Raw genomic sequence first — 256,169 nt, 5'->3', positions numbered from 1 at the left:
GCTTCGCAGAGGAAACGAGCTCATGAGAAACCGCATACACCCCACTACCATCATCACGGGCTACAGACTCGCCCTCCGTGAGGCCGTCAAGTACATGAACGAGAACATCAGCATCAAGGTCGAGAACCTCGGACGCGAATCCCTCGTCAACATTGCCAAGACCTCCATGTCCAGCAAGATCATCGGCGCCGACTCGGACTTCTTCGCCAACATGGTCGTCGACGCCATGCTGGCCGTCAAGTCGACCAACAACCGCAACGAGACCAAGTACCCTGTCAAGGCCGTCAACATCCTCAAGGCCCACGGCAAGGGCTCGCTCGAGTCTCTCCTCATCAAGGGCTACGCCCTCAACTGCACAGTCGCCTCGCAGGCCATGCCGACGAGAATACAAGATGCCAAGATCGCAGTGCTGGACATGAACCTTCAGAAGGAGCGCATGAAGTTAGGAGTGCAGATTACGGTCGACGACCCCCAGCAATTGGAGCAGATCCGCCAGAGAGAGTCGGGCATGATTCTCGAAAGGGTAGAGATGATCCTCAAGGCCGGCGCCAACGTCATCCTCACCACCAAGGGTATCGACGACATGGTCCTCAAGACGTTCGTGGAGAAGGGCGCCATGGGTGTGCGCAGGTGCAAGAGGGAGGACCTGCGAAGGATCGCCAAGGCGACGGGCGCCACGATGCTCAGCACACTGTCCGACCTCAACGGCGACGAGAAGTTCGACCCGTCCTACCTCGGACACGCCGAGGAGGTTGTCCAGGAGCGTATTTCCGACGACGAGTGCATCTTGGTCAAGGGCACCAAGTCGCACTCTTCGGCGTCCATCATCCTGCGCGGCCCCAACGACTTCACCCTGGACGAGATGGAGCGGTCGATCCACGACTCCCTCAACGCTGTCAAGAGAACGCTTGAGAGCGGCAGCATCGTCCCCGGCGGCGGTTCCGTCGAGACGGCCCTGCACATCTACCTGGAGGAGTTCGCCGGCACCGTCGGCTCGCGCGAGCAGCTGGCCATCGGCGAGTTCGCGCAGTCGCTGCTCGTCATCCCCAAGACCCTGGCCGTCAACGCCGCCAAGGACGCGTCAGAACTCGTCGCCCAGCTGCGTTCTCGGCACGCGCTCTCGCAGCGCATCCAGGAGGGCGAGGCGAACGAGGACGAGAAGACTGTGGCGCGCAAGAAGGCGTACAAGAACTACGGCCTGGACCTGGTGCGCGGCAAGGTGATTGACGAGATCAAGGCCGGTGTTCTGGAGCCCACCATCAGCAAGATCAGACAGCTCAAGAGTGCGGTGGAGGCCTGCATCAGCATCATGCGCATCGATACCCTGATCAAGCTGGATCCCGAGCAGAGAGCGGAGGATGACGGACACGGTCACTGAAGAGAGGTAGTGGCAGCTGCGGCGAGGATTCGTGTAAAGATTTCTATAAAAAGAAAGAAGAAAAAAAAAGACACAAGAGCAAAAATGAGCCAAAGTGGGGGAGAATGTTCAAGGTTTAGACGGTTCATAGATCATCATCACTTTGCTAATGATACCTTGTCATGCCACCGACCGGGAACGGAGTCCGAGGGTGGGTGTCCCAGTTTTTTCCTTTCCTTGAAGCCATACACTCATCCATCCATCCATCCATACATATATGTATGCGTAAAAGAAAAGAAAAAAATAAAGTTTCGTTTCATTTCAGCACCAGCCAAACTTCTCGTTGAGCACCCACTCGACCTCGCCCTCGCCGTACCACATGAGGCTCGCGATGCTGTGCGTCTCGCGCTCGACGAACTCGTGCGAGATGCCGGCCCTCTCGACGAGGGCGCGGACGCGCGGGTCGGGGTTCCACAGCTCGACGTTGTTGACGCGCCACTCGGCGGCCTCGGCGCGGGCGAGGCGCAGCAGGGCCTCGACGGCGTCCTGGACGAAGGCGTCGTCGGGACCGGGGCCGGGACCGGAGCCGGCGGCGGCGGCGGCGGCGGCGTCGTCGTCTCCGTCCTCCTCCTCCTGCTCGACGGCCAGGCGCAGGATGTGCATCGTGTTGCCCTTGTCGGGCCGCTTGAGCCCGCCGTAGTAGCCGCGGGTCCAGACGGCCCAGACGCGGGCGCCGGGCCGGTCGCCGACGACGCCGCCGCGCACGGTGGGGGTCTTGCCGAAGATGTGCTTCGTCATGTAGTCCTCGCGCATGAGGTGCCACAGCATGGCGTCGAGGTCCGGCACCAGCGACACGCGCGTCTTGTTGCTGGCGCTCGGGCGGGCCAGCCGGGCGCGGAGCCGCCGCTCGTCGACGGCGCACAGCTCCGCCAGCTCGTGGTACCCCAGCGGCGCGGCCTCGCGCCGAGGCGGCTTCTCGCCCGCGCCCGCGCCCGCGCCCGTCGTCTCCCTCGTTTCTCCCCCGTCGTCGTTGTCGTCGCCGCCGCCGCCGCCGCCGTCGGCCGCGCTCAGCACCGGGAAGTCGAGGTGGGTGCTCTCGTAGGGGTGCCAGCCGTGCTTGGCGTAAAAGGTCTTGCCAATGTCCGAGTACAGCACGGAGCAGGCGACCTCGCCGTCGCGGATGTCGCGCCAGGGCTCGCCCTTGGCCATCTCGGCGCCCTGCCAGCGGGCGAGGGCGGGGCCCATCATGGCCATCATGACGGAGGCGTAGCCGTTGCCGCGGTGGGCGGGGTCGGTGAAGACGGAGCCGACGCAGTGGGTGACGGCCTCGACGACGGGGCCGCCCTCGGGACGGGCGACGAGGACGGGCTTGCGGATGCTCTCGCACGAGGAGAGGATGGGTCGGGCGTCGGGCGGGAGGGCCGGGTCGGTGAGGATCCACTGGGTGATGCCGCCGTTGCGGGTGACGGGGACGGTGGTCATGTACTCCTCGCGGCGGACGTAGTCTTCCAGCTCGAGGGCGCTGCCCCAGCTGTCGTACGTCGAGGCGTACGTCCTGCCGCGCTCGGCCGGCGTCGGGTGGGCGAGGACGAGGTCCGTTTCGTGCGTCGAGCCCATGGTGGGGGTGATGTACGGTCTGTGGTCGATGGCGTGTGGCGTGACTCGTAGTACGGTAGTGTGTCGATTCCTGGCTTATCTCGCCTTCTCAATCGCATCACAACCCGGACAATGACAGACAGACAGACAGACAGACAAACAAACGGGAGGAAGGGTAGGGAGGGGGAGGGAGAAGAAGGGAGGAAGGGAAGAAGAGAAGAGGGAAAGAAAAATAAGGAAGTCGATCCCAAGGCTTGGATTTGGAAAAGGGAACAAAGCGCCAGCCGGTCCTTATCATGTGTGGCTTCAGTTTCCGTTCGGTAGGTGTCAACGTGCGGGCGGGCGAGCGCCGCTCCACCAGGCGATGGAGGCTTTTGGCGGGGGAGGTCCCAGTCGACCCTGGGATTCCGGTAGGGATGGGCGTGCCTCGAGCTGCAGTTATGGACTCAGGAGCAAAGACATGATAGGTGTGTGTCACAAGCGACATCGTGGACAGCAGTGGGAAAGCATGCAAGCAAGCATGCAAGCAAGCAAGCAAGCAAGCCAGCCGATGCTTATCTTACGTCACGGGGGAGAGAGTCTAGCGCGGTTGCTGAACGCCGGACGCCAGACGAGTTCGAGAGAGGGAAAAGCAAAAGAAAGGTACCGGTATGGATGGGGGAGAGGTTGAGCCTCCACTCGTAGGGCGTAGGGAGTGTGTACCAGTCGGTGTGCGTATCTTTCGTCTCAAAATAGTCGGGGGGAACCTGGAACCTGGAAACTCGGGGAACCCTTTTTTCTTATTAGGTAATTCATTGCCAACTCTCCTGCCTGCCTCTCTCTCTTTCTCTCTCCCCCCTTCTCTCTCTCTCCCCCTCTCCCTTGCTTGGCGAAACGGGTAAGTCTCGTCGGGGGAGGGGCGCTCACGGAGGGTCCGGTGGAAGCCGACGATAGGCGGGGCCGCTACCCCTCCGCCTGGACGCGGCCGTCCGTCCGTCCGTCCGTCTAGCTCAGCTTCCCCTCCCATTCGTTCATCCATAGTGTGCCGTGAGGTGCCCGCTAATAATCAACGTCGTCGTGACCACCGGCACGAGAGGGACCCAGCCAAGGATGATGTGGACGGGATGCCCTGGTGTCCTTGTGGACGGGATGCCCTGGTGTCCTGGTGGTCGGCTGACTTGGCCGATGTTCTGACGGAAAATGCGACGGCGGGAAACCTTGGCTGCGTTCGGGTGGGTGTGTGCGCCGTTGCTGTTGGTTATGTACCTCGTGAGGAGAAAAGGGAACACATGGATCCCAGACGTCTCTACGAGTTTACAACACACGTGTACGCATTCCTGTCTTTCGTTGGGACATGTGTACCATGTATATACATACTTGCATGCACTTGTATGTATGCTGTAACAACAAGAAGCCGGGTTTCAGAGCCGCTTGTTCCAGCGCAGTTGGCCCTTACGTTTCCTAATGGCCACATGGCCCAGAGATATCACATTTCACCAACCATGCCATGTAATCTTATCTGGTGATGATGATGATGATGATGATGATGATGATGATGATGATGATGATGATGATGATGATGATGATGATGATGATGATGATGCATTGCACCGTATTGCATCACAACCCTCACCTAATCAAACAGAAACGTCCCTCCACCTTCCGTTCCCGTCGCGCCCCTCCTTCGCAGCAGCCCCGCCACATCTTGGTGTCCCCTCGCCGCCGCACACTGCAGCGCCGTCTGCCGGCCTCCCCAGGCCCCGGCCCCGGCCCCGGCCCCGGCATCAATCTCGGCCCCGGCGTCCAGCAGCATCTCGCACACCCGCGCGTGGCCCCCCTCCGCCGCCGCGTGCAGCGCCCTCGCCCCCTTGAACCGGCTCCCCTCGGCGTCCACGTGCGCCCCGGCCTCGAGCAGCATCCCGACCAGCCCCTCGTGCCCGCCGTAGCTCGCCGCCTGCAGCGCCGTGAGCCCCCGCGCCCGGCACGCCGCCGCGTTGACGTCGCCGCCGCGCTCCATCACCGCCCTCGCGATGCCCTCGAACCCGCCCCCCGCCGCCGCCTGCAGCGCCGTCCGCCCCCCCGTCGCCGCCGGCGCCGCGTTCACCTCCGCCCCGGCCTCCAGCAGCAGATCGGCCACGTCCGCCGCCCCCGCCGCGCACGCGCTCTGCAGCGCCGTCGCCCCAAAGTACCGCGCCGCCGGCACGTTGACGTCCGCGCCCCGCGCCAGCAGCGCCCGCACGATGCCGCCGCCGTCCGCCCTCCCGCACGCCATCTGCAGCGCGTTCTTGGCGTCGTTGTTCCCCGGCCGGTCGTTCACCTCCGCCCCGGCCGCCAGGAGCACCGACACCACCTCCGTCCGGGACGCCGAGCACGCCGCCTGGAGCGCCGTCCGGCCGTAGTAGCCCCGCGCCGGCGCGTTGACGTCCGCGCCCGCGGCGAGGGCGCCGCGCACCGCTGGGAGGTCGCCCGCGAGCGCCGCGCGCTGGAGCGCCGTCCAGCAGTCGTCCTCGTCCTCGTCCTCGTCTTGCGCGTCGTGCTCGGCGACGTCGGAGATGGTGGGGTGCTGCATTTTCCTTTTGCCCTTTTACTTCTTATTCGCCTGAAACCTGCCCCGTCGCTGATGCTTGTCGGTCGACTGTCGTCGAGTGTTTTTTCTTTGTTTTCAGGGGGGGCTTGAAAGTGAGATGAGAAGACCCGTAAGCGAATCTTACATCTTTGTGTTTATCAAATAGGCGACGGAAATGCGGCACGACCCCCGTCTCTTACCAGGTCATCATTGGATCAACGACAATCGGCCAGAGTGGTCTTGCGAGGGGCATCAACATTTCCTCGTGTTATATTTCTTTAGCAGAATTGGCTATTCTTCCGTCTCGGCCTTCTTCTTGCTCTCGCTCTTCTTCTGGGGCTCGCCCTTCTTCGGCTCGTTCTTGGACCCGGCCTCGTTTTCGTAACCGCCGCCCTCCTTCTCGTACTCTTTCGCCAGCTTGGCCCCCTGCATGGTCGTCAGCGCTAAGAGTTCGATTCTTCTCCTTCATCGCCACAGTGCAACGAGGGGTTGGAATGAACAAGGAGTTGATTCATTGGATATCGTCCACACCAGTTCGGCTTACCTTCCACGCTGCCCACTGTCCTTGTCCGCCGCCGGACTTGTTGGGTTCTTGTTTGATCTCTGCAGTGGCATTTCAGCACACCCCCGATCAGCTGACATTGTCTCCAAAGTACTCTTACCCTCCTTGAGCTCTTCTCTCAGCTCGGGATCAGTAGGCTTGCCCTTGGATGAAGGCATCTTGGTTCTGGACCCTGTCCAAAGTTCCGAGACAACACAGTGTATTCAGAGTCGTAAAGAGGCAATCGAGACGTCTCGTGTGATGGTGAGTACCCAAAGGCAAGCTTTGCGCCGCGGAATGAAGTCAGAATCGTTTTCTAGTCAACGTTACGCCCCAGCAGAGACAAAAGCCCATACCGCTTCGCCTGCCCTCCCGCCCCCGCTCGAGGCAGTGTCTCCTCCGGATGACGATGCCAGAGACCATCGATGACGCCTACAGTCTCAGCCACAAACATGATCAGTCGGCCCCGCTAGCGAACCGGCAGACCCCGTCCGACCCACCCGGCGCCGTCACGGCCGTGTCCTGCGTTCGCGGGTCCGGGGCTGCCGGAGGCCATCAAGGTGCACAGCACACTTTCATGTGTAAGGTGATTGTGAACTTTCCGTACCTAGCTCCTTTTTATTTGCTTCCTTTTTTCTCCTCTATTTCAAGCATCTATAGTCAAGGGGGGGTTTTGCCTCCCTCTCCCAACTTTTTCTTTTCCGTCATAGCATCATGAGCCGAGAGAAGCACGCAACCAACGCGACGTCCAAAACACAATCCCCCCAGACCACGTCAGTGAATCGCCACCGGCTCGAAGTCGGTGTCCTCCCCGACGGCCTCGCCGTTCATGATGCCGTGCACGTACGCGGCGCCCACGATGCGCCTCTCGCCCTCCCTCTGCGCGCTCCGCCGCAGCACGAACGGCGCGTTGCACCCCTTCACCACCCAGACCTCGTCGCCGGCCTCGCACCCGTCCGGCACCATGCCCACGTACCGCTCCCCCTTGGCCAGCACCAGGTCCAGCGCCGCCCGCATCGGGAACACGCGGTTGATCAGCACCTGCGCCGCCGCCTCGAGCGCCTCGCCCGCCTCCTCGGCCGTGCACCCGGACAGCATCATCTCCCTGCGCAGCGCCTCCCGCTCCGGCCGCGCCGCCGACAGGTCGTCGTCCTCGACCGCCGTGCAGAACCGCCACGCCAGCTTCAGCGTCGTCGTCGGCACCTCCCCCTGCTCCTCCTCGTCCGCCTCGGTGCGGAAGAACGTCAGCGCCCGGAGGACCGCCTCGAGCCCGGACTCCTCTCCCCCCGTCGCCGCGTACGCCGCCTCCTCGAACCCGGGCATGCCGGCGAGCAGCTTCGAGAGCGTCACCATGTCCCGCTTCACCCAGAGCGACGGCTGCTCTGCGTGCAGGTGCGCCGGCCGCGGGACGGCCGTGACGTGGGTGATGGTGTCCACCTTGACGCCCTTGAGGAGGAGCACGTCCTCGGCCTCGTTGGGGTCGAAGCCGAAGTCAAAGTCCGTCTCGCCGGCGGCCTCGGATTCGGCGGCGTCGGCGACCGTCATGCGCCGCCAGGGCCTGCGGAAGTCGGGGATCCAGGAGGGGAAGCCCTCGCCGTTGAGGCTCTCGGCGACGCCAGCGTGGTCGAGCAGCTCCTCGCTGAAGGGCTCGTGGAGGAGGGTGCGGGCGAAGCGGAGGGCCGTCTGCTCGAACGTGGCCGAGTAGTCGGGGCGGAACTCTTCCCTGTCGCCGTCGGAGGCGAGGCCGAGGAGCGCAAAGTAGAGGTCCCGCGGGTCGGTCGCCTCGACCTCGCGGAACGACAGGAGCAGGCTGAGGAGGTCTGTCGAGCGGTCCGACTCCTCGCCGTCCTCCGATTCCCATTCATCGTCCTCGCCCTGCTCTGCCTTCTCGCCCTCGTCGTGCTCGTCGTGCTCGTGGCCGCCGCGGCCTCCGCAGCATCCACCCCCGTGTTCATGCCCGTCGTCTTCGTCGTCGCCGTGCCCGTGCCCGTCCGAGTTGCCCCTCATGGAGCCGAGTTGGTAGAACCGCAGCCGCTGCGCCATGTTGGCCATCAGGTCGGCGGCGCCCTTGACCTCCTCGCCGGCGGCGTTGACCAGCGGCCAGGGCGGGCTCTCGGGCTCCTCCAGGGCGACGGTGGCGGGCCACAGCTGCGACCAGCTCACGGTCTTGTCGCCGCAGATCATCAACACGTCCCGCGCCAGGATGAACTCCTGCACGACCCAGGCCCGGCGGAACCACGGCCGGTTCCAGAACCGCGACACGGCCGTCCACTTGTCGTCGCCCTGCGGGGGCAGCTCCGCCTCGCCGCCCGCGGGCGCCTCCGGCACCGGCTCGGAGAGCAGGCCCTCGACGAAGGCGCGGGCGCCCGCGTTGAGGGGGTTCGGGAGGCTGACGCGCCAGTACCTCTCGATCAGCTCGACGGCCTCGCCGCTGCCGTCGGCCTCTTCGCCGAGGTAGGCCAGCACGCGGCGGGCGCCGACGTAGATGTCGTGCATCAGCATGATCTGCGACTCCTTCTCCCCGCCGTCGGCCTGGTTGATGCACAGGGCGTCGGCCCAGACGAGACGCGGGCGGTCCTCGAGGCGGATGCGCCTGAGGCAGTGGTAGAGGTTCTCCGTCATGGCCATCTCGGCGCCGGCGGGCGAGATGACGATGCGCCGGGGCTTGTCCTCGGAACCCCACACGTAGGAGACGGCCTCGTACGAGTCCGCCGACGCGGGGAGCTCTCCCTCGTGCTTTCCGGCCTCGTTGAGGTAGGCATCGATCGGGCGCACAAGCAGGTCGCCTCGGAGGGGCTCGTCGGGCTTCCCTGGCGCGAGAGAGAGGATTCTGAAATCCCGCTCGCCGATGGCGGCGTGCTTGTACTCGGCCATGGTGAAAATGAGGTGGTTTTACTCGTCCAGGAACCGAGTTTACGGGCTATGCGAGTGGGAAAATAGTGAGTGACCAAGTTTTTTTGTTTTTTCGAGGTTGCGCCAGTGAGAAGAGTGAGTTGAGTAAGTGAGTGAATGAGTGAATGAATGAGTGATTGGCGAGAAAATTCAGACGTTTTGGGAATGTGGAGTGAGATTTGGAGCTGGAGATGCAGGAAAAAACAGTGCATGAAGATCCCACAGTTTAAGGTAAAATGATTTTTTTATTTTATTTTAAATTATCGGCTTTTTATTAACATTGTCCGCCCCATTCATGAGCAGCCCATGCGGAAAATCTCGACTCACCTCTGCCGACTACGAAGGTGCTTTTGCTTTGCATAGCTCATTCATCCTTCGTTGAGTCGAGGCTTAACTCGAGTTGCCTCATCCATCATGCTGGACTTATACCGGATAAACCGTGAACCCAGAAATCGGGCTTGGCTTTCAGACGTTTCACGCATGGCATCAAGTGAAACCCAGATGTTTAAAAGGCCAAGAAGGAAGTTATTTTCTTCATCATTCATGAACTATCGAAAAGAACCGGGCACTTTCGCTCGATGCTGCAACTCCGGTCTTCTTTTTGACGTCGTCACGAAACCGACCGAAAAGAGAAAACTACAAGACACGTCGAACACGCAACATCGCCAGACCACACCGCAAAGCGCTCAGAGGCCGAGGGCCGAGTTGAAGGCGTCGGCGGCAGCCTGGCCCTTCTGGCCCTGCGCGGCGGCCTGGCCCTGGTCGCAGGCGTCGACGGCGGCGGCGTCGGCCTTGCAGCGCGACTGGAGCTGGCCGCAGATGAAGCCGCTGATGACGTTGATGTTGAGGGCGGAGCCGTGCTCGAAGTCGCCGGCGGGGGCGAACGACTCCTCCTTGCGGCCGTCGAGGCCGGCGGCGAACTCGATGCTGGGGTCCTGGCAGCTGCCAAAGTCGAGCGCCTGGCGGGCGGCGATGCGCATGCGGTGGCCGCCGGAGGAGGAGGAGAAGGAGCGGCGGCGGAGCTTCTTGAGGGACGCCGCGGCGAGGCACTCGTCCTCCTGGGCGTTGCAGTCGGCGACGGTGATGTCCTCGGCGCCCGAGTTGGCGGCGTCGGAGCAGGCGTTGTTCTGCACGGCGCACGAGCGCTGCAGGGCGGCGCCCTTGTTGACGAACGTCGAGCCCTTGACCTCGAAGGGCTTGTCGGTGGCGGCGGGGGAGGAGTTGACGGGCGGGGCGGGGCCGCCGAGGGCGCCGGTGAAGGTCTGGACATTGGTTCCGGTGGCAGCACCGGCGTTGTTGTTCTGGTTCTGGTTCTGGTTCTGGCTGTTCTTGTTGTTGTTGTTCTGACGGCGGCCCATGGGGAGGGTAGTCGTGGCGCGGCGGCCTCTGGAACGGGATCCCTTGGCGGCCTTCGTCGAGTTGGCGGCGTTGCCGGCGTTTCCGGAGACCTCGGCCGCGGCGGCGTCGATCTCGTCGGCGGTGGCGTCCTCGACGAGCAGGTTCTGGCTGAAGATGCAGCCCTCGGCGTCGTCGGCGTCGTCGCACGTGTTTCCTGCTCCGGTGTTGTCGTTGACCTATTTTTTTAGAGGTTTTCGTCAGTCTGATTTCTGCTTGACTACACCTTCTCCATAGGGTGTCTCGGAAGGGGGAAAGGAAGAGGGAACAACTTACATCACCGGGCTCGAAGGTGCCCGACTGGAGCGCGAGCTGGGGGTCGGCGCCGATGGAGGCGAGCTGCTTGGCCAGCTCGAGGGTGATGGCCTTGTTCGTCTCGGCGGCGCCGTCCGAGGCCGGGTCCTGGTGCTGGCTCAGGGCGGCGATCTCGGGGTTCTCGGCCTCGTCGGTGCAGAGCACGCTCTCGAGGCCGACCTTGGCCGTGTTGCGCTCGAGGGCGGCGTAGACGAGGGCGCTGGCCATGCCGTCGACGTCGCCGGCGGCCTTGGCGGTGGAGAAGGCCGAGTCGGCCGTCGCCTGGTGCAGGCAGTCGAGGTTCTTGATGTCGCCGGCGCCGTCGGCGGCGGCGGCGTTGCCCAGCAGGCCGAAGACGGCGTCCTGGATGTTGTTGGGGTTGTCCTGCTTCAGGAGGTCGTTGACGGCGCTCAAGAACTTCTCGTGAGAGTGCTCCTGCGGCACCTCGGCGGCTGCGAGCGTGAGGAGGGCCGCGAACGCGGCGGTGGAGACCTGGAACTTCATAGCGGAAGGGCTTGGGGGGGGGAGGGGTTCGAATAATACACTAGAACGAGTGTTGTTGGTGAATAAGTAAAGGACCGGCCTTGTAGAAAAGGATCACGAGAAAAGAATGAAGGGTATAAAGTACACACGAAAGAATGAAGTTACCGGAACTGAACGAAAGAGAAGACTGTTGAAGGAAGGGCTTGATGAAGATACAAAACTTCGTCCCATCATTGAATCGCAGAAGACGGGGGAACTTATATACGGCATCGACTGCAGCGGGTCGTGAACGTCCGGCACCAAAGGGGCAGGTGGCGGGCTGTCAAGAGCCTCGCTCCCGTCTCTCTCTGGGCCTCCTCCGCGTCTCACAGCCGCGAAGGTGACGGCGGCCCCTGGGCAACCCGCTTGGGAAGGCCAGCGCGTCGATCGGCAAGACGTTGGCGTTTCTACCGTCCGGTGATGCACCTTGGCAGCCACGCAACACCCAGTGGTGGGCCAACTGGTGAGGCACTCCTCTCCTCGGCTTGACTGTCCTCCGGAAGCGGGCATTCGCATGACGTCCGCATGGCAGGGAGAAAAGGAGGCATGCATGCAGGTGCTCGTGTGCGAGGAAAGAGTTCATCCAGTCCCCCCCTGGGGAGGGGCTGCGCAAGGTTGACGATTTGTGATAGGCTGCGCGCACCGTTTCCGATCTGAAAAGAATATCAGTATGCCAGCACGATGGCAGGAGAGGAGGAGGTGTGTGTGTAGGAAAGATGAGGTAAGGTGGAGGACAGACAAGAATAATCGGAGCAGAATAACCGGAGCTCGATCAATCACTTGAGACGGATCCAGTGGAGGCACGAGCGACGGAGGGCGGGTTTGGCAATTGGTGAGTAGATTCTGTTGTGATGCCGCCGGGAGGAGGCGGCCAAGCTCGCCCGCTGGAGTCGACAGCATCGAGTCGATATCGACAAGATGGAGGTTTAAAGTCATCCCATCTAGCACATCGGGATCGGCTCCGCGACTCGAGTCAGCGCCCGCCTCGCTTGGCCCACGACTTGACGATGCAAGTGGAAATGTTTCCCCGGATCGTTCAGCCGTCATACCGCCAGCAGGGACGGATACGGATACACCTTGCAGAGTGGCACAACAACTAACCCGAAAAACGAGCTGGTCCTTTTCCGGGATCCTCAATCAAGGTGTGGTCCCTCCGGCCCTTGTCCGAAGCGACATAGCTGTACATCCATGGCAGGCTGGAGTTGAGCAGAGTTTGAGGATCGTGCAAATCAGACGGCACCCGTCGCGGAAGAGCGTTTCCAGTAAGCGAGCCGCCCCTCGGAGCCTCGTGATTGGTTCCCTTGGTTTCGTTCGGATCGCGTGTTGTAGGGGGCCGTTGCCGGGGTCTCCAGAGAACCGGATCCCTGCTCGTCCTCAAACCGCGTGGCATTGGACTTGTCGGCAGTGCTGCAATAGATATACGGTATTGATATCCATATCGGTCTTGTGAGCGACCTTGGGTTTGTCCAATCGTTTGCTTGTTCCCACGTTCCGTGTGGCAGAATATGTCCGCATCCTATAATAGCGACCGCTTTCTTATAGCGGCGTTGGCATGTCTTGCCCAGGGTTGTCATCTCATCATTCGTCACGATCTGCTTTCCCCTTGAGCCCGAGGTACGAACCCAACACACAGCCTGACATCAATGTCACCTTGGACATCCAGACCCAGAAGCTTTTTGCAATCAGGCTCTCTCGGGCCAAAAACTCAAACCTTGAATGTCGTATGTGACAGTTGGCGGCTAGAGAGCAGGGAGAGAGCTGTGCTTCCACATGACTTGCAGAACGCGCCTCAGAATAGCAAACAAATAAAAGATAAAGATAAAAAAACATTCTGTTTTCGTCCATGGGGTGTGCTGGACATCTCTTGCGACGCCCAGACCTCTTCAAACACCTTATCTACTAGTCCTCCTCCTCCTCCTCATCCTCCTCCAACAATCCATCGCCTGGGTCGTTACGCCGGACCGCATCTCCGCTAAGTGTCATCCATCTTCTCCATGACCGTGACCCCATCTCCCCAGCCAAACACTCTCCCGTCATCCCATCCTCAAGTGACGGGCACGCGGCTGCATGACATACCTTCATGCCTCCCGCCAACCCCTGTGCCGCCAACCCCCCCCCCAAGAAAAAACTTCCGTCCCAGACACCGACAAGTCACTAGCCGGCGTAATGTGATCCCATCGAGACGGCATCACGCAAGCGCCGTCTTTGCCACACGACCCGTCATCTGTCAACCTTCCCGTTATCTGTCAACATGCCGTCGCACGAGAGCGCGGGGCCCGTCTGATCGACACGGTCGCCTCGGTCAAGTACCGTACCGTCTCAGACGTCGTCGGGAGGATTCTTACCCACCCCCACCGAAGCCGACCCGGAATCCCCCATGAGCCCATCCCGAGGGCACCTTTTGTGACGCTTGGATGCTGCTGCTGCTGATAGGTAGGTGCTTAAGGAGTATATATATACACACCAACTTTGGTACCGAGGCCCTCACATGAGTTTCGACCGCCACCGTCCGGTATTATTCCGTCCTCGGAACACCTCGTAGCATACTCGTCCCGGTCCAATGACAGGTAGTCGGGCTTGTCCATGCTTTCCTGCCGTTAGTTAGTCAATCACCGGCCACACACACACACACACACACAAACGCCTCAAACCGATGTCAGCCGTGGCTGTTAGGAAGGTGCGAGGCTGCTCATTGCTCCTGGACGCTCGTGTGACTTTTGTACATTGGCATCATTGCCCGGAGGGACACGTCTAAGAACAAAAAAAAAGAAAACGACCTCTTCGTCTCTCTGGGGGTTGGCCCAAACCAGCACCACCTCGTCTCCGATGCAAAAGAAAAGTTGGTCTAGTAGTTTGTTGTTGTTGTTGCCATCAGCGTCCGCGTCCCCTCCGAGGAGGAGCCTGGGCCTGCTCTCCGTGCTCCTTGCCTTCTCCCCACGTTCCGTCTTATACTCTTACAGTGGTGCTGCTTAACCGATGACCAGCTTGCCCTCCTCGGGGAAGTCGTATTCGGGGATCTCGAGGTTGAGAGGAGCCGGTCCTTTTCTGATACGGCCGGAAATGTCGTAGTGCGATCCGTGGCAGGGGCAGAACCAACCGCCAAAGTCACCGGCCTCGCCGATGGGGACACAACCCAAGTGCGTGCAGACGCCTATAATCAACATCGAGTCAGCAAAGCCCGTCCTTGCAACGGACACCGACAGTCCCTAGTAGCAAACCGGTTGAGCGGACGTGGCTGATTGGCTCTAGCGTCAACCCGCTCCTCGGCAAACCGGAGCCCAATCGCGAAACTTTTTGACGAGTGTAGCCGAAAAGAAAAGAAAAAACATACCCAACATGATGAGCCACTCGGGGTCCTTGACGCGGTCCTCGTCGGCCTGGGGGTCACGGAGGGCGGAAATGGAGACCTTGTTGGCCTCCTCGATCTCGGCCTGGGTGCGGTGGCGGATGAAGACGGGCTTGCCTCTCCACTTGATGATAACCTGTTGTTCGTCCCCCACCCCGCATGTCAGCATAACCATCCCCTGGATTCGAATTCATTACGCTGGAAATCATGTCTTCAGGCCACTCACGTTCTTGCCCTCGGGGATGGTGGACAGGTCAACCTCGACCTTGGCCATGGCCAAAACGTCGGCGGAGGCGGACATGTTGACAAGGAACTCTGCAATTGGCACCGTCCGTCAGCCTATAATTCAAGTATTTCCTTCTCCGCCCTCTACAATTCCGTCATGCTCGTCTCCGGTGTCGGCTTTTGATTGCTTTCGGGGCAACGGAAGGGTTTCCCTACCCTGGACGGTGGACTTGGCGCCGGCGGCGGTAATGGCGCCCATGGTGCCGACCATGAAGTATCCGAAGAGCTGGTTGGTGGCGGCGTTGGTCTTGCTCATGTACTTGCTGAAGTCGGGGATCTTGTTGCCGGCCTGGGCACCCTTGAAGGGGCTCGAGTAGCTCGTGGCGGTCGAGTCGTTCCGGGCGGCCGAGGTGCTGAGGGCGCGCGCAGCCGTGTTCGCGGACGGACTGCTTCGCGCCAACTGCCGCAGGCAGGTGCGGGATACGTGTGCGAGGGGCGCCATCTCGTGAAATCCGGAGGAGGAGGAGGGGAGAGGGTTTGCGGGCGTGGGTTGCGAGATGCAATTGGGAGGGATGACGTTGGAGGGTTAGGAGAGCGTCTTTTTTCGTGATGCCCGTGGTTTGAGGATTGGGATTGCCGGGAAAGCTTTCTGGTTGATGGCCTCAGGCACGTGTTTTCTGAAATTGGTGGCTGGTGATTGGCTGGCCGAGACAGCTGGGGACCCGGCCCTTTCCGTAGTGGCACGAGTGATGACAGCGTTACTGTGGATAATTGCAATCCCCCCATTAGCAAAAGGCACACATCGAGGTAAAATTTGGTTTTCCCAGCTTGTACGAGTTCCACCACTGATCAGTGCACGGTGGTCCTGGGGACCCAATTGAATCATTCCCCTCCGTTTTTAAAAACCTTGGCCAGGTTTGGTGGTGATTGAACATTCAAGCCCGTGATATTCCCTGTTGTTGGCCGTTAATGGGGCTTTGTTTAGGCCGTTTCCCGCCAAACTCAACTCCTCTTTCCCATACATATCCTACATTTGCATATACTTGTTTAATGCATGCGCTTCAGCTCCTCGAGCAGGTTGCGCATGCTCTCCACCGTCGGTCCAAGACCTTGAACCACCGCCTCTTGCTTTGCCTCGTCCAAATCCAAGAACCGTTCGATCAACTCGCCGTCGACGAACCGGAACGGGCCCTCCGCGGCGCGCTTGGCATTTCTGAAGCCTCGCCACGCCGTGAACGATAGGCCGGAACCAGGCGCACCGTCGGCTTGTCCTAGTGTTCTCACTACCTCTGCCAGCCTCTCTTGGAACTGAAACAACAAGCTCTGGTATTCCGACTTGATGTCAGCAAACACATACAACGACCCCTCGACCTGTTGTCACCTGTCAGCACATGTACACGCATTTTGCGGTGCGTCGGAAACCATCTTACTGTAGCGAGAAACGCCTTGGGGATAATGGGGTCGTTCTCGTTGGGCGTTACGTCGAGCAGTCGGATTTTGTTCACTTGTTCTCCGAGATGAAATTCACCAGTGACCTCCATTTGCTTTCGGTCGTGCTCTGTCGGTGCGTTGGGGTTTCTTCTCAACACCATCAGGTTGCCCTGCGCATCCGCCTCCAACCAAGAGTGCCCCTCTAGGTGGCACACCGAAGTGGCCCAGATGTACTGAAAGTGGCGGGCTCGCTCCACGAGTTTGGCTTTGTTCCCGTCCTGACCCGGAATGAACTCGACCAAGGTCAAGGACTGCATCAAATCGGCGATGCCAATCATGTTCCCATTGACATCGATGTCGACAGGAAACGTCGAAGGCCGGAAAGTGGCCAGCTTGCGCAAGGCCCCTGATGTGGTTGACTCCTCGACATAATCATAGACCACCACGGTCTTGCTCAGCCCAGCAACAAGCTTCTCGCCCATGACGCCAAGGCTTCGGCAAGCCCCTTTCAGCTGGTGGCTGACAATCAAGTACGGGTTCTTGTCCGAGTCCACACCGAGGACGAGAATGCGGCCTCTGGTGTCGCTGCTCTCGTCGATATCCGGATCGGCCAGATAGCTCGTACCAACAATGAATCTCTCTGCAGGCCGCCCCATGCCATCTAGCAGTTGCGCTCTGATGACACTCTCAACCATCTCTGTCGAGGTCGAGCCGTCCAGGTGGAAGGGCTTGCCGACGACTCCGAGAACGATCTCGTCGACGAGCTGGAACGAGCTGGTGACTACTTCTTCATTGTTGGCCAGTTCGCGGCGAATGGTGCCAATGCCGAAAGCTCGCAACGCTGGCGAGTACGCGACCCTTCTGACCGTCTCGCGCAGCTGCAACGGGTTGACATGCGTTCTTCTTTCGGCGTCGATGTGGGCAATCCTAATGTTTCGGTTCGTGGCGAGGAAAATGGCGTCGGGGAATGCCTCCGAGTCGAAAGGCGCGATATAAGTTACATCCTCTGCGGTAGCTGCCGAGTAGATGATACGTCCCTCCGAACTGTGGATGAGGCTGGAGTGCTCGGTGGTGGCAAAAATGTTGCTGATACCCTCGCCGCCTGGTCGAGGCAGGATGTGAAGGCCGGCCTGCTGGCTGCCCAGCGTGACGCTCTTCCGGCTAGACAGCGAGAAATCTTCCTTTGACACGTTAAAGGACACCACCTGCCCGTCTTCCATAGCTACGAAGAGAGTGGGACCCAGGAGGTGTGGTGGGTGAAGCTGTACTAGGGCCAGGTCTCTTGGGACTGACACACTATCATCGGTTTGTTTCACGGTTTCTCCCTGGAGAGCGTTGAGTGTGCCGAGATTGATGATGGACACTGAGCCGTTCGCCCAGAAGCCGACCACACCAATGTCATCAAGGTCACGAGCGGCGTGAATGCAGGAGATCTGATCCTCCTGGCCGCCAACGCCGCGGCCCAAGACCTGCTCTTGAGCCGACAGGTTATCTGACAGGTTCAGAGACACCAAAGTTGTGCCACTGATGGACAACAAGACCCACTTGTTATTGGCTGACGCGTTGACGATAGTCTTCCCGTCCGGCACAGCCCAAGTGTTTAACGTCACGCCACTTTCCGAGTCAAGAACTGCCACGGCGGTGGGTGTGATCTGCAACAAATGGCCATTGGACAAAGTCGTTGCAACCAACGTGGGTCTATCCAAGACGAGGCCTTGAAAGTCAAATACCTCTTCAATCCCTCCTTCCGGGTCGAATTTGAAGACTCGGGTTTCCGTAATGAAGGATACAACGAGGGTGTCGACCTTGGCCGAGCCATGGGATCGGAGACTGAACAGCCCACGAACATCGCGCAGGTCGTCGAGAACGCCAATGTCTTCGAGACCGACGCTGCTTCGAATGCTCCGTAGACTGCCGTTTTGGTGAACGCCACATCCAGCAACAATACGGGCCTGGCCCGAAGAGAAGGCGTTGCCCACCTGGCTGTCCCCGGCGTTTCCCAGGTCCATGATGGAGAAGTCGAGAATAGGGGCAATGTTGGGAATGGTCTGGACGAGCCTCGTCGTTTGCGTCTCAACAGAGATCGAGAGAAGCTGGGAGTCGCCGTAATGGGAGCCCAGGAAAAGCATGCCATCACCCATATATACCAAACACGATGCGCGAGAAGTGACGCCCAGCAATCTCATGGACAGGCCCGTGACAATAACGCCTTCAGTTTGGATGGTCAGGAGGTGAAGGTTCCCATAATCGTCGGAGAGGAAGTAGTTCGTGTGGTCGTAAGCAGCCCATGCCACGAAAATGGACGGACTGTCAAGCCCCTCCTCCACTACTGTCCGCGTGAGGGTGTCGACGTAGACCAGCAAAGTCTCCCCGACAACGACCAAGCCACCCAACTGTGCTTTCGACCCGGTAGTGTCTCTCTTGTGATAACGTTTGACGTCATCTTCGACAATGGGCACGGGTATGATGATGCGGGCATAGGGATCCTTGATGTCGAGCTCGTACTGCCTGTCCTTGCTCGGGTCAAACCTCGAAACATTTGTGTTCTTGTCATCGCTCATCAGGCGGTAGATGGCGAGTTGGGCATCTTCTTTTTCGATACTGGACTGATATAAGAAGGCGATGGTTGGGTTGCCCGTGTCGGTGGGAACGAAGGCGCTGGCCTTGACAAAGAGCTCGGACAGGCGGACCTGCTCCCATGCTCCGTCAAGGCGAGCGAATTGGCCTTTGCGGGTTCCCAGGCGCATAACATTCATGACTCCCTCCCATAGGTGCATGGCCATGAACCTGCCAGTGGGATCCACCAGGCACTTGTCCTGGCTCTGGGCTTCGCGCATGTGAGGTTCGGCGGCATCTTCTATGACCTGCTCGGTGTGTAGCCTCTGTGTTCCGGGGTCCCATCTCGCCGTGAAGTATTGGAATCGATCGGTGCCGACGAACAGCAGGTCGGCATTGCTGTCCTTGGGTCGTAGGCGTTGAAGGAGTAGGATGGTGCCGTAGACAGCGGCAGAGCCGGGCATGTACATGTCGGTGGGCGTGACACGCCATACTTCGAGCCTGTTGGACCTTCTTGGAGGGTGTCAGTGAGGGGGGACGAATGTGTTGGAAGGACAGCAGCGAAAACGAGGCGGCGGCGTGTTGGGGCAGCCAGGCATGGAGGGGCAGGAAGGGCGGCGAACTCACGCTACCACGAGGCTCTCTGTCTCGTCGTCCTCTGACAAGCGTACGCTCAAGGCGTGGCGTATGCTGCTTGGCCTGTGGATGGGGGCGACGTACGACATGGTGCCGGTCTGTGGGAGGGACCTATTCGAGGTAGCAGCTCTGGATCCCACAAAATGGCGGCCATGGACGAGAAAGCAAGCAAAGACAGACAGATGTGAGGGACGGGGACGGAAACGGTTCGGACGGTGCTTTGCGTCGGAGTTTAGCTGTCACAGAGTCCGGGGGGGTGCCCCTCCACTACCTAACTACCTAGGTACGGAAGATGACTGATTACGTCATCCATTGCAGCCTTACCATATACACTACGCAGTAGGTACTATAGTAGGTAGCTAGCTATCTAGGTACCTACCTAGATACGGTACGTACATAACAGCAGCAGTCCTGTGTGTCGGGAAAGGTCCGCGGTCTCAGGCGCTAGAGCCACTGTAGAGGACTGGCTGCAGGATGCAGATGCAGGTGAAGTGAGGTGAGGTGCAGGAGGCAAAAGGCAAGAGCCAGCATGGCCAGCACGAGGCAGGTGTTATCGTCGTTATCGCCCCACCTCACCTCGACGACTCCCAGGCGTTCCTCCCATTTATATTGCATATCATTCACACTGTATGGTCTGGGCGGGATGACACACGAATATACAGTATGAATGTTATCCCATGTGTACGGTATAACAGTCCCGGAATTCATGAAATCCCGTCATGAAATCCCGTCCAACTCTTCTCCAGCAAACGTCTAACCCTCAACATCGGTTTAGGAAATCACCGTTAGGAAGGGCCCCCCTCCCCGTCTCTCGAGCCGTTGGCGCTGAAAGCAGACACCCGGGCATGCAACGCACCCATACATACCCCCGGCCAATCAACAAGACAGTCGGTTCAAGGGCATCGCTGGCTGGGCGGTTCCCAGATCATGGCCCAATTCAAGTGAACCAAATCGACGCCCAAGCTGCTAAAGTCCACCCGGCGCTCTTCAACATCCTTGAATCCAAGCTTGGTGTACAAATGATGGCCGGCCGCCGACGACTCCAGATACACCGGCACCCCCAGCCTAGCACCCTCTTGCATCCCCGGCGTCATCAGCTGGAGACCAGCCCCGCGCCGCTGGTGCTTGGGGTCCGTCACGAGGATGTGGATATCTGCGTTCAGTCTTGTTAGCTACCGAGCCAACCGACTCTTCTGTTGTTTGTTTCTTTGTATGTCTCTCTCTCTCAAACACCACTTACAAACGGACGGCTTCCCTGCCATCAAACGCTTGCGCATCTCGTCCAGCCCGCCGAACATCATACGGTAAGCCTTCTCGTTGTACCACGGCTGCACCTCTCGCGGTTTTGGCTCCGGCATGCCATCCGCGTGTACATTGAACTTGCACCAACCAATGATGGCCTCGTCGCCCGAGAGCGCAGTGTCCACTGCTTTGAACATGCGCACGGTCGCGTCCTCGCGAAGCTGTTTGGCCATCTCGTCCGCTCGAACCTCCGACATGTTCTCCGGCAAGGGGCCGGAGAACAGCACTTGTTTGAGCGGGCTCTCCGCGAAGGCCAAGTCCTCGATCTCGGCGCAGCGCCGCAAGTCGGCCTCGACTACGGTCTGAAGCTCGATGCCCATGTTTCTCGTCCTGTAACCGTCTCGCAGCTTGTTTCGACCTCGCTGTGGGGAAGGCTCACGCACTCGTCCGTATACTTGCACCGTGCCGCCCTTTTTGTACTTGAAGCTGCCTTGCCGGGCCAGTTGTCAAGGTAGATGATGATTCGTGGCCGTCGGGAGCCCCTCATACGTTCGGTCTGACTCATCACAGGCCGAACCTGGACGCGTACGAATACTACTAGAGCCTTGGCATCCTCTGCGGTGGGCCTGTTAATGGATTTGTCACCGCCCACCTAGGAAGGTCGCTGATCGTAGGATTGTTGTTGCCTTGTCCAAATGCCACTTGTTCGCTCCCAACTTTTAAAGTTTCCAACGATTCGATATTCTTCGTAGGCCGCATTGTTAAACATACTCGGAAGTGCCATTTCAGTATTGACAACCACTTCAAAATGATATTTTGCACCATAGCGTCCACCGCTTGTGGAGGGAACTCGTTGCCGGCTTGATGAAACACAACACCATGCAGCGTGCAGCTGGGTTAATAATTACCAGAATATATATGGAAGCGATACGGAAAGAGATTTGGGTCGAGATGATTGAAGTTTGGTCATGTGCTTCATGCCAGGAGCACCTAAGCTCCTCAGAATAGGAATGACAAGCTTGTGCATATACTGCAACGTGCAGCCAAGAAGGCTCTGTTGGTGCTCTATTGATGCCAATTTAGAATAAAGATTTTTCTCTTAGAATACGGAGATTTTATCTTTGTGCTTCTGAAGTTTGAAAGTTTCCTTGGACTTCATTCCTGTAGTGATTTGGCTCATATCTGAGCGGCATCCCCGGAGGAAGAAGACAGTTGTGCTATCAGAAGTCGCGGCACTGCCGCATCAGGCGTTTCCACATCTCGGAGTTGTCATTTCCAGCGCTTGAGAAGTAATCCATAGTTCTGCTGTGTGATGAGCTGTCTAGTCTTCTTGCACACATGCGGCTGGAGTGATGCTGAGCCAGAGAGAGGTCTGCCCACCAATGAGCATATCGCACTCTACTTGCAAAAAGACTAAAGACTGCCAAAGCCTTTCATCTATGGTATTCTGGCCGAGAGATCGTCCTGTAACTCTAGCCGTTTATCGTAATGTTGGAATGACTAGAGATGCCCTCGAGCCAAGATTTGAACGACTTGTTTTTTCCAAGTCGGATGACAAGCTCATTCCTTCAGGGGTTCTCGGGGGCCGAGCTCTAGTTGAAGCAACGCGGAAATCAGGACGGGGGTTTACTTCAACATGGTCATAATGTCAAATAAACATGAGACCAAAGCCGTGATCTGAGCGTCCCCCCCCCCTCCCTTCAGAAAACAAAACATTTGGATAGACCTTGATTGCCTCTCCCGCTCCGCGACTTGGTATCCGGCCCGCTATACACCCGGCGACGGACAACAAAGTGCATGGCGAGACTGTGGCTGGAGGCGTTTATGCAACATCTCTCCTGTGGCGAGTCCCTTGATCTCAGCCACGCCGTCCGTGATGAAACCGGGCACCGTCCCAAGCTGGTCGTGGGCCCGGACTCATCGGCGTACCTACCGATGCTTATGCTAACCCCCCCTCCCCGGCCTGAGAAGGAGCTGCTCTGTGGCCAGTACAAATGGCACGAGCGCAAGTGGTCAAGCCCTCCCTCCCTTGAAGGGCAAAGTAGGGTGCCAACATGCGCCGTTGCATCTCGGTCTGAGCGCCTCTCACGGAAGCCCTTGCGCGCAAAACTGCGGCTGAGGAGTGTGTATAATGACGTTTCCATTCGATTCGACGGCGTTGGTCGTTCCCAGCATCCGTATGTCGGACACTCTCTTGTCTGGATGCGGTGTGGACAGCGAGGGAACGGTCTCCGCGTATCTGCTACAGCCCGTTTGGAATGATAGGACGGATTATAGACCGTCTCTCGGGCTGTTGACGGAGGAGACACGAGTTTACACAGCTTGAAGGTATACGGAACCAGTAAGGCCGCCTCGTAGTCGAATCGTCATGAACAGGTAGGCGTGTAACATGGTGGTAAGTAAGTCATAGACAAATCAACCCGTGATAGACTTCTGTACCATGTCAAGAGCTTGATTTTCAGAGAGAAGAGGAAAGTCGGAAGGGGCTGGTTGATCGTTGCTACGGCTGGTGCGCTCTGGACCAACTTTGGAACCGCAATAGGACATCAGAAACACAGAGATGTCTAATTGGGACAGGTCAGCCGAACACTTGCAAGTTGAGTTCCAAATTCCAAATGCAGGTGTGCAACCGGTAGCGCGAGCTTCCTCACCGCCAAGGCCGTTTTCTTGCCGAATGATGAAGCTATGGCATCGGGGAGGACGAGAAGCCATGTCCCCCATATCGGCCGAGTTACAAGGTCAGAAGAGTGGAACGTCCTACCGTTCCTACGTCGCCCACAGGAGATGCAATAGAGCTCCCCCCCAGTCCAATAGGGCCTACGAGATCGTCTTGCAGCGTGTGCTGCCTCGCGATGCACGGCCGTCGATCCATTGCGGTGGTTAAGCAAGTGGAGAAGAAGCTGCACCGGCCCGCGGGCATTAGAGCCATAGGGGCGCAGCAACGTTGGCTTTGGCCATCTTCGTTGACGAATCACAGACAAGCCCTGCTCCGGTATAAGTGCAGCTTTGAATATCTTGCGTCCTGCAAAAGGGTCTGAGCCTTCGACCTGCGTCCCCGGATACCTGACCGAGACTGTAGCTTACTACTCATCTGACGGAGGGGGGGGTCTAGCATGCGTATGCGTCCGGGAGCAAGTTCAACCAAGTACCCTCTCACCCTCGGGTGCCCGACTACACACACTATGTATGCCTCCGTCTAGTTTCAAGAGGCTCCTGCAAAGAATCTGTCATCATATCCCCGTCACCTTGTCCCTGTTACTGCATCAAGGCCCTTGCTTCTGCCTTCCCTTCCCTTCCTGCATAGGGTTTGCTACGCACGGGTCAAGGGTTCACCGATCACCAAAGTCTATCCCTCCATCTGCGGAGACTTCATTTGTTGTCAAGCTGTCAGGAGTGGAGAGACGCTACTAACAACTATCCAGTCCTGTTTACGATCTTGCGCCGATTGGTGTTCACGGGCTCATACACAGACCTCATGCGGCTGCCAACACCTCGAGAACCCTTGCTTCCCCGACGCAAAGACTAGATCTGCGAGCGGAGAGAGGGGGGGGGGGGGGGTATCGCCATGCCATGCCATGCCATGCCTACACTCCTCCAAGATTCGTTTCAACCGTCTCACGTCTGCAGGTTGCGTTGGAGCCTACGATGCCGCACCGCGTCCGGCCCATCTCGATGCTGCTCACGACACAATCTTGGGACCGTCACGGACAGGTCGAGCGAAGGTTATAAACCTATTCCATCTCCCGTCAAATAAGCCATTCTTCTTGGGAGCATCCAAGAACTCAACGACATCAGCTTGGTCACTTCTACCATCTTTTCTCCACAAACCTTCAGACCCCTAATCGTCTGGCATTGTCATACCAAGCAAAATGCATCCCCCGCAACTGGTACTTGCTCTCGTCGGCCAGGCGGCCATCGCCGCGGCCATGCCCCTCCAGTCCCTCTGGGCTGGCGAGATGGGCAAGAGGGCGCCCGGCGATGCCGACGCCATCGAGAAGGCGCTGACCCCCGTCTCCCAGTCCCTCACGACGCTCGACAACGCCATCTTGGCTCTGGACGGCGGCCCCGTCTCGGCCAACAACCTCCTCATCGCCTCCCAGCAGACCCAGACGGTCACCGAACAGGCCACCGCAAAGATCCAGGGCGCCGGCGACCTCGGCATTTTCAGGGCGGCCAGGCTCCGCCGGACCACGGACGATCTCGTCGACCAGACGACGACCACGATCAACGACTTGGTCTCCCGCAAGCCTATCCTCGACAACATGGGCGTCAGCGCCGTCGCCTTGGACTCGCTCCAGAAGCAAAAGGCGTCGACCGTAGCGTTGACTGCCGCGCTGGAGGACAAGGTCCCCAGAATCGGCCAGAGGATCGCCGCCGATAGCCGATCCAAGATCGAATCTGTACTGGACCAGGGCATCGCCGCCTACTCGGTGCCCGCTCCCGCTGCTGCCCCGGCTCCTCCTGCTGCTGCCGTCCCGGCTCCCCCTGCTGCCGCCCCGGCCCCGCCGGCTGTTGCCCCGGTTCCTGCTGCTGGCCTAGCCAACCCTAGCGGCATCCCGCTTGCTTCCCCTGGCAACCCCCGGGCGGGCCCGGTGCCTCCCCCGGCGGCAGCGCCCTCGCCAGTTCCGGCTGCTCCCATCCCGCCTGCTGTGCCAGCCGTCGGCGCTCCCCTCCCCTCGCCGGTACCTCCCCCGGCCGTCGGTGCTCCTCCTGCGGCCCCCGTCCCCGCTCCTGCTCCCAACGTCCCGGCCCCGCCTCCCAACGTTCCGGCCCCGCCTCCCAAGATCACGCCCGTTGCCGGCCGCAAGGACAAGAAGAAGAAGAAGACGGCGGCGGCCTAAGTTAGAGGTAGAAGGCGATAGCGCCAGAGTTGCCGTGGGACGGTCCGGGCACAGCGAGACGATAATGCGTGAGGAGCATGGAGGCGTCGGAGTTTTACGAGACACCAGGAGTGTATCAAATGGAAATCTAACTTTTTGTTATAAAAGAACTTTGGACGATTGAAATGAGTTGAAATTAAAGATAGAATGAACCTGTTACGGTCCATGCACACACACACACACACACACACACAGACACAGTCACACTCATACATACACCAAACCGCTCTGTGCGAAATCCAAAACATCGATTTCTCGTGGTGAGCATCCGTGAACCTCGTGCGCTCTCCACGTTTGAGCTGCTCGCGGCCGAGCGTGCTTGCTTGCAGCCTGCCTTGTGGCCAGGCTTCTCCTCCATACGCAGTATACCTATGCATGTTGCTCGGGGTTTTCTGCAGATAGATCTCAAGGGAGGGGAGTGTCCCTCGTAGTTGCAGGTGATGAGCCGCTCCTCGGTGTTACAACTTTCCGAGAACGAGGCCATCTCGAGACCGCCCTGGCCTTCTTCTGATACAGTCAGTCTGCAGCGATCCGGACTGCATGCAGTATGTTGGCTACGTAGTTTTCAGCAGTCAAGGTAAAACAAGAAAGAAAAAAAGAAGAAGAAGAAAAAAAAAAGAAGAAAAAAACCAAAGCGGCGTGGTCCAGGATACTACGGATCCACGTGCTGTTATCAGGCCAACCAAGCAAAACCTCTTCTTCAACCTGTAGGTGTTTCCACCTTCCTCAATTCACAGTATCCAGGAAACTCGCGTCAATAGAAAGATGCAACGAAACGAATGCAGTGTGTATAAGTCCCAGCCCAGCCAATTGAATCTCCGTGTTTTGTTTGCGGCAGTGTGATAACCGTATGCACAGCTCGCTTCCTCGAGCGTCTCCATATGATGCCCCCTCCCCCCACACCATCTCCCAGCCGCCGCGATGGACGTTTGTGGCCGGCATTGATAACGATTTCAACCAGTTATATGTGACAACGCGCCTGTTTGCTCTTGACGATCCGACCCTGCGGACGCAGAAGGTTGCGGGACGGGACGGCGGCCACCAAACTGGGGATGACTTGCAGGATCATGCATGCCGCATACCCCGGCCAAGCAACTACACCCGGTCCGACCGTGACGAAGGCCGACATCGTTGAAGCTGGACAGTTGCACACTTCGCCGAGCACCTCGTCCACATTCGGTATGCACTGCGCATGCAAAGGGACGCAAACGAAAGGCCCATCGCGTCGGATTCCGATAATTGTATTGGCAAATGGTCCAGGCCTCGCTGAGAGGTGGGGAGGAACGGGGTTGTAAACAGAACGATACGATGTCTCTGCCGGGCGTCGACATTGGCTGCATACCGCGCGCGAGGCGCTTTGCTTATCATCGCGGATCGATAGCCTCTCCCTTTTTTCTTTCTTTCTTTTTTTCTTCTTCTCCGACACGCAAATGGGCAAAGACACGCTATTTTCCAATCAACCCCTTTCCCGCTTGGTCAACGTGTCACAGCGCGGTGAGCTAGCTGGAGAAGATCCCATCGTACAACCCCCCCCCCCCCCCCCCCTGCTCCCGTCCTTCGTATATCTCCTTGCTCGCCCGCGCGCACGGACAAGCAGTCTCAACCTTGCAATTTTCAAGCATCTCACATTTGTTGGGACTGCAGCTCTGCCGCGTGATCATGGGCTTCTCTTCCGACCTGTACGGCCTTCGGTGGCTCTTTGCTTTGGTCGTGCTGCTCGCGTACGCGGGCCAGCAGAAGATCCGGACGTACAACCGCCTCAAGGCATTCAAGGGGCCGCCCTTGTGTGGCTGGACCGAGGCGTGGCATGCCTGGGCGATCCTTTCCTTCAAGTCGCACCTGCAGTACGATGGCGTTTGCCGCAAGTATGGTGAGTCGCGCGCCGGCCATGCAGCCGGCATCGCACAGACGACGACGACGGCGGTGGCTAACATGGCATCCGTCTACCTAGGGACCATCGCCCGCGTCGGCCCAAACGATCTTGTCACCTCGTCGCCCGAGCTGCTCGCTCACATGAGCGGGATCCGGTCACAATACACCAGGACCGAATGGTTCTACCGGGCCTGTAGGCACATGCCGGGCAAGGATCATGTCTTTAGCGAGATGGATGAGCAGAGACACAAGCGGCTGAGGCAACAGATGGGATCCGGGGTGAGTTCTCCTTCTTCTTCTTCTTCTTCATCATCTTCTCCTCCTTCATCTTCTTCTTCTTCTAATGATGCCTGCTTGACTTCGGTGTTCCCAAGAGACCGGATGGGATGGACGTTGAACCGCTGACATGCGAGAGCTCAAAGTACTCGGGGAGAGAGAACCCTGGACTGGAGGAGTCGATCGACTCTCACGTCTCGGACCTCATCCAGCTGGTCCGCTCGAAATACACGTCGACGGACGCGGCGTCGAAGCCGATGGACCTCGCCCAGAAGATCCAGTACCTGACGCTGGACGTCATCAGCGACATCAGCTTCGGCAAGGCCTTTGGCGACCTGCGCGCCGACGACGACGTGTTCGGCATCGCCGCGTCGGCGGACACGGGCATGGTCGTCTTCACGTACAAGATCGCGCTGGGCCTCTACAAGGTCCTCCAGTCGCCGCTCGCCGCGCGGCTCTTCGGCCCCAGGGAGACGGACGCGACCGGGTGGGGCCGGATGTTCGCCAACGGCCGGGCCATCGTCAAGGCGCGGCTGGCGCTCGACACGCAGAAGCGCTCCGACATGATCGCCTCCTTCATCCGCCACGGCCTCAGCGAGGACGAGATCCTGTCCGAGACGACGCTGCAGATGATTGCGGGCTCGGACACGACGGCCGCGTCGCTCCGCGCCGTCATGCTGTACCTCATCACGAACCCGCGCGTCCACGCGAAGCTCCGGGCCGAGATTGACGCCTTCGTCGGCAGCGCCGCCGCCGCCGCCGAGGCCGCTCGGCCCTCCGGGATCGTGTCGGACGCCGACGCCCGGAGGCTGCCGTACCTGCAGGCGGTCATCAAGGAGGGGATGCGGGTCCACCCGCCGGTGACGAACATGGACCCCAAGCGGGTTCCGGACGGCGGCGACACCGTCGTGGTGGACGGCCGCCCCGTCTTCCTGCCGGGCGGGACCAACATCAGCTGCGCCGCGTGGCCGCTGCACCTGGACAAGGGCATCTTCGGCGAGGACGCCGAGCTGTTCCGCCCGGAGCGGTGGCTGCTCGAGACGGACGAGAAGAGGCTGATGGCTATGCACCGCGTGCACGAGCTCGTGTTTGGGTACGGCAAGTACCAGTGCCTCGGACGGCCGATCGCGATGATGGAGATCAGCAAGACGGTTTTCGAGGTGAGTTGAAGCCGCCCCCCCGCCCTCTGATCTCCCTGTTCGCCGTAGCAGAAAGAGACAGAGAGAGAGAGAGAGAGAAAGAGAGAGAGAGAGACAGAGAGATTAACGATCCATCCTTCTAACACCTCCCCGTCAACAGCTGGTGCGCAACTTCGACTGGTGTCTCGCCAAACCCGACATGCCGTGGAAGGAATCCAACCATGCCGGGATCTTCATCCAGACCAACATGTGGGTTCTCGCCTCGGAACGGCCAAGCAATTGATGTTATGACTCGCTGTCTATCTGGCGGGTTCAAGCCTGAACCATGCTTCGCCCCTTAGGCGGAGCGGTGCCACTGTAAGAGTAGGTTTATGGGGGGGGGGGGGGGGGGGGGATATGATATCAAAGGCTTTAAACTTATCTTATGTCAGGTAATGCGTTGGCGTTGGTAGACTGATAGACGGGTTTGGCGATGAAACCCGGTCGGGGTTCGTTTGTGGCTGATTTTATTGTGGATATTCGGCCCAATTCACCGCCGGTGGCGTCCGTCAGCTCCCGCGTGGCTACGGCGCGGACCGGAGTTCAGGTCCGTCAGTTTGGCCGGCGTCGATGTCGACGAACTCCATATTGATTGAAGGATGAATGCTACCGGGGCAAAAGGGGTCAGCGTGGAACATGACTTGGTTCTTTAGAAAAATATTTAGGATGCGTCAACCTCCTCTCACTTGGTGATCAGTCTGCATCCGCTACTCTCTTTCATCCCCTCTTTTGACACCCGACTCGGTCAACACATGAACTAGCACCCAAACACCAAAGAAATAAAATAAAAAACCCCCTCTCCTGGCAAACCAAGGCTTCTCATCTCTTTTCAACCCCCCCCCTTGCCAAACTCACCACAGAAGATATGGGGTCTACTCACAGCCTCTCGGCCGAGATCGAGATCCAGGCGTCGCCGGCTGATGTGAGATCAGTGGTAACGCGCCCTCCAACAAGACCACTTATTCCTCCCTTTGCTAACCGGGCGTCGCGCAGTTCCTGGACTTCCAGCGATACAAGGAATGGAGCCAAGGATGGACCCTGACGCCGATGGAAGCCGGCAAGGACCCCTCTGACCTGAAGGACGGCGACCAGATCCAGGCCAACATGAGGGGCATGTCATTCAAGCCCGTGATCAAGGTAAGCCAAGGGCCAACCCACCTCCCGCTGCGAACTCCCCGCCTCCCACTGACACCGAAAGGAAAACACGAGCGACGCTCTGCACTGGGTCGGCTCGCTGCCGGGCATCTTCACTGGCAGGCACGAGTTCTACTTCAAGCCCAGCGACGTGAACCCGGGCGGCACGCGCTTCGTTCAGGCCGAGGAGTTTTCCGGGCTCCTCGCGTTCGTCATGGCGCCCGGGTGGTCGTTCCGGGACAAGTCGCTCGCCGGGTGGAACGAGTTCAACGCCGACCTGAAGAAGGAGGTCGAAAGACGCCTGTTGTTGGGTCAATCATGAATAGCCTCAATTTGGGGGCAAATGGGTGGATTACTGGCTGCATCAAGCGCTCTCTTATCACTCACATCATATCATCAACCCAAAAAAAAAAAAAAAAGGAAAAAAAAAGTCCCCAATTCTTTCATCATCGCAACTACACCCTCCGCCGCCAGCTGTAATGCGCTTTCGGGTCCTGCATCAGGTCCCTCATGTCGTCGACCTGCCTCGCCCCCGGCCCCCTCTCGAGCAGCAGCTGCTCCTCGGCGAGCCTCGCGTACTCGAGCGCCTGCGCCTCCATCCCCAGCGAGTTGTAGTTCAGCGCGGCCAGCCGGAACGCGTCGGCGCCGTGCGACTGGTCCAGCCGCTCCTGCCGGTACAGCCCGACCAGCCGCTCGATCATGTCCTCGTCGACCGCCTCGCCGTTCCAGTGGCTGAGCTGCTGCTCAATCTCCCACATGCGCACGAGGCGCTGGTCCGACGCGCGCACGAACGGCTCCGGGAGGCTGCAGTGCGCGCAGCCGCAGCCGAAGCCCCAGTTGCGCCGCGCGCGGTCCTGCCGGACGACGCGGGCGGTGAGCGAGTCGACGTACGAGATGGTGAGCTCCTCGCCGGGCCGGATGTCCCGGACCGCGTGCGTGTAGTGACGCAGGTCCGAGTCGTCAATGTAGAACGCGACGCTGTGTGTGTGTGTCCTGGGTCAGTCGTGTGCTCGGCGAAGGGGGGGAAGGGTGGTATAAGCACGTACTTGGGCCTGCAGTCGTGATTGAACCGCGACACTTCGGGATAGTTGCCAAAGTGATGGCCGTCCCTGATCTTGAGGCCCAGCTCGAACGAGTTGGTGTGCATGATGTCGTGCACCGTCTGTCCCGTGGAATGGTGGGCCGCCGCCTGGCCCATCTGCGCCATGAACACCGCCCGCGCCGGCTCGGGGAGGCGCGTGACGGCGTCCTCGAACACGCGGTACTGGTCCTCCGGCTCGACGTCGTCGACGAACCGGCGGTGGACGACGACCGCCGGCGGGTGGGCCATGATCCGCTGCCCGCGCCGGATGGGCTGGTTGGCGACGAGGCCGAGGCCCTTGCCGGGCACCTCAACGACGCTGAACAGCTCGCCGTCGCCCTCGCCTGTGATGGACTCGGCGGCGAAGGCGGGCAGGCGCGAGGCCTCCTCGGCGCTGAACGGGGTGGTCACCAGCACGATGCCGCGGCCGCCGGCGAACGACGGGCGCGAGTAGCTGCAGTAGACGCCGGCGCAGGCGTGAGGGCCATGCCAGCCCTCGTCTGTACGCCAGATGTCCTTCTTCTTCTGTTTCGGCGGCGGCTTGGTGGTTCCGTTGGTCACGAGCCTGGCGAGGGCCGGTGTCTCCGGCGCCAAGACGGCGCCTTTGCCGCAGGCGATGTGAGAGTCCGGGAGGAGCGGGCTGGCGGCGCACGATTCGAACATTGGGTACTGGGACTTCAGACCTTGCGCGTGGCCGAAGGCCAGGGCCGCGAGAACCATGCGCGTCCTCATGTTGGCGATTGATAAGAATGTGTCACGTAACAAAACGATACTGTTAGTTGCGTGGGCAGTAACAACACCCACATATCGTGACAGAATGCTTCCCTCTCTTTCTGGGCGTGATGAGGGTGGGATGGGAGGAAGAATTGGTCTGATGTCTTTCTGTAGTTCGTGAGAGCAGAAGTATTCGTGAAGGCCCTGGCGAGGGCATTCTCGTTGTTTCAAGGGCGAGTTTCATGATCGCTGCACCTGGGTCCGTGGCCCGGTGAGCCCGGCATGCGAGCCCTGAGCTTGGCGCAAAGCTTAAACGTAAGGAACCCCTGGGGAATTAGGGTGTTGGGTTGCAAACAGTTTCAGAAAAAGAAAAAGAAAAAAAAAAAGAAGAAAAAAGAAGAAAAGAGAAGAAAAAAGACAGAAATGTAGTCCTGGATAGTTGTCGGCTTGGCCCAGAGTGTGGGTGGTCCTGGACCTGTCAGCTCATATTTGACGCTGGGGGCTGCATCAACCCGTTCCGGCGGTGCAGCTGGCCGACCCGGGCCCGGGTTCCCAGGGTTCAAGCATAGGCCCCCCCCCGCCATGGCCTGGAAACGGAGATCAATCTACAACGAGCGCTCAGTGACGGAGATGGCAACACCACTGGGCGAAAACAAGGACCCCAAGGGGTTGACTGACGAATGTCGTATTATTTACTCGTAAAAGTGTTGCTGACTTCCCTCTCAGAAGCCATGTGTGGTATCATGGGCAACCGACTGAGAGGCTTTTGACTAGGTACAAAGAATTATTCAAAATTTGATTTGTGCATTAAATCATTTCCTCCATCGTCATCAGACCTCCTTCCCGTCACCCCCGCGATCGCTCATCTAGGGAGCGGCTGTGGCGGTGGGCAAGCAGGCGCAGGCGCTGCTGGCCTGGGCGACCTTGTCCTCCTTGGCGCAGTTCGTGACGGCGTGCTCGGGGAGGACGGCGGCGTCCTTGATGGGCGAGGCGAGGAAGGACTTGCAGAAAGCCTGGGACTCCTCGAGGCGGCCGGGAACGGAGGTGGCGCGGAAGGAGCGCAGACAGTTGTCGGCGTTGCAGACCGGGGCCTTGGGGCAGTCCTTGCCGGTCAGCTTGACGACGAAGGCGCCGCGCTCGATGGTGTTGATGAAGATGTAGCCCGAGGGAAAGTAGGCGTACGAGGACCAGGTGCCGACGAAGCCGACGTAGCCGCCGCCCTCGAAGTCGTCGTCCTCGGGGTAGATGTCGAACCAGGCGGCCTCGCAGACGCCGGCGCCGGTGGGGTCCGAGGGGATGGAGGTGCCGTCGAGGACGCGGAGGCCGGCGCCGTAGTGGGACTGGTAGATGTAGCTGTCGATGACGTACTGGTTGTGGTCGATGGCCTTGGTGGGGTGAGTGAAGACTGTGCAATCTCGATCAGTATCATTGAAAAAAATGTGCGGAAAGGGCTTTGTTTCATGGGATGCCCAGAGAAGGAGAAAGAGGAAAAAGAAGAAAACTGACTTCCGGTCTGCTTGGGGTTCTCGAGGTCGCGGATGTCCCAGATAAAGGTGACGGGGTAGCCGTCGCCGGCGGGGCCGTTGCCGCGCGACTCGTCGAGCTCATCGTCGAGGACGAGGAACTCCTGGTTGTTGACGTCGAGGACCCAGCCCTGGTGGGTGTAGGAGGCGCCCTCGTAGGAGATGCGGGAGATGATGTTGGTGACGTTGGCCTTGTCGGTGACGTCGTAGATGGTGAGGGTGTCCTCGTTGTAGCCGTAGCAGATGTCACGGCCCTCGTAGCGCTTGTCGGGGCCACGGTAGACGAGGCACTGGGCATCGTGGACGTAGCCGTCGCCCTTGGCGCAGCCCAGGGAGACGGGGTTGGCAGGGTCGGTCAGGTCGAAGAAGTTGAGACCGGCGGCGCAGAGGGGGTCGGTGCGAGGCATGGCGCCGACGGCAACGGCGTAGTTGAGCTCCTCGTTGACGACGACGTTGTGGGCACGGCCGAGGGGGAGCAGGGCGTTGAAGTGGCTCGTCAGGTCGAGCTTGGCGTCGAAGACGACGGGGCTGGCGGGTTCGATGTCCAGGAGCTTCTTCATGTCGAAGATCTGGATGCCGTGGCCGACGGCCTCGGAGCCGATGACCATGTAGTGCTTGTACGAGCGGATCTCGCGCCACTCGGAAGGAGACGAGTACTGGGGCAGGCGGCCGAGGTAGACGAGCTTGCCGTCCGAGAGAATCTCAGCAAAGGCGGTGCCCTCGTACTGACCGATGGCGACGAACTCGCGGCCATCATCGTTGGTCCAGCCCCACGAGGAGGAGCCCTCGGCAAGGGGGCCGCCGAGAGCGGCGTGGCTAAGGAAGGAATACAGGTCGGCCTGGGAAGGGTGTCATTGGGTGTTTGCAGTGTCACAGAATGCAGGGTTTTTGGCGAGGCGACTCACGTTGTGGCACCTGAAGGTGTTGTTCCTGTCTCCGACGACGGCCTCGGCCCAACCGTTCACACAAGGAGTGTAGCCCAGCTCGGGCCACACCTCACTATTGTAGGCGCCGGCTGCCTTCTGGCGAGCGAACTCAGCCTAGAAGGGGGTTATATTGTTAGCAATTCTGCCCGGCGGCGGCGAGGAGGATGAACGAACGGGGGGGTTCTGGGAAGTCCTCTCACCTTCTTGCTGGCAATGACCTGCTCGTGGATCTTGCCCGAGTCGTAAAGCTCGGCGGCGAGGGCCTCGTCGGGCTGCATCTCCTTGGCCACGGCGGAGGCGGCGAGGACGGCAAGGGAGCCTAGGTAGGACGAAGCGCGAACCATGATGGCGGGTTGTCCGATGGCACAAACAAACACGGCAGATGCGGGTTTGCTTGAGTGATTAGGAAGGGGGATTGGACTGGACTGGGGTTGGCGAAGGAGGGAGGAAACGGAGGGATTCCTTAGAGATCAGTAGCGGACGAATGTTCATGGAGAGACGGGCGTGGCCCTCGGCTTATATTCTCATGGCCATCGTGTGGCCGCGGCCAACCAGGGCAGCAACGGCCGATCCCGATACCAGCGGCCAGCCAGCGTCGCGTTGCATGCTAGTTAGTCACTGGTAACGTACCTGTCAAGGAATCCTGACATGCAGCATGCAGTGGACATGTTGGGACGCATGTTGTACCCAGCCAAGAAGCGTTGATCTGGGCACAGAAAATGGCCAGCGGGACGTGTAGCAGTAGAGCAAAGCAGGCGGGCGGGTCCAAACAACATTGGCGGGCTGGCAGACTTGCCTGGGTAGCTAGCTAGCATCTGCATCGCACCGCGAGGGAGAAAAAAAAAGAGAGGAAGAAGAAGAGGAAAAAGAAGCAGTCATTATTGGCCATGATGGATAATCATCAACAAGCAATTCCCGGACGGGTGCCCGGTGTCATTGGCCACGCCGCGGCGGACCTTTTCTTGGAGGCTCTTGGCGACGAGCTCGAAGGGGAAGGTCCCGGGATGACGAGGTACTTGGCGGACAGCCGTCCGGGGAAGGCACGAAAGCGGGGCCATGTGGGTCCACTCTTCCGGGAAGGAAGAGGTGTGGGGTGGGGTGGGGGTGTCGCTCTTTCTCTTTTCTGCTGCTCCCACCTCACCTCCTTCCTCCCATTTTCTTGAGCCGAGAGTGTGTTTGTTGCTCGACGTGGCTTGCTCGACGCACGTCTTCGTACACAGTTGCTGTTGTCCCTGATGCGATACTGCGAACCACAAGCCTGCCTGCCTGCCTGCCTGCCCGACTGCCTACCTTTGGTCACATATAACTAACCATCTCTGTTGTCTTGCGTACTCCTATCGGGGGGAGACACAGACAGACAGACAGACAGACAGACAGACAGACAGACAGACAGACAGACAGACAGACAGCCGCAGCCACAGTCTCGTGTCTTGGATACCGAACCGCTCTCGCACAGCAATGCCCTTTGTTCGGGTGGTGCCCCAGCGCCCCGTGTCGAGCTTCCTCTACGGACCAACGGCGTACGTCCTCGAGCACCTTCTGGAAGCCCGCTTGCCTGCATACGACGGCTCCTGCGAGCCGAAATGACGACGGGCCCCGGTGTGGCGTCGTTAGCTTCCTTGCTACCTACCTACCTAGCCAGCGCGTCCGAACCTTGGGTACCTTGGAGGAAAACACGCACCGCGAAGCGAGACCGACTGATGTTCGACACTCGCCGCTGCCAAAAGTGTCTGCCAAGGTTGTTCGGGTGCCTGGAGCAAAGTACCATGTTGGACAGCCATTGGACAGACGGACGCATGCGTTGATAGCCAGCCCGCCAAGAAAAGCAGCCAAGAACTATAATGCGACGGGCCTGCTTTCCCCCTGTCCTTGCTATCACGAGGTGGCTATCGTTATCTAAAGAAAGGTTCGGACGACCCAGATCTTTTGCCATTGAGCCTCTTTGAGACATGAGCGAAGCTGCTGCAAATGGTATGTCCAGACCGCTCGAGTGCATGGCAATCAATCTCCCCTCACTGACACCTGAAGGAGTACGGTGGTTGCATTTGAATTACCTACCGACGACGAGTGGGAATAAGCGGCTTTAGCCCAACTCTATCGGAAAGTCAAAAAGAGTTTATTTTCTCTCCAAGCCAGGACGACAGGGGTCATATCACACATGCGGTGGGTAGCTTGTATAACTCCGTACATCGTATATCGTATGTATCCACCTCAAAAGGCTCGGCATTGTGCCCGCCGGCACCATCCACATTCCTATTTCATACACTGGTTGAATCAAGCCTGTCGACGAAGCAACATTCACCCGCCTCCTCCACCTCCTCGCTCGCCTCCAGCCAAAAGGCCGCATCTCCTATATCGTTCCTAATGACCCAATCCCAATCCCCCCCACCCCCCATATCTCCCCCGCTTGTCCACCTGCTACTGTCTGCTACGCAAGCCTCGCTAAGCCTGCTTTGGCAGGAGACCAGAGCCGTCACTCTGGGTCAATATCAACAGGCTCCCTCTTCCTCTCTCCTACCGGCCCAACCTCTCCACATTCACAACTTGGCCCTGACGCCTGTCGTTTCCCTGCTCTGCCTCGCCAATGCTCGTAAAGTCCGATATTTCCTGCCCTCGGTTGCCGGCATCCGGCATGGTTGCCAACCAACAGCCCGCCGAGAATCCCTGTATGAACAGCTAGCTTCCTCTTCTGATCGGCGGCGCGCGCGTTGCCGACCTAGACTGCCTGCCGCTTCCGTCGCATCCATGCACACGCGCGTGCGTCATCGCGTTGCCGAATCCGGCCATTCGACGCATGGAGACGCGGGATGGAGCGCATACCTACTATCGTCACCGGGCTCCGCGTGGCTTGCTTCGCCCGGTGAGGCTGTGGCGTAGGCGAAAATCACCGGGGCACCTCCGACAACTCTCTATGGGCCTTTTTGAGACAGCCGATCGCGCTCCCGTGCCGCAACCCCGTGTCGGAGCTCGCGTAACGGCCTGGCGTCTCGGTTATCAGGCACCTAAGTAGGCCGTTGACCTTCGGGCCCTCCGCCTCCAGACCCGAGCCCGCCGGACACCGTGCCGCAGATCGGCCGGCCAGCTTCACCTCTGACTGGCTTTCTTCAGATCTCCCGCATTCGTACGTTGGTTGACAAAGACTTCAATCTCGACGTTCCTGTATAAGTCGGCATTGTTCGGCGACTGGACAGCCCGACACTTATCCCTTGCCTGGTTTAGCCGCCTAGACTGCCATGGAAGCGTTCGCATCGTGGCCGGGTCTGGATAACCCTGTACAACACGGAGTGGGCCAGAACACTATCCAGGGAGTATTGAAGACTGCCTCACTTGCGTATCGCAGACGCGGCATCACCTCGATCCTTTGTTTCTGTCTCTCACAATCAGAACCAAAACATCACCCACTCATTGAGCGGGGACGAAAATAAAACTCCCCTTACATGGACGCAACTGCTGTAAACCACCCGATGGAGGGGTCAAACTTCACTCGGTCCCACTCGGCACAGGTATGGAAATCAGTATATAGATGCACGGCCGAAGCGATGGGATTCTCGCTTTAGCTTCCTACGTCCACGTAGCTGCTGCCTTCTCTTCACTGTCCGTCTTCTCTTTGGCCGTTCTCGGCGAAAAAAATGCTGCTCTCAGTCGCCCGCCTGGTCTCGCTCGCCCCGGTGATCAACCTCGTCGACGGCTTGCTCATACCCTCTTCCGCGGCATCGCTCTACGACCCCATCCCTGGCTCGGACGCCTTGCCCGGGGCCCTCGCGCCCTTGGAAAGGCATCCCGTCCAATGCCACCGCGAGAGCGACTTCCCCGGCCACGCCGACATCCACTACAACATGCAGTGGGAGGCCGTCCACGAGTTTTGCGACAAGAAGGCGTCCGAGATCTTGACCTCGACCATCCACGACCCGGCCATGGGCAGGTTCCCAATCGTGTTCAAGCACCGTCTGAGGTGGAAGGACTGGCCGCATCGCATCAACTACGACTTCTTCGTCGAGTGGGTCCGGGGTTGCAGGACAGAACAGCACTTCCAAAGGCTGGACTTCCCCTTGAACAGGGGCGGCGTCAATTGCCACACTATCATGAGGGATAACTACCTCCAATGTAAGACGCCCCCCTTCCCCCCCTCTCACGGGCATTCCAACAGCGAAACTGCTCGTCGTCCGAGCGACCATACTGATGCAGCATACCATAGGCAACAACGGAGGAGTTGGTGGAAGCACCCAGGTGGGATGCCTTCTCTACACCTTTACCGGGGGAAAGGGGGGCAAGTGCATCTTGACGGATGAGGAACTCAAGTTGAGAGATGAATATGACAAAAAGCACAGCATTGTTAGGCCGGATGATATATGTCGTCTGTGAGAAGCCCCTCTCCAACTGGCATGCGGCGGGCATGCCATGCCGCCTGGATACAGTTTCTTGTAATTACCAAATACCCCAACATGTGCTGGTTCTGCCACCGAACTCTACCGCTTTGCTCGTGAGTAAACAGACAAAGCCAGGCGGTTGCACGCCTGCTTTTGCGCATTCTCGATCGCGCAGTCGTACGGAATCGGCATTGCCTTGCTTTCTATGTAGTCTTTCTCTTACGTGCAGCACGAGGACGCTTTTATACTGAACCCAACACGGGTCTGACAAGCCATACATCTATGCGCATCCTTTTCTTGTTCCCGTGTCCTGCCAAGATTCCAGACGCTTCATCTGACGTGTGGAGGATTACCTATAGATAGCACAGATCAGCTGGGCGGGGAAACGCCTCCCGCTGCCGATGAGCCTCGGCAGGATTCGAATCCTTCCGACGGGCAGTCAGCAAGCCAAACTTTAACTCGTCCTCGGGAAGGAAGAAAAAGGAAAAAGTCCACTTGAAGTGAATGAAACGGTCATGGCTGGGAAAGAACCAGACTCGAGTCTATTTGAGTATCTCTCAATGTGGCTTTCGCTCTTTCGACCAACTTCCAAAACTCAGCCGCTTTACCATCCATGCGCTTCTCATAGCGACTGCCTGACTCATCAAATCACCTCGGAGAAAATGGGAAAAGTCTTCTACCAAAGCCACGTTATCCAACGTACAAGCTCCGAGTTTACTGGGCGGTGGACCTTCAAGAATGACCATGGATGGCTGCGCGATAGATGACACGGCAATGACACCCGAACCATTCTGGCTGAAAGGAGATGCAAATTCACAGCAGCTGCAAAGTTCACAGTCGAAAAGTACCGGGAAGAAGGAACTTGCACTAGAAGCGAGTACGCAATTGGTTCAACAATGCAAGTCAAAGTACAAGTCTCGTGCGAGTGTTCCGTCCCCGCCCCCCTTCGGCTCTCCCACCGACGCGACAGGTGTCGTCCAGAAACGCCCGAACGCTAAGAACCGTTGTTCCACCTGACGCACCTGATGCGACGGGCGTCGGCACCTCTGCTGTCCAGGTTCACGCACGGGTTCGCTTCGTCGTTGGCCCAGCTTCCGAGCAAGTCGCCGGTGCACGAGCCGCCGTTTCCGGTCTTTCCGCTGTAGTAGAACCACGGCCCCGACGCGAAGTAGACGGAGTGGCTGGTGTCGTCCATTGTGACGTCGACGTTGAAGTTGCTTTGGTGCTCATAAGACGCGGTCCCCTGGGCACTGTTGTGAAAGAAGACGATGTCAGCAGGCGTTGCGATGTTGGGTTCACGATGTCGAGGAACGAGAGAAGGGAAGGTTGCGGGCTCGTTCGGTGTAGGAAGCATACATACCAGTTGCCGCTTGAGAACTCGTTGGCCTTGCGGTTGGCACGAGTAGTAATCACCGATCCCGAGACTGCCGTAGCAGCGCCCACGGCGAGGATGGCGTTGAGGACGAAGCCGGTATGCATTTTGATAGTTGGAAAGCGGGGGGTTTGGGTGTTGGGCAATGTGATTGATTATGATTCAAGTGAATTGGTTCGAGCTTTCGTGATCTGATAGAAGACAGTGTTGGAGCTGTGATGGATGGTACAGAAAGAAGAGAGTTGTTTCCGTGAAGCTTGATGGCCTATATATACGCTTTTCTGTTCCTAGTAATTGAGCAAGAAGAGACATCTCGGACGTCAGGAGGCGGAGCAAGGCAGCAGTCGAGCGCGAGAGTTGTACCCGCCGCGAAGGATTCTCGATTCCACCGAGGCTGGAGCAAAACATAACAGAGATCTACAGAAAGACCCATCCTTATTCGAAGGCATCAGCACTAGACCCCAAGGATCGCATTCCAAACATAGTTATTCTGACTTCTAGTCCGTTTGCTCGTAGTAGAGTTTGCTCGTGCAGGTTGCCCTTCTGCCCTCCGCCTCCTGGGTGCGTGATCGGTAGCTCGCTCAAAAAACCCACATACACGACAAATCCGCGGCTGACGATGTAACCTCGCCGGAAAGAAACTCTGCATCTGCCCAAGGCCCAAAGTAACATACAGGAATGTATCTGCCTACCTCACGAGTTCCTGTACAACAGCCCAGCTGTACGGTGTAACTAACGGTGTCTAGGTATACCCGCAAGTTTCTGGAGCAGAATGAAAGCGATTGGGCCCCGTCGGAACATTGCTTTTAGGGGGCAGGATTATGGACGTCAACAGGGATAGACAGCTGAACGAGAGATCGTCCGCAGGGGGGGGCCATAGCCCCACGGGATTTTGGATTTGCCAACCAGGACTGGGGCAATATTGGTTCAGAATATCGGTGCCTGGGTTGATCTATGCACTAAATTTAGGTGCGGCGCCCAGAAGTCAAGATGTCAATGACGCGCGAGGTGAGATGATTTGAAGTTGAAGGATGCAGAAAGCAGTCAGAAGTTGGTTCATCCCTTCATCGCCGGCTGCTCGATCCCTTGTCAGAGCCATCGTTTGGAATGCATGATGTGTGTTGATTCAGGGTCGATATCTGCACGAAGGATCGAAGGCTTCGAAACCGGAGAAATCATTGCCATCTATGGGCAGTGTAAGCTTTGTTTTCGTTACACACCGACACGACACTGACGATCGAATCCTTGTGCTCGCCACGAAATCCTGCCCTGCCTTTGAGCGTTTATTCAACCTTTTCTGGGGGCTTCATCGATATGACTGCATGGTATATTCTATCTGCAGCCTGATGCCCCTGAGAGAGCGTGAATCAGAGTATTGGAATGCGCATCTCAGCTACAAACTGCAAATGCGCCGCCCAAGCTTCTGCGGGGAATCATTTGCAGCCATCGCAATCGGTTTTCAGTAGTCATACCACAGGAGGATTCTTTGTCTGAATGTGTTGCACTTCCCGTCCTGAGAGCCATCAACAGCACCAGTCTCATAATTGCCTGTTCGTATAAAATTGGGCATCATTTTGGTAGAGTTGTTCGAAATGTATTCATGTTTGGAAAAGGCCGTATTCCCTTGAGCTATCACAGTTCTCACAGTTTGCAAGAGATCCGGACAGCTCCGCCTGATCATTCTTCATACATACTTCCCTGATGGTGCATATCCAACAGAAATCTTTCCATCGTCCGCGTTGAACGTGCGTACAGCTTTCCGACGCAGAATGCATGTATCAAGCCTTTTGATTGCTGTCATACAGAACTTCGCGTAAAGTGTTGATATCTCGAGGCACAAACTTCGCCCGGTACGGCCTGGGCATAGACACAAGGGACGTGGGATCGGCGTTCCCAGAAACGGGGTGATGGTCAACGTCGTCGTACTTCTCAACCTTGAAGCTGTTGAGGAGCCTCATGTAGACAATGTACAGTTCTCGGTTGGCCAGGATATAGCCGGTGCACATGCGGTAGCCGATGCCGTACGTGAACAAAGGCGCGTCGGGTCGCTCCAGCCAACGTTCGGGACGGAAGACTTCGGGGTCAGGCCAAAGCTCAGAGTCTGAGACAGGTCAACGATTTGCTCGAAAGATGAGGATTTTCGGTCTAACGAGGCTTACCCATGTTACAAGCCCATGCGTTAAGGAATATTACAGAGCCCTTGGGGATGATTGTCTGTCCGTAAGGAACATCGCGTACAGACGCTCGAGGGAGGGCGAGTCGAAGAACGGTGTAATATCTCAACGACTCTTTCACCAACGCCACGATGTATTTGCACTCTTGGTCCTCTTTTGCATCGCACATGGGCTGCTTCTCGCTGTAGAGATCTCGAATGGCCGCAACAGCCTTGTCTTGAATGTCCGGTCGCTGAGCTAGCATGGCAACAAACCAGGCCACCTGCGTGGTGAGGGTGTCAAGCCCACCGGAGAGCATAGTCAGACTAATCGAGGTCAGCTCCGCCTTGTTGAGCTTGGCTTCCTTGTCCATGATGACATTCGCCTGAATGCATGGCTTGTGGGTGCCGTCCGCCATGCGCTCGTCGAGGCTCCTGTTCAACGCCGCGAGGTAGACGTCGCGTCTGTTGCGCATCTCGCGTGCCCTAGCCGACTGCATGTTTATGGGGTTCAGGCGAAGTAAAGGGATGTAGTCTTGGAGATTACCAGTCGTGGATCGGAAGCGGCTGATTTCTTCCTCGACATGAGTAATCTCCTTAAAGAGTCCATCCTTCTGACTGCTCATGCGAACCCCCCAATTGAGCGTCAACGCCAAAGATAGTGACAAGCGCTGAATCATTGGCATTGAATCAACAGGTTCCTGTCCAGCCTTTCCATACTCATACAACTCTTTAATGAAATCTCTGGATTCGACGTCAAGATGAGGTACATATGTCGAGACAGAGGGTCGGTTCAAAGCCGAAGCAGCGCCCTTACGGCGGCGCTTAAGGGAATCGCTATATGGAGAAGTACCGATGGTGGTTCCCGAGGTTTCTGAAAGAACCTGTGCATTTCTTGTCAGGTCCCAGAACTGAATGATAGGTTTCACCGGACAAAAGATGGATACGCTTCCACTTACCTTGTGAAAAGTGTAGAACTCTGGGCGCGAACTGAGGGCCTGGGCATGCTGCCCGAAAAGAACCTTGGCCGCTGCGGAAGTGTTTACAACGACGATGGGGACATTTCCCAGCTGTATTTGGTAAACCGCTCCAAACTCTTGGGCCCATCTACGGTATCGTTCGGCCGCATTGGCCCTGATGTCCCAGAGATTACCGATGAGGGGTAGCCCTCGAGGGCCATCGAGCTTAGCAATCCTGGCCTTCACGCGGATGAACTCGTTTGCGACGATGTAGATAATGGGCACGAGAAGAAGCAAAATGGCAGCCGACTGCAAAGCATGATCGAGAACCCCCTGCTTCAAAGCCAGGACGACTGTTGTGATAGCCATCACGATGGCATGATGTTTCTGGAGTCACGGTATTTGGGAATCGTTTGAAATGGCTGCTTCAATGACGACTGGCAAACGTTCTCTCAGACTCTACTGCCGGTATGATATACACAGGTGAGAACGCCAGGGTTTGCCGTCTGTCTCTAGCTTTGGTACCATGGCCTGGTTATTGCAGGCAGTCCCGTCGGTTCTCATCGGCATAATGCTACAGCGGACAGCACATGCGCTCCCTCATTATAAACCTGTCGGAATCAATATCAACCTCTGGCTGTGTTCCACCCCTCCAGGTCGCTTGCAGATGCAAGCCGGGAGGACACCCCGCACGGGACGTTGCAGGTGTGTGTGTGTGTGTGGATAATGCGGGGTGCGGAACCTACAATTGGCTATATTTCGAGACTCAAGAAGGCTCAGACACTTCTTTCGCGAGGTTGTACCACATAGGCCAAAGTGAGTTTGTTCCAAGCCCAAATGATACCGAGTTACTTGCTTTACAACGGACGAGGTCGGCTGAGCTGGGGCGCTCTCACAGACCTCCCATCAGATCTAAAGGCATGCAGGGGAGTCCAATCTACAGAATACTTGGCTCGATTTCCTTCTCCAGAAGGAGTACAAATACATGTAAATTCTTTGTATTTCTATGGGCGAATGCCTATGATTCTTTATTGAGCTTGAGCATGTCCAGGTCAGAGATGGATCAGGTCATCATGGGTGAACCCCCAGAGGCTTTAGTTATCAGTCTGCGTTTCCCACAGTCGTGTAAAGGTTCTGGCACCAAGGCATCTTGATGAAGCTAAGCACACTGATTCCGTTTCCAAATCGCAACAGTGAGCCTGTCGGGCTGACGTTGGTGTAGTTCGAGTTGAAGGTGTTACTCATCCAACTACCCTCCAACTAATCGTCATAGACAGCCGCGACGGTGTCCTCTTTGGTCACTCCGCACCATTGCGTGCCGTCTATTACAGAGAAATCGTCAGAATAGCAATTTGTGTAGTGGCAATAAGAACAGAAGCAACAGGACGGTGATAACTGTTTGTATCATACTGTAGCGACTGACTATGTTTGCAATAACGATGACCCCCTTCTCTGTAATGACTGTGATCTTCGTCTACCTGGCAACTGCCCCTTGCTTGGGACTTTGGCTGCCAACCAACCCATCCCTTCACGATATATGATTCGGGTCTGTGGAACAACAAAAGCGTCTTGTATGCTTGGACTTGATGATATGGAGGCCGCTTTCCAATCACTTGTCCTATTCCTTCAAATCGATAGTCCATTGGAGACAGAGGCCTGCTCGATTCCCCCCGATGGCGTCTCTGCATCTTCAGGGCGCGGTTTGCCTACCAATATGTCAGTTTTTCTTTTACAATACAACACAATGTAACTTGGAATGTCTTTCACTCACACATAAGCAGCGACTGCAACTGCTTGCGGCATTGATGCGGATCTTCCCTCGGCCAATCGAGGGCGGATTCAAGGCTAGATCCCCTCCCCTCAGGCTCGCACCAACGAGTATGAGGCTTCCCCTTTTCATTGTCAAGCTTCCCATTGGAATCCTCCCGACTGGGCCTGACGACATGTATGATGAATCTCTGTGACGAAATCTTCCTCTCGTCTTTGTTGTCGCAGACTGAAATACCCTTCGTCTTGACCGTCTTGCCGTCAGTCTTTGCCTTGCACCAGTCGTCGTCACCCCGGCTCTTCTTGTGCGCCTCTTTGCAGAAGTTTTCGACCCATTGAGCGGCCGTATTCTTGTCGAACCTGAGACCTCCAGTACTGTATGTCTGAGTCCATCTAGGACTTGGTGCCGAGGACGTTGCACTGGTCTTTTGAGTAGTTGCTGTTTGAATCGGTTGGACAATGTTGAGCCTTCCTTGGGCAGGGGGCCGAAGAGTCGTCGAGGCTGAAGCTGGGCTTATACAAGGTCAAATGGTTAATGATGCCATTAAGTGCCCCCAACTCTGTTGGATGGATGGCCAATTCGGTGTGCCTTCTGTTCATGACTTGTGGGCATGGCTGCAACTGATTGTCCTGGCCATGTGGACGGGCTAATCCGGCACTATAGCCAACAAGCGTAGTCGTTCAAATGTCAGGTGTGAAAGAGACTGCATATTGATAACAGGAATGAGCGTTTATCACGGTGGAGACGCTTAGTCGCATTGGGGGCTGTATCGAAGTTATTTCAGCTGTTTGGAGGCCTTTCAAAGCAAGGTCTCCTGAGTGATTTCGCAGGGCGTGTAGTCGTCTTCTTTTAGTGCGCTACTCATGTGATTCCCCTCTTGATCTACAACCCCCCCCCCCCCCCCCCCCATCGGCTCGGCTCATTGTTGCTGGTCTCTGCCTGTATACCGTTTTTGACACGTTCTTCTTCAGTCGATTCACTGTATCCGAGGTCTTTCCATCCCAGCTCTCGGCTACCAATCTCAACCCCGGGTCACAGCGACGACTTGATGAGGTGAAATCCGTAATCGTGGATCGTTACGACGTCATATGCCAAATCTGCGGCTTGCAAATCGAGAATCCCATGTGGTGATGGGCTATGGCAATGCCGTTTAAGGAAGGCGACGTTGACATTCCGGAGATGGCGGGGCATGTTGACGACTGGGAGGGAAAGCTGGAATGGATGGCGGATGTCCGATTGCTACGCGACCCGGACGATGGTTTTGGACAACTTCTTCCCGGAATTCCAGTACGACAACATGTGCGGCGCGTGGTGGGTTGTTCGAACAGAACCACTCCCAAACACAAGCGGAATTCGACCAAGGTCTTAAGCCTCTAGCATCGAAGAGAACGTTGCCGAGATTGAGGAGAAGTCCAAGTTCACAAGGGTCGAACCCGATGGTGGAAGACTCGCAGTTTCCTTGGACTTCGAGAATGGCATCACGTTCGATGATCGAGTGTACGTTGCTGTCCATTCCGTTTGTTTGGATCTGGCAAAGAGGGGTTTTTTCCTCATCTTCGCAATTCGGTCATGTGCGAGATATGCGCGGCCTGTGGACAGCCCTCCGGTGGCGGCAAGGAATCGCGTTCAAGTCTGGGGAACTACCTCAGCTCTGGGCCGAAAGAGGAAGAAGCCCGTGTTGTACTAAGGGTCGGTTTTCCACGTCACGAGGTCAACGTTACAAAACGGAGAAGCAAGGTTTTCAGCACCAAATCGTTGTAGCGTCAACGTGCAACTGTCTGTCTTGACTGACATTAATAGCGTGCTGACACGGCGTCGACGCACCCTTTCTTCCCCTTGATTCTAAATCCAGCGATGAACCGGACCCCGGCGACGCAGGGACGGGAGAGGAAACACTCCCTTCCCCTCTCCGCCCCGCGCAGTTCTATCTAGCATTGTGTACCGATCAAAAACTTTTCAAAAAGCCCCGACCTTGTATTATGATAACGGTGAAAAGCCCGTTTTCCCCCCTCGCTCCACCGCCGCCCTCCTCCGAGTGGCGCCGCCACCCCCCCCCCCCCCGAAAAAAGTAAAGAAAAATAAGCCGGTGTGGAAGGGAGAAGGAGGGGGCATTCGTTCCCTTCGTGAAACACATGCTGCCCCGGGCCACGCCACGTGGTCCCCGCAGATGAAGCGCATGCGCATGCGCGGCGCTTATTTGGGGAAGGTGGCCTTGCCGGCAGCCTTGGCGGCGGCGAGGGCGCCGGAGAGGCCGTACTGGCTGGCGACGCCGTCGATGCGGTGGTTGGCGTTCAGGTTCTTGACGACGACGAACTGGAAGCAGGTGGCGCTGCCCTGGCGGGAAGCGATGACGGACCACGCCAGGAAGAGCTCCCAGATGCGGTACCACTTCTGGCCGTACTTGGCGTTGACGGTCTCGGAGTTGCCGAGCCAGTTACGGTACCAGCGCCAGAGGGTGCCGGAGTAGTGGACGCCGACGGTGTCGATGCTGTTTGGCGCGTGTCAGTCAATTTTTTTTTTTTTTTTTGCAGGCACGACGATGATGTGGATGGGTTATTTTGTGTTTCTTACCTCTTGATCTCCCATCCGGCGCTCTCGAGGCAGCCGACGTAGTTGGCGAGCGGGGTGGAGGCGTCGGCGCCGGGGAAGATGTGCTTGTTCAGGTACAGACCCCAGATGAAGTCCTCGTACTGCCAGGCCTTGCGCAGACCGGAGAGCTGGACGTACATGGCACCGTCGTCCTCGAGCATGTCGTAGCATTGGCGGAAGAAGGTGGTGAGCCTGCGGATGCCGACGTGCTCGCCCATCTCGATCTGGGAGATCTTGTTGAACTTCTTGGTGGGGATGTCGCGGTAGTCCATGCAGAGGATCCTGCTCTGGGTCTCGGGGATGCCGGCGCGGCGGAGGGCGTCGTTGCCCCAGGCGGCCTGGTTGGTGGCGATGGTGGCTCCGGTAACGTGGGCGCCGTAGTTGACGCTGGCGAACTTGGCGAGGGTGCCCCATCCGCAGCCGATGTCGAGCATGGTCTCGCCCTCCTTGAGGCCGAGCTTCTCGCAAACAATAGCCATCTTGTTGTCCTGCATCTCCTCGAGCGTCTCCTCACGCTCAATGTCGGAGAAGATACCGCTGGTGTAGACCATGCGGGGGCCGAGGAAGTACGAGTAGTGGTCGTTGCCCTTGTCGTAGGTGGGACGGATCTGGTCCTCGTCCTGCTGACGCGAGTGGAACAGCACGTCGGGGGCGAACTCAAAGAAGATGAAGTAGAAGAGGGACCAGGTGAAGGCAAAGTTGGACCAGTCGTGGCGGTACTCGAGGGCGTCGAGGAGGTCGCCGTTGACGTCGACGAGGCCCTCGGTGTACATCTCAGCGAAGGTCTGGATGGGAATCTTGTTGCGACCGCTCCATCGCTGGCGGTCCTCCTGGTTCTTGAAAGTGATGTAGTGCTCGACAGGGCGGCCGGGGAGCTTGGCCTTGTCGTTGATGCGCGGGGCGAACCTCGTGGAGATGTACCAGAAGCCAACGAGCAGGGGGACGGCCAAGAGGACGAAGAAGAAAACGAAGGTCTTCAGGCCGCCGCCGAAGACGCGGGTGATCCAGAAAGGAACACCCAGCAGGACAGCTCCGAGAAGGTAGTTGGAGAAAGACTCATTGCCAGGGCCTTCGGCGGGAAGGGGAGGGTTGTTGATGGTAGGGTACTGTGAGAGAGAGAGAGAAAGAGAGAAATGTTAGCGTCGGGTCATGTGGCATGTCATGACATGTCACGGCGGGGTCAATTGACACAGAACAGCATTTCAATTGGGGGCCCCGACGGACGTCAAAAGAGGGTGGTGATGCGATAGATACTCACGTTGGTCGTCTTGACACCGCAGTCCTCGTTCGTCCTGAACTTGGAGGGCTGGGCCGCAGGGGTAGCAATGAAAGTAATGTCACTCTCGAGCTCGGCGCCCTGCTGGCGCTTCTCGGAGGCCATGGCGAAGGACGTTGCCTTTGAGGGGAGGAAGGTGGTTTGCTCAAAGGCTTGCGGACTGTATATATCGCGCAGCTCCTTTTTTTCCCCGGGTGTGTGTGTGTGTGTGTGTGCGCGGTGTGTGTGGTTGGAGATGTTTGGAGTTTTTGGAGGTGTGGACAGATTTAAAGCTGCGTTGCAATGCGACCAGTCAGGGTCCGCCGTGGTTCTGGTTTCTACACTAAAGCCAAGTAAACAGACAGATTGCAGCGTTTCTCGCACACCCACCGCCAAATGGAACCTCCCCGCTTTTACGGACGGTTTCCAGCAGGGGGGTTGGGCGAGGCACTGATAAAAAAAAAGGGAGCACCTTGCACGGGACTGGCTGAAGAGGGTCGTGGATGGGTTGATACACGTTGAGACACCCCTGCGGCCCATGGATTGTCAGGCCGTTGAGGCCACGAAGTATCAGGAGAAAAGTCTTCACCGCCCGTGAAAAGTAGGGGTCCCGGTCGTTTGTCCCAGTTCTCTCCTTTCCCCAGATTGCCAATCTTGCGTTGCCTGAGTTAGGATTGTCGCGAATCAGCATGCACAACCACCATGCATCACCAATTGCCGCAAGTCCAGACAACTGACTAACATGTCATGTCCCACTTGTGCAACCTACGGTACGGGACCAGTGCTAACCACGGATTCGTGCCTGTACTTATTAGGTAGTTGGTACCGAGTATTTCAGGCTTGCGATGGAGCGAAGCAGCCAATCGAATCTCGTCCCCGACGCAGTCGGAACAGCATCATCTACCTTGCTGATCTTCGTCTCGTATCCGAGGCCACGATGCGCGAAGCCCTGACGTCCAAATTAGGTATGTAGTTTAGACTCGCGAGGTAACTGAACGGGCTGGCCCCTGGCAGAAATGCCCATCACATGCTACTATTGTCGCGCGAAAACCTTGTCCAAAGTGTATGTAAATACTAGTTCGCATTCGGGCCGGAGAGTACCTACCTACCTGGACGGCATCAGTGGGTCCTTCCCGCCTCTGGCGGTGTGGGTACCTGCCTACCTGTGCGCTTGCCCGTCCCCGGCGCCGGCGCCGGTCCAGCTGGTGCCGAACGGCGGTAGTTCCGAGGCTGCGAGGCTTAATTTGGCAACGGCATGAAGAGATTCTGCTGGGGGCACGCGATCGGAGCATATACTGTGCGTCCAAGAGGGTAACAGATGGGGAAATATTATATGTCGCGTACAGATTGTGTACCTCATCAGGAGCGGTCCGACTCCAATCTAACCACAGGCCGTATGATCACACGGCCGCCATCGTATGCGTTAATGTGAATAATCTACTCCAACTCCTAAACACCAAGCATGATCCCAGGCTCATGCGAAAGCCTCCGCCAACACCCACGAGCAAGTAAACTACTCCGCCTCACCTCCACACCATGTTACGGCTCTGTCTGCGGGTCTGCTGCCACAGCGGCTTGCTGTCAGCTCCTTCGGCCTGCTGTTGTGCCGAATCCGCCCCGGTGCCGCTGCTGTAGGGTTTCCCGACGGTGCTGCTCCCCGAGCTCGTCGCGCGGTATTCCTCGCGCGCGGGGAAGGCGGCGTCGTTGTAGCCGCGCGCGAACTCTTCGGCCTCGTTCGATTGCGTTAGCGGGGCACCTTCGCCGGTGGGGTGGGACGCGCCGTGGGCCGGGTTGTAGCCCCCGGGTCCGGCGTGCGGCGGCGTGCCGGCGGCTTGGCCTCCTGAGATGGAGGTTGTCGTTCCGTGGGCGCCGGGCATCATGGCCGGGTGGCCGTAGCCTGCCTGGTCAAACATCATCTCACCGCCGCCGGCAACGGGAGCAAATTCCTTCGAGTTGGGCTCCGGGCTGGTTGGGCAAAGTCAGCTATCTGTTACCCCCATGGGGGAATCTCGCACCGAGTTCAATGACTTACACAAATGACGGGCCCTTTCCGGCACCGGGTCCGAGGCGTTGGTTGCGGCGGCGATTGCGCTTGCACATCCATAGAGCCCCCGACACAATAGCCACAAAGACGGCAGCGCCAGCGATGGCCCCGCCGATAGTAGCGCCGTGGCGTCTGTTTGCTGCCTCGACCGCGCCGGGCGGCGGGACGGCGGCGCCGGAGGGTGAGCTTTGGGCTTTGGTGGCCGATGCCGAGTGCGTTGTGGAAGATTTCGAGGTGGAGGTTGTCGAAGAGCTGGAGCTGGTACTCGACGAGCTCGAGAGTGTAGTAGAGGTTGTCGAGGAAGAAGTGTTCGAGCGGGAAGAGCTGGTCGATGACAACGACGACGACGACGACGACGAAGAAGTCTCCTGTCTCGTGACGAGCGTGACCTGGGTGATTGCGACAGTCGTGCTGAGACCCGAAGCAGTGGCGAATACGGTTGCGCCCTGGCTGGACGTACCGCATCCATACTGGTAGGCGCCTCCATCATAGGTGTTACGGTAGCACACGTTAGATCCCTGGCATGTAAAGATGTAAGGGTCAGATGCTGTTTGGGTCGGGCTGCTGCCGTCCACGCAGCTGGTGTAAATGCCGGTCGAGCAGGCGACGCCGTTCGGGCAGCAGCCGACGGCGGAGGCGGAGGCGTCCATGGCGCAATGAGATCCGGCGGAGCATGTTGCCGGGAGGTTAGGGTCGGCGCTGATGTAGCCGCAAACGGTGTTGGTGCTGTCGTCCTGCCTCCTCATCATGCCGAGCCATGGCGCCGGGGTAGCCAGCGGCCAACTGCGAACATCCAACGTCCGGAGAGCAATCTGCGCTTGTGTCTGAGGGGGGAGGGCGCCGGCCTCGGTGAGGGTGAAGATACTGCTGAGAAGCAGAACGGCCGTGGTGGGCGGCAGGCGCATGAAACCGTCGCTAAGCAACATCCTGAAGGTCGGGAGGGCTGCTTGCCCACTTGTATGCCCTGGTCGGTCCCTACTCAATCTTCTTTTGATCCGTCCAAGGAGCAACTTGGATAGAAGTGTTGTTATACGCAACTAGGTTCGGAGATGTTTGGCTCTTCACAAGATCAAGGATAGTGTAAGGCACAAAATGAGACAAGAGCAAGAGATGGGAAATGTGTAGAATAATAGGCCAGGAATAGGCAGAAGCAAATCAACAGGGAGGAGGGACCGGCCCTGAGGAAGAACCGGGCGACGAGGTGCAATTTAGGTCGGAACTGAGGCCATGAGGGAAGAGGGAAGAGGGAGGGGGGAGGGGTGTAATAATCCTCCGGGCTTCGGGGGTGTGACGGGTAGCAGACGATAGAGGCTGACGCTGGCTGGTTGGGGAGTTGCGTCGCAAAGATGCTTGGATCATAGGCATGCACCACCTTTTGCCAGGCTTAGAGAGGGGAAAAAAAAAAAAAAAAAAAAAAGGGCCTCCCCTGCTCCCCGGTTCGATTCAGAAAGAAAAGCACTGCGCTCTACCATGATAACCCAACCGCGGGTTCGCGTCGCTCGGGGCGTGGCCGAGGAGTCTGGAGACGTCCCTTGATATCGATAGTTGGACGCATGTATGCTGTGGCGATGAGGCAGATGCGCCCGAGACCAGTCCGTGCAGATCTGAGAACCTCGGATTGAACACACGATCAGGAGAGTTCGGTGCCGGTGAGCGCCATGTTAGTCAGCTTCATGATGGACGTGGGTGGTCTCGTTTGCTCCGTCGGCCACAGGCTTCTTTGTGGGTGCATGGCTCCCGTCCGCTCTACATGAGCTGATACGGTCACAAGGCAGCTTCGGCTCCAAAGCCGCCAAAGCCGTGTTTCCCCCCCGTTGGAAGCTGAAGCGTCACACGCGGCTTGAGGGGCGCTCTTGGCTTCTTCTTCTTCTTCTTCTTCTTCTTCTTCTTCTTCTTCTTCTCCTTCTCCTTCTCCTTCTTTTGGGGGGGCTCGATATGCCAAGATTGCCGCTGACACGTTGGTTCCGGGACGAAATCGACAAGCGTGGGGAACACGGGTAGCAGTCGTTCGGAGGGGGATATTGCCGGAGCAGACAGACCCAACAGGTGGACGCAGTTGGTACAGGTAGTGTACTACGTAGTGTAATACCTACGTAGTGTAATAGTGTAGTACCGGTAGTAGGAAGGGACGTTGCAGAGGGCCGGCCGGTGAGGCGCATCGTCCTCGCTTGTCTGCGCTGCCTCCACCAAAGCCAGATCCTCCGGAAATTGTTCGGGTGCCTCGCACTGTAGGCTGGTGCTCTTTCATGCGCTGCCGCACAGTAGTACAGTGCTGACTTGTGCCACCCCTCCCCGCGCTAGCGGGCAATCGGACTGCTTTTTTTATACCCGCACTAACAGAGACTCCCGGGCCGGGGAAGGAAGGGGGAGGGGTGTTCCTGTTCCCCCGTGGCGCGATGCTGTCGAATCAGAGAGTCAGGGTCCGGTCCCCCATGAGGAAGAGGATTCGCATCCCAGCCTGTGATGAGCATGTCCCGTTGTTCTACACTAGGTACTGCTACGGTAGTTGCCTGTCTGCCGTCCGAATTGCTCAAACTATGTACAATTGCCGGCGTCTGCATCGGCGAATCCCCTTGGGTACATTCATTGGCTACCTACCTACCTACCTACCTGCCCACCCACTTACCTTCCTACCCAGGTACCCAAGGTACGCATGTTGCTGGAAAGCAACGCTGTGTTGTTTCATCACCAATCCGGTCCGATTGGGCTAATGCAAAAGCAACCACCATAAGACTCCTCCGTACCTACGTACGGTAGGTACCGGTAGTAATTAAATGTCTTACTTAGCCTCGGACGTGGCACAGGGAGTCAGGGCCGCGTCCGTGCTGCGCTCTGCCAATACGTGATGACGATACAGACCGTCTCACCCCCGACAAACATGTCTGTCTTCTAAACATGGCCCCTCCCAGTGGCGCCGTTCCCGTCATCACTGTCACCCTCTCATCCATGGTGCCATCGCATCATCGTCAGCCACCATCCCGTCTTTCCTTTGCTTCTCATGCTTCTTGTTCTTCTTCTACTACCTACCGTACTTCTTCCTCTTCTCGGTCCTTTTGGCTAGCCGAACTCCTTCTTGGCGGCCTTCCGCTCCACCCTGGCCCGTCTCCTTTCTTCACCTCACTAGCCTGGAAACTCGCTGCCTCCCCCCTCTCAGCACGACGCCTGGTTGCATGGCGTTGAGCAGCACGAGCGCAAGAACCTCGGGTAGTGCGTCGAGCCCGAACGCGTACGTATCGTTAGTGAGGACGGGGTTGCCCACGTTCGCCCCGGGTCCGAACCCGACCAACCGAAAGACGATCCGGACCTGCGCAACATGTACTAGCTATACGTACCGTATATGGTACCCAGCCTGCTGATGGTTTTTAGAGTCTAGAGTGCGGGGGATGAAGGCAGTCACCTCCCACGAGGCGCCCATGCAAATCACCCGTCAAATCCTCTGTCAAGGCGTCGGCTAGGGTTATTAAGATCGGCATCCTGACAGACTGCGCCTGCCTTCTTGTAGATGATGACTTGGACAACGTGTGCAATCAGTGACAACCCAAACATCACCACAAACGTTGTTGTCATGGAAGCTGGGATCCAAGACATAGGAGGAGTTACGTGCGTCAACCGGGGATGCTTCCATACTTTCCTGTCACCGCTGTGGTGCATGAGGGTTGTCATTCGGACGGAGCTACACTCACTGGCAATGGAACTGGTGGTTGGTGTTAAAGGTAAAGATGGAGCAGTCATGACAGCTTGAAAGTTTGACGTTGGGGCATCTCGTCCGAACCCACGTCTGAAGTTGCCAATTTCTGTTATATTCAGATCCGTACAGACGGGCTCTCCGCAGTCGGGCCATCATCGCAAACATACAACAAAGAGGCTCAGCCCTGCGGCGTTGCTAGTATCAATTCCTCGTGGGTTGCAAAACATCTCCTCAGCCCAGCCAGTCCAGTAGTTGGAGACATTACGCGAATCACGGCATTTTTATTTTATTTTTATTTTTTTGCATCACGGACGCGTCTTGTTCCAGACTGCCACAGCTCTGATGCAGAGAAGGCTCTATATACATAGATGATGAGTCCAATATCACGTCCTGGATAAAGACACCATGCGTCCGAAGGCGAGGGCTTGGTGTAGGGGTGAGATGTCTGAGACTCCACGACGCGCCCAAAATGAAGCTGTTCCCATGACCCACTCGGTGTCTCTCATTGAATTGGCACTGGATCCTACTGAGGCGGTGAGATTGGACATTCAGCACACACACCGCCGGGTGCTGTGCAAGTAAGGAGCCTAGCACTCGGGTGCAAAGAAAAGAAAGAAAGAAAGAAGCCCAGCCCGGTCTCCTACCGGTATACGACCTAGCTATCTACCTACCTACTGACACACCACCTTTCCTGCCTTTTTATTAGTAAAAGAATGCTGTGTCACTACAATATGCCTGAAAAGGCCTACATTATGCTAAATATACTGTACTAGTAGTAAGTTATTGAACGCGGTGGAGATATGATAGGCTTCTAAAATACAGGTACTTTCTGGATGTGGTTAAGACCGGCCTTTTTTCCCTCCACCTGAGTGCCTAGTCAGCCTGAGGTATAGCTAGTCGGTGAGTGGGTGAGTAGGCGAGTGAATTGATGAGTGAGTAAGTGAGTAGATGAGTGAGTGAGTGAACAGATGAGTGATTGAGTGAAAGTTCAATTGAACCAAGCTTTTCCCCCCATGGGCCAAGGTGGTATCTGTACCATCTTAGATCAGGTCCACCTGCAGGCGCCAACCCCAAACCAATGGAGATAGCAGCACGGGCCAATGCTAGTCAGTTGACCCGACCCCGCGACGGTCCCGGCAACTTGCTCGTTTCCAGTAAAAACAAGTTCCCACCTTTTACCCCTGTTCGACCCTGTTCGAGACGCCGCCGCAGCCGCAGCAGTAGCAGCAGCAGCAGAAGTCGCAGCGCGGCTAGCCACTTTATCTCATCGCGTCGTGTCAGGGTCCTCAGGCTCGGCATCCGTTCTTTTTTTTTTTTTTTTTTTTTTTATTGTTTACCGCTTCTTCTACGACGGCAGACCGTCCGCGGCTAAGAAGAGCGAGCGTGTATTCGTGCCGTTGCCAAGTGTGCCGTCGCTTCTCGGCTGCAAAAAGCAAACCCAACACAGCGTAACATAACGCAACTACGCTACACTACGGATACCGGTACACGGCCTGCCGTCGATCTGCTGCTTGCTTACTTACTATCGCCAATCTGCGCTGACCACCCTCTCCCCTCCCAAAGGACCCCAAAGGAGCAATTACGTCGCCCTTTTCTCCCCGTCCATTGGCTAGCCCGACGAGCTCTCTGCTGCAGCCCGCCGCACGCGAGACAAGCACCGGCCCAACATGCCTATCCGCGTCAGGTCCAAGAAGCTGCCCAAGCCCCGGGACTTGAGCCCCGTGTCCTTGCACTTCGACTCGCTGGAGCTGCCCGACATCGACACGGACGACACTTTCCGCAATGTGGTCAAGAAGCTCTCCGTGTAAGTTTTGGAAACGGCCCCCGTTCTAGACCAGACCCGGAGCAATGCCACCTCCCTCGCCCGAGAGGGTCCGGTTGGTTGGAACGCACAGTGAGGCCGATGTGCTGATCGACTCCCCACCAGATATTTTGTCGACGTCATCGTGTTGCCCAGCACGTTTGAGCAGCTGCGCACGACGGCCGCCGGTGAGCCGTTGCGAGTCTTGGTCGATCACCTCAACGCCACTTGCACCAATCCTGCCATTGTGAATGCTCTCCTGTAAGTCTGTTGCAGAAACTCGACCGCCACTCTGCCCCCGTCTCTCTCCACTGTCTCATTCTAACACAAACTTCAGCGCCCTCAAATGGCACTATGCCGTTGACGAGTCCGAGTCCAACAAGGGTCTCTGCGAAGCCCGCGCCAGCGCCTGTGAGATCGTCGCCTGGCGATTCCTCACCCGCCTCTCGGAGCGCGAGGCCGTCGACTACTGTCTCTATGAGATTCCCGATCCCAAGCAGCCGCCGACGCCGCCGCCAAACGCCGACCTCGAGAGCAACGAGGACTCTCCCCTGCTCTCCGGCGGCAGCTGGTCCGGTAACGGCAGCCGCCGCTCCTCCGTGCGCCCTGGAAGCAGCGCCAAGCGCTACCAGCTCCTGTCATCTCTCTCCAGGCTCACGATGAGCATGCACGCCGACCAGGAAGAGGAAGACGATGACGACCCGACCTCGCCCTTCACCAGCCTCAACGCCCTCGAGATCGCCGCCGTCGCCGACGCCAAGCGCTTTCTCAGCCAACACGTCGTACAGAAGATCGTTACCGGCATCTGGAACGGCGACATCATCTTCTGGGACAGCCTCTCGGTCCACGCCCAGAAAAAGCCCCGCTTCTACAACGCCCACACGGCCGACATCTTTTCCCGCCTGAGGGTCCCCAAGTACCTCAAGGCCTGGGAGGCCTTCTTCTTCTTCATCTTCCTGTGCCTCTACTACTCCGTCCTCGTCGAGCAGAACACCGAACGCATCACCCACAACGAAATCGTCCTGTACATCTGGCTGGCCGCCTTCCTGTACGACGAGCTGAGCGAGTGGGCCGATGCCGGAACCATCTTCTACGCGACAGATGTCTGGAACCTTTTCGACATGATCATGATAGGCATCGGTATCGCCTTTGCTGTTCTTAGTAAGCGAGCCTGCTTTTCTCTCTCTCTCTCTCTCTCTCTCTGTCTCTCCCTCCCATTCTTGTCTGGACTAACCCGCCACAGGGGTCATTGGTATTGCCAACAACGACCGGCACATCACCAACACCGCCTTCAACGTCTTCGCGCTCGAGGCGCTGTTCATGGTGCCGCGGGTGTTCTCCCTCCTCAGCTTGTCGCCCTACTGGGGCACGCTAATTCCGTGTCTCAAGGAGATGGGCAGGGACTTTGTCAAATTCATGGTCCTTGTCGTCGTCATCTACCTCGGCTTTCTCACGACCTTCTCCCTCATCGGCCAGGACGCCTACAACTTCAGCCACATGACCATGATCCTCACAAAGATCTTCTTCGGCTCGGCGTACGTCGGCATCGAGATCATGGACGACATCGACAAGGTCTTTGGCCCCCCTCTCATGATCATCTTCATCATCCTTTCTTCCTTCCTGCTGATGGGCTCCCTGACGGGTATGCTGTCCAACTCCTTCTCCCGCGTCATCACCCACGCCCGCGAGGAGTACCTCTACGTCTACAGCGTCTACGTGCTCGAGGCCTCGACTAGCAACCGGCTCACGCACTTTTACCCGCCGTTCAACGTCATCGCCCTCGTCATCTTCCGGCCTTTGCGCCTCTTCCTTCCCTCCGACGACAAGTTCCGCCAAAGCCGCATCCTCCTGCTCAAGGCCACCCACCTCCCCATCGTCGGCCTCATCAAGATGTATGAGAGCATCCGCCGCCGCGTGATGCCCGACGAGTACGCCGGCTTCAAGGGACCGCGCGGCGCGACGGGCGCGACGAAACAACGCTCGCGGGGCGCCTTCCAGGCCAACCGCCCGCCATCCGGGTACCGCCCCGCGAGGTCCCCCCGTCCCGAGGAGCGCCTTGACTCTCGCCATTCGTCACGCCCCCGGCACCGTGCCGTCGAGGCCGATGAAGCTGACGCGCCTTCGGCCGTCGAGGTGCGCATCTCGGAGCTCAACGACAAGATTGACAAGCTCACGGCGCTTGTCGAGGCCCTCCAGCAGCGGCCCGGATCGCCCTCTTGAACATTTCAGTCATGATGGTTCCTGAAAAGGTAGACCGCCCTACAATCGGCTCAATCTTTGGGATTTGTGTCAGTATAGTGTGTGTTGTATGTGTGCGTGTGTGTGTGTGTGTGTGTCCATGTTGCTTTACATGTTTATGTGTTTGTGTATGCGTGTGATATGAAGAGCTTTTGGCCGGTTTTATCTGCATTACCCGAGGCATGCTGGGTGCGTTTGGTTTTAGCTTGGCGTACATGTGCTTTTGTTTGTACTTGGTGAGATCGAAGCAAGTGAGCGTGGAACTGGGTGTAGTTGAGTGTTATCTTCCGTGTCAACGGACTTGAAAGCTCGGAAGCTCGATGGTTGATCTGCTGTCTCGAAGGTAGATTATGCCAATGTGGACAAGAGCTTGGAATATGTTGTCCAAATTCGACGAAGTGGGAATAAAATACATCACTCGTAACGTTACGATTACGCATTCAATCATTGTGATACGCGCCCTCATGCAGTGGGTTTGATGTCGATAAACATTATCCTTCTCGGCCGGAGGTGTGCAGCCCCCCCCCCAAAACCCACCTCGTGCGCTATGACCAAGAGGAACGAGACAACAACAAAAGAGCCCAACGCCGCCCACATGCGAAAAGTCACCCTCGTACTCACTCGCGCACTTATCCATGACTCCGTCAAAGCATCAACAAAAACAAAAATCAAAACAACAAAAACGGAAGTTTCGCTTTCGCACATCACGGAAATGTGACAAGAGTGGGATTCGAACCCACGCCAATTACTTGACTAGCACCTGAAGCTAGCGCCTTAGACCGCTCGGCCATCTTGCCTGATGATTGTTGAAGAATTATCCCAGATTATGCTGTTATCTTGCGTAGGATTTATCAGTGGGGGGAGGGGAGCGGAGGGGGAGGTGGGGTGCTCGAAGGGGGATGCGGGCGGGTATTCGTGGTTGGACAGCACGCCCGCTTGAGTTCTCGTTTGCGGGGATGAGGCTTGCGTTGGCTAAGAGGTGTCGAACCCTTGCGTCTTCTCTACCCTGGTTGTAAGACGAACGTGACTCGAGCTTGAAAGGTGCTGCTGCTGATGTGATGCGCTTCTGGCTCGACTCGACCCCCGAAGAGGTTTGAACCCCCAACGGCTGCCAGTCCGGACTCGGCTCCGACGGACCGGCCCCATACAGCCAGCCGATGCTTCAGACATGACCCCCCCCCCCCGTCCGCCAAACACGTGGCGTGCGTCCCCTCTGGGTGAGACAGTCATCGCCTAGCCTACGGTTTGAGGTGGTCTCGTTTCTGTCGGTTCGGACTGGCGGGAAAAGGCTACGTTCGACGACCAGTGTGACTGAGGCTCACCTGTGTGCAGCAGCGCAACCTACCCTATTCCTTTTACCGCGCCGGCAACAACCAGCGCTAAGAAGCCACACGGCTTGTCGCCAAGGGGTTTCCAACGTCATGGATGGAACCTCGGTCGACAAGTTGTATTGGTTTCTTCTAAGTGCACACGGCCGCCGGCTCGAGCTGGGGCTGCCGAAACTAGAAATCCCCTGCCTGAATGAACGTAACGACTGGGTCACGGCCGAGTCCACCGCTTGCAACCCATCCCTAGAGCTTTCAGGCCATCATCATCTGATAACGACATCCGTACGCATGTCAAGGTTAAACCCAAACTCCCTGAGGTAAAGCCGAACAGCCATCTTGACTTCGAGGGTATCAGACAGTATGTCGGGTCCCCTTTCAGAATCAGAGGTCGTCGGCCCGGATCTAGGGGGGTCCTCGTCCCCTCTCTTATGATAACCGTCCAGAAGAAAGTCTTGCAGTTCAAGAACGGGCCACGATCTCAGCCACATTTCGCACCCCACAGCCTCCCCAAAGGTCCTTTGCCTTTCTATGCTGACTTTCGTAAAGGTCCAATCCCATCTATGTTTCCAACAATACGCTCCGTTAATTGAGCGCTGTAGAGAGGCGTCTGCATCCCATTCCATCCCGTTCTTCCCTAACGCAAGTATAGGCACTATATCTTGGGCAGTGGATAATGGTTCGCTCTGCGGCATCAGCCTTTAGAAGGCAGTCCGTTGCGTCCGCCACTGTTGCTAGATCCCGCAGCACGGCAATATAACGGATAGAGATTTTCCAACGGTATTTGGTCGCATATCGGGTGCCGACAACAGATTGGTGGTGAGGTCTGCCCAGTCTCTAAATTCCCTGAGGATCTCCACCGCGGAAAATTCCGGCGGCTCTACCTGTCCCTCTTGGAAGGACGGTATCTTTCCCGACGGCAAGAGAGACCACAGAAGTTCTGTGACGGCTTCAAAGGACTGTATATAACAATCTCCGAGCACGTACAGTTTGAGAGGCTTGCCATCTTGCGTGGTTCCCAGAGGCAGGATATCGACGGCCTTGAAAGCATCCCGAAGAGTCCTGAGCCCTTTGTCGCATTCGAGGAACGGCTGAAGAAATCTCTCCATTCTCTGCCAGCTTTCCCACAATACCACTTCCGAGCGAATCCGGGAGCCCTCCAAGTCAAAAGCAATATCCAGTAGTACTTCTCGTGCCTATATTCCGTTTCCCAATATTAGTCCAACATGGTTCGGACGTTACTGGAGAATCCTTTGCAAGTGCTCTGAGCACACGTGCTCCTCAGAGCCTGACAGTCTCTTCAGTAGCACATCCCACCTCAATCGCACCGCGTCCCCTTTGTGGGGAGATAAAATAAAGTCCCACAGTCGAGTCAAGCTCGGACAGGGGTCTGGGGTGGCTTCACTAGGTTTTGGGGCGATGGCAATTTTGGCGTCTCGAAAACCACGTCGCAAGCACAGACAAGACCGTGAGTAGTCCCGTCGTAGTTGGGTCTCATGATAGAGAATCCTTCAATACCGTAGAGCCAGTAAACATCGTCTTCCGCCGAGATGATGTTTAACCAACTGGAAGATTGGCTAGAGCCACAGAAAGCTTTGGGCATGAGAACGATTGCTCGCCAAGCGGATCCGTGCTGGACAAAAGGCCGGTAAATTCTTTGTTCGACAGAGGACTTGAAAGAACCCTGTAGGTTGCAAAGCTTTATGGCAGTAAGGTGGAGGCCTGCTATAGTATTCGAGTCTCCTGATATTGTCAAGGACCTGTCGAGAAGAGTCTAGATTATTCAATTAGCTTTGAGGGGCTCGACAAAGTCAGGAACCCAAGTGGGCAGCTGCCGCCGTTTACCCCAGTTAATACCAGCTAAGAAAAGCACTTCTTAGCCCCTGCTACACTTCTGAACTAGCCATGAGGCAATCCTAATGCTAATCTCCTGAGATGTAAGGCTATAGTCTACGGCAATAGTACGTTCACCTGTTTGTTGAAGCATGCCTAAGAGGGCAAAGATTTGGTCCCTGGGGTTGCTGCAAAAACACTGGCTGGTCCTGGCCATGAGACCCAAGAGCTCCCATCCGGGATTGTCCCCTCTTGTCTTGTGCATCTGGGTCTAAACTGACACGGGGAGGCGTCTTGTGATACGGTCGAGCGGCCAAAATGTTGATTTTGACCTGCAGAATATGCTCAGTGACCTTGCTAGGGTGACTTCCTGGACAACCCACAACCTGCGGAAGAACGGGCGTTGGAAAAGACTAACGAAGGCTTCGAGACAATTCTGGCATGCGCCTTGTAGCTTATAATGGACGCATACATGCCCGTCTATCCAGCGGGTTATGGCATTGAGAGCCATGTCGCTGTCCTCTGATGCAGGTCCGAGATAGACTAGCACCCCAGCTGCGCCCACGTAGACGTGTAGCATAAGCGCCACCTGTGCTGACTGTTCCATTTTGTCATCTTGGTTAATACACAGCAAGTCCATCCAGATCTTCCGAGGGGGGCCGTTGAAAGAGATCCGAACGCTTCACAAGGCATTTTCGCAGTTCCGAGTGATGGGCACAATGTCCCAGAACGGGCCCATGAACATTGGCCTGCACCGAGTCAAGTCACCGGATGCGTCTGCCCAAGTGTAGGAAATGGTCTCGTACTGGGTCTATTCGGACCCAAGCCTCACGTTTGTGAAGGCCCCGTAGAGAAGGCTGCCGCTGCTAGAGGAATCCAGCTCCAGGAGCCTGATTTCGTCGTTGCTCGAGAACATTGGGTAGCATCTCGAAGGCTTGTATAGGTCGTCATTCGCGGTGGTTCGGACTTTTTGTGCTTGCGCAGTGCCAGGCTGTTTACTTGCAAGGTTTCATACGCAGACGATAGACCTCTGTGGTTGTTCGAATTTGCCTGGTCGTGGAACGTAGTGCTGGTGCTTGAGCCGGGGAGATACGATGACGGTACGCCTGAAAACCCGTCGTCGTGCATGTAATCTACGCCCTCCGGCCATCGTAGCTTATAGCTCCCATTCATCTCATCGGTAGGGGTGTGGGGCATCAGAAGGGGGCGTGCAAATGTGATGTCGTCGGTGCAGCCGACGGCATCGCACCGTCTACAGCATGGAGGGCCACCTACAACCACCACGTCTGGACGCACTCAGTTAGGTTCGTGCTATCTGGACATTGGGACCGGTCTTGATGAACCAGGTTCTCGGGGTTATCTGGCGACTATGGTGTAGACTGGTTGTTCGCATTTGCCGTGAGGCTTATGAGCTGCATGATAAGAAGCCATTGGTTAGAAATGGACGCAGAAGACGATGTCACTGGATCACCTTGGATGTGCAGCCAAGAAAGCTGTCAGCATCCGCCAAATACGTGGCGTACGTCCCTTTTGAGAAAGCCATCGCCTTGCTCACGATTTGAGGTGGTGGACTAGTCTCGTTTCTGTTGGTTCAGACTAGGGAAAGGCTATGTTAGACGACATCATATGACCTAGGCTCGCGCGTCCCGTATAGCCAACTCGCCTCATCCTAAAATGTCGCAGGTTACCACTATGCAATCTCGAAATAGTAACATCCGCCATTGTTACGGCCCCAGACTGCCTGCGAGCAATCCGGAGTCGTAGCTATGTATGAGTTTCAGACATAGGTCGATCACAATCAAGACTCTTCACAAGTACCCGCGATCACAGATGAGGAGGTTGAAAGAGTACGACTTGTAGTTGGCTAAATGAATATTTACTCATGCAAGTGACGACTGTGAGGCTCTCTGTACTTTTACCTAACAACGTTAGCAACCGCTCGATTCTTCGAGGCTTACAAAATAGTGCATCAACCCATTTCGTTGCTCCCATGAACACCAAACTGGACCTGTCGTGGGACGAAGCAACAACGGCCAGCCCGACTCGCTCATGGCAAGATCAATCACCTCCCGTTCACCCGACATCGCCTGCGTGTACAGTCCGAGAGATCTCGGTCGTTCAAAGACCACGTCCTCCGCAGCGGCCGTCTCGAGGCTCGCGGGTAAGCAGACACCACCACCCGACCCGTCTTCCTCACACCGTCGACTCCTGACAGCCATTGTCCCTGTCGACGTCCATGGGATCCCCCGGGTCGACGGACGAGTCCCTGTCGCTCGCATCGGCGGTGTCCTCTTCCACCGTCTCGGACCACGCGTCCCCCCCGGTTCCTTGGCGCGGCGGCGTCTCCCCCGAGCTGGCTTCCGGCGCCAGGCCCTTTGCGTCCGCCGCGAGCCCGTCTCTCCAAGACACATACACCAGAACCAGCGACTGCAAGCCACCCTCCATGAACTGGGCCACAGAGGCCGTCGCGTGCAGATCCGCAAGGACCACCGTGTCGATCAGCAACAGGGCGGCAACGGCCGCCATCCAGACCTGCGCCCAGGCCGAGGCCGGCGACAGGAAGATGATGGTGAACATCTCCGCCACGGCAGCGGCCTGCCAGCGGCTCGGGAACCATCTCTTCCACTGGTGGATCGCGTCGGACAGCACGCGCTCGACGAGCCACGGCATGGTGTAGGTGCCCCAGTGCCTGCCAAACTTGCCGTGGTCGAAATCCTGCCCCGGGCCGTCAAAGGCGGTCCTGGCGTCCAGCCTCTTGCCCCATACTGTCTTGATCGTGCCGCCGTCGTCCCATGGTTTCTTCTTACAAAAGTCCCGCCACCTCTCAAACACCTCGACGGCGATTTCCTCGCTGACTTCGAAGTACTCCCTGTGTTGCATCGTGCAGAGGCATTGCTGGCGGTATCGGTAATTTCCCAGTTCTGCGTGTATCAGCTTCTCGGCAAACCCGTGGAACGGAATATTCTCGGCCGTTGCCGTGGAGTGCCAGATGCTTTTCAGGGGCTTGCATACTCTCGTTATCTCATTGAGACGACACTGCGCGTCCCTTTCGGTCCGACCAATCTTGACCAGCTGCGCCCCGGTTCCTCTTGGTTGGAATACGAAAAGGTAAATGCCCCCGTCCTTCAAGTGACTATCTTTCTCTTTTGAAGGGCCGTCCCTGATCAGCTTTGCCATGGAGCTGTCAAGCTGGGTCCCGGAGAGCTTCTTCGACGGCTTGACCGGGACGCTCGTGCTCCTCTCCGCCGCGCTCGGGCGCTGCCCCTTTCTCTCTGCTTCGTCCTGCGTCTCCGGCGAGGTGTGGGAGCGCGCAAAAAGCGGCACCCGGCGGGCTTCCGCCGCTTCGTAGCCGTCAACGACATTGTGTTCTGGCGATGCTGTTGCTCGGAGAGGCGAAGGCTCCAGCTGTTTGTTCGGTCCCGAGGGCTTCCCCCGGGCCCTCCGCGCCGGTTTCTTGGTGGGCGTTTCCATCTCGCAGTTTGACTCTTTGGGTGGTTCGGGATGGAGCAGGGCCGCATCGCGCGGGGCGTCACCGTCCGGGACCGGGAGGTTGACTGACGAACGTCTCTGCCGCGGCTGATTGGGCGTCAGTCCAGACTGCGTCAGCACCGGCGGAGACGAGGCTGGGCCGAGTTGAGTCGCCATGGCAGCTTTGGGTCGGCGTGTGATGGCCGTGCCCGATACGACCCGTCGCTTCTTAAGACGAGGTAGATCAGGGCTTTTCTCATTCGGGGAGACATCAAAGGACTCCATTTTGTCTGGTTACGAATGGATGCTATGTGCAGTATGCGTAGGCAGAAGCAGCACAGAGAGCGGCAAGCCTGAAGAGCCGAGCAACATCGCTGGCGAGACCTGGCTCGTTAAGTACCCCCCGAACATCAACTTTATTATGGCAAGCAGGCGAGTAATGAGCTCCATGTGGGAGACCAGGGTCTTGGGCGGATATGTTGGTCTGAAGAGCTGAGCCTTCTGTCTTGGGTGTGATAGCCCGTCGCCATGCATACCAAAATCGCATCTGTTGCGAACCAACGAACCAACCGACGGCTCTGATTGGAGGCCGCAACGAAACCCTGGCCTTCGTCATGCGGCACGACCGTATCTTCTTACGCAAAACTGCAGTTCGTGATCAAAGGGGCTGGTGTGCGCGCGCGTGTGTGCGGACTAAGATGCCGGGGTGATGATGGCAGTGCCCAGTCTCAGCGCGCCTCAGGGTCACCCAACTCCGTTTTCAACACCCATCATTAGCCGGTTCCGTTGACATTCACACATACCCTCTCAATGATGAGTGGGAGAAAAAGAAGAGGAAAAAAAAATAGAGTCGAGACTCTTTTCATTCGCATTCAATACATCATCTAGCGTTATCCGTTGCCGGGCGTGGATGGGTCTACACACCCACATAACAGACCTGCTTCCAGTCTCCGCACGCCACCTCATGCCCATTGACGGTAATCAAAGGGCTAAGGCTATCATCTGCTCATCGTCTTCCGTCTCGTTCGTATTCTAAAGTAAAAGAAAATCTTATCTACGATGGTGTCGTTCCGATCGTTTGCCCGTCACCTGCGTCGTTGCCCCTTTTGGTGTTTGGTTTTCCTTCATCGTAACCTGGAGGCTTCCCTTATTTGAACATCATGACGTTATATATAAGCTCCCTGTAGAGGTTGACGGAGAGGGAGTTTACACGCATGCGTGCGTGCATTAAAAATAAAATTGCTTCCTCAGATTCCGCATCCGCGCAGAATTCGGCGGCAATTGCGGCTGAACCATGCTCGTCGTCGACGCCACTGTCGAAGATTCCTCACCGCTCGGCTCGGCCGCGGCGTCTTCCTACTGGCCCGCGGCGCTAGCGAGCTCATTGAGCTTGCCCCGCTCCTCCTCGGTGAGCATGCCATACCACTCCTGGAAGTTGGCCACGTTCTCACGTGCCGTGCGCAGAAAGAACTCTGTCAGGTAGGCCTGCGTCTCGTCGTCGCGCTGGCGGGCACCGGAGCCCTCGATGAAGGACATCAGATCCGCCTTGGTGCCGCCCAGGCTGAGGTCGAGCGTCTCGGGCTCATCCTCCCAGCCATCGTCTTCGTTCTCCTCGTCGGCGTACTCTGCCGCGGCCGCCACTGCTGCGGCGTTGGCGGCGGCGTTGGCACCTGAGGCGGAGAGGAGCTCTTCGATCAGAACCTTGAGAATCTTGAGGGAGGCGGGAATAACAGTATATTGGTCGGGGTCTAAGTCGTCCAGGTTAGTTACCTAGAGAATTTTCGCTGCCGAGGAGCACCTACTGGCTTTGGCACGCGAGCGCGTCATGATTCTGCCATCGTTGCCGCTGTTCACAATCAGATCGCCCTTAACCATGGTCTGGGCAAGACGGATATCGTTGAGAGAGTAAAGCTTGGACAAGGCAATGACGCTACAAAGAAGAAAAGAAAAGAAAAGAAAAAAGTCAGCCTCGTGTGTATCTTTTCAGCAGAACTTGGTAGACTTACTTTTGACGGATTTCGTCGTACCCGGCAAAGCTGACCGAGTTCTCGAGCCACTTGCTCATCACAACCTGCAGACCCGTGTTGCCGTGGATCTGGATCTGGCTGAGGAATTCTACAACATCACTGGCACCTACGAGCGACAGGCGGGCAAAGACAAGGATCAGAGACTGAATGAAAGGGGCGGCCTCGGCGGAGGCGAGCCTGGTAGCTACGGCCTGTAGCAGCTGGGGCAGGAATGGACCAAGACGCTCTTGGCCAGCCTTCTCGACGAGCTCCGCCGCAAGGCCACCGACTTCCGAAGCAGAGTTGTCCTCGACAGAAGGGCCCAGCAGACGGTCGATGATGTGGAGGCACACCTCGAGACCCGATCGGCCGTTCTCGTCGTGCCAGCCAAAGACCTGGTGGTGGTCGTGCATGAGGAGATACTTGACAGACTCGGCACCGGGGCGCAGAACCTCGCCCTCGTTCGACTCCATCAGGAGACGGTTAAGCTTAGGGAGCGTGGCGGCGACGAAACCAGCAGGCAGAGGCTCAGATCCGTGCTCGACAAGGGCGGTGAGCAACTCTGTGGCAACGGTAACAAGAGGATCGTCCTGGGTAACGTTTGCGGTGTTGAAAGCCGCGGTCAACGTAGGCAGAATCTTGGCGCAGAGAGCAGTGTAAGAAGCAGTGTCGGAAAGAGTGCGCACGATTTCTTCAAAAGCCTCGCAGATGAGCATAGTAGCCTGGAAGTTTGACGCGCCGAGCTTGGCAACCATGAAGAGAAGGTCAACCGAGGGAACATCCTGCGAAAGCACAATTCTGGTGTTCATATTGATGGCGGCGCGCAGGGACTCGGCAAGAGTGACAAGGAGCTCATCGGCGTCCTCCATTTCCTCGGGGTCCTTGTTTTGCATGTATTGAGCGATGGCGTTGATGACGGGGACCTGACGATCGGCAGTCACTCTTCCGGAGCGAATAAAGCCCTCGACCGCCTTGATGCAGGCAACCTGAACAACCTCGGACTCCTCGGAGGTGATGCACTGGATGATGCGGTCGAGGAGGGCGGGCGGGGTCTGGAAGCCCCTAGCCAGAGTACCCCCAACGAGGTAGCCGCGAGCCCTCAGCAAGGGCTGCTCGTTCTGGTTGACGGCGTAGTCGACAAGTCCAAGGTACGCCTTGGAGAGAGCTTCGGGGATGGGCTTCTCCATGTCCTGGAAGTCGCTCAGGAGCATGTTGAAGAGGTAAAGCGAGGCCTCCTGACTCCTCCAGTTGGAGCCGTCGCCGGGGAAGAGAGTCTTGGTGTAGCCAAAGAGCCCCTCGACGGCCTTCTCGCTGTACCATTCGCCAAGCTTGATGAGCAAGTCGCCAGAAGCGGTGCGGGCAGTGTAGTTGGCCGTCACGGAGGTCTCCTCGGCAAGGTATAGGGAGCAATCGATATCCCACAGCTCCTCCTCTTCGCGGCTGATGCGGGAGTAGCCTATAACCATCTTCATGACGTCGACCATCCAGGGGGTATCCTGGGCCGAGGCGTGGGAGGCCAGTTGGGCCTCGAGCTCGGCCTGAACGGGAGGCGCGCGGAAGCATTGGTTCAGGAAGTCGAGCTCCTCGAGTATCAAGAAATCCAGTGTGTAAGGCAGGCTGTCGGCGTCCTCAAGGCGGCCCTGGGCCTCGTGTCCGATGTAGAGGTCCTCGTGCGGCTTCTGCAGCAGAGACAGCTCTTCCCAGACGGCGGTGAAGAGGCTGGTGCTGTGGGGCAGTAGGAGGTGGGGGAAGACGGACTTGACCTTGAGGAGGGTCTTGACGACCTGCAACTTCATGGCAACGACGGGGTTCCAGCTGTCGGGCTGTCCGTGGGTAAGCTCGGCGGGGGCGTCGGGCAGACGAGACTTGAGAACCTGGGCGAAGAAGGGATACCAGTCTTTGAGGGCCTCCTCGGCGAAGGTCTTGACCTCCTTCATGTGGTCCTCCTTGACGATATCCATGAGGTCGAAGCAGGAGCGGAAGACGGAGATGGCGAGGGCGCGCAGGTTGGGTTTGCGGGCCTCGTTCAGGGCGACCTCGGTGACGGTCTTGACGATGTCGCGGGCCATGGTAAAGAATTGGTCCTCGCTCAGGCTCTCATCAATAATGTCGCCGAGAACTCGGAGGGCACCGTGAAGTTGCACGTCGGTGCTCGTAGGTATGACGCCCAGGACGGTGGGCAGGAGGCTGGGCCATCGTTCGGGGAAGTCGACGGAGGCGATCTTGCCGATAGCGTAGCTAAAGACAGGGAGAGAGACCAAGTCAGCTTGACTCTTCTTCATTGGGCTTGGGCGTGCCGTAGAGGGCGCGTGGATCGGGCAGACAGAGAGACAAGCGCACCACCATACCTTGCGGCAATCTTGACAAGCCTCTTGTCTTCATTGCTGAGGGCGATCTCGAGAAGGGTGTTGCGCAGCTGTTCGCGTGCGGGATCAGAGATTTCGACGAGGGGCTCGCTGGCGTCTCGGTCCTCGGGGTTCCAGTTTCTCTCGATGAAGAGACGCAGGGTGCTGAGGGCAGCCTGGCGGATGGCGGTATCGATGGAGGTGTGGTTGGCGATGTTGGCCAGTGAGGTAGGGAAGGCCGGGTTGGAGCGGGCGTGCTTGAGCTCGATCTCGGCCTGCTGGCGGGGGCCCTGTTCGGAGCTCTGGGTATTCGCCAGTAGCGAAACCAACTGGTCCTCCATATTAGGGCGAGTTCAAAGGAGATGTATCGTGTTCCGTGATCTACGCGCGCAGTCGGCCGGTGGGTTGTCGGAGTGCGTTTGCAGTGTTTGTGCGGACGGTCGATCGAGTCCGTCGGCTTCGGCTTCTCGCAGAAAACGGTATGCGCCGATAATCGTGAGTCGCGTCGTGTAGGGAGGGGTGGAGGGGGAGGGGGAGAGAGGGAGAGAGACAGACAACAAATGAAAACTAATTAGGTAGAGGACTGGTCCCACAGGAGAAGGTTAGCCAGTAAGGTCGGGATACCGAGGGGGGGGAGAGGTGACAGCAAAAACAACAAGGAAAAAAAATAGTAGGTGGAAAGAGTCCCGGGGCTGAGTCAACCGACGGTTAGGTACCCAAACCCAAAGGTAGAAATAGAGGGTGCAAGGCGGTGGGTACAAACAGCGTAACGGTGTGTGTGTGTGTGTATGTGTGTGTGTGGATGGGCTTTGTGCGTGTGTTTGTGCGCGAGCGTTTGTGTATTTCTGGCGATGTTTCTCACTTTCTTTTGGCGGGGTCGTTTCCTTTCCCTTCCCGGTTTCGACGCGTGAGTGGAGAGTCTCGGGGGGCTTCCTCTCTCACAGGCCGGGGGGGAATGCCGTAGTCCCTGCTATGCATACCCACGTACCTAGGTACCTGGGTAGTAGGGAGGCAGCACGGAGGTACCTACATCACCACTCGCTCTGTACCAGGTAGTTTCCCCCGCACCAGTCCTCTCGGGTTGTTTACAGCACACCTAGTAAGTACTTCATCTTGCGGAGCTGACTACGGCGTTAGGTAAAGTAGGGAAGCACGCGATTGAAAAAGAACCCGACCGCCAACGCGCCCGCATGCTTTGCCTAGCTAGGTAGGCACACTAGAAGCCGCCGCCGTAACGCTGCCGCACCAACAAAACGGCTGGGAAGGGGAACGGGGAGGGGAGGGGTCGTCGAATCCATCATTTTCAGGTGTCAGGACCAGGAACCAGCACCACACACACCCAACCCAACGCGGAGGGATGTCAAGCACGGGCCGCTTGGCGCCCCTAGCAAACACTTCCTCTCCACTTATCCGGATGTGCTTAGGTAATTCTCTAATTCTTCACGAGTGCCTAGCGCGGGGTCGAACCTTTGGGCGATGTGTGTGTGTGTGTGTACGTACGGAGTACTTACACAATGACAGAGTGCATACCTACGATACAGCATATGCCTGAGCCCAAGGACTCTGACCCAAGCCTAACATCCGTCCTGCTCGGGCCACCGTCCATAACCCAACCCGAGTCACAGTTAGACGCGAGACGGAGGCGTCCGTGGATGGAAGCGGTGACGGTACGTGATGAACACTTGCCCGCGGGCGCGGACCAGAGCTCCGTCCCCTCCAGCTTTCACCGTCTTCTCCATCCCCTCCCCCCTTCCCGGCCCTGGGACTAGAACTGCAACTAGAACCCACTCGGCCGTACGTACCACAGCACTGGCGTGGCTGGGCACAATGACATGCCACCAAATTGCTCTGCATCAGTATGCTTCAATTCATCCAGTCTATACGACAATTTGACCAGACCCCGCCGTCCGTCCATGTCAAGTCTATCCATAATGACTCTCTACACAAACCACATGCCACGTACCACATGCCACATCCCGTTCATCCCTTCATTTGAAGCCCTATAAACCCACCACTCTCATGTCTACCCTGACCGTCTACCACCGGTCTGCCTGCTTACTGCCCACCTGCCTGCTCAGGCCGGACCAGCACTCTCCCCAGCCTTTTGGACCCGGAAATCTGTGCAATGGACTGAAAAAACAAGAAAAGAGAAAAAAAACAAGAACAAGGGAAACACAACAAATCAATCCGGTAAGCAGTAGTGGTACACCCAGAACTCGGACTCGCTCGCGACGCATACTCCCAAAAGAAAAAGAAGAAGAAAAAAGGATAATGATAAAAAAAACGCCACAAGCCCAACTGCCGCCCTATAGACGCGCATCATGTACTCTTTCCGCTTCACCTTGTGACACCAGTTTTGACCTGCTCGACCTCATGCGTCGGCACCACCCTTCATCATCGTCCGCAGGCTGACAATCTCTCTCTTCAACCGCGCATTCTCCTTCTTGACCCGCGCCGTCTCCTCGCTGTGTTCGCGCAGGCTTCGGATGAGCTCCTCCTTGTCCTCTCTGCCCTTGCCCTTCAGCGCCTTGACGATCTTGCCGAGCTCACTGTTGAACTTCTCGTACATGAGCTCGTTCTCCGCCGTCGACTCCCTGTACAGCTGGTCGATGCTCTTAACCTTGGTCTCCGACGCCTTGAGCGTGCTTTCCATGTCGCGCTGGATCATGGACTGACGATCCGTCAGCTCCGCCATCATGCTCGGGATCCGCTCCTCGAGCGACTTGACCGACGCTGTGAGCTTGCGTAGGTCCACCGTGTTGGTATGTGTGCCCAGACCCGAGTTGACTCTCGACATTTCCTCGGCAATCTTGGAGAGCTCCGATTGCAGCGATGCGTCGACGTCCTCAACTGCCTTCTTCTCCGTCTGTAGCCGTTCCCGTAGCTTCTGTGGCGACTGGAGCCGGAGCTTTCCGCTACCTGGGGGTTTGCCGGGGCTCGTAGATGGCCGTGGAATAGCGTCGGACGATTGAGTGCCCACCGGGCGAGCGGGTCTCAGAGTCGGAATGTTGGAGGTCGACAAGCCTCTAGCATGTCCCTTGGGCGTGCGACTCGGCGCGTTCTCGCGGTCAGAGGGCGTGGGCGGTGAAAACATTTCTGGCAGACTCGTCTTCTCCTTGTGGCGAGGGGACACCATACGAGGGGACCGCAGGCTGTGGGATGTCGGACTTATCGGTATCCTAGATGGTGACACGACCCGCGGCGTTGAGTTGAACTTCTCCGACGTCTGCTTGTTGATCCGTAAGGGCATCAACGCTTCTTCGATCTTATCCCGAGGATCGATGATGGTAGCTGCCTCCATAAGGCTTCTCAGATCAGAGAGCGAGCTTCGCCGCTTCTTCTTGGAAGACTTGGCCGGCGTGGCCTCTACGTCAGGCTCGCCGATGGTCTCCAGGCGCATGTCGAGTCGGTGGGAGCTGGTCGGTCTTGGATCCTCGTCGAATGCGCCTGCGATGGGCGGCCTGTCTCGAGAACCAGGCCTCCTCAGTTTGTTCGGTCCGGACTGAGTTCCAGAGTCGATGGACTTTGCCCGTGACGATGTCATCTTGGATAAACTAGAGCTCGAGGCGGCATCTGCAGAGGCGGGGTGGCGGCCGTGCTTGCTCAGCGTGCGCCAGACAGAGGAACGCTCCGGGTCGTTCTTGCTGTTCTGTCGTAGCAGAGAGTCGAAGCCAAACTTGCGCCGAATGGAAGACGTATTTGATGTCAGCGAGCCTGAGTGCGACTTTCCGCTGCGAGAATTCATGGACTCGAACGCTTGTTGAACGGTGAGATTGACACCAAACCCAGCATCGTCAAAGATCCTGTCGCAATCATCTACCAGGCGGTCCAGGAGGTTGATGTAGTTCTGCGCCGTGCCGTCCGAGACCAGAAGTTCCGCGAACGACACAGTCAGGATACCTCGATCACCATCGTTGCCGCAGCCGTCGAGCAGATCGGCGAGCAGCTTGATCAAAGCCGTAAATGCCCTCTGGTTCTGCGGCGCCATTTCTTTGAAGATGAAATTGACGAAATCAGCAAAGTTGCCAGGGACTTGTCGGTTCATCCGCTCGAGCAACGTATCCAACGTCTGCTTCGTCATGATCGGGCCCATCTGCTCACCCCAAGCGATGCGGATGAACTTCTCGAACGCGACGAAAATCACATCAGCGCCCAGCTCGGAGGAAGCGTCGAGGTCAAAGGGACTCTCGATCAACCGGTTGTAGAGGTCATTGACCAGAAGCTCATCGGCCGCGGACCGGTTCAGCAGCATCCTCCCAACGATACTCCCCTTCCGAGCCTGCAGGCTGGCTACGTATCCGGTAAAGGTCTGCTCCAGCCGCACAAGCGGGTTCTCGGGACGGTCGTCGCCGCCCATCTTGATAGCGTCTCTCCCTTTGGCAGAACCGTAGAGAGAGCCCGCCTCGCTGTTTGCTCGCGACACCGGTGGCGGGAAGACGTTGGTTACTGGCACCCGGTTAAATTTGGGCGAGTTCTGTCCTTCCGTGTGGGTGGAGCCGCCCCAGATGCTGGAGAAGAGCCCCTTGACTGGCGACGAAGCAAGGAAGGATCTCGTCTTTTCTGCCCTGGTCATGAGAGGGAGGCCCTTGAGGACCTTGGTGTAGTAAGAAACCAGCGCGGGCGCCAGTCGCATGTTGGACACGCTGAATTGAATGCCAAGTAGCTGGATGACTGTGTATAGGGTTAGCATTCTCATCTTCCTACCGGTCTACTGGCGAGCAGTCTTACTTCTTCGAGTGAGCGTGGGCAAAAAGTCATCAAACGCCACTTCGTCCGAGAATTGTCTTCCGTTCAAGCCAGCAGTCACCATATTGACCTTTTTGAGGTCGCCACACTTGACGTTGACAGTAATCTCCACACCGTAATGGCCTATCGGTGCCCCCTTGGTGCCCTTGTCATGATCGATGACAATGCGAATCGGCGCGGGCTCCTTTCGGCCATCAATCAGTTGGTCAACGCCCTCTTGAAAGACGGCGGCAAATATGCCGAGGTTGCTGTCTGGCGTCCGGATGGAACGCAGGGTCCAAGAAGGGTCCTCCCGCTCCTTTTCCGAAAACCGACCCTCAACGCGGGCCTTGGCGATGTCTTCCGACCACTTTGATGTCCGTGTGAAAGCCTCGTCGAGTAGGAAACACCGCGACGTAACGGCGGTGCCTGTGACCCACTCTCCAGCGTGGGCTCCCTTCATCTCTTGTGTCGAAGTCATCCAGATGAGCTTGCCGTCCGCTGACTCGGTGAAACGCACATCGGCAAGGCCGTGCCAGCCGGTAAATGCGAGCTCGTAAGAAGGATGCCCACCAGCAGCGTTCGTCATTGAGAGAAGAAGCCCAGCTGCCGAGGGCTTGTCGATTTCGCGAAGAAGATCCTTGCCGCTCATTGGCTTGGGGCCCAGCTTCTTCACAATGACAACACAGTCGGAGAACAGAAGGAAGATTCCTGCACGCTCCGCCATCTCCGGTGGGTCGAGCAGGCGGTAGGGCGCGGGAAGCTCGACGAAGTCGACCGCGTGGATGAGTCGCCCTTGGGGCTCGAGGTCGAGAGGCCAACTCTCGACCATATTTCGCAAGCGACTCGTCACTTGAGGCTTATCGGGGATGGGCTCGTCCATTGAGCAGATATTCGTAATGATGTCGCGCGCTTTGAGCATGGGCTGCAGGGCCGGATGTGTCATGGGGAGACAGCTGACGATTTGGTCGATAAGCAGACTGTAACGAGGAAGGCGTTGGACAGGCTCGATGAGGATGGAGCGAACAGTCTGCTCGCCGGTCTGGAGGACCCGTTGGCGGAAGCTCGACTGCTGATCCAGACACGAGTTGAGAAGCGTGGGGAAGTGCTGGCTCGCGCGGATGTAGTCCTGGTAGCAGTCCGTGAACTTGGGGAACCACTCGAGAAAGACCCTCGCGATTGCCAATGAGCCGCTGGGGTCCTTGGATTTGAACGGCGACCCCATTCTCGAACCTGTAAGCGCAACCGTCGTCACTTGCATGTCCTTGACAGCTTCCTCCTCGGTCTCGTCCATGATCTCACGCAGCTCCTGCACGAAAGCAGAGTTGACCTGCAGTATTCTATCCGCGGACCTGGGAAACAGCTTCTCGAGCTCCTCCTCGGAAGGGCTCAGACTGCTCGGGTCGCGTTGCTTGGCAGATTGTCTAAAGTCGTCGGCGATGTGCTTCACCAGCTCATTCAGCTTCAACACATATCTCTCTTCGGTATCGACCAGCTCTCCAAGCTTCATCCTCAGATCCACCTTTTGGTCCTTGGAGAAGGACTTGCTACGGTTCAGCGACGTCGGCCTCGAGGGCGCCCTCCGTAGCTTCGACGTCGGCAGGAATACGGGCTCTCCCAGCGCCTTCACCAGCGGCGTGTATCCCCCGTACTGGCGCAGCGTCGGGTCAAGAAAATCGTCCTCATCGTCAGGCAGCTCCTCCAGATCCTCGGTTTGCAGCGGCACGATGGAACCGGGCGGCAGGACAAAGTCGATGTCGACGTTGCTCAGGTGCTGGGTCTGGAGGGCGGTCCGCAGCGTCTCGAGAACCTCGGCGGCGTTTTCGCTCTTGACCATATCCTTGGCGAGGTCGGCCGCATGTTGCTCGCTAAACAAAGCCGGGCCGCTGCCCGGGCGACGCCCTCTGGTGGTCGGGTATGTGTTCTTCAGATGGTTCTTGACAACTTCGGGCAGCTCCTGAAAGTACTTGTAGAGGCCGAAAGCGAGACCGCGGTAGATCTCGTCGCCCTGCCATTCGCGCGGCAGGTGGTTGACGACGGTATAGAAGGGCGAGTTGGGTTGTATGGTAAGACGCGGGAAGGACTGGAAGCCGGCGGGGCTGTAGATGTGGATCTGAACGCGGGAGCTGTTGAGGGTGTAGTTTGCGGTTGTGGAGGGTCCATGGAAGAGGAGGACCGGCAGGTGTCCGAGGAGGGGGTCGGTGGCGTGGTAAAGGGTGAGGAGCTCGGCAGGTAGAGCCAGGTCCTCCGTGACACGAACCATTGTCGGGGGCTGACGGCGATGCGGTCGGTCGGTCGGTCGCGTGGTCTGGTCAATGGGCCTGGGTCATTGCTGACTGACTGGTGTACAAATCGCACAAGGAACAAGAAGAAGCGGAGAGTTGCAAAGTTTGATAAACGAGCGTGTGATGTAGGCGTGAGCGCGCGTGTATGTCTATTAAGACAGGCGCAATTTGGTCCCCAAGTCGAGGTCGAGGCCGCGGTCGAGGTCGAGTTCGAGTTCGATGCGGCGGTCGAGGTGATTCTGAGGGCGGCGATGGATGGATGGCGATGTGACGAAACGAGGTGGAAGAAGTGCTCCAAATGCCAAAGAAAGAATGAGGTAATTAGGGGTGGAAAGAGCGTGAGGAAAAAAGTAGCCAAATTGCCAGGCTGGCTAGCGCGACCAAAGTTGGGAAAGATGAAGATTGCAAGCTAGCAACTGAATTATCGTGTATCTAAGGTTGCGGTGTCGGTGTGAGTTGGCTGGCTTTGAGCTCGGCCAGGGTCGAGAGTTGAGAGAGTCCGTGTGTTGACAACAGCAACAGCAACAGCGATAGCAGGCGGGCAGTGAAGTGAGAAAGGCGCGTGGTGGGTGGGTACACTTGGGTACATAGTAGTTTGGGTATAAAGCAAGGTACCTTATGGAGGGGGCTGGGCTGGGCTCCAGTCGCCAGTGGCAGTGGTGGGGCGTGTGCTACCTAGCACCTAGTTAGCTGGCTGCTGGCGGCGGGCTGTGGTCCGTGGGTCCACCCGCTGTGTTGTTGATTGTTGTTTAGATATTACAATTGAGAGAGGTGAAGCCCAATCTCTCTCCCTGTCTCTTAGGTTGTAAGACGAAGGGGTGGGGTCCTGGTAACATGCGACGGGTCAGTCAGAATGACAGGGAGGGAGGAAGAAACAGTATGTAGGACACAATTAGACGTGGTCCGTAGAGATCCTTGGGTTTTAATTTACCTTTTGTTGTCGTACCCTTTGTTGATCTCGATGTAGGTGCTGGCGACGCAGTGGGACGAAAACCGGCCTTGTTTCCCGTTGCTCCTATTGACCGACACACTCTCACCACACGGGAATGGGAGAGAGAACAAAGAAGGTGGAGGACGGAGAGAGTGTGGTAATGGGCTTCTGATTTCTGGAGTGGGAAAAGAATGACGACAGCCCGCCCACTGCCTCGCAAGACAAGGGGAGGGATTAAGCGACGAACGCCTAAACCTGGCCGTGGGTCTGGGCCAGACCTTTTTGACCTTTTTTTTTTTTTTTTTTCCTTTTTACGGGGAGAGAACGCGCCCAAGATGCGGGATCCAGGAGGAGGGGGTCGAGAAGTCCTGGGCTGGGACATTTTCACTCGGAAGATGGATTGCTTGCGGACCACACACAACACTTGAGCAGCCCAACCGTCAAGCAGGAACCATGTGCGATGGCGTGACTCGTTAGTGAAACTGGTGGTTGGTCTCACCCTATCTGTCTCTGTCTCTGTTTCTCTCTCTGTGTACCAGAAGAGAGATTTTTACCGTATGTCGTTCTGACTGGACGATGCCAACGTGGTGCAGATGCAGGGCGAGGCGTGGTGCAGACGGATGCACCTATAGGTTGCCGGCCTGCGGCATCTCATCGTTCGTTGCCTCCAACCTCTCCCCAGTCATCGTCTACCAAATTGCACTCAGTACCTAGGTAAGATAGGTGCCCAGTGTACCTATATTCTAAATCGGTACCTGAGCAAGGTACTTAAGCTCATCATCCTTCTAGTCTCACCTTGCGTGCTGGCAGCGGTGCGTCAGCAAGCGCCTCCTCCGCTACTACATTATCCATATGGTAATACCTTAGGTAGTTTATTATTTGTATAGATACATATGCCTTACGTACACACATCATACTATCCAGAGAGAGTGAGGTGAGGTCAACATAAACAGATTTAACCGCGACCCGCTTTATCACCCGTCGCGTCCACTCCTGCTCCCAACTTTCCCTCGGTCAGCAATCTGCTCGCACTAAAACAAGATACCTACCTGCACAGCACATACCCACCCTTTTGACCCAATCACCGCTCTTCTGTCCCTGGTCCCCGGTCTCGAGGATGGGACCGGGGTGTTTATGTCAGCCAATGAGGGCCCACCACCAATCTCGACCGAATCAATTTTGGGCGGAACAAGGGACCTGGACAGACAGCAGCTGAGGACTGGACCAGGAACCCCTCCTTCTCGGAACCTTCAAGCCTTATGGCCCTTCTGTGTTATTTATTTCTCCTGACCACCCCGCAGTAATTGGACGGCTTCCGGTTCGACTACCATCCTCACACCTCACGTGCCCGCTTATCGGCCTTTCAAACCCGTCAACTCCCAACTTTTTCTGCAGCACGAATAGAAGCGCTGTCTACCTACGTCACAGTATCTAAACACACCTCCAGACAAGGCCATCATCCCTGCCTCCCCGGCCCGACCATGTCCACCCAAGACGTCGGCATCCCCTTCACCCATGCCCCGGACTCGCGCGGGTACAGGCTCATGGAGCTCCCCCCCGAGCTGGAGGCCCTGCTCACAGCCGAAGATGCCCCGATGTAAGTCGTTTGGGCACGCACTCAATTTACACGCTCACACATTGCAGTATCACACTCACCTCCACCCCCACAACGGCCCTCCTTAAGGCCCAAGACAAGACCTACAAGCTCCTCCAAAAGAACACCTCCAACTCGCTTATCCTCCTCGCCCCTCACGCCGCTACGCCACTGGGCTCAGACACCTCCGCCGCCATGGGTCTCGGCGCCATCGCAACGCTCCACGAGACCATCGAGCTTGTCGCCCAGGCGGAGCCGCAAACGATATCTAACCTCAAGAACACGGGCAGCAAGGGCAAGTGGCACGAGAAGTTCGGCCGAGGGCGTTAGACTGGGTGCGTGCCCTCACTTGTGGATGCCTGACGACCTGTTGATTTGTATTTTACGCCGTGCTTGCGACTACCCTACTGTATGAACTAAGAGTACCCCTGCTTCATGAGAACCCAGAAATTAGAGACCCTACCTCCCCCTATGAACATCTGCACCTGTCTGCCCCCTGTGTGCGCCAGTGGCGACCTAGGTAGGTAGTAGGCAGATGCTCACTTCTCCCCATGACTCCATGCTCAATGCTACGCTATGAAGACTGGTAGGTAAGGAAAAAGGAGACAACAGATCCCGAACCCCAACACCGGCTTCATGGTGCAAACGCGACAAGGCTTCCCCAAGTCATCTCCCCAACTCGAGGCGACCTTCTCTCGTAAACATACCCACTTCCGGGTGTGGGTTGATTGACGCAGGACTCGGAGCAGTTGCTCTGCGACGTACTGCCAGTTGTCTCGGGGTATAGCGTCGACTAAAAAGAAAAGAAGAGAAAATAGACGAGAAAGGGGAGAGAGAGAGAGAGAGAGAGAGAGAGAGAGAGAGAATGTGAAATGCATCGAATGAAAATGGGGAAAGGCGGTTGTTAATCCAGTTCCAAAGGCTCGTCGCTGCTCCCTGCAGCTCCAGCGGCTGCTGCTTTTTGTCGCATGGGTGCTAGATGGATCAATACCCCTTGGGGGCCGGCTGGCATCAACCAGTTTGGACGATCTGGGGCCGGTGGCTGTTTCGGCGGGTTTGGGTTCAAGCCGTTGACCCCACGGTTTGCTCGTTCTTGAATATCCATTGCACCCTTCTCTTCTTGGATAGCTTCACCTTGTATGGCACGATGGGATTCGATGCGCTTGGGTACCATCATCCTTTCTCTCCATCGGGTAGACATATCGCGACCATCGGGCTCTTGGACGATTGCGGGTTGGTCTGGGATCTGCCAGACTTGTTGATCTCCCGTAGCTTGCTTCTGATTCTGAGCTTGCTGCTGAGCTCGCTCGGCATCCCGTCGAACAAACTGGGCATCCTGGGCTTGCAGTCGAGCTTGCAGGGCTTGCCAGGGCTGTCGGTCTTCTGGAGCTAGCTGCGCATGCTGATTTGCCGCGAGATTGCGAGACTCTTGCGCGGCCTGCTTATTGGGATTCGGGGCGGGACCTGTTGGAGGCCATGCTTCAGGTCGAGGGGAGAGCTGCCCCTCGTTCATCTGCTGGCCCTGTTGCTCTATTTGTGGATGTTGTGGCAAACGCACAGACTGTACATCGGCTTTCGGCATTTCGGGATTGTTCGCAGGACGCCGTGTGCCCTTGTTGCGATGATTCTGCCTCTTCGGTTCCAGCGGTGCCGGTGCAGGCCGAGGCGGGGCTCTATCGGCCGGTCCAAACGGTGCTGCTGGCCCCACGGGCTGAAGCCGGTTCGGATTTTGCTGGTTGAAAAACGGAAAGTTTAACGGGTAAGGCATGTTCAAAGCCCCCGGCATAGCTACAGGCTGCGGCTGCGGTTGTTGAAGTCTGGGTTGATATTGCGCAGCAGGAAAGTCAAGACCGCCTGCCATCCCTGGATGCCCTCGGTATTCGGCAGGTGGCCGGGCTGGAAACATGGCCTGGTTCGCGACCTGCCCGGGAATTGGGTATTGTTGCGGAAGTGCAGGCCACAGACGGAGATTATCGCCTGGCAGTCGGCCAAACACGTTCTGTCCAACAACCGGCATAGCGGCGACAGATTGCTGTGCTAATTGAACTGGGGGGGCTTGAACAACTCTCGGCGGCGACTGTCCCTGGGGATGGTTTCCTGCTAGTCTCTGGTTCCTGGGAGGGTCTCTGGGCCTTCTAGGCTTATCCTCTGGCATGTCGAACTTGAGAAAGTCTATGTCAACGCGATGGTTGCTTTCCAATACCTTCCGACGAGCCTTGTCCTCTGCAGCCTTTACTTCGGATTCGTGGCGTACTTGCACATCCACAACGTCAAAGAGCGGGCAGTTGCCCACCTTTCCGCCCCTTGCCTTATCGTCAAAGTGGCTATAGTCGCAGGATTTGGAACAGACGTAGCACTGGATGTTCCTGCAATTGGCAGCGGTACAGGTCATTTTATTGCATCCCATTTCCTTGATGAAAGGAGTGCCACCTAAAGGTACTCAAAGTCAGTAGCTGCAAAATGCACGGCTGTGGTGGCAACGCGGGTTGTAGAACGCGACTCACATTTATTGCACTTGCGAATCAGAGCTGCCGACATGGCTTCCTCTATTTGATGCCGAGCTCCAATGTCTTTATCGCGCGCAGCCTCCTCGCACGTCTTTGGAAGGTGTGTATCCTCCTTGCAGTGGCGACAGCTGACCCTCCGGCAATCTGGGTTGTCGCATCTGAACTCTCGATTGGTATCAATGGGTGGATATTCGGCAGCGTATGGGCAAAAGGGACATGTTTCCAAGTTTTCTATACCCGCCATCCGGAGGATAGCCTCATTCTCGATGCGGTCTAGGGCTGCTGATAGTTGATCGCTGATGAATTTTTGACGCTGTTCTCGGGAAAACCCTGCCTTACATTGGTCCATGGACATACAGATCAGCTCATATTTGGATTGACCAACAGCGTGTTCAGCAGTCCGCCGTGCACAGTCAACACAAAAGAGCTCCAGAAAACTTAGCTGTGTTCAATTAAGGCACTTTACGGAGATAGGAGAGTACTCACATGAGGGTTTTCCAAGTTTTGGCAGCTTACCGCGCGGTTCCGAGCGAGTTCGCCAAAACAACACCCGCACTCCACGACATTACCGTCTGCCAAGGCTTTCGCAAAGTTGAGCTTCTCCTGAGCACTGTCAAGGTATGCTTTTATTCGTTTGCTTCTCAGTTTTCGGGCAGCTTGAAGTTCTTGCAGAGCTCTTTTCTCGTCCGGATTGTTCGTGGCTTCGATGGTGCGATCCAGTTGCATGTCGTCGTACTTGGTTTCTGTCACAGGTCTGGATCTCTTTGTTGAAGAGAAGCCTTCCGGAATGTTCTCACGCGACCCCCTTTGTAATTCGCTAATGGCTATGTCAATGGCCACGTACGCTGGCAGCAGCTGGTTGCTCTTGCTGGCCAAGACCTTACGAATGCCATTGATAGTGGCATCAGGGAACTCATGCTTCAGAACCTTTTTCCTATTTCCGACATGAGTCTCGTGCTTCATCTGGCCATAGGCGTCCAAAGATAACGAACGTGATGGGATAGTTGGGAGACTGGGGAACTTACGTTATAGCTAAGTATTCCGGGTTTGACTCCATTCCCCGGTTGGCATGTTCGTAGGTACGACGAATATTGGCCTCTTCATCTGGGTCCTCTGAAATTTCTCGCTTGCGCTTGAGGGCATTGGAGTAAGACCTCTTTGGGTACGGTTTCCCCATCTCGAAGAGTCTCAAAATCTCGTCGATGGTTTGCTCTGAATTGTACTGGAACTTTAACGCCGTCTCTTTGAGGAAATCAGTGCAGATTTCCGGAAAGACGGCAATAACGGTAGCAACGCACGCACTCTTCGTCTTTTCGGCTGCGTCTGCCATCTCTGCGGCTGGGTTTGTTTGCGGGCGGTATCCTTTCACAAATCCATGGATGGCGTTCGCAATGCGCTTCGGCAGCCTCGTTGGGTGCTTACAGCCTCTCTGAGCCCTTTCTTGCACTGGTGGAGGAGCCTGCGGCCGTAGTAAACTATCTGCTCGCTGTTTTTGGTTAGCTGGCTTGTCATCTTGGCGCCATTTCTTCAACCAAGTCCACATGATGAATAGACCGGGGTGATGGTAGATGGAGAGGGACGGGTAAGATTTCTTGACATGAGATGAACATTGAGAATGCGTAGAGCATGGCTATGCAACCATGGGCCCATGACATTAAAAGGGGAGGCAACTTGGGGAGTTACCCGCATGGGTATTCTGTACCGGCGAACCATGTTCAACGCGAGGCGCACCCAACAGAGTTCTGCCACAGGTGAGAAGACTTCTCACTCCAGCCCATATATTTTGGTAAGGCGGCATACGCATGTCTTCCAAGCGATAGGGTATGAGTCACTCGATGGAGCAGAAGGTTCAAGGTGAACCAGAAAAGAAATAAGGTTGTGCGCCTTACTTCAACAGAACGTATCGTCGCCGAGGAGTGGTGATAAGAACAAGAAAACATGAACATATAACATACCTTCTGGTTACAGCTACAGTAGAGAGGTGTACCTATGGTCTGGGTTCAAGGTAGGCCCCAGCCAGGACCTGTGGAAGGAAGAGACGAAACGTCGTCGGATTGCAGCTTGTGGGCGGGATGATGAGAAAACACCAGTAGCGAGACAGACGAAGGGATCGCCGTCGAGTGTTGGGCGATCAGAGGTCGTAAGGGATATCAAAATATTCCTGCTCATCAAGATGAATTCGTCTTTGCCTGCGTGCCTGGATTGCGATGGTGCCTTTTTCGGTAAAGGCAGCCGGCCAAACGGGAGGAAGGTGAAGTCAAGGCTCGTCAGACGGTGGGCTCTCAACGGATGGCAGGTATGGCCGTGGGAAGGTGACCCTGTGCCTGGCTGCTTCCAGAAGAGAGCAGCCTTCTAAAACAAGACCGCTTCTCTCTCTCCGTCTTTTCCTTTCACATAGGTTCTCTTACACCGTGTTTGCTGTCCAGCCAGAGCAGCCAAACGCAATATGACTTGGGTCTTGAATGTTTGGACGACTGGCTCCACAAACAACACCGTGCAAACGGCGCTCCTCCTCCCGACTAACCGCTCACTATTCTTCCTTGAAGAACTTGAACGACTGTCTGTCTGCCTGTCTGCCTGCCTGCCTGCCTGCCTGCCTGCCTGCCTGGCTGACTTGCTGACTCGCTGGTCCGTCTAGCCACACTCCCCACCGCTTCTGTGCCTTTTTGCTGTCTGAACTTTCTTCGATGTACCTTGAAGTCCCTCGTGCAGATTGCCTTTTTCGCCGCGTGTTCGTTGAGGATCGTAGCTAGGCGTGCCCGCCAGCCTGTACGCTGTGTCTCCTTGTCAATCGGAAAAATCCTCCGACATGAAGTGACGTTGGGAACCCACGAACACCTGAGTCAAGGGGGTGTGATGGCGGGATGGACCCGTGGATCGTCAGACGGCCCGAAGGCCGGGCACTCCTAGCGTAGTTCGGCTGGGTCGGCCAACAGGCCAACTGAGTAATTAATTGAAGTTACCATTATAGGCAGTGTTGCGGGGAAAGGAAAGAAGAATACGCGCCCGATCTTATTCCCGGCGTCTGTGAAATAGTATCCATAAACCTCCAAAATGCGACGATTTTCATGCTGCTCCCGAAACAATTTATATGCTGCCTGCGAGCTTTACAAGTTCACCACAGTGTCACGCCTGAGTCACGTCTTTAGCAACGCAATTGGCACTGGCCAGGAGCCAACCTCATCCCATTCGGCTATAGCTTTAAGCATCTCTTGGTATCAGCCCAACTCTTATCTCAGCATGACACTGTACTAGTAGGTCCATGACGGAGCCACCGCCATTTTCATTGGATGTAATGCCCACCTCTGCATGAGGTGTGGTCAGGTGCTCTAGAATCGGTACACTACTTGTCTCAATACGGTTCCTCCTCCGCCTCGAGCCAGCGATGGGTGGTGACAGTTGTTGCTATCTGTTATTACATGCATCTCGACACATGAAGATGGCGGCATATTTGAGCTGTGCCCAAAGGAAAATCGATCGATGAACCTCCACCTACAACGGCCTTGTGTTCTTGAAGATTCTCATCTCCACGAATACATCATCGAGAATCATACGGCCGGCGACTTGCCATCTCGCATGCAATACACCGGGCCGCAGCTGCATTACTCGTCGTAATCGTCGTCCGAGGCCAAAAAGTCGTCATCGTCCTCATCCTCACTGTTAGCGACAGGTCTTTGCCTACGCCTCGTCGACCGCCTTGTCGCCGCCTTCTTCTTAGGCCTCGGCTTCGCCTTGACCGGCGCAGGGAGATGTTCCGAAACGGGGGAAGATTCTTCGGCGTTTGCCGCGCCATCCGCATGGTACCTCGTGTCTGGCTTCTCGTCACGGCCGTGATCCACGACTAAAGCACCATCCATATCCTGATCGCCGTCGCCTTCGTCCACTACTGGGAAGAAACCAGACGTGAACCGCTTTGGTTGCTCGGCCTCTTCTTCCTCGTGACCTTCTGGAAAGAAACCACCAGCCATCTCCTCATCCCTCATCTGCATGGCTTCTGCGTCTACACGACGCGTCCCCTCTTCTTCCTCTTCTTCATCGGTGTCTTTGATGGCCTTGGCCGTTCCCTTTTGGAAAACCGGAACGCTGTCGTCGACATGCCCATAATCCTGGCGAATGCGCTCGACGATTCTGAGGCCCTTCAAAAACTTGCTCCACACCCTCAGCGCCTCCTTGCGCCGCTTCTCGTCCTCCTTGCGTGCCCGCTCCGCTTCGTCTTTGCGAATCTCCTCCATTACCTGGTCGTGATATTCTTCTGCGATGACAACACCTTGTATGACGGGCACTGCCATTCGGTTTCCAAACTCAAAATCCACAACGGCTTCGGCATAGTCGATCTTAAGCCTTTTGCAGACCTTGACGGCGCCTCGGAACGGGACATGAGCGGCACCTAAAGACATATTATTAGCAAAGCCACCCATATCGTCAAGCGACATGCAGCTCGTTACCTTCAGGACACATATGTTCAGCGAAGAGGTCGATGTTCCTACAATGCGTAAGCGAAGCGCCCAACCAGCATAAACAGGAAAGATTACCCGTATTCGTTCTTCGGGATGACGCCATCCTTGATAGGGGGCGGAATGATCCACTCCGTCTGGTCGAAGCTGTACAGGCCTTGAAGAACCTTTTCGCCGCTCACGGCCTCAGCTTCTGCGATCTCGCGGCGCCTGTTAGTCGTCGCTGCGCGATACGGCACCCTCTTGAGCGGCCGCTCGCCAGGCTTGGGTGCTCTCCCCTGTTTGTGCCAGGTTTCTGCACTCTTGACATTAACAACGTCCTTCCTCGAGAAAACTGGCTCGTCGGAGACATCCACGCCTTTTCCCTTGTTTTTGAACGTCTTGACAGGAACAGCCGTTGGCAACAGAGCCTCTTCTCGTTTGAGATGACGCTCGAGACAGAACTCCTTCGACTGCTTGTAGTACGCAAGGGTCTCACTGCCCTCTTTCACTTCCTTCTTCTCTGGTTGAGCCGGGGTCAGATCCGTCGAATCCTCCACTTCGTCGTCTTCTGTTAGCGGATGCTTTCGGCCACCCCTGACGAAGCCTTTCATGGCCGATTTGAACCAGTCGAATTGATCATAACGCTTCACCTTTCCGTGACGGTTATAAATCGGGACCTTCTCCGGCGTCATCCTCGAGCCTTTCGTGCGGCCGGGCCACAGTTGCTTTCTGAGATAACGAACTGTCACATCCTTAGCTGTTCCGTCCGAGGAGAAGCCAACAACATACGCCATGACCTGCTTCGCCTTCTCTGCCTTTCCTCCACGCGGCTCCAGCGATTCAATCAGATCTCGGTTGGTACCGATGACGTTCTTCACAATTGGATCAACCGGGAGGTACTTCTTCGTTACTGGTGACAAGACTTCCGTCCAATAATGAGGGAAGTCCAAGTCCTGATCGAACTTCTTGGACGCCACTGTAGATTTCCGCGGTGTCACTTCTAATTCTACGACTGATTCGTCGTCGCTGTCCGGGTGCTCCAAGCCGAGTTCAGCATCCGGGTCATCTATCTCAATGACAGCGTCTTTCTGGCTTGCGCGCCTCGTGCTTGCGATTCGTGATGATGTTGTACTTCTAGGTGTTTGTTTGGCGCCCTTCTCTGCCAAAACTTTCTTGGCCGCTTTGTTCGTTTTCCCTCTGGTCTTGTCGTCCTCACTCTTCGTATCATTGCCGTTGATGACAGAAGGCGCACTCTTCTCCTTCTCAGGGTGTGCCTCCTCAAACTTTGTCCATCCAAAGCCTAAGGGCTGCAGACTGGCGACCATCCGTGCCTCCAATCCCAGAGCTCTTATAAGAGCCGTGAAGAGCTGCGATCCTATATCTCGGCTTCCTGTACACTCCTGGGCGCATTTCCGGAAACCCTCGAGGTCGTTGATTCGTTCTCCGAAGCGGTCCTGGTCATGGTCTTCGATCTCCCAGGCCTTTCGCAATCTGCCGACTCGTTCCGGGTGCATGTAACCCCACTTACGAATGCCTGGCGTTGTGATGCGAAACCGTTGCCTCCACCAAGCCACGAGAGACTTCATAAGCCTGAACAGTGGATCGCCGTGACTCATATCGGCAGCCCCTTCTTCCAATCTCTCGGCGGCAGGACCCCAATCTCGAGAGTCCTCCTCAACCTTCTTCCCTTTTCCTCTATCTCTGGTCTTCTTGGCCGGCCTGGCCAATTTCGGTGAAGGTCTTTGGGGCTTCGCATCCAGTCCACTGGCACTCCTCCATCTTTCTACTTCCTCCCAAAGGCGGGGTGGAACATGGGACATCATGATTGCCTGTACTTCAAGATCGCTAACCCACGAATTTCGAAGTGCATTGTGCCAAAGAAGATACTGGACGTGGATACAATGCGTCACTATCCGTGTCTTCTTTTCACGCTTCGTCGGCCCCTTTTTGTCGCCGTAGGGGTCGTTCATTGCAGTTCCAAACCCGGCATCAAGGGTAAGCTGGAGGTCTTGGGAGGTTGTCGCGGCCTTTGCCAAAGTAGTTCTTGGGGCGGGAACATCCTCAAACTCGATGTCGTCGTTATCGTCATTGTCTGATAGCTCCTCGGCCTTTTGTGCATTTGCGACGGAGACATCCTCGAAGTCGGCGTCGGATAAGTCGCTCAGTGCACTGGTTTCATCGCTGTCGCTCACGACATCAATAGCAGAACGGCCGACTTTGGACGAGCCAGGCGTGGTGGTAGCATCCAAATCGTCGTACAGAGTGGGCTTCCTGCGAGCAAATGGCACCGTGGGTTTTGGCTGACCTTTGGCAACCTGTTGGCGTTTGGGGCTGGGTTTTACTGGCGATTCCTCGTGCAGCCGCTTGCGCGGCACGTGTGGAGGCATCGTGTAGATTTGGATGTGGTGAGGTGTGGGAAGTCGCCCATCGTCCGAGCATGAGAGCAGCTCCTCAAGGTTTGCAGGGTGGTGAATGCGACGAGACGGTTAATGGGTAACGTCATTGATTCGCGAGAAACGCGCAAGTACGCGACCCACTCTAGGGTCCGGGGTCCGATTGAATTATGGGTCAGTTTTCGGGGTTCGCTTGGATCGCCCCTCCCCTAACGAGGGTAGCTGCCGTTACCCTCCCCCACGCTACCTACTACCTAGGTACCTACTTGATTGTGTCTTAAAGACCTAGCTCGGATGACCAATGAGAAAAAAATGCTGTAGTATATAGGTAGTAAGTGGAAACGGAAGCATCAAGCTGAGGCGAATGCTCTTGCTTGCATCTGCATCGTTGAAGCCCCTAACGCAAGAATCCTTATTTTCCCATGTGCCTTGGCTCTAGGGACCAGCTGCTATCATGGACCAGTTGCCTTCCAGGCTGCCCGCGGCCACGCACGCGCTGTACTTAGCGCTTTAGCTTGGCGGCTGCCCCACTGGAAGCGAGTGACCGACACGCCGAAACCCGCTGCCAACTGGTTTCTTCCAGACTATTCCTCTGTTATTTCTCAGCAACATCACATCGCTATTGTCATCGTCGCCTCCTTCTCAGCCTCATGCCACTGGTTGCGCCTCGGCCGGGGTCTAAGCAAGCACATTCCGTACTTCGAAATCTGCCTCGGATCATCACGATAAATAGAGTGGGGGAACCAAACACGTCATCGCAATGGCGTCCTCATCCAACTCCGACGAGACGAGTTACGTCAAGATGGACGATACCAAAGACGGCTTCGACGCGCAACTGGTCGGCAAACACTGCGAGTACGACTACTGCAACCAACTCGACTTCCTGCCCTTCTTCTGCCAGAGCTGCAAGAAAACTTTTTGCCTCGACCACCGATCCGAGACCTCTCACAAGTGCAGCAACGCCGGTGCCTGGGCTGAGCGCCGACGCCAAGCGGAGCTTGCGAAGCCCGCCCACGGCCAGGGTCGTCAACTGCGCGATCACGTCTCCCAGAAGCCCTGTGCCTCGCCTTCCTGCAAGACCACCATTGGTACCTCTCTCATACCCGGCGTACACTGCCCAGGCTGCAATCGCGACTACTGCCTGAAGCACCGGCTGAAGGAGGATCACGACTGCAAGAACCTCGTTCCGCTCGGTGCCCGTCCTGGATCGCAAATCGACGTTGCGGCGCGGACTAGGAGCGCGTTCGACAAGTTGAAGGCCTGGGGAACAGCGAAGAAGGAGCAGGCCGGCAGGGCGCTACCGAAACCGAAACCTACATCTGCGTCCGCCCGACTGATAGCGGTGAATAATCTCAAGAAGACAGCCAAGGGCGACGACAAACTGCCGCAGGAGAAGAGAGTATATTTGTACGTCGAGGCCGAGGCCGAGACTGCCAAGGCCAAGTTCCCCAAAGGCGAATTCTTCTTCTCCAAGGATTGGGTGGTTGGGAGAGTGCTTGACGAGGCAGCGAAGCGGCTACAAGTGGAGAACCTTAACAACCGATCGTCAGATGAGCGAGACAAGCTGCGTGTGTTCCACGTGGAGGGGGGTAGACTGCTGGAATTCAATGAGAAGGTCGGGGCATCACTGGTCAGTGGCAACACGGTTGTCTTGCTGCGCGGCGTTGGCCCTCCGCCCAACCTAATGGAGGTTTAACGAAGGTGATGATTTGTTGAAAATGTTCATAGTGGCATTTCCCGTATATACCCTCGATTACGCACCATGCGCTTATGTAGGCTGCCTGATTCGCCTCCCTAGTGCCCCCCCCCCCCCCCCCCTCCCTCTTTCATGAGTTGGAGATTTCGCCATGCGCCGAGCCAATTCCGATTGAGTTGTGTTCCAGATCATCCCACAAACGCTCCAACCTACAGCTCTTTTTCCTTAGGCCTCTTCGCCAAAAGGTCTTCGCGACCAGTGGCCGGAGCATCGCCAACAAACTCCTTTCCTCCGTACAATTCGAAACCCTTGTGGAACACCCATTCCACCGCGTTTTCGACCGGCTCATCGAAGAGGCTTGGTAAGAAGGGTACAACGGCCAGACCAAGGCCGATCGGTGCCCAGGTCCTGATCTTTGGGTTCTTGGCATTCTTGAGCGCTCTCCCCGAGTATTTCACTACGCTATGGATCGTAAACGCCGGAAGACCCATACTGGCAATGCTCTGGAATATTGCTCGCTGGACCATGACAGTTCTGTAGTCGTTGAGAGGCGTAACCTTGCCGGCGGGGACAACCTCGCTGGGCGTGGTAGCGTCCGAGACGGCATCCGGCAGTCCCGTAAGCTTCGCTTGACGCGCCGTGAGCTGCAGGTGCGGGTTGAGAATGCGCTGATTGGCCCAGTATGCTTTGTAACCTTCGTAACTGACATCACCGAGAATATACAGCCATGAGATTCCATATGCAGAACGGACGAGGGCGGGATGCGCGACTGGCCGGAAAGATTCGCCAATGTCAGAGGTGTACGCGACATATCGATGGGCGCTCATCAAGATCGTGCGGATGCGGGTGGCGTAGGCAGCATAACGGAGGTTGGATTCGGTGGACTCGGGTGCGCTGTATCCAGTCAACTCAGCATTCAGAGTCCTGTCCCCACGGTCGGCACTCACTACCCGTCCACCAGCTCATCGAAAAAGTTGTCGTCTCGATCCGACTTGTCGACTATATTCTGCAGCGCCTTCGGCAGCTTCTCACGTGGTGGGAGCTTTTCCGGGTCGAAGGTTTTGGCGCCATCCTCCTTTGGCGACTCTTTCGGTTGTTCGGGTGTCTTATTCTGACTTCTTCCCCACATGTTGGAATTTTGTTGCTATACTTCGTCTGAATGTGATACAACTCAGAGCTGGAGGTGTTGACACTTTTATGTGTGCATGGACGGCGGCAGCGCCGAGGGAGAAGGGGGGCTCGAGGGAGCCTGAGAGGGCGTCCTGCGCGCCGGAAACGCCCGCGGCATGAATCCTCTAACTACGGTTGTGACGTCGGCTTTACTTGGTTGGTTGAGGATGGTGCATCGGCTGATAAAGTAGCTAGAGCCACAGCGGCATGGGTGCAAACCCAGTGGGTGTGTGGCGCGGCCGCGAAGGTCTGTGGCTTTAACTTCCCGCTGTCTGATGGAACCATTCTTTTCAGCCTGATATTCCAGGCACTAACATCACCAGCTTCCGAACGAATTTCGAGCTCCGACTATCGAGACCCTCGACGAATCTCATCCAACTCCAATTGCCTCCACCCCATCGAACCAATTCACCCCCGAAGGCTCGCAAACCCCCTAATATCGCCAAAATGGTTCAGATGTACACTATCGCCGGCCGCCAGATCGGCTCCCACTACGTACGTCGCTCCTCCGAGCGCGCCTACGCTCTCTGCAACCCCCGACCCGACACCCGAGCATCACAAGGCTAACCTCTTCCGCGCAGCTGGCCATGGGCGTTCTCGCGACCCTCTTCGGCGGCGCTGTCTACGGCACCAGCGGCAGCAAGCCCAAGGCCACCGCCACTCCCCCCATCAACGCTTCCAGCTCCGACGAGGCCGACTTCATCAAGTGCGTCATTTTGCCCACCAAAAGGAGACTCTCCGTCGTCGCCGTGACACCCCCTCTGCTGACAACAAGACAATAGGAAGTTCCTGGACAGCGCAGACAAGGATGAGAAGGCGAAACACTAGAAGGGCGGTTATCGGGCGAGTCATTGGTCTATCACGACCTAGTGTATTCATAAAGGGCTTGGTTGATGGGAATGAAGACATTTTCTGACCAGCAAAACACAACGACGAAACGTACCGTAAAGGTGACTTGGAGTCGAAATCGAAACGTAATGTTCAAAACCCTTTCCAGCGATTGCATGGTATGAGTGCAGGCAGGACAGATGAAAGATGGATGACCAGGGGGACCATTCCCAACTTGCGCTCAAATGCCCAAGACTCTCGAGCATCCACGGCAATCCTTTCTGGCCCCAAAACTGCACGCTGATCTCCGCTCTATCGACGAATTCTTTGGTACCATGGAACGTGGTCAAAAGCAGGCTTGCAACGTGTGGTTATGCCCCAAGAGGACTGTGCTACGCCTTCTCACTGGCTCTCCCCAGGATGCAATCGCAAGGCTAGCATTCCAGCTTTATTAAGGCAGCGCAGTAGTTGCTACAAGATGCTGGTGGATGCTGCACATGTTTTCACCTACTCATTTCCGCACGACGACAGTGTCATCGTGATCTTTGCAAGGTCGCTCTAGGCGGATTGACTTTGACGCTAGGATTCATATGATCCGGAAATAATTGATTCAACAGGAACGGAGCAAAGACTTCGGTGACTGAGGTATTTGATATTGAGCAGTCCATGTTTACAAATTTAGCGGTACCCCTGAGCCCAAGCTACTGGATAGACCCGGGGACGCAAATTCTAACACCCGTGTCAAGTAAAGCTATAGCCCTGGATGTATAAATCTGCAGACCGGACATCGCTGACAGCCTTGGTCTTTCACTGACCTGTTATACGACAGCAAGGGCAACGTCGATACTGACAACGTCTTCAGCCTTAAACTGAAGCCTCTACATGCCTACTGTAATACCAATGTAAATAGCTTCCTCGAGGATGGCAGCCGATGATGAAGGTAGAGTTCGGGTTGTTTGGTCAATGCTGGCCATAAGTCCCATAGGGATTCGCACCAGTGACATGAACGATAGCCGTGCTAAGTCCTGAGCGAAACCTAAGGGAGTGTCACTTTTGTCATAGGCGCCTTATATGGATCATATAGAGGTTGTAGCGATGAGATGACTGGTTAAAGTTAGCAGATTATCAACAGCTCAAATCAGAACTGAAATAATACGCCAATAAAAACATCTACGCTGGCGTCCATTATGGGTAAGCCCGGGTCGCCTCGGCCCCAGCCGTGTCGGCATTCTTTCGGAGCGGAGTTTCAGCAGATGCTGCCCCGGAGCACCACTGTAATTCAACCCAAGAATCGAGGTTATAAAAAAGGCTCATTAGTAGAAGTGAGGAGACTTCGGAAGAAATGAAGGTGTATTGGAAGTCTCGGCTTCTTTTCAATCTCACGGGAAGCTCCCGAATTATTTATTGTTTGCTTTCGCTGAATAAAACCAAGCGTCCACTTAACACCGACACTGAAGCAAACATGCGCATTAAGCCAACTTCATCAACAAAATGGCCACACTGAAGGAGACCGGTATCAAATTTATTGAGACCCCCGTCGAAGTGAGTCAATTGCGCTTTATATGAAAAGAAGTCACTGGCGTTCACTTAGTCCATATCACAAAGGCTGACCGGCCATCACAGATAAGGGATCGCCGTGACCAGACACCACCGCCTCAGCACAGCTCGAAAAAGGTAAACTCGAATAATACCTCATCCACTTTACTCGGGCACTAATTATGTGGATGGCGTTAGGGAATTTCGATCATTCAATACGACGCAGCTCTGGAACTCATCGTCGGCCCCAGCCCGACTCACGCCCTCGTCCTCTCTTCAGCAGAAGCCTCCGCCAATCCTTTCTTCCACAGCGGATGCATCTACGTTCCCTCGCGCAACGAGCTATGGGCTACTTCCGCACCCCTCGCGGCGTCTGACCCCACGCGACCGCCCACGATCCTCATGTCCAAGGTCATTGTCACACACAATTCCGCCAATGACACCCTCACTGCTGAGTGGGCGAAGTTGCGCCCGCCGCCAGCGATGTCGATGCCCGCGAGCGGGTGCGTCGTCGGTGACGACAGGATGATCTGGTGCTCGCAGGGGACCATGGCTCCCGAGACGGGCAGCGTCCTCTTCATGCCCGCCGGCAGACCGCCCCGGGTTGTGGCGTCAACATACTACGGGCGGGACTTCAACTCGCCGCACAGCGCCGCAGTCTCGTCCCGCGACGATGGCATCTGGTTCACGGACCCGTGCTGTGGGCATGAGAAGGACTTCCGGAGCCCGCCGCAGCTTCCACCGCAGATCTATCGATGTGACGCCAAGACGGGCGAGGTTAGGGCCATGGCGGATGGATTCATTCGTCCCACAGGAATCGCGATTGATGATGGCTCTTCGACGCTCTATGTTGCGGATTCCGGAGGTGTTCGAATTGATGGCAGTCTCGACTTGAATCAGTGAGTCTGAGCGCGCCGCCTTAAGATTGTTTATCTGGCTGACTCGTCAAGACCACGGAGTATATACGCCTTTGACATGGTGAAGCGGGGTGAAGCTGTCTTTCTCGCTAATAGACGGACGTTCGCCCTCGCTCGAAGAGGTGCTCCTATGCACCTCATGTGTGAGAACAGCAACGTGTGGGCTGCTTGCGGCGATGGAATTGAGATTTGGAACAGCGGTGGTTCACTGCTTGGTGTGATTCAGGTGCCGGGTAAGTGAATTGCTTGACATGGATACATGGCCCCCTTAGCTGACTTGGTTTCGTTTTCTAGGCGGTGTTATGAGCTTCTGCCGTGGACCTGAATACAGTCTTTACCTCTGCGCGGGACAGAGGTTATGGAAACTTCAGCTTTCAGGGAGACAAGGGAATCATTCAGCGGCCAGCAGCCCGGAACTACTATGAATAGCGTGTATGGTCTGATCAGAGGTCTAAAGAGTCAACCTGGGGATTTTCTACATTGCATAACCTTGAACACCCGTGATAACTAATGCTACCTCAGACCAATAGTGCATATTCCCGTGTTTCAATGTGAACACCAGTCCCCAAATTTCTTTGTAAACCCAAACCCTATCTCATTTGCGTCGTCTTTGCAACATCATCGATTTAAGGTCTCAAGTTTGTTAAGAGATCGTCCTCTCACTGACTAGATTCGCGCTAACGCCAGATGAACTACTAAAGTTGGGGTTCTCTATTGTCGAAGTGAAAGCGTTCTAGAGTATTCCTGGCACTGGCGCTTGCGAACACGTTGAGTACCCGGTCGTTATGATTGAAAGTAGCTCTTCGATGACGACCATCCAGGCCTCCCTATATCATGACATCTTCATAGATTGGGAAACCCGCGGTATCTGTGCTTGAGAGAAAAGCTGATGCACAACTATTACTTTCATGGCATGAAATATGCCCATGGCTTATTCATATCAGTCTGTCTGTCAATACATCTACACACACCGAAGTACTGTAACATCTCCCCCACTACAAGCATGCCTCCGATGGCTGGCGTGAAACATATCGCAGGGCCAAGGACGACGCCGAGGTAAAATGAAGTCTCGATGATGCGAAAGTATTGTGTAACCAGCCAGTCTATCACTCGCTGCATAAAACTTGTGTTGTCAAGGGCGTACGCTATCGCGCCGTTCGTGGGGATTTTGTACACGCCATAGATCTCAGAGGGGAACACCGCGAGCATTCTGGTAAGGATGCCATATGTATGTCAAAGGGTGGCCGACAGAGGACCCAAGCCCTCTGGCAGATGGTACTGTGTCCTGGATTGAAGCTGGTCAGAGCGGCAACGAGGACAGCCAGAAACAGCAAGGGAGCTGTGGTGACGGCTAAGTATGAGGCGTGGGTTGCTTGAGAGGGCCACAATGCTCTGAGTGGGCTCCTTGATGCTGTCAAGGCCGACGCTTGCGACTATGCCGCCGAATCTGCCACCTTGCCTTCTCGCCTTGTCGAGATCCGGCGTGTGAACAAGTTAGATGCAGTTGTACTCTGGGGTCACGAGAAAAGTAATCAGGTTGGCTAGAGACATGAACGCATAAGGCGCTATGGTCACGCCGAAGGAGCATACCCGTACCTCTGGAGCCGGTCGCCTTGAGTACGATATACCGTGGTAACATCCCACATGGCCTGCCCCAAAGCAAACAGTGCTTTAGTAATATTGTAATTGCTCCCAAGCTGTATATCTTACCGGTTTAGTTGACTTGGCCCTGAGCCCGGAGGCGGTATCAAAGGCGTGCCTACAGGCACCTCAACCAATGTGAATCCCCTGGGCAACACACAAGTCCCATGCATGGTTCAGGACGAGTGTATCTAGTGGCCAGCATCGATAAAGCGAGACCGATACCAGGGTGTTGTGAGGGTATCGTACCTGGCATAACCAAGGTAAGACCAGAGGAGATTTGGAAATATTTATGCTTTAGGCGTATGATGGCACACTGACCAACTTCTCGCCCTTTGAAAGTTCATCCTCCCTAAGGGCGACTCGATCCATAAGAACTTGAACCTCTTAGTTTCGCCGGCAACCATGCATAGCGCGCCGGCCCTGGTGGCTCGGCTGAGTTCGTCGCGTCTGACAGTTCCCGTGTGGACGAGGAGCCAGCGGGCAGCTTGTAGGGAGCCTGCACTTGGAAGAAAAATAGCTGTGACAACAGCGAAGCAGGTGTCAGAAACCGACTCAGCAGGCCGGCTGGGAAAATTAAGAGCGTGGACAACGTAGTTTGTTGCGTAGGAGATGACAAAGTCGGTCCAGATCGGAGGCGTGCGTATGAGTCCTGGGTCACCGTGGCTCATGGTCCCCGGGGGAACGGAGATGGTGAAGTTTTATCTTCGAGAGCTTTTTTGTTGCCGTTTGAGGCAATCCCCCTGAACAGTAATAAGTTGCTTGGTGATGAGGCTTGGAGATAGGCCGTAGGATGCCAATAGAATATCGATGTGACCTATGCAAAGGTGGATATCGAGGGCGTCCAATCCTCAGAAAGAGAGCGACTGGAGTCCGGGATTCTGTACCTTAGGCACTCCCATACGTCCCTGTCTTCACAAGATAACCAACTGAGACGATATCGCCTAGCTCTCTGCGGGTTTAGTCGCAGAAATGTACCGTAAGTCTGTCAATTCAGGCGGGAGCCGGTGAAGCGAGAGAGGTGAAGAGCACATCGTCACAGAGTACACTTGGTTCATGGCAAAGAGAAATACCATCGGTCTTGGCACATGAAGAGACAAGGAACGACATCAAAAAACCCGAAGAAATGAGCCTCGAAACAAAGCTCAGCTCAATGCAATAGGCTCATGTAGCTTCATTCGTCGAAAGTTCAGCAGAGATGGAAATAAGTTCCGGCGTGCATGCACCTAGGTCCAGGCAAGACCCTTGTCGAACTTTATCTTATCAGAATATCCGATCTTAGTCATCAACGCACGCACTTTAATGGGACGCGTCTCAACGCGTCTTACGCGGGGCATCCCAATTTCGAGATATTTCATCCCCATGAGATATTCACAGACCGAGACATAGCAATGGCACCTGCAGCAACCGCACCTGTCACGATGTCTAACCCCGAGAACTCTACGAAGCCGAGCGGAATTTCCCCGGTCAAGCGCCACGAGGAATACCAATACCTTGACCTCGTTCGCGAGATCCTCGAGGAGGGCGAGCATCGGCCGGACAGGTAGGCAGGAAGATGTCAAGCAGCTACATCGAAGCCGTTGGACTGACCAGGACACTAGAACCGGCACCGGAACGTATTCTATCTTCGCCCCTACCCCACTCAAGTTCTCTCTCAATAAGAACGGCGAGCCCCTCCTTCCCCTCCTCACTACAAAGCGCGTCTTCCTTCGCGCCGTCATTGCCGAGCTCCTGTGGTTCGTCGAGGGCAACACATCGTCTCTGCCGTTGAGCGAGGCGGGCGTCAAGATTTGGGACGGTAACGGCTCGCGTGAATTTCTTGACAGCGTCGGCCTCTCGCACCGAGAAGTCGGCGACCTCGGCCCTGTCTATGGATTCCAATGGCGACACTTTGGCGCCGAGTACGTCGACGCCAAGACGGACTACACGGGTCAGGGCGTCGACCAGCTTGCCGAGATTATCCACAAACTCAAAACAAACCCGTACGACCGCCGCATCCTCCTCAGCGCATGGAACCCCGCGGATCTAAAGAAGATGGCCCTGCCACCATGCCACATGTTTGCGCAGTTCTACGTCTCCTACCCGCGGGCGCGCAGCGCACCCGCCGACGGGGAAAAACCCAAGGGCCATGTGCACTGTCAGCTGTACCAGCGGTCTTGCGACATGGGCCTCGGAGTGCCTTTCAACATCGCGAGCTACGCGCTGCTAACGCACATGATTGCCCGCGCATGCGACCTCGTCCCTGGCAGCCTGACTCACGTCATGGGCGATGCACACGTCTACGCCGACCACGTTGATGCCCTCAAAGTGCAGTTGGAGCGTGAGCCCAGGGATTTTCCGCTGCTGGAGATCAACAACAGGGAGGCCGGGTGCAGCATTGATGGGTGGAGGGTGGAAGACTTTGTGGTCAAGGGATACGACCCGCATAAGACGATTGCCATGAAGATGTCCGTGTGAGAGAAAAGGGCACATGCACCTGGGACGGGGACAGTATTTTTGGTCTGATTTCATTGTTGTTGCTCGGCATCGGGAGTTTGGATTCGGAGTTGCATTAATGAGGCACCACACATATTAGCTTGATGGCATGAATATGAAAAGAGGCAGCATTGGGATAAGTGACGAGTTGCCGTGATTGGATTGGACTTGCGAGGCATCAACAACGAGTGGCCAAGTCCTGTTGTGTTATTCTTCTGTTCAGCTGTCCATTCACCACTCGTCAGCAACGAGATATTAGCTATGTGTTGGGATTCTGTACATAATGAGAAGCAATTGATTTAGGCCCTCGTCTCTGGTCCAGCACCACCTCGACTAAACTTCGTTTACTGGCATTAAGCATAACACATGTTCCGATTCAATTACAAAACCGATATGAAACTTATCCGTATTTGCCAATCGTGATGTGATGCAACCTACGCGATGAGAGGGTGGGGTGAAGCTTGGGCCAGGAGGGAAAAGGGTTGCCCTGCGCACCTAGAAAGTAAGGTAAACCACCCAATCGCATCTCATTGGATGCATAAACGGGCGACATGCAACCCCCATTGAACTATGTCCCGTACAGTGCTTGGTCACTGAATAGCACTGCCCTCGCTTCGCCTTGCAGCTAAACACTTGCGCTTTCCCACATTTCCCCCCTCGCCCGGCCTGTTTCTTTCCTCTTCTTCCTTAACCCAAGCTACTCCCCCCCAGCTTCGGATACAACGATTCCCCTCAAAACCGAAAACCCGATTTTGCATCACGCGCCAAAGCTTGCTCTCCCCATACCGCCACCCCTCCATCCGAATAGGAACCCCCCGTCTTACACATATTCACAATACCTCAATACCCGGCTTTTTGGGGAGTCAGGTCCCCCGTTCGCGCACACGCAATCGGTCGCACGGCGAAACTGGCCCCTCCTCTCGAATCGAAATGTCGGACCACGATCACACACAGGACGCACACCACGACACCGCCCACGAACTCCACCACCCGCCGCAGCCCGACGTCCTCCCCGGCGGCCCCGGTCCCGACGGCACCGAGAACCCCATCTCCACCCCGAAGGAACGCTCCTCCCTCTCTCTCGACCAGCGCCGCGCCTTGCGCCGTTGGGCCAACGCGCAGACCATCCGCCCGAGCCACAAGGCCTGCATCGACTGGTTCTACAATCAGTATGGCCAGCACATCTCCCAGTCCACGGTCTCCCACTCCCTGAGTCCAAAGTACTCCCGCCTCGATGGCGACAACCCCCAGCTGAGCGGCTCGCGCCTGCGCTTTGGCAACTGGCCTGACGTCGAAAAGCTCGTCCTGCGCTGGTACCAGCAGGTCCAGGCTACCGGCCGCCATCCGACCAACGAAGAGCTCGGCGAGAAGGCCAAAGCCATCTTCACCGCCCTGCCCCGCTACAAGGAAGAGACGCCCCCCGAGTTCTCCCCCGGCTGGATCCACCGCTTCAAGAAGCGCTATGGCCTGCTCATCCGGCGTCAGCGCCGCCATGGTGACGGCGGCATCAATCCGGCCGAGGACATTGGCTACCTCGCCGACTGCGTCCCGCGTCTGATGGCCCTTTCCGCCGATACCAGCCCCGCCGCCATCCGCGAGGCCATCCTCCGCTCCATTGGCGTCGAGACGAGTCTTCAGGTCTGCGCTCTCGTGCGCGACGAGGTCCTGCGCCGCTTGAGCGGCGGCCCTGGTGGCCATGGCGGCACCGCTTCCGCGAACCCGATCTCTCCCTCTGCAACGGTACACACACCCGACCAGCACAGCGCCGATACGAGCATGGTCCCGCCCCCGGGCAACGACACCCCCATGTATGGCGACGAGGACCCAGACATTGCGCTTCAGAACGCGCTGCGCCAGCTGCAGCAGGAGGAGGCCGAGGCCGAGGTTACAGCGGCGGCGGCAAGGGAGGAGCGGGAACAGCGTGAGCGCGCGCAGGGCACGGCGGCTGCCGCCCTCGCGACACCCGCCGTCCAGAGGGCCACATCTACGGCCTCGCGGTTCATCCCCTCGACTCCTGAGCTGAATCTCACGCCCATTAGGAACGACGATCCGGTCTCCGTCAACGAGCGGCCCTTGCGCTGTCCCTTCTGCGTGAATCAGAGGATGCTCCGGACCATTAAAGAGGCAGTTGAGCACATGTCCACTCACGTTGTCGTTTCTTGATTGTCCCGCAACCTGTCCAATAAAGGAGTCTAGTGATGGGGAAGCAAGGCAGAGGAGGAAAAAGAAGGATGGACAGAAAGTAATACCCAGGTACCACACTATAGTTAGAGTTCGCATCTCGGAGCTGTGGCCGAGCTATGTGGAAGGTTCCACAAGATGATGGCAACCCTCCGCTTCAGACAGAGGCTTTTTATATTTTATTCACTAATCACACACCTGGAGGGAGCTATCAATATGCAAGGCATGGTTGAGCTGTCGAGAGGATGCATGTACGTTCCTATAAGGAAAGAGGGCTTGTTGTTTGGTAGCTTGTAACAATCACACCGGTCAAATGTTCTGGATGCTTGCTTGCATGAGACGCCCAACGCTTGTGTGCTGCTGGGCTTGCGTCGACTGGTTTCAGTCTTCCCTGTTTTTTTTTCTAACTATTTACAGGGCAATCGGTCACACAAATGTCAATCTGCGGACTCGGAAGACGATGTTCATCATACGTCACTTATATACCAAGGGGCACCCGCACTCTGCATATTGTGGTGACTTGTCTTGATTCATCTCTCGCTCGAGTACGGGGAACCAAACCCGGTCATTGTCCATCTGCCTGATTTCATTCGAATCGTCCACACCAGTTAGGCTCGTCATCATTAGACCTCGAACCATCCTCCATATCGTGCACGCCGTACCGTCTGGTAAAATCAGGAAATAGGAACCCTTTCTGAGAATAGTTCTCATGCTAAAAAACAAGATAAAACGACAGGCCAGACCCTTCGTCTGGCCGAAAAACGCCCATCGATGTACCCTTCCGTATCCTCATGGTGGAAACAAATCCGTCTTGCGTCTTTTGAGAAACTGTTGGGACGGATAGAAACCCCCGAGGGCTGTATCAATAGTTTTTCCCCCGTCATCAACGTCAATAGCCATCAAGGAAATCGTAAAGTAGGGGCCGACTCAAGGCCAAAGAAGGGAGGGGTAAAAAAGGGAGCGTAGCCGCTTGTGCGAAGGAAAGTCGATCCACTGGCATCATGGTCGTATATCGAGTCCAGCTACTAGGAGAAAACAATAGAGAAGTGAAATTCAGCCATCGCCCGTGCAAAAAAACGGGGAATGGTAATGCGTCGCATGCGCTGGGAATCATGAAGTAATAATGCAATGGCGGTTGGGGTATGCTTTTATCTCTCAAGTGGCAGGTAGAAACGATCTGGAAACGGTCGAAGGCGGGCGTTGCCGCGGCATGTCATGCCTTAGACTTGCTCCACATATAGCAGGAGCTTCTCGTTCCTTTGCAAGGCATAATCAAGGTCGTTGTCGCTCATCAAGTTGGGCTTGTCGCCGGTTGGCTCGTCTTTGTAGAAGAGTTGGATCTCTTCACCATCGGCAATCTTGAGTCTGTCCACAATCTTGTCGTAGAGTTGCTGGAACTGTATGTCCGTCGGGACTCGGATAGCGATGAGATCACCGTTGAAGTAAAGTTTGATCTTCATGGCCTGTCCTTGGCCAATACCAGGCGTAGGGGGCGGCTGGGATTGGGACAGCGACGATGGCTGTCGGTTCATGCCCTGTTGGCCCATTGCCCGTTGCTGCTGCTGTGGTGCAGCAGACAGGCCGCCGTACCCGTTGCCGTTCAGGTTGTTCTTGGACGACTGCCGTGATGCCGCATCTGCCGGCGAGTCGGTTGATGACGGCTGTGAGCCACCTGATAATCGGTATTCGTCGTTGGGCGCATTCGGGTCGATTTCATAATCACCCTCCCTCGGAGCGAAGAATTGTTTGACAAGGGTACATCTTGCAATATAGGCCGGTTGTGCAAGGAGGTTCTTGACATAGGCGTCCAAGTTGTGAAGGCGACCCTCAGTGATGGCATCGGTAACGTAGTTGACCGGACCTGGCATGTATGGGAGAGTGCGCTTCTGCGTCCCGGTGTTCCCTGCCTCGGCCGGAAACTCGGTCAGTAGGGCGATTTGGAAATCATAAAAGTCTTCGTAGTATCTGGACAGCTCCCAGTGACGGCCATCCTCAAGCACTGCCTCGATGACGAACCAGTACTTGTCCTCAGCAAAGCAGTATCTCGGAATACGGGCTGAAATAGGTGCGTACAGCTGTGACGCTGGCTTGGCGTAAGGACTGGGCTGACCACTGGCCTGCTGAGAGGTACGCTGATAGACAGCCTGCTGCTGCTGTTGTTGTTGTTGTTGCTGCTGCTGCTGTTGCTGCTCGGGAATGTGTTAGTTCGGAATCGTGGACTAGGGGATGGGCGGGGGGCTCACGTAGTTGTTGCCGTTTTGCGAACTTGTGCGGCTGCCTTGTTGAATGCTCATGCGCTCCATGTCTTGCTCGATAGATCCTTGCTGCGGCGCTGCACCGTTGTCGAACTTGCCCAGCGTGATGCTGCTATTCTTGTAATCGGCCGCCATCTTCTTCCATTCCTCAACCTTTGGAATGCCCGCTTTCTTGATGGCATTCGAGGCGTCTCCAACAGCAGTGTCCGTGGCCATGTCGCGAATCTCAACGAAGGAAACTGGAATCAGACCAGGTCCGCCGAGTCTACCGATGGGCTTGGCGACAAACCATTCGGGGTTGGACTGCGCAATGACAATGATGGCTTCGCCAGCCTTGGCCTCCAGTTCGTCGGCCCGTTCTGCTACAAAGTCGTACATAACGATGCCATACACCATGGCGCCGCCCCTACTTCCGGTCCGGGACATGCGCTGATTCAGGGACGGCGATTGCAAGGCCCCAGAAGGCGGCGCAGCTTCGGCATAGCCGGAGTCGTGATCAGGGTTCTTGGAGATTGTGGGAGACATGGTTGGCGGCCGGGGGATGGCGCCGCCGTCAGACTGGCCACTATCTCTTTCGGTTCGGCCCAAGGCTTGGAAGAAGGCAACAGGCACGAGGCCTCGGGCGTCGGGCAACGCAGGGTTGCATGCTTCGTACCAATCGGCATCGTTTTCTCGGCCGATTACGTGGAAGAAGTCACCTCGGGAGAAGCTCAGTTCCTGGCCGGATTGGGCCTCATAGTCGTAGAGGGCTCGGATGACCTAACGGGCGAGTGGTCAGCAAAGGTGCGATTGCGTTGTGGTCAGGACCCCGCCATGGGGGGCAGCGGAGGCGCATGAGGCTGGGGCTCGACATACCTTTTTGGGGGGGACGATGGCGACAGCGGACTTGGGGGCAATGTTGATCTTGGCGTTGTCCTTTTCGCCTTTGATGGACCGGCGGAGGGCCTGGAGAAGTTGAGGCATGGTCAGCAAGTGGTCGGAAAACCGATTTCTGGTAATCGAGTCGCGATTCATTGTGTATACAGGTTCAGGCGCATGCGGGGTTGCTCATGCGATGGTAGCAGGATACACGCAGGGTGAGATGCTACAAAGGCAGAGAGCAACAAAGCGCAATTTGAGCAGGAATGTCTCGAAGTCAAGCAGCAATGCTTGCAGGAGAGAGTTGCAAATGCACGTGGTGATGCTGTTATTGATGTTGTGCGCGCGCGCACGCAACTGTTCACTGCAAGGGAAAAAGGGAGGGGGAGGACTGGAAGGGCAGGAGGAGGGGAAGGGGGGGAAGGGAGAGAGGAAGAAGGAGGCAGCGCAAAGCACAAGAGCAGGTACCAAAAAAGGGTGGTTCACGAACCTTCATCTTGTGTGACGATCCTCTCTCTCTCTTTGGGGGAGGGTAGCTGCAGACTCTGACAAGAGAGTGAGATACGATGCTTCGAAAAGAAAGTGGTGATGGAGGGACGGGGGACCCTGTGGCACCACGGGAGAGTTGAGTTGAGAGCGTCGATGGGGGAAGATAGGTATGGAAAAGCTCCTTCCGAAAGGTAAGGCAAGGCGTGATTGGGCACCCGACAGGGATGGGGCGTGGACCTGTGCGACTATGGCAGACGGGGGGCAGTGCAGTGGTCTTCCTGTCTTGTGTTGCTACTTGGGGAGAATGGATGGCGGTCGCAGCTGTCGTAGGCGTGGCGTGGCGGTTGTTGCAATTGTGGTGCAGTGCCGACTGACCGAGAGGAAGGAAAGCGGGAGATGCCCGGATCAGCGCAGGAAAGCGTTAGGCGGTGTTGTCGTTGCTTTATTTTAATTTTCCCTCTTTTTTCCCTCTTTGAACGATGAAGGAGGGGGTGATTATGGTTGGACTGGGACCGGGACCAGGCTGATGCCAGTGCGGATTGGAAGGGGAGAGGGGCAGTATGATTGATGACTGACTAGGGCGCACTTTCCCTCTGATTCCGTTCCTTCCTGAATCGTGGTGGCCGTTGGGCTTTCTGAGAAGGAAGCAACGGGCTCAACGTCAGGTATGGGAGGTAGATCCGGTGCTCAGGCCCTTCCTTCCTTTCCTGGTCTTGAGTGGGTGGTGTAAAAACGGCCTTGTTGTTGTTGTCGTCGTCGCGATTGTTGTACTCGGTGCAGGACTTCTTCCCTTGGATCCCGCTTACAGCTCCTTTTCTTTTTTCTCCCCCTTTTTCTTCCCTCTCTAATACGTTTTTACCACGTAAAAACTGGTTCCTATACGTCTTTTCGAACTCCTCGTTGATTCCAAGGGCGCAAGGGAAGGGTAGGAGAAAAAGCTAGTCGTCCACAACTGTCGGCTGGCTGATGAATGGGTTCGTGACCGATCTCTCCCTGGCTTTCTTATTTGGTTGACTCGGAGCCTATATTGTCTCTCTATCTCGCTCTCGCTCTCTATTCGGCCTCCGAGACAGGGTGGGTGGCCCGTTAATCAACTCGAGCTACACAGGACTCAACGGAAGTCGCAGGGGTCTCGATATCTCAGTTGGCAAAGGCGCACAACTCGTCGTCGCTGCTACGTCAATGACTGTCGTCCAAGGCCAACTACTCGGCGAAGTGCAAAGATTGCGCTGGATGGCGGCGGGCAGGTTGTGAGTGACCTGGAGGGGTGAGGGGAGGTAAGGGAGATGGCGCAAAGGCAGAAGACGTGGATGGGCGAGGGTAGAAAAGGCTCCTTTGCTCAGACCCAAAAGCATGTAGGTACCTAGGTACAGGGGGGAGGGGGTACCGCACATGCATGCACACCACACATGCTCCAACGCCCGGGATACAGTCCCATTTCCCAGCAGGGCAGACGAGGGTCCCCGACATCCTGGTCTGCACCCGTCTGCCCAGTTTGCTCACTGGGCGAGGGTGGGTAAATTACGCTAGGGTTACGGGTGGGTGTCCTGCCCTCCAACGAGCTTGTGCAAAGCCTTAGTGCAGATTACTGCGGATGATGGTATTTGTTGCGACGTCCAAGTGGATGAGAGAGTGGTGGTGCTTGGATGGATGGTATCCTGGCTGCTCCTGTCGCCGGGCTGTGTGAGACTGGCTGAGATTCCCATGTCTAGGGAATGTTTCTTTTTAATCCTTTATGATCCTTTCGAATTCTCAAGCATGTTTCGACTTCATATCGGTTCATGTGCCTCCCACTACCTGTCTCTGTCTGTCTATGTCTTGCTGCTACACCAGCTGGCACTTGACACCTACACAACTGAGGTTAGACCAGCCATCTAGCGGTCATCGCTCTATCCGGTAACGCAGCAACAGGACATTTGGGGAGGCGCCCGTTCGTTACATGGCAGTTGACGGACCCAGATAAGAGGCAGTGTGGGACAGACAGGCTGCAGTTCACAGGCACAGGAACTACCCAAGGTACGAACCGGGCGTTGTGCGAAACTACCTACCTATGTACGGTAGTTACCTAGGTAGATAGGTACTTACACTACATATAGAGGACGTATTGACTGGTAGCAGCAGCGACGGCAGCAGCGTGTCCTCGAAAGGAAATCTTAATTATGTGCCTACCTACTGTATGTAGTACGACGAATCGAAACGCACTGTCCAAAGGAGATCAGAAACAGAGGGACGACCCATCTACCACCTCTGAGTACCTATCTACATAGGTACCTGACGTAAGACTACAACCACGCAGCACCACTCTTGGTCTCCGAGTGGACAAACTGGTCAGTCGAATATCCATGCTTGCAGCGTGGATACGTCGGAGTTCGGGTACCGCCCGCTTGCCTACCAGTCATATCCTGCAGCTGCAAGTCGCGCCTTCATCCTCTTCCCTAAGCCGCATGCCGGTGGCTGCATCGGCTCGGAGCCAAAGCAACTGGCGCAACCATGGGGCCAAGAAGTCTAAGAGGTCTGACAGCGACTGAAGGCCGCGACAAGCCAACGGCAGCTGATGGGATTTGATCAATCAGGAGGCCTTGGTGACGACAGCGCCTGTATGGTTGATTGGCAGAAGCGCTAAAGGAGCTTGCAGGCATTGAACGAATGTCCGTCACCATGTATAGTCAAGCTGGCCAGTGAGCACACAACGAGCTGCTCTTGGATGACCAGTCCTTCGCGTGCGACAACTAGCTTGTTCGATAGCCCCGTCATTCTCTTCCCTAAGAATGGCTAAGAAGCTGTCAAACGGAACCATTGTCGGATTTCAACGCCAATCTAATATCCCAAGTACCAGGACATGCAGAAGGTGGATGCTGGACTGGGCCAGGGCTATTACCGTATGCACTTGTGAGATTCGTCGACCACTAGTGAGTTAGCTAACGGCAATAGGTATTGTGGCCGCTGTAAGAGGTGTAGTGTGCTAGCAGAAACAGGGATCTAGATGTAGCAAAAGCAGGGGTTAGTTATGTACATCAGCAGCAAGTTAGGTAGCAAAGGCTAGCAAAAAACCTTGTAATTAGCATTAGATTTCCTCCCTTTCTCCTACTCTAGATCTCCTATAGCCTTATTAAACTATCTCTAATAGGTTAACTATCTCTAATAGGTTACTAGATATCTTTAGGTAGAGATATATACTTTTAGCTGTTGTTATTTATATTAACGTTAGGTATCTCTTCTTGTGTTATTTCTTTCTTTATATAGGCGTTGTAGTTAAAGTTATCTTAATTATCTTATAATATCTTTTTGTTTAGTATATCCTTAATCTAAATCTTATTAATATTACTTTTATCTAGGTTACTACTAATCTTACACTAAAGAAAGGATTACTAGACTATCTTACTCCTTTTAGCTAGGCAATAGGCAACTATTATAATAGTATAAGTAACTATTATATGTTTTATTAATATAGACTACTTAATAGGCTAACTAGGCTAGCTAGGCTAGCTAGGTTAAATAGATTAAATAGGTTAAAGTAGCTAGATAAGCTAACTAGGCTAGTAGGCAGTAGCTTACTTTATTTACTATATATACTTATTAGTTGCCTTAGATAACTACTACTTAAAGGGCTTATTAATAGTAGTATTTAAAGGTTAAAAGAGGAAAGTTATACTTAGTAGTATAAGGCTAAGTGTTATATAGTTAAATTAAAGTTATAATAGTATTATAGGCGTCTTATAAAAAGTAGTAATATTTATAACTAATAAGTATTTTTGCCTTATTATAAAGAGAAAAAATTTATTTATTAGCTACTACCTAAGGAAATACTTATTATTATAAGCTATATTATTATATTTAACTATTACCTTTTTACTATATAAGTTACCTTTATATGCCTTAAGTTAGCTACTAAGGCTAATAGGCTTACTATAAAAGATAAGCTTTAGTAGTAGCCGTTAGACCTTATTAGTAAAGATATAGAGAATAAGAGTAGCTTGCTGCTTACTTTAGCTACTATAGTTAGTCTTACTAGCTATAGTATAGGCCCCTTAGGCTACCTAAGTTAAGCTATTAAGGTACTTAAAAAGGATAAAGGTCTTATTAAAGTTAATAATATAGTTAGGTAGAAATTAGAGCCTATTAATAGGCTAGTAGGCAAGTAAAGGCTAATTAACCTATTAGTTAAAGTAGAGGAAGTTAGTAATAATAGTAAAGTATTTAGTAGGCAGCTTTAAGGCTTACTTTGTAATCTAGTGGTGTAAAATATTCTATTATATACAAAAGCTACTAAACTAACCTATAGAGAATTAGAAGGGGTAAGTAGGCAGGTTATTAGCTATAAGGGTATTAGGATAGTTAGCTATAAAAAGGGCCTAGGCCTCCTGCTTAAACTATCTAGTAGTAACTACCTTGTTATAGGCTTATTATTACTAGAAGTAACTATAAAGGTTAGCTTTTATCTCTAGCTATTTTAGTTAATAATATATAGCTAGACTATTACTAGTAAGAGCCTCTTGTTGTTAGTACTAGCTAGATATCATTATAACAGGTATTTTAAAGTAGGCAGTAGCCTTAGGAAAGGTTAGGTAGCAGAGACTGTTGGCTAGGTCAAGAGGGGTATTATTAGCCTATAGCTATTGCTACTATAGATTTTGCTGTTGCCTAGAGGGGTTTAATAGGTACTAGTAGTGCTTAAGGTAAGTTAATACCTCTGTTTTCTTTTACTAAGAATAAGACTATTTAACTTATTAAATTAGCTTCTTTAGTGTATATTATTAGTTAATAATAGGGGTAGACTTTTTGCTTATCTTCTTGCGTAACAGAGGTGTAATATTTAGGTTAATTTCGCCCAGCGGCGGCAGGCAGTCAGGCATTGTGAATATTGTGGTAGGTAGGTTAGTGGGTTAGCAAAGTTAACTTAGATGGGCTAGCTGGCAAGCAAGTGGGCAAGTGGGCAAGTGGGCAAGTGGGTAGATAGGTAGATAGGTGGATAAGTAGGTTGATGGGTTGACCGCTTTCTATATTAGGACTAGCGCAGTGGATATCCACTAGCTGTTATTGGTAAGCTGCTAGCTATATACGGCTAGCCGGCTCACTAGTGGTCGACGAATCTCACGAGTGCGTACGGTATGTGTCGGACTGTACCCAGTCCCTGGAGTGTATCCCCCAAGGTTGCAGAGCTTGTGCCGCTGTCTTCCTGGACGCGCACATGGCAGGATCTCCGCTTTACAAAAAAAAAAAAAAAAAAACCACGGACCTGCTTCCTTCCACCAACACCCTCCCCCCCCTCCCCCCTCTTGACTAACATTGACCTTGCACGCCCCTATGCGAAACAATGGTATGCAGTGCATTACAGCCAATGGCAAGAGCCTTTGCGCTTTTGACACTTGCAACTGCTTGAACTGGCACTTTTCCCGAACCAGCGAATCCCCTATAATGGGGAGTTGATCGGCCATCTTCAAGCTAGCAGTACGACCCAGGGCTGGGGAAGAATCCGGACTCGGCGCGGCATCTTATCGATTAACGCAGAGAGTCTTCCATTCCCTGGTGATCTTGAGCAATGCGGGCGGTAGGGATATCCTGTGTCCATTTATCTATCGGTCACACTTTAGCAGAGTTGTTGCTTATTGCTCAGCAGGTTCAGGCAAATGCATCTCCTGCAGAACCCCTGCAGGCGGCGGACCCCGGACAGTACGTGCGATTAATATTCCTTTGGGCCCATTGAGTTCCAGCCTAACGAGTGCAACGGTCTAGGTGCCACCTCACTTCGACACCCAGCGACCACGGTCGAACCTCGCCACACGGAACCCTTTCCCCGGCAGCCTGTGGTTAGGACCGCCGGGCCTCCGATGTGACGTGGGCGATTAGGTACTCCAATACCATACAATAGCGTCTTGCACACCTCACTTCGTCCCGACTCATGAAGGACATCTGGTGTATTGGCAACCGTACAAGAGGCATCTTTGGTTACAGCCACCTCCCAGTATGATGTACCTAAGGCCGTTTGGAACGCGGGGTCGATTTTCCACCGAGACTCGAACCACAAAGAGGCAGGAAAACATGGCAAATACCCCGACCCATGGTCCAAGGGTCTCGCGGATCCATCCAGTACGATCCGCGCCAAGCCAGGTTCGCGAATCTTTTGGAAGTCGTCCCCAACTGGTTATGCCGACATTGTCAGACCACCAGGGTGTCCTTCAACTTCAACTCATTATGCGCATTTCACACGCCGGCCTTCACTGGCGAGGCGGTTCGAAACTCAATCGAGGTTTCTCTCGGAAGGGTGTGGCAGCCTCGCCCTACCCGTTGATGACTTGAACCCCCCTGGACTGACCTAGCGCTCACACTAGCAACACCAACTTGCGAGGATTGCAAAGCCTAGGCCAGGCTAGAATGTTTTCCTGGCCAATTGATCGGCGCAATTTGGCTGTACATGCTTACGCGCCAGCTCGTCGGTTCAACAAATTGGCGCGCGCATCTACAATATCAAGCCTCGACTGGCTTGGCTGTCGAATCGCAATCGACGACGGAAGAGAGAAGACCACCATTTGCTGTGGTTGGTACCATCCTTCCCGGGTCTGGCTGTGGTCCGTCTGCCAAGGCCCGCGGCGTTGTACCTTGCGTGGGAGCTTGTTGAGGATGACTTCATCCACGGATTTCCTGCACTCCGGCGCATCTCCCTTTCCATCCCAGCTTTCTGGCGCTTCGAATAAATTGCTGCTTTCTCCATTTCCCCACCCTCGCAATTGGAGTTTAGTGGCGCCACCGGCTTCGTCTAGCTTAAAGAGATGCCCTAAAGCTGGCGCATAGAGCCCTGCCAGCGTCCCGTTTCAGCGGGACAGTTTAGGAACCATATTCCAGCATCTTTCTGACCTCCGCTCATGGGCGATGATGGCAGGGCTGGAACAGAGCTTGATGTGTTGCGTCGCTATGCCGTTCCTGCCGATCACAAGCCATAGCCCGCCTATCATTTCGTAAGAAGACACTGCGGCTAAGAGACTGCGACCCAGACACCGATGGCAGCATATAGTGGGAAGTAGCTTGCAGGCATAAGTGATCCAAAGCGTCCTGCGGTTTCTTGTTTTCCGTTATGCCGGACAGTGGGTTCATGGATACGGGGGCACGCTGGCAGCAGAGCTTCGAGTTACCGTGTGACTCGTTGACAACCATTTTTAGAGGCTTCAAGATGCTGCATTTCCTGGGGAATATACTGCAACAACCCGTGGTGCTGCCAACGTTATCCATTTCATGCGAAACCCATTCCTGTCCATGGGAGACAATGCGTTAGAGACACCGACCCCGGTAGCAAGGCTTTGATTCCGGAGTCAAGCCAACCCGTCCTTTGGCTCTCTCTGCTAGCTTGGATATGCGGGACAGGCACGCAGGTTCAAGCTTTACCTCATGCTGCAACTATGCTCGGATCCAGCCCGTCCCGTCTGCGTGCACGACGCAATTTGAAACTCGACATCCCTTGTCTCCTGAAACGGGGCAGAGTTGAAGATCATCGCCAATGAGAAGCCGACAATGGGCACCCATTCCTTGGGGACGTCGAAGATTCACCGACTGCCAGGTACGATGACGAGGAACCCCAAGTCCGTGGGTGCTGATCTTCAGGTCGGGGTCACCTTAATTTGGGGTACCTTGGCCAAAACGCGAGACCTGCCAGGCTCGATTCTTGATGAAGAAGATTCATGGATGACGTGGGGTAAAAGGAAGTCTACTGTTGGGTTCCCTGCCCGAGCTTGTGATCTGTACCTACTACACACGTACAATGTACTGTGCAGTGCTGTCTGGCGGGGGCACATTGACAGCATGATGACTCTGGCGTTGGCAATTCTATCGAGGGCGGGATCTCCTGTACACGTGCATATATCCTCGTACCATCACGCGTCTCCCAGCAGGGTAGGTATATGGTGTCATTTGACAGAGCAACAACAGCAGACAGCTCTACTTTGGGATAAACGGTCAAGGACTTTTTGTAGAGTCATCTTACAGACCATGATGTAAGCACACCCTCGAGAAAAGCCGGCAGCCTTGGCTGAGTTCCCTAAGCATCAGGCCGAAACATCCATCAAGAAGCAACCGGTATATGATTTACCGTCCACACCCACCTGCTACCTTGTAGCGCCGATCTACCTATGGGTGCCCGCCCACCCAAGTTCTGCAAAAGACGCTCAGCTTGTCTTGAACAGTAAACATACGTAATAAATATGAAAATAAACCAAAAAACTCGGCCGGAAAGTCCCAGCTCTCAAAGCGCGGCCGCCCGCCATATTGCAGTGAACAGCTGTCTTGGCACAAGGGGTTGGGAGTGTTCTGCATGCTACCCTACCCCCCTTCTCCCGTTCGGAATACCACATCAGGCGCCATTTGGCGGCATCGTCTCCTCCAAAAGGAGACCTCCGGCTTTCGATCCTACCGGCCCTCGCTTCGGAGTGGCGAATCGCGGCGGCCCCTCCCGCCAGCACATCCTGCGCCCCCGGTCGAGGGTTTGGCATGTGTCCAGACGAGCCAGCCAATGACTGGGCCGTGCGCAAGGGCTTTCTAATGCCCGGGATTAGGAAATATGCGACCTTGTCGTTGACGGGCTGAGCATATCGCAGCCGAGCCTAAGAGGTTGCAAGTCATTATTCTTTGCCACGCGAACTGTAGCCACGAACATTGGGCTTGAACTAGCATGACGTGGTCGACCACTATGTTGGAGCGGGTAACTCGATAGGCTCCCATCAGCCCTCCCCCTTTGGGGAAAACTCCTGAATTTCGAATCGTCAATGGCTGGCCTTTGTGAGACCGGCTGCCCCGTAACCATGCGGGCTCCCGCCGCCGTGGGCCAGGTTTGCCAGTCATACGAGATGGGGGTTCGTTTCCGCATTGCGTTGCAGCAAATATCCACGAGTCACAACACCACCATGCCTCGGCACCGTGAGAGGGGCTCAAGAGCCTCCTACCTACTTGAGCTTCATCGAAACCCAGCTCAACTCCCACTTTCCAGCCCCTCCCCTCCCCTCGCTGCAAGGGACCTGATGACCAAGCGTAGGCTGGGATGACGGCGCAACTACAACTTGCCCAAAGCTTGCTTTCTCCCTCTCTACGGTCCTAGCGCTGATGGGCAACCGTGCGTGCAGTCGCGCACGGTAGCATGTCAACTGGAGCTAACCAATTAACCACCCTTCGAGTGCCCTCATCTCGACGCCGCGGGTGGGGAGAGTGATGTTCACGGACGGCGTGGTGGCGAATACGAAAAGGATTTGTTCATGATGTTGGCCAGGTTAATGGTTCGTTTGTAAGGATACTACGGGACGAGATATGACCGATTACACCGACATGTGTCGTCCGGGACTCGCGCACGCGCTGGGAGGAGCGGATAACTCCCGCACCACCCGTCTTTCCCGGAGTCCGATTCTCATATGCATGCGGCTACAAACACTGTATGTTCCCATTGCGACACGGTTGAGACAGAATCGGAGGCTCAGAATGCACAGCCTGTCGACTTTGTCGAGCTGTTGCCTTTGAGCATCTCAACAATCACCCGTCTTGGAGGGCCGCCATGTCAGTACGAGCCTTAGGTGACATGAGTCGTAGCAGAGGGGTCCGGTAGGGCTTGACTTCATCCGCTATACCACATGGTCCTTTTCGTGGTCTCACATCATGCGGCAGCGAGCCGCGGCCAAATGGGCCCAGGGATCGTGGCTTGAGACTTGATGCGGTAGATCTTTAGGACCCAGCTACTCTCCATCGCCATTGGGAAACGATCGGACGTGGAATGGTGTTGTCCCTGTCTTAACTGAAGACATCTCAAAGCTGCAGTCCTGCTTTGCCATCACCGCGCAGTGGACGTCAAGGGATTGGGGCCCTACATATAAACTTCGTGGTACATAGAGGTGAATATCGAGGAGTGTTCTTATGAGCTCTTCTCAGACCTAAGCATCGTGGGATAGATATAAGCAGACGCAAAAAACCAATCTCTCTTCCCGCGTATGGCTCATAGACGTAGTTCCTCTCATCATGGCGTGTAGGATTGCTAGAAACACAGAATACACAGCACTCAAGGAGCATGTGCCTTTCCGTAAATCCAGTGCAAGTTCTATCCATCCCGCAAAAAAGACTCCTGTCAAGTAACCTGCAACCTCTCACATTTTCCCATGGTATGCGTCATGTACCAACGGACCATTTGGGTGGCATACACATTCCAGGCACTGGCATCATGGCATGCGCAGAGTGGAGCTGTCAAAGGTCCACCCGAAGAGTATAGCAAAGATAAGGATTCATTCAACTGGATCACTACGGACCAGTCGCCGTTATGCTGCATAAGGCAGACGGAAGCAGATCTTTTTGGAGATAAAACGACGCATATACAAACGTCGACAAAAGACCCGGCGCCAGACTCCATTCGCCTTCTATTCCTGAACTGGCAAATGAGCCCACATGTTTCCTGTTCCGACGCCATCCTGTTGCCTGCACGCTGATAGGGCCAGCGGGTATCAAGGCGAAAAGCCCCCAGAACCAAAGATCAGCATTAAGCCGACGATATCGGTCATCACCGACAGCACCAACACCATTTTCTGCGATTCTCGCGGTAGTTTGGTTGCTCCTCACAAGCCCCCGAAAAGCATCATGCTGTTTGAAGCTGTGGGTAAGCGTCCAAAGCCGTCAGAAGAGGCAGAGAGGTGGAAAGTGATGATTCGTAAGCTCTTAACCATAAATGGTAGTGAACGTCTTTGAAGAGCGAAGGGGGATGCAAGGTGAAAAAGGCGCAAATGCTGTGACAACGTCGAGACGGGGAACAAAACAACAGAAATAAAGTCTACGAAGGAAAGGTCCACCGGAGCACCCAGGCTTCGGAGAAAGGCGTGGAGGGTTCGGGGAGAGGAGGCCACTCGCGGGGCCTGCAGTCGGCGGCGGGAAATGGTTAGATGGTGTAAAGCATGTTGCGATGAGACAAGAGAGATGACGAGCAGCTCATATCTGGCCTTTGATGTCAACCTTGCGGAAAGCCTCGGATCTCGCAGATTCGAATAGCGCTCCGGCTTTGCCGGTCAAGAGAGCAATGTACTCTTGTCGTTCTTCGAGTAGATGCTGACCGTTGTAATCGACAATGAACTGAGCCGCATCAACGTCGGACTCGAAGCCGAGTTCCTCCGTGATGAACCGTAACTTTACGTCTGGCTTGTACCTACGGGGGAGAAGATTAGCGATGGCTGGCTGGCTGTCGGTGAGCTGGGGAGTACGTACGCTTTACAAATGTTGCACAAGGCAGCAAGACGCTCACGAACGACGAACATGTCCATGAGATATGCCCCCATATTGGGAGTGTCGAGGTAAAGCTGGAAGAACTTGTGGTAATTTCCCAAGGCAAGAGCGGAACGCACCGCAAGCGCGTGCTTGATGGGTCGCTCCTCCTTTTCTGCTGCGGTTAGATCTGCCAAGGCATCATTGAGGCCTGTACGGTTGGCGGTGTGGATAAAATACAAAATGCGATAGGCCTTGAACTCGATAGGGTTCCCTTTCAGTCCCTTTGCGTACAGGGTACGCAGCTGGGTTTGGCACTGATTATACTCACCAAGGTCTCCCTTCTCTAAGGCGATGCGAGCGTGGAGCTCGTACACGGACACTGTGAAGTTGTTCTTGATGCGTTGGACTGTCAGGTCTTGACGCATGGATTTCAGCTGATCGCATATGTAAGAGTAATTGCCCTCCCTCTTCCACTTCTTCTTGAGTAGATCCATTGTCTTGTGGAGGACGCGCTCCGGCCGGACCTGGGAAGGAACGGGGGGGGCGGTCAAACGCAGATAGCGCTTCTCCAGCGTCTCGCTGGTGCCGACGACGGGACCATCAGAGGGCGGAGGGCTAGGCGAGCGGTAGGATGACTTGTAGCCGCCATCGAAGCGGCGCTGACGCTTCTCCATCTGCTTCTGGAACTTACTTGACTTTGGCAGAGGCTCGTCGAGGCTAGCGCGTTTATCGGGCGAGGCAAAGGTGATGCGGTCTTCCAGAGCGTTGGATCGGTTGTTGTTAGTAGTACGCCAAGGCACAGTAGAAGACTTCTCATCCGGGGTAAAATCAGACGACTTCCGCTTCTTGGGGTTGGCCGACGGAGCGTTGTCATATCGCGATACAAAGGGAGACGCAACATGCATGGACGAGTTGAACTGGGACTGGCGCTCGTTCTTGATCAAGGCGGCAGGGAACGGCATTTTCTCCCAATCGGTGGACTCGAGAGTGCCGTTCTCCATGTGTTGCGAAATGGTGTCCTTCAACTTGGCTTCAATATCGGGGCGAGACACGGACGGATCCATATTGCTGGGCAGAAAGGACTTTTGGACATATTCTCGGACGGAGGGAGGCCATTCGACCTTACGTGAGGGCGGCACAGGAGGCGCCGAAGCGTTCTGGTCCAAGGGAGCAGCGACCATAGGCGACGGCGCCGCTGTGTAGGCAGGTGCGGGTGGGGGAGGATACTGGCCGAAACTTTGTCGAGCCTGAACTGCGGTATATGCTGGATCTGGAAGACAGGCGTCAGCAACCGTGCTGGAGACATCGTGAGGCTGTCGGGAGAACTTACTGGGAGGGTAAGCGTAGTTGGCAGGAGGAGCGCCGTAGGCGATGCCTGGCGGTGGCGCCGAGGGCCAGCTAGTGGGCATCATAGTGACAATTCGGTTACGGGTTCAACGGTGATTCTGAATCGGGAATTAGTTTAAAAGGTTACAGGATATATTTATTGACCAGTTGGTTGGGAGATGGCTGCCTGTGGATGTGGGTGTCGGTGGCGGTGTTGTCGATTTTGCAGGTGATGGGGGGAAAAGACGAAAGAGTGAAGTGAGGTTGGGGAGAATGCGTGAAAGCGGTGGAAACAATGGTGGCCCGTGTGCGGTATTTGAGGGCAAAATTGCGGAGATGTGCCCCAAATAGTTTCCTAGACATCTTATGAAGGTAGACATACAACCGTGCCCGACCGAGGGGCGCTAACGCTAAATCGGGACTATCGCTGCAGTGGGTCGACGGCATCCCACTTTGGGCTGGGCTGGCTTCCCGTGGGGCAGCCTGCAGTGTTGGCAGTGAGATAACGCCATTCGTCAGGTTTAGCTGGCTCCAAGAACACTCCCTTCGTGCTTCAGGGACGCTCGTGGGTTGTCCAATTTTCTCTTTGCTTCTCTCCGTGTCTTCTTGTGCTGGAGAAACCATCTATGTTTACAAAACATGCGCGATCCCTGAATCAGCTGCGAACTCGGCTTCCAACCCTCAATTCCGCCCGGGTCCCGACCCTCTACGTATGCGACGACTCGCGGCCAACTCACCCCCTCAATCAATCCAGAACCGCCAACCCACGTCCTGCGCAAGCGAACTGCGACACCCTGGGAGCACTTCCGAACGGATATGACGGATGTTTCTAAAACATATCGACCTCACGACCGCTCTCCGGCCTTCCTACTTACCGGATGAAGTATTGTTGTTCGTCCAGGACAATGTTGGGCTTTATGAGGGGTAAGAATAACGACCCTCGACCTGTCTCGGGTTACTGTGGCAGCTAGCTGATACGCGGCGTTGCTCTTCAGAAAGTTCAAGCTCCCTCAACAGCAAAATGGTCAAGTCTACCTGACCTCTCACCGAATTTGCTACGTCGACAAGGACGAGCCGCGTAAGCACTCTGTCGCCCTAGATCTCAAAGACATCGATCGGTACGAATTCTATGCCGGGTTCCTCAAATCTTCCGCGAAGATCACCCTGATACCTAAGCCGCTGAAGCGCTCGTCGCTACAGACAAGAGCGTCCGCGATATCATCCCCCGGGAGACCTGGCACTGGGTCTCCAGCTCGATCCGACAGCCCGTATCGACCGCCTCCCGAACCGGCGAGCGCTGCCACCTGGGTCTGCACCATTTGCAGCTTTTCCAACCCAGTACCGTCCAATTTTGACCCGACGACGGCCAACATTCATACTCCTTTACCGCCATGCCTTGCTTGTGGCATCAAACCGACGTTGGCCCACGTGCTAAAGGCCTCCATCTCCAACGCGACCAGTCGCACTCCGGTGGCCCCGTCGAGCCCCACAGTCGGCTCTCTGACGATGCGATCTACGTCGACCAGACCAGATGACACAGGGTCCCTGCCCCCGTGGCCCGCCGCTTCGAACATCAACGGCGGCCCGCAGAAGCCTGCTGATCCGAGCGCGACCTTCCAGTGCCCCCGATGCACGTTTTTGAACCATCCCTCTCTGCTTTCATGCGAGATGTGCGGGGCGTCTCTGATATCGCAAGACCTCCCCCAGACAAAACCGCACGAGCAGGCGCAGCGAACAGAGTCGCCAGGGCCGGTCTCGAACTCGCTCGCGCCGGGCCAGGACACTGCTGAGAACATAAAGATTTCCTTCCGCGGCGGCGGGGAAAAAATATTCTACGAGCGACTGAAAGGAGCCTTGACGCAGAGGAAGTGGCTATTGCAGGGGGCGCCACCCGTCCCCAAGAGCAACCGGACGATTGACGACAATGGCGCTATAGTACGGACTCCCTCGACCGCTCCCGAGCGTCCCAAGGGTGTTGGCATCGCCGGGTTGGAGCAGCGCGGACTTGATATGCGTAAGAATAATGAGGTGATGATCGGCAACGCTTTTGAGGACCTGGACGCCCTCATGGCATCGGCGAAGGAGATCGTGGCCCTCGCCGAGCGTTTCGCCAGACAGAACGGCGGAAGCGGCGCCGAGGCCAACGCACTCCTGGCCGAGTCAGCAAGCCAGCTCGGGCTTGTGACCACCAAGGACATTGTTGGCGGCAGCAGCTCCGAGAGCTTGTACCTGTCTGAACTGTCGAGGAACCTGGCAGAGTTCCTCACAGACGATGCTCGTGGCGTCCTGAAAAAGGCCGGCGGAATCATTAATCTGATCGACCTGTGGGCCATGTTCAACCGCGCCCGGGGCGGCGTCGAGCTCGTAAGTCCCATGGATTTTGAGAAGGCTGCGCAGATGTGGGAGACGCTCAAGCTCCCCGTCCGGCTGCGCAAATTCAAGAGCGGCGTGCTGCTCGTCCAGAGCAGCGAGCGCACCGACGAGACGACGATCAAGGCATTGGTCTCCTGGCTGGACGACCTGCACGAGTTCCCGCCGGAGAAGGAGCTGGCGTGGGACTGGCGACAGTTTGGCCGTGGCGTGACGGCGCGGGATGCGGCTGAGCGGTTCGGCTGGAGTATTGGCGTAGCCGAGGAGGAGCTGGAGATGGCGGAGGAGAGGGGGGTGTTATGTCATGAGGACGGCATCGAGGGCCTCAAGTTCTGGAAGAACTACATTGACACGGGGGACACGAACCACCGCAGGCGCAGAAAGCATCGCGAAGAGGACGAGGTGATCAGGGCGCTACGGGAGAGCGGGCTGATGTGAGGATTAACGCCGAAACTTGGATATCTATCTCATTGCCCTTTGCCGGCGAGACTGCAGACATTAATCGCATTACTGTTCTACAAGAGTGTGTATATGTGTGTATGCTTCTCATGTGCGATGCCCCGAGTATCGGATCGCGGTACATCATCAATAGAAGATTGCCCAGTTATTTAACCCGGCGGCTGAGTCGTGACCGCCTCCCAAGTACCACTCTTCTAAATGCCCTCCCCATTTGGGAAGGAGAAAACAACAACCCAAAAGCAAACCAAAACCCAGAAACGCCGCCCATATGAACCGATGCCTGAAAGGGTTGTACCAGTGAAAAAAAGGGGGGGGGAAGGCACAATACGCTCGATCATGATGTGATGATCGGCGCGGAAATGCAATACAGCATCTCACGGTTTCGTCTCAATCTTGTCCATGAGGCTCAGGCGCACCTTGCGGTTGACAACACCGCCAATGCCGTAGGCCGGGATGATGCGGCAGATACGGGCCATGGTGCTGATGCCCCAGTTCTTGGCCACGGAGCGCCAGCGGTTAGCCCAGGAGACGGGGCTGGCCTGGGCGTTGGGCCGGTTATAGATGTCGAGGCCGAGCAGGTGCAGCGGGGTGCTGGCGAGCTGGACCATGGCCGGGGAGGCGAACTGGACGATGGTCAAGCCGCTGACCCTGCGGGCCATCTCGTCGCTCATGCGGCTGTTGAGCCAGGGGCCGAGGCGCGGCGGGACGTTAAAGCTCGCGAAGATGGTCATGCAGTCGCGCAGGGTGAAGAGCGCGTAGGTGAGGGCGGGGACGGGCCGGGGGCTAACGCCGGGGGGGCCGTACATGCGGGCGAAAACCTGGTCCTTGTACATGCAGATGCCGATGTTGGCAGTGCTCGAGGCGGCGAACTTTGCGGTACCGGCGGTGACCTCGGTGGCGGGCCGGTTGTGGACGGTCGAGGAGGCCGTGTCTAACGTATTGGCCGTCAGGTAGGTGCCGCCGTAGAGGGCGAATATGAGGGCGAAGGGCTTGCTGAAGACGACGTGGTGGGGACGGAGGACAAGTTCTTGGAGGCAGGAGCGGACACAGTCGCCGAGGCCGCGGCGGCCCGAGGCGTTTTCCATGATGGAGCTGCCGAAGGGGAGAATGCATGTTAGCTGGGTTGTCCTTCTCCTTCGTTCGCATGAATCTTTCCCTCCATGACTCGTGAAGCTCTGGGTGTGTGGTGGTGGTGGTGGTGATGTTACTTACCGATCAATGATGGACACGAGGGGCGCGACCAAGGTGCCGGCGCAGGCTGCGCTGAACAGGTCGGCGCCCAAACGCAGGCCTAAGTTCTTGGAGTTCCAGGCGGTCTTGGCCTCCATGTCGACTTTCTTGGCCAGGGCCAAGGGGCTCGGGGGTTTGATCTTGAGGTCGGGCGGCGCGACGGGTACGGGAGCGAGCCCCTCTGGTCTTGTGCCCCGTTCAGCCATGCGGTGCGTTCTGTTTTGCGTTGTCGAGGTGTCGTCCGAGCCTCTGGGGTGAAGCTCTCGCGAGATTGAAAGGAGGGGGAAACGCTCCCGGCGTCGTGGGTTAGTGGTCGTTGGTGCTGACCCAGTGTCGGTTTGCGACGGGTGATGCTGACAATGGCTGTATCGAGCGTGACGTAGGTATTGGGGTTGGTGACGTCTTGGGGACCGCGCTGGGAGCTATAGGAGCTAATATGGATGGGACGGCGACACAAGTGGACGAGGTGGGAGAAGACCACACAAAGAGGGTTCCCTGTTCTTGGGGTAAAAAAAAATAAAAAGTGGAAGGAGAAGGGGGGATGAAGACCACCAAGACGAAGACGGAGACGAAGACGAGGACGAGGACACCACTGAGGGGACGGGAACGAAAACGGGAACGTGGACGGAGCGGAGAGAAGCTACGGATGGGAAGCTATGAATTCATACCAACCAAGCATTAAGGTAGGTAGGTTGGTAGAAAGAGACCAAACCAGGACAGAACAGTAGCTCTCGAGGTCAGACCCGGGGGAAGGAAAACGCGCCCGGTTATCAATGATGGGAGTTTCCCTTGTCCCGACACTGCGGCATGGAGACAGATGCGAAAAAAACAGCATTACTAGGTGAAATAAAGTGGATAAGGACAAGGTGCGGCATGGGCGACGGGCCATGTTCTGGCGAATCGTCGCGCGGAAATTCCAACTTACTGGGGGCCGAAGTCGGAGAGAGTCGGTACGATAGGGCCCGAGGGAAAGAACGAGAGAGAGGATTTGGTCAAGATTGAATCGCGTGGGACAGCCAGCGTGGGATTGGTTTGGCTTTGCGAGGAAAGGGTCCAGAGACACACAGAGGGGTGGGATTGTTATTGTTTGTTTCTCTTTTGCGTGGGGGTACAGGTAGAATGCCAGAGCAATTTGGTCGGCGGCCAGTGGGTTAAGCCTATTTCGGAAGGTATTATGTTAGCGCTAGCAAAAACAATATTCCGACTTGACTGACTAATAACAAGGCCAGGATTCAGAAAGTTATATAAAGTTAAAAACTCCTCAGATTTAAGCAATTTAAAGTTAAAACAAAATAGAGGCAACAGCTATAATTAATTTTAAAACTTACTATATTATATAATCTATTTAATTAAAGAGTAATACCTTTATTATAATAGTAAGTTTATATGTGTTGCTAGTACTCTTTAAAGGTTAGATATAAGGGCTTAATCTTAGGTAACGTGGGCGTCTGTTAGCGATAGTGGATTTACAGCAAAAAGGGCGGTGGTTGTAGTGGCGGTAGAAGTGGCGGTGGTGGCAGTGCCTTCTAAATAGGGTTAGTCTCTGGCCGCCGACCAAATTGCTCTGGCATTCTACCTGTACCCTTGCGTGGTGGTATCTAAATCCCGAAAGACCCGCGGGCGTTCCTCTAGGCCCCCCTTCGGCCGCTATTTAAAATGGAGTAAGTTTGGGGGGACAGACCAGTAGCAGCAAGGGAGAGTCTCGTTTTGGTGAATAGTGGGGGTTCACACGGGGGGATGGTGTCCCGTATCCAAGCTACTCCTTACCTTGCCAACTAGGTACTTTGGTAATTAATACACAATGCGAGAATCATGTGAATATCAGAAGTGGCTTGACTTGACATACGATGCGCGCTGCCTAGTTCCGACTGTTGGCTCCTCATCCTTCGGGCATGCGTCCAAAAGTAACCAAACGGGAGACGAAGCCCGTCCATCAGAGTGAGTGGGGCCCTCTCTCGTCGGCTTCTCACCCGTAGGCCGTCCGGTTTCCCTCCGGGGTCTTGCGCACGCACCCACGCTACTAAGCCTCTCTCTCTCATAGGCAGGGTTGTAAAAAATACTACTAGTATTTAGTATACTAATACTAGACTTAAGTATACTTAGTATTAGTATAAGAAAACTATACTAACCTTAGTATTAGTAAGTATTAGTATAGCCTTTGTTAGTATTAGTATTACTTAGGTATACTTAAGTATACTAATTAGTATATAAAAATAAATAAAAATAAATAAAAATATAGATAATATATTTTTAGTTATTAATATACTATATATAAAAGTATATATATACTAGTATAAATATATATATACTATTAATACTTTTTATAGTATTTTTTTACTTTTTTTACTTTATAATTATAATTAATTTATAATTTATACTAGTTTTTAAGTATTAAGTTAATTATTACTAAGATACTAGATTAGTAAGTAAGAAGTTTTACTTACTAAAGTAGTTAAAAATAGTGATTATTTATTTAAAATATTAATTTATTATTTTTATTTATTTTTATTTATTTTTACTTACTAATTAGTATACTTAAGTATACTAATACTAAACTAGCCTAGTATTAGTATACCCCTATACTAGACTAGCCTAGTATTAGTATAGGCTCAAAAATACTATTAGTATTAGTATAGGCCAATACTAGACTTAAGTATACTAATTTACAACCCTGCTCATGGGTTAGCTAAGCCTTTTTTTTTTTTTTTTTTTTTTTTTTTTTTTTTTTTTTTGCTTACCACCACACTCGGGTAAAAAAAAAGAAATTAAAAAAAAGCCCGGCCTCTACCACATCCAAAAAGTACCTGTATTTAGAAGCCTATCATACCCCCACTACGCTTAATAAACTAATACAGTAAAAAAAAAACCCCCAATTCACTTTTAGCATGATGCAGACTTCTTCAGGCATATCGTAGTGATATAGCATTTCTTTCTACTAGTAAAAAGGGAGGGAAAGTGGTGTGTTAGTAGGTAGGTAGGTAGGCGATATGGGACCGGCCTTTTTTTTATTTTAGAACCTGGGTCCCGCCCTACCTACCTACTACCTAGGTAGGTACGGATAGTATGACATGATAGACCGGAGGGCCGCGTGTCCCTGTATCCATACAATCGCAATGGCGTCCAAACCGTACATGGCAGCTCTTGACAACCCACTGAAAATCACTATGGAGGTACATACAACTGTAGTACGGCAGGTTGGAGGCTTCGGTGCGGGGATCAGGGTGAAGGAACGAAAGAGAGCATGGTTGACAAAGCTCTGCTGCAGTTGATCGTCTCAAACACGTCAAGTCATCATCAATACTGAATCCTGCTGCCTGCGCGCGTACTATGTATCTGACGTTGCCCTCTCCTAAACTCATCCCAAACGATAACCACACCCTCTTCCTGGATAGGGGAAAGCTTGGTCGCGCATCTCAAGGAGGAAGGTCGGGCGCCAAGGTTATCCGCTCCAACAAGGGCTGTCGCGTCCTCGGGGCCAGTCTGCGTCAGCTTCATTCGTACACCTACCAGAGAGAGTCGGAGTGAGTGAAGGAGAAATATCTCAAAAAAGACATCGGTGTCGCTGTTCAATATTCACGTCCAACTCTTCTCATAAACCAATTACGGTGACACCCTCACCCGGCTCCTTCTTCTCCATTTGTCCTTGCATCGCTGAGCCATTACCCTCCCGATCTCGTGGCTCCCTCTCACCTATTCGATTCCCACGGACCGCATACCGCCCGTCCGGTAAACATGCGCGTCGCCAAGGAATTCACCCCGGAGGTGCTCCTCAGCGCGCCCCGCCGCGGCGCCGCCGTCCCGAGCCCAGACGGCACTCTCATACTCTACACCCAGTCTAGTCACAGTTTCGACGACAAGAAGACGCTCAAGGAGGTCCGCGTCATGGACGTCGAGACCGGCGCCTCCGAGCAGCTCACCGATGACGACAAGGTCCACGACGCGCTATGGGTCCCCGGCACCGCGACCGACGTTGTCTACCTGAAGTCAGGCGATATGGGCACCACCCAGATCTGTATCGCCGACGCCGCCAACCTCGCCGTGGACCACTACGTCGCCGCCGAGTATGATGCGCCCATCAGCAACCTCAAGCTCAAGGCCCTCCGCGACGGCAGTGTTGCCTTCGTCGTCACGGGTCTCGTCGGCTCCGACGGCTCTCTGTTCAATGACGAGGCCGAGGAGAAGTCGACCACCGGCCGCATCTATGACGATTACCACGTACGCTTTGTAAGTTGGACTCGGCCCGTTCGTTGCCTAGAAATCAAAACGCACACCCAACTGACATGTTCGTCTTCGTTGAAGTGGAACACGCTTTACAAGTCGCGCAAGTATGCCCTCTGGTACTCGACCCTCGTCAACGCTCACGGCAAGTGGGGGGTCGCCGGGGAGCTGCAAAACGTCCTCCGGGACACCCGCCTCGAGGCCCCTTTCGGCATGTACGGCGAGGTCGACGCATACTCCAATTTCGACGTCAGCGAAAAGGGCATCGCCTTCATCGCCGAGGACCCTGGGCTCTTGCCCGAGCAGGCGGGCATCTCACACGTCTACTATGTACCCCTCCACTCCTTCACCGCCGCTGCTGCTGTCAGGCCACGGCCGATGGTTATGGGCATCTCCGAGACCAGCGCCTTCTACAACCACGTGCGGTGCTCCCCTGACGGCTCCAAGATTGCCTTCCTGCAATCCTTGACCAGCGACTTCTCGGACGCCAGGCTGTACATCGGGCACACCACGTCCTTTGGCGCGTACGACGTGCACAAGATGGTCTTTGGCAGAGAGCCGCTTCTGCCCCCGCAGCGCTTCGAGTTCGCGGGCGACTCCGACGCCATACTTCTGCTGACCGAGGACTGCGGGCGTGTCAAGTTGTCGCACCTCGAGCTCCGGCACCACGCAAAGGCGACGCCGCTGGTGCAGACCGGTGTAGTTACGGCCTTTTACCCCCTGACAGAGGCCAGCCACGACAGGATTCTCGTGACGAGCAACAGCATGGTCGATAGCAGCCTGTGGCAGATCGTCGACGTCTCCATGAAAACGGCGCCCAGGGTCGTGTCGTCAGCCACTAAGCACGGCGCCAAGTACGGCCTGTCTCATCGTATGGTTTCGGAGTTTTGGTACGAGGGCGAAAACGACACAGTCGTACATTCCTTCATCATTAAGCCGACCAACTTTGACGAGACCAAGAAGTACCCCTGGGTTTTGTTGCCCCACGGTGGACCGGTGTCATCTTGGTTGGATTCCTGGTCGACAAGGGTGAGCTCTCAAAACTGACCGGTCTTTCCGTCACGGTACGCCTATTTGACTGACATGCAATGACTCCGCAGTGGAACATGGCACTCTGGGCTCAGCAGGGCTACGTGCTCATTGCTCCCAACATCGCCGGCAGCACGGGCTACGGCACCGAGTTCACCGCCCGCATCTACCGGTCTTGGGGCGGCGCGCCGTACCAGGACCTCGTCGCGCTAATGGACCACCTCGAGAAAGTTCCGTATCTCGACCAGGCCCGCGCCATCGTTGCCGGCGCCTCGTACGGAGGGTTCATGGTTTCGTGGATGATGGGCCACGACCTGATTCGACGCTTCGCCTGCGCCATCTGGCACGACGGCATCTTCAACCTCCCTGCCTTTATGATCCAGAGCGACTTCATCGAAAGCGGGCCCAGCTTTGGCGGCCCGCCGCTGATCTGGAAGAATGCCGAAGAGCTGGAGCGGTGGAACCCGGCCCGGCCGGAGCTCCTACGGAACTGGAGGCACGCGCCGCCGACGCTGGTGATCCACAGCGAGAAGGACTATAGATGCCCCATCACGGAGGGGATTGCCGCCTACAATACGCTGCAGTCCCAGGGAGTAAAAAGCCGATTCTTGATATTCAGCGATGAGTGCCATTGGGTGCTGAACCCGGAGAACTCAATCGTCTGGCATAAGACGGTGTTTGACTGGATGGAAAGACACGCTGGAGAGACACAGGCGGTAAAGGGGGCCTGAACATTTGTCTTGGTATATACTGATGACCTTGTGTTCCTCTCGAAAACACCTTTTCTTATACCGGCCGTGTCTTTTGGGTCTTGGCAACTCGCTGCGCAACCACAAACCGCGATATGAATACAAAAGCCTGCCCGGATTTGTGCAAGTCTATCTACCACCCCCCTCTCTGTGAGCTCTTCTCTGTAGCTCATGTGCGTAAACGGTTTGTGGTCCGGGACCACAAAACCCCGAAACCCCGCATCAAACCCCCCTGCGCCAATCCTCCACAGGGGATGCTCCCGTCTCTGGAACTTCATACCCCCGTTTTAGCCCAGTGCTCTATCTATTCCTTTGGCCAAAACCGGGACACGCAAGCGCCCGCTGATTTGACGACCTGGCTAATCCAACCGAGCAATGTTGCTGCTCCGCAAAGCACATGCAATGCCGTGCCGTGCCATTTATTCCGGGGTGTCTTCGCTAGGGAGCTTCTCAAAATGCGGGGGTATCCGGGGGAAGAGGCCAGACCACCGCCCTTTATTCGAGCGCATGGCTTCAAGTGAGAAAAGGGGTATCATTGTGTTTTCCGTTTTGTTTCTTGGATTGCACGTATATCTAGATCAAGTGTCCACATGCCATCATTTGCAAGGATACCAACTCGCGCGAGCTCGAAACAACCCCCACGCGAAGTAGTTCTCTTTTGCGATCGGGACATCTTGAGCAGTAACCGCGATGGCTCTCCTCCGACATGAGCTCAGTAGCGGCTGGTCTTTCAAACAGCAAGATGACGCCTCAGAGCACCCATGGCTTCCCGTCCCCAAGGTCCCGAGCCAAGTCCATGTAGACCTCCTTGCGAACAATAAGTGAGCTTCCTTTACGTCTACCTGAACCCTTGGCACCCGAGATGGCTGACGCCGCAAAGGATACCAGATCCGTTCCTGGACATGAACGAGCTCGCCGTCCAGTGGGTTGCGGAAAAGACCTGGGTCTACCGCACGTCCTTCACGACGCCGGCGGACCCATCGGACGCCCTCGGCAGAGTGACGGATCTCGTTTTTGAAGGCCTGGACACCTTTGCGACCGTCACTCTGAACGGGGCAGTTATCCTCAGGTCGGACAACATGTTCCTCTCGCACCGCGTTGAGGTCTCGCGGCAACTGAGACGGGGCGGCGCCGACAACGTACTGGAGGTCGTGTTCGACTCGGCGCTGCTCCGCGGCAGGCAGCTTGTCCAGGAGCACGCTCACGAGCATAGGTTCATCGCGCGGCAGACGGAGCAGAGCCGGATCCCTGTGCGGAAGGCACAGTATCATTGGGGCTGGGACTGGGGCCCGATCCTGGTCACCGCCGGGTTGTGGAAGCCGGTGTTCCTGGAGCGGTACCTTGCTCGTCTGGACGACGTCTGGGTCAAGGGCGAAGTCAGTCCGGATCTGAAGTCGGTGTCTGGGAAAATCATTGTTAAAATCGAGGGTCCCGGCGTCAGCAAGGTATCCGTAAGGTTCAGCCTACAAAACGAGATCGTCCTCGAAAAGGAGTTCGCCGTGGGTGAAGACGGGACAGCACAGACGGACTTTTACCTTGAAGACCCCCGACTCTGGTACCCCATAAACACCGGCCCCCAAACCCTCTACACCGTCACGGCCACCATCAACCATGTCTCCGGCATCCCGCTCGCCGCCCAAACCAAGAAGACGGGCTTCCGCCGCGCGGAACTGATCCAAGAGCCCGATGCCCTCGAGAAGTCTTTCTATTTCCGCATCAACAACCGCGACGTCTTCGCCGGCGGCTCTTGCTGGATCCCCGCCGACAGCTTCCACGCCGCCGTCGGCCCCGAACGCTACCGCGCGTGGGCGGAACTCATGGCCGCCTCGAACCAGAACATGCTCCGTGTCTGGGGCGGCGGGGTGTACGAGGCGGACGCGCTGATGGAAGCGTGCGACGAGCTTGGCGTGATGGTGTGGCATGACTTTTGCTTCGCGTGCGGGAGCTACCCGACCTACCCCTCGTTCCTGAAGAGCGTCGAGGAGGAGGCGAGACAGAATCTGAGGCGCTTGAGGGGGCATCCGAGCATCGTCATCTGGGCGGGGAATAACGAGGACTACCAGGTTCAGGAGAGATACCGGCTCGAGTACCGCTTTGACGAGGACAAGGACCCTGAGTCTTGGCTCAAGACGAGTTTCCCGGCGAGGTATCTTTACGAGTATCTTCTACCCAAGATCGTGGGGGAGGAGAGCCCGCTTACGACCTACCATCCGAGTAGTCCTTGGGGCGATGGAAAGCCTACTGCAGACCCAACAGTTGGCGATCTTCACCAATGGAACAGTGAGAGTCCCCCTCCCATTTTAGCCCTGGCTCAACATCAAATTGACACCCCCAACCCAGTCTGGCATGGCGCCATGAATAAATACCAAGACGCCCACCTCCTGACCGGCCGCTTCGTCTCCGAGTTCGGCATGGAGGGCTACCCTCACCTCTCCACCATCGCTACCATGCTTACCGCTCCCTCTCAGCGCCGCCCAGGCTCCATGGCCCTTGACTTCCGCAATAAGGCCTACGACCACGAACGCCGCATGATGACCTACATCGCTGAGAATTTTTCTGTGGCATACGACCTACCCCGCTTCACCCACCTTACCCAGCTGATGCAGGCCGAGGCCATGTCCTTCGCGTACAAGGCCTGGCGCCGGGACTGGAGCACCGGCGGCGCGAGGGGCTGCGGTGGCGCGCTGGTGTGGCAGCTCAATGACTGCTGGCCGACAGTGAGCTGGGCCGTTGTGGACTACTGGCTCGTGCCGAAGCCCGCGTTCTACGCGATCGCTAGGGCGCTGCGGGCGCTGGATGTCGGCGTGCGGAGGCGAGTGGACGAGTGGACAAAGTGCCACGCAGACCCGACCCTGGGAGCCAGGGGCACCGAGTTCGAGGTATGGGTCGCGAGCGGGCGGGCGGACGCCGTCGCGGGGGACCTGACGGTGCGGTTCATCTCTATAGAGACGGGGAGGGAGATGAGGCCGCGGCTTGTGAAGAAGGTTGTGGCGCAGGGGAACGCGACGACAAACGTCGTGGAAAAGCAGGCCGTCAGCACCGCGAAGGAGGAATTTGGAGACGCACGTGTGCCGTTTCAGCAGGAGGCGGATGACCCGTTCGTGATTCACGCGACGCTTGTCGTAGACGGGAAGCTTGTGGCGGAGGACACGGCGTGGCCGCAGCCGTTGAAGTATCTCGAGTTTTCCGACCGCGGGATTAGGACGTCGGCTGATAAAGGGGTGCTGCTTATCTCTGCCGAGAAGCCGGTCAAAGGTTTTATCATTCAAGAGGAGCGGGGCATGAAGCTGAGTGACAACGGGTTCGATATCGTACCGGGCGGGGAGAAGGTGGTTCGGGTAGAGGGCATTGCGGTTGAGGAGTTGAGGTGGACATATCTTGGGGCACCGGATGCGTCGCTAAGGCTGTCTAGCTAGAGCTTGTTCACGTGTAGCTGTCACGGTTTGTCGTCGATGTACTAAGGACCAGTCGAAAAGGAGAGTTTTGATTCATACTGGGCTCATTTCTCATTAAGGCGTAATACTACAGCTATGGGGACGGTTTTCCTTCCTTGTCATTCTCTCGTAAACCTAGCGTCATGGTGATTGCCATCTCAAATAATCAAATAATATCACCACCAAAGCCACCGAAGCCCCCCGGTCCTCCAAAAGGGTTTCCTCGCCCACCACCATGTCGGGGCAAGCCACCTGGGCCGATTGGATCCCACCTAGCTCCCGGTGGAGCTTGCGGATCATACCCGCCACCACCCTGCCCGCCTTGGCCGCCGAACAGGGGGTCATCGAAAGTTGGATGCATCCCGCCTCCACCCCCAGGACGAGGCAGACCACCGCCACCGATGAAATGAGGCCTAAGGGGGTCGTGGGGTCCTAGACCAGGCGGGTTCAGGTCATCATGACCAATGTTGTAGGGAGATCGACCCGGGACACCCAAAGGTCTAGGCGGCCTGTTGACTTCATATTCGTCCTCGAAATCGGGCGGAGGGAAATCTCCAACGGGAATGGGTCTCCTGGGAGGCTGAGCAAGAGGGTCGTTGATGTGATACGGTCGAGCTGGATCAGGGAGGTCGCCGGGCATTGGCCGTCCGGGCCGACCAGCTTGAGCACGGCCTTCGCGCTGTGCGCCTTCCGCGGCGTCCCGGTCGTCGGGGGACTCTTCATAGCCTTCAGCTTGCAGTTTTGGAATAAGTTTCTGAATAATGTTCGTTTTGAACTGGTCAATAAGCGTGGTGATGGTGGACTCGGATACAAAGGCATCCTTGAGTTTCTGGACAAGGTCGCTCCTGTCCTCGGTACCATCCTCGGTGAGTGTGATGCGCAGGGGAAGCTTAGCGCTGTTGACAAAATCCTTTGTACTGATTTCGAATCTGTGGATGACGTCGTGACCGACGGCTAGACCGCTGATCTCGACTTTGCCGCCGACCTTGCTGACCCGGATGATGAAGGTCATGGAGGACTGCTTGTGGGCGTACACAAAGCGGAGAGAGCCGTAGCCGGCATTCCACGATACGGGCAGTCGCGGGGCGACGCTTTGGATTTCTTCCTCTATGGCGAGGTGCGTGTTAGCTGGGTGGTTCACCAAGAGTGGGCTCGACATACCTATCCTCTTCTCCTCGTCAAAGCCGAGGAGGCGGAATTTGAGAGATACCATGCACGCATGGGCTAGGAGGGCGGGCAGCTCGTATCCGCTACTGATGTCGGAGGTGGTGTCGCCTTTGGGGTGCGTTGGCAGAGCGTCTGCCATTAGTTGCAGTATGGACTGCGGGGTAAGTGGATTCGCCATTGTGAAGATCGAGCGATGAGGGGAAAGGATGCAGGCTCCTTGGATGTGTAGTTGTAAGGTTGAAATCTGGGAAACTTATGCCGGCGAGGGAGCGCGGTACCTAAGTAGATGGTGGTTGGGGCTTGGAGCTTTTGGGTTTCACTCTCTATTGTTGGGCTCGACGACGTGAAGGTGGTAGAACCCGAAGTAGAAAATCGGGGAAAGAAGCTAAGCTCTGGTGCAGAGCTGCGAGCAGTTCGCATGGTGGCGTCACTGACTGGCTGCCTTCAGCCCTATATGTGGAGTAGCCCCACGCTTTGCGCGTTGAACTCCCTGACAAAAGGGTCACGTGCTTTAGCATGTGATATGGCGTAAAGCTGTCAAACGCGTCGTCGCGGTTTCGGTGCTTCAACAATCCTCGTGGCCAGTATCACTCCGAGTACCATCGCTTACGGCTTGCTTCGCTTGGGTGACAGAGTATACCGAAACAAACTATCTGCTGCCGTTCGAGAAGTGTTTTTCATCTTGTCTGGCGTGGCCCTTCGCGCACCATGTCGTCCAGTTCAGACGCAGTTCCTGCCCCCCCGGTATCCGTTCCACGCCCGCAGGCGAACACAATCCTGACATCATTCACATCCTTTCTTACTATTACGACTCACACGATACTGTATCACAGACGTTTGTACCCGAAGCAGACCTTTTTAATGACCAAAGCCCATAACCTTCCGGTCCCCCAGTCCCGCCACCCGGCTCTCTGCGAATGGATCAACTCGGCTCTTGCTGCCATCCAGGACCAGCTTGCGCTTGGCACCGTATCTAAAGTCTGCATCGTCATTCACGCCCCTAATACCATGGCCGTCATTGAAAGATGGGTCTTTGACGTCGCCAATTTTCCTGTCTGGGCTATGGGTAAGGGCAAAGAGAAGATTGGCGCGGGACACAGGTTCCAGCGAAGGGAAGTCGATGACGATGACGGATCTGTCAACTGGATTGACGTTAACGAGGCGTATCGTGGTGCTCTGAGACGTCTTGCGTATGCGGCAGAGATGAAGGGTTCTCTGCCAGAGGGATGCACTTTCACAATGGCCGTTGAGCTTAGGGACGAGGCTCCAGCACCAATAGGGGTATGCATTACGCCCCTTGCCAAATACAGGTTCGACCGATTTCTGACCTATGATGTAGCACCCGCAGCCTTGGATTCCTTCTGAGCCATACCTTCAACCTGCTTCGAGGACGAATCCAGTGCCGGGCATAGCCATAGGCGGTGCCTCTACCACGCCGCTGCGCTCCGTAGAGGCTGGCCCTCTCTTTTTCGAATGCTGGGTTGAGGAAGGCAAACCGCAGTTCTCTCCTGCTTCCACACAAGACTCCTATTTCTCATGAAGCACATACTGAGCCTGTAACCAACCGTCTTCATACCTATTCTTACTTGCCCGGCCCACAGGCAACAAGAGGGTCGATCACCAAGAGGCCTAAATAGGCGTCAGTTACTATCCATGATCTTGACCTGGCTGGTGGCCTTTATTGATCCTTTGAGATCAAACGATATGGAAGATGAAACCAAAGGACTTGTGAGTGACCTAGTGGTGAACTCTAGCCTTTACCATACTATGATACTCATTCTTCGAAGCATAGCTATAATTGTCCGACATGGCAAGATCCCACATCTGGAGAGGACCAGAGCCTATTTTTGCGGACTTGAATATGTGACCTACCAGCTGGGCTCGTAGCTCGAAGTACCTCATGTTCAGGTTGGTGGCTGATATGGTGATCGCTGCTTGCAAGTTGCACTATACCCCGTTCCATCAATCCGCCAAAGGAGACAATAGGGCCTTTGGATAAAATGTTATCGAGATAACAGAGGTTGAACAAGGTGCAGTCAAGGAGATGAAGACGAGGCTAAGCGACAGGGAGGCATGGGACAGATGGCTTTGGATCCAAACAAGTGCTGTTGGCAGCATTACTTGATGCAACCGCATGAGGCCATATGTACGAGCATCGGCTCCTACGATCCATCCTGCATAATGAGGCGTGAATGACCCAGATTTCTGTTATATCACTATAGGAAGACTTTGTATCATCCCAGAAAAAGAAAGAAAGAAATCAAGTAAATTATTAATGGACGAAATCTAGACTCATTTTACAACGTCCGAAAATATGCTTCCGTCTTCATAGCATCCATACGAGCTCTTTAAATGCAAAAACATTGCGTATGAGTAAATGTTGTGTCAGAAAATACGCCTAGCAGAACACGACCAGTTGCAAATGCTTCCCAACATAAACCACCGTATCACTTCTTCTCGCGCCTTTGCCTGAAACGTTGAGAGAAGTAGTCAATCTCACTCTCAGGGATCACTTCGATAATTCTTGAGTGATCTCGTCCCTGGCCTTCGAAATACTCTATGATGTCGTACTGCTTCGTAGGTCTGCTCCGGAACTGTTCCCACCTGGTCTTGGAATCACGCTGCTGGGGTTGTGGACGTTGCTGGCGCTTGCCGACGGTGGCAGCATCGCTCTTTGGAGCGTCGTGTTGACTTTCACTAGCCGCGGGGCTGCCGTCTTCCCGTCTGGGCACGTCCACGCCTTCGCGTGGTGTCTGACTGCTACTGTCGCTACTCTGACCGGAAGAGGAGCTCTCATCGTCTTGCGCTGCGTGCCTATCGCCCTGCCGTCTTGGGATAGAAGCGGAGCTTCTCCTGGACGGGGCCGGGCTTCTTCTCACCTGCACTGAGCTCCGTCTCACAGGCCCCGAACTCCTGTTCGTTCGAATTTTGGTTGCTCCCCCTCCACTGTTACCTCCTGGAGGGCGGCGCGGATGCGCTTCGATAATCTGCGGAGGCAGATCGCCATTGAAAAGTTGCTTGACCATCATACGGGTGGAAGTAACCTCTCTCTCCGTCCGCCGCGCCATGATCCGTCCAACCTCATCCGACAACTTCTTCACATCATCCTTGACCTGCCACCAAATGAACCTGTGCATAAAGTCACACTTATAAAGCGCGCTCCAGTCCGCAAAACTTTCCGCTTCGCCGTGCTTCTCGAAGTCAGGACGGACCTTCTCATCAAGGTCCCCCTCAGACCAGGTTGCGCCGTTAAGAATAGCCTCGGCGCGGAACCCGCTCGCGACGAGAAACGGCCTCTCGATGTCTTTGAAACTGCACCAGAGATCCCGCAGAGTCATGTAATGAAGCGGCAAAGTCTTCTCGGCATGCATAAGCGTCTTATGAGCTTCATGGCTGGCTAACCTGTCGTTGACGATCGCAATACCCTGGCGTAATCTGCCATTTGAGCGTATCTCCTTTGTCTGGTATCGCAGGGCCTCTCGTTCCTCACACAGCTGGTGTCGGAGGTTCCCCAATGCATCTCGAATCTCACTAGGAGCAGCTCGGATGGTGGCGACGAAGTTGCCGTATAGTGCGATCAAGTTGAGGATTGTTAGGCCGAAGGAGAGGATCCCCGTGACGAAGGAGACCCAGTTGAGCGAGTTCGGAACATCGGCAGTCATCTGGAGCTACAAGGACCTGCAAGAACATGTTTCTCACTCTGAAAAGTAATTTTTGAACATGACTGAAGGGGATTCCGTTGTTAATAAGCATCACCGGAGACTAAAAAGCTGTATCAACATGTAGGCCTCCGCGTGGTTGCTAGTGCATCGCATCAGGACTATCATCGTTAGCCCGATGAAGCTAAGGTAGACGCACGACGCTGCCAGTTGTCAAGGGTCGCGAACCATTCGCAATCAATGCTGGTACATGATATGCGTTGTTAAGTGCAATTTTAGATTCGGTCTGTGAGCTCCTAGCACGCAGGAGCTGCAACAGTGCCAAAGGAACGATGTGCTATTGGCTTCGACACAACCTGTTCGCCACAGCAAGGTGGCCAAAATAGCTTGAAGCATCAGCCATGTATACGCTTGCAGCAAGAAAGCTCAAAGGGTATGCTAGCTGGTCAAGATATCCCTAGCCATCGTGATAGATGCAGAACTTCGGGTTTCCACGGATTCGACTTGAGAATGAGGCGCTCGCCCAGTATTGTGTCACATGCTAGGCTGGTTGAATCCTTCCGAATGTCCACGAGACTACTGTTAATACGAAACAGAGTATGCGCAGCGATTCTCTTTTGATTATTAGGCAAATTTTATCAGTAAATGATATGGAAACCAGGGGTTGTTGGTTTCCAGACCCCGTAGGAAAACAAAGGGAAATTATCTGAATAGAGACCTATCTACAGATCCAAGATTTTTGCATTAACCCGATTAATTCTACTGCACGATACTAGAAAAAGATGGGCGTACTGATGCTGGGGTTCAAGATGTAGTGAGTGGACTAATGATAATGAGATGGAGGCGTTCACCAAGGAAAAGAGGCTGGGAGGATGAAGCATTGAGGTCGTCCCCCACCAGCCCCGGCAGGAGCTCCATCATTCTTATCGATAAGCCCCCGCCGTTCTTCCCACCGTGGGGTAGGCTCACCGAGCGCATCCAAAAATTTCCCAGACATAACCTACATTAAAGTTACGTCCCAATCTCGAGGAGTCACCGCATCTTCTCAGAAAAGACGAACTAATCCGCACACGCCCCACGCACAATGCCAGCCCCGACAGCGACAATGGACCCCCCTGACGAGCCCTTCGACCCGGATCCCGTCATCGCCTCCTACGACGTGTTCTTCAATCCGTCCCTGCCGCAGGGCCGCAAGCTCTGGGTTCTCCAGCAGCCTAACCGCACCGACCCGCGCCAGCCCACCCCGACCGAGATGCGCCTCAAGGCCCGCTCCGGCATGGTTGAGGTCGATGTGCCCCTCGACTACACTCAGTCCTACGACCGCGAGAAGGGCATGAAGTGGGGCCGCCAGCTCAAGGCCAGCCTCGAGGCCAAGAACGGTGGCACTCACGGCCTGTCCGGCGGCTTCGGCGTTGGAGCGCCCCCGCCCCGGCCCAAGAGGCGCGGAGAAATCGACTTGGAGGACGAGATGTACCTAGAATGGCCGGAAGCCGTGCGCCAGGACAAGGTGCTGCGGACGCAGACCCTCGGCGGTCAGTGTCCTGACCATAAGGAGGTCCAGTACATGATTGGCGTCTTCCAAGGCAGTAAGCTTCAGTTCGCCTTTCCTTTAACTATCTTTCCAGCCTGCTAACACAACATCTCAGAGGACCTCCACCTCACGCCGGTTACAAACCTCGTCCACCTCCGTCCCCAGCTTCACCATGTTGACGCCGTGGCCCAACAAGAACGCAACGCCTCTGCCGCCGCGGCCAAGGAATCCGCGGCAGCAGCAGGTGCCGGCCCGGGAGGCGCAGGCGGCGGAGCGGCTCAGGGCTCCGCGGCGGCGCGCGCGATCCATATGACCATCAAGACGACGCCCGACGGCGCCACCGCAAAGAGCGAGACCATGGCCGACCGCCTCCGCGCGGTGCAGATGGAGAACTGGCGCAAGCTCAAGTACACGGACGAGAACGACGAGGCCGCCTGGGAGATCTACCAGGAGAGTCTCATCATGCGCGCTCCGGGCGACGCGGGCAAGCCGCAGCAGCTGCCGGCCGACGAGGAGGACGAGGAGAAGAAGAAGAAAGCTGCGCTTGAGGGTGCTGAGGCGTTTGAGTCAAAGTCTGTGATGGACTTGGCGGAGCAGGTTCCGCGGCTGGAGACCAAGTGGGGCGACGACGAGCTGTTGGAGGCTGTCAGCGGCATCAAGAAGCCGAAGCCGCTGTCCAAGGCAGAATTGGAAGCCGAGGCTGCTGCCGCGGCGGCCGCCGAGGAAGAGGCGCGGAGGGCGAAGCCTAAGGCTCGAGGTGCAGTGGCGTCGCGACGGGGAGGCAAGGCAAGAGCGGCGCCCGCGCAAGCGTCTTCTAGCATGGACCTGACATGACGGATAGTGTCCCGACAACAGGATTTGATTTGCATAGCTTGGGCGTTGCGGCATGGTAGACAAACGGGTTCCTTCAGGGAGATGGACGGCTCCGGCTTTTTCAAAGTCAAAATGCATATTTTCTTTTGCTCTAACTAGCAAGCCTGGTCGCAATGCACCACCGATATTATCATGGCGACATCATCTCAAAAAAGCCGTGTGTTCAATGTACACAAGATATGTTCTGTGCATATTGCCTTGGAATAAGCCACACTTCCGCATGTTGAAGCTTCCATAAATGCTGCAGCCCCAATACTACAGCTTTGTAGCGACTTCCATGCCCTCAAAAATCACGGGCCATGCGAAAACGACCAACTCGTTTTATCCCCAAGTCTCGGACGCATACTTCCACTCGTAATGCGTCCGTAGCCACGGTTGGCGCAACGAATATCCCCTTACTGAAGCAATTCAACATCCAAGCCAATGGAGTGCATAAAGAGGTTGACAGTGGCCAGTCGGGTGGTTGCCATAGCGCCCGGAAGCGTCTTGGCATGAGCGACTGTGTCAAGCACGCGGTCCTTGACAGCAAGAACCAAGCGCTGTTGCTGTTCGGGGTTGGCGCTGACGCCAACAGCTGCAAGGAGCTGCCAGACGACAACGTCTTCACCTGTGTTGACGCTGCCAGGGAAGATGTGGTGAAGAGTAGGCTCGAGCTTGTTGAAGAACAGGTCGAAGGTTTGCTCCCTACAATGATGTCAGTGCGTGCCATTAGAGAATTGGGCCATGTAATGCTTACCATTCAGCCCACAACTGAGGAGTGCCTCCACCACCTTGCTTCAATAACTCGGCTCTGCTGAGGATCAGAGTCAACATCGAGCAACCTACGCGAGTTTTGGCAATAAGGTCGATGTTCAGCTTGGTGCTAATAAGACCAAGAACACCAGTCACAATGTCAAGCTCAGTCTCGTTAAAATAAGCGAACAGGCTCGGCATGACAGCGACAGAGAAGAGTTCAATACTCTCCCGCATAGCAGCGTTGAGGCTGACCTCACCGTCGGTAGCCTGAGCACCGTAGACTACATCAAGCTGATCCAGATGAATGATGATCATGGTCAAGATGGTGGTGCGCTGCTCGAAGCTGATGTGTCGGAAGACACGAGGGATGGCCTTCTTGCCCTTGGGGAAAGAAAGGAACGCGATGAATGGGTGAATGGTAGTGGCCCCAATGGGCTCATGAACCTTGAGATCGTTCCAGAGCTGAGCGTTGTATGCCTGGGCCGTCTCCAACCACGCCTGGTGCTTCGCATGAAACTCCTCATCGTTGCCATTAGCGGGCGGTGGAGGAATGAAGCGAGCGTGGTCTTCCATCTTCATAATGGTATTGTAGACCTTCTCAATGTTCCGCAGAATAGCTTTGCGGTCCAGGCCGTTCGAATCTCCATGCCGCTTGCCATTACCAGGGCGGTTAGCATCTGTACTGCTGTCGGTTCTCTTGATGTTGAGGAGTGGCTTCGGTGTCTTGGCGTTGCTGAAAGAAATTTTTCCAAGACTGCCCGCGATGACCAGCTGAGGGTTCTTGGGCTTGTTCTTGGCAGCCTCAACGGCACGCTGAACTTGCTGTTCCATCCGCTGGACATGGTTTTCGGCGGCTCGTCCCTGTCTTCTCATGTTGCCTTGGCGGCTTCCAGTCTGGAACAGGTAGGTCTGAGCAAAGTTGTTCAGGGGCTGGTTCGGATTCTGGCGCTGACCACCGCGGATCTGGCTCAAAACCTGATAGTAAAAGTCTTCCGTCAGAGAATCGTCATTGGTCTGATCAATCGGATTGCCGGTGGCCGAAACAAGCTGCTGCAGTTGGATACGAGTCACAAAGTTCTTATCCTGAGGCGTCATGAGACCGTTGTCCTTGGACAACACCCAAATCTTATGATTACGCTTAGCACGTTTGGTTTCTTGGTCGAGGTATGCGGCCTTCTCGTCCTCGGAAAGGTGGGCAAGATGCTGCTGTTGCTGTTGCTGCTGGGCGACAGGGGGAACACGGCCCATGGAACCTTGAGATCGATGGGTCTGGTGATGACCGTGAGGAGGTTGGCCATGTCCTGCGATCCGAGCGGCATCGCCTGAAAGCCTATTGGGGTTTTGCAATATCTGAGTCGGCTGCGTAGGCGGTGCTTGAGAATAAGGAGGTTGAGCAAGGGGACTGGGAGTGCCCTGAATGGGCGGCGTAGGCTTGGAGGTGATAGACTGGGGTCGCTGAAGGATGGTAACAGGCTGGCCATGACTGGTGTGCTGAGGAGGCTGGCCAGCGCGCTGCTGATGATGCTCAAGACCCTGGAAAGATTGTTGTTGAACAGACTCAGGTCGACCATATCCATAATCAGCCGGATAACCTTGAACGCTCGGCGCAGATTCGGAAAGAGCAGGTTGGGCTGTTCGCTTAGTGGCCTGCTCTCGCATTGCCTTTTCCACTTCCTCCAGACTCATCACCTTACGGCTGGCAGAGGCGGCTTGCGGCTGCGGCGAAGGCTCCGGAACGGGGGGCTTCTTCGAAGGCATGCCCCAAAGTGACGCATCTACGTGAAGATCAGGGATAGGCTCTGCCTCTTTGTACTTCTCATAGCCGGTGCGGACAGGCCTGGAAGCCTGCTGGCTTTGATGGTAGTAGTTGGGCGGAGGCTGAGTCTGTTGCTGGTAGTGCTGTTGCTGCGGGGTCGGCGCAGGAGCGGGAACAGGCTTCGCCATTGGAACCTGGCGACTGTAGCGGACCTGCTCTTCTTCGATGGCATCCGACACTTTGGCCGTTTGGCCAAAGAAGTCAAAGTCCTTGCCGACGGGCGCGGAAGAGATGGCTTCGTTGCCACCACCCCCGAATGTGTCGTCGTTGAAAGCATCACCGCTCTCTTCGAGCTGATCGCCTAAGCCATCATAGGTGTCGTCGAACTCGACAGCATCGTCATCCTCGGTGTTGCCGCGGGAGAGGCCAGCGAAAGGATCGTGGGCTTGAGAAAAGCCCGGCGCCGCCGTATTGTGGCTCGGAAGCGACGGGTCGAAACCGAAGAAGGACATTTTCGGGGTTCGATTTCGAAATTGTCCAGAAGAAAGATAGCTGTGTACTAGGTATCGGTCAGTATTTGAAGTTGAGCATCTGACGTAGACCGAGGCATTAGATGGCAATGTAGCTAAGGCGAAATGAGGAAAGGACGACCAGCAAGAAGGCGACGAGAGCAGCCTGATTTCAGTTAAGAAGAAGGAAGAGACCCCTTTAGACACCTCCAGCCAGGTGAAAGTGATACGTAGTGGGGAAGCCACCCACTTGCTCCCACCTCTGCACGCCGCGAACAGACAGGAGATGGTTAGAGACATAAAGTATGACAGGCTGCTCTCAAAACCCTCACGCAGGCAGTGATGTGACTGTGAAGATGATGCGACTTACCACTAAGAGAATGAGATGTCTGTGGCTTTAAGCAGAACAGCTCCCAAAACTATCATGATGTCGTCAAAGACAAATTCCAAAAGTGGGAGTAAAGCGACTAGGCATAAACAGGGTATTATAGCCGATCTGCTTGGTATATGGACATCCAGAGGAAACAGATCCACCAAAGACCAAGATCGAACACAATGCGCCAGGTGCAGTGTGGTGCTGTGAAGGGAAACAGAAGAGTCGCGTTGCTTGGGCTTGGGATGCAATGTCCAAAGTGGTGATGCACCATTCGCATCCGTGGAGGAATTGAGGCTCGAGAGGCCAGAGGACCCCACTACCTGGCTATCTCCGGACCAATGGGGAGCTTAGGCGACCCGTCTACCAGCACATTGATCACGTGATCTATTAGTCACTCGCCGACTGCCATGGATAGCCCCTCCCGTCACCGTGGCCTGTACGGATTAGTACTGCGTAGCTATTTTGTCCGCATGTGGATGGAGGGGTCCCGACCAAAGGTTTTCCACTGCTATCAAAACATACGCAGTAGCAGTGAGTGCTCCTCGATTAAGTGATTTTCGTTTTCACGCGGCCTGTCAAGTTGTTTTCCGTTTTGCAGAGCATGGCACCTGTCAAATGAATATGTGCAATGATTGGCAAACTTCAATCAAGGTCTGCATTACATCGCCAAACTCTTCAATTACATTTACGTCCCTATGGCTCGGTTATGTTCACCGGTTGGATGGGAACCAATCTTTTCAGCGGCAGCACATCTTTTTAGCGGTAACAACTGCAAACCGACACGTGCAATTGAACTGCCATGTACAGGTAAAATCCGAATGATGGATTATACGTATTCCTTGCATTTGCGACTCTCTTCTCGCATCCTCGCTACTCGGGGTGCAGTGAGTCAGCTGATATTTCAGGCGATGGTTGTGCTGCAGAGTGAGATATGAAATTGAGCTTGACGTAGTATCCATATCACACCATGAGTCAAGCGTCGTGTTTATCCACAACGTGATGATACCTGTTACTTTGTTTGGATGTCGTCGAATCGTCTCTGAGCTCACCAGCGTTATCATGGTATTGATCCTAGTGGAAATGGCTAGAGGAAGCTCTGAGAAAGACGACACCTATCTCAACTTGGGTTTACTTCAAGCCCAGTCCGGGCATCCATTCGGAGGGTGTGATGGAAGTGGAATGCTTGATCATTTGGTCGAATGACTAAGGGTATGGAAAGTACCCTTGACGCTCGCCATTTCGGCGAGAAATTTGTTCCCTGGCCAACGCTGATCGCAAGCGATAGGCAAAATAGAAGGTGGTGGACGGGATGAACATCCCGTTTCTCGGTGCTCAGAAGCACTACGAAAACAGGTAGCCCACGAAGAGCCGTGGATCGCTTTTTGGAGTGCTCCTAGTGCCGGACAAAGTTCCCAGCACGAGCCTTTCGGTCAAGTGCCACGGTGACCAGCTGCGTGGCTCGGTCGGGATACGAGCGGGAAGCAAGAGGCACGTGAATTGCACGAACCTACTGAGGTGCATAGATAGCAATGTACTCCGTAATGTAAAAGGGAAAAAAAAGGCTAATCTGACATTGTCGAAAGGTGTCCCGTCGGCTCGCCGCAAGACGAATGCCAAGACGCAACTGCCAGTCGAAAGGACCGGCGCTTCTTAGCCCCCGGTACCTATGCTTTACAGACAAACGCATCGCAAAGTACCTATCCGGCCAATCTACACGAGGCCGCTAGATCTGTCAGGGGCTACCGACTGGGTGTACCTGCACGTGTATATGTCATAAAGAATGCACAAGGGGCTGAATTATGCTGAAACCAAGAACAGTGAGTCTCCTGTTTGGGTTGGCCTCAGGGCTGAGGCTGATGGTACGCAATGCTAGCGGATTTTCACAGTGGCCACGCTCCCTGTCCTCTCCCTGTTCAAGAATGGGGAATTAGGGACCGCCTGCCCGAGAGTTGGGAACGGATACGCGGCAGCCACATATGACAGCAGCAGGAGGTACGTGGAGGATGGTACTTACCTTAGGTACCTAACTGAGTTATCAACTGGTGCCCGTTAGCGGACTGTTTCTTGGGTGTGTCTTTTTGCTGTAAATACCTACCTAGGGATCGACATGACTTATGCCCAGCTCCGGGTCTCCAAGTAGGTAATACTGAAAGTCCTCTATTCGAGCAGGCATGAGTTCAAACTCAATCCATAGATTCATGTAACCCGAGCAGCGATTTGCGGACATCAGCAACTATCTGGATGAAAGTACTCTCCAGATAGAAATCACCGAGTAAAGGTACCTGTCGCCTTTTTTGAGTTGCCAAGCTTCTGGGTTCAGGCCAGCTGTCCACCCCACCCCCTTTATCCTACCTCAGGTACCTCACCAAGCAGTGTAGGTGGGTGGCACCCAAATACCTGGCTACCTTACATGCGGCTTTTCAGTGCACCGCGTACGCTGCATTCGTACCCCTGTGAAAGCCCGCCAGGTCCCCCGGAACCAGTTGTCGCTAGCGCCCCAGCTGCTCCTCCAGCTCCTCTTGACATGTATCCCTTGAAGCCATCTTTTTGTATTAACTCCTGCGTCCCTCTCATCTTTTTCCTTCTCGTCCTCCTCGCCCTTGTTCATCCTGGGGGAAGAGCAAGATATTTTCCCACTTCTAACTTCGATCCCTTTCTCTTCCTTCCATTCTCCGACTCAGGCTTCCATCGGGCCTGATTATATTGGTCAAGATGGCGACGGGATCTGCACGATACGTTCGATACATTCTATTCGCCTTCTTCGTAAGTGGAATCCCTCGGCCGTCAAAACCTGTGCCATTGCAGCTAGATCGGGAACCTGAACGACGCCGTTTCTTCGTAACCCCATGGCATTCGTTCTTTGCACTGCTTAGTTGTGTCTTTCAATCATATGCTTACTTAGACCTGTTCTCGCGCAGGGCCTCGCCGTCTTCTACTTCATCTCCCACTCCAGCTACGAGGGCGCAAGACTTCAGGATGGCACTTTCAGCAAGCCAGGCGCTCCCGCCAACGGTCAGCAGCAGAGTGGCCAAAATCCTGTAGAAAAACCCAAACAGCCTGCTCAATCCGATGCGAACCGGCCCAAGGTTGGCGAGACATACGATCCAAAGGAATGGCCCATGGCCATGACTCCGAACGAGCCTGGCTGGGACGAATTATCCGGTATCGCACCCGGCCCACGCATAAATGCCACTTTCGTCACCCTCGCCCGAAACTCCGACATCTGGGATATTGCCCGCTCCATCCGTCAGGTCGAGGACCGTTTCAACCGCCGCTACAACTACGACTGGGTCTTCCTCAACGACAAGCCGTTCGATGCCACATTCAAGAAAGTCACCACCTCTCTCGTCTCCGGTAAGACTCATTACGGTGAAATCCCCAAGGAGCACTGGTCCTTCCCCGAGTGGATCGACCAGGAGAAGGCTCGCAAGGTCCGCGAGGACATGGCCCAGCGCAAGATCATCTACGGCGACTCTGTGAGCTACCGCCACATGTGTCGCTTTGAATCTGGCTTTTTCTTCCGACAGCCCCTCATGATGAACTATGACTACTACTGGCGTGTCGAGCCCTCTATCGAGCTCTTCTGCGATATTCACTACGATCCCTTCCGCTTCATGAAGGAGAATAACAAGAAGTACAGCTTCGTCCTGAGCTTGTACGAGTACGTCGAGACCATCCCTACTCTTTGGGACAGCACCAAGAAGTTCATCAAGAACCACCCTGAGCACATTGCCCAGGGCAACTCCATGGGCTTCCTGAGTGATGATGGAGGCGACACCTATAACCACTGCCATTTCGTAAGTTAGCTTGCACCATATCATGTAAGCCACACGCTGACCTTCATAGTGGTCCAACTTCGAAGTTGGTGACCTCAACTGGCTCCGATCCCAGGCGTACATCGACTACTTCGAATCCCTTGACCAGGACGGCGGTTTCTTCTACGAACGATGGGGTGACGCTCCCGTCCACTCGATCGCCGCCAGTCTCATGTTGCCCAAAGACCAGATCCACTTCTTTAACGACATCGCTTATTACCATGTTCCCTTCACTCACTGTCCCACTGGCGAGAAGGTCCGTCTTGACAGACGTTGCCACTGCAACCCCAAGGACAACTTTGACTGGAAGGGCTACTCTTGTAAGCTTAGCCCCTGAAAACGAGGCCCTGGGACGGAAAACTAACACAATCAGGCACGAGCCGCTTCTTTGAGGTCAACGGTATGGAAAAGCCTGAGGGCTACGAGAACCAGCAGGATTAAGCTCATACAGCGGTACGGTACAGTGAGCGTATGTAGTATGTATCAACAAGTTTCAAAAGGGGCCTTGGTTTTGGCCGTCAATCAAGTTGGCCTGCACCAATGAAGGGAATTGGGCAGATCGGGTACTAAACGTGGGGCGGCGTCAATGGTTCTGGACACTTTTTTTGCTCTGTAGATATTAGCAAATGGAGAGTGCTGTCTGGAGTTTATCCGGCTTTCAGTGGCTCTTGATATTGTGATAATCTGTAATGCGATAATAGTACACGACTTTACACTTGGTAGAAGTGCCCCGTTCCAATCGGACATTTGTAGGGGCGCAGCTTCAACCGTACTCCCTTAACTCTTTTTGACATCCCACTCTCCCACTTGTATCTTCCTCTGTCGCGTTGAAAACCCCGTTTCTTTAGCTCACTGTGGCCTTCTTGGGCTTCATCGTGCCGTACTTTGAGCGAGAACTGGCACGGTTCGCCACACCGCCGAGATCGAGAGCGCCACGGACGAGGTGGTATCGTACACCGGGACAATCCTGACTGCGACCGCCACGAACGAGGACAACGCTGTGCTGCTGGATATTGTGGCCTTCGCCGGGAATATAGGCAGTGACGTGACGGCCGTTGGAGAGGCGCACACGAGCGGTCTTGCGCTGGCCGGAGTTGGGCTTCTTTGGGCGGATGATACCAACCTTAAGGCAGACGCCCTTGAGGGCGGGAGCCTGGATCTCGGACAGGGCGGGGGAGACAGCGTGACGAGCGCGCTTGCCCTTCTTATGACATCCCTGTGATTGTGACTCTCAGTATATGCTTCAAGTATGGGGGTTAACGGGCTGAGAAGGAGGGAGACGAACTCTCAGGACCTGCATGATAGTGGCATTCTGAATGGGAGTAGATGAAAAGGGGCGGATCAAGGGGGCCACGGTTGGCGTGAGGAGGGATGCAGCGCGCGGAAACGTCGCTGGCCTCATCGCCGGAGCAAAGAGTGATCTGAACAACGTGCTGGCCATGTCGGGCAACGGCTTCCAATTGCTTTCGTCACAGCCTCTAGAGCTCTCGTCGCAATGTGACTACCTTCACCACCTGGTGGATTATTTTTTGGATTGCTTAGCTAAGGCTGATGCACGTGATGCTTCCTTTTCCTTCGAGTTGCGGACCTCAGGCACCGGTCCTCCGTCCCCGGGCCCACTCACTCGGGCCACCTTGGCACCGCCCCTTGAACCGATGGAATCGGCCTTTTTGGTCTGTCAGTTGGTATCACATGCCTCCCTTTCGGGAGGATCCTGACGTAAGCGACCGAGACCCTGGTTCACCCTTGGTGCTACGCCGCCGGGCTTCCCCCCAGATACCTACGGGGGGATAGCAAAGCTGGGGGCGGGCTGGGGGCGGTTGCCCCCCTACTGCGGGATGGATATCCTCGGCTGAAGCGGGCGCTGTCTGTTCGCCAGCCGCCAGGTACTGTGGCTTCGAACGGGCTTTGAGGTTCACGGTCTAGGGTGCACCACATCTCTGACTACTTTCCTGTTTTCTTCCGAGACCCTCCCTGGAAACAATCTTACTATCGAAGCCGTCCATCGCCAATTGACCAAATCCGTCCGGGCGTTACCTACTTGTTGGCATCGCACGGTCGACCAGACAGACTGAGTCCATAAGTACTTGAGCACTTCCGACGATCTGCAACCACCCACCTCCGGCGTCTTTTGCTGCTTTCCTTCCTTGCTGTTTCCGAATCGTTCGAGTGACCTCGAGGTTATACACACTTGACGTATTGCACCATGTCGTCTTTTGCTCGGGCTATTCGCCCCGCCATGAGAGGAAGCCGTGGTGTTGCTGCTCTCGCTAGAGCGAGGACATGCACGCCGACCAGAACCTTCTTGCCACTCCAGCAGTAAGCTGCCAACCCGTCCTATTCCCTCCCAAGGGTCGACATCTATGAATCTTTGCAATCCTAATTTGTGCCCTACAGAACCGCCAGACCTCTCTCGACCACCCAGCGCCGCCGCAATGCCGACCACCTTGACATCACCGACATCCCCCCCACGCCCATCACCCATCTTTCCGAGGTCGAGGCCGCCATGCAGGAGACTGTGAACAAGTTCGCCAACGACGTGATCGCGCCCAAGGTTCGTGAGATGGATGAGGCAGAGGACATGGACCCGACGATCGTTGAGCAGCTCTTTGAGCAGGGGCTCATGGGTGTCGAGATCCCCGAGGAGTACGGCGGCGCCGGCATGAACTTCACGAGCGCCATTATTGGCATTGAGGAGCTCGCCCGCGTCGATCCCAGTGTCAGCGTCCTCGTCGATGTCCACAACACCCTTGTCAACACCGCCATCATCAAATGGGGCAGCTCCCAGCTGAAGCAGCGCTTCTTGCCCAAGCTCGCTACCAACACCGTTGGTAGCTTCTGTCTGAGCGAGCCAGTCAGCGGCTCCGACGCCTTCGCCTTGGCTACCAAGGCGACCAAGACAGAGAACGGTTACAAAATCAACGGCTCCAAAATGTGGATCACCAACTCCAAGGAGGCCGACTTCTTCATCGTTTTCGCGAACCTTGACCCCGCCAAGGGGTACAAGGGCATCACCGCCTTCATCGTCGAGAAGAACACCAAGGGCTTCTCCATCGCCAAAAAGGAGAAGAAGCTTGGCATCAAGGCCAGCAGCACATGCGTCATCAACTTTGACGACGTCGAGATCCCTAGGGACAACCTTCTCGGAGAGGAGGGTTCGGGCTACAAGTACGCCATCGGTCTCCTAAACGAGGGCCGTATTGGTATTGCTGCTCAGATGACTGGCCTTGCCCTGGGCTCATGGGAGAACGCCGTCAAGTAGGCTTGCCCCCTATTGCTACTCACTCTGGGCTCCTCATACTAACAGCTACCAGGTACGTCTGGAACGACCGCAAGCAGTTCGGCCAGCTCGTTGGCGAGTTTCAGGGCATGCAGCACCAGATCGCGCAGTCGTACACGGAGATCGCCGCTGCGCGTGCGCTCGTTTACAATGCGGCGCGCAAGAAGGAGGCCGGCGATAACTTCGTCATGGATGCCGCCATGGCCAAACTGTACGCCAGCCAGGTCGCTGGTCGCGTGAGCGGCCTCGCCATCGAGTGGATGGGCGGCATGGGCTTCGTCCGCGATGGCCCGGCCGAGAAGTTCTGGCGCGACAGCAAGATCGGTGCAATCTATGAGGGCACCAGCAACATCCAGCTCAACACCATTGCCAAGCTGCTGCAGAAGGACTACACCGAATAAGTGGTGTTCTCCTTTCTGGGAGTGCTTCGAACAAGTCAAAGAATGTGAAAGAGGGAGTGTAATGGCGAAACTGGACGGTAATCGTGTAGTTATTAGACGGCGTTCAATAAAAGCGACACGATCAGGTGTCGGGCGTCTTGCCTCCAAAGATGACTTCTCTGCACATTGTTTTTGGTAAATTGACTCTGGATCTGGCCGTTCTTCAGTGTCATCCAGCAAGAAGAAATCTTCTTCCAGACCCTAGGCCAATGCTACCAACGTAATGTGTCTTCCACGATATCGTAACTTCTTGTTGTTCACCTCCAAATATGGCCTACAGCTGAATATATCATGCAGTCGGTTACACGCCCAGGCTGGAGTGGGTGTCATATTTATGTGGGGAGTATGGTATATATTAGTGCAGTGGTACACTTCCTTTATTGTCGGTAGGAAAGATGAGAATCGTCAAGAGTATACAAGCATTTACTAGGGCTTCAAGTCTGAGTCGCGCGCAAAGTTAGTCCGAAAGCATATAATCGAACGGCAGAGCCACATAGAATAGAGGATTCAGCGGCTTAGCCAGGCAAATGATCAAAGTTCTAGATTTTCAGATTTCTCTCAGATGAACCGGGCTGTGTGCCATCCATTGCTTTTGCACGCATTCCATGCATGGAACAACTGAGCAAGATGCGAGGGGACTTAGTCAGAAGAGGATGATATGATGGCTTGCAATCAAGGATAGTCCTCTAGTACGTTCTATCCCAATTGATATCTACTCCGACATGACTTTGCGCCCACCGCAAAAGCACGTTAACTGCAGTTCACAGGCTTCGGATGTTATGTATTAAAGACATGGACCAAATATTGGAGCTAAAGGATGTGATGCTGTCCATGATACCTGTCGTCAGGGCAGGATCTCAGGCTGGCTTGGTTTAACACAGTTGTGTACACCATGGGAAGATTTGGATTGCTGTCTTCTTTGTCTACCTAGGACACGCGACATCCCTACTCCCAACAACATTCTTTGCGCGTACCTGTAAGCAAGTTCACCTGAATATCCACTGGCTCGGCTGTAAAGGGCATGTTTGTCAGAGTGGCGTTTCATAGAAACCACCCAACAGAATAAAGGGACAAATGACTGCAAGTGTCGGCATCACCACTTATTTACACCCACCAATTATGTATGGTGGCTTGTCCGTCCGTCCGTCCGTCCGAAGAGTGACATGTTAGTAGAAAGTGCCGCTTCGCCGGCATGACCTCGCCGGCACACACGCCTCGTTGCGGCAAGGTGCTCTGGTGACTCACATCAGACCAGACAGAGAAACGTCGATCCTAACACACGGACTATTCTGAAAATCCTGGGGTCGGAAATAGGGCCTTTATGCGATTACGGTCCGAGCAGCTCGCGATTGGCTTCATCATAACTAGAGGACAAAGAGGGACAGGAATCGTGGGGGATGCCAAGTTTGACACTCAAAAGAGAAAAAAGGAAGATGGTGACGACGAAGAAAAAGAACAATGATAATGATATTGAAAAGAAAAAGAATAGAAAAAGGTGTCGAGCGGTCAATCTGATTTCCTTATAGACGGGACAGCGGCATGGGCCGTAACTCTCTCTATCAGTACTGAAGAAAGCAAGTCTTGGCCCCTGCCGGGTCTGCGGGGATTGAGAGGTGATCCGCCGGAGTCTTTTCCGCAGACTACCTACCGTATGTAGGGCGGGTCCGCGGGGTTGGAGGGAACGCCCTGGAAGGCGGCCACGGAGCGAGGGTGGGTCGAAACGGTTCCGCGACGTTGATGTTTTTTTTCTAGGACTCTTTTCAGTGAAGAGACGGACAGTGGGTGGGTTTTCGATGGGCATGCAGGGCCAAACGTGACCAGCCTTTCGGCTTTGCATTTGTGATTCAAACCCGAGTGGCAGAGGCAGACTTTCCGTTGGTGGGAGGAGTGACTAAGTTCGTTTCAAGTGGACGTTACAGTTGGCGTGTTGATCGATCGAGTTCGCATTGGGCCAGGACGGACAAGTTGGGCATGGCGGATGACGGGTTCCGAACGATAGCGTCCATCTACTCCCGCTCCGTAATTGAAGCACGGATTTTGTATTGAGTCCCCTTGCTTTCGCGTTCGGGGTGGGATGCAGACAGCAAGGCCTGCCCCAGGACAATGGTGAAATCTGGAAATCTTGGGGTTTGTGACAGGCGTGACCGCAAGAGGGTGCCGTAGTTACCGGCCGTATGGCGCCATGGAGAGAAGCACGAGCTATCTGCGGAAAGGCCGGCGGACAGCTGGTGGCGGGGGGTGTGTGGTGAGACCAGTCGGCAGAGGTGTCGTCAAGTGAGAACCCAACCATGAAATGGTAATTCAAAGCTGTGGTGTCGGGGTGGCTTCCCGTGATGGTAGGCCGAGGAGCTCTGGTGCGTTCATGTTGTCTGGAATCATACGTTGGCATGTGCCTGCGAATGGAGAAATGGCCCTAAGATACGGTTGGCCGACAGGCGGCTGAGCTGCTGGGTGGTGGTTGTAACGGGCCTACTCAGTATTTGCAATACCTACCTAACAAAAGAAACCAGCACTGAGCTAGACGGGATACTGAAGACCCAGGTATACATGTACTGCATGTACCCGTACGCTCAGGACTGACACTACCTACCTACACTGAAAAGTAGCGGGTAGTGTGGGTGGTTAAAGGGATGGTATCGGGCGATGACGATGCAGCCGCGAGCCGGCCAGTCCCAGGATTGGCCGTGTGGGAAAACTGGACCGGCAAAACTTCCCGATAAGCAGGAGGGACTTGGAGAAGGGCGGCCTGGCGGCTGGGCTGTGTCCGTCGCCGTCTGCCGGAGATCTCTTCCTCGCGCATGGCAGGGCAACCAATTGAGAGCCTTCTACTCCCGCTTGTCAAGAACCCGAAGGGGTACCTCTGCATACTGTGTTAGGGTGGCGTTTTCTCCTCAAGGGTTTCGCCCTTTAAGCATTGCGTCAAAATATACTGTCTTCTCTCTTACTGTATACTGGGATAGGTAAGTAGAAAGTGGATTGCAGTACGGAAAAGTCTTATGTAATAATTTTTTGGCCTAGCCGTAACGAAGTACCTTGAAAGTCGCCGTCTTCTCTCCGGGATGGGGGAGTTGTTGGTGTAAGGTTGTGTGTAAGGCTGTGTGTGTATGTGTGTGTGTGTGTGTGTTTGTGTGTGAGAGAGAGAGAGAGGTGTGGGTGAGTGGGCGGGCGACTAGGCAACGAGGGTGAGTGAGGATCGGAGACAGGCGACAGAGTGGAATTCAAAATCCTTCTGCCCAGGACCTAGGGAGTCAGGTTGGAAAGCGAGGAAGTCCTGGATAGCATTGTGACAAGAAATGCGTAGTGTAGAGTGTCCAGCGAGATGAACAGTGATTGGCGCAGAACAGGAATGAATCTTCACCGCGGTGAAACAACCAAAAGTCCTAGAAGCCCCACGTCCGGTCCAGGACTTCTCTCTCTCTCTCTCTCTCTCTCTCTCTCTCTCTCTCTCTCTCTCTCTCTCTCTCTCTCTCTCTCTCTCTTCCCCCCTCCCCCCCCTCTCTCCCTTTCTTTCTCTCGTCCGATCCCACCCTTTCGTGTGCGGTCTTGTCCCAAAAGCATCTGCAGGGTGCCGTCGTCACAGCTGTTTGGCTTGCTTGGTTGACATCCAACCACTGGCTGGCAGCCCGAAATTTCAGGTCGGGCAGAGAGAGAACCATGAACGGTCAACAATAAGAAACGGGCGAGCTGAGTCGAGTCGAGCTTTGCTGCCCTACTACTACACTACGTACTAGTACCGGTAGTGTACAGACATCTACCGTAGGTATGTGCCCCATCTGCCTTGCCTTGTCATTGCGTCCTGTATCCGCCCAGGGTACGACGTCAAACACGAGCCATCCTTGAGCAGCTGGCGCAATTGGGAGATAGAGAGGCAAGGACCGGACGTAGTGTCCGCAAACTGCACACCAAACAAGTTGGTGAGGGAAGTGCATCAGGTAGGTACCTCGGGGCCCTGCCGGGCATACCTACAGGCAGGTAGTGTACAGTACCTCAGATATGGATCAACGCATCCGCAGTTGTTGTTGGGCACCAGAGTAGATGAAGATGCTGGGAAGCAAATGGGGCACCAATGTGCCCCGTTAACCAGCCAAATACACATCAGAAAGGCAGGATCGAGGGGGTACGTGACTGGAAGCAATGAACAAGCCCATGCGGGAGTCGGGCATTATATCTAAGTAATCAGCTGTCTGAATCATCCATTTTAGCTCGCCTGCCATCTTCACATTGAGTTACAGACTTGCTTCGTCCGTCCCAGCGCATTCGTAACACCCCTCCATCTCAGGTTCCTCCCCCCCTACAGAATAGGTACGTACCCCTTGTTCCTCCCGGGTAAGGTAGGTACTTCGTGGGTAGTGAACCTTACCTACCTAGGTACCTAGTAGTCCTGTCTCCAGAACTGGAGGTTGAAGAGAGATGGGAGAGAGATGGGTTAAGAGTACCTTTCTTCCCTGTATCTTGCATGGTTGAGACGGCGCAAACGGTACGTCGCGCAAAGTACCTTCTTCTCATCTCTTCGTCGTTGCCCACCGTTTATCTAATTAGCGTCCACCCTCTCCTCCCTCCTCTTCCTCCCCTCCTCTTGCCCGCCCACCTCTACTAGAACGCACAGGCACTGTCAACTGTGCGAGAGAAAGCGACCCCTCCCGACAACCCCCCCCCCCCCCCCCCCCGTCTTGTGTCCTGCTCCAAAACCCACTGACGACATCTTTTACCAACCAGCCCAACTCGCGAAAAAACAACACCACTTCCTCGAGGGCAGGCCGCACCCACCGATCTTCTGTCGTGACAGTCTCCGACAGACCGATCCCTACCGTTGTGCCAACCTACCCCGAGGCCCCTCCGACGCCGAACCTCCGGTACCCATAGCATACCTACCATACTCATCACAGACATCATTTTCTCTACTTGCGTCCTATCGTATTCTATACCTTGCACCCGCAACTTGCTCGTCTTCCCCGCCATCTTGAGGTGACTGCAGCAGACCGAGACATCACGCATACCTTCACATCCACGCTCCCCTCTTCCCGCAGCTTTAGAGCATATTCTATTACCAGCCAGAACACAACATATCACAAACATATAGCCCCTGCGCGTGGAGTCGCGCACCCCCACCATCACCATGAACGACGAGGACGCTATCCAGAACATCCTCAAGAAGATTGAGCGCGAAAAGGCTCTTCTCAACGCGGCCAATGCCATGCGGGCGCAAACCAACAATGAGGCTGTTCGATCACGACTCGACTCTCAGATGCGCGATGGCCGCCGGAATCTGCAGTTCTTCGAGGAAAAGCTTCGTGAGGCTCAGTTGCGTCGTGGTATGGACAACATGTCCATCGGTTCCCCAACCGGCGATAGCAGGCCCCTTAGCGGCGATATGGACGACGTTCCTCCGCCCCCTCCTAAGGATTCTGGCTGGGAACAGCGCGGTGGCTACGGCGCTGGGAGCGCGACTTCTGGCGGCAATGTTCAGTACAGCCAGATTGGCGGCCATGCCGACCTGATGCCTCCCCGTCATCCATACGCCAACCCTGGCCCTTCGTCCGTCCCCAAATCGCGCCCCAACTTTACCAAGCTCGGTGCGCATTGCCCCCAAGACCCCTATGTCCCTTCTCGATTTACTCACCGTGCCGTCTAGACTTGATCAAATATGATACCCCCCACCTCGGCCCTCGTATTCAGCTCATGCTGTCGCAAATTCAGTTCAAGCTCAACGTTGAGGAACAGTACCTCAAGGGAATTGAAAAGATGGTCCAGCTATACGGTATGGAAGGAGACCGCAAGAGCAAGGCCGATGCCGCTGCTAGGAGAGTCGAGTCGAAGCAGAAAATCCTTCTGCTGAAGCAGGCTATGAAGCGCTACGAGGAATTGCACATCGACATGGATACGTCTGATGCCCAAGACGGTAAGTCTGCACCCCTGGACTGCCATCACTCGCCGTGCTGTTGCTAACTGGGCGCCATAGATGATTCGATCAACATGCCAAACTTGCGCAAGCCTCTGACTGGCCAGCTCTCCATCCGGGTTGGACAAATCAAGGACGTTGACCACGCTTCCATGAGTCGCTTCAGCCGAGGTCCCGAGACCTTTATCGCTGTCAAGGTCGAAGACAATGTGGTTGCCCGCACAAGAGTTACTAGGACCGACAAGTGGGAAGCCGAGTACCACACAATCGACGTGGACAAAGCCAACGAGATCGAGCTCACAGTATACGACAAACCCGGCGAGCATGCTATTCCTATCGCCATGCTTTGGGTGCGCATTTCTGATATCGTCGAGGAGATGAGAAGGAAGAGGATCGAGGCCGAGATCAACAGCTCTGGATGGGTGTCGGCTGACAGAATGGGTGCTCCGCCGTCGCAATTTCCCCTGAACCCCCCTCAGCAGCAACAGTCTTTTGGTGGTCCTCCTTCATCACCCGGTCTTGCTCAGCCGGGTGCGCAAGGCCAGCAGGCGCCCGGTGGCATGCCGAATCCCCCAATCGCTCAGCAACCCATCGACGGCTGGTTCAATCTCGAGCCTGCCGGCCAGATCCAGCTTTCCTTGGGATTCCTCAAGCAGAACAATGCCCGGCGCCCTGTCAATCTTCAGGGACTTGGTCGTGTTGGTGCCGTTCGTCAGCGTAAGGAAGAGGTGCACGAGATGTACGGCCATAAGTTCGTCCAGCAGCAGTTCTACAACATCATGCGCTGCGCTCTTTGTGGGGATTTCCTCAAATACTCAACCGGCATGCAGTGCGAGGATTGCAAGTACACCTGCCACACCAAATGTTACGCGAGTGTGGTCACCAAATGTATTAGCAAGAGCAACGCTGAGACGGATCCGGATGAGGAGAAGATCAACCACCGTATTCCGCATAGATTCCAGGCCTTCTCTAACATGACAGCCAACTGGTGCTGCCATTGCGGTTACATCTTGCCATTTGGCAAGAAGAACTGCAGAAAGTGTGCAGGTAAGTGTTGCCCCAAAAATTGGCTTCAATGGCAAATCTAATCTCGCATAGAATGTGGTCTCACGGCGCACGCGGCTTGTGTTCACCTCGTTCCTGACTTCTGCGGCATGTCTATGGCAGTGGCGAATCAAATCTTGGAAGGTATCAAGACTACTAGGATGATCACCAAAAACAAGACTTCGTCCTCTCTGAGCGAACGCACGTTGAGGAAGCCAACCAGCCCGACAAGCACTCTGGGCTCTCCTCCCCACAGTGGTGGGCAGGCGCATTATGCTGGAGGCTCGCCGGAAGCGACCGAGGCAGCCAAGCTCATGTACCAGCAGCAGTCGCCGCCGGGCCAGCGGCCGTCGCACCCTGATCGTACCGCTTCCAGCACAGCTGCGGCGGCGGCAGCAACGGCCGCGATGAGCGGAACTATCGCTTCGCAGCCAAAGTCCCATTCGCAGGATTACGGGCAGTATGGTGGACATCCCGGCTACCCTCCTCAGGCCGAGCAAGAGGATCCTTACGGCGGGCGCAAGTACAACCCTGCAGATTACGCGGCAGTCAACCAGCAAGCTGCTTCGTACGCTCATCAATCTCCCGTACAACAGCAACAACAACGTCCTGTTCAGCAACAGCAGCAGCAACAACCTCCGCCTCAACAGTACCAGCAGCCACCTCAACAGCAAATGTATCAGCAACAGCCCGTCTCCTCGCCTAAGTTGCAGGAGCCTCCTCAAATCTCGCCCATTTCGTCATCTGGAGGCGTTCCCAGTGCCGGTCGTAAGCCTTTGCCATCTGCTACGGACCCAGGTACTGGCCAGCGTATTGGTCTGGACCACTTCAACTTCCTAGCTGTGCTGGGTAAGGGCAACTTCGGAAAAGTCATGCTTGCAGAAACGAAGCGATCCAAGAGGCTTTACGCCATTAAGGTGTTGAAGAAGGAATTCATTATCGAGAACGATGAAGTGGAGAGCATTCGGTCCGAGAAGAGAGTGTTCCTAATTGCTAACCGAGAGAGACATCCCTTTTTGACCAACCTCCACGCATGTTTTCAGACGGAGACGCGTGTCTACTTTGTCATGGAGTACATCAGCGGTGGTGATCTCATGCTTCACATTCAGAGGGGCCAATTCGGTACCAAGCGAGCTCAGTACGCGCAACCCCTATCCACTCAACAGTAAGCTGTGCTAATTCGTTCTAGATTCTATGCTGCTGAGGTCTGCTTGGCGCTCAAGTATTTCCATGAAAATGGCGTCATCTACCGTGATTTGAAGCTTGACAACATTTTGTTGACGCTCGATGGACACATCAAGATTGCCGACTACGGTCTTTGCAAGGAGGACATGTGGTTCGGCTCCAGCACTAGCACCTTCTGTGGTACGCCCGAGTTCATGGCACCAGAGGTATGTCTCCCTGCGTCACCTTGTGGCATTTTGCTAACCGTTGTCCAGATTCTTCTCGACAAAAAGTATGGCCGCGCCGTTGACTGGTGGGCGTTTGGCGTCTTGATTTATCAGATGCTCCTCCAGCAGTCTCCTTTCCGCGGTGAGGACGAGGACGAAATTTACGACGCCATTCTAGCTGACGAGCCTCTGTACCCCATTCACATGCCTAGAGACTCCGTGTCGATCTTACAGAAGCTTCTTACTAGGGAGCCCGATCAGCGTCTCGGCAGTGGTCCCACGGATGCGCAAGAAATCATGAACCAGCCGTTCTTCAGGAACATCAACTGGGATGACATCTACCACAAGCGTGTCGCACCGCCCTTCCTGCCTCAGATCAAGAGCGCCACTGATACCAGCAACTTCGACTCTGAGTTTACGAGTGTCACGCCTGTCTTGACTCCTGTCCAATCCGGTATGTGGATATGCATCATGATACTGAAGGTCACCTTTGCTAACAAAGCGCAGTTCTCTCACAAGCTATGCAAGAGGAGTTCCGTGGCTTCTCTTACACTGCCGACTTTGAATAGGAAAATGGCGACGGCGAAGAAGAATATCAAATTGTTTCGGGAAGCCCTGAGAGCAGCAGCTGACGTGAGTAGTTCACTTGAACTATGCCGCCGACTTGGAGAGAAAGAGAGAATACCAAGGTGGTGAATAGCGGAACAAGCACTGGCGAGAGCGCAAACCGCGCGCGCCAGGCCCTAGCGAGGACGGCCTCTGTTATACAGAGACGCTACGCATCGCCAGGCTGTGATGGTGAGCCTCAGGGGGACAAGGAATTGGTGCGCGCGCACAGTATACGAAGTAAAAGCAGCGTTGCCCCCGGCCGTTCATCAGTGGACGTTGGAAAAGCAAGTCAGCGGATAGCGACTAGAGTTAAACCTGGTAGGGTCTCTCCCAGACGCTGCCGCAGCGTTTTTAATAGAGGACACCTTCAGTTGTTTATATATTTTCTGACACGTTGTGGCCGGAAATCTGCAAATCTGGAAGTCTGGATTGTGACAGTAATACATAGGTTGTCCTCATGATCTATATGGTATCGTATTGTACAGTTGTATATACAACCACGGGGGAGTGGTGTAACTTATGTTCTCCGTAAAAGCAGCAAAGCAATACCTCCTGCCAAGGTGGCTCCAGCTGCAGCGCCCTCGAGGGCAAGGATCGAGGCGTCCCGCATGCGCAAGTCGATGCGGCGCTCGCTATAGAGATCGACCAATCTCGCCTTCAACAGCGCGGGGAGTGCAGGATCGGTGATGAGCTCGCGCCACGACTTGGGCGTGGGAACCTCTTGATCCAGGACTTCAAGAGCGCTGGCGACCTCCCGCTCCATCTCGTGCTTGACGGCCGGCTCCTCGAGCTTGGCGCTCAGGGCATCCTCTCCAGCAGCTGTCACTACAACCGTCGCCGCCGGTGCCACTCCCGTAGCCTTGGCAGCGGCATCGGCAGCGGCATCCGTCGCCTCCCTCTGCGCCAAGGCCGCCTTCAAGCCCGCCAGCTCGGCTGTCACGCCCTCGAGGACGGCCTTCTCCTCCTCGACCACGCCGAGCACAAGCCGCCTCCGCTTCCACGGCTCGGCGACGAACTGCAGCACGATGAACAGCAGGACATTTACGCCCATCAGGCCCCAGGTGCCCCATGTTGACGCACGGCGAATGCGATCCGACCAGATCTGCTCCTCGTGGTAGCGCTTGAGAATTCCCGCGTTTAGCTGCTGACCCAAGGCCTGCTCAGCGTGCTCGGCATCGGTGAGGGCCTCGGCGGCAGCGGCGACCTCCTGCTCAAGTGAGTGGTCCTGGCGATAGAGCTGGGTGAAGCGCTCGAGGTCGGTCGGGGACCACATCTCCTTGCGGGCGAGGAGGGTGGTGACCTCGCGCTGGGTGGTGGCGCGCTTGGCGTTGGTGGTCTTGTAGGTGGCGCGAGCGGTGCGGACGAGGGACTGAGCTTCAGCGAGGCGGTTCTCGAGGAGGGTGTTTTGTTCCTTGATGGCCTCGATCGGGGCGTAGCCCGTGAGGGTGTTCAGGGTCGTCGAGGCGGTCATGAGGCGGGTCTGAAGGGTGTCCATGAGGTGGGACAGCTTCTCGGAGAGGGCGGGCGGGAGGGCGGTGTAGATCTTGGTGGCCGTCTCGGGATGAGGGTCCTCAGGCTTTGGTCTGGAAGAGTCGGGGTCGGAAGATGTGGCGGTGGCGGTTTCATTGTAGGATGACGATGTCGAGCTTGAGGTCGCAGCATCTGAGCTTGGGAGGGACGATTCGATTGTCGGGGAAGCTTGATCGATCTCTTCTTTCGAGGCGGAGGAGCTCGGCGGCGGAGGGGGAGGGAATGAAGGGGGGAGGCCCGAGGCGTAGAGCCTTCGTTGGGGGGCGGCGGCCGGCGGGGCGTTAAGACGCAGGGCGAGGGCGACGACGGGCTGCCATCTCCGGAGATTGACGGTGGTGTGCAGGCCGACGCGAGCGTGGGCTAGGCGCGACGCCGTCCTGACAATTTGGGGCATCTTTTTCTTCCCGGCGTGAGGGTTCGAGAACTGACGAACAGCGACAGCTCTTCCCCAGTGAAACAAAAGGACGGACCAATTGAGAGGGATGTCGGTGGGCCGAGTTGTTCAAACGCACGGGAAGCCGGGGTCGGCGGGTGAGGCTTGGGAGGAAAGTTTGGACGAGGGCAACGAGACCCAAACCTTTTGAGGAAGAAAGAATGAGTCGGGTCGGCGCTAGGTTCGGATCTTGCGCAGTGTTGGTACGGAACGGGTCCCTCGTCGGTTTCTGCCGCAAAGGCCAATGGTGGGGATTTTGCTTCACCGCCTGCCGTGATTTGGGGTAATCGCGGGCCCGGTGTCGGGGGAGGCGGGGGCTGGTTATTAGTTCGGTCTTCGGACACCAAGGCCGGAACGCTGAACTGTTTCCCAGTCCAAGCTTGCTGCTTGAGAAGACACCCGCCGTTGCCAATGTCGTGATTGAGCAAGTCATCAACAAGACGGCAAGATACATCAATTGCGCACATTCGACATCATTAATGCACATTATGGTTGGGAAGCGGCGAGCAGTGAAGACGCCAAATGCTGATCAAAGGATGACTGTATACGAGCCTCTGGATCGCTGGCCTCGTGGCCAAGATGCTGAGCTTGTCAATGATAATGCGGGGTGGTTTTTTTTTACTTTTTTTTTTTAAAGTTAATTGATCGCAATAGGTTCAGGGGACAAGTAGCAAATATGACGCACAATAATTGGATTCAAAAGCATATCGACAAGTACCGTTCGTCGTAAGCAGCATGGGTTGCCAGACTATAATGACAAGACATTGTTTGGTTGCATCGCAAGTTCTACCACTAACAAGTGACAACGCACCGTAGAACGATCTTCCTAGACACAACAACGTCGTTGTCATTTGTGCTGACTGGTTCCCGAATAAAATCAGGTGACTAGCAGCTCTACTTTTTCAAGGCGAAGCATCGCTCAATGTTGTCGGCATTGTTTCCCCACCACTTTACCATAACGGCGCCCGTCGTTCCAAGAAAGATGAAGATGAACAGCAAGTTGGCATTGAATCCGGTGTCTAACGCCGCACCGCTGATGTATGCCCACTTATTCCAGAAGGCGCGTCGGTAACGGTAAAGATAGAAGTTGAAAAATGTTCCAACAAGGAATGTGGTAAGAGGCCCAGTACTTAGGTTGCCGTGAAAAGTGGCGGCGCTGGCAAAGAATATTGTCGAGTTCCAAAGGTCGAAGCGGGCCTTGGGGAACTTCTTGTGCAGCATCCAAACGATAATGGGCGCTACTGCGCCAGCAGGAAAGCCATATAGAACAGGTTTGAAGAAAGACGATGTAAAGAGCTTCTTGGGACCGACTAGGGCGTACTGTATGCCAGCGGTGTTGTAGCTCTTGAACTCTTGGCCTGTCCATTGTCCCTGAGGATCTGGGATTCGACCGCTTACATAGTCGAACTTGGACGCGACCACCCAGCGCATGACACCGTAGTTGACGGGCAGAGCAATCATGTTTGCGATGATTTGAATACCGACCACCTGGCGTGGAGGCAAATGAAGATAGTGTCCGATCTATCTGATCAGCTTAAGGTGACAGTTTCAGTAGATGTGGCCTACCTTTTGATCCTCCAGAACCGTGCGGGCATCATACCAAACGTTGCCGGAAATGATGCGGTACGCAAGTTGACCGAGAGGGTGCCGAGACGAACCTGGAGCATCTATCATATCTGTATAGACGTGTTAAGCACTGATCGTCACTACAATATATGAGAGTCACTTACATCCGTAGATGAGCTCGTTAAAGAAGCCGACTTTGATCGAGTAACCTGACATGGCATACACCAGACTCATGGGAAGCATGGCAGCGCCGCCAAAACCGAGAGCAACAAAATAAGTCCAAGTGGGCATCCAAACCGATTTCGTCGCCACAATAACCAGCAAGATTCCAATGGGCACAACAGTCAAAATACCCCATTCCCTACGAAGCTGTTAGTAAATTTGCTCCCGTGCGGCATAAGGTCCGAAGAAACTGACCACATGGTAAGACCTGGATACTGCTGAATAATGCGACTGTTCAGATCAGCCATCTGTACATGCTGCTAGAAATCATGATAACCAACCTTAAGCGGTCCTGATGGTACTCGCCCTCGGCCTTCCTTGATTTCCGTACTATCTTCATAACCTTCGGGCCTAGAAAAAGGCCACACCAGACGAAAGATGAAATGTACGACGCGTACCACTAAAGATGCTTAGCACGAAAGCCAGAATAGGTTTAGTGCGGAAGCTACCATAAATATCTCCCAGGTGTACTGAGCACCAGTGTAAGCAAGGCCAACCTCATGATATGCTGTTTCGTTGACGTGTTGGATACCACTCGAATCCGTGTAAACTTCAACCATGTCAACGACTAATTCACATCCTTCTTGGTTCACAAAAACACTGACTTAGAGAGTCGAAAGGATACGCAGAGCCATTTTTTTGAAAGACACCATTTGACATGATATTGTAGGTTGGTGATCCCCAAAGATTCCCGAAGTATGCCACCGGAATGAGAATCCACGTCTTCACAACTGTGAGCAAGGTCCTGTTTGAAAGCAGACAGATGGCATACCGTGATAACGAAGCCAACGAAGATGGTTACTTGGACACTGTACGGGTATGTGACTACTGTAGATGTGATGTTTGACCAGTTGAGTGTGATGTTGAGTAGCCCGATACCTCCTCGACCAGCGCCTAAGAAGTTGACAGTATGGTTCTGGCTCGCAAACCAGCAAAGAGGCGCAAGGGCAGCAACGAAGGGGAAAAGATATTCAGGCAAGAATTGCCAGAGGAACATGCCTAGAAATATCCACCAAAACCCCTTGACTCGACCGTTAGCATAGGAAGCTGAACATCATCTGTTAAATCATGACTTACATTCATCTGTCTTTTGGACACGCTCTTGTGGAGCTCGGTCTTGCCTTGCATACTTCTATACAATGTGACCTGCTGTAGGGAAAGAGGAAAGATGAACTCCGGATCATCAATCAAAATCTTGCGAACTTGAATATATAAGAAAATGTGAAGAGATGATGATTATAATGAATGTACACCTACCCATTGCTGCAAAAGAAAAGCCAAGAAGTGAAGTACCCTACTCTTACAGTCAGCTGTCCGAGAAGTGCCCCAACAGTCCCGTCGAGCTTACCCATCCAAAAAATAGTGCGACTGCCGGGTTCATCGTGATGCCGTAGTAAAGCGCCGCGTTGGTGGGTAAGAACGCTGGCTAAGATCAGTTCCGAGTAAGAACGAAGCGATACTGGCTTAACCTACTTGCCCATTGGCCCTGACTACCAGCATTGGCAGCAATACCAATGATAGCATGTTCTTTGATAGAAAATGGACCTGGATTTAGAGAAAACGAGAACCTCCCAAGTGGTACCTTGTAGTCTGGAAGTACTCGGGCGAGGAGCCGTCCGAGAGGCGCCGAAGCTAAGATGACGAAGAAAACGGGAAAGGGGGCCGCAGTTGTTCGGAAACTGATCTTTGATCAGCGACCGAGGCATAGGAAGGCAGGGAGACTGAATCTTACTAGGAGAGTTGCGACGTAATGCTTCCAATGACACAGAATAGAGTCGATAGAAGTAGTGAACGAAAGGTGATTACGGGTAACGAAGGATCGTCTTCGAAGCCAACGACCGTTCGAACAAGCTCGGGAATGTTGGAGAACTCTGGGGATTCGAAGTCATATTCAGGCTCAGAATTCTTGGCTGAGTCTCTTTTTGCGCCATTCGAACTGTCTGAATTGATACCGCCCAGAAATAGCTTCTCTGATGTTTCAAAGACTGGGTCAACGGACACCTTTGGCGCAGAGGACGCCTTCGAGTCGCTCCCCGCAGTCTGTTTGTCTTGGAGGTCAGACATTGTTGGAAAGTGCAGATTAGAGACACAAGTGAGCCATCGGATATAGTTCACATTTCCACGGCTGAAGAGAGTGTTTTTACAGTGATGGAATGCCACGGAAACCTCCTATACGAGAAACAGCATGCCATTGCGGGTCTTCATGATGTGATAAAGAAGGAAGCTGCATTGTCACACTGATAAGGCAGGATGTTCTCAAGTTGGTAATAGCTTAAAATCACATCGGAGTATAAATGGCAAGATGTCGATTGGTCAACAGCTCGGAGCATGCGAGTTCTTCTGCGATAGCTTGCTGGGCACCTACCCGGGGTCTTAGTCACCCTTGGGCCGCGCTTAACACCTTCTACTCACGTAACTTCGGCCGCATTAAACACTCCCTAATTACGTGAGTAGGGGTGTTTAGCTTTGCTGACTGACTAATAACCCCCAGTTACATCGGATGGCGTGTATGATCGTCCAACAGTGCCGCCGTTGGACATTTTGGTTGTCCCGACTGTACGTGCAGCTTGGGCCGGATAGTCTAGTGTCGGCTGAGTAGTTCTAGTAAATTTGCCAAGTGTTCGCTAGAATGATATGGACAATTGATGGACATCAGCGCTGCATGCAAGCCATGCCGCATAATCTGACAGCGTTATCAAGGCGCAATGTTGGTGGAGAATGTCGCGAACTCACAGGAGCGGGGGAGTTCAGACGACACCTCTCTAAGCTATTTCCTGATATTAACTGCAGTATATGCATGAAGAAATGATTTGGCCAGAAACAACAGACTTTGAAGGAGTCACGGCCTGGCAGGGCACACTCGACACTCGGAACTAAGCCTGATGCTAACCAATAAATGGTCAAACTTCTAAACCCTTGTTTGGAGATATCGGTCATGTTCCGGTTCTTAGAGAGAAATGCTCATCAACCAATGCCGCGTCATTAGCTAGCCTAGCACCCTTATATGAATCAGACAATCTTAGGCAGACGTTCTCCAAAAGAACTTACTAGATGCTGAATAATAGTTTTCATATTCGCTAAGGCCCGGAGGCTAGAACCGTGTGACGCCGCCACTGCTATAATATACACGGGGATTTAGACAAAGCAGAAACGAGCAAAAGCAGTAACCTGGGTTTAATATTAGCAGGAAGAGTTCTATAAATCATTCAAATTAAAAACGATAATAAGTAATAAGTGTATTTCATGCCATAGAAGGCAACAACAGCCAGAGAAATCATTGGTTCGGTTTAAACACTGGCAGGCAAAACTAATCAACAGGCCCAATATCTACCTGTCACGCTGCATCTGGAATGTGTATTTCTTAAGGAATATAATTAGTTTTTCTCTTATTTAATAACGAAACTAACAGATTTGGGTAGTTCTCACTGGAAATAAGGCTTTGTGAAGAAATCGATACATTCTTCCCCGAAAGCGACGATCACACGAGATAGTCCACCGCAAATAATGAATTGCCTTTGTTTTAATGACAACGAATATAATTATAAGTGTAATTTGGTGTATTTAAAGCCTTTATAAAAGAAAAAAAGCTCTCTGAACAGTCGGATTTATCTTGAAATTTCGTCGACAGACAACACTGCTCTAAACAACCAGAAGTTTGTTAAGCTTGCAAGTACCTTGCTCCACCCGTCTTCTCGTTTCACCAAGCATAAGGCCATCAACAAAGCATTGAGTGATGACTTGCCAGTGCTTCCCTTTCTGTCGCATAATGAGTGGTGCTGAGCAGCCAGGTACCACGAAGATCGAATCCCCTTTCTTTAATACTTGAAGTATTGCTGTTCCAAAAAGCCCGTCCGCCGTAGTGAAAATGGGATACACGATGCCAACATGCTTGTCGAGTGAATCCAAAAATGGTTTCGGATCTTGGCACTCCCCTACATCTTCGGGCCTGGGGAAAAATGACTTGAAATCTCGGCCCCAAGGCTTGAATTGTGCGCTGATTTGATTTCGAAACTGGATGAGATCTTGGAGGTTGGCGTGTTTAAGGATTTTCCCCCAGCCGCGCTTTCCCAAAGCCATGACATCCGGATTGTCAGGTTTCAAATCTTCGAGCCAGGGGATGTCAAGAATAGTATATCCTGTGGAGCATTCGTAAATTGCTGCTCGATGCAAAGTCCTCAAAATCGCCGCTTTTGGGTCATCCGGTATTGCCTTGGAAGTCGGGTGAACGGCGTCTTGCAATATCCGGAGCTCTCCGTGTTCCCAGCCCAAGAAGGGTGCTATTCCATCAACAACGTCAATAAAATAACCGCTGGTGACCAGAATGTTTGTATCCTGTTCAAACCCGAACCAGGCATCTTGACCCCAACTGGCATCGCAGTCTGAACCCCATAGGTAAGGATCCCACGGGGAAGTCAAGTCTGGCACCCAAGATGGGAGCGTAAGACTCGATTCTGTTGTCCCAGTAAGAACGATATCAAAAGATCTGAACCCCGTCATAAGAGCCTTAGCAAAATCGTAGAACACTTCTTCAACCGCTTTCTTGTAGTCGGGCTCGATATGTTTTGCAACATACTCAGGGATCATACCCATCAATCCATACAGACGGTCTCTCAAGTCAAGGGAACGGGCCATTCTGCCAATCATTAAAAGAAGACCAATTTCGTCTTGATCTTTCCTGCGCTCTTCATCTGTCGGCGTGTTTCTGCGGCGAACACGCTCTTGGTTGATAGTCACTAGTTCGACTAGTTTCAACACGCGCCATACCTTTTCACGAGCTCGCACGGCGCCGTGAATATTGGTTGCTGCCTGTAAAAAGTTGTGAAGCGGCATTAGACCCATGCGGAACGTCCCAAATAAGATGGAAGGATTCACTGGTTCGAGACACTTCTCCTGGATCACCCAAATTCGAGTCCAATATGTTTTCTTGACGATCACATCAATGGCCCGCCTGATGGTTTCTTTCTTCTCCGGGTCGGTTAAAGCCATTTCAAGTAGATCGAATGCTGCGTCCTTGTCTGTTGACTTGACAATAATCTCATGGAGTTGAGCCATATCCGGTATGGCTGCGTCTGGAACCGCCCCAAGCCAAATAGAAACGATGAGCGCTTTGCCGTAAATCATGCGCATCCGCTTGACTTGAAGGCTACGCTCATCCAAGTCTTTTTGATTAATGCAAATTGCATCTGCCCAAATTTTCAAGCCTTCAATGTAGTCCGGGTCTGAAGACAATGCCCGAAGCGCTGCCTCCAAGCTTTGGCCGATAAGAATAATTTGGCCGTTTATAACAATCGGTACTCTGATAGTCTGGTCTCCCCAAGTATAGCTCAGTGCGCCGTAATCTCCCCACTCAAAGCGATGATATCGAGGATGCGTGCGTGGCCGTTCAAAGGGCGAGTTTACTCTCGTTGGACTACGAGAGCGGTATCGTTCGTTGGAGAATAGTCGCCAACGCTCATCGCTATTGCGCCGAGACAACGGCTGAGCCTTGGATGCCCATTGCTGGTAACCTGAGAGGTATGCATCGAGTGAAACATGTTCTATAGTACAGTGGACGAGACCATGCCATTCTGGTGGCTCATCGCGAAGTTTTACGAGCGGCGGCCGCTCGATCGTCTGCAAGTTAAGTACTCGAATCTCATTACGGGCTTCGTCAAGGGGAGAGTAGGGGAAATCGCTGGCTTGCGTCAGTCGTTGAAATGCCATTGCGTAATATCGTGTGAACAGCTTTGTGGTTATGACAGATGAACGGGTAGACTCTTGGTCGAATGCGTGGCCTGCATGGTATTTAGTCTTGGCGGGACTGGGACTGGCTGCCCTGACGATTAGTTGAGGAATATTGGTTCGCATCCAGGACTAGGCAGCTCAGCTTACGCTGTTATCATCACTAACAGGGGGGTGCAGTGCAGCATAGCCACGATACCGAGAATGAGGGGCGTATGACTGGTACCATTAGCTTGAACGCAAGACAGCGAACCTAGGTCTGTTCGACTTGTCCAATTCTTCCATTTCGCGTGCGGAGAACAAATATCTTCCCAGCCAATAAACGGCTCCTGCACGACCGGAAATTGTTTCTTGTACAAGACCTGACGTTGGAGATACTGAGCGACTCTAACGCCATATTCCTCGCCTGGTAACTAGGGTGTTGACATTACAATACGTTTGTTCAACCTCCGACCAGAAGTGTGCAACTTTCCCGTGTGGAAGTCTTTGTTCTATGGATCCAAGAGAACGAAACTCCTCTTCTTCTGCTTGAGAACCTCCTCCTTCAGCGCCGACCTTCGTCGTTCCTGATTCTTCTTCCAGAGATAGAAGTCGGAGACATTTCAGAGTACCGTGCATCGCCGGCCCTCAAAGAAGCGGAAGGTGGGGCTGATTCATGCCACTGCTCCGGCGTCATGAATCCTGGCCGCATTTAGATACTGTCACAATGTGAAATAAGGCGTTAATTGCTGCCTGCAATTAACGGTGTCGTTTTTGCGCGACAGGTACCCTCTACATCAGCTGTTGTCAAGCCTCTTCTAGGAAACGATCAACGCCACAAGCTCTGGGCTTCTTTTTCGTTATGACTCTTTATGATAAGGCGCAGTGCACCACCACTCCGTTCAGCAGGCAGTGGCATTCCAATGCTAAGCGCCGAGATGTTCATCGCTTAGCTACCTGCTTCGACAAGCTTACCGAGGCTTGCATATAATATAAGACGAGCGGGTTAGGCACCGTTTGCGTGCCAAGCGGAAGTTCAATTACATATGTATTAGGAATAGCTGTCTGTAGTAGGCTTTTGATGCTTAACTCAGCGAAACATTGAGCTGGGAAGGCAACGCCCAAATCCCAGACGACGATATTGAATGGCGATTCTTGTTGATGAGAAATCAAATCGGCGTGGCGGTCGGATATCGGTGCTGTAGCATCGGGTACGACCGAGCAAACACGCCCGGATCGGGTTCCATACCTAGACGATGATGCTTGACAGATCCGTCGGGCTGGTAAACTAGTAAGCCGAGTGACGAGGGCAGCTAGGTGAGTATTTGAGTTATTGAACCCTGGTCGCAGGAAACCGATTGGTGCCGGCAGATGCGCTCTTGTAAGCAATTCAGATGCCGCATTTCCCGTTAGCCGGGTATCGGAACCGCGGGCTCGGGATTGCGGGCTTCGGAACATTGGAAATAAGGGAACCTCGAGGAATTCATTTTACTCAGCCAGAGGGGGCTACTTGACGACGGCCAACTGACGAAATCCTTGACAAATGCACAAAAACGTGGTAGTTCTTGCGCAATTATGCAACAAGATATGCAGGTTGCGGTGGCGTCATCGAGGGGTCTGACAAATCAAGTGGCTTAATGCGTCGATGATGCGCCCCGTTCACGCCAGTTTCTGCTGCCACAGACTTGCACCTTCCGCCATCCCACATAGAAAAAATACCTCCAAAACACTATATTTACATAGCGCAATCGAGGTACCCTTTCTGCCCGCCCAGGAAGAGACCAATACCACTTCTATCCTCTGTTATAAACCCCATAGCAGTCCGCCCCATCCAGGCGTCGGACCTCCCTTTTCTGATTCAATGTCTACCCGATTCTTCCGTCCTATTCAACGCATCGCGAGATCTTCAGTCCCATCTACCTACAGAAACTTCCACGCTTCTTCGCCCAACATGGTTGTCCACAACGTCCACAAGTAAGTCGGTAACACATTCCAGTATATTCCCGCGGGGCCTGCATATTGCCCCGCAGTCCGCATCACGCGTCGTGATCCAGCGGTTACGCACCCCGCCATTTTCCGTCTCGATACTAATCCGCGTCCAACTACTATAGCAAGGCCGAGTTCGACGCTGCCCTGAAGGAGCACGACTTCGTCATCGTTGATGCCTTCGCCACCTGGTGCGGTCCCTGCAAGGCCATTGCCCCCGTCCTTGTCAAGTGAGTTGAGCACCCTCCTTCACCATGTCTGGGTTGTTTTACAGCCTGGGTATTTGGCGGCAGCAGTCGCTGACATGTTCCGAATCGTAGCCTCTCCAACGAGGAGAAGAACAGCAAGGTCCACTTTGTCAAGATTGACGTCGATGAGGTCCCCGACGTGAGCCAGGAGCTTGGCATCCGCGCCATGCCCACCTTCCTCCTCTTCCAAAAGGGCGAGAAGGCCCAGGAGATCGTCGGCGCCAACCCCACCGCTCTCAAGCAGGCCATCGAGAAGTTCGCCGAGGCTGCCAACGCTGCATAAACCACTTATTGCGAGGCGAATGAAAAAAGACCATGATAACATGGGTTGAGAACCCGAAAGAGTCAAAACAAATACTGGCTTGCGATGGAGCTTTTGTTGACCCTAGATACCACAGTAAATATCGAAAAAGTCCCATTTATTATCTCGTTGGAGCCGTCTGCACCTCCTCAGGGTTAGTAGCATATGGCTCATGTGTTTATATCACTATGACCAAATGCTAGACTGCTGCAGGCGGCCTGAGGTTCAATGTATCATCTGTTGCTGGTGAGAGTGACAAAGTCTTACTCAACACGGGGTGAGGTACTTGGCAAAATACTAGGACACCATGTCTCTGGTCAATCGCGTCGTGTCGACATGTAATTGCACGGGGGTGTGACCAAGGCAAGACTTCTGAGGTACAGACCGCCAGGAAGCTTGGTTGCGTTGTCTTGAAGGCTGCAGTCGGCTTCAAGGCTGATGCGGCCTTGATACGGCCTTCCAATAACGTTGTTCACAAACTCGACCATCGACGCCGATAATGCGCAGAGAGCTTCACACAAAACCTACAGGTCGGGCAGCCAAGTATCTAATAGGGCGTTTGCTTTTCCCACTCCTGTGAGACCTTACTGAAAGGCATACGCTGCGCATCCTAACTCACCTTACCCAGTGGTTTTACCATATGCATGCATACCTTAGCTAAAACCCGTAGTCGCTCCAAGATGACTGTTTTCGCCCGAGTGTAATACCGTATCCTCTCATCAAACACGAAGTCCGCACAGGCCATACGCTAGTCCCATTATAACAGGCGGTCAACCTACCTACACACACACCCACCCATATAACCCTAACCCTTGCCACCTACCTGCTGCTGACGTAAATGAATTCCTGCATTTGCCACATCTAGATCCCTGTTTCTGCCAGCCCGCTTACCCCTTTCCAGCAGCCTGTGGCCTGTGCGGACTTCGTGTTTGATGAGAGGATACGGTATCAGATACTACATGTATCAACCAAAGGCGCCTAGAGAGACGGCACCCAGCGCCACAGGCGGCTGATTTCCACCCCATGTGTCCCTTTGTCCGGGGGTTGATTAGGTTGACTCAGGAACTTAGAGAGGTCAGGGTTCCCAACGGCCCCGCGCCGGTTTTCGGCTCGGCATAGTAGGGGCAGGTTGCCCGCGGAGAGGGGACGCCCTGAATTGTCAACCTGCCAACAAGTGGATGGTAAACATGGCGCAATGATTCATGCACTAATCGTTTAAAGGCATTGGGTGACAAGGTAGCTGTGGATCATCGTTAGTTTTAGTTGGCTTATCACCGCAACTCTTGGGGTCGACTGTTCGCCGGTGTTTTGGGAATATAAGCTGGCCCGAAACCCTAAAATCTCAGTTATTTAATCTTTCCGCCTGTCAACTGCATTCAAACTCAACTCCGTAACTCCGGTAGATCAACAGTCGTCAATAAGTCGAGTCAAGATGACAAACAACATAGTTGTGCTCGGGTAAGAGACTCATGCATAGCCTCTCACAAATGCACTCACTTACCGTCTCCAGCGCCGGCGTGTCGGGCCTCACCGCGGCGCTGCTTCTGTCCAAGAGCAAAGCCAACTCTGTGACCGTAATCGCGAAGCATATGCCCGGTGACTATGACATTGAGTACACATCGCCTTGGGCCGGTGCCAACGTCTTGCCGTAAGATTCTCCCGGGCCTCATGAGGTGGACTTACGACTAATCAACTTTGTTAGCATGTCGCCGGAGTCTAATAGCAGATGGGAGCGGAGGACCTGGCCCGAGCTCAAGCGTCTGGCTGCTGAGGTCCCAGAGGCAGGCATTCACTTCCAGAGTGCGTCGCCCTTCCTACTTAAGTGCCCTTTAGCAGCTCCAAACTGACACGGCCCCCAGAGAGCGTGGTCTTCAGACGTGAAGTAGACGCGGCGGCCAGCAACCCTTACGACGCCCTCTACGCCGTGGACCCGTGGTACCGCGATCTCCTCCCCGACTTCCGTGACCTGCGCGCCGACGAGCTCCCAGCCAACGCCCATTCGGGCTCTGAGTTCACCTCGGTCTGCATCAACACGGCGCTCTACCTCCCTTGGCTCGTCGGCCAATGCCGGAAGAACGGCGTCGTCTTCAAACGCGGCGTCATTGCGCACATCCGCGAACTCAAGGCGCTGCACCACTCCGGCAAGCCCGCCGACATCATTGTCAACAGCTCAGGGCTGCTGGCATGCAAGCTCGGCGGCGTGGAGGACAAGAAGGTTCTGCCGGCGAGGGGGCAGGTCGTAGTGGTCAGGAACGAGATAGAGCCGATGGCGACCATCTCGGGCACTGACGACGGGCCGACGGAGGTGTGCTACATGATGACGCGGGCGGCGGGCGGCGGAACAGTTCTTGGTGGGACATACGACAAGGGGAACTGGGACCCGAACCCGGACCCGAACATTGCAAACCGCATCATGAAGCGGTGCGTAGAGCTATGCCCGGCATTGACGGGCGGCAAGGGCGTCGAGGCGCTGGATATTATCCGCCACGGTGTTGGGCTGCGGCCCTACCGCGAGGGTGGCGTCAGAATGGAAATAGACAAGTCGACGTTTGAGGACGGGACGCCGATCGTCCATAACTACGGCCACGCTGGATGGGGATACCAGGGGTCATATGGGTGTGCTGAGAGGATTGTTGAGTTGGTAAACCAGATCCGCGCCGAGAAGGGAGAGAGGCTGTCGAACGAGCCCAAAATGTTTTCCTGGGATCGGGCCAGCAAGTTGTAATGCGATTTTGTGAAGTAGACATGAAAAATACAGCATAATAATGGAATAACGAAAAGGGTTGTAGTCAAGCTGACGACTTGTAATATTTCTCAGATGTCTGTTCTGTAACAGTGTTAATTTCTCCATGTGTGGCAAGCAACGCACGGTGTCATCTGGACCCTTGCAGCTATTTGTTCGCGACAGCTTTCAGTAGCTCCCTTGTTCAAGCTTCACAACCCAAGCAGCACCGTTTGCGAAGCCATACCATGGCCGACCAAGCACCTCCAATCCACGTACAGGCAACGCGCCTAGTCCTAGATATCGCCAACGGCCGACATGCGCTCTCCAAGGCCATTCCCCCTCTCCTCCTCGTGCTGGATGCCGTCCTCTGCGGGCTCATCATCTGGAAGGTCCCTTGTGAGTTTCGATCGCATCCCAGAGAAGGGAGCAGCAAATCGCTGACGTGGTTTCCAGACACAGAGATTGACTGGGTTGCCTACATGGAGCAAGTCTCCCAGTTTGTCTCGGGCGAGCGCGACTACACTAAAATCAAGGGCGGCACCGGCCCCCTCGTCTACCCGGCCGCCCACGTCTACACCTACACCGGCCTATACTACCTCACCGACGAGGGCAAGAACGTCTTTCTGGCGCAGCAGCTCTTTGCGGCCCTGTATCTTGTGACTCTTGCCGTTGTAATGGCGTGCTACTGGCAAGCAAAGGTGCGCGGGTTCCTGCTCCTTCTCGCCCTTTGTTTGACAACAGGAAAATGGGCTAACTGATATCCTTTCACAGGTCCCTCCCTACATTTTCCCCCTCCTGATTCTCTCCAAGCGCCTTCACAGCGTCTTCGTTCTTCGATGCTTCAACGACTGCTTCGCGACCCTGTTCCTCTGGCTCGCCATTTTCTTCTTCCAGAAACGACTGTGGACACCAGGCGCCGTCCTGTACAGCTGGGGCCTGGGCATCAAGATGTCGCTGCTGCTGGTCCTGCCCGCCGTAGGCGTCGTGCTCTTTCTGGGACGCGGCTTCGGTGGCGCCTTGCGCGCGGCGTGGCTCATGGCACAGTTACAAATCGTCATCGGCGTGCCCTTCTTGTCAAGCAACGCCAAGGGATACCTCGGTCGCGCGTTCGAGCTGTCGAGGCAGTTCTTCTTCAAGTGGACGGTCAATTGGCGTTTCGTGGGCGAGGAGACGTTCCTCAGCAAGCCGTTCTCTATTGCGCTACTGGGACTGCATCTATTCACTCTGCTAGTGTTCATCTTCACCCGGTGGTTCAACCCCGCCCAGCGGCCCATGTCGTCGCTGGTCCCAGCGATGCTGCAGGGCAAGTCTCCGTTCTCGTCGCCGCTCGAGGAAGCCCAGGTGGCCGGCAGAGTGACGCCGCGCTACGTTCTCACGACGGTCCTCTCAGCCAACGTCATGGGTCTCCTCTTTGCCAGGTCACTGCATTACCAGTTCTACGCATACCTAGCCTGGTCGACGCCATACCTCCTCTGGCGCAGCGGCCTCCCCATCTACTTCGTCTATATTCTCTGGGCGGCGCAGGAGTGGGCCTGGAACGTGTACCCCAGCACGGACATGAGCTCGAAATTTGTGGTGGGTGTGATGGCGGTCACGGTAGCGGCGACGTGGTTCGGTACGGCGGACGAGGGGGCGCCATCCGAGAAGCCCGATTCGAAGAAGAGGTGAAAGCGGGAGAGGGATCATAAGCCGCCAATTTGCTCTTTATCATCAGTAGTCGTCCTCGGAATCGGATGGCGGCATCTTGCCGATGTTTGAGTCGGACTCTTCGCTATCATCATACGTGTTTGTCTTTGCAAACTCCTTGGGCCTTCAGGCATTGTCAGCGTGAGAGGACAAGAGAAAGACGCGGACAGCGACTCGAGGAACCGCACCAGTAAGATTGCTTGCGCCAGGCCTTCTCGTCGCGAACGACGTTGATGATCTCGCCCATGACGCGACCATTGGGCTCGTCGTATCTCTCGGCCAAGACGTAGCCGCCCCGCTTGATCCAGATGGTGTTACGGAAGCGCTGGGCCAGCTCGAGGACGAGGTCCTTCTTGTTGGGCAACTCGCAGGCGTACAGGTTGTTGCCCTCGGCCTTGATTACACGCACGATGGCTTGGTTCTGCTCGAGGGCGTCGGGGGGCGTCAGGGTGTCCTCAGCCGCCTGGAGGGCGGCGCGTTTTGGTCGTCCCATGTTCTTCAGGTAATAACAACGGGTGGCCAGACTCGTGAGCAAAGAGGTGCGATGGATGTCAAGGAGCCTTTTTTTTTTTTTTTCCCCCTTCCTGGTGGTAATAAGTGGCAATCAATGGTGGGGTAATTTTTCTAGCAGTGGCTTTTCTGGAGGGTGGACGCGGGGCAGAATGTACGCTAGGGCGGATACGGACTGTACATCGTACAAGTACCGAGACGGGCCTAGGCGGCGAGCCGATTCTCAGAGTCCGTTGGATGACCACCCATGATGATCGTGTGATGCAATGCTACCCGATGCGTCCAATGGCTGGGGCTACTTCCATTCCCGGAAATGGTCCCAACTCGTATCAATTCTTGGAGAAGATACCCTCACAGTCGACCCCGACATCAGCGGAGCTTCTCCGCCTCTCGCAGCAGCTTGTTCGCTGCGACACCGGCGGCTTAGCTGCATTACCTTCGCCCGTCTCTCACGCGTCGACACGCTCACTTACACACACAACTAAACCTCCTCCAGCATGTCAAACACACATATCCATTTGCCTACCGGTACTAATGTATCACAGCATGAGAGGCTAAGCCCAGACAAGATTGCCGACATAACCACATGCCCCTCAGGCTCGTCCTCTCAAAACTTTTTCTCTTGTCGCCCAAGTGGAGAACATGTATGTTGCAAACCCTGCGTCCCGCCTCCCACTCATGGATGGCATCCCAGGTGCCATTCTGGAGCTCCGGCCGGTAGGGCTCTCGATTGCCTCCCCCAACCATCTGTAGACCGCTCGTGAGATGTCGGCCACGCACTGAATTAGTCAAGGATCCGCGGTGGCTGCAACTATGCTACCTACAACTACCTATCGTGAGGAATAGTTGTCTCTGACTACATACTCGACTCCCTAGTCAGCCCCTAGTCCAAGTGTGACATCCTGATCTGTACACTAGAAGTCCACCAAGGTTGCTCACCCTATCTGCATTGTTACCTTGCCTGGATAGATGCTGTGTATATCTTAGCTACAATACCCCGCGCGTATTATCGTATTTTTGATTCTTTCTCCTTCAACTTACTTACCTCCCACCTGTGCTCTCGCTCTAGAGCTGGGCTCCCCTGTCTGCTTCTTCCATTTGCCACCGCAATGGACGTAACGATGTTCAAGGCCCTGGTTGAGGTCGAGTCCCGCGAGCTTAACAAGGGCGCCCCTCTCCTCCCAGCAGCCCCAGCCAAAGCCGTCCCGCGAACCTACCCCGGCGCGCCTCAGCACGACGGGTCGTCGATCGAGCTCTCGCGTCTCAATACCAACCCCAGCAACGGTAGGGCCGCTGCCGACAAGACCGGCGCCGGCATCCCCGGCTCCCCGCGGGCCCAGTCGGTGTCTCTGTCCAGCCCGCCCACCTCGGGAACCGACGTCGAGATGAGCCGGCCCTCGAGCCCGCCTGCCTTCGAGGTCCTGCAGAGCATCTCGGACCCCCACATGAACCGCTACCGTCTCGCCGCGGCGTGCCTTATGAACTTTGGCAGCGGACTCAACGACAGCGCCCCGGGTGCCTTGATCCCCTACATTGAGAAGTAACAGAGCCTGCCTGTTTCCCCGTCTTGTCAATTGCCAGACGCGAGCAGCAGCGGCGCGGAAAAGAGAGAGTGACAAGGTTTATCGAGAGACTAATACCAATGACAGGCACTACAACATCGGCTACGCTATTGTCTCCCTCATCTTCATCGGCAATGCCTTCGGCTTCATCTTCGGCGCCGTCTTCCTCGAGTCCCTCCGCGTGCGCCTGGGCCGCGCCCGCCTCCTCGCCCTGGCTCAGACCATCATCACCCTCGGTTACGCACCCATCCTCGCCCAGGCGCCCTTCCCGCTCGTCGTCGTCTCCTTCTTCATGATCGGCTTCGGCATATCTCTCAACCTCGCCGTCAACAACGTCTTCTGCGGCTCCCTGCGCCAAGCAACCACAGCCCTCGGCTTCCTCCACGGCGCCTACGGCATCGGCGGCACCATCGGGCCTCTTATAGCCACAGCGCTCGTCACCGCCGCCCGCACCCGCTGGAGCATGTACTACGTCATCCCCCTGGTGTTAGCTATCTTCAACGGCGTCTTCTCCGCCTGGTCGTTCCGGGATTACGACTCCGAGCTCGTCAACGGGAGCTCGGCCGCCCAGGAGTCCGCCGCTGCCGCCGACTCAGGCACGCAGCTCCTCAGCATGTTCTCCGCCCTCAAGATCCGCGTTGTGCTGCTGGGCGCGCTCTTCATCTTCGCGTACCAGGGTGCCGAGGTGTCCATTTCGGGCTGGGTAATCTCCTTCCTCATCACCGTGCGAGGTGGCGACCCGGTCTCGGTGGGCTACGTCACGGCGGGTTTCTGGGCGGGCATTACTGTCGGCCGGCTGTGTCTATCGCACCCGGCGCACCGCGTGGGCGAGAAGCTCTTCGTCGTCCTCGCGACGGTCGGCGCCGCTGTGTTCCAGTTGCTTGTGTGGTGGGTCCCCAACGTCGTCGGGCCCGCCGTGTCGGTCGCCATTGTCGGCTTGCTGCTGGGGCCCATCTACCCTTGCGCCGCGGCGGTGTTCATGAGGGGGATGGCGAGGCAGAAGAGGCCCAGCGGGATGGGCGTCATCAGCGCGTTCGGAAGCTCTGGTGGCGCCGTGGCGCCGTTCACGACGGGTATCCTCGCCCAGGCGTCCGGCACGTGGGTGCTGCATCCGATCGCCATTGGTCTGTTTGCCGTCATGATGGCGTCGTGGTACGGAGTACCCCACAGCAGGAAGAGGTCTGAGTAAGGGTGAGGAGGTTATGGGAAAAGAGGAGAGTTACGAGAGAGAGCTGTATAATGATGAGAGGTCAAGACTCGGTATATGTGGGACATTGCGTTGAGATGTGACCCATCTTAAGGTGCCTCTGAGATGTTAGCATGGTAATGCCCGAGGCGTTGCTTCTACAGAAGCTGATGAACCGGTGCTTGGGAACGATACAAGGCAAGGCAGCATGGAGTCTAACTTTCTCAAAAAGGGATGGTTTCACTAGAGGATTGGGGAAGTGCTAGGGGCGTCGTCGATTGTCGCTGGTCTTGCCGTCAAAGACAGCGTGGTATTGTCCGTGAAATATCCCTGTAGACCCAGTCTATGTCTATATCTAATGTGAAGAAAAATTGAAGAATTGCCTGAGCCTCATGCCTCGTTATATAGGTATTAATCCCCGCCCCCCTTTCCCTCTAGATGAATATGTGTGTCTATATGCTCTCTCATCCGGCGTCTTGTGAAGCATTCAATGGATGCGTCCCCGTGCAGCGTCCTTGACGCTAATCTTGCCCTCGACAATCTGCTTGACGGTTTCGTGGATGTCGGAGAAGTCGTTAAATGTGACAAAGGAGATGCCCTCTTTTTCGCAGTACGTGACGAGATCTGCGCAGCTGTTAGCTTTGTCGCTTTTCCATGGCCAATGCAGGTTGGCAGCGCTGACACCAGCGGGTAAAAAGTCGGCGATGGCGGGGGGCGGGGTAAAGGATACAAAAGAATTGAAGCAAAAGGAGAAAAAAGTCTCACCTTTGTCGCGCTTGGCAAACAGCAGATCGGTCTCACGGGCGGCGGAAAGATCGGAAACGCCATCGCCGGCGTAGAACATGACGGGGCGCTCGGGCAGGGACGAGTACTTGCGCAGCTCAATGGACTTGTCGTGGCCGTGGATGCTGTCGTCGTGGTAGACGATGCGCCAGCCGCCCTCCTCGTTGATAGTGGCCTTGCCGTCGCGGACGGCAACCTGGTTGCTGACGATTTGGATGTGGTTGTCGACCTCATCCTCGCCGAGCCACATGACGAGCAGGGCGCGGATGATGGGGCGCATGCCGCCGCTGATGATTACGACGGGCACGTTGTTCTGGCGGCACCAGTGGTAAAAGTCCTTGAAGGCCGGGTCGAGCTTGACGTTAGCCTTCAGGTACTCGATGCACTGGTCAAAGGGCATCTTGACCGAGTCCATCATCTCCTGGAAGCTGTCGCGGAAGTGCTTCTTGCCCTCGAGCACGAGCAGGTTACCGGCGCGGCGGTTCTCGGAGCCGTATCCGACATTGTCGGTGAGGAAGTCGTTGGAGTCCTCGAGGGTGATGGTGCCGTCAAAGTCGGTGAAGAAGATGAACTTGGGGTTCGTAGCGAGCGCCGGGGTTTCGCTGGTTTGGGAGCCCATCTTGCCAATACTGAAAGCGAACGTGTTGGAGAGAAAAAACGTAAACTTGGGGGGGGGGGTAGAAACAAGTGAATGTTTCCGGGTATATGTAAGGAGTTTGCAGTTTGGTGGTCACAAACAATGGTATGCGAGGTTTTAACAATTAAGGAGGGGAGGGGCGAAATCAAAATGCTCCCAATGCGAGGTCAACAGTGAGTGGGGGAATCCTGCTTGTGGGAGGATCTCGGGTGCGTGAGGAAACCACGCGAAAGATGGTGACCTGGCTTATCTAGGTAGGAACGTGATGTAACATGCCGATTGGCAAACGAAAAGAAAAGAAAAAAAAACCACCATCAAGCTGTCAAGGTATATCCCTACGTACACACCGGAACTCTCGAATCCAGACATTCTGTTCTTTGCCGCAGTCGGCCAGCAATTGGCTCGCCCCTGAATCATTCCCCTGAATCCCCTGAGTACACTACATACCCGCGCAAACCTTGAGTGAAAAATACGGAATCCTAACCTATTATAAGCTCAATGTCTCCTCGGGCGCAATTCCGACTGGGATTGAAAATCCCACCTCTAGCATGCCCCTCAATGACGACATGTACCCCTCCAACCCACCCATCGCTGTGGACCCTTCGAGTTCTAGTCTTCACGCCAAAACGAACATTACAGAATTCCGGCATTCAGATGAAGCCTCGTGACTGATCAATGCGTCAAGGGAGATAGCTATGTATTTCCGGGTGATTCTGAGCTTGCCAAGCTGCAAGGATCAAAAGAGCCCTGTTCGGAGCGGCAACCTCGGCCCTTCGTTGAGATGCGTCGTCCGTGTAAGTACGCTTTGCTTCTCAAGTTTAGTCGTTTTGTCCACAACATCTGCCGGTCCATTTCTTCTTAATGATGTCCGAAGCGAAGCAGCTTTGGGACAGCCACCATTTCCCAAAAGAGAAGAAAGAAGAGTATCATATCATCTCAACTATCCTTCATGCATCTGAGCTAGAAGTCAACCCCGTCGAGCTGCCTTATAATTATTTCATCGAAGAAAATACTTTCAATACCAGACTGAATCGCTTCAAGATCCGAGTGTTGCTTGAATCGATCGCTTCTCGCGGGCCTCCCATCTTCAGTTTCTTGCAAGCAAAGATACAAAAATGAGAATACAGTTTTTCACACACCTAGGCTTGTGAAATATATGGATTCTCTCACATGCTTCAGGAGAACTTAGTCTTGCAACATCTGTTTAGAATTAAGTTTGGCAAGGTTTGAGTCTAGCCCCTTTCTAGTCCAGCCAGTCATAACCATTTTCGAAACTAGTGACTCTCACGTGCCTTGAAGCCTGCTTCTAGAAGCACACGGAGGATGGCCACACAAACACACTTCGCCTGCCAGCTTTCCATACTCTACTTGAAAGTTTTCCTTATCAAATTTATCCCATGGCCGGAAACATTGCTGATCGCCCAAGACAAAGTCTGAAAGTCTTTGATGACAGGCCCCAGTAAGAGGAGAAAAGCTCCCGTATTTGCGAACCGCTCGGCCTCAGCATACGTAACCGCATCCCAACTCTCCTGAAACCTCAGACATAGTTCTAAGTTACATGGCTTTCGGAATACCGTTAGCAGCTGTGGCCATCGTTATGTTTGGCTTGAAGTTAAGGACCTCAGGCATGGTCTGGCGACAGTGGCGGGGCAAGGCCCAGAGATGGACGTCGCGCCGTTATTGTGTAATAGAAGGCGTAACATTCGTTGGTTTCCCATTCAGTCACAACACGGTTGACGAGCTTGTCAAAATCCTCTGCGCTGTTGACGATGCCGTAGCCGCCGTCCGAAAGAACGCTGTCGCGCATGCCGCGGAAAGCTCCGCCTCGGCACGCAGCAGCTTTCATGCCTTTCACGCCGCCAGCGCCACCGAGGCGGACCTTGATAGTCCTCTTTTGAATGTCGACAAAACCAGCCTCGGCAAGGAGAATTGGCAGAAGTTCGCCGCAGTCAAGAAGAAGCTGGCGCTTGTGACCAATTCTATCAGGCGAAAAAAAGTGACTTGTCAGCAAGATGTGCCGCAAAAAATGCCAGGCCAAAGGAAACAAGACTTACGATGAGAGCAGAGCCTGGAACTTTTCCTGTGCGGCGCCAGGGTTGCCAGCAGGCGTGAGGACCTCGGTGAGCTGGACAACGCCCTTGCCAGGGATAAGAGTGTTCCTGATGGAGGCAAGGGCACGGCTCCACTCATGACGACGAAGTGCGTAAATGAGAAGGCGCTGATGCGCGAGGGTGACTCTTGAATCGAGATGATCTGGCAAGTCCAGAACATTGCCGATGGCAAATGTCATGTTGGGTGTATTTGGCGGGAAGAGACGGTTGCTGATGTCAAAACCCTTGATTTCGACGCCAGCCGGTAGGGATTGTGCCAAATCAGATGCCCAAGCACCGGAACCGGTACCGAGGTCAAGAACGAGTGCACCTTTCTCAAGGGTAAGAGATTCGTCTAACACTAAACGACCATTGCAGATGTGGTCTCGAATGAAGTTGTGTTGCTTATCAAGCCGGAGCTTCTCCTTGCTGTCAGCGGGGAGGCAGTAGGGACTGTCGGGATTGTCGTGGGACTCGCGAAGAGCGATAGAGTTGTTAACTAGCCCCTTGACGGTGCTGACCGGCGGCATCTCATCATCGCTGCTGCTGCTGCTATCGTTGAATGCATATTCAGAAGTGTTGTCCGAAGCATATGACGATGCTTCAGACGACCATGATGAAGGATCGAGATCAAGCTTCACTTGATTCGAAGGAGCTAGTGCTGACTCTAGCTCCTTGAACGAATCAGTGGTGGAGGCGGTGATTTGAACAGCAGACATCTTGAATCTCTCAAAGTACTCTATCTGGCTCGGTGTAATGAAGGAAAAGAAAGCAATATCGAATGGAATACTAAGGGTGCGGGTGATAATGCGAACGAGGCTCTTATTAGCACACGTCTGACACATATTAAATTCGCTTTGTTACCTAATTAAGAATCCAAAATAGTTATGGCTTTGACCTCCACTTCAAGTTTTAGCCTTAACTTCAACTCTTTTGGATTTCGCCTCAGCTTTTAACCTTCACCTCGGTTTCCAACCTTCATTCCAGCTTTGACCTTCACATTTCTCAAACCACAGGGATTCCACCAAGTTATTGATTGCCCTAATCGAAGATCCCAAGTCTCAAGATATGGCACTCATCGATGGGTCCTTTTTCTCGGCACCCCTTCAAGTCGAGCCAGCATGCATCTTATGGCTCAATGAGAATTCTACGTGTAGGCACCTAACTAACTAAAAACATGATAATCATAACGACGTGAACATCGCAACTAGATAATATTAGAAAGAATAATTGCACTAAAGCAGTGTTATCTAGGGGCATAGTAGTAAGCTTCACCTCATCACTATGCCAAGGGGCGTCGGTAGCCGGTTGTTGCTATCCGATCTTGTATGGACATATAACGTTGGGGCGAAGAAGCGAGAGGCTGAAGTGGCTTTAGTCTCCAGTCTCACCTTGTTTCACTCATTCATATTGCAGGCTACAGTTACATCTCTTATTAGGATGATACAGTACGTGTCGGGTCCTAGGATTCTGGCTATGTGGCGAAGGTTCAGTCACGTCGATTGATTTCTTATGTCGTGGCTCTTATCATCATCGGTCTAGCTTCGAGTCAGGTGCGAAAAGTTCTGGAATGTCATCTGTTCGCCGAAGTCTGGATGACCTTTTACTATTTGCCACTTTGGTTCAACGTTAGATGCTCGATATTTGGTGTCTCACATGGTGTTCCCTGTTACTGCTTTGTTCTTCTTCTTATCCTTCTACTTCACATACTTTTCCCCAAACGACGTACGCAGAGTCAGAAACATTACTCAAGAAGCAATCGTCCGAGATGACGATGGTACCTGAACCTATGGCCATTCGGTTTACCAAACAACCGAAAGTATAATTCACGACACAGGTCAAGGGACTTGGGCCTGTCCAGACGCCGTTGCAGTATGAATCTGCGAGATTTCTGCAGAAGCAGTTTCATCGCTTAGTGTTGTCCAGGAGAAAATGTTTCTGTTGAGTCTATCCGAGAAGATGAGCGCCCGTCAGGCATTCGTAGTCAGCCTCTCCGACTGAATATGATACTTTACGAAGAACAGTACGGGCCGGCGTCTACAATGTTGAGGCTCGGCGGGGTTTCTGCAGACATAATGTTGCCTGTACAGCGTCTGAACCTCTTGAAACTTGCACCGCTTCTAAGAGATCCCGAACAGTGACGGTGTTCGTCACAATCGTGCCTGCTATTGCGGTTGTTTAAGCATCATAGTACCACCATTACTAGTCTGGGCGCCTCAAGTGGTCTGTCGCCTGTAACGTATTGTCGCCTCACAAGTGGCTTCGCCTTCTTGACGATGACATACTTTTCCGACTCTCAGTCTCCAAAATCCCGGCCAAACGTAAGCGGGCAGCGGGCGCGAGGAACAGAGTTTGAGTATGAAGATGCCGTTTGATGCTGTAGAGGCGCCGGAGGCCTAAGAAGAGACCTTCTGGGCCATTGCACAAATCCTATGAAGCAGCTGCGGCAAATCTGATTAGCATCCCAAGTAGCCTTGTCCTCTGACTTGGGCCCTATGCTTCGAAGCTAGTCTGCCTACGGTAAGCGTGAAAGAGGGTGTTAGTCTGTGGCAAATGCCAATCCCACATGATCGTTTCCACGGTTCGCCTCCTTGTTACTTCCGCTCGCCTTGCACGGCATTTCGACTTCTTGCGCCATAGCTCCTTACCAAAGCAACTTTTCAGAGGTCTTCACGGCGGTGATTCGAACCGGTAGGTCAGTGACTATGGGAAACTGGTAATGATAATTCTACACCAAGATTACACCATGGCGCTGCGAATACAAAACTTCTTCTCCGCCAGCATTCTAATTCAAACTATATACAAGAAATATTTATGACAAGGAAAAATTCTCACCGTAAATTGGAAGCTGATATTACTCTTCCCTAGGCTGCCAAGTCCCGCCAGATCACTTGCTAGATCAAATGTCTGACAACCTCACATATGGGTTTATCTTGAAGAAATTCGATACGCACTTAGTTTCGGTGCATCGATATAACATCTCGGGATGGGTTCCATGAATGGCTGGCCGTCCATCTGCGAATAAAAAGATTGCAAAAATAATATTGTTTAAACAAAGTTGTAGTGATTGTAAACCTGTTTCGTGAGAAAACACTTCAATGCGGGTCACCGGTACAACACTCATCTCTCTTGAGAACTGACGTTCTCGCACTCACAAGCGTTTCGCCGTTTTTGAAACCTGTCCCAACATGAAAGGCAGTAGTTGTTGTCCATGATTGACGACATGGCTTTTTGCGAGGCACAAGTTTCGATTGCTTTGTGTTTGTCTGCGACTAAAGCATCCCAATTGAATTACATGCCTCACTAAACAGATCTATATATGTTCTGTGCATTGCTTGCTTTATTGCTCATCTATGTATTGGAGTGTTCTTTTCCTATCTTCGCCTTTGCAGAAATAAGCGTACTTGCCCTTAATTTTCTTGTACCATGCCGTGTACTCTACCTTGTGAGATCATCAGATGGTTGAGTATAAGTCATGTTTTGATCCCTAATAGCCCAGATGACGGGCAATCAGGATAATCCAGTTCAGTGAAACGTGCTGCGCAAATAAGCAGGTATCTCTCCACTTATAACAGATACCAAACATAATTTTTTTCCCTCATCGCCCAAATCTCCACAGACCATGACGGACACAATTTAAAAGCAGCAGAACTGATCCCGCATATAATATCGAAGTTTACAATTTCATCTCATTAATGTCACTTGTAAATGATTCGGCTTTTATATCTATGAAGATACAGCCGTCTGATGGAAATGCCCAATAAAAAGCTACCGTCTTGCCCTTTTCGGGGGAAAATTGTAGCGTATCAACCTCACCCAAGGACTGAAGGATGCTGGTTGTTGTCGCAGGATGCAAAACAGTTCTTTCCTGTGTATTGGCACATGTATATTGGCATAAATCTCATAGAAAAGCGTAATAATACACAATCGGCGATCAAATTACTCATTTTGAGGTAGTACAATACTGATCTTCCCCACAAGGATTTGTCGTTGAGATAATTTGCCTTTGCTTCATGTTCACTAATCACGAAATGACTCCAGTGAACCACAATTATCGAAGCAGGCCTTCTTTGGTCTCGTTCACTAATCACGAAAACCTCGGTGCGTCTCGGGTTATGTACGGTGTTTGAGTAACCAATGGATTAGTATGGATTAGTAAGTCTTTGGCAGTACCATCCAGCAAACATCGGTGATACTAGGACACTCACGTTGGCAAAGATGCAGTCAGCATTTCTTTCAGAATCTTACTGCATCCAGTATGAGTAAAATCACGATGCAGGCCACGAATGTTCATGCTGTACACTCCTCGGGAGCTGAATAAGCAAGGCTTCCAAGTAAACCACCAAATCAATAGGTTGAGACAATGTAGGTCGAGATATGGAGCGGAACCTATATAAGAAGCCTTCACATAAACCATTTGCAGATCATTGAGCAGTCCAGACACTACACATATTCCCTACATCTCTCTTGAAAATACTCCATCACTTCAATACCTTACATCTTAAAGAAATCAACTTGAACACAGTACAAGTCATGTCTGGTTTCAAGAAAGTCCTCATTATCGGCGCCAGTGGCTCAATAGGGAGCTTTGTACTCGCAGCTCTAGAAGCTCAGTCAGACTTCACCATCACCCTCCTCCAACGTTCCTCGTCCAAAGCCAAACTGCCATCTCACCTCAGGTCCATCACCATCGCGGACACATACCCTACTGAAGAGCTAGTGCAAGCGTTTGCAGATCAGGATGTGATTGTTAACTGCATGACATCTCTCTCGGTCGCCGACCAGTTCCGCATGATCGACGCCGCCATCACCGCCGGCGTCAGACGCTACGTCCCCAGCGAGTACGGGCTAAACAACATGCGAACCGACGCCCAGGCTCTCAACGCCGTGTTCCATGACAAGGGAAGAGTGCAGGAGTACCTGCGGTCAAAGGGCGACCAGGGCGTCTTGGAGTGGATGTCTATCTCGTGCGGCATGTGGATGAAGTGGAGCATGGCACACGATTTCCTGGGGATGCACGTCAAGGATAAACGGTTCGTGATCTGGGACGATGGGGAGGGGCTGATGTCATTCACCACGGAGGAGAACACAGCCACCGGCTTAGTAAAGGCTCTGCAGACGCCGGCGGAGACAAAGAACACCAACGTACTCCTAAGCGACTTTGCTGCCTCGCAGAAACAGATTCTGGAAGCTATTGAGAGATTCCAAGGGGTGAAGTACACCACGGAAACCGTCAACAGCCGTACGCTCATCAAGGAGAAGCAGTCAGCTGCGAGAGACGGTGACGCCTCGGCGACGTTCTCGTTGATCGAAACAGGGTTTGTCACGGGAAGGTATGGCGGGCACTTGGAGAAGGAGGGTGTTATTATGAATGAGAAGCTCGGCTTGCCGAGAAAGTTATTCGACGAGGTTGTCACGGATGCGCTCAAGTCCGTCGGCGCGATCTAGCATCTGTTGAGCATTGGCCCACAGAAGTAGACATCTGACTATGGAATTATTTCTACTTCCCAACATTGCAAATAGACACTGCCAGTCCAGAAATTCGTAAAAACAGAGCTGTGATCCGTATGGCGTCTTAGAGAAACTTCGTGGATTTGCCATCATTTATTACTACTGAGATGAGTCCGAATTATCCGATCAAGACCATGCGTCGATGGATTTCTTAATTTATGTCGGGAGTAGTTCCTCCCAGACGGCTGTCTCAAAGTGCACCAGATGGCTGACACTCAATTATGACGGAGTTTGGTCCAGTGGATGGGGGAAGCTACAAGCCGTAACTCCCAGTATCTAATAGATGACCGCTGACGAGGTCGCTCCTCTCAGACCAGATCTCAGGTCATCTGCTGCCAGACAAGCGCCGCTGTATGGCCAACGATAAGCCACCGCAGCAGCAAATATCTCCAAGGATGCCAATTCCATAATAACGTGAAGTCACCTGCTTGCGGATCCTGGTACGTCCCGTTGATTATGCATATGGAGTTGTCCACATCATTATATGCTACAGCAAAATATAAACGTGAACTTATAGCCACTTGACAAGAAAAATAAATGAGGCGCCGGTGAAGAACATATGACATAACATATATTATCCGGGCATTTCGATGGACATTGATAGACGTAATAATGCAAGGGGGGCTCGACGGTGGCGCTGTCGAAGCCGCAAAGTCCGAGAACAGGCAGTAAAGTCGCTGGCTCATCAACGTTATTGATTTTATCCAGCAAGAAGGGCTGGGTGGTCAGCGGCCAGAACTTATGATCTTTCTAAAAGGATATCAGCCCGCAGATGTGGAATTCTGCCACCGATAGCTTCATCACTATGAGCCTGGCAATGCGACCTTTCAAGTACTTCCGTGGTATCAAGCTTTGGCGGGCTCTTGCAGATACTAGCCTACTACTCTATGACGCTTTCCCAAGTCCGTAATCATCTGAATCTGTAAGACTCTGAGGTCCTGTTTCATCACGACACTGGCGTGGTGGTCGCATCCAAGGATGAACAAGCTCACGACAAGCGATCAAGCGTCTCCGAGCTGTCAATTTCTGCTTCCGCTGTTTCAGACTTTGGCCAGCTTTGCGGTTAGATCGGTTGCGCAGTCTCTTGTTGGATGCGGAGAGCGCCTTCGTACATTGTATCAGCGGGCCGAAGCGAGGCCTTCGCGGGCGTTGGAACATGACCTACAATCGTCCAATGTTGGCCAAAGAAAAATTTCTCTACCTATTTGAAACACATTTAGAGGTATTGGAACGAAAATATGAATTGATGGTGTCTAACGCCGAGAAAAACCGGAGGCAACGGGGTAGAACACCTCGTGGCGCGGCAGCAAAGTTTCTGGAGGGCCGGTCCCGGGACCCGCACGAGCCCTCATCGGGCTGTTGCAGCTCTCTGCAGATCCTTTTCATGCACGAAACAAGATCCGACGGACATCAAACCCTTTGCCAGAAAGGACGAATTATCCGATGGAAGACTTCGAGAGCTGGAGCAGTGGGCCTGATGGGTTCCGGGCCGTCGAGGTCGACCTTTCCACGAGGGGGCGCATCACATCCCCAAGGTCCTCCGGTATTGGGTTGGTCGATCCGACCTTACTGGCTTATGGGAACCTAGGGCATCCGTATGTCTCGGCCAAGCATGCGGGTGCGGCTCAAGCAAGGATGCCATAGGCGAGAGGCCAAGCATGCGTAGGGCGGCGCAGGGGAGAATATTTAGAGCGAACCCACAATCCTTCATGGAAACACAGCTGAATAGTAAGCACCCCGCATCAGTAATGACGGCAACTTACACACGACGGGAAAGTTTGATGTGCTGCGGTATCACAACATTGAGGCAATGTTCATCAGTGTAGATTGACAACGAGTCCCTAATCAGCACGGGATGCGATGCGCCAGTGTGGTTGGTGGTCTGGTGTGGCTTATGGTGATCCGCAAGGAAGGAACCAGCTGTTGACCTATTCCTTTCTGAAGGAACACATTGATTTCCTGCAGGCCCGAGCTGGTAGCGCCGAAGCCAAAGCCTCACGTTGGGGGCTCGGAGCTGCCCCCTCACATCACATGTTGGTTATTGACCAGAGGATTGCCGGCCAATTGTAGATCTGGAGCAGTAGCCACTCAGAGAGGGACCTCCATGGCCCTCATCCGATCACGAAACCGGTCTGGCGACATATGGGTGACATCTCCAACCGTTAATCGCCGGACCCTGAAAACGTGGAAAAGAGAAAAGACCAGAGGCTGGCTGGCAAGAGATGTGTCCGTGGACACTCACACATGAGGCAGATGCAGGAGGGTGGAAATGTGATACATTCCCTTGAATTGGCCGTGGCCAACGCATGGCGCGTGCGGCTGGATTTGACTCGTGCGAGCTGCATCTCGGCATGTACCGTGCTGACATAATGTGTGGCGCTTGTACGAATACGGACCGCAGTAGGAGAGACGCGGGGCTGTGCAGCTAGCGGGGGGAGAGTAGCCAGGGTGGGCGAGGAGGCGAAGCGGTACGTATCTCTACAGGAATGAGGATGGAATGCGGCCAGGGGAGGGGCTCGCTCGATGGTGCTGGCGGAGGGGGAGGTGGGGAGGGGGGGCGATATTGGGCCGCCGCAGCTGAAGCATTTCAGCCAAAGCGATGCATCATCCCAGAACTAACCACTAGGATTGCCAGACGGAGCCAACATTCGCGAGATACGAAAATGGGCTGCATTTTGCGGTGTGTACTGGCCTCGATTGTTGTGTCCGTATTCGCTTTGGTGTATCAAGGAAGAGGTTTTGTGCTGTAACGGCCGCCGCTCCCCCCGAGGGGGAAAAATCGGAGAAGGATAAGGGAGTACCGAGTCTGAGTTGTGCGGGTGTCGGATTTGTTGACTTGGTTGACTTTTGGTTCCGTTGCCACGGCGAGGGCGACGCGACCAGGATCTGAATTGGTGGGTGGTTGTCGCACGTTGGGAAGACACGGGCCTATCAGGACGTTGCAACAAGCCATATCTCCAGCCCGACCTTGACATCACCGGCCGGGATGCTGAGCGACGAAGCGGGTGCTGTGCTTTTGTGTTGATGCAACCATTTTCTTGTCGAGCAGGTGGCGGGACAGCATACAGGGGCAGGCAGTAGTGACAGCTGGGAACAGACAAGGCTCCATCACTATGTGAAGACCGAAGAGGCCATTTGGCCTGCGTCGGTCGCATCGTGTCTCACCCCCATTTGGTGTGTCGACGGGAGCCAAAGAAAGAGATGACAGCACTTGGTTGCTTGCGCAAAACATGTGTCGCAGAGCAAAGACGGGGCGACGTTGGAGAGAGGTTGCCGTTTGCGTTGTCGTCTGGTATGCTTGCTTTCTTTTCCCTTTTCGACTGTAGTACATGTTCCGAGAAGAATACGAAACGACGGTTAAAAACTTAGGATGGACTGCGAACAGGGCCGGTATCAAGTCATCTCGAGCACGAGCACGGTACGGTGGGGTATGAAATGCCCGGGGAACTAACCCAAAAGACAGGAAGGTTCCTTCTCTAATGCTTCTTCTCCCAGCTTGCAGAGTTATGGGCTGGGATGGAGCTTGGTGATGTGCATGTCGTTGCCTTATGCACCTGGTGGATGTCGTCAACATGCACCCGTTATCCGTAGGTCTGATGCATCTGGATCTAAAGTCTCTGCGTCCCTGGCCTGGGAGGGGACGGAGTCGATTCGGATCCCCGAGTGGGGATTCATTTTATTGTTACTCCGCTCTTCCCTGATGCAGCGGTGTTGAAACGACAACCGGTTAACGATTGCTCACTGAGCCCTGACGACTGCCCAGGGTTGCGTCCGATGACGGCGGAGGAGACTATCTGCACATCGTTGTGACTACACGTACAACGCTATCGGTGACCTCATCAACCTCATCCAATGTTTGCTTGTGATGTGATTAAGCTTTGGTGGGAGAACAGATGACTCAATGCCCTTTAACGTCATGTAAACATACGCCCGTAATGCGTCTATTCTTCAAAGCCATTGATACTAACGCTCTGGGTGCCTGATTGGGAAGTAAAAGAAGAACGAAGGCATACCGATACGTGCTGACCTACTCACGGATATACAGTACGTGCTATGTATAGAGAGTATGCAACCTAAATGAGGCCTTCGAGGTGGCAGGCAAAGCCCCTGGGCCCCACTGGCCCTTTTTCCCAAGAACAGGGTGCGTACCGCGCAACGGGAAGGCGCTAAGCATTCCCACCCCCACTGCTACCCACCTACACGAGCGTGATCGTCCAATCAAACGACGCTGACGACCGGGATTCTAGACCAGCAGCTCCTGGTCTGTCGTGTTCGTTCCTTCCCAATCCCCAGTCCAGGCCCTTTGCACTTTCCAATTCCAACACTGGTTCCTTCCGCCGCTTAAGAGCAAGCTTGTCCAATGCCCAGTATATACGTACTGTACCTACCTACGATGTAGTTTGAGTACACTAGGCAGTTTCCAGTGTGTGTTCCCCATCCTGCGCAGGCTTGTTTCCGTTTCTCCCATGTTCATGCGCATGTATGGGCTACCGACCCTGCTGCTGTTTCTGTCGCTGCTCAGTGCTGCACATTTCATGTCTTAGCCAAAGCCCTCTTTTTTTTCCCTCCTGGCCCCTCTCTTACTTATCAGTCAAGGTCTGGCCATCCGTCATCCGCTTCTCGTCCACCCGGTTTGCTGGTCCGTTTCTACAGACGAACGACAACTGACGCCTGTCTGCGGTTCGTCTCGCGCATAGGCTCTTCCTCACCCACCCTCACCCTTTGCCTGTGCCCTACGGATTCCTGATTTCTACTTTCTGTCGACGTCCTCGCGACCTGACCTGTACGGCCAAACGCCCTACAGTTCTGCTTTATTCTCACTTCCTGCAAGCACGCTGACGCAGGCTTTGTGGCGAAGATCCGTTCCCGTCTTACAGGACTTACCGATACACACCACAGCAGAATATATTGGCGTCCGTCTCGACACAGCCTCCTCGCGAGCACAATCCTCACTTTCTACCACTAAAAGGAAAGAGAAATCCCACACTGGTGTCGTGTTCAACCCCTTACCCTCCGACCACACACCAGTTGCAAAATCTACTCTCCATCCTGCATCTTTGCGCACATTCTCGGGTGCTCCGGCTTTTGGCAGTAGAACCCCTCCCAGCCACCGCTCGGCAGTCCAAGCCCCGGACATCACAATCAACAAACCCTCGTCTCTCCCATCACTCCCGAGACCCCATGCCGAAGGACCTGCAATTTCTGAACAAGGAACTGTTAACCGATTTCCGCTCATTGTGTAGTAACACGCGAATGATCAGCCTTCTCGAGTAACGATAACCCCTCCTCTCTCCTGATATCAACCCGGCGACCAAGGCCCCGGCGCCCTCGACCTCCGCAATGGATCAATCCTCAAAGATGCTCACGGAAGCTCACGAGATATATGCACGAATGGGAGGCTCTACGGGCGACACGGCCACGCGACCGCCTGCATACAAGGGTATCGGTATTGCTCTGGCCGTTGCTTCGGGCGCATTCATCGGAACCTCCTTCGTGGTCAAGAAAGTCGGTCTGCTGAAAGCCAACGAAAAGTACAACGAAGCCCCTGGTGAGGGCTATGGCTACCTCAAGAACGCCTGGTGGTGGACTGGCATGATTCTCATGATCGTTGGAGAGGTTTGCAATTTCGTCGCATACGCCTTCACTGACGCCATTCTCGTCACCCCGCTCGGCGCACTCTCCGTCGTTCTAACTGCCATTCTCTCCGCCATCTTCCTCAAGGAACGTCTGAGCATGGTCGGCAAAGTCTCTTGCTTCCTCTGTATTGTTGGATCCGTCGTCATTGTCATGAATGCCCCCGAGAACTCGGCAGTCGCCGACATCCAACAGATGCAAAGCTATGTCATTCATCCGGTATTCCTGACGTATGCTGGTGTCATTCTTATTGGCGCCGCCCTCACTGCATGGTACGCTGGTCCGAGATGGGGTAAGAAGAACATGTTGGTCTATATCTCCATCTGCAGTTGGGTTGGAGGCTTGAGTGTTGTGGCGACGCAAGGTCTGGGAGCCGCCATCGTCGCCCAGGCCGGAGGAAAAGCTCAGTTCAACCAGTGGTTCACCTACGTCCTGTTGGTGTTCGTCATTGGTACGCTGCTGACGGAAATCATTTTCCTCAACGTAAGATCCCCCGAGCTTTTGCTTGCCCCTTTACACTCGGTACAACACGACTGACGCGCACTGCCGATATAGAAAGCCCTGAACCTGTTTAACGCAGCCCTCGTTACGCCCACTTACTACGTCTACTTTACCAGTACTACTATCATTACCTCAGCAGTTCTATTCAGAGGATTCAAGGGCACGCCTACCGCAATCATCACCGTTGTCAACGGTTTCTTGACAATTTGCGCCGGTGTGGTACTGTTGCAACTCTCAAAATCCGCCAAGGATGTGCCCGACACAGCCGTCTTCTCTGGTGATCTTAACCAGATCCAGACAATCGCCGAACAGGAACAGCCTGAAACCGAGCCGAAAGCCGATGCCATCCGCGGAACCGCTGCAATTGTGCGCCGTTTGTCCTCGGCCAGACAGAAGATGGAAGAGGAGGAGTTCAAGCGGTTACATGAAGAGAAGCTACGAGAGTCTCTGGAGCCTGTCAGTGAGGATGGTCAGCCAATGTACGAATGGGACGGTTTGAGGAGGCGCAGGACCATGACGGTGGGGAGCCGAAGCACCCGCGGAACCATCATCTCGCCTTACCCTGTGCCTCATTCCGGCGTCCCTCGCACGCCGGTCGTGATCCCCCCGATTACTCCCCAGGCCCACCCGCCACTGGGCATGTCTCACTTTCCGACTGAAGAGGAAATGGCGGAGCATGACCGCCCTACAACCCCCGGCATGCTCTCGAGCATTGCTGGCACGATTCGCGACCGAGCACGGAGCGTCTTGTCAACCCACCAACCTCAGTTCCAGGACCCAAGGATACAAAGCCCTATGCATCCCGTTCCTTTGACAGAGATTGCCGTATCCACGCTCAAGTCGGACGGTGACCAGTCTCCGTACTATGGCAAGAGCAGGGAACACGTGTATGGCTTGCCAGCTGACAGCCAGGGCGATTTTGAGTACACTGGCGCTGGCGGTGTCTCTGACCAACGAGCTGCATCTCGGGGTAGCGCTCTCAGTGGTGCCAGCTCGCATCTGGCACCCACCCCACCACCCCACTCAGCGAAGAGACAATTTTCCTTCACCAACGTGTTCAAGAGGCACCACACTGATGCACCACACCAAGAGGGGGAGGAGCCGTCGCATATCCGACCGACCAGCCGGTATGGTCTCGGCTCACGCGGCTACTCAAGTCCACAGGTCAAGAATGCTACTGAAGAGGAGCGGCTCGGCCTTGTCAAAGGAGACTCTCACTCGATGCCTCCTTTGCGGCGCTACGATGCCGATGAGGAGGACGAAGAAGATCCATACATTGACGATAAGATAAGACCCGTGGAATCGAGCCCGAGTCCACCGCAACCACTGAGATATGGGCGAGGTATCACGACCCCGCCACGAAAACTCAGCGACGGCCGTGACACTGATTTCGAGTCTGAAGCACCGACGCCGCCTCCCCATCGACCGCAGCCAGGTGGAGGCCGGCCTGGGGCATTCCTATGAAGTATATGATTAGCATGATTTTGGATCGATTCGATGCCGATTACGACATGATGGGATACGCTTTCTTACTTGGATGCCCCGGTGTTCTTCATGAATGTAAAAATAATGGATGAGTAGGTACATAGCAGCTTTATGATGGATTGCTCGCTGCAGGCGTACAGTAGATGGATAGGCAACCCGCCTGTGGCTTGAAACACGGACTTTTTTCGTCGGCTTGCCGGCCGTTTGATATATACACTACAAATACAAGCACGTGACAAAACCTGCCTGAAATTCCATACATTGCCTTAATCTGCACGCCTCTCTGTTTCGAGGTTTTGCTCGCTGCCTTTGACGCATGATTGAATATGAACGTAGCTAGCCCGTGTGAAACCAAGGAGAGATATGTAACGTGCCTCTTCTTGCGTAACCGTGGAGGTCACAACCAACGCGAGTATCGAGGCGTCAAGAGCCTTGAATCTGAATACAAAGTCTTCATGAGCTTGGCGCTCCGTTAGAGGAACGAACTATCGTCCGCGTGTTCTGGAACTGGGGACGCCATCGAACTTTCATGCCTGCCACATGTCACGTATCGGCGGAGAACATGTCGCATGGGATTTGCTTCTGGATATTGGGCAGTGGAGGGATAAGTGTCCGCCTTCTTTGTGCGGGCGTTGTTTGCCAAAACATCCATGGGACCCTGTATATCTGCAGCTATCGTCATTGGATTGGATGCGAAGTAGATTATGAAGTATCTTAACTGGAATAATTTCCAAGTTTGCCATATCTGGAGTTTGGACTTCGCAGAATAGGCGGACAGTCGAGGCTACAAGTCCTAAATTCCAAGAGGATGGACACCTATAAGGGAAATATTGTGTCTCATCACAGCTATACTTCTTTCTCCGGTGATAAGTTACGTGGCTTTTTATGTTGTGCAAAAGTAGACATAAAAGGGGGGAATCAACCTGTATGTGGTCCAAGAAGCCCATCTTATCCTGCACGCGGGGACGATCAGCGTCAGCGATGAAATGGATAAAAGACAATGCCTTGCGTAAGGATGGGCATGGTTGCTCGGCATAGTTGAGTACGTTATTCTCCTGTTGGCTTCGGCGTCGTATCATCGGTTGTTACACAAAGATAAGAGAGACGTGTTTGAGTTCTTTGATATTTAGTGTGGTGCAATATCTGCAGTGGTGTTTGAACGACAGACGCAGAGAGGCTGCAAATATACTCAAGCAACATGTTCGAATGTAATCCTAGCGTCTAGATTACTCTAGCTTAGTGACAGGCTTCAGAAGACAAGAGGTTGGCATCTTAGAGAAAGACGATACCACCCCTTCTTAGTCGACTCTCCCCCTGTAAACCCCTGAGCTCGGCTGACAGCGTCGATTGACTTGTACAATACTTTCACGCCTCTGACAAAAGACCTCTTATCCATGTTCTTTCTTTTCCCCTTCTTTTTCTCTTTGATCATCACATACTGGGATACTTGTCTAATCTTTCTGCAGAGAACTTGCACTTGATTCTCACAGCTCAACCGTCATATTGCTAAGCAATATCTCAACTACAATTTTGGGCATTGCCTTAATCTCCTTGCTTCAAGCGTCCAACGTGAAGAATGGAAGCTATCAGCTTCTCTGCTCCCTCATCCAAGGGTAAGGGAGTTATGGTGGGCTTCTTTCTGCTGGTCGAGGTCTTCCTCCGTGGCGTCACTGGTGCCCCCTCTCAGCCCGACAGCAAAAAGTTCCTTCCCTTTGAATACAACTGGGACCCGCCAATCCTCCCCTATGGTCCTTACGCTCCGAGGATCGCGAACTCTTCACTATTGGCAGGTCCTCTCCTGTCCAGAACCGTGACAGCGATGCCAAGACTGCTGCTTCCACGCCTCTCAACTACACCTGGGACCCCCGTAATACTCCTCTTTGGACTGTCCGCCCTGAAGATCGCCAAAAAGTTCCTGGGCAGCACTATCAACAGCTAAATAGCCGAGGCTTCCAAGAGTGACGACGAGCCCGACCCCTGTGCGAACAAAGACAGACCTGCGACGCTCTACAAAACTTACGAAAACAATGAGTGCCCTCCCAAGCGCAAATTCCTACCACTCGAGAGGGGGATGGGGTTTGCTGACACCTGCGAGGAGTGGAACACAGAGCGTTACCTCCAATATGCCTGTACCACGTTTTGTCAGACTTGTAAGTTGATGGCCTCGAGTATTTCTGGATTCAATATCGGTCGAGAATACTAATACTTGCTCCTGCCACAGCCACTAGGTTTGAGTGGGCGCAGGAGGTGCCCTTCCCTCATTCTGCGTGCTATTTCCCAATCTTTTGCGGCCTATCTGAGGACGACTCAGTTAAATTAGGTTGGAACATGGGCGGGAACTTCAAGATCCAGTTCATAAAGGCACTGAAGATTGGTATGACTGGCGGTTATTCTCATGACTGGTCCGAATCCGAAAGCAGGAAGTTCGACGTTGACTTAGCCGAGAGTCAGTGTGGCTACTTCACCTTTATTCCTGTCAAGAGAATTATCTGGTATGTTTGTTGCTTGCAAGCTTTCATTTTACAAACACCAGACCATGTTGACTTATTTTCGTTTCGGTGTGGCATAACCGAGCCGGACTGCCCCCCAAGATGGTATGATTTTGGTTCGTGCAAGGCGGGCCCCAAAAATACCCACCTCTGCGTCGATAAGCTTTGAACAATCGAAAACAAAAGAATCCACGATCCTCATCATGAGATTTCCAACGGTACCATCATCTTTGTCTACACCGACTGCTTCAGCCGGCGGCCGCTGCCCATGAACAAGCAGGACCCCGTCTACCACGCCCCTGGTGTTGCCTTACACCACGACGTCCTCGACGGAATTAGACAGAGCTGGGTTGGGAACACATGTTACATGTGGAACATGGGAACCGAGGGTAAGCTGTCGCTCTACATCCATGGCTCGGGTTCCAAGGACTCAATGATTGATCCGGAGGGCAAAAAGCTCATCGAGAGAGTCAACCATTGCGCCAGATCCGTCGATGGGGTCATATCGCGCGCTGAGTTCAATTGGTACTACAGCGGCTATGCGGGTGAGGATCCCAAGATGACGGGCGCCATGTGGGTGTCCGTGGCGGACGTTCCGAGCAACATCAGACGCGGCTGCCCCGACGATGCCATGATGGAGCTCGGTGAAAGTACCAAGGACAAGTGCATCGGAGAAAAATTCGAGGGCTGGTTCCTTCCTTCCTTTCTTTTTCTTTTTCTTTTCTTTTGACAAGGTCTGGCTCTTGATGGGCGGAGATCAATGTATCTCGCAAAAGAGGGGCGGCGGCGAGGATGCCGTTTCCAATGGGCTTAGTAATAAGATAGATGACTAGAAAGATCCGACCATGATGATACAGACAGAACGGGAAACTTGAGATGTCAAATTCTTGTTTTATGATTCATGCGCTGTTATTCTCGAATCTCGATCCGTCCTCGGACCATCACTGTCTAACGTCCGCATTGGATGGACATTAGCGACATCTTTTTTCAGCTCATATATGGGCACCATGAGAGACACAATCAAGAAGGAGAATCAATGGCCTAGCTCCAGTTTTCTTGAAAATTCTCGATTATAGTGTGTTCAGCCCAGGACTGAGACTTTGCTGGAGAGTGTCGTAGGTGGTTCACGTTTGGGTCGATAGAAAATGCTTTTGGCCAGTCATTTCCCACTACCACACGAGAAGAAGAAGAAGAAGAATCTTGAACCCCCTTTGAGCAGCTCGTCATAGTGTTTCACGACATGAGAGTCGATGGCGGAGTATTGGATCTGTGTCCTCCATCTGCCCAGGGTTCTCAGTTCGGGGGGGGGGTGGCTCGAGATAAGCGCGCGCTCCCGAAGAACCCGAGGATCGGCCTGGCATGGCAGGCGAAACCAAACCTACTTGCTCCTTTGAAGGTCGTTTCCATGGTCGTTCCCGGTTGAAGCGAGACATGAACCCCCCAAACGCATTGTATGACATGTCCAAAAACAACTAGTTCTAGTGGACTGGCACATGTTCATGCAGGCGTCCAGAGGTGAGCTCAATCTAGCTAGAAATTCACCTCTTTCATCTTCTTCGCTCTTCTTGGCCGGACGGGCGTGTCATCTCCGTGATAGGAAAGTGTACCTGCATCTAGGAAACTCATCCGGTGTTTCTCATGTGGGAGCTTCAGCCAACCGGACGTGTTGGACATTGCCTGCCCCTACCCAAACGCAAACGAAAGCCAAGTCCGAAAAAGGTGCGATCCGCTCGCAAAGAAGATTCGTTTCTCGGGTTATTCTAGAATGACATTAAAACGTCGAAAAAAGAAACATGCTGACGTCCGTGAACCTTTGCGGCCAGGTGCACTCTCCGCCATCGTCGTCATCGGAGCAGGTCGCAGCCCCCACCCCCGCATCGACCTCGTAACGGTGCATCGGCCCGGGGCGGGTCGTCACAGTTTCCTCTCCGCCCGGGGCAGGCATCTGCTCGAACTTGACATCGTCGTAAACGATTCGTGTTGTGGACATTATAGGAACGGCAAACTTGGTAGAGAGGTATAAAGAGGTAAAAACGCCTTGAAATAATGGTTTCTTTTTGTCCAAACTCCGTAAATTTCCTTGGCTAGATATACAATATGCTCCGTGTCAATTTCCCAACTACAAGCGACTCTTAGTAATCAAGTGGGTGTTGACGGGCGTGATAGCCTTGCCCGTCTTGGCAAAGGAAATGATGTTCTCCATGCCCAGCCTCTCGAAGCCCATGTGCGCATCCAGCGAAGCGCCGGCGTTGTGTGAGAGGACCTCGACGTTCTTCATCTTGATCAGTTCCTTGTTGACGTGGGGCTCGTCGTAGTGGACGTCGAGTCCGGCTGCGGAGAGGTGGCCGCTCTTCAAGGCGGCGACGAGGGGCTCCTCCTCGATGAGCTTGCCGCGCGCAATGTTGACGATCTTGGCACCCTTCTTCATCTTGGCGATGGCAGCCGCGTCGATGAGGGTCTTTCCCGCGAACGGCGTCGCAATGAGCACGCAGTCGGCGGTGGCCAGCAGGTCGCCCATGTCCTTGCAGAAGGTTGCGGCGGAGGGCCTCTCGAGCTCGGGGGGCATGCGCACGACATCGTTGTAGAGTATCTTCATGTCGAAGGACTTGTGGGCCTTCTCGGCGATGCGGCGGCCGATCTTGCCGAAGCCGATGATGCCCAGGCTGAAGCCGTTGGGATTGCGGGAGACGGCGCCAAGGTTCTTGTTGGCGTCGACGAAACGGTCGGGATCGCCGGAGCGGGCGGCGGTGGCGGACCACGAGAAGAGGCGGAAGGCGGAAAGGATGAGCCAGATGGCGCCGTCGGCGACGGATTCCGTGCACGCGGCAGCGGCGTTGCAGTAGACAATCCCTAGCGGTTTGTGTAAGCACGGCGTGCTCCTATAGGAGGGGACTCAAACTAGCGGAGGCGCGACGAGTTAATTGAGCCTCGTCGAGCTCTCCCATCGCGACTCACCCCGGCTCGCGAGAGTCTCAGTGTCAACCCAGTCAAAGCCGGCGCCGGCGCTGGCGTATATCTTGCACGACGAGGGCAGAAGAGAGATCAGCTCCTTGTCCCAGTTGCCCATCTCACCCCCCGTGTTCCAGAAGGGGCGGTAGATGGCAAAGAAGTCGCCAAACTTCTTGTCCTTGAGCGCCTGGATGAACTCGGCGCGCGGCATGCTGTACGACCGGCGAATCTCGAACTTTGAGATGAAGTCCTTGTAGAGGTCATGGTTCCATTTGATGTCGTCGCCGAGCTGGAGAACGATAGGCTTGCCCATTGTGAATGCACTCGGAATGTTCTGATTGCAAGGCTTTGCTGCAGGTGGGGGACCGTGTGTCGAGCTCGGTGTGATGTGGAGAGGAGAAAGTCGTAAACAAGCGATTAATCCAGTTGATAATTGAACAAACCCCGGGGTTCGGCAAACGTCCTGCTGTGAACTTTCATATCAGACGATAATGGCTCGGGGGGTTAGCTGTCCTGCAGGTTCTCCATTGGTATCTCAGTGATTCCCGATTGGCTTTGTTGGGCTCTGACCGGCGATATTTGCCCCATTCAGATGGCTTTTGGGGGGAAAATATCCCGCAATGGTGGAACAGTGGAACGGCTTGCTTAAACCACCTAAGGTAGAAGCTACCTAGCTTCCCCTTACCCCGCCCCCGCAGCTGGCCAAGGCGCCATCCATGGGGAACGGCTACCGGTCCCGGATAACTGCTGTCAAGTGCCCTCACTGGATTCTTCCGAATCCACCGCCAGAACCAGGGTGCGCCGTTGATAACGGCCGTCAACCGACTACCGCCATGTAACCCTACCTCTGAGATATGGCGATAGCTGTTCTAGTTTTGCCGTACACGATTTCCTATCCAAACTTACTGATCAAAAGTCGGGCCGCTTCCTGGCCATGTGGGATACACTTGTAGCCCCTTGGCATTCGAGAAGTTTCCCAAGAGCTTCTTCTTTTTGTAGGAACCGTCGAAAAGTTAGTCCAAGAATAACGCTGTAGTCAGAGCTCAAACCCAGGCGCTGTTGTCGCCTAACGGAATGGCGCCTATACGATGGACCAAGTCGGATATCGCGATTCCTGTTTAGTGACACTATCAGAAGAGTCGAGACTTCCGCAGCCTCCGGTCGAACAATGAGGCCGATTGTGTGTCTTACGGCCTATCACATTCATAATAGAAGTAGAGCTTCGTTGACTGACATGCGAACGACAGATTGAACCAAGGTTTTGAGAATTTCCAGGGGCTGAGCTTGTGATTGTGTACTAAATATGACACTACCACCTAGTCTTGGATTAAGGAACTTCAGATGAATGAGTGTTGCGGCAATCTTTGTACCATACATTAGAGGAATCGGCTCTGATGAACTGCTTTGTTTCTCCACATTAGTGCGATGAATATTATCTACACATTGGAGCCGGCAGCTTACCCACTCCTGTGTGTTCCAGATAAACAGTTGAAACGCGCCTTCACTGTATCAATTGATCTATTTCACGTCGTTAAGTCTTGAAACTGCATATATTATGTTGACTTCTGGACTCGTGCAGCATCAGGCCTGTTTTGACTTGACATAGTCTCCGTCGGCACTTGGAGAATGCTTGCATTTGATAGCCCTGAACCTTCCAGTTCTAGTACCTGCTGCAGTCATTAAGCTTAATGGCAACAATGCGCTGATCACCCACAAGACAAAGGCGTGGAGGAGAGAGCGTTATCAAGCGAGAAATCAGATTGCGAAAAGGAAAAGAGAAAAAAAATCAAAGATACATTATGTCGCCAAAGGGCTAAGCTTTATTTGTCGCTGCACGCTGACTTGTGTTCTGTCAAAGTTTGGCTGAAGACTTCAGGGAGCCAGCCTCGAAGAGAATCATATAATAACCAAGAATGGTACAGGTCATGAATCAGCTCAGGCCGCGCAGGTGAACGTCCTGCAGTCGTTTTCCATGACAGGAAACCTAAGGTGCCACTTTCAGCAGTTCTAGTTGCGTTTTTCAAAATCAAAATTTCGTCAATCGGACCCAACTCCGTGGACCTCGGTTATATTAACAGAGGGCAAGCAAAAATCTTGGATTAAAACACAACGGATGTCGGATTGCAAACAGTTTGATGGAAGCCAAGCAAAAAGAAAAACAAGTTTTTTTTTTTTTGTTCCTGTCGGCAGAGTGCCGACTCTGGGGATAAGGTAGGGGGGATCAATTTTGAAGGGGGCGCATTAGTCCGGGACTCCTTGTTCATTTAACACGGAGCCGGGGTGATATTTTGCCATAATCGAGCTAAACAAAGCATTACATCTCAGACACTGAGCCTACCTGGTCGAAATATCGCTTAACATTTTCGACAATCTACCGTAGGGCGAAGAGAGCGCTTTGTACTTGTTCAGTGTCATTCTACCAGTTATGAACCTACATAAATCAAGCCCCATGCCTTAGTCCACTTTTCCCAGCCGAGCTGCAATTTCCGGGCTGGCCTCTCCCAGGTGACAATTTTGCTCCACACCATATGTCGATACTGCATACTATAGTAGCTATGGTACTGACCGTTGCGGACCGCAGCCATTACCTCGGCTTATCCTGCTGATTGAGGAATCGCTAACACGCTCTGGATACCTATTGCGACACTTCGGCACCCATCGTACACACACCCTTGGCTTCAGCGAGCCTATTTGACCTTCCATGCTTACGCTGCGCCGTATTGAATAACGGTGCTGTTTAGGTAGGTACTCAGTATCCGGTTCGCTTCTTATTTGTCCCCTGGCTCCGGTGGAGAAGTTAGTTCACGCTTGGCAGCTATATTCGGTAGTGTGTCTATAGCAGAAAAAACCGAGTTTACTGACTATTAGCTGGATGCGTCCCGTTTGCAGTGGCTAGTCAGATCGAATATAAACCCCTCCTAGGTCACTACGGTTCCGTAACCCTTTCTGTCTCCACTCAATCGTTACCGTGTGCTTGCAAATATACATAACCAGTCATTCTTTTGTATTTTAGAGCTTCATTCGGAAGCTTGCCATCATGGCTTACCTTATGAGAGCAATGCTTCTCCTTGGAGCACTTGTTCGTCCGTCCTCTTGCTCTCCTTTTCTCACGAAACGGGGCGACACCAGCTTGCTGCCTAGTTACGATTACGTTGTTGTCGGCGCTGGTGCCAGTGGACTCACTGTTGCTAACCGACTTTCTGAAGATCCGAGTATGCCTCCACTCGTCCGCTAAAAGGCATTATTATCTGGTATGGAAGTTAACTTGTAGCAGGTGTAACTGTCCTTGTCATTGAGGCCGGTGAACAGTAAGCCGCTCCCAGCTAGAAGCACCTTATGCACAAATTCTGATCTGAAGTCTTTAGTGACGCAGGCGAGGATATCGTCAAGATACCCGGGCTAGCTGGAGGCGCGGTTGGAACAAAGTACGACTGGAACACGACCTACGTCGCCAATGAAGCGCTAGGTGGCCGAGTTGTTCCTATCCCTCAGGGAAAGGTTGTTGGCGGTTCAACTAAACTTAATCGAATGGTATTTGACCGTGGGTCAAAATCTGATTACGATCGATGGGAAAGTCTCGGGGCTTCGGGGTGGAATTGGGATACTTTGCTCCCCTACTTCAAGAAGGCAAGAGGATTTCTCTACTTATTTGTTTATTTTGACCTGGTTTCAAAGCTAACAACGACTAAGAACGAAAATTTCACACCTCCGATCCCAGAGATCAAGTCTGAATGGGATATTGAGGTCGACACCGCCGCACATGGCAACGATGGACTAATGCAGGTCACTTATTCACCATTCTTCTGGCCCACTACCAGTTAAGCTGTCCCCGCAGTTCTTATTTGTTTAAACGCAGCTATTCTAACGATCTCCTTTTAGGGTTCATGGTTGACGCTGTCAAAGAGCTCGGTATACCTGTCGCCAAGGACCAGGCAAACGGAGGTCCTATTGGTGGTTACTTTTGCCCTCACAACCTAGACCCTAAGACAGCGACTCGTTCATCTGCCAGAGAGGCATATTACGACAACTTCACTGGGCGCCAAAACCTCCACCTTCTCACTGGACATCAAGTCACAAAAGTGGTCACGGCTAGCTTAGGAGACTGCGTCAAGGCAACTGGAGTAGAAGTAAGTTGTGTCAAGATAGGATGGAAAAAGCTGTCAACTGACTCGTCTTCCTGTAGTTCGCTGCCAGTAAGGATGCACAGACTCAGGTTATCGATGCGAACAAAGAAGTCATTCTTGCAGCTGGAACACTCCACACCCCTCAGATCCTTCAGGTTTCGGGCATCGGTGACCCCGCCCTCCACGCGAGCATCAACGTATCGACCGTCGTTGATCTCCCAGCCGTTGGCCAGAACCTCCACGACCACGTCCTCTTGACCGTGGTCAACACAAGTAAGACCATCTATCATCGAAAGGAAATTAAACTTAATCATAGGACTGACATGACACTACAGTCAACACCACTCTTCCTGTGAACTCATTGTTGCAGAGCAATGCTACCTTCGCCGCTGATGCCCGAGCCCAATACGATAGTCACCAGAATGGCCCGTTGAGCTCTCCTACTGGCGATTTCCTCGCCTTCCTCCCGCTTTCCACCTACTCCAAGGCTAACCAGGCTCTCAATACCCAAGCTACAGCTCAAGATGGCACCGTGTTTCTGCCGTCGGGAGCCCCACCTGAAGTTGTGAATGGATATCGGGCACAACACAAGGTTCTCAACGAGCGTCTTTTAGCCAATGACTCCGCTCTTCTTGAGATGATCTGGGCAGACGGCGCAATCATTCTCGGTCTTCAACACCCTTACTCTCGCGGGAGCCTTCGTGCTGCCTCCCCCAGCACCTTTGATGCCCCCATCGCAGACTCCGCCTTCCTCAGGAACCCTCTAGATGTTTCTTTGTTAGTTGAAGGGGTCAAGTTTACCCGCACTCTGACCGGCACTGAGTCTCTCAAGAGTCTGCAGCCTTTCGAGGTTGTCCCAGGCGCCAATGTTACCACTGACGATGCAATCGCCGACTTTATTCGCCAGCAGAGTAGCACCCTGTATCATCCAGTCGGCACTTGCAAGCTAGGCCCGAGAGAGGAGGGTGGCGTCGTAGACACCAATCTGAGCGTTTACGGCATTAAGGGTCTACGCGTTGTCGACGCGAGTATCATGCCTCTGTTGCCTGCGTCACACACCATGACTACGGTTTATGCTGTCGCCGAAAGGGTAAGCTCTTTCCAAGTTTGAACTCAGTAACGGTTCATCGGCGCTAACTCGTTCGCTCAGGCTGCAGATATCATCCGAGGCAAGACGGCATAAATTGGTGAGACGTAATATATAGCAGAGAAGCATAATGAGCAACGAACTTTCATTCAATGTCATGATGACTTGAATGCGAAGCAAATGAGGTGTCGACCTTCTCATGTTTTTTGCGCAATCTTTATAAGTTTAGTAAGTCAAGGACTCAAGATATCATGTAATTATCAGATTATCTTCTTCACTTTTCGCCTTCAAACAATATCAGATTTCGATTCAAAGACAAGCATTCTGTCAGAATATTTTGTGATATTGACTGCAGGATTCGTACCAGGAAACAAGTTGATAAATGAGAATTATTATGGATATTATCTGATGGCCTTTGGCATTCGAGCTATCCACTATCTAAAGTCCAAGATGTACCAGTGATCTGAGCCAAACTCAAAGAGGGCAAATATGGCAGCCTTCTTATCCAAATAGGATGTAATCTACTTCTGGGTGGCAAAACTATACTAAGACATCCAGGGCCGAAGGATCGTCGAATAGCTGTAAATTTTCCTGGACAAAGCCCTGTTGAAGTTGTCTCTTATAGACGGCGACAGTAAAGGATACCAAGCCCCATCTATCGCAATCCAGCATGCTTCGATGTCTTCGAAATCAAAGCACTTACTATCTCACCATGTATACTACTTACAAGCTTCCAACTCAATTTAGAGGCTGTTTCCCTCTACTTCTGACATTTGATTACAAACCCTGTTGCGTTACATCAGGATCACTTGAGAGTACATAGTCACTGGCAACTAAGTCCTTTTTAAAAGAATCGGATAGGCCTGGTTTCGTATACCACAACCAGTACATCTACTTTTCAGTTCCATGAGTGACGCGCTCCAGTGAATGGGTTGGCATCTTGTCACACTAGCCGCGTCTCATAGGTGTCTCATTGACCATACTTTTGTAGGTTATCACGCTCAACATGTTAAACAAGTCGGACACAAATCGCGAATACCTTACATTACGACTTGTTGAACTCTAGACTTGGATGAAAATATTTCTGAGATGTCGCAACTGCTTCTTGTCAGTTACTAGTTTCTTAGGTCTCAGTGGGAACCATCATCGCTGGTTGGCGATGAATAACGCATCGTACAATGATAGCTTTACAGGGATACGGAATGAAGGCCGTTACTCACACGATGAGGAGCTTGAGTGGTAGCAATGTCTCACATCACAGGGCCGAGCCCCGTGTATAATGGGTAGTAACATTTTGTTGTGTATATGTATCAACGAGAAAAGCCTAGACGAGGACTTCTAGTTGGTTGAAACTCGGTATATTGGTAGTCCAGATATAAACCTCACACCCCCCCTGATTGCTCTTGGATCGGAAAGGATCATTTGTTCAACCGAGTCCGACTCGGTGTCTCATTTGCAATCTGCCCTTTAACGCCGTGCTATGCATTTTCGAAAGAAAAACTGTCTCCAACATGGACGATGGATAAGGAGGCTTCTGGTTACATCACCAGTCTACCGCCCAGCCATTTTGTTCGAGGAACTCTTCGCACGCCTGCCTGAGACCAAGATTGGGCCTGAGCTCCGACGGCAAGAGGGGCTCACGGGTGAGGGGATCGCTGGGGTGACGACGCAAGTGCTCCATGATGGATGCTCTTTCGTATGACTTTCCGGTTTTGGTCTGCACGCATGTTAGTTGAGGCCATTCGCAGAAGCGGCGTTACAAGCTGACTGACAATAACCGGATCAACCATGACACCAAAGCTGATATCGTCGATAGCCCACTCCGGAACCTCCCGCCTTTTCTCCTCCGCAGATCGGCTCTTCTCAAAAGTGTCCCTCAAAATGGCGATCTTCTGCTCCCACTCAGCCTCGATCTCTCTCTTCTCCCCGTCGTCCACGGCGTTGGCGACAGCCTGTTCACGCTCCTTCTCCATCAAGTCAATGACCTCATTTTCTAGGTGGCGCGCTTCTCTGGTACGTGTCTTTTCCATCCAATCCCACCGCTCCTTCTTTGCCCGAAGGACCTGTGCGGTAATGGCAGCTAGCGATTTATCACCAATCTGCACACAGAGCTGATGGGCCTTCTGGGCGTTTGTGAGGGCTGAGTCGTAGTCTTTCAAAGCCAGCTGTGCTTGGGAGAGGTAGTAGTGAGCCTTGAGGTTGTCGGGGGTGAGGCCGAGGCACGATTCGCAGTCGGAGACGACCGCGTCCCAAATTTCGAGCTTGAGGCGCGCCATGGCGCGGTTCGTGTACAGAGCGGGGTTTTTGGGGTCGGCTATGATGCTATTGAAGACGAAACATCAGCACCGTGATTAATCCTAGTGCCTTTGTAGCTGGGGAGGTAGGTACGCAATAAGGGCACCAAGTCGGAGGTTTGGCCGAAAGTGTCCGATCGAAGGAGAGGGAAGGCTTACGCTTTCGAGTACAACGCCTCTGCGCCGGCATAGTCGCCTTGTTGGAAGTGGCGGTTGCCCTCTTCCTTGAGTTGAATTGACCTCGACATTGTGTGTCGTGTGTGTGTGAGTTGCGATGGAGAGCTGAAATAAAATGCAGCGGTTTGGCTGAGTAGTGTATTTGTTGATGAAGTCGAAGTATAAACCGGATCGACAGCGGAATCGAAACCCGGAGAACGCAGCAAGGTTTGCCGGACTGGGGGCTACCGAGAGAAGCAAGAGTCAGTCTACGGAGGAACGTTGAGGTAGAAAAAATAAAGATAAAAAATAGCCTACAGGAGGATGGGCAGTGCTGCAGAAGCCGGGAGATTGTTCTACTTAGGCCGTGGGTTTGCGCGGATCAGACGGGTTTTGGGATCGAGTCCGGGGGCTAGGAGACCATGGCTATACGGGCGGAAACTGATAGCACGGTTGGGCAAGCCGGTCGCTGCAGCCCAGCTCACTAGTCAGCCTTGGGGCGTCAAGAGCAATGTGCAACTTGGGAAGAAAACACAGCCCGTCTACCGTTGCCAACGCTGACGTGCTGCATCGGACTGCGTCAGGTGTGAGGTGAGCAGTGCACTCGTTCAAAGACGGGACGCCGTCAGCGAACCGGCGCCGATGGATTTGATTCTAGGGGTCTCTCTGTCGACCGACCCCACCTTCGCCCGGGTTGAGCGGTTGTTGTTGTTGCGTTCTGGAATCTTCCGCTTAGAAATGGGTGGCTTGCATCCCTCGGGTGGTACTCGTTTGGTCACGTGCTGTGGCTCATTGCTCCGCATCTTTGGCAGCCACTCGGCGGCCGAGAGTGGTTCCTTCTCGGAGCCGACCCGGGCTGGTCGCCGAATGCACCCGCCATCACCAAGGACCAAGGCATAGAGCACCTCAACCAGAGATGATTTCGTATTTATAAAGTGCCTAACACAAGATAGGCCTTATAGGTAGAAAACAAGTCTATTTGTAACCTCCAAGTTATCCTTATACTGTCTGGGAAAGGTCTATGTGCACATAACCCACCAGCGTCATATTAAACCCTCCTCCGCCTCAAAGGGTCCGTGGAAGTTTTGTCGGTGCTTTAATATATTGTACAGTAACCAGATACCTCGCAGGAGATTCGCCGCTGAATCAACAATGGCAACAGCTCGGCCGAAAGATATACCTGTATCACCACTGGTATGCCTACACAGGTCCCATGATAAGTTCTCGGCCGCAGCCATCGACACTATATCAAATAAGGCATATACCAGGAAGGCCAGAGAGACAGTAATTGTGTATTTTCTGTACGAGCGGGGGCCATATCGGGACCTGTTAATCCATCTTCTCAGGCCTGACCTTTCCAAGAGCAGTTGAGGAAATGTAAGATTATCCAGGTGCAACTCATTGTTATTTTCGGCTTTGTGGAAAGCACTCATGCTCATAAGCGAGTGGAAGCTGCTTTGGAAGAGTGAAAGCCATCTGAAAGCGTAGTATATCCAGAAAGCCTTCATGTCGCGGCGAACGATGGTATTAGAGGCTGGCGATTCAGTGCAGGCGCCCACATCACCCCACCAAGCAGCTGACAAACATATTTCGGTCATGTCGTTGCCAAAATCGTTGACAACAATGCCTAGGAGAAGGAGGCCGAATGTTTGGCACACCACAGTAACTACCACTTGCCAGCGAGCTGCCAGGGTTTCCTTGGTAACCAGCGAGATGGAGAGAGCAACGTTTTAGGCGTCGAGAATCATCGAGCCCAGAACTTTGTCGGCCAAATATATTTTGGTGTCCTCTCTGTAAATCTGGATGAGAAGAGCAATGGCAGAGAGAGGTGCGTCACCACAAGACCAGCCCCTACCTCCTTGGCCATTGTAACGAGAGCATGGAAAGTGCCGAGTAAAGCGATGAAGAGCAAGATACAAATTTGTGCCCGTGATGCGATTCGAATGCCGAGACTGGCAATATCCGCTTCGACATGGATCTTCGAATTGTTGCAAAGCTCATCGTGTGCCTGTTTCCCAAGAAAAAGAAAAAGAATAAGAATGATCCCCAGCAGAACCATGAAGGACGGCATGGCAAGATACCGAGTGACTGTCATCCGATTACGCCGCCGTCGGTCTTTAAGACGAAAACGTAGCTTCGGAATAGCTCATTCGAGAATTAAATAGACAGTGTTGAAAAAGAGAAAGACAGAGGCAATTACCAGCCCTATTCCTGGGTGATAAACGAGCGCCATAGCGGCGGATTATTGTTGTCAAGGTATCGCTCAATAGTTACGGTTACTATCATCAGGCTGTAAGGGATCCCTAGCGGTTTATATATTATCTAGCAGAACATATTGCAAGACATTTTCAGGGTATGACGTTTGTATATCACAGGGATGTAGCCTCCAGCCACCATAGAAGGATTTACCTCCTTGGTTATGGTGTCCAAGGCGTCGAGCAAGGCAGGCCCGTGAGTATTCGCGGGGATCGCTGACAGCCACCACAATTAGGCTGTTTTTCTCAGCTGAAATGCTCTTATTTCTTCATCTGGCCAGCCTTGCGTGGCTTAGCAACAATCCTAGATGTCGCAGAACGCGACTGTTCCCTAACTTGTGTATTGTTAATAGCAATGAAAACACATAGCTCACATAGCAAGGCTGGCCATTTGTCTACTTTTGACGTTATGCCACACGCCGAGAAAGACGTTGCTATGCAAGACTTTCGGAGACAAGACACCTCCTTTTCGTCGGAAGGAGTACAGAGCATTGCGGGGATGTCAAAAGTCTACAACCACAACGGCCTTCCAGTATGTTTTCCCAATCCATATACTGGGGATTATCGACATGCAATCGACTGGGGAGACTTAGAAGCGCCTGTTAGAGAGACTCTATAGCCATGGGTAGCATCGCCAACCTCAAATCTACCACCTGCATGAGGAGATCAAGGGTGAAATTGACACCCACGCTTTGTAGACCGCCATCGGCCCACGTCAAATCCAAAGGAAGATCTTGCTTGGATAGGAATGAAATCAAGGTGAAGCCGTCGGATGTCAACATGCCGTTCCTTGATGGTTCACAACGGTGACGCCGTTTTCGAACCCATTTCATCCCGATCCTAATCTTGATTGCTTCTTCGGACTATTGCCGTTGTACACCAGCCCCAAGGAAAATGGAGATGAGAACGGTATGAAGGGGTTGGAAAGGAAAAAGGCTGGGGCACCTGCGTGTTTGTGGACGAAAGGTAAGTGGCCTTGGTGACCCCTGCATCGTTAGCTCACCCGACCGTCGCTGCTCGCCCTGTTCGGCCATGTTCGGTTTCCTGTTCCTTCCGTACGGTCGCATGATCGTTCTCACAGCCGAAGTAACCATTTTGCTGGTTTACTGCCTCTTGTGCTCTAATAGCTACATCTCGCAATGACGCTCGTTCCTCGCCGCAGGCGGTACGGTACCTCCAGGCTAAGCAATCCGAAGAACCCCACAAGAAAGGATCTCTCCCGGTAAACGGGAGCGCCTCTAGATAAGAGGATGGAAGGTAAATGAAATCATCGGGATTGAAGGTTCTGGAAGGTTGATCATAGGAGTTCTTGGGTTAGGGTTGTGCTGACCGCGGCACCTATGTAAGACGCTGCTGTATGTTGGGTTCATATAGCGGTAACGGTTACGGTGGCTTTGACACTTCAACGGACGTGATATTTACGTTGAATGCCAACCGGCTGAAGGCTGGATGTTAGTAAGGAGGTTAGCAGTGACTGGAGCGACAGCTGTGCTGGCTAAAGTATGGTGATTTATGCCGGGGTAGCCATGGCAGTTGTGCAAAATTCCAGTGCTATCTATGTATTAGTAACCGTAGTTATCACATTCACATTAACAACTAAAGCAACGGCTACGGCTAATAGCCCCGACTAGAGCCACGGTCTCCATGTTAGCTGCAGCCGCGACGTGTGTATCATGAGATACTTGAAACAATCATGGCAACTGACACAGCGGTAACATCCGGGCCTGCTGTGGTATATGACTGAAACAGCATGGTAGCCCGACTGGAAGAGAAACGTCATTTCCAAATATGTCAATACGCGAAGGCAATACTAGATAACTTACTAAGCCTGTAGTTAATGCTAGGCCGCAGACTTCAGCCACACTGGACAGACGGCGGCTGAGCCACGGCGACCACTCGAGTCCGGGTATTCGTCAGGCTGCGTAAGGAATTGGCAATATCCTGGGTTATAACTTATTAGATATTAGCTTACACAAGACCACGGGCAATATAACCGATGAAATATTAAAGACAGGATGTAGCTGGCGGTTCTTCTCGTTGTCGTTGGGTGGTATTCCCTTTGTAATAACTAGTGGTTTTTTTTCTGGGGACTCGGCGTAAGGCTCTCACGGCGTGATCATAACCTTTCTGGTTGCTCGTTGGACGGCTTGGTTAACACTCATCAGCACAGGTTTGCAGCTCGGGTTCGCAGTGCAGCCACTCTACAGCAACTTACAGTTGATTAGCTCACAATCGATGGAGCCGGTCCTGGGCCCAGCTGCATCCCCGTGATGGCCCTGCTAGCTCACCACTGGTCACAGCTGTGCGCCTATCAAGGCTCCATCCGCGAGCTCCACAAGCCATGGGACCGGCGATGAACTGAGGCTCGAGCAGGACTTTAAGCAGCAACATTGGAGCAAAGCCGAAATATTCAATCCCGCCGTTCGAGTTGGGCATTACGACATTGCTGCAGAAAGGTTCTCCCTTGCTATGAAAATGGTCAGCTTATTGGTCGCATCGTCTGAAGTGCAGCGCAGCCCCCTTGCACCGTGCAAGGTAGCATGTACGTACCTGTACAACAGCTGTGCGTCCCCTTCACCAAGAAAGTAGGCCGCCTCACTTCAATCTTTGAACCAAGGGGGCGGGAGTTCGACAAGGTTGGGAGGAGGGAGAGGAGTCAGAGCTTTCTGAGTTGGTAGTCGCAGACGCAGGCCCCCCCGCTCAAAGGCAAGTTCCAAGATTCTGATGAAGTATGTATGTCGGCGCAACGGAGGCTGAGTGTGGTCGGCGGCGTCCGAAGAAGTACGATGCATGTTTGTTGGTCGTCGACTGTTGATTACTACAAGGTATCGGGTCGCACTTCTGGTCCCAGAGACCAAGCTAGCTAGGATGTAACCTGCCAGGAATGAAAGCCACGCAGTACCAAGTGAGTGGTTCGTTCGACCTCGGATAAGATAAGAAGCGCTCGTGACTGGAGGATGGAACCGTCGGTCGCTTGTTGAGTGACATTTCCAGAAGCCCGAATCCCCCACACGCAACGCGCATAGCGGGGAGCCGGTACGTGCCCTGTTTGACCAGGATGCCAAGGGGAAGCCTGGACCAATAGGAAACCTAAGATTACTCACGGGTGGGGTCAATCCGTGCACCCCGCGGAGGTCGTCACGCCCAGTATTGCCTTCCGGGATTGGCCGAACGAGGGGAGCGGCGATGGTCCCGCGAGCCAGCGATGCAGGAGTCACTTAACTTTTCGCCCACACGCAGGTGCCCCCGGCTTTTCCCCTTCCCACCGTGCCACCAACATTCCCCTTCTAGCCGACGCGCACACTCTGTCTCCTCCCCATGCTCTCCCACCCCTTTTCCACATCCAGTTTGGCGGGCCACAAGTAAATCGACGTCAGGATACATCTCTCTCGCGAAGCCCGTGGCCGAGGACTCGCCTGCCCCTCAGCATTTGCGACTGACCCGACGTCGACTCGACACAACCAGGGCATGCCCACAGCACTCCGACCCTCGCCGTAGATGACCGTACATACATACGCATATAACCAAACCTCCTCCATCCATCTATCCCGCCCGTATCCCGCGTTCCCCGAACCAACAACTGTCTGTTTGCCTGCTTGCCTGCGTGCCTGCGTTTGCGCTGCACCTCCACGCCCATCGCTTGTTTCCAACGTCTCGACGATCGAAAACCCGGACGCATGATCGAGGCTGTTCCTCCACTCTCCCACCGCCGTATCACCAGCGATAGCAACGCACTTTCCTCGTGACGATTTCCCTCTGGATTATTTCAGTCGGCAAACGCTAGCAAGCCTGATCGATTTTTTGCTACGGCTTTTTATTTTCTCTTCCCCGTGCGAAACCGTCTTGTACCGCAAGCTTGGACGTTCTGCCCCAGCATCGACCCGGCTCGGGCACGGGTGACAGACTGAACCCCAGCAACCTGAAAGACCATCATACTGGGAGTATAGGGGTTCCCAAACGCAGTGTTAGGTTTAACCCTTCCACAAATAGGAATACACCCTTACGTCAAAACACGAACGTCTCCCCTCTTTCCTCGAATAACAATATCGCTACTTTCGCCTGCCCAACAACATCACCACACTGTGACGGAGGCCGCCACCATCACGGTCAGATAGAATCACGATGCCCTCCCAACGACCCTTCTTCCTTTCCACTTTCTTCGCCTCTTTCCGACAACAGTCCCCCTCTGCCGCGACACTTTCGTCACAACAGCCCAACAAGCATTCCACTCAAGCGTCCTCGTCCTCGTCCTATACAACTCAGTCCGCCGCATCAGCGCCCCGGGCCATCTCGTCAAATGCACCGTCAAGTAGCGCCGGCAACGGCGGCAGTGCGAACTCAGCGACGCGCTCGTCCGCGGGGGTCGTGAACCAATACCCACTACATTCTCCGCGTGGAGGCGTTCCCATTCCCGGCGGCCCGAATCGACGGCGCGGGAGCGACAGCAGCAGCGAAGGGTTCCGCGACGTGCTGGGTGCCGACAAATGGTACATCGGTGGACGGACCGCCGCTGGCGAGGAGAAATTCTTCAAGCTCGGCACCATCCGGAGGGTACGCAGTAACGACCGCCTCAGTTTGGATCGACTGAGTTTATAGAAAACCGTCATGCCCTTCGCGGGAACGTAAGATGGTTGCAAGAATGAACAGACATGAAGGGGGGCGTTGGGAATCACATGAGTACATAGGTGGCACAAGGGAAACAGCATCACAACAAATAACCTCAAATGACACATCCGGAAGGGAGACATCAAATCCACAAGGATTACGGAAGTCGACGGCGTTTGGAACTCATGATTCTCTTTTATCGAAACAAACAGGAACCCGACAAGGGGTAGAGCACATAAAGTGCAACAGAAAAGCTTTAAGTTGAGAAAGTCATAACTGTGAACGAACGTCTCGGTTCAGGTTATATATCTTATATTTGTCTCTACACTTCACATATTTTGTGACTCTCCTTCAACAAAGCCTGGTGGTTACGTGGCGCGGTAAAGGAACCAGTTACCACATGAAGCGTTGCATCCTACCATTCTCCAGGACTCTGCCATCCTCAGACCTCCACATATACGGCTTAGCAAGGAAGATGTACATGGTCACCGCGTTGATCAGCATGAACCACAGCGTCTCCAGTATGAGTCGGACGTCAAAGTTCTTGCCGAACCTAACGAGGGATCCCAGCCCCGGGAGATGCTCAAGCTTGGTTAGGCCCGGGTGCGTGACGGCGTGATCGTGGAGTCTCCACGCCGGGACGAGAATGCGCCAGAAGACCCAGGGGAGGATAAAGTAACGCGGCTCTACGAGGGGCGCCGTCATCAGAGACAAGGTCGTGGCAAGGAGGAGAAGAATGGCGGTGGAGGTGGCGGGGGGCTCTGTGCTCTGCGAGGTCGGGTCGGCAAGGGTGACAATGGCCAAGGGGTCGTAGCGACCCTTTCCTCCCTTCTCGTCGCCGGGCGCGGTGGCTTCGGTTTCCTCAGCGGGCTCCGTCGCAGGCGGCTTCTCCGCGAGCGCCCGGAGAGTCGAGCTGAATGGATTGTTCTCAAAGGGGCCTGGGCGGAAGGTAGTGTACCTCCCCGAGCAGTCCTCTGTGTGGTCTGACAAGAACCCGCCCTGGCCGCAGCCGCTTAGGGCGTCCCAGCAAAGCCAGCGGGCGACGGTGTAGGGGACGACGAGGTAGTATCGGAACAGGCCGGGACGGCGGATTGTGTACCGGAAGACGTAAAACATGTAGTGCCTGTTGTCGGCCAGAGTAAATGGGTGGATGATGGTGTTGAAGCGGACGACGGCTAGGGTAATGAGGACAAGGAGAGGGGTGAGGACGAGATGGTAGAACTTGGATTGGACGAGGAATTGGAGAGCATTCAGAATGGGCGAGCTTGCAAGAGAGTCTGTCGATGGAAACCCTGCTAGGTTGGTTGATTCTTGGGGACGGATCTTTTGCTTCTTGGACGAGCCGATCCGGGAAGAGTCAGTCAGCAGGTGCTTGCGGTCCGGCACCGAGGGGCCAGATCCCACGGGCTTGGGGGCGGCCTTCCTGAAGAGTGCGCTGGCGACACCACGGACGAAACGAAGAACGTGGATGACGGAAGGGAGGAAGAGCGGAAAGGAGAAAAAGGCGAAAAGGGGCCAGATGTAGAGTATCTGGGCTAGATGAAGCGTCGCGACGTGGTTGGACTTGTCACCTGTCGGGAGTTAGAGTCGGATAGACCGAGACCTGCGGGAGTCAACAAACCTAATACTACGCCGCCGTTCCAGTACACGAAACCGGCGAAGAGAGCCATGATGGTGATGTGCGGGTAGACTTTCCGCAGGATGCGTAGAGGGTTCGCCAGCGTTGCGATGCTGATGCTCAGGGCAGAGAAGAAGAGATCTGGAGACAGTCAGCAGAGAGCGTCAATAGGAGGAGAAGGGGGCCAACCATCTGGCCATGCAGTGTTGAGGGGCGGGTCATGGACATCACCGATAGAGTATCTCCAGGCGTAGAATCTGACATACTCCCCCAGGGTCGCCATGCTAGCTTTCGGTACGGGCGGGGGGCGTAGAGCCTTGACGGCCGCTACGGCCTCCAGACCGCCCATGTATACGACGACCCAGAAGACGTTCGTCTGTCTCATGATGAGGGTGAAGACACCGAGGACAATGGTCGACCAATCGCTCAACAACGAGCTCCTCTCCTCGCGCACTCGGCGGAGGTGATGGTAGTAAGCCACCAGCACGGACAGCGTCGAGACAACATCTGTGTAATACAGACCCGAGAAGAAGAAGAGAACAGGGAAAAGGGAGATGTTCCAACCTAGGTGGATCGAGTAGAAGGAAAGCACGGCGGGCGGCGCCGGGGACTGGCCATCGGGGCGGCGGGTCTCGAGGAGGTGGCGACAGTGCGTTGCGAGGATGCCGACGCCAAGAACGGCAATAATGTTGACACCGCGGAGGTCAAGAATGGAGCACTCGGGTCTCATCATCACCTGGAGGTAGTACTTGGAAAGGATGTATCTGGAGGGGGCTCGTCAGTTTCGCAGGTTCCGTGGGCTTTGGGAGAGAGGAGTTAAGGATGACTTACAGCCCGGGAGGCGTGGTGATTTTGTCGTCCCACTCATCCCACCGTCCCTGACAGAACTTTTGGGCTTGAGGAATGTGAAAAACCTCATCCTATACGTGTGTCAGTGTCTTGAATTCTGGATTGCAAGAGAGCGGATGAGTTAACCAAGTACGGCTTGTCGACATGGGCCATGACGTTGCTGCACCAGATCCAGCCAAAGATGAAGATAATGATATATGACACCCGCATGAGTACGTCGTAGACCTTATTCGTCTTCGGACCTGAAGGGTCAGGGTTTGGCATCTTCGGGGTAATGAGCCATAGCAGCGTGTAGAGAATGACAACAGATAGGATGTTGAGACCGTCGACGAAAGCTTCGACTGCCTTCATGCTGATCAAGGCGCCCAGAAGGGCAGGGTTGTAGAGGAACGACTGGATATGGTATGAGACCTGCAGGTGATGATTTAGTTGAGGTCGAATGAGACTTTGGGCAAGGAAAGGAAATCGGTTGAAAAGAATGGACGCGGAAAATGGTTGTGAACCCTGAAAAGAAAACTAGGCGAACAAACTCCTGCAGTGATGGCCCCCTTTCACGCTGGTAAGTGAAGTGTGAGAAAGTGAACAGTTCGCCAAATGCCTGTGAGTGAGCAGTCATGCGCACTCGCACTGTCCACGCACGGTGTTCGTTTCTTTCCTTCATGAGCATGGATTGGGTACAAACCACGCATGGGGTCATCTAACTTTGGCTTCTTTCTCTTTCTTTCTTTTTTTAATTATCTTCTTCTTGCTGCTTACTCAAACAGATTTTAAACTTCCCTCACATGAAGATATAGGGAGAGCATATACTATCAATGTCACTGAGTTAAAACAAACGCCGGCTGAAGTTCGAGAGTCTATTGTTATCTTTTATACAAGCCCCGAAGGAAGCACAATCCTCAATCTCACAACTCCAAGTCTGCAATGCTGCAAATCCAACCCAATTCTGGTAGAGCACGCCCAGGCCGAGTCGAGGATTTAGAAAGGCTGTCATCACCACGTTAGCATATTCGCCCCATATTTCTCCCTCGCGAGGAATACATACGTTGTCAGAGGGAGGGATCTCCTTCACGTAGATCTGGCCAATGACGGGAATCTTCTGCACAAGGGGTCAGCAAACAGCCCGGCCAGTCTTCAGAGCAGGGATGTGGTTTGTCGCACCATGAGGATGTCACGCTGGATTCTGGGAATGCCAGAGGCGAAGAAGAGGGCGCCAATGCCGGCAGCAGCGCCGAAGCCGGCAGCACGGGCTCCGCTATTGTCAATCGTCAGCTTAGTCTTTTGGCAGTCGCGATTGTCCACATCTCGATCAATCGGTGGTCCGGCTTCCCTCCTGTCCCGCTGTCCTGCACCGAACGGCATTCCGTCCAGCAGTGGCCCAAACCCAAAACGTCCTCCACCCTGCGAAAATGACCATATTCGCAATCGCTGGCTTGATTCCGGAAAGCGACTCACAACTTCACGGCCTGGGAAACGGTCCAGCCGCCAACATTGGGCACCTTGTGGTACCTAAAGCCGTTCAGTCAGTCCATCATGTCATCGTATATGTGCCCCGGGCTCGTTCGTCTCTTCGTTGCATTCGTATCCTGGTGTTTCGTTGGGACGACGGTATGAGGAAAGTAAGATCGCGGGAAAAGTCGAAGACGTACTTGGGACCGAACTTGCTGCGGTAGGTAGGGTACTGAATACCGGCCTGATCAGATGAGTTGTGTCAGTTTTGGGCCATGCAGAAAAATACTTTCGAAGCCAGATGAGATGTGTGCTCTAGGCATTTTTCAGTCGTGACGTACGGGAGAAGACATCTTGAATGTGGTGGTCGTGCGAACGAACTGGGGGATTCAATTGCAGATGCAAAGAGGGAGCGCCGTGAAAGAATGGTGATGTTGCGCGAGTTTGTCGGCGGGAAAAGCCGGCCGGATTTCCAATGCGCCTCAGGCTACGGGCTGCGAGCAAACATTGAAACCTGCAACCAATCAACGTGCGATATGTGGTGGGTCCTACCTGCGGTTTAGCGGAACTACGAGCGAACCATGCTCAGCCTTGCACCCCAATTCCTATCCTCCGCACCATCATCAGCTTGACCAGCAGCGTCGGCTGATTTCAGGAACCCTCTCGAGGTAAACATGGATAAGGTTATTGATACGCGCTTCGAGCGCGTTGAGAAGGCTCTTGCCACTCTCATCGAGTCAGTTTCCAAATATCACCCGCACCCGAAGCAGGCATTGGACCTGTACGAGGCCGACAATGATCTCGCAAAGGGGCTCGACGAGGGTATGCACCAAGCTCACGGAAGCTTTCCTGTGATCGAGCTAATGTTCACACCCGCGTAGTCCAAACCCACCAGAACAATCACATTCGCTTGCAGCAGCTCCGAGCCACTACTTCCTCCCTCGATACCCAGATCCGAGAGACCCTTCAGAGCCTGGCGACGACCCGTAAGGACATAACCACCACTCAGATCACCGTCTACCCGGACGGACCCAAGTACCCTGTCAAGTATGACGAGCTCCTAAACTACGCCCGCCGAATCAGCAAGACCACGCTGCCGCCTGCCGCTCTCATCAACGGCGGCGGTCTCACGAGCGGCGGAGGCACCCCAGGCCCGGACCTGAATGCAAGCATGACGACCAACCCCAACACCCCGGGCGCCAACGGCTTCCAAAGCCAACCCGTCAGCGCTGTCCCGACACCGAGCCAGAGCCAGACCCCCGGCCCTTCGGGCGCGCCCAACAGTAGCCCCTTGCAGGACGCCCTCCAGGGCACCCAGCAGACGGCCGCGACGAGCGGCGCGACGTCCTTGCCCGACGGCCTGCGGAACCACCTCAACCCGCACTTCAACGCGAGCTTCATCCCCTGGCCCAACGAATTCCAGATCCGCAGCGGAGCCATGGCCGTCTACCAGGACCTGTCGGACAAGGGCATTGACCCGCGGGGCTATGACCCACAGCAGATCGCCGAGGCGAAGCGCAAGGAGGAAGAGGAGCGCAGGGCCCGCGAGGAGCAAGAGAAGCTCGAGAACGAGCGGAAGGATAGGGAGTACCGGGAGAAGATGGAGAAGATTCGCCGCGAGCAGCAGGAGGCGTACCGGCGCGACAGCGTTGCCGCTAGCGCGGGTGCCTCGACGGCCGGGAAGAGCAAGCAGTTCCAGTTCACTAGTCTCATGGACGATGACGATGATGATGAATAGTAGTCGGCGAGCCGGCTCATTTATACTATGTATACGCTTCACTAGGAGGCACATTTCCAGTCAGTTGCAACGGGCGCTGTTTTTCTCTTTTTGCTGAAACGGTTCATTTTTCGTCTACCGACCCATGCTGTCTACCATCTCACAAGAGAGCCGACCCATTTAGCGTATTTCCCATCAGCTAGGCTGTGCAAGAGCGTCTCGTCAAGAATACAATACAACGCTGGTGCAGGCTAAAGGTGTGAGTACTTTTTACAAAGAATATTCGTACAGGTGCGCGATCCAGACGCCACATGCTAACGCCCAAATGTAAGGCTGTTTAATCAATCTTAATCGAGGCGTAAATCTTCCTCACAAACCACCAACTGGCGAAGTATCCAATGGATCCTGTAAAGAGTTTGTCAGCGGGGGTTCAAACAGGACCTGGCAGGGAGAGGCTTACCCGTGAGGATAAAGAACAAGAAGGAAATGAGCGCGCTGTAGCCGATATAGAGTATGGTGCCGGCCAGGTTGCTGAGGTTCAGCTTGGTGAACAGGTACAAGAGGCAGTTGAGGAAGATGTAACCGCCGCTCATGCCTGCGGCGAGGAACGAGCGCCATTGCCAGTTGTAGTTCTCGGAGCACAAGAGGAAGTACACTAGCAGGATGGTTACTGCGGCCGTTGTGACGATCATGAGACCGTACGAGAGGAATAGGAAACCGAACATGTAGTAGATTCGGCTGAACCAGACGGAGCTCATGATGAAGTAAAGCTCGACAAAGATGGCGCCAAAAGGCAGGAGGCCAACGATGAGCATACTGGGGATCGGCTTGAGGTACGTCGTGGAAGGGGGGATCTGGCGGGGGATCTGGTTGGTCCTGACAGGCGGCTCGACCACGGGGGCACGGAAACCCATCCAAGACCCGGCAAAAGATAGGGGCACCGAGAGAATGAACCAGATGGCAATAATAACCAGCATGGTGGTGAAGGGTACGGCGCCAGAAGATTCCTTCGCCCAGAGGACGAGGTCCAGGAGGAAGAAAGCCCCAAAAACAATGCTCGGTACCAAGATCGGGGTCAACGCAATATTCACCTTCCACTTCTCACCCTGGAGTGACTTGTACGTTCTCGCAGAAACGTAGCCGCCAACGAAGCCCAGCAAGGTGTAAAGGAGAAGGATAATCGTTCCGAGCGACCCGCGGTTGGAGGGTGACAGGAAACCGAGCAGAGCGAAGCAGATTGTGAATCCGGTCATAACAAAAAGCTGAACGCCATTTCCGAGGAGCACTGACAGGAGCAGAGGGTTCGATGGGTTGCGGAAAACGTCGCCGTGGACCAATTTCCATCCAGAATCCTCCTGGACACCGTCTTCCAGGGCCGAGGTACCCGAGAGATCATCCAAGTTGATCTGGTCCAAGCGGTTGTACCTGGCGATGTCTTTCTTCAGGGTCTTGACCAGGATGGACATGACGGTGAGTATCAGAATGATAACAATGATGGCAGTGTCAATAAGCCAGAACCAGTGGATCTTGGGGTCGAAGACATGCAAGTACTTGTCCCAGCGCGTGGCCCAAGCCGTCTTAGACTCGACCCAGTTTACCGAGTACGAGAACTTGACTTCCTTCTCGGTGCCGTCCTCCCCGAAAATAATAGGTTCCACCTTGCTGGTGCAGTCCGGTGAGCCCGGGTAGGCACGCGAGCTCGGCTCGACCACAACACCAACAACGCGCAATTGCGACTCGTCACCGTTAACCGGGTGGTACTCAATGTTGATATCGTAATGGTTGTTGAAGATGATGTTGCCGTTCTCGTCGTCGCCGCCAATCAGGAACCCGGGGTTGTAGAAAGTCGTGTTCGTGAAGTCATCGTAAATCTGCTGCCCAGCAGGCAAGCCGTCCACCAGCCAATTCAAGCTATAGCCTTGTTCAATGCGACGCTTCACGAATCCGACGGCGGCCGGGGGGTATTTCTGAGCGCACAGGGACTTGCACTCCTCGTTGACCCTCATCTTGAGTTCGAACGGAGATGTCATGATGCGATCACCGAACAGAATGCTGCCCAAGCTTTCCGACACATATTCAGGGCGGGGCGTAGGCTCGCAGAACTTGAAGCCAGGGTGGTAGTAGTCGTACGAATCGATCGCATGTAATCGGGAGTCGGATGGAGCGGCAACGGGCTTGATGCTGTTGACGTAGAGGGGAACGAGGTCGCCCTTCTTGTATGATGTCGGCGCAACACCTGGGAGGTAAAATGCGGACGCCAACTGGGGAATGGCTAGCAGCGAGGCGAGCACCGCCGATGAAGGCGCCATATCTCTTAGTTGCATCTTGTTTGATTTGCTGTACCTCTTTCATGCGTCTGTCATCAGCCTTGGCACAACACGGAGGAGAGGTGCCGTCCAGAAAAACAATAGCGAAAAAATTGAAACAGCCGGGAATGACTCCCAGAGTCGCAATTACATACCCGTGGATGTGTGAGGTAGGTAGCGCGAAGGGACTTATAGCTGGTGGATCATCCGAATTCCTGCTGCACCTGACAAGGCGTAGTAGCAAACGGTGCAAGAAGAAGATCGAGAGCTGTCGATCGTGCTGGGCAGAAGCAGAGTTGTTGCTTCAAGATGGACAGATTACCAGTCAACTTTAGATGTCTCAGGACCGTTAAACTTTCTCGTCCTCAAGCAGAGCTCCTGCTCCCACGAACAACTGTCCCAAACCTGGCTTAGTCATCCCAGGCACGTCACCCCTAGGACCTGGACTAAGCTGCATTCTCGGACCATTGTCATTCCGGAAGCTCATACCTGAGGTACTAGAGTTGCTGGCAGATGCGCTGACAGGACAGGGGCTCAGCAACATGGATCCTAGCCTCTGAGGGGACCCACTGACGCCGCCGTACCTGGTCCCGCATTTCGCAGATCCCTTTGGCGGTTGGTCGCAAAGAAAAATTTCCTGGATCGAACGCGCGCCTCTGTTCCGCTACGACCTCCAATTTTCATCCAGCACCAACAAAAAACACATAAAAAAACACTGCCAGGTTTATCATGGCGGCGCCAAGCACTCTGCCAGCTCTGCTGGATTCACTGACGCAGTCATTGACAACGTCACTGGACGCTGCACCCAAGACTTCGATTGCACCTCCCGAGAACGGAATTTCTCTGCTCGACACCAAGAACGAACTTCTGCTCTCTTACCTGCAGAACCTCGTCTTCTTGATTCTTCTCAAGCTACGCAACGCCAAGATCCAGTCCAACCGCAATGGAAACGCCGACGACACCACAGAGACGGTCGTCAAGAAGCTCGTAGAGCTGAGGCTATACCTCGAGAAGGGTGTCCGCCCTCTCGAGGACAAGTTACGATACCAGATTGAGAAGATCCTTCGTGCTGCCGACGACGCTGAACGCCACGCCCACGCTGTGAAGGCTGCCGAGGGTGCTGGCTCGGGCGAATCTGGATCCGACGATGATTCCGGTAGCGACGAGGACGAGGATGAGGACGAGGAACTGAAGGCAGCCCACCTGCAAGCCCGACCAGACGCCTTTGTACGACCGGCTGCTGCATCTGCTGTAGTTGCCACTGCTCAAAAGGATGGTGTTTACAAACCGCCAAGGATCGCACCTACGGTCATGCCCTCGGAGCGCCGGGAGAAGACAGACCGTCGGCCGCTCAAGTCTGCCACCATGGATGAGTTTATCGAGCACGAAATGTCGACGGCACCGATCGCGGAACCCAGTATCGGCACAACCATTGTCAACGGCGGTCGCAGGATGAAGACGGCGGCAGACCGCAAGACGGAAGAGGAGCGTCGCGAGTACGAAGAAACCAACTTCGTCCGCCTCCCCACACAGAGCAAGAAGGCAAAGGCGCAGGAGGCGGCAAGGACGGGTCGCAGCGGTCGCATGCAGTTCGGCGGAGAAGAATGGAGGGATCTGGGCGAAGGTGTCGATCGCATCAACAGACTCACCGCGCGCAAGAGTGGTGGCGGCACCCGCGACCTGCTCGACAAGAGCCGAAAGCGTGGCAGAGAGACGACGGACGGACCAAGGGGCAGTGGGCAGATGGAGATGGGCGAGAGATTCCAAAAGAAGGCTAAGATGTTGGAGGCGGGCAGACGCGATAGAGGCAAGCGATAGACGGAGATGCAAATACCCCCTTGAAAAGTAGACGGAGCATCAGCGCTTAGTGTAGAAGCGAGAGAGGATGTGCCGAGATGCCAAGAGCCGAGTGCGGCTCAGCCAACCCAACCATATTTCCACAACACATCGCCATTGTGTGCTCGCTGTGATGCAGTGTACTCCTCGTGTGATCATAATTGATTCTTGTCATTATTTCCCTTTCTGATAAATACTTTTACTCTTCTTTTTCAATTCATCGTCTTCAATGTTTTCCCATACCGTTGACGGAGTCCCATGCTGGAGTGGGATGGATGCCAATCGGATCGGCCAGGAACTCGTCTCATTCAAGGCCCGATGGAACGAACATTGACTCTTTGGCGTTAGCTCTTCGGCTCTAATAGGCACCTACCAGTCAGTGATGTAGGTAGGCCAACCCACCCACCTACCGCACCAAAGCCCTGTCTGTATCAAGCACTTTTTTCGGCCTTGGTTCTCTGCTGTACAATATGCCCCTATATTATAGAACGACAAAGTGATGTCACCAATGGGCTTTTGCAGCCCTCTTTCCATATGCCTAGAACTTGCACATGGTTTTTCGACCATCAGAGAACGATAAAGGCACTAACTAAGGTAGGTACATCCTATAACCCCAGGTCGCGGGTCGGGTCCGCACCAGTTTTGTGTCGATGAGACGTGTAGCCCCCGTCCTCGTCTTCACATGCTTCAGTACCGTGTTTCAACAGGTCGTGGTGTCCCTGGCGTTCCTAGTGACGTCAACAGTACACAATCGGGTGGGCCTGTTCGCCGGGCGTCTCACCTTTCGCACCTTACCTTGTCAAGTATTCGTGCATACCTACCTAAGTCTGCCTACCTATTTTAGTTTAGCAAATAGCGCCCAGGGGTATTAGGGAAGGAGAAGGAGGGGAGCGTACTGCGCTCACATGCCGGTCGAGCTGCCCAAAGCTCCCGGAGCTTCCTAGGCTTGTGTTTGAGAGGAGCACCCCCCCTAGTAGGTAGGAAGGCACTTTCTCGTGCAAACATTCCCGTACTCGTTGATATAGCTGGCTGCCCTCTCCTCTCCCTTTCTTCCCGTCGTGAGCTTTTTGATTCTTCTCCAATTTCTACCGCAGAGCCATCCGACCGACTGCTGTGCTTCTGCACCGCACACCTCTACTTCAAAACCCAAACCCAGGCCTGTGGCCTACTCGCAATCATGCCTTCCGAATCCCGCGTCGAGAACCCCTTCTTTCATCCCTTCCTCTTCATCTTCCAGCTCTGGCAATGGTTTGCCGACAAGATCTTCTCGCCCACGCCACCGGAGCCGAGCACACGCCTGAGTCGGCCCAAGGTCGCCGTCATCGGAGCTGGTATCACTGGCGTTACCTCCGCCGCCCATTGCATTGGGCATGGCTTCGATGTCGTCATCTTCGAGGCTGGTAGCCGCGAGAACCTTGGCGGCATCTGGAGCGTAATGTCCCTTTTTGGAACGATCCTGCTAGATGTGCTGCCTGCTGACAGCAACTACAGAAAGTGAACAACTCTTCGAGCCTGCAAATCCACTCAATGATGTTCCGTTTTCATCCCTCGGTCAAGTGGGAGCGCGGATACCCGGACAGACAACAGATTCTTAGCCAGGTGAAGCAGCTTTGGCACAAATACGGCCTGGAAACCCGCACCAAGTTCAACACGCCCGTCGAGAAGGTCTATCAGGATGAGAAGGGCAGATGGGTTATCAACAACACCGCCAATGGCCACTTTGAAGGCATCATCGCCGCCGTCGGGACCTGTGCTGAACCCAAGATGCCCCGTCTGCCGGGTATCGAGGACTTCAAGGGTCACGTCTACCACTCCAGCCAGCTGACCGGGTATGTCCACTTTTGGAATTCTTATCAAACATCCTGATGCTAACAGCTGTATAGAAAGAACGCCAAGGGCAAGAAGATGGTTGTCATCGGCGGCGGCGCCAGTGCTGTCGAAGCCTTGGAGTTTGCCGTGGATGAGGAGGCCGAGAAAACTTATATTCTGTCTCGCAGTGACAAGTGGATTATTCCCCGCAACCCGATTGTGAACATGCTCCTCGCCATGAATATCTTGGGTCAAGAAACCCGCTTATCATGGATCCCCGAGACTCTATTGCGAAAGCTTTTCTATCGAGACCTTCAGGAGATTGCCCCCCATGACAAGGGAATCTACATGGACACGCCGATGGTTAACAGCCACGTCATGGACACTATTCGATCCGGCCGTGCCGAGTGGATTCGATGCGACATTGAAGGCTTTACTGCAGACGGTGTCATTGTCAACAAACGCGCGCAGGGCGTCCCCAAGGGAGGGCCCGGCAGAAGACAGGTTGTGCCTGCGGACATCATCGTCATGGCCACTGGCTACAAGCGTCCCTCCTTGGACTTCCTTCCTGATGACTGTTTCAATGAGCCGTATCAGCCCCCCAACTGGTACCTCCAGACTTTCCCCCCTTCCCATCCCTCCATCTCTGCTATCAATTGGTGAGCAACTCTCTGTCCCGAAATCAAAACAGTCAGCTCTAACATACCACAGCACATACGTTTCAGCCATTGGAACCGTCGGTAACTGGCACATCGGTATCTACACCAGGATTCTCCTCATGTTCCTCATTGATCCCATGACAAGACCGCATCCGTTCTGGATGAAGGCCTGGATTGAGATGACCAAGCTTCTCAAATCCGCTTCTCCTACAGGTGCTTTTGACTTCTTTACTTACCTTGAGCTCATCTGGTGGTTTGCCTTCAGCGTCACTTTCAACCCGTTCCGATGGAAGTGGGCCTTCTTCGTCTTCTTTGGCTTGGGCTTTATGCTACCCAAGAGAGTCGTCGAGATCGAGAGTCGTATCCGCAACGGGATGGGCTTTCAGGATGAGGTCGGTCGCGACGTTGGACACAGCATCTGACGATTTCCAGTGTCTACTGAATGTTATCACGCAAAGCTTAACGACTGGTATGAAATTGTTTCTCAACAAGGAGCGAGGGTGGAATCCGCTCTATTTCAGCCGCCCCATAGCTGATGTTAGCCGGCGCGATGTCTCATATTGCCTGTTTCTCAAAAACCCCACATGTGAAAGCTATTACGAATCATTGAGAGCTTTAGAACAAATGAGACATGTTACGATCAATGTGGAATCCTTTTCCTCGTCTCTAACCTAATTTGGCCGTTTTACCCATCTTCTAGATCAAGTGCATATATCACTGTGATAGTCAATATCGCCATTCCCATCGCTTCAGATCCAGGGTATCGTGCTGCTGAAGGCTAGGAAACTTGGCAAACTTTGATACTTCTCCTAGTTGGCTGGCGACGTATCCGTTGATGCTTGCGTTCTTCAACCTTACCCCGTTTTCTAGGGCTTAGTCGCTGATGATGAAAGGAGCCAATAGCTTTAACTTGTCGGAAGTACTGGTCTTACATGTCCGCAAGGGGTGCCGCCATGCGCCTGGATATCGGGAGAGACACACGCCCGGGGTTTCCTAAGTCGGTCTAGTGTACCGTTCGGCATGTCCGGTTCAGTCGGCTGCGTGCAAGCCACGAGAGCCATTCCAGCTTCCATCGAGGGATCTGCGTCCCCTACAGTACGGGATTGATCGTTGCCGCAGTTCATACTAATCTAGCTCCCTGATCGTGATAGTACTCCGCAGGCCGAAATCAAACTGTCGCCGTTCCCAGGAGTTGCATCCGGATCTAATCACCAAAAGTAAGGTAGTATCTACGATTCAAGTGCCGGCCTTGAACGGTTCCATCAACGCCTGCTGCTCACTGCCACATGCGAGGCCCAATATCTGGACCATGCATTCTAGCCATCCGCTAGTGATGAGCGTGGTGGTATGAAGCCTTCATTAACACGTATCTTGAGATTTACCTCCAATTCTAACATCCAACTCTCCTAGATTTGACAGCGGGGTTGCCCTAAATCAAGACATGGTTGGGAATATCAGACAATTCGTTCCCCGCGCACTGCAAACTTGTCTCTGTTCAGGTCTATCTTTCTGGGGGCGTTCTCTACGGGGCAGCTTTGCATTGTTCTGATGTGCGAATTTCTACCACTTCAGCCAAGCTAGATACCCTTACTCATGCCCCGTTCGACGCGAGCGTGTTCAGCAGAATGCGAGTTTGCGAGCCCCTCCAGTCAGGGATGAGCTTTGGAAGCCTATGTCTCAACGAAGAATCAGAGATCGTTATCTTGGCAAGATTCGGAGATCGCCCTCAATGGTCATAATACGAAGAGTTGGCTCTCCAAGGCCTTTATGATAAAGTTGTAAATCTTGCCTTTATAAATTGGAACCTGGACTCCGAGAAGTCAAGTGTGGAAAACAGCATCAAACTCCTGATCATGCTTGGATTTCGCAAAAACCCATTGAGTGTGTTGCCAAACCCCCCTTTCTATTGATTCGATTTTCTGTTGGAGAACTGCAACTGAAGTTTCATCGACTTAACATAGGCCGGCGGAAGCGTACCTCAACTTCCTCGTCGCTCCAGTCTCTAGCCTCAGACGTTGCCGAGTCCATCGAAAACATAACCCCCGCCCCTGATACTAAGATGTCTGTTTATACACCAGCCAATCAGCCATCGCTGGTCAGACATTCCATCAAGGAGGAGCCTGATGCTTCTCAGGCCGAGGAGATCGTCATCAGCGATACCTCTCGGTCGTCCTCCATCAGCTTGGACGCTCTGACGATGGTCGCCTCCAACGAAGCACACATGTCTTATAAGATTGTACGGGTCATCGACACCGCCAGGCGCATCCAGAAGAAGTTGGTGCGCGAGGTCGAGGAAGTTTCCCATCAACACTTTCAGAGCATCGATCTCGAGGCTTACCTTGCCTATATTGCCGACGAGCGTCTGGTTCACATGCCCCCAAAGGGAAGCCAATGGGACCGCGTGTTGAAGTCAGCCGAATTCTTCGGTTTTCAGCTTGACGGATACTCTCGCCACATCCAGTCTTTTATCGAGGGTTGTACCCTGGTTCGAGACACGGCTTTGGCCACTTGCCATCTGTTGCTGGAGGTAGGTCACAGCTCAACCCGACCTCTCATAGTACCGCCCTAACGCCCTTTGATAGCTCGGCCATGACCAGGCTCAAGCTTTGGAGCCGACGTTCAATGCCCTCTACGAGCTTGGCCTACTGCTCGGCCATGCCGTTAGACTCAAAGGCATGTTCACTGCGAGTGATGCCATTCGCTATGAGCTCAGCTGCATCTTCGACAGCGTGGTCTGCCTCGTCGGAGACGTTGCTATTCATTACCGAACACGTATTAGCAGTGTCTCCAGCGGGTCGGTCAGTTTTGATTTTGACGCTCAGTTTGGTTCGCAAGTCACCAAGATCTGGACCCAGAGGGAGCATCTTTTCAATCACATGTGGCAACACAAACTTGGTAGCAAAAACCGTCGTCTTGACATTACCACCCTGCGTCGACACCTGCTCCCCACAAGGGAGTCAGTGAAGTCGCATGTCTATGGCCGTGTCGCCGATCGAAAACTGCGGGTCGACGGCACATGCGAATGGCTCTCCCGTGACCTACACGACTTCCTTGGCAGCGACAAAGACATATTCACCGTCACTGGAGGTGAGGGCTGTGGCAAAAGCATACTTGCTACATGGATGAGAGAAAGACTGGAACGTCCCATCAACCGTACTCAGTACGAGACCATCTCTTACACATTCTGTGAGCAGAAAGACGAAACGTTACCCAAAAAGGTCAGCTTCACTAATATTATCTTAGCAGCTGAAATCCCTTCGGAGGATACCTCCATCGCTTTCCTGAAGAGCCTTCTCTCCCAGCTTCTCGAGATTAACGTCGGGGATGTTTCACTCTTTGAGAAACTTGAAGCAATCTTTGAGCATACATCTCCTCACCATAACAACGAAAAGCTCGAGTCGGACCTATGGGCGGCTCTTGATTTGAGCCTGACTTCTATTAACAACAAAAGGGTTAATCTGGTCCTCGTCGTTGACGGTCTGGATGAAGTCTTGGGCGGCGCGGCCAAGGCAGAAGAGCTTCACAAGCGCCTTCACACTAGCATCGGCAAACTCCAGCTGATCCAGGCCGTCACTCTCTCACGACCCGTATCCCACCTTGGCGGCAGCCACTGCAAGCATTTGGTCATCACGCCAGATCACGTCCGTGATGATATTGAGCTCTATCTCGCCAACAGGCTTAGCAAAAACGACTGCTTCATGTCCCAAAATTCGGACGCCAGACGGGCCTTGGTGAAGCAGATTGCCGATCTGGCTAGGGGTTCATTCCTGTTCGCATACCTCTGTAGACAGCTGTTCGCAGCAGTCTCGAACTTTGGTACTTTTGTGGGCATAATCACCAAATGCAATTCCGACATCAAGGCTGTCATCGGGGAGCTCATGAAAAAGGTTAACTTCAAGGAGAAGCATGGGGAAAGCAAGATCTACAACCTCCTCACCTTTTTGGTCGCCGCAGAACGCCCCTTCACGGTTGGCGAGATGACTGATCTCCTGGGCGTATCTTTGTCTACTCGCGCCGTTTCCTCTGACGCCGATGTTATGAGCACTGTGCGCGACACACAGGGTCTTGTTGTGGTCCGCCGTGGAACACTCCGATTCAAGCACTCTACCATCAGGAAGTATATCCAGGGTCTCTGTGGATCAACCCTGATGTCTATTCGCGACTCCCATCGCCACCTTACCATGGCCCTCCTCCTCTTCGCCAAGAAAAGGTTCACTCACAATTGCGAGCCGTCATTGGAGCTAGTGGCCGAGGAATTCTTCCAGGAGGTCTTCCAGGCCTGCCACATCGTCAACTACATGATGCGTCATTGGATTTCTCACTTCCGGTCGTCGTCCTTGTGTGGTCAAAACGGCACGATAAGCCTGACCTCGGAGTTCAAAGAAGTCTTCCCTGACTCAACCTTTTTCTCCATGCTAGAATGGCACTACTGGCAAACTCAGTACGACATCCAGGAAACTATTGATATGCATAACCTGAGTCTCCGTATTCGGCATACGTGTCTCGGCGAGAAGAGCATGCCCTACCTCCAGAGCCTCATCACCTTGGCAAGCCTTCATCGGCGACGGGCGGAATGGGAGATCGCCTCCGAGCTTTTCTACAAGGCCTCAAATCTCGGCCGGAACATTCTATACAAGTTTAGCCCGCTTGTGGTTTCCTGCACCAACTTGTTCCTTGCGTGCACCGAGACCCTTTCGTTTACTAAGCGGACAACCACAGCCACCCATCGTGAGGAGATGATCAAGTTCATGATCGAAATCTCGAAGAACAAGCAGGGTGGTCGCAGTGACGCTGTTATCAAGTGGTACAAGGCTCTCGCCAGCCTCTATATTGAGATTAAGGAGGAACAGGCCGCGATGTCCATCTACAAGGATCTTCATATCATCGTCATCGCTCGATTCGGCAAAGGCTCCAAACTTGCTGAAGAAATTTCAGATATGACTATTGTTCTCAAGGCAGGAAACAAGAAGGGTGTCGAGATTGACCATTTGGGTGTTATTTTTGGGACCACCGAAGAGCTTTCCCTCGCCGATGTCCGTTGCATCAAGATCCTTGTCAGCTTGGCTCGCGACTACGAGGCCAAGGGGTATCTCGTCCAGGCGGAGAGGCTTTACGTCAGCATTTGGCGGGGCATCCTCGAGGCTTGCCGTACGAAGGCCACGACGGAGCTTCATGTTGAGAAGATCAGCATCGTTCTTGAGTACATTCATTTCCTCAAGCGCATAAAGCGGAACGAAGAAGCCTGTAACATCATTATCTGTGTCTGGTCAGAGTACGAAAACCAGCGCTTTGAGTCCGAGACCATCATGATTCGTCTCAAGGAGCTTGGTGTTATCGCTAGGTCTTTTGGGATACTCAGCGTGTCCATGAACATTCTGAAGAAGGTTTGGGGCTTCTTCAAGGACAGAAAGACAGTTGAGAGCGAGGAGGCCATCTCCACCACCACTATCATCACAGAGGTCGTCGAAGAAATCACCGAGACCATCGTCGAGACGAAGACGTCCGTCACAATAGTCGAGACCGTTACCCGCGAGATTTGGGAGACCAATTATCAGCGCTGCCGCCATGGCAAGACCGACCGGCAGTTTTTCAAGTCCTGTCTGGCCATGGTCAACCTCTACCTCAAACTTGAGAATTGGGCTGAGGCCGAGGCCGTAATTCGCAAGACTCTTGAAATAACATGGAAGAGCGTCTTGTCTGTCGACTACACTATGACCATTCAGGGCGAATTCATATCCGAGCGCGTAAGAGTCGCTCAGCGACTCGCTATGTGCTACCACCGCCAGAGGCAGTTTGAAAGAGCGGACGAGATTTATCTCCGCATTTACAATGCCTGCTTCTTTAATTTGAAAGTCGAAAATCTCTTGATTCTTGAGTCTGCAGAGGCTCTCGTTCAGTTCTACGAGGATTTCCACCGCCACGAAAAGGTAATCGAAACCTACACCAAGCTCCTACAGCACTACCGGAAGCATCTGGGCGCCGGCCACAACATGACTGTCCAGGTTCTCTACAAGCTTGCTGCTGTCTACCACAAGCTAGGCCGCAAGGAGGCTTATGATTGTTACACCGAAATTGTAACAATCTTTTCAAAGGATGGCTGCTGCCACGGTAGTGCACTCGACGCAGCCATCGTCGTTCTCAACCACTACCACTCCGAGAAACGCTGGGCTGAGCTCCAGAAGATCTGTGTGACTCTGTGGACTACCTTTATCCATCATAACCGCGAGGTCAAGTTCACCCAAGAGATCGTTGAACTCATCTACGAGAGATACCGCTATGTCTTGGAGTTCCACGCCAAGGCAGAGTTCTCCGTCCGCTACAAGATCACAATCGAGTATCGCGAGACTGCTACCAAGATATTTGGCGCCTCAGCTGCCATTGTGATCAAGGCCTTGATCGCTCAGGCCAATCTTTGCGAAAGCTCCAGTGAACGCTGCCACGAGTCCATCACTATCTACGAGGAGATCATCAAGAAGTCAACGAATGTCAACATAGTTTCAGAAACGACTGTCAAGACGATCAAGAAGCGCTTGTCCAAGCTGTATGTTACCGTCATAACAACCAATAGGGTAACGACTACTACTACTATTGAACGCGCAATCGGAGTTAGTCTTGAGATATACGGACAGCTCAAGATTGAGTTTGGCTGGTGGCATGAGAAGACACTTTCCAAGCTGAAGGAAATCGTCTTGATGTACAAGAAGATTGGAAGCAAGGAGGCACACTCTTCTATCACTCAGATTCTTCAGCTCTCCATCATCGAGGTCATCACCAACGTCAGGGTCTCGGTGAACCTGCACGCTGCTGCCAAAACATTGGCGTCCATCTACATCTCTGCCGGCATGGTGCACCATGGCCAAGACCTCCTCCGCCAGCTGCGTTACCTCCTCCTTTTCCCTGGATTTGAGGGTGCTGAGCAGGGAATAAACATCAAGGTCTCTGGCCAGTCCAGCAAGGTCTACCTGGTGTTTCTCATCTCTTTCGAGCAGGCTTTGAACGGGGAGTCCAAGGCGGCCTATAGCTTTTCGGAGCTCATGGCGGACGTGCTTCTCGAGACGGTCCTCTACGAGCAATACATGTCTGTCATGTCAACAGTGACTGAATCCACCATGATTGAGACCATTATCGAGCCCGCGGCTCGCCTTCGTTACGTTTGGGAGTCGCGTGGCCGCAAAGGCTTCGTGTCGGTGCTGGACAAAAAGCTGTTTTCCCTTTTTACCGCAAGATATGGCAAATTCCTCGGAAGCCAGGACAGCAATGTCACATTTAGCTTCTATGAATCGTTGCTTACCGAGATTGGCAGCGGAATCGCGGCCGATACAGGAACCGCCGACATTGGTCTCATGTCCTGCAAAGCCGCCTACACGTCCGTCAGGCGACTCATGGTCCGGGAGAACGACTTTACCAAGGCCAATAGCGTTGCCAAGTGCGCATTCGAATTCGCCAGCTCCCAGCGGTTCTACCATCAGCGCAACTGTTACGTCTGGGGCTTCCGCTTGGCCGAGATTTTGGTTGGCATCAACGTGGACAGTTGGAAGACAGCCGACACAAAGCAAAAGGAAAACATGCTCACAACCAGTCGAAACGTCATCGAGAACGTTCTGGGTTCTCTTAAGGAGGACAAAATCGAGTTGGCCAGTCTCCGCTTCGAGGACATCTCCAGCTTGGTTTATCTTCTTGGTGAACAGAAGAAATGGAACGAGCTCGAGGTAAGCCCCCCCCTCCCTGCACGTGGGCTTCACGGTGAACTTTGACTAACCATGGCTTCAATAGACTATTCTAACCTCTCTTTGGAAGTCGAGAGAGGTACAGCGCAACTACGGTGACTGGACACCCGACGTTGTACTCACCATCGGCTCCTTTTTGGTAAACGCCCACGAGCTTGCCGATCACCTTGACCAAGCCATCAACCTGTGCGAAACCATTTACTACAACGTCCGTCAATCTCGTGGCGGTCTGGATCACTCGGCTCTCTACTTCGCCAACCGTCTCACTTACCTTCTCCGGCATGCCAGTCGCCTCCACGACGCTGGGCGCGTCCATCTAGATGTCGCATGCGACCTCGAGGAGCATCTCACAGCCACTCGCGGCGCAGACAAGGACGATCGTCTCCGCGCGGCAGCCGAGCTTCACCTTGACGGCATGCGGCGGTGCGGCTGGGCTACTCGTGGCGACGGCATGAAGAACACGCGGGAGATGCTCGAGCGGCTCAGGGGGTACGGGAGGCTGAGCGTGGCCCCCGTCGAGGAGTGGTCCGCGACGGATGAGAAGAAGGAGATGAGCCGGGCGTGGCCTGAACCGATCACTTGGAAACTCGGAAAGCCGGAGGCGGAGGTGGCAGCCCCAAAGAAGAGAGACTTGGTCAACCCTGCCAAGGAGAGGTGGGGCCGCCTGGGCTTCAGGCAGTTCGGATTTGAAGCTGTCTACTAAATACCAAGGTATAGGGAACTTGGCTGCCGAATTTGATCAACCGAGTTGAAAGGCCCCGGAAGTGGCTGTAAATTATGGAGGGCGCCTGAATCTGGGTTATCAGGGAATTTTGGGAACGATTATGAACCCCACACTTCGACCATCGCTGGTCCAGATTGCATTTCATTGAGTCTTGGTATTTGGCATTTAGTATTTCGAGTGAACTTAGTTTTTGATTCTAATCCTAATACGAAATACACAATCAGATCATGTTGTGAAGCTGGTATAGCTTTTGTGTGGCTTGTACCAGCGGTAAGCGCTACAGATGTGGATTATCAAAAGATAGACCCACATGACCAAGGGTATTTCTACCCGGAAATTTTCTCGTATGTAGACTTAGGAAGAACAGAAACTTCTCTCTCAATTAACCAGACGCTGTGGTTCATTACAGATCATCTTTCATTTCTTTTTGGAGCGCTCTGTGTTTATCCAGTCTGGTCGATAGTGGTCATCTATATCCGATTCTACTCAACCCATGGGCCACAATCTTCTGGCTGACTTGGGACTTTTATCAATGATGAATCAATTCGCTAACGCAGCCAGTATCAAACTCTATTCAAGACAAGAATATTTCTAGAGCCAAGAATTGTTGCGCTCAAATGTTGATTTACATGTAGCACTTGCGTATGTAGTATAGTCGATGTTATATGAATGGCATTGGCCAATGAGGGCAAAGAAGCACCAGCCGACAGATCCCGATCCGGAAGGAACCTCCAAAGACCCGCTCCCGGACCCGGCTGGATGGTGTACCACTCTGCATGGACGGCCAGCCAGGAATGAGATTTACTTCCTCCTTGCCCCGAGAAAAGTCGATGTCAATTGACATCGGTAGGTGCTAGGGGTAGGGTTGTAGAGTGGAAGATTGATGTATTGCCCAGTAATTGACGCAGAAGGCAGCTACATATATATGTGACCTGCGTGCCTGGCCTAGTATAGCAGTAGGTGACTTGTAGAGTTCAGAAATTATATTTTCTAGTCATTCGCATCAGGAGAGCCTGGACCATGCCAGTGTCCCGGAGGATCAATATGCTGGTACGCATTGTGAACACACCATGCCCAGCCACACTCCAACGAGCCCGTACTAACACCGCAAGGGTATCTACTCAGTTGCCTGCCCTGGACGTCACCCTCCGCCCACATGTTCGCATGGATGGGCAATTCGTAAGTCTTCGCTGCCCGTCTGGGCGCCTCACAACTGCAACGCAGATGAGCTCCGGGGGCCCCATTCTGCGACTCGCCCACCACCTTGCAGTCTTTGCAAGCTTCGGCGAGCCTGTAGCTGTCGGCAGTTTTGCATTAGCATACCTTGGAGGACCTGTTTACTATACAGAGTGTCAGAGTACTAACCTCATCACCTTTTGCCAGGTCAGCGTGCCCCCTCCTACATCGTTGAATGCAAGGCAGTTTTGCAATGGTAATTTTCTGACATGCTCGAACTCGCCGTTCTTCTTTCGGCAACAGCTGTACAACATCCACTCTTCACGGACCGATACTGCCTTGAGCCTCTCCTTGACGACGCGAGTGCCTTTGCAAGTTCCGCCAAAGGTTTCGTACCCGGGCTGATCCGTCACGCCCTTTCCAGCCATAAGATTGTTGAGCTTGTACAGGCATCCTTCACTCCAGCGGTCGTACCCAGGCGCATCTGGCTTGTCGCTTTGAGCGAGAACGAGAGTTGAAAACAAGAGGGTAAAAATACCGGTGGCGAGCATATTTAGGCTGACTTTTGGTATTCGGCCTGGTGTAAAATTGATCATGAAGTGAAAACGAATGTGAGAAGGGGATCGGGTAGAGGGGCCGCATATATAAGAGGTTGATGGCGGCTGAGAACCCTGAAGTTCAAACTTTCATGTACCCATGGATTACAGAACAATGTTTTATAGCCGCCAAAATCCACAAATCCGACGAGTATTAATTGTTCGCTCCTCCGCCGCAGTGGAGCTGTCACCCGAGTGGTTGTCTGCACCCTTGCTACCCTGAGATACCCTCCTATTGCCCATTATTCAAGCCCATCAGAGCCTGCTTTAGGTGGCGAAAGGTGACAAGGCTAGTGTTATGAGCGAATCTAGAACAACCCTAACAATCAACTTACCAACTCTCACATTTAACTTTGCGAGTAGCTTCACTTCCAGCTATCCAGCTTTGTGGCCAAAGTTGGATCGGTTGCCTACTTGATAAATATGTGGCCGGGTCATTTACACCCTTGAAGTCCAAGAGCACCATGATTCCCCTTCTGGTGACAACATTCATGGGGAGGTGGACACTCAGAATAGAGATAGATTTGTACCATGAACTATCAATTCCGACTGCTAATTAGTGCTACAGACCGAGTAGAATCTGCCCATAAGGTATCTCGAAACAAGGAAATACGTTGAAGCAAACACTCTGGGTTCTAAATTTGCTAATATACTGAAGTAAGATCATTGAACACTGCGCCTGATTATCATCTCTAGGTTTTGATTGAAAATTATTGGTCGCACGAGACATCAATCTTTTTCTTCCTAGGTCTCATATAATATCTCTCTCTGATGTCTTCCAAGTTTGTACAACTACAATGGTATCACTTAAAATCCAAACATGTCTCCTCTTACGAGCCCTACCGCCTTTTTCAAATGTGCTTCGATCCATCATCAATGCCCTTCGGTGAACCAGTCACAATCTCCTCATCAAAGTCCTGGCTGTCGGCGTTATAAGCAACACGGATGTCGTCAATCTCCTCTCCAACCTCCATCCACCTATCGCTGCAGGCAGGAATCGGAGACAACTTGCACAGGCCCCAGTACATGCCACTTGAGACAATGAAGCCAGCAAAGAAATTGAGGTTGTAGATATAGGTGGCACCTGCGGGCACATCTCGACCGATCTCGCCCGCAAATCCAACGACGTTAATCAAGATCCCGGAGATGTATGCAGCATAGCCGCGCCAGTGAAATCCGTAGGTGAAATAGTACGGTCCGGTCTTGCGCGCATCGTATAGTTCCTTGACCTCGAGATATCCCCTGCGGACAAAGTAGTAATCGGAGCACATGACGCCGGCGATAGAGCTGAGGAAAACACTGTACGCCGACAAGTACGTGGTGAACTGATTGGAGGTGGTGAGCAGCGTGTACGGGCACATGGCCAGACCCACGGCAGCACAGATGTATCCACCGCGGCGGATGCTGAGCCATCGAGGTAGCAGAGCCGTCATATCAGTACCGGCCGAGACCGAATTGGCGGCGATGTTAGTTCCGAGTTGAGCCAAGGCGAACGCTGCGGCAATCACAAAGACGCCGAATCTCTGGCCCGAGCCGCCGTCGTCAATGAACTTTTCAAGGAGGTCGAGCGGATCCCAGATCTCCTTGCCGTAGATGACCACCGAGGATGATGAGACCATGATGCCAATGAATGAGGTCAAGGCGAAGCCAATGGGAATTGTGAAAAACTGAGACCACAGCGCATCGCGGGGCTTTGAGGCGAAACGGGAGAAATCGGGGTCGTTGACGATGAGCGTCGCGAAGTTGGCGATGGAAGACATGACACCCTTGACGAATTCCCAGGCAAGCTCACTACCCTGCTTCTTGGCGGGTTGGCGGACTACGGGGCCGATACCACCAGCACGAACGATGGCCCAGATCATGAAGGCGATTCCAGCGCAGGGGACGGCGTATGACTTGACCGTAAACAAGTGGCGAATCTTGTGAACTGGAAACCAAATGGCGGGCAGGGAGCAGAGCCAGAAAATGAAAAACGAAACCCAGTCCGCCGTGGTGGTGCCGGAATCCTCGGGGAAAGTATTGGGGATCTCATCGCGGTCCTGGGGCGTGGTTAGGTTGTGACATTCGGACATGGCTCTGAAACCGGCTGATGCTACTCACCCACGACTTCCAGATCGAACGAATCATGAGATAAACGCAGTGGCCTCCAATGTAAGACTGAACACCGTACCAGACACAAGCTGGCCAAAATCAACAAACGCTCTTATGGGTAGGAATGCTGTCAGACATACCCATAGCCGCACGGTTGAAGACAGGCCACAGACTACCCCAGATGCCAAAAGAGGACCTGTTGACGACGGGGAAACCGATGTGGTACTGGGCGCCTATACGACCGGTTAAACAAATGAAGCAACCGGCAATGGCGTAGCCTATCCAGACACAGAGCCACGACTGCCACCATGAGAGACCGTTGACGATCATGGAAGATGAGATCATCCAAGTGTTGACGTTGAAGGAATCAGCGATCCAGAAGGCCACGAAGTTCCAAGGACCCCACTGCCGTCTCTCGGGCTCGACACTTTTCAACTGTCAGTAACGAGGCCACCACAGGCTACACGAACGGCATTCAATGCCAGATGCTTACGGTTTCAGGTCATAGTTGGTGAGCTACGAAACGCGATTGTCAGCTCAGCCTCTACTCAGATGCCCATAAGTTCACTGGGCGGGCAGATCCATACCATCAGCTGTGCGCTGGTAAGCCCGGGTTCCGACGTGACGGCGATTTTGTCGGCCCAGTATCTCCATTTCGAGGTGTGGGCCTTGTCCGGCCTGGCGGTAGTGGTCGCGGTATCCATGCCCATCTCGGCAGTCCAAGCAAAGCGACGAGGGATGTGTGTGCGGTGTCTTGTTTCGGTCGAGCAACGCCGGTCAAAGGCAAGTCTAAGAGGCTCCAAGCCGTTTGAAGACCGGAACGAAGACCGTCAGACGTTGCGATGACGCTATGCACGTGGAGCAATGGGCCGAGAGCCAGAAAATTGGGTTGGACGGTGAGACGGATTAAGATCTGCACGGATAACAGCCCAAACAGTGGCAATTCCAAGGCTGTTGACTGAGGGGAACGCTCCAGTTGGTCTCCCTTCACAGGGCATTGGCGGCCAAACAATGGAGGAGGTCGCCAGATATTTATTTTACTTACTGGGCCGGTGTCGCTCTCGGTATGGGGAGGCCGATAAAGAAACATGGAACCTCGTTAGCCTCGAAAAACTAATCGGCCGCTAGCTCCGCGTGTCGAGCGGCATCGACTGATAGACCCGGAAATCGCACTGACGCCACCCCCACATTGACAAGCTCTCCAATCTCGTCTGCATCCTCTATGCCCTCTCGCCCAGAGAAGTTTGGGAGAGGAGAGCGGGCATGGGGTGCGCACGCGAGGCAAGCCACGAATCGCTTTCAGGCAAGGGTGGCCGGTCTCGCCGCGATTACAGCAGTTCGAACGGCCTCGAGAGCAGCAGCAACGTCTAATCTGACCGAGTAAGAGGACAAGCCCTGCAAAAATCTGCTTTCCTGGGCCCTTTTTCTTGCGTTCGTTATTGGTTCGTTCCAAGGAAATGTTCTTATCTGGGGCGTGGGAAGTGGCACAAGGACCCCGTCCCATGAGTGACGAGGAACGGCTCCCGCCGGGCAGGACATGCCCCCCATGATACCCGGCATGGGACGGTGCAGCCACCATAATACGTTTGATAAGCTAGCTCTCTCTGGCAGGGGTAGCTTATCGTTGGTCGCAAAACCCCGCATGCTTGAAAAATCCATTACTCGATCTCATCGAGTCAACTACAAAATGGGGCGAATTGTGGCATGGTATAGGCCCGACCCTCACGCAAACGAGCCTGGGATGAACCGAACGGCCTTTAGGGAGGAAACTCTGACGGGTTGTGGCACAATACGAGGTTCCTGTCGTCTTTTTTCCAAGTTCACCTCGTTGTTTCTTATAGCAGGGAGCCGGCGCAACCTCAAAGACAATGCTGTTTCAAGAACGCAACATATGTTGGCAGTTTGGAGGAGAAAGATTCTCGATTGATCCTCAACTTTACGTCAAAGCAATGGCGTGCTGGGATCTAGATGGTCACCTACCAGGCAAGCAAGTCACATCGCTTTTGAAGAGAATCGCGAGTGACTGGTGCGATCTCGACAGCTCGCATGCTACTATTATCCCGTATCTTCGGTGATTGGGATTCGGAACCATCTACCGCTAACCTTTGACCCTGCAACTACCGGTACACCTTGGTTTGACTCGCTGCTGATAAGACGATGCCTAGAATGTCACATCGAGATAAGGACGAACCCAAAAGCAGAATCCTCAGATCCACTCAATTTCGTGTGGCTGGGAATCCACCGTGCGACCGACACACCAACACATTCCACTTATCTCCAGACCTGTTTTCACATTCCTGGCAAATAATCCGACTCTCAGAGACAAACATCTAAACAGCAGCGAGTGGAGCGTAACAGTGCCAACCTCCCTAGGCTTCTATTCCAGCCTTGGCTGCTTGGTCCAGAGGATGGCCATTGAACCTTGATAGGACCGTGGCCGTCGCCGCGTCCCAAGGGGTAATCATGTCTGATGGCATGAAAGCCTGTCATTGCTGGGGAGTGCCGACAAGTCTGTCCGGAACATGACCGTCGAGTTTTCTATTTTCCCGGAAATTTAAAAGTTACTGAAGGCTCCCGGAAGTTTAAAAACTCTAATTTGAAGCCCGATCAAGACAAGCGTAACAGTCGCTCTAACCTGTCGGGAAGCTCCATGGAATACCCGATAAGCCTAGCCTAGTGGGATTGAATGTGCTGGCGGTTTTTCATCAAGGTTTGATGGTTTGGAAGTATTCGCACCGGCTAACGCCACTTATTGGCTTGTGGCGGAAGATAATATTGTGGCTGGTGCCTAACAAAGTCAAGAGTTCTTGACTTTCATTTCAGAGCAGTTGATGCCTCGGGTTTGCGCTGTCGGTTTGAAGCTACCAATCGATACGGCGGTGACTCCATGCACATCGCAGCGATGCGGAGGCAGCTAGTTTTCATGTTTGAGTCAATAACCAACAACACAGATCAACCAATACTTTGAGCATTGTCAACTGGTTCGGGACCCAAGGTCTTCGATAATCACGAACGGGCCGATGTTGGAATCAATGCCATGCTGGAGGACTTTCGGGGACAAGAGTTGGGTACGTTAGGTATTATATCTTGAGCAAGAATAATGTTGAATCTTCTGGGGCATCCAGCGGAGTTTTCGCTGGAGCAGCCGTCGGCGGTGTGGCTATCGTCGCCTTGATAGCTGTAGGACTTTTCCTTTATCTAAGGAGGAAAGTGAGTTGAAACTCTAGGGGGCTCAGGCAGGTGGTAGCAAAAGGCGGCGAGTGAACGAAATTGAGATCATGGAACCTCGATTCGAGATGGACGGCACGAATTCTGTGTACGAGCTTGACGCTACGACAGGAAATATACAAGAGGAAAGCCATTTGCCAACAAGTAGAAGACCAACATGAGTTGTAAAAAGAAAGTATCTTTTTAGTAATGATAGTATGAAGATTTTGCCATCTTTTAGTAGATTCAATGGGGGCATTTCCTCTTCTTGAAGAGGGCCGGGACTAAGGTCATTAACAAGCTTGGCAACCCGAGACGATCACAACTCCGAGGACCTATGCGACATGTATATCTCCAGAGCTCAGACAGCTACGACTCCCCCTGGCTCTATAAGACATTTAAGAATAAGGTCTTCATGTCAAGTTGGCACCGTGGATTATGGGATACCACATCGCGACCTATATACGTAGAGACTTCTTTTCATGATGGCGAGTTTTCGCTAACGCTAGCCGCGACAAGACTAGCCTAATGATGATTTAATGCACTTCATTCACCGAAGGGTGGCCATACCATCCGTAGAGTCTTCCATGGAAATGCTACCCAAGATCAGCGCCTGTTGGATGCCTTCGGGCTGGGGAGCGTCCCCGACAGGGTTTTTCTGCCAAAGCGAAGCAGTATACGCTGAAGCCGGCAAGATCAGGACTTATTCAGTCTGCTTCTGCCTGGTCATGGAAAAAAAATTTGAGATCTCACCGTTGGCAAAAGACTCACTTGCCTGCGGGAGGGGCTCTTGTACGGTGCTGTAGAACACTTGAGCTGTACTACCTGTCAAGTTAGCAAGGGCTCGGCGTTCGGGACCTATATCGAGTACATACTTGGCATTGAAGTCCAACTTCATCGCAAAGTTCTCAAATTGCCCATCGACGGAGGACAGGGAGAATATCTTCTCAGGCGGCGTGGCTTTAGAATCACCAAAGATTGCAATCTCGTTGCCGTTGTTAGCACCGGTGCATACATCGAACTGGTGAAAGCTGAAATTCTTTAACTCGAGACTCACGATCTGATAGTCGTGGGTGGCATTGAGGGGCTTAGTGGCGTCACGCTGGGCAGACAAGTGAAAGAAGCAAATGGTGCAACGAAGCTGCAAAAAGGGGATTGGGTGACGAGAATGCAGAGTAAAGAGGGCTGAAATTCGTTAAGGATGTCTGCGGGCATCACTGACAATATATACAGCATTCAACGGAGCTGCTTGGCGAATTTCCCCCCATTGTTCCAGTGTCATCCAAAGATAGGGTTCAAGACTTCAGAATATCCCTGATAGACTTACAAACATCAGACCCCAACTTTTTGTAAACTCGGCACGAAGTATGAACTTTCGATGCAGGTCAACGTTTTGGGCGCACAAAGCCATATTGAGGGTTACACCTCCATAATACCGGACTTTTCGAGGCTGTTACACAATGTGCGTGGTGTGTGACCTTAAGATGGCTCAGCAATAGTCTGTCGGAATCTCAGATGACAGCTTTCGGGCAAACAGGAGACATCAAGGAGATAGATGTAGGCTGGGGTGGAACTACTGGGGGTACTGAAGCAGGTGGCCACCAAGATTTGCCAAAATGGGCACGGACGTGGCCAACGTTAATACAGAAAGCTAGAATGTTTACACCGATATTGCTGAAATGGCTTGGTAGTCTTGCTGCCAAGTTATTTATTAGCCAGTGTATAGGCGACGTATGCTCAACTGCAGATTGCCTGGCCCAAATGTTCCACTTCACCGACCCACACCGAGCTCGGTGTACCCCGCACGGAGCTCGGTACGGGCAGTGGCAAGCCGAGGCAAATCGCCTGAGCTCCGTGGACCAGGTCTCCCCGGATGTCCCCAACCTCGCTCGTTCTCATCCGCAGCTCTCATCAATGCACTTTGGCGCTCACTCATATTCGACCGGTACATATCCAGTGGATGAAGTGGTTTTCATTTAACAGCAGCCGTGAAGCTTGGATCGTCTTCCTTCGCCGACACTCTCAACTGGGATAATCTCCTATACTTCATCTCAGCCTCCGCCTCCTCCGCCGCCGCCTCAGCCACCGCCGTCCCAGAGCTTTACATCTCATCTCTCACCATACCCTTGCCACGGGCGTCGAGTTCTTTTCAGCTCGCCCATAAACTTCACAATGCCCCAGAAACCAAGCTTCGCGACCCCGCCCCCGTCCATCCCGGACGTGGACGTCTCCTTCCCGCGCCCGCACGTCCTCCTCGTCACACTCAACCGGCCCCGCCAGCTCAACTCCATCCCCTCGGAGCTCCACTACTCACTCGCCCGCCTCTACGACTGGTACGACGCCGAGCCCTCCCTCCGCTGCGCCGTCCTCACCGGCACCGGTCGCGCGTTCTGCGCCGGCGCCGACCTGAAGGAGTGGAACGCCCGCAACGCCTCCGCCTCCGCCGCCGCTCCCCCGACCCCATCCGCCGACCCGACGCCCGTCGCTGCGGTCGCCCCATCGGGCGGCGAAAACCCCGGCGACGGGTGGCGCCCCCCCGCCGGCTTCGGCGGCCTGTCGAACCGCGACGGCAAGAAGCCCGTCATCGCCGCCGTCAACGGGCTCTGCCTCGGCGGCGGCATGGAGATGGCCATCAACGCGGACCTGGTCTACGCATCCACCGAGGCCCGGTTCGGCCTCCCTGAGGTGACCATCGGCGTCATCGCTGTCGCCGGCGCCCTGCCGCGGCTTATCAAGTCCGTCGGCCGGCAGAGGGCCTCGGAGATGGCCCTCATCGGGCGCACCGACCACACCCCCGAGCAGATGCTCGCCTGGGGCCTGGTCAACGAGGTCGTGCCGCCCGGCTCGCTGATGGAGACCGCCCTCGCCGCCGCCGAGGCGATCGCGAGGAACTCCCCGGACGCCGTCATTGTCTCGCGGGAGGGGCTAAAGAGCGGGTGGGAGCCCATGGGCCCCGTGGGGGCGACGGCGGCCGTCGAACAGGGCATCTACCGCAGGATGGAGGCAGGGGAGAACATGACAGAGGGCGTCAAGAGTTTCGTCGAGAAGAGGAAGCCCGTGTACAGAGACAGCAAGTTGTGAGCGCCGTTCAGCGCAAGGAGACTTGGCGGCAAAATGTATGATTATTGCTACGCCGCCGAGGTGTACGCTCGAAAAAGAAAAAGTCCTGCTTTTACTACGTTACACTACGCAGACCGTTAGATATCATGAACCAACTCCTACTGCAACCTGACCATTCTGAAAACCCAAAGAGGATGCCCCACCAGCCCGTACACACCTACCCTTTGGTATCATCCACCCTAACTAAGCAGCGGCCTCGTCCTTGTTCTCCACACGGTGAACCTCTCCCGAGCCCGACTCGAAAGTCTTCTCGTTGACGATGTCGTTCCCCTCGCCGGGGGTGCCCATGCTCGCCTTCCAATACAGCTGGACCTTGCCGCCAGTGAACAGCCTGTCGATCTGCTCGAGGCTGAGGTTCCGCGTCTCCGGGTAGAAGAAGTAGATGAGCGGGATGAAGAGGGCGTTGAAGACGCAAAAGTAGACGTACGTCCGCCAGCCGATGTTCTTGATGCTGACGGGGGTGATCTCGACGACGAGGAAGGTGAAGATCCAGTTGGACGCCGTCGCCAGCGCCGCGGCGCGGGTGCGGATGGCGAGGGGGGCGTACTCGGCCGGCAACAGCCAGGGGATGGCGAGCAGGCCGACGGCGAAGAAGAAGTTGAACAGGAAGAGCATGACAATGGCGACGATGCCGGCGGGCACGCTGCCGTTGGAGACGGTGCCCGCGAGGACGGCCATGCAGGCGCACTGGCCCGCCGCCGCGAAGAGCATGAGCTTCCTGCGGCCGAGGCGGTCGATGATCCAGATCGGGATCAGGGAGGAGAAGAAGTACGCAATGCCGTTGAACCCCGCGAGCAGTAGGGAGAGGCTGTGCGTCATGCCGACAGACTCCTGGAAGATGACGGGAGCGTACTGGTGAAGTATTAGCTATGTAGCGTTTGGGGTTGGGTGGCATATAGGGATGGTTCAAGGAGACTACTTGCATAAGTGATGAGGTTGATTCCGGACAATTGCTGCATAAATTGCCCCCCGATCCCGAGCATGGTGCGGTAAAAGAACTTTTGATCGCCGTTCTTGAACATCATTCGGAAGCTGCCGGCGTTGGCGGCTTCGCGCTCTTCGCGGATCGCGACCTGGATCTCGACCAGGTTACGCTCCAGCTTGGGCTCGGTCTCGGTGATGGACCTGGCGTCCTTTTCGACGGCCCAGAGGATGTGGCGGGCCTCATCGTGACGGTCGTGCGCGATGAGCCATCTGGGCGACTCGGGGAGGACCAAGACGCCGAAGAAGGTCACGACGGCGAATAGGATCTGCAGGGCCAGGGGGAAACGGAACTGGGCGTCGTTGGCGACGAAGCTCATGCCGTAGTCGACCCAGTAGGCGGTCATGACGCCAAAGATGTTGATGGCGAGCTCGATGGCCAGGCCACGTCCTCGGCTGTCCGCCTTCATCAGCTCCGAGTGCCACACGGCTTTTATCTCCAAGGTCAGCGTTTCCTATAGTCACTGCGTCGTCCATCTATCGCCCGGGCGGTAGAGATCAACTCACGAATGGTGCTGGTGTTCATGCCGTTGCCGAGACCGGCGACTATACGGCCCACAATCAGCTGCGGGATGCCGAACGCCGCGGCCTGCAGCGCCGCACCGATGCTGAGCACGAAGCAGCCGATCATGATGCACTTGCGACGGCCGAGCTTCTCGCCGACCAGCAGACAAAAGATGGCACCGAAGAAGCAACCGATCTCGTAGATGGCGACAACGGTTCCCTGCAGCGAGGAGCTGCCGCCGCCGCCGTTAGTCGTGTCGATCTCGGGGAAGGTCCGTGTGAAGGCGTAGCCGGTGAGGAGGCCGGACATGACTCCCTGGTCGTATCCGAAAAGGAGGAAGCCGGAGCCCGCCGTGGCCGTGATGGCCCAGTTGAGCGGCCGCCCGACAAGGATGGTCATGATGAAGAAGAGCCAACAAAAGAGAGTCTAGAGCCGTCGATGGCGCACGCTCCAGGGATGGAAGAGTGCCTTTCTCGCGACGGGCTTGATCGCGGGTGACGAGAGTCGAGGAGCCGGTGTGGCCGAGTCAGGGAGACGAAGAGGAGAACACCTCGGTTCACGATAGATGGGGATGCGGTTCTATATGTACAGAACGCCAGGGCATGCCGTGCAGCGTTGGTGTTGAGGAAGGATTTGAGGAATGGCAGACTGTAGCCGCCAGGGATGCACACTTTCTTTAGTCTCCCCGGCAAGGGAAAATGAGTTGGATAGGTGCAAAGCAACGTCATTTGATTGCTGTCAAGCCCTTGAAGAAAGAGGGAGCGCGTGTCAAGCATCGCATCCCCTCACCCATGCAAGCCCCCCCCACAGGAAATCGAATAGAGTGCGGGGACCCCAGCGCGGAGAACTGATGAGACTACCTAGGTAGATCAGATACCTCAATACAACAGGGTAATTAACGGCCCGCGGTGAGTCTCTACGTGGTTGCTGTGGGCAGTTGGACGCGCCTTGACACGCGATTGGTCCTCAACCAACTGACTCGTCGGGACTGGGATGGGGCGGCGGGAAAGATTTTTCTCAAGCCCAAGGTAGAGCCTCGTCTTGCGTTCCGACTACGGTTAAAGTTGCATCGCCTGTTTTGGCGCCGTCTAGACACACTAGTCGTCCCCTTCCTCCCTCTTTTTGATGTCTCCTAGAACAAGCAAGCTTTGCAAAACTCTTGGAAGAAGCCGAGGTCTGACTGCGGATCCGGGGCCAGTGCCGAGAAGCCAGATGAACAAGGATTGGGACGAAAATCGCCGATTTGTGGCCATTGCGTTGTACGGTGCGTGGAGCTGCCCTTTTTCGGAATAACGAGGAAGTTGAAAGCGCCCTCGACGATCGGCACTTACACTCCCGCTCGATCAGTCAGTCCTTGGCGCACCGGGCTCACCCTCAAGAGTCGGGTGAGCTCACAACCGACCAATATCGCATGTTTTTACCCATCCTTGACGGCTTCCCGTTGCTCGGGTTTCGAAGAGGGCCATCGGAGAGCGCCCCCCTCCCTGTAGCAAACATACCCACCGTTTGAACCGCACGAACCAGACTTGCGGCTCAATCTGCCGCTGTTTATGATGTGCCGCCCATGCCGACCTCGACCATCGATGCGAGAGGGCTTTGGCCCCAAAATTCCCGCCTATGCATATATTTCCCAACAGAGACGAAGGCGTCTTTAAACCGGCAAATGCCCGCAACTTGGTTTGGCGCGCCGATGAGTGCCGGACGCGTTGGATCGATAACGAAAAGCAGTCGCCTCGGGCAGACAGGGGCGGTTCACAAATTGCGGCTCGAGTTGCCTTTACATCACGTCTTGTTCCAGGAATCGCCTGTCCCTAACGGGTTGGACGGCGCCATGTCAAAACGGGCGCTTATTCCCGTCATGAGCCCCGTCGAAGAACGCTAAATAGCAGGAGACGGGGAAATGAGGTCATCCTCCTCTTCTTACCCCGGCCAGCACCTGGTCATCTCTCCGCAATCCCGCATGGACAGCCGCACCTTGTGGGTTTCCGACTGGCGTCCGTCAGCAACTACTCGTCAACTCCATGCTTGTGGGGTCGGTCCCAGAGTCCATGCCGCAAAGTGTGGAGAGACGGCTACCGAGTTATGGCGGCGGGTCCGCTGTCGAATCGCACGCTCCAGGTGGGGGAGTGTCACAATCCGTGGTGGTATCATCATGAATCCGTCGGCATTGCTTCGATATTGGACCCAATGCGGAATATTGACGCATGACGTCGAGGTCGCTTTGCGCCAACGCCTTCCCCGGCGGCTGGAACTGCTCAAGCGTCTCAGTGTCAGGAGGACTCATGTCCGTCTTTTAAGCATGAAGAGTTGGAAACTTTGTCTAGTCACCGGGATACTAACCGTCTCCCAAGTCACCCCAGAAGTCCTTCAGGTCATCTGCCCTCCACTTAGTGCCCCATCCGCTTTCCCTCTCGATCTTTTCTAGCAGCTCTAGTATGGCTCGGTGCTCTGCGGGGTGGCTCATGCAGCGTCCCGCAATCCAGAGGGGCTGGATGCTGTTGGTCCAGGCCCCGTGATGGTGGTTGGTCATTGATATCCCGCATATCTGTCTGGCGTGCCAAAGCGCCGAACGAGGCTTCGGCGACAGTCGCAGCGAGGCTGGTCTATTTTGCAGCATGAGAAGAGATGCCGTGTGGTATAGCTGGTTCCCTGATATGGCGGCAGGGTTGCTGTAGAGGATCTTGGGGAACGGCACCGTGTCGGATGAGGGTATGGACATGATGTGCTGCATCTCGGGCGGCCGGCGGCTGTGCCAGTCTTCAACATATTTCCAAAGCTTCATCCATCTGACCCGATGCCTCATGTCGTTCCTCGGGCCGTCAAAGAAGAGCCCACCCGGATTTGCCTTGGCGAGTGGAGCCAAGAGGTCAAGAACTTGGCCACAAAGATAGACTGCATAATTCGCCCACATATCGTGGCCTGGATTGGCGAGGAACAAGGCAACGTCTGCTTCAAGGTCGACACGTGACGCCCAATGATTGACAGGTATCAAGGTCTTGACGGACGATATGAGACCGCCGCACACGTCCATTCGGATGAAGCACCAAAACAGAGCCTGTTCCACGCCACCGACGAAGCCGTTTATGCCAATGGCCTCCATCAGGCTGGCGCATCCGTCCAAATGTCTTCGCCACGCCTTTGGCGAGCAGCTGGCCATTTCCAGCACGCAGAGCACAACGCAAGATGCGGCCACGGCCGTCGTCCGGGTCGGCAGTTGTGGTAAGAGCAGGTGTATAGCCTCCTGGTAGAGCGCTAAACTCTGGTCTGTTGGGCGGTTTTTATCCTTCAGCTCGAGCTGGCGGGCCGACAGGGCCAGCATGGAATATCGCAGGTGGTTGTGGGACCGAGCCATCGTAGGCAGAGAATGTTGAAAGTGGCGTTGGTTGTCAAACTTGTCCAACCAAGGAGAGATCTCGTCCACCCAGTTCTTCCACAATGCGCACTCCTCCTCCAGTGGCAGGCAAGGGGGTTCGTGGTCTGAAGATAGGTCGTCGACGGCTTCGGCTGCTTCTCCTGACGAGGACGGCCCCGAGCTGGCATCAATGAAGCCCGAGCCTGATCTCCGCCTTGGGGTGTGAGCAGAAGCGGGCGAGGCGTGCCTCGTTGGGCCATTGGACCGGACTTCTTGGATTAGATGGTTTCTCAGCGTCGAGTGCAACTCGTGGTATGCTGAGCCCGGAAGGAAGATGCCGTCTTCGTAGGAGCCTTCGGGGGTGAAGATCTGGTCCATGAAATCAAACGGCGGGTCCATCAAATGGTCCATAGACAAAGCCGTGGGTGGCATGGAGTGGACTGTGGATGTAGGATGCTGATGGGGCACCTGGCAGCGGCCGCCTTGGCTAAGGTAAATGAGGTTCGCCACGGCGCTATCGGTGATGAGCTGCGAAGCGGAGGTTGGCGAGGCGCGGAAGTCAATACGATCAGTAGTCGACGGATGCACCTTGTTGGCAGACTCATCTTCTCGACGGGCCTCAGGGCTCAAGAGAGCAGCAAAGGCCGACGTCTGCACACTTTCGGCGGGTGCAGAACTTGGGCCAGACGAAGACAAGGTCCGTCTGGCGGTACTGGAGCCGGCGATGGAGGTCGAGTAGGACAGGGGGCTGTCGAAGTAGCCGGCTTCGTCCTTTTCATGCTGGGGGCCAGAGGCAGCCTCGGCTTCGGCTCTGGGGGGTGACAGGTCAAGTTCCATTTCTCGGTCAGAATCGTAGTCGTGGAAGCCGGGAGGGAGGTGGTAGTCGCGGATGACCTCGTCAGTGATGTCGAGAATCTCAAATTGGCGGCGCAGAGGCGGGCGTCGGGCCTTCTTCATTGACGGGTGGTCTTGCCGTATTGTTTGGGCGTTCTCGGCGCGGAAGGTGACCTTGATACCCCATTCGCACCTCTCCTTCCGCCTCGAGCACCCGCCACAGGCAGGACGACCCTCGTCGCACTTGCGCTTTTTGCGGCGGCAGTTGAGACAGCCCGTCCGGGTCCGGGTCCTCTTCTTCTTGGCCGGCGGGGGCTGTTCGGAATCGCCCGGTCGTCGGCCATCGTCGCCATCACCGTCGTCGCCGTCGTCGCCGTCGCCGGGAGGTGGCAAAGGCTGTTCCTCTTCGGCGGCCATAATGGGGTCGCGGTCATCGGCACGGGGTGCGCGTCCGCAAGCGCAAGTCAGACGGGGACAACGCCCACTGGCAATACGAGGGTGGGTGGGTGGCTAGGGTAGGCTTAGCAAGGCCCCCCGTCGCAAAGTGGGAAGGAGAAAAAAAAGGGACAGAAAAAAAAAAAAGAAAAGAAGAAAAAAAAGGCAAAAACGCTTCTGTCAAGTGCACGTGGAGCAACAGGCGCTTCGACATGCGTCTCCTCGGAAAGCTGGGGGCAGCGCAGAAACGATGGGATGTGTAGGAGGAAATGAGTGGCCGAATGCTGTTATGGGGTAAGCTCGACGACCCTCAAGCAGCCAGAAGACTCAGCAGTGGTAAGGGACCATAGACTCGAGTAAGGGCAGACTCTGATCTGACTCTGATATGACTCTGGATAGACTACACGTAGATAGGGCCAAGACGTGATATCAAAACAGAGTTCAATCTAGATCCGTCTATCTCTCACCCCCCTTTTTGCTAGGAATTACCCTAGTCACCGACGATGTTGCTGCCCAACAACGGTATCCCTGGGAAGCCGGGCAACAGCTATGCCTCTCTCTTGCTGCCGTTGCGATTGGATTTGCGTCTCTATTGCATACTACATAGGTGGTGACTTGAAGGCTCTGGCTGTAGAGGGAGGAAGAGGACGGATGGCGTGGGGAGACGGGGGAAGGTGCAAGCGGGTAAGCGGTTGTGGACAGAAAGGACACACTGTACGTATTACCTAGGCAGGTGGTAGGTAGAGTTACCGTAGAACTTCAGTGGAAGCCTAGGCCTGGGGCGCCGCCTGTGACAAACTCTACACAGATTGCACGGGGTTGGCTGGTCTTAAACTCTCGTCTCGGGACCTGGGAGGACTCCGCAACCCCCCCGCCCTCGTGGGAGCTCTCGCATCGCTTAGCAATAAGTGCCTACCTACCCTCCCCTACAGTGACATGTGAGAAGTCCGGGCTCACCACACAATGTGCCATCTTCAATAGGTGAGCCCAGGATTCTTACATTTCACTGTACCTACCTACCTACCTAACCTACAGCGTAGCAACCCAGTTGGGCATGTACATGCCTACTCGGACACTACACATCCGTCCGTCCAAAGCAACCCTGATGCTTTTCTCAATGCCGTTTTTCCGCATCATCCGTCGCCTTTTCATGTTGCACAAGGTCTAGTGCTTCTGAGCACAAGCATCACCGGACACTTACTAAATAATACAGTAGAAGCTCGTCTCAATGATTCGGGGCCTACCAGCCGATGCATACTACGTACATCGTACATACATTTTCCACTTGCTGGAGACCACGCCATTGGCCGGGCTATATGTACTCACACGTCCTGGCATGCATGTGCACACTGACCGAGTCTCCTAGCCAGACTGCCATCAGACAAGTCGGCCATGATGAAGATCCCAGGGTGATCCGTGTCTACGCAGACACCATTTGCCTGCCAAATCCCAAAATACCTTCCCAAACGCCGCCGCACCCTTTCCTACCGACCCCTGGTTGCCAAAACGTTGTCTTCCACCCCCCGCGCTCTCCCATAATTCGACATTTGCTCCGGTCAGCAGATATACAAACGACCACCAGGATACGAGATGATTCGCGGATCAATGCCGGACTGGGTTGAGGTCGCGGAACTCGCCCCGGAGGCTGTCCACGCCCTTGGCCCTGACCTCCTCCACGAGGCGGGCGACCGCTGGCGCGATGACGGCCTCGTCGAAACCAAAGTATCTGTACGCGTCTGGGCCCGGTAGCGAGTGGCCGAACGTGCTCATCGAGAAGCCCGCGTCCGCGTACCGCTCCCACCCGTTGACGGCGTAGGCCTCGATCACCACGCGGGGCGCCTGCGACCGGTATCGCAGCACCTCCCTCTTGTACTCCACCGGCTGCCGCTCGAACACCCGTTGGCAGGGGAAGCTGACGATGCGCGCTTTCATGCCATGCTTGTCGGCGAGCACCTGGGCCGTCTTGACGGCGAACACCATCTCAGCTCCCACCCCAATGAGCGTGACGTCCGCGTCCGCCGCCTCCCGGAATACGTAGGCGCCCCGCAGCACGCCCTCGCGCGACGTGTTCTGCGGGTACTGCTCGAGGCTTTGGCGGGAGAGCGAGATGATTGTCGGCGTGTCCTTGGCCTCCATGGCCAGCACAAACGCGCCAGCCGTCTCCTCGCTGTCGCACGGCCGGACGTAGAGCAGATTCGGCATCGCCCGGTAGAGGGCAGGCAGCGCGATGGGCTGATGGGTGGGGCCGTCTTCACCAGTGCCGATCGAGTCGTGCGTCGCAATGTGAATCTGCTGCAGGCGTTGAAGGGCACCCATGCGCACGCCGGGGGCGGCGTACTGCTCTTTGTTAGCAGGCTCTCGAATGGCCGGGGGTCCCGGAAGGTAGGGTCATTTACGATGTAGAACATGAAGAAACTGGACGTCACCGGCAGGATGGTCCCTTTATTGAAGGCAGCCAGACCGTTGGTGATGGACGCCATGGCGTGCTCGCGGACGCCGTAGTGGATGTAGCGGCCGGCGTAGTCGCCGTTGATGCCGCACGTCGTTTTCAGATCAGGCTAGGGGCGTCCATCAGCAAACGCTCTCACGCGCAATGCGCCGGTAAGCCCAAGACGCCAGCATATCTCAACTCACGTTTTGGAAGTCAACCTTTCCTTTCCACATCATGTTGACAGAGGGCGATAGGTCCGCAGTGCCGACCATCAGGTTGTTCAGGCCGGCGGCGATGGGGTTGCAGACCAAACCCGCCGATCTGCGCGAGGGCGTCGGCGTGGTGGGGAACTCCTCCTTGGCCGGGATGAACTTGCGCCAGTCGTCAACCCAATCCCCGGCAACGCGTTTCTTGAACTCGGCAGCCAGCTCGGAGTGGTCCCGCGAGTAGGCCTCGACCAGCTCGTTCCACTCGGCTTCGATCTTGTCGCCGCGCGACACGGCCTCGCGAAAGTAACCGTAGACACGGTCGCCGATTACGAAGTGCTGTTCGGGGTCCATGCCAAAGTTCCTCTTGATGTTGGCGACGTCGGCGGCACCGAAGGCGGCTCCGTGTGCCTTGGCATCGCCGGCGACGGCGCTGCCGATGCCGATGACGGTGTGGATGTTGATAAAGGTCGGCTTGTCCCTGCTACCGCGGGCCAGGTCCATGGCGCGGACGATGGCCTCGACGTCCCAGTTGCCGTCCTCAATGTCGATGACGCCCCAGCCGCAAGCGCGCATCTTGGCGTTGACGTCCTCGGTATTGCAGAGGTCGACGCTGCCGTCACAGGTGACCTGGTTGTTGTCGTACATGACAACCAGGTTGTTGAGCCTCCAATGGCCAGCAAGCTGGATGGCCTCCATGGCCACGCCCTCTTGCAGGCAGGCATCACCAATCATGCACCACGTCATGTTGTCGACGACGGGGAAGTCGGGGCGGTTGTAGGTGGCGGCCAGGTGCTTGGTAGCGGCGGCGAGACCGACGGCGTTGGCGATGCCCTGACCCAGGGGACCGGTCGTCACCTCGATGCCCTCGTGCTCGATCTCGGGGTGACCGGGGCAGAGGGAGTCGGTGCGTCTCGAGTGATAGGACTTGAGCTGGTCCAGCGTCATATTTTTGTAGCCGGTCAAGTGCAGGAAGGTGTACTGGAACAGGCACGTGTGGCCGTTGGAGAGAACGAAGCGGTCTCTGTTGAAGTAATTTGGGTTGTTGGGGGAGTATCTCATGACGTATTTCCAGAGGGAGGTTCCGATGGCAGCCATGCCCATGGCGCCGCCAGGGTGGCCGCCCTTGTACTGCTCGCATAGGTCGGCGATGAGACAGCGGAATGTGCGAAGAACAAAGTCGACCTCCTTCTTTCCGGCTTCTGTGAGCTGGAACGGGCTGGTGTTGCTGCCGGCGTTGAGGGGCTTGGAGGCGACGACGTCCTGGGGAGCGGGCTCAGAAGGAACTGCGCTGGGCGCCATTGTGGTGTTTTTTTTCGGTCTATCTGCGAGTAGTTGGCCGAGACTTAGACGGTGGAGGTGATTTTCGGGTCTCGACGAGTGATGGAGGGGTAGCTCTAGACTCATTCGTCGCACAAGCACAAATGGCCCGTCGCGTCGAGTGAACAAAGCTGGGATCGACTCGCTGTTGAAAGCGCAGCAATAAGAGACCGCGGACAGCACAACAACAAAGGTCAGTCGTTGCAGTCCATTCGGATTGATATAAGGGCAACCGACAGCCGACTTGGCACCCCTCCGAGTGAGTGCTTAAGATGGCCGTGTTGGGATGTCAAACAGGATGGCCAGCCAGCAGAGCAGTGGGAAGCGTTCATTGCAGTATCAGGAAAGAGCGCTTAGGTTTTCCTGTTTGGGGTATGCGGATAGGACTTGCTTGGGAACAAAGTTTAGTCGGGAAAGAAATGGAAAGGACGGGATGCATTCCACACCTCATCTTGCATACCCACCTAGTCTGTATAGTTAGATAGACTCCAGATCCATTCCCCCCCTCACTAAACACTCGTGCCTCAGGGCAACAACTAGTAATTGTTGAACTGGCAGAACAGAATAAGATACCTTCGTACGTACGGGTGTTGGGAACGAACGGACACATGCGAGTGGGTTGAAACGGTGGACTAATGATGACTCAGCATGTTCCGCTTTGCCTGGTACCCTTGGTCCGTGCTCGATGGTCTGGGGAGAGGAGGGAGACCCGAAGCGCCTGCCTCTGTGGGGGTCGTCGCACTTAGTTATCCATTCACCGTCTCGGCTTTCTTCCCCGCAAAGTAGACAGGTACTGCTAGGTGGGTAGTTGTCCGCAAGGTACCTAAACTAAGTACGGAGGAGCGTGTCAAAAGTAATGATCCATAATGCCAAGGCCCACCCCCTCACCTAGACCCACTTTATATATATCCAACTAATCAGAGCAATAGAATTATTTCTTCTTCCCTAGGGCCCCTGCCTACAACTATCTATCTACTAATAATAACAACAATAACAATAACAACTATTATAACTATCTATTATAACTACTGCTGTTATAGCCTACGTTAACCCCTACTTATGGGCATCTATTTTTGCCCTTTAAAGCTACACTAAAGGTAAATCTACTAACAAGGTTGCAGAGGCTCTTAATATACCTAAAGTCATAGTTAATAAGATTCTTGTATACATAAAAAAGTATAGCTTTGACCCCTCTGCTTCTACCTTTTCTCTTTTTCCTAAATATATTAAAGATACCCCTTAAGCTAGCTAGCCTAAGAAGGTAATACTATCTATTACTAGCTTTATTATATAAAAGGTTTACTATAATTATTATAGTAAAAAAAAATTATATACTAATATAGCTAGTAAGCTATAAAAAAGTATAATATAAATATATTAGCCTTAAGTATTTACTAGATCCTTTATTAATATAGGTTTAAGAAGACTAAACTTATATATAAACTAGGATTATTTAGCTAAATATAATAAAATAAACTTTCTTAGTGTCTAGTATATTACTACTAAACTCTTAAGGATTAGAAGAAGGTTATATAGTTTAATAAAACCTTTATTATTCTCTCTTATTATT

The 256,169-nt window shown here is 54.4% G+C and overlaps 90 protein-coding genes and 1 non-coding gene across 91 annotated transcripts in view; 36 read left to right on the top strand and 55 right to left on the bottom strand.

The window, feature by feature from the left end:
* The window catches only part of LY79DRAFT_518617 (T-complex protein 1), a gene marked incomplete at both ends in the record, with an annotated part of 1,839 nt that extends 461 nt beyond the window's left edge, over positions 1–1,378 (top strand). The window contains one exon of the mRNA XM_060555048.1: positions 1–1,378. This exon is cut by the window's left edge and continues 149 nt beyond it. Coding sequence (XP_060412607.1) covers positions 1–1,378 — 1,378 coding nt within the window.
* A 300-nt stretch (positions 1,379–1,678) lies between these two features.
* Positions 1,679–2,974, bottom strand: LY79DRAFT_518626 (uncharacterized protein; the record flags this gene model as incomplete). The annotated part of the gene is made up of 2 exons (XM_060555050.1): positions 1,679–2,362; positions 2,432–2,974. 2 exons carry the CDS (start codon positions 2,972–2,974, stop codon positions 1,679–1,681), a joined length of 1,227 nt encoding a protein of 408 aa, XP_060412606.1.
* Positions 2,975–4,565: 1,591 nt separating this feature from the next.
* On the bottom strand, positions 4,566–5,501 carry LY79DRAFT_670979 (ankyrin repeat-containing domain protein; the record flags this gene model as incomplete). Its single annotated transcript, XM_060563850.1, has 1 exon — positions 4,566–5,501. One exon carries the CDS (start codon positions 5,499–5,501, stop codon positions 4,566–4,568), a length of 936 nt encoding a protein of 311 aa, XP_060412605.1.
* A 288-nt stretch (positions 5,502–5,789) lies between these two features.
* Positions 5,790–6,218, bottom strand: LY79DRAFT_670978 (uncharacterized protein; the record flags this gene model as incomplete). Its single annotated transcript, XM_060563849.1, has 3 exons — positions 5,790–5,924; positions 6,043–6,101; positions 6,161–6,218. 3 exons carry the CDS (start codon positions 6,216–6,218, stop codon positions 5,790–5,792), a joined length of 252 nt encoding a protein of 83 aa, XP_060412604.1.
* A 595-nt stretch (positions 6,219–6,813) lies between these two features.
* LY79DRAFT_580999 (heterokaryon incompatibility protein-domain-containing protein) lies at positions 6,814–8,913 on the bottom strand (the record flags this gene model as incomplete). The annotated part of the gene is made up of 1 exon (XM_060560164.1): positions 6,814–8,913. One exon carries the CDS (start codon positions 8,911–8,913, stop codon positions 6,814–6,816), a length of 2,100 nt encoding a protein of 699 aa, XP_060412603.1.
* A 704-nt stretch (positions 8,914–9,617) lies between these two features.
* On the bottom strand, positions 9,618–11,124 carry LY79DRAFT_518522 (uncharacterized protein; the record flags this gene model as incomplete). Its single annotated transcript, XM_060555041.1, has 2 exons — positions 9,618–10,505; positions 10,603–11,124. 2 exons carry the CDS (start codon positions 11,122–11,124, stop codon positions 9,618–9,620), a joined length of 1,410 nt encoding a protein of 469 aa, XP_060412602.1.
* A 150-nt stretch (positions 11,125–11,274) lies between these two features.
* On the bottom strand, positions 11,275–12,280 carry LY79DRAFT_266540 (uncharacterized protein). Its single transcript, XM_060551982.1, has 2 exons — positions 11,882–12,280; positions 11,275–11,795 (listed from the first exon to the last, which is right to left on the bottom strand). Exons 1-2 carry the CDS (start codon positions 12,187–12,189, stop codon positions 11,426–11,428), a joined length of 678 nt encoding a protein of 225 aa, XP_060412601.1. The 5' UTR covers positions 12,190–12,280; the 3' UTR covers positions 11,275–11,425.
* A 1,537-nt stretch (positions 12,281–13,817) lies between these two features.
* LY79DRAFT_266550 (ubiquinol-cytochrome c reductase) lies at positions 13,818–15,487 on the bottom strand. Its single transcript, XM_060551983.1, has 4 exons — positions 14,930–15,487; positions 14,715–14,803; positions 14,474–14,624; positions 13,818–14,293 (listed from the first exon to the last, which is right to left on the bottom strand). The coding sequence occupies exons 1-4, from the start codon at positions 15,213–15,215 to the stop codon at positions 14,112–14,114; spliced, it is 708 nt and encodes a 235-aa protein (XP_060412600.1). The 5' UTR covers positions 15,216–15,487; the 3' UTR covers positions 13,818–14,111.
* A 192-nt stretch (positions 15,488–15,679) lies between these two features.
* On the bottom strand, positions 15,680–19,740 carry LY79DRAFT_266669 (mono-functional DNA-alkylating methyl methanesulfonate N-term-domain-containing protein). Its single transcript, XM_060551984.1, has 3 exons — positions 19,328–19,740; positions 16,144–19,213; positions 15,680–16,084 (listed from the first exon to the last, which is right to left on the bottom strand). The coding sequence occupies exons 1-3, from the start codon at positions 19,423–19,425 to the stop codon at positions 15,761–15,763; spliced, it is 3,492 nt and encodes a 1,163-aa protein (XP_060412599.1). The 5' UTR covers positions 19,426–19,740; the 3' UTR covers positions 15,680–15,760.
* Positions 19,741–20,229: 489 nt separating this feature from the next.
* LY79DRAFT_518571 (acetyltransferase) lies at positions 20,230–20,958 on the bottom strand (the record flags this gene model as incomplete). The annotated part of the gene is made up of 2 exons (XM_060555043.1): positions 20,230–20,489; positions 20,577–20,958. 2 exons carry the CDS (start codon positions 20,956–20,958, stop codon positions 20,230–20,232), a joined length of 642 nt encoding a protein of 213 aa, XP_060412598.1.
* Positions 20,959–24,447: 3,489 nt separating this feature from the next.
* LY79DRAFT_477109 (hydrophobic surface binding protein A-domain-containing protein) lies at positions 24,448–25,065 on the top strand (the record flags this gene model as incomplete). The annotated part of the gene is made up of 1 exon (XM_060553241.1): positions 24,448–25,065. A coding segment is annotated over one exon (618 nt), but the record flags the coding sequence as incomplete, so codon positions are not given.
* Positions 25,066–27,003: 1,938 nt separating this feature from the next.
* On the top strand, positions 27,004–29,119 carry LY79DRAFT_610030 (cytochrome P450). The gene is made up of 4 exons (XM_060561934.1): positions 27,004–27,328; positions 27,410–27,609; positions 27,753–28,766; positions 28,906–29,119. The coding sequence occupies exons 1-4, from the start codon at positions 27,118–27,120 to the stop codon at positions 29,026–29,028; spliced, it is 1,548 nt and encodes a 515-aa protein (XP_060412596.1). The 5' UTR covers positions 27,004–27,117; the 3' UTR covers positions 29,029–29,119.
* A 530-nt stretch (positions 29,120–29,649) lies between these two features.
* On the top strand, positions 29,650–30,240 carry LY79DRAFT_518511 (uncharacterized protein; the record flags this gene model as incomplete). The annotated part of the gene is made up of 3 exons (XM_060555037.1): positions 29,650–29,718; positions 29,778–29,921; positions 29,983–30,240. The coding sequence occupies 3 exons, from the start codon at positions 29,650–29,652 to the stop codon at positions 30,238–30,240; spliced, it is 471 nt and encodes a 156-aa protein (XP_060412595.1).
* A 133-nt stretch (positions 30,241–30,373) lies between these two features.
* On the bottom strand, positions 30,374–31,719 carry LY79DRAFT_518609 (uncharacterized protein; the record flags this gene model as incomplete). The annotated part of the gene is made up of 2 exons (XM_060555045.1): positions 30,374–30,896; positions 30,965–31,719. 2 exons carry the CDS (start codon positions 31,717–31,719, stop codon positions 30,374–30,376), a joined length of 1,278 nt encoding a protein of 425 aa, XP_060412594.1.
* An 860-nt stretch (positions 31,720–32,579) lies between these two features.
* Positions 32,580–34,506, bottom strand: LY79DRAFT_580991 (uncharacterized protein; the record flags this gene model as incomplete). The annotated part of the gene is made up of 4 exons (XM_060560163.1): positions 32,580–33,118; positions 33,220–34,075; positions 34,142–34,276; positions 34,363–34,506. 4 exons carry the CDS (start codon positions 34,504–34,506, stop codon positions 32,580–32,582), a joined length of 1,674 nt encoding a protein of 557 aa, XP_060412593.1.
* A 3,285-nt stretch (positions 34,507–37,791) lies between these two features.
* Positions 37,792–38,524, top strand: LY79DRAFT_591420 (uncharacterized protein; the record flags this gene model as incomplete). The annotated part of the gene is made up of 2 exons (XM_060561280.1): positions 37,792–38,266; positions 38,358–38,524. 2 exons carry the CDS (start codon positions 37,792–37,794, stop codon positions 38,522–38,524), a joined length of 642 nt encoding a protein of 213 aa, XP_060412592.1.
* An 885-nt stretch (positions 38,525–39,409) lies between these two features.
* LY79DRAFT_266329 (uncharacterized protein) lies at positions 39,410–40,172 on the bottom strand. The gene is made up of 2 exons (XM_060551981.1): positions 39,890–40,172; positions 39,410–39,779 (listed from the first exon to the last, which is right to left on the bottom strand). The coding sequence occupies exons 1-2, from the start codon at positions 40,006–40,008 to the stop codon at positions 39,524–39,526; spliced, it is 375 nt and encodes a 124-aa protein (XP_060412591.1). The 5' UTR covers positions 40,009–40,172; the 3' UTR covers positions 39,410–39,523.
* Positions 40,173–41,679: 1,507 nt separating this feature from the next.
* On the bottom strand, positions 41,680–43,381 carry LY79DRAFT_670965 (cytochrome P450; the record flags this gene model as incomplete). The annotated part of the gene is made up of 3 exons (XM_060563848.1): positions 41,680–42,002; positions 42,061–42,937; positions 43,013–43,381. The coding sequence occupies 3 exons, from the start codon at positions 43,379–43,381 to the stop codon at positions 41,680–41,682; spliced, it is 1,569 nt and encodes a 522-aa protein (XP_060412590.1).
* Positions 43,382–44,520: 1,139 nt separating this feature from the next.
* LY79DRAFT_266320 (uncharacterized protein) lies at positions 44,521–45,251 on the bottom strand (the record flags this gene model as incomplete). Its single annotated transcript, XM_060551980.1, has 2 exons — positions 44,521–44,718; positions 44,784–45,251. Coding segments are annotated over 2 exons (666 nt in total), but the record flags the coding sequence as incomplete, so codon positions are not given.
* Positions 45,252–46,817: 1,566 nt separating this feature from the next.
* Positions 46,818–48,880, bottom strand: LY79DRAFT_610013 (cyclopropane-fatty-acyl-phospholipid synthase). Its single transcript, XM_060561933.1, has 3 exons — positions 48,628–48,880; positions 47,352–48,475; positions 46,818–47,268 (listed from the first exon to the last, which is right to left on the bottom strand). Exons 1-3 carry the CDS (start codon positions 48,748–48,750, stop codon positions 46,974–46,976), a joined length of 1,542 nt encoding a protein of 513 aa, XP_060412588.1. The 5' UTR covers positions 48,751–48,880; the 3' UTR covers positions 46,818–46,973.
* A 1,036-nt stretch (positions 48,881–49,916) lies between these two features.
* Positions 49,917–52,061, bottom strand: LY79DRAFT_634973 (uncharacterized protein). The gene is made up of 2 exons (XM_060562247.1): positions 50,657–52,061; positions 49,917–50,589 (listed from the first exon to the last, which is right to left on the bottom strand). Exons 1-2 carry the CDS (start codon positions 51,592–51,594, stop codon positions 50,148–50,150), a joined length of 1,380 nt encoding a protein of 459 aa, XP_060412587.1. The 5' UTR covers positions 51,595–52,061; the 3' UTR covers positions 49,917–50,147.
* A 3,633-nt stretch (positions 52,062–55,694) lies between these two features.
* On the top strand, positions 55,695–58,869 carry LY79DRAFT_610009 (ion transporter). The gene is made up of 4 exons (XM_060561932.1): positions 55,695–56,160; positions 56,284–56,418; positions 56,495–57,318; positions 57,401–58,869. The coding sequence occupies exons 1-4, from the start codon at positions 56,024–56,026 to the stop codon at positions 58,375–58,377; spliced, it is 2,073 nt and encodes a 690-aa protein (XP_060412586.1). The 5' UTR covers positions 55,695–56,023; the 3' UTR covers positions 58,378–58,869.
* A 241-nt stretch (positions 58,870–59,110) lies between these two features.
* On the bottom strand, positions 59,111–59,192 carry LY79DRAFT_t174. The gene has a single exon. It is a non-coding gene; the product is annotated as a tRNA-Leu (tRNA).
* A 1,838-nt stretch (positions 59,193–61,030) lies between these two features.
* Positions 61,031–61,668, bottom strand: LY79DRAFT_558359 (uncharacterized protein). The gene has a single exon (XM_060558176.1). The coding sequence runs from the start codon at positions 61,321–61,323 to the stop codon at positions 61,093–61,095; it is 231 nt and encodes a 76-aa protein (XP_060412585.1). The 5' UTR covers positions 61,324–61,668; the 3' UTR covers positions 61,031–61,092.
* Positions 61,650–62,117, bottom strand: LY79DRAFT_558358 (uncharacterized protein). The gene has a single exon (XM_060558175.1). It carries the CDS (start codon positions 62,062–62,064, stop codon positions 61,825–61,827), a length of 240 nt encoding a protein of 79 aa, XP_060412584.1. The 5' UTR covers positions 62,065–62,117; the 3' UTR covers positions 61,650–61,824.
* A 1,629-nt stretch (positions 62,118–63,746) lies between these two features.
* LY79DRAFT_580982 (T5orf172 domain-containing protein) lies at positions 63,747–65,306 on the bottom strand (the record flags this gene model as incomplete). The annotated part of the gene is made up of 1 exon (XM_060560162.1): positions 63,747–65,306. One exon carries the CDS (start codon positions 65,304–65,306, stop codon positions 63,747–63,749), a length of 1,560 nt encoding a protein of 519 aa, XP_060412583.1.
* A 1,071-nt stretch (positions 65,307–66,377) lies between these two features.
* LY79DRAFT_670960 (importin-beta domain-containing protein) lies at positions 66,378–69,713 on the bottom strand (the record flags this gene model as incomplete). Its single annotated transcript, XM_060563847.1, has 4 exons — positions 66,378–66,769; positions 66,824–66,951; positions 67,028–69,265; positions 69,376–69,713. 4 exons carry the CDS (start codon positions 69,711–69,713, stop codon positions 66,378–66,380), a joined length of 3,096 nt encoding a protein of 1,031 aa, XP_060412582.1.
* A 2,030-nt stretch (positions 69,714–71,743) lies between these two features.
* LY79DRAFT_670959 (RhoGEF domain-containing protein) lies at positions 71,744–76,360 on the bottom strand (the record flags this gene model as incomplete). Its single annotated transcript, XM_060563846.1, has 2 exons — positions 71,744–74,043; positions 74,101–76,360. 2 exons carry the CDS (start codon positions 76,358–76,360, stop codon positions 71,744–71,746), a joined length of 4,560 nt encoding a protein of 1,519 aa, XP_060412581.1.
* Positions 76,361–78,794: 2,434 nt separating this feature from the next.
* Positions 78,795–79,237, top strand: LY79DRAFT_580979 (uncharacterized protein; the record flags this gene model as incomplete). The annotated part of the gene is made up of 2 exons (XM_060560161.1): positions 78,795–78,910; positions 78,958–79,237. 2 exons carry the CDS (start codon positions 78,795–78,797, stop codon positions 79,235–79,237), a joined length of 396 nt encoding a protein of 131 aa, XP_060412580.1.
* Positions 79,238–79,765: 528 nt separating this feature from the next.
* Positions 79,766–83,336, bottom strand: LY79DRAFT_634961 (uncharacterized protein). Its single transcript, XM_060562246.1, has 4 exons — positions 82,440–83,336; positions 81,901–82,348; positions 81,412–81,841; positions 79,766–81,337 (listed from the first exon to the last, which is right to left on the bottom strand). Exons 1-4 carry the CDS (start codon positions 82,955–82,957, stop codon positions 79,812–79,814), a joined length of 2,922 nt encoding a protein of 973 aa, XP_060412579.1. The 5' UTR covers positions 82,958–83,336; the 3' UTR covers positions 79,766–79,811.
* A 1,680-nt stretch (positions 83,337–85,016) lies between these two features.
* LY79DRAFT_670956 (Rad4 transglutaminase-like domain-containing protein) lies at positions 85,017–88,237 on the bottom strand (the record flags this gene model as incomplete). The annotated part of the gene is made up of 3 exons (XM_060563845.1): positions 85,017–85,801; positions 85,860–85,897; positions 85,947–88,237. 3 exons carry the CDS (start codon positions 88,235–88,237, stop codon positions 85,017–85,019), a joined length of 3,114 nt encoding a protein of 1,037 aa, XP_060412578.1.
* A 766-nt stretch (positions 88,238–89,003) lies between these two features.
* LY79DRAFT_518624 (AN1-like zinc finger protein) lies at positions 89,004–89,939 on the top strand (the record flags this gene model as incomplete). The annotated part of the gene is made up of 1 exon (XM_060555049.1): positions 89,004–89,939. One exon carries the CDS (start codon positions 89,004–89,006, stop codon positions 89,937–89,939), a length of 936 nt encoding a protein of 311 aa, XP_060412577.1.
* A 209-nt stretch (positions 89,940–90,148) lies between these two features.
* Positions 90,149–91,068, bottom strand: LY79DRAFT_518494 (mitochondrial 18 KDa protein-domain-containing protein; the record flags this gene model as incomplete). Its single annotated transcript, XM_060555036.1, has 2 exons — positions 90,149–90,833; positions 90,887–91,068. The coding sequence occupies 2 exons, from the start codon at positions 91,066–91,068 to the stop codon at positions 90,149–90,151; spliced, it is 867 nt and encodes a 288-aa protein (XP_060412576.1).
* Positions 91,069–91,556: 488 nt separating this feature from the next.
* LY79DRAFT_670953 (uncharacterized protein) lies at positions 91,557–91,937 on the top strand (the record flags this gene model as incomplete). Its single annotated transcript, XM_060563844.1, has 3 exons — positions 91,557–91,604; positions 91,691–91,815; positions 91,892–91,937. 3 exons carry the CDS (start codon positions 91,557–91,559, stop codon positions 91,935–91,937), a joined length of 219 nt encoding a protein of 72 aa, XP_060412575.1.
* A 1,314-nt stretch (positions 91,938–93,251) lies between these two features.
* Positions 93,252–94,950, top strand: LY79DRAFT_558332 (uncharacterized protein). The gene is made up of 5 exons (XM_060558174.1): positions 93,252–93,479; positions 93,561–93,611; positions 93,672–94,372; positions 94,424–94,623; positions 94,685–94,950. The coding sequence occupies exons 1-5, from the start codon at positions 93,429–93,431 to the stop codon at positions 94,813–94,815; spliced, it is 1,134 nt and encodes a 377-aa protein (XP_060412574.1). The 5' UTR covers positions 93,252–93,428; the 3' UTR covers positions 94,816–94,950.
* A 2,502-nt stretch (positions 94,951–97,452) lies between these two features.
* LY79DRAFT_591406 (thymidylate synthase) lies at positions 97,453–98,488 on the top strand (the record flags this gene model as incomplete). Its single annotated transcript, XM_060561279.1, has 2 exons — positions 97,453–97,574; positions 97,633–98,488. 2 exons carry the CDS (start codon positions 97,453–97,455, stop codon positions 98,486–98,488), a joined length of 978 nt encoding a protein of 325 aa, XP_060412573.1.
* Positions 98,489–99,173: 685 nt separating this feature from the next.
* Positions 99,174–100,974, bottom strand: LY79DRAFT_265979 (uncharacterized protein). The gene has a single exon (XM_060551978.1). The coding sequence runs from the start codon at positions 100,784–100,786 to the stop codon at positions 99,347–99,349; it is 1,440 nt and encodes a 479-aa protein (XP_060412572.1). The 5' UTR covers positions 100,787–100,974; the 3' UTR covers positions 99,174–99,346.
* A 933-nt stretch (positions 100,975–101,907) lies between these two features.
* LY79DRAFT_591404 (SH3 domain-containing protein) lies at positions 101,908–103,905 on the bottom strand (the record flags this gene model as incomplete). The annotated part of the gene is made up of 3 exons (XM_060561278.1): positions 101,908–102,873; positions 102,931–103,701; positions 103,798–103,905. The coding sequence occupies 3 exons, from the start codon at positions 103,903–103,905 to the stop codon at positions 101,908–101,910; spliced, it is 1,845 nt and encodes a 614-aa protein (XP_060412571.1).
* Positions 103,906–110,235: 6,330 nt separating this feature from the next.
* On the top strand, positions 110,236–111,113 carry LY79DRAFT_265935 (uncharacterized protein). The gene is made up of 3 exons (XM_060551976.1): positions 110,236–110,397; positions 110,450–110,551; positions 110,619–111,113. Exons 1-3 carry the CDS (start codon positions 110,348–110,350, stop codon positions 111,076–111,078), a joined length of 612 nt encoding a protein of 203 aa, XP_060412570.1. The 5' UTR covers positions 110,236–110,347; the 3' UTR covers positions 111,079–111,113.
* Positions 111,114–115,227: 4,114 nt separating this feature from the next.
* LY79DRAFT_580970 (GANP/Nin1/mts3/eIF-3 p25 family protein) lies at positions 115,228–116,912 on the bottom strand (the record flags this gene model as incomplete). Its single annotated transcript, XM_060560160.1, has 3 exons — positions 115,228–115,441; positions 115,501–116,770; positions 116,831–116,912. The coding sequence occupies 3 exons, from the start codon at positions 116,910–116,912 to the stop codon at positions 115,228–115,230; spliced, it is 1,566 nt and encodes a 521-aa protein (XP_060412569.1).
* Positions 116,913–117,287: 375 nt separating this feature from the next.
* On the top strand, positions 117,288–119,648 carry LY79DRAFT_634941 (EAP30/Vps36 family protein). Its single transcript, XM_060562245.1, has 2 exons — positions 117,288–117,750; positions 117,822–119,648. Exons 1-2 carry the CDS (start codon positions 117,650–117,652, stop codon positions 119,632–119,634), a joined length of 1,914 nt encoding a protein of 637 aa, XP_060412568.1. The 5' UTR covers positions 117,288–117,649; the 3' UTR covers positions 119,635–119,648.
* Positions 119,649–120,029: 381 nt separating this feature from the next.
* Positions 120,030–121,091, bottom strand: LY79DRAFT_580968 (uncharacterized protein; the record flags this gene model as incomplete). Its single annotated transcript, XM_060560159.1, has 2 exons — positions 120,030–120,747; positions 120,868–121,091. 2 exons carry the CDS (start codon positions 121,089–121,091, stop codon positions 120,030–120,032), a joined length of 942 nt encoding a protein of 313 aa, XP_060412567.1.
* Positions 121,092–124,617: 3,526 nt separating this feature from the next.
* LY79DRAFT_518612 (prolyl oligopeptidase) lies at positions 124,618–126,863 on the top strand (the record flags this gene model as incomplete). The annotated part of the gene is made up of 3 exons (XM_060555046.1): positions 124,618–125,109; positions 125,185–126,132; positions 126,204–126,863. The coding sequence occupies 3 exons, from the start codon at positions 124,618–124,620 to the stop codon at positions 126,861–126,863; spliced, it is 2,100 nt and encodes a 699-aa protein (XP_060412566.1).
* A 708-nt stretch (positions 126,864–127,571) lies between these two features.
* LY79DRAFT_650801 (family 2 glycosyl hydrolase) lies at positions 127,572–130,360 on the top strand (the record flags this gene model as incomplete). Its single annotated transcript, XM_060562546.1, has 3 exons — positions 127,572–127,702; positions 127,762–129,161; positions 129,222–130,360. 3 exons carry the CDS (start codon positions 127,572–127,574, stop codon positions 130,295–130,297), a joined length of 2,607 nt encoding a protein of 868 aa, XP_060412565.1. The 3' UTR covers positions 130,298–130,360.
* LY79DRAFT_558315 (PI31 proteasome regulator) lies at positions 130,361–131,875 on the bottom strand. Its single transcript, XM_060558173.1, has 2 exons — positions 131,477–131,875; positions 130,361–131,422 (listed from the first exon to the last, which is right to left on the bottom strand). Exons 1-2 carry the CDS (start codon positions 131,658–131,660, stop codon positions 130,482–130,484), a joined length of 1,125 nt encoding a protein of 374 aa, XP_060412564.1. The 5' UTR covers positions 131,661–131,875; the 3' UTR covers positions 130,361–130,481.
* A 315-nt stretch (positions 131,876–132,190) lies between these two features.
* LY79DRAFT_518687 (HORMA domain-containing protein) lies at positions 132,191–133,022 on the top strand (the record flags this gene model as incomplete). The annotated part of the gene is made up of 2 exons (XM_060555056.1): positions 132,191–132,763; positions 132,822–133,022. The coding sequence occupies 2 exons, from the start codon at positions 132,191–132,193 to the stop codon at positions 133,020–133,022; spliced, it is 774 nt and encodes a 257-aa protein (XP_060412563.1).
* A 907-nt stretch (positions 133,023–133,929) lies between these two features.
* Positions 133,930–135,213, bottom strand: LY79DRAFT_704673 (uncharacterized protein; the record flags this gene model as incomplete). The annotated part of the gene is made up of 2 exons (XM_060564987.1): positions 134,436–135,213; positions 133,930–134,222 (listed from the first exon to the last, which is right to left on the bottom strand). The coding sequence occupies exons 1-2, from the start codon at positions 135,142–135,144 to the stop codon at positions 133,930–133,932; spliced, it is 1,002 nt and encodes a 333-aa protein (XP_060412562.1). The 5' UTR covers positions 135,145–135,213.
* Positions 135,214–136,246: 1,033 nt separating this feature from the next.
* Positions 136,247–137,506, top strand: LY79DRAFT_591395 (DNA-directed RNA polymerase III complex subunit Rpc37; the record flags this gene model as incomplete). Its single annotated transcript, XM_060561277.1, has 2 exons — positions 136,247–136,727; positions 136,788–137,506. The coding sequence occupies 2 exons, from the start codon at positions 136,247–136,249 to the stop codon at positions 137,504–137,506; spliced, it is 1,200 nt and encodes a 399-aa protein (XP_060412561.1).
* A 434-nt stretch (positions 137,507–137,940) lies between these two features.
* On the bottom strand, positions 137,941–140,548 carry LY79DRAFT_670938 (topoisomerase II-associated protein PAT1; the record flags this gene model as incomplete). Its single annotated transcript, XM_060563843.1, has 2 exons — positions 137,941–138,229; positions 138,282–140,548. 2 exons carry the CDS (start codon positions 140,546–140,548, stop codon positions 137,941–137,943), a joined length of 2,556 nt encoding a protein of 851 aa, XP_060412560.1.
* Positions 140,549–142,500: 1,952 nt separating this feature from the next.
* LY79DRAFT_558303 (uncharacterized protein) lies at positions 142,501–143,146 on the top strand. Its single transcript, XM_060558172.1, has 2 exons — positions 142,501–142,738; positions 142,795–143,146. The coding sequence occupies exons 1-2, from the start codon at positions 142,721–142,723 to the stop codon at positions 142,972–142,974; spliced, it is 198 nt and encodes a 65-aa protein (XP_060412559.1). The 5' UTR covers positions 142,501–142,720; the 3' UTR covers positions 142,975–143,146.
* A 260-nt stretch (positions 143,147–143,406) lies between these two features.
* LY79DRAFT_558302 (glycolipid 2-alpha-mannosyltransferase) lies at positions 143,407–145,384 on the top strand. The gene is made up of 4 exons (XM_060558171.1): positions 143,407–143,684; positions 143,840–144,718; positions 144,768–145,056; positions 145,110–145,384. The coding sequence occupies exons 1-4, from the start codon at positions 143,634–143,636 to the stop codon at positions 145,175–145,177; spliced, it is 1,287 nt and encodes a 428-aa protein (XP_060412558.1). The 5' UTR covers positions 143,407–143,633; the 3' UTR covers positions 145,178–145,384.
* LY79DRAFT_558299 (ribosomal protein S12) lies at positions 145,385–146,225 on the bottom strand. The gene is made up of 2 exons (XM_060558170.1): positions 146,022–146,225; positions 145,385–145,952 (listed from the first exon to the last, which is right to left on the bottom strand). Exons 1-2 carry the CDS (start codon positions 146,175–146,177, stop codon positions 145,581–145,583), a joined length of 528 nt encoding a protein of 175 aa, XP_060412557.1. The 5' UTR covers positions 146,178–146,225; the 3' UTR covers positions 145,385–145,580.
* Positions 146,226–146,535: 310 nt separating this feature from the next.
* Positions 146,536–148,537, top strand: LY79DRAFT_558296 (acyl-CoA dehydrogenase domain-containing protein). The gene is made up of 3 exons (XM_060558169.1): positions 146,536–147,055; positions 147,134–147,994; positions 148,051–148,537. The coding sequence occupies exons 1-3, from the start codon at positions 146,943–146,945 to the stop codon at positions 148,415–148,417; spliced, it is 1,341 nt and encodes a 446-aa protein (XP_060412556.1). The 5' UTR covers positions 146,536–146,942; the 3' UTR covers positions 148,418–148,537.
* Positions 148,538–149,616: 1,079 nt separating this feature from the next.
* On the bottom strand, positions 149,617–150,562 carry LY79DRAFT_265640 (uncharacterized protein). The gene is made up of 2 exons (XM_060551975.1): positions 149,742–150,562; positions 149,617–149,689 (listed from the first exon to the last, which is right to left on the bottom strand). Exon 1 carries the CDS (start codon positions 150,291–150,293, stop codon positions 149,784–149,786), a length of 510 nt encoding a protein of 169 aa, XP_060412555.1. The 5' UTR covers positions 150,294–150,562; the 3' UTR covers positions 149,617–149,689; positions 149,742–149,783.
* A 1,369-nt stretch (positions 150,563–151,931) lies between these two features.
* Positions 151,932–152,667, bottom strand: LY79DRAFT_558289 (uncharacterized protein). The gene has a single exon (XM_060558168.1). The coding sequence runs from the start codon at positions 152,383–152,385 to the stop codon at positions 152,119–152,121; it is 267 nt and encodes an 88-aa protein (XP_060412554.1). The 5' UTR covers positions 152,386–152,667; the 3' UTR covers positions 151,932–152,118.
* A 2,778-nt stretch (positions 152,668–155,445) lies between these two features.
* Positions 155,446–156,649, top strand: LY79DRAFT_265448 (uncharacterized protein). Its single transcript, XM_060551974.1, has one exon. The coding sequence runs from the start codon at positions 155,510–155,512 to the stop codon at positions 156,566–156,568; it is 1,059 nt and encodes a 352-aa protein (XP_060412553.1). The 5' UTR covers positions 155,446–155,509; the 3' UTR covers positions 156,569–156,649.
* A 1,267-nt stretch (positions 156,650–157,916) lies between these two features.
* Positions 157,917–159,323, bottom strand: LY79DRAFT_670933 (Mdm33 family-domain-containing protein; the record flags this gene model as incomplete). Its single annotated transcript, XM_060563842.1, has 1 exon — positions 157,917–159,323. The coding sequence occupies one exon, from the start codon at positions 159,321–159,323 to the stop codon at positions 157,917–157,919; it is 1,407 nt and encodes a 468-aa protein (XP_060412552.1).
* A 717-nt stretch (positions 159,324–160,040) lies between these two features.
* Positions 160,041–163,265, bottom strand: LY79DRAFT_634903 (OPT oligopeptide transporter). Its single transcript, XM_060562244.1, has 13 exons — positions 162,883–163,265; positions 162,624–162,829; positions 162,499–162,572; positions 162,408–162,444; positions 162,228–162,352; positions 161,923–162,171; positions 161,756–161,873; positions 161,600–161,700; positions 161,432–161,550; positions 161,346–161,381; positions 161,093–161,289; positions 160,929–161,038; positions 160,041–160,883 (listed from the first exon to the last, which is right to left on the bottom strand). The coding sequence occupies exons 1-13, from the start codon at positions 163,212–163,214 to the stop codon at positions 160,257–160,259; spliced, it is 2,331 nt and encodes a 776-aa protein (XP_060412551.1). The 5' UTR covers positions 163,215–163,265; the 3' UTR covers positions 160,041–160,256.
* A 1,396-nt stretch (positions 163,266–164,661) lies between these two features.
* On the bottom strand, positions 164,662–166,966 carry LY79DRAFT_558274 (heterokaryon incompatibility protein). The gene has a single exon (XM_060558167.1). It carries the CDS (start codon positions 166,851–166,853, stop codon positions 164,790–164,792), a length of 2,064 nt encoding a protein of 687 aa, XP_060412550.1. The 5' UTR covers positions 166,854–166,966; the 3' UTR covers positions 164,662–164,789.
* Positions 166,967–167,640: 674 nt separating this feature from the next.
* On the bottom strand, positions 167,641–168,408 carry LY79DRAFT_265424 (uncharacterized protein). The gene has a single exon (XM_060551973.1). The coding sequence runs from the start codon at positions 168,306–168,308 to the stop codon at positions 167,793–167,795; it is 516 nt and encodes a 171-aa protein (XP_060412549.1). The 5' UTR covers positions 168,309–168,408; the 3' UTR covers positions 167,641–167,792.
* Positions 168,409–168,711: 303 nt separating this feature from the next.
* On the top strand, positions 168,712–169,367 carry LY79DRAFT_591386 (thioredoxin; the record flags this gene model as incomplete). The annotated part of the gene is made up of 3 exons (XM_060561276.1): positions 168,712–168,824; positions 168,962–169,066; positions 169,157–169,367. 3 exons carry the CDS (start codon positions 168,712–168,714, stop codon positions 169,365–169,367), a joined length of 429 nt encoding a protein of 142 aa, XP_060412548.1.
* A 1,505-nt stretch (positions 169,368–170,872) lies between these two features.
* Positions 170,873–172,110, top strand: LY79DRAFT_518632 (FAD dependent oxidoreductase; the record flags this gene model as incomplete). Its single annotated transcript, XM_060555052.1, has 3 exons — positions 170,873–171,033; positions 171,088–171,185; positions 171,245–172,110. The coding sequence occupies 3 exons, from the start codon at positions 170,873–170,875 to the stop codon at positions 172,108–172,110; spliced, it is 1,125 nt and encodes a 374-aa protein (XP_060412547.1).
* A 245-nt stretch (positions 172,111–172,355) lies between these two features.
* Positions 172,356–173,778, top strand: LY79DRAFT_591384 (glycosyltransferase; the record flags this gene model as incomplete). Its single annotated transcript, XM_060561275.1, has 3 exons — positions 172,356–172,506; positions 172,564–172,808; positions 172,882–173,778. The coding sequence occupies 3 exons, from the start codon at positions 172,356–172,358 to the stop codon at positions 173,776–173,778; spliced, it is 1,293 nt and encodes a 430-aa protein (XP_060412546.1).
* A 42-nt stretch (positions 173,779–173,820) lies between these two features.
* Positions 173,821–174,289, bottom strand: LY79DRAFT_591383 (translation initiation factor 1A/IF-1; the record flags this gene model as incomplete). The annotated part of the gene is made up of 2 exons (XM_060561274.1): positions 173,821–173,920; positions 173,985–174,289. The coding sequence occupies 2 exons, from the start codon at positions 174,287–174,289 to the stop codon at positions 173,821–173,823; spliced, it is 405 nt and encodes a 134-aa protein (XP_060412545.1).
* Positions 174,290–175,415: 1,126 nt separating this feature from the next.
* Positions 175,416–177,057, top strand: LY79DRAFT_670927 (major facilitator superfamily transporter; the record flags this gene model as incomplete). Its single annotated transcript, XM_060563841.1, has 2 exons — positions 175,416–175,846; positions 175,956–177,057. The coding sequence occupies 2 exons, from the start codon at positions 175,416–175,418 to the stop codon at positions 177,055–177,057; spliced, it is 1,533 nt and encodes a 510-aa protein (XP_060412544.1).
* A 484-nt stretch (positions 177,058–177,541) lies between these two features.
* On the bottom strand, positions 177,542–178,456 carry LY79DRAFT_518468 (2,3-diketo-5-methylthio-1-phosphopentane phosphatase; the record flags this gene model as incomplete). The annotated part of the gene is made up of 2 exons (XM_060555035.1): positions 177,542–177,678; positions 177,820–178,456. 2 exons carry the CDS (start codon positions 178,454–178,456, stop codon positions 177,542–177,544), a joined length of 774 nt encoding a protein of 257 aa, XP_060412543.1.
* A 1,420-nt stretch (positions 178,457–179,876) lies between these two features.
* Positions 179,877–181,283, bottom strand: LY79DRAFT_609921 (methyltransferase domain-containing protein; the record flags this gene model as incomplete). Its single annotated transcript, XM_060561931.1, has 2 exons — positions 179,877–180,453; positions 180,529–181,283. The coding sequence occupies 2 exons, from the start codon at positions 181,281–181,283 to the stop codon at positions 180,096–180,098; spliced, it is 1,113 nt and encodes a 370-aa protein (XP_060412542.1). The 3' UTR covers positions 179,877–180,095.
* Positions 181,284–184,828: 3,545 nt separating this feature from the next.
* Positions 184,829–186,134, top strand: LY79DRAFT_558256 (NmrA-like family protein). Its single transcript, XM_060558166.1, has one exon. The coding sequence runs from the start codon at positions 185,098–185,100 to the stop codon at positions 186,010–186,012; it is 915 nt and encodes a 304-aa protein (XP_060412541.1). The 5' UTR covers positions 184,829–185,097; the 3' UTR covers positions 186,013–186,134.
* Positions 186,135–186,850: 716 nt separating this feature from the next.
* Positions 186,851–187,866, top strand: LY79DRAFT_558253 (uncharacterized protein). Its single transcript, XM_060558165.1, has 2 exons — positions 186,851–187,179; positions 187,241–187,866. The coding sequence occupies exons 1-2, from the start codon at positions 187,054–187,056 to the stop codon at positions 187,661–187,663; spliced, it is 549 nt and encodes a 182-aa protein (XP_060412540.1). The 5' UTR covers positions 186,851–187,053; the 3' UTR covers positions 187,664–187,866.
* Positions 187,867–188,685: 819 nt separating this feature from the next.
* On the bottom strand, positions 188,686–189,390 carry LY79DRAFT_558252 (uncharacterized protein). The gene has a single exon (XM_060558164.1). It carries the CDS (start codon positions 189,228–189,230, stop codon positions 188,691–188,693), a length of 540 nt encoding a protein of 179 aa, XP_060412539.1. The 5' UTR covers positions 189,231–189,390; the 3' UTR covers positions 188,686–188,690.
* Positions 189,391–191,415: 2,025 nt separating this feature from the next.
* On the top strand, positions 191,416–194,171 carry LY79DRAFT_580947 (magnesium transporter NIPA-domain-containing protein; the record flags this gene model as incomplete). The annotated part of the gene is made up of 3 exons (XM_060560158.1): positions 191,416–192,192; positions 192,265–193,645; positions 194,032–194,171. The coding sequence occupies 3 exons, from the start codon at positions 191,416–191,418 to the stop codon at positions 194,169–194,171; spliced, it is 2,298 nt and encodes a 765-aa protein (XP_060412538.1).
* A 1,100-nt stretch (positions 194,172–195,271) lies between these two features.
* On the top strand, positions 195,272–197,303 carry LY79DRAFT_591377 (uncharacterized protein; the record flags this gene model as incomplete). Its single annotated transcript, XM_060561273.1, has 6 exons — positions 195,272–195,396; positions 195,486–195,606; positions 195,644–195,845; positions 195,917–196,338; positions 196,393–196,874; positions 197,261–197,303. 6 exons carry the CDS (start codon positions 195,272–195,274, stop codon positions 197,301–197,303), a joined length of 1,395 nt encoding a protein of 464 aa, XP_060412537.1.
* An 888-nt stretch (positions 197,304–198,191) lies between these two features.
* On the bottom strand, positions 198,192–199,726 carry LY79DRAFT_558245 (D-isomer specific 2-hydroxyacid dehydrogenase). The gene is made up of 2 exons (XM_060558163.1): positions 199,140–199,726; positions 198,192–199,034 (listed from the first exon to the last, which is right to left on the bottom strand). Exons 1-2 carry the CDS (start codon positions 199,444–199,446, stop codon positions 198,304–198,306), a joined length of 1,038 nt encoding a protein of 345 aa, XP_060412536.1. The 5' UTR covers positions 199,447–199,726; the 3' UTR covers positions 198,192–198,303.
* Positions 199,727–202,035: 2,309 nt separating this feature from the next.
* Positions 202,036–204,794, top strand: LY79DRAFT_558241 (GMC oxidoreductase). Its single transcript, XM_060558162.1, has 8 exons — positions 202,036–202,345; positions 202,408–202,441; positions 202,499–202,760; positions 202,824–202,950; positions 203,013–203,260; positions 203,317–203,530; positions 203,593–204,347; positions 204,408–204,794. Exons 1-8 carry the CDS (start codon positions 202,171–202,173, stop codon positions 204,438–204,440), a joined length of 1,848 nt encoding a protein of 615 aa, XP_060412535.1. The 5' UTR covers positions 202,036–202,170; the 3' UTR covers positions 204,441–204,794.
* Positions 204,795–205,887: 1,093 nt separating this feature from the next.
* LY79DRAFT_518515 (U-box domain-containing protein) lies at positions 205,888–206,886 on the bottom strand (the record flags this gene model as incomplete). Its single annotated transcript, XM_060555040.1, has 3 exons — positions 205,888–206,061; positions 206,117–206,666; positions 206,798–206,886. The coding sequence occupies 3 exons, from the start codon at positions 206,884–206,886 to the stop codon at positions 205,888–205,890; spliced, it is 813 nt and encodes a 270-aa protein (XP_060412534.1).
* Positions 206,887–207,676: 790 nt separating this feature from the next.
* Positions 207,677–208,865, bottom strand: LY79DRAFT_660404 (uncharacterized protein; the record flags this gene model as incomplete). Its single annotated transcript, XM_060562769.1, has 3 exons — positions 207,677–208,037; positions 208,148–208,491; positions 208,650–208,865. The coding sequence occupies 3 exons, from the start codon at positions 208,863–208,865 to the stop codon at positions 207,995–207,997; spliced, it is 603 nt and encodes a 200-aa protein (XP_060412533.1). The 3' UTR covers positions 207,677–207,994.
* A 4,306-nt stretch (positions 208,866–213,171) lies between these two features.
* LY79DRAFT_670917 (uncharacterized protein) lies at positions 213,172–213,675 on the top strand (the record flags this gene model as incomplete). Its single annotated transcript, XM_060563840.1, has 2 exons — positions 213,172–213,600; positions 213,646–213,675. 2 exons carry the CDS (start codon positions 213,172–213,174, stop codon positions 213,673–213,675), a joined length of 459 nt encoding a protein of 152 aa, XP_060412532.1.
* A 372-nt stretch (positions 213,676–214,047) lies between these two features.
* LY79DRAFT_591372 (DIE2/ALG10 family protein) lies at positions 214,048–216,472 on the bottom strand (the record flags this gene model as incomplete). Its single annotated transcript, XM_060561272.1, has 5 exons — positions 214,048–215,225; positions 215,276–215,413; positions 215,462–216,036; positions 216,104–216,192; positions 216,248–216,472. 5 exons carry the CDS (start codon positions 216,470–216,472, stop codon positions 214,048–214,050), a joined length of 2,205 nt encoding a protein of 734 aa, XP_060412531.1.
* Positions 216,473–216,867: 395 nt separating this feature from the next.
* On the bottom strand, positions 216,868–218,001 carry LY79DRAFT_558223 (ubiquinol-cytochrome-c reductase complex subunit-domain-containing protein). Its single transcript, XM_060558161.1, has 6 exons — positions 217,909–218,001; positions 217,768–217,811; positions 217,574–217,627; positions 217,280–217,373; positions 217,164–217,217; positions 216,868–217,105 (listed from the first exon to the last, which is right to left on the bottom strand). Exons 1-6 carry the CDS (start codon positions 217,918–217,920, stop codon positions 217,097–217,099), a joined length of 267 nt encoding a protein of 88 aa, XP_060412530.1. The 5' UTR covers positions 217,921–218,001; the 3' UTR covers positions 216,868–217,096.
* A 240-nt stretch (positions 218,002–218,241) lies between these two features.
* On the top strand, positions 218,242–219,305 carry LY79DRAFT_518614 (vitamin-D-receptor interacting mediator subunit 4-domain-containing protein; the record flags this gene model as incomplete). Its single annotated transcript, XM_060555047.1, has 2 exons — positions 218,242–218,389; positions 218,449–219,305. The coding sequence occupies 2 exons, from the start codon at positions 218,242–218,244 to the stop codon at positions 219,303–219,305; spliced, it is 1,005 nt and encodes a 334-aa protein (XP_060412529.1).
* A 216-nt stretch (positions 219,306–219,521) lies between these two features.
* On the bottom strand, positions 219,522–221,976 carry LY79DRAFT_558218 (endomembrane protein 70). Its single transcript, XM_060558160.1, has 3 exons — positions 221,746–221,976; positions 219,618–221,629; positions 219,522–219,544 (listed from the first exon to the last, which is right to left on the bottom strand). The coding sequence occupies exon 2, from the start codon at positions 221,606–221,608 to the stop codon at positions 219,704–219,706; it is 1,905 nt and encodes a 634-aa protein (XP_060412528.1). The 5' UTR covers positions 221,609–221,629; positions 221,746–221,976; the 3' UTR covers positions 219,522–219,544; positions 219,618–219,703.
* A 269-nt stretch (positions 221,977–222,245) lies between these two features.
* LY79DRAFT_558216 (Sas10/Utp3/C1D family protein) lies at positions 222,246–223,608 on the top strand. The gene has a single exon (XM_060558159.1). The coding sequence runs from the start codon at positions 222,320–222,322 to the stop codon at positions 223,406–223,408; it is 1,089 nt and encodes a 362-aa protein (XP_060412527.1). The 5' UTR covers positions 222,246–222,319; the 3' UTR covers positions 223,409–223,608.
* Positions 223,609–224,603: 995 nt separating this feature from the next.
* On the top strand, positions 224,604–226,316 carry LY79DRAFT_518658 (monooxygenase; the record flags this gene model as incomplete). Its single annotated transcript, XM_060555054.1, has 4 exons — positions 224,604–224,858; positions 224,918–225,255; positions 225,310–225,894; positions 225,947–226,316. 4 exons carry the CDS (start codon positions 224,604–224,606, stop codon positions 226,314–226,316), a joined length of 1,548 nt encoding a protein of 515 aa, XP_060412526.1.
* Positions 226,317–227,953: 1,637 nt separating this feature from the next.
* Positions 227,954–234,523, top strand: LY79DRAFT_634850 (uncharacterized protein; the record flags this gene model as incomplete). The annotated part of the gene is made up of 4 exons (XM_060562243.1): positions 227,954–228,421; positions 228,477–229,080; positions 229,138–233,603; positions 233,668–234,523. The coding sequence occupies 4 exons, from the start codon at positions 227,954–227,956 to the stop codon at positions 234,322–234,324; spliced, it is 6,195 nt and encodes a 2,064-aa protein (XP_060412525.1). The 3' UTR covers positions 234,325–234,523.
* An 812-nt stretch (positions 234,524–235,335) lies between these two features.
* On the bottom strand, positions 235,336–236,072 carry LY79DRAFT_518636 (uncharacterized protein; the record flags this gene model as incomplete). The annotated part of the gene is made up of 2 exons (XM_060555053.1): positions 235,336–235,636; positions 235,711–236,072. 2 exons carry the CDS (start codon positions 236,070–236,072, stop codon positions 235,336–235,338), a joined length of 663 nt encoding a protein of 220 aa, XP_060412524.1.
* An 896-nt stretch (positions 236,073–236,968) lies between these two features.
* Positions 236,969–238,918, bottom strand: LY79DRAFT_591365 (permease for cytosine/purines, uracil, thiamine, allantoin-domain-containing protein; the record flags this gene model as incomplete). The annotated part of the gene is made up of 5 exons (XM_060561271.1): positions 236,969–238,156; positions 238,218–238,297; positions 238,349–238,635; positions 238,702–238,724; positions 238,796–238,918. The coding sequence occupies 5 exons, from the start codon at positions 238,916–238,918 to the stop codon at positions 236,969–236,971; spliced, it is 1,701 nt and encodes a 566-aa protein (XP_060412523.1).
* Positions 238,919–241,965: 3,047 nt separating this feature from the next.
* Positions 241,966–242,826, bottom strand: LY79DRAFT_580933 (uncharacterized protein; the record flags this gene model as incomplete). The annotated part of the gene is made up of 3 exons (XM_060560157.1): positions 241,966–242,096; positions 242,187–242,556; positions 242,743–242,826. 3 exons carry the CDS (start codon positions 242,824–242,826, stop codon positions 241,966–241,968), a joined length of 585 nt encoding a protein of 194 aa, XP_060412522.1.
* A 761-nt stretch (positions 242,827–243,587) lies between these two features.
* LY79DRAFT_518670 (enoyl-CoA hydratase/isomerase) lies at positions 243,588–244,496 on the top strand (the record flags this gene model as incomplete). The annotated part of the gene is made up of 1 exon (XM_060555055.1): positions 243,588–244,496. One exon carries the CDS (start codon positions 243,588–243,590, stop codon positions 244,494–244,496), a length of 909 nt encoding a protein of 302 aa, XP_060412521.1.
* Positions 244,497–244,607: 111 nt separating this feature from the next.
* Positions 244,608–246,540, bottom strand: LY79DRAFT_264943 (general substrate transporter). Its single transcript, XM_060551972.1, has 3 exons — positions 246,024–246,540; positions 245,459–245,946; positions 244,608–245,387 (listed from the first exon to the last, which is right to left on the bottom strand). The coding sequence occupies exons 1-3, from the start codon at positions 246,418–246,420 to the stop codon at positions 244,719–244,721; spliced, it is 1,554 nt and encodes a 517-aa protein (XP_060412520.1). The 5' UTR covers positions 246,421–246,540; the 3' UTR covers positions 244,608–244,718.
* Positions 246,541–248,037: 1,497 nt separating this feature from the next.
* LY79DRAFT_264939 (fungal-specific transcription factor domain-containing protein) lies at positions 248,038–251,078 on the bottom strand. Its single transcript, XM_060551971.1, has 2 exons — positions 248,362–251,078; positions 248,038–248,272 (listed from the first exon to the last, which is right to left on the bottom strand). The coding sequence occupies exons 1-2, from the start codon at positions 250,622–250,624 to the stop codon at positions 248,172–248,174; spliced, it is 2,364 nt and encodes a 787-aa protein (XP_060412519.1). The 5' UTR covers positions 250,625–251,078; the 3' UTR covers positions 248,038–248,171.
* Positions 251,079–252,244: 1,166 nt separating this feature from the next.
* LY79DRAFT_518544 (transketolase) lies at positions 252,245–254,581 on the bottom strand (the record flags this gene model as incomplete). Its single annotated transcript, XM_060555042.1, has 3 exons — positions 252,245–252,979; positions 253,039–253,200; positions 253,277–254,581. The coding sequence occupies 3 exons, from the start codon at positions 254,579–254,581 to the stop codon at positions 252,245–252,247; spliced, it is 2,202 nt and encodes a 733-aa protein (XP_060412518.1).
* Between the last annotated feature and the right edge of the window lie 1,588 nt (positions 254,582–256,169).

This window comes from Colletotrichum navitas (genome assembly GCF_030913465.1).
Source record: "Colletotrichum navitas strain CBS 125086 chromosome Unknown LY79scaffold_43, whole genome shotgun sequence".
NCBI classification, from domain to species: Eukaryota; Fungi; Ascomycota; class Sordariomycetes; order Glomerellales; family Glomerellaceae; genus Colletotrichum; species Colletotrichum navitas.
The sequence above is the reverse complement of the archived record's forward strand: the minus strand, read 5'-3'. Positions and strand labels throughout refer to the sequence as shown.

Coding starts and splice junctions, on each gene's coding strand:
- LY79DRAFT_266540 (XM_060551982.1), bottom strand. CDS start 12,189: ATGACGGCTGAACGATCCGGGGAAACATTTCCACTTGCATCGTCAAGT. Junction 11,796..11,881: donor ATTCTGCTCCGATTATTCTT/GTCTGTCCTCCA, acceptor TATTCTTTTCAG/ATCGGAAACGGTGCGCGCAG.
- LY79DRAFT_266550 (XM_060551983.1), bottom strand. CDS start 15,215: ATGGCGCCCCTCGCACACGTATCCCGCACCTGCCTGCGGCAGTTGGCG. Junction 14,804..14,929: donor CGCCAAGTCCACCGTCCAGG/GTAGGGAAACCC, acceptor TGCCAATTGCAG/AGTTCCTTGTCAACATGTCC. Junction 14,625..14,714: donor CCATCCCCGAGGGCAAGAAC/GTGAGTGGCCTG, acceptor GACGAACAACAG/GTTATCATCAAGTGGAGAGG.
- LY79DRAFT_266669 (XM_060551984.1), bottom strand. CDS start 19,425: ATGTCGTACGTCGCCCCCATCCACAGGCCAAGCAGCATACGCCACGCC. Junction 19,214..19,327: donor ACAGAGAGCCTCGTGGTAGC/GTGAGTTCGCCG, acceptor ACACCCTCCAAG/AAGGTCCAACAGGCTCGAAG. Junction 16,085..16,143: donor CCAAGGCGTTTCTCGCTACA/GTAAGATGGTTT, acceptor AGGTGACAACAG/GTCGAGGGGTCGTTGTATGT.
- LY79DRAFT_610030 (XM_060561934.1), top strand. CDS start 27,118: ATGGGCTTCTCTTCCGACCTGTACGGCCTTCGGTGGCTCTTTGCTTTG. Junction 27,329..27,409: donor TGGCGTTTGCCGCAAGTATG/GTGAGTCGCGCG, acceptor CCGTCTACCTAG/GGACCATCGCCCGCGTCGGC. Junction 28,767..28,905: donor TCAGCAAGACGGTTTTCGAG/GTGAGTTGAAGC, acceptor CCCCGTCAACAG/CTGGTGCGCAACTTCGACTG.
- LY79DRAFT_266329 (XM_060551981.1), bottom strand. CDS start 40,008: ATGCATACCGGCTTCGTCCTCAACGCCATCCTCGCCGTGGGCGCTGCT. Junction 39,780..39,889: donor GAGTTCTCAAGCGGCAACTG/GTATGTATGCTT, acceptor CTTTCACAACAG/TGCCCAGGGGACCGCGTCTT.
- LY79DRAFT_610013 (XM_060561933.1), bottom strand. CDS start 48,750: ATGGCCTCCGAGAAGCGCCAGCAGGGCGCCGAGCTCGAGAGTGACATT. Junction 48,476..48,627: donor GCGGTGTCAAGACGACCAAC/GTGAGTATCTAT, acceptor TCTCTCTCACAG/TACCCTACCATCAACAACCC. Junction 47,269..47,351: donor GCCGGATGGGAGATCAAGAG/GTAAGAAACACA, acceptor CGCGCCAAACAG/CATCGACACCGTCGGCGTCC.
- LY79DRAFT_634973 (XM_060562247.1), bottom strand. CDS start 51,594: ATGTTGCTTAGCGACGGTTTCATGCGCCTGCCGCCCACCACGGCCGTT. Junction 50,590..50,656: donor GGAAAGGGCCCGTCATTTGT/GTAAGTCATTGA, acceptor TTGCCCAACCAG/CCCGGAGCCCAACTCGAAGG.
- LY79DRAFT_610009 (XM_060561932.1), top strand. CDS start 56,024: ATGCCTATCCGCGTCAGGTCCAAGAAGCTGCCCAAGCCCCGGGACTTG. Junction 56,419..56,494: donor GCCATTGTGAATGCTCTCCT/GTAAGTCTGTTG, acceptor CACAAACTTCAG/CGCCCTCAAATGGCACTATG. Junction 57,319..57,400: donor TATCGCCTTTGCTGTTCTTA/GTAAGCGAGCCT, acceptor AACCCGCCACAG/GGGTCATTGGTATTGCCAAC.
- LY79DRAFT_558359 (XM_060558176.1), bottom strand. CDS start 61,323: ATGCCCAAAGCTTTCTGTGGCTCTAGCCAATCTTCCAGTTGGTTAAAC.
- LY79DRAFT_558358 (XM_060558175.1), bottom strand. CDS start 62,064: ATGGCTCTCAATGCCATAACCCGCTGGATAGACGGGCATGTATGCGTC.
- LY79DRAFT_634961 (XM_060562246.1), bottom strand. CDS start 82,957: ATGTGGACTTGGTTGAAGAAATGGCGCCAAGATGACAAGCCAGCTAAC. Junction 81,842..81,900: donor AAAACTTGGAAAACCCTCAT/GTGAGTACTCTC, acceptor AGTTTTCTGGAG/CTCTTTTGTGTTGACTGTGC. Junction 81,338..81,411: donor GATTCGCAAGTGCAATAAAT/GTGAGTCGCGTT, acceptor GAGTACCTTTAG/GTGGCACTCCTTTCATCAAG.
- LY79DRAFT_558332 (XM_060558174.1), top strand. CDS start 93,429: ATGGCCACACTGAAGGAGACCGGTATCAAATTTATTGAGACCCCCGTC. Junction 93,612..93,671: donor CTCAGCACAGCTCGAAAAAG/GTAAACTCGAAT, acceptor GGATGGCGTTAG/GGAATTTCGATCATTCAATA. Junction 94,624..94,684: donor TGGTGTGATTCAGGTGCCGG/GTAAGTGAATTG, acceptor TTCGTTTTCTAG/GCGGTGTTATGAGCTTCTGC.
- LY79DRAFT_265979 (XM_060551978.1), bottom strand. CDS start 100,786: ATGCGAACTCTAACTATAGTGTGGTACCTGGGTATTACTTTCTGTCCA.
- LY79DRAFT_265935 (XM_060551976.1), top strand. CDS start 110,348: ATGGTCCAAGGGTCTCGCGGATCCATCCAGTACGATCCGCGCCAAGCC. Junction 110,398..110,449: donor TACGATCCGCGCCAAGCCAG/GTTCGCGAATCT, acceptor CGACATTGTCAG/ACCACCAGGGTGTCCTTCAA. Junction 110,552..110,618: donor TCGAGGTTTCTCTCGGAAGG/GTGTGGCAGCCT, acceptor CGCTCACACTAG/CAACACCAACTTGCGAGGAT.
- LY79DRAFT_634941 (XM_060562245.1), top strand. CDS start 117,650: ATGTTTCTAAAACATATCGACCTCACGACCGCTCTCCGGCCTTCCTAC. Junction 117,751..117,821: donor AATGTTGGGCTTTATGAGGG/GTAAGAATAACG, acceptor GTTGCTCTTCAG/AAAGTTCAAGCTCCCTCAAC.
- LY79DRAFT_558315 (XM_060558173.1), bottom strand. CDS start 131,660: ATGGCGAATCCACTTACCCCGCAGTCCATACTGCAACTAATGGCAGAC. Junction 131,423..131,476: donor TGACGAGGAGAAGAGGATAG/GTATGTCGAGCC, acceptor ACCTCGCCATAG/AGGAAGAAATCCAAAGCGTC.
- LY79DRAFT_558302 (XM_060558171.1), top strand. CDS start 143,634: ATGGCGACGGGATCTGCACGATACGTTCGATACATTCTATTCGCCTTC. Junction 144,719..144,767: donor CCTATAACCACTGCCATTTC/GTAAGTTAGCTT, acceptor TGACCTTCATAG/TGGTCCAACTTCGAAGTTGG. Junction 145,057..145,109: donor TGACTGGAAGGGCTACTCTT/GTAAGCTTAGCC, acceptor TAACACAATCAG/GCACGAGCCGCTTCTTTGAG.
- LY79DRAFT_558299 (XM_060558170.1), bottom strand. CDS start 146,177: ATGGCCAGCACGTTGTTCAGATCACTCTTTGCTCCGGCGATGAGGCCA. Junction 145,953..146,021: donor CTATCATGCAGGTCCTGAGA/GTTCGTCTCCCT, acceptor TCACAATCACAG/GGATGTCATAAGAAGGGCAA.
- LY79DRAFT_558296 (XM_060558169.1), top strand. CDS start 146,943: ATGTCGTCTTTTGCTCGGGCTATTCGCCCCGCCATGAGAGGAAGCCGT. Junction 147,056..147,133: donor ACCTTCTTGCCACTCCAGCA/GTAAGCTGCCAA, acceptor TGTGCCCTACAG/AACCGCCAGACCTCTCTCGA. Junction 147,995..148,050: donor TCATGGGAGAACGCCGTCAA/GTAGGCTTGCCC, acceptor AACAGCTACCAG/GTACGTCTGGAACGACCGCA.
- LY79DRAFT_265640 (XM_060551975.1), bottom strand. CDS start 150,293: ATGCAAAGCCGAAAGGCTGGTCACGTTTGGCCCTGCATGCCCATCGAA.
- LY79DRAFT_558289 (XM_060558168.1), bottom strand. CDS start 152,385: ATGCACTTCCCTCACCAACTTGTTTGGTGTGCAGTTTGCGGACACTAC.
- LY79DRAFT_265448 (XM_060551974.1), top strand. CDS start 155,510: ATGTCTATGGCAGTGGCGAATCAAATCTTGGAAGGTATCAAGACTACT.
- LY79DRAFT_634903 (XM_060562244.1), bottom strand. CDS start 163,214: ATGTCTGACCTCCAAGACAAACAGACTGCGGGGAGCGACTCGAAGGCG. Junction 162,830..162,882: donor ATTACGTCGCAACTCTCCTA/GTAAGATTCAGT, acceptor ATCAAAGATCAG/TTTCCGAACAACTGCGGCCC. Junction 162,573..162,623: donor TAGTCAGGGCCAATGGGCAA/GTAGGTTAAGCC, acceptor GATCTTAGCCAG/CGTTCTTACCCACCAACGCG.
- LY79DRAFT_558274 (XM_060558167.1), bottom strand. CDS start 166,853: ATGGCATTTCAACGACTGACGCAAGCCAGCGATTTCCCCTACTCTCCC.
- LY79DRAFT_265424 (XM_060551973.1), bottom strand. CDS start 168,308: ATGTTCCGAAGCCCGCAATCCCGAGCCCGCGGTTCCGATACCCGGCTA.
- LY79DRAFT_558256 (XM_060558166.1), top strand. CDS start 185,098: ATGTCTGGTTTCAAGAAAGTCCTCATTATCGGCGCCAGTGGCTCAATA.
- LY79DRAFT_558253 (XM_060558165.1), top strand. CDS start 187,054: ATGAACAAGCTCACGACAAGCGATCAAGCGTCTCCGAGCTGTCAATTT. Junction 187,180..187,240: donor TTGTTGGATGCGGAGAGCGC/CTTCGTACATTG, acceptor AACATGACCTAC/AATCGTCCAATGTTGGCCAA.
- LY79DRAFT_558252 (XM_060558164.1), bottom strand. CDS start 189,230: ATGCGACCGACGCAGGCCAAATGGCCTCTTCGGTCTTCACATAGTGAT.
- LY79DRAFT_558245 (XM_060558163.1), bottom strand. CDS start 199,446: ATGGGCAAGCCTATCGTTCTCCAGCTCGGCGACGACATCAAATGGAAC. Junction 199,035..199,139: donor TGAGACTCTCGCGAGCCGGG/GTGAGTCGCGAT, acceptor ACAAACCGCTAG/GGATTGTCTACTGCAACGCC.
- LY79DRAFT_558241 (XM_060558162.1), top strand. CDS start 202,171: ATGGCTTACCTTATGAGAGCAATGCTTCTCCTTGGAGCACTTGTTCGT. Junction 202,346..202,407: donor CCGACTTTCTGAAGATCCGA/GTATGCCTCCAC, acceptor AACTTGTAGCAG/GTGTAACTGTCCTTGTCATT. Junction 204,348..204,407: donor TTTATGCTGTCGCCGAAAGG/GTAAGCTCTTTC, acceptor TCGTTCGCTCAG/GCTGCAGATATCATCCGAGG.
- LY79DRAFT_558223 (XM_060558161.1), bottom strand. Junction 217,628..217,767: donor CGCAGCAAGTTCGGTCCCAA/GTACGTCTTCGA, acceptor GAACGGCTTTAG/GTACCACAAGGTGCCCAATG. Junction 217,374..217,573: donor GTTTCCCAGGCCGTGAAGTT/GTGAGTCGCTTT, acceptor GATTGACAATAG/CGGAGCCCGTGCTGCCGGCT.
- LY79DRAFT_558218 (XM_060558160.1), bottom strand. CDS start 221,608: ATGCAACTAAGAGATATGGCGCCTTCATCGGCGGTGCTCGCCTCGCTG.
- LY79DRAFT_558216 (XM_060558159.1), top strand. CDS start 222,320: ATGGCGGCGCCAAGCACTCTGCCAGCTCTGCTGGATTCACTGACGCAG.
- LY79DRAFT_264943 (XM_060551972.1), bottom strand. CDS start 246,420: ATGACCATCCTTGTCGGGCGGCCGCTCAACTGGGCCATCACGGCCACG. Junction 245,947..246,023: donor CATGAACACCAGCACCATTC/GTGAGTTGATCT, acceptor TGGAGATAAAAG/CCGTGTGGCACTCGGAGCTG. Junction 245,388..245,458: donor GAATCAACCTCATCACTTAT/GCAAGTAGTCTC, acceptor ATACTTCACCAG/TACGCTCCCGTCATCTTCCA.
- LY79DRAFT_264939 (XM_060551971.1), bottom strand. CDS start 250,624: ATGGCCGCCGAAGAGGAACAGCCTTTGCCACCTCCCGGCGACGGCGAC. Junction 248,273..248,361: donor CTGGGGTGACTTGGGAGACG/GTTAGTATCCCG, acceptor ACGCTTGAGCAG/TTCCAGCCGCCGGGGAAGGC.